Source organism: Idiotropiscis lumnitzeri, chromosome 11, assembly GCF_059441095.1.
Source record: "Idiotropiscis lumnitzeri isolate Australia: NSW breed Sydney's pygmy pipehorse chromosome 11, RoL_Ilum_1.0, whole genome shotgun sequence".
Classification (NCBI taxonomy): Eukaryota; Metazoa; Chordata; class Actinopteri; order Syngnathiformes; family Syngnathidae; genus Idiotropiscis; species Idiotropiscis lumnitzeri.
In genome coordinates, this window is record NC_142401.1 from 15192204 (window position 1) to 15479777 (window position 287574).

Here is a 287574-nt window from a genome sequence, read left to right on the forward strand (position 1 = left end):
CAGACTGGTGTCATTAAAGAAATAAGTAATTAAAACCCAAACTATGATTTATTTTCCAAAAATTTGGGCCAGATGAACTTCAAAAGTCCACAACCGTATGCTAATGTGTTTGCTCCATTCAGTGCTTGAGAAAAGGCAAGAGTTGTGGCTGCTTCACCATGAGATACCTGGCCACAAAACCCTGAGCATCTGACAGTTCCTGACAGAGGAGAACATTCTCAGCACATTTTCACTTTTTCCTCAACTCAAGATGATCATTAAGGCAACTTTGATGATGTGCACGCCGTCAATGTGGCTGTGACGACGGAGCTGCAGAGGACACCAGAAAAATCTTTCCAAGAGTGCATGAAGGTGTGGTACAGAAGACTGAGAAAGTGGGGACAATGGAGTTTGTAGTTAGGATTTGACATTTATCTTTTGTAATATCAGTGTTGGAACATTTCATTAAACGCTACATAGAAGAAAAATGATTAATTTTGCTTATTTGCAATGACATTTTTAGTATATAACATGATTAAAAAGACGTTCCTCAAATACATAAAACTACCTGCAGATATTTGTGGCTACTTCCATTAGGTTACATATTGACAAATTGTCAATGCTCCAATTGCGAAGTTAGAAATAACTTCTTATCATAGCCCCTCCCTTGTTAATTTATTTGCTTTTGCAAGGCCTGCTGGATCACCTGCTCGTGGCTCATCAGATTCTAAATGATTATACAAATATTTCTTTTGGGTGTTTAGTTTGTTCATCCTCGAAGAGCCCTAAAAGTTCTTGGAGCACGTTCATCTTCTGGGGACATACTTTTCGAAGTAATGAGTCAAAGACATCCTCTAATCATCCAGCATCCCCTTGTGTGTGTGTGTGTGTGTGTATGCGTGCGTGCGTGCAATACCAAAATAAGGGTGAGTATTCACCTTTTGAATGCTTGTGTACATTTTAATTTCTCAAATAATGAAACATTTTAAACAATTTAGCTCAGAGCTGAATGCAGAGTACAATGGAATGTTTGAGATGTTTGACAAAGAGGGAAACATAGATGTGAAGGACACAGAACTGGAGAGGCTGGTGAGTTTAATAAGAATTAACTGGACAAAACAAGAGCTCGGCCAGATGGCCAAGAATGTAAACAAAGATGTGAGTAAAAAACTGATCACAACAATGGGAAATAAAAAAAAAAAATCTTTATACCAAAACACAAATTGCCCCTTTGACTTAATAATTAAAATATTACAATTATAATGCATTGCAACCCAACAAGTATCATGCTGAATCAAAAATACATGCACCTAATTGGGTATTTATTTATGGTGATTTTGAGCATACAAGTAATACCGCATGTCAAATTCATCCATCCAATTTTTTTGTGTCGCTTGTCCTCATTAGTGTGTGAGCTGAAGCCTACCGCAGCTGGCTTTTAGTGAGAGAAGCAAGCTACACGTTGGTCACAAATGTCACATAGGAGCACCAGAACCAAGATTCCAACCCAGAACCTCAGAATTGTGAGGCAGACGTGCTTACTTACCACTTGCAAAAAACAACTTTCACGTTTCCATATCGTATGGAAGTCAGCAACCAGTATTTGCTTACAGCGCAACTAAACACAATATCTTTACAGCAAAAGTACAACATATGGGTCAGCACTAGTGAAAATATGCTACTCTGATTAAGATTGTGTTCATGGAATAAGAATTAAACCAGCCGCAGAGCGGAAGTGACATCTACCTACAGAGAGCAATTGATTTTGCAGGATTTACACGATTGGTCTGTCCCCACGTCATTAGTTATTTTTGTGTATTAGCCTAGTAATGATTTTAAAGTGTTGAAAATATTTTGAGAACAAATCTGTTAAAGGACTTGAGCATCCCACTGTCTTTACAAGTATTGTAAAACTCGGCCTCTTCCTGCATGGCATAATTCTTGCCTCATGATTGAGCGTTTAGCAGTATTTTTTTTCCACACGCACAGCAGTAAAAAACGTGATCAGGATAAATTCCACTTGTTCTAAACTGTGCTCTAAATCTGGGGTCCTCAAACTTGTTCCTCCAGGGCCGGTGCCCTGGCTGAATTTTTGAATCAGGTGTGTTCTATCCAGGCGAGATGGAAAACTAGGAGGATACCAAATCCCAGGAACAGGATTAAAGACACCTGCTCTAAAAAATTTGCTTGACAAGCTCATTTGCATAGAGAAACGCCTCCTAATATATAAGCATCAATTGCTTTAAGAAATCCAAAATCATGCCAAAGAGGGCGCAGGGAATTTTCGAGACTGACATTGAATTACTCGTCTGAGAAATGTTTGAAATAATTCTTGAAGATGTTACCAATCAAATAAAAAATGTAAATAAGGAAAAAAAATACAGTAAATGGTTTGGCATCTAACTCAATCAAAACAAAAAGTATCACAGTCCACAGACAAGAATCATATTTAATTAACTGTAGGTGGGCAGTCACCTCCGCTAGATACATTTATTTTTATTTTTTACCCTATATAGATACTCGTAAGGAATGCCGGCGACACGTGACGCCAATAGAAAGAATTAATCGTGCGTTAATTTCTCCAGCCCACGTTGATATCTGATTATGTGCGTATATATTGTAGTGTATTTTCACAAGGTCTAACATGTGCAACCCATTTTATGGCCATGACGATATTGTTGCTTTAGAGATACCAAGCCTTGTGCTGAACCTCCCTAAGTCATAAGTTACGGCCTTAGAAGCGAGTGAGTCTCACTTTATCTGCTAAGGGTCAAAGAGGTCATTCGGGCCCCAAGGAAGATGTTTACAGAAGAGGGGTCTGGCGCCAAGAAGTCGCATCTGGAAATGGGAGCTGTGCCTCGCACAGAGAGGCTGTTCGAAAAGTCAGCTAAGAGACAGCAGGATAAAAATGCATATGCAATAAGGGAAAATTAGATATTCATGTCCTTTGTTTGCCTTCCCTATAAGAAGGGAAGGCGCGAGAGGGAGAGACCTTTTTTTCTTTTGGGAACTTCTGACATCAGCTGAGATCAATAAAATCTTCTTCCAACCACCGGTGTGTGTCAGAAGTTTTTTCCATCACCAAGCCAACCTTGCCTGGCGACCTGTCCGGAGGGGAGCTGAGCCAGACCCGCACATCAACAGCGGAAATTTACCACATTATTAAATGAAATTATTTGTGCGTATATTAAATGAACTAGTTTCCTGTTCATGCAGCTAAAATCGTTGCGTGATGGTGCTCCCATGAAAACGTGGCTAAAATGACTCTATGGCGCCAAATATGAATTGGAAACCCTGGTTTTATTTTGGCTTGTTGTCTGGAAAGTTTTTATATCTGTAGTTCCACAGTACGAACAAAAGATTTTATGCGTACGCATGGTCAGAGCTCCGCGTAAATTTCACGCACGTTCTCACGCACAGATCCAAATTGATAAACCCCATAGTTGGCGTAGGAATGTTCGTACGCACGCCTTACGCACAGTTAAAGAAAGAACCCCCAAATGGTGCCTTACTGATGACTGAAAGTCTCCACATATATCACTAGGTGGCGATGTTTAACCAAATGTGCTTTCCTGCATGCTTTCAATCTTTCCCGACTGAAACCCACTTCACTGAAATGATCAGCTCATCTGCAAAACCTGAAGAAGCTTGATGAGTATCTTGCTCATTTTAACAGCCAGGAGAGATGGAAAACATGCAGCATACCGGCCCTCAAGGACTGGAGTTTGACCCCCCTGTTCTGAAGTAATAGTGGTTTCGCTAAATCTAACGTCTTGTTTGGGGTATTAATTGGAGGATTATGTTGGGTAAATCCCCACTGAAAGCCCCGGTACCAGATCCGCCACTGCTATATTGTGCTACCAAAATATCTTTCAATTACAACTTGGAAATAAAATATTGATGAGAAAATGAGAACAAATTTCTAAATTTGTTAGCTGTGAAAAGTATTATTTTGAGGCAAATTTGTCACCTTTTTTTCTCCAGAATTTGTAGCGACTTGTTTAAAATGAGCTAAAGAAGATTGGGGGGGGGCATGCTTGAATCACTCAATAAGAGTTAATGTCGCCTTAAGGTGCCTTTGAGACTTTGTCATTACGCCCCAGAAATGAGAGATTTTCCAAGATATGTCTCATTTATTCAGAACCGGGCACTTGGCCCTTTTTTGTCAGTTACCCGCCCCCCGGTTGTTATCTTGAAATACAAACAGCAAAATGTACGCGCTTGTTGACCGAGTGGTCACTGACAGCCTGGACATTATTTGATAACGTTAGCATTTTATGAGTATTGAGTGAACCAATCTGACTGTCTTACATTTAACAAATATATTTTGACTTTCTGAAAGGTTTTCGTATCAAATAATATTTCACTCAGATAGGATGGGCATGTTAAGCTTGACGCCATCCAATTACACTCATAAAGAGTATGATAAATCATGAATCATAAATGGACATATTTACTCTGCAAGAGAAAACATCCGAGCAGTTAGCCTAAAATGACTGGGTAAAAAACGTATACAATGAAGGAAACACAATTATTTTAAGAAACTCATCACTGTACAGATTCGTGTGTTTGGCCACTCACAATAACACCTCAAGAGTTTCATTGTTCTGATACATTTTCATGATGATGGAGCAATTTTTATCATCAATGCATCTGTTCACAAAATAACGTAAATAAGTGTGCTAAACATCACGAAAATCTGTCCAGGCCATATGGAGGCCACCACGGGGTTAACTTCCTCAGCCTCTGCTACCCGGATGCAGTCACTAACATTGCCCTGATAGAATCTGGTGCGCTGAGCCGTTAAATCCCATCCTCATCCCAGCAAAGCAAGACAGGCAGCCGAGCCAGCCAATCACGGCTCGCGTTTCCAAGCCTTTAGCCCAATCGTGTTGCCGTTGAGAGGAGGAGGGCAGCCGGGAACGCGTTTTCCCTGCTCCCTTCGCAGCATCCTTTCAGCAGCCTTTCTCTTGTGCCAAAGCGTGTCAAGAAATTGAGATTAAGGTAAGGGAGAGGGGCCGACTGGTCCTCGGAGGCCGTTGGAGGAAGTGTGTGGGACCCCACGGAGGCTGCCGGGACAGACTTACATCGGCGTGGGATTCCCATGGCTGCTTTTCAATGTAAACAGGCTGTGCCGAACACAAACTGCTGAAGGGAGGAGGGGCGGACATTGACTTCAATGTCGCCTCTCCCAATGAGAATCCAAGCATGTTATACACTCCAGGTACGTATACACCTCTGCTTATGACGGGATGAGACATGGAGTCCTCATACGTAAAAACATCACCCGTCATAGTAGAATGTTGCATGCTCACCACCATTTGTTTTCATTTGACATTTTCACAATTAAAAACAGACGGGACAGACAAAGAGAGGGGTGATCATCTGATCCCCTTTCTTAAAACATAAAGAAATGCACAATAATAGGGCAACCCATTTAATGCCATGACCACAATTAAAAGTAAACGCAACGTGCCCAAACTTGGAGGCACGTAAGTATTAATAGAGCTTGTCTGTGTGTGGGAGTCGGGTTGTCAGTTTGGCATTTGAGCTGGTTTTAAGAGCACGTTTCCTCCACAGTTACAGTTTAGGCGGGCGTTGCGTATTCCTCAAGATTTATATCTCCTTCGTTATGACCCCCCCCCCCCACTCAGCCTTTTGCTGCCCACATCCTGCTCTCAACACTTACCAACCACATCCTCGCTGGCACGACAATTTACTACATGTGTCAAAATCAAGGTTGGACCTGTCTGTTTTCGACACATATCTCTTTGTCGACCTTTTTGTTGGCTACTGTTTACTATCTTCCCCTAAAAAGTAATTGGAGTAGGCTACACACACAACCTGTGATCACAGTTAGCAGAGACCTAATTATCAGATGACTCTATAAGATATTCTCTGCAATCATCTTGTGAAGTGGGGTGTTGTGAGAGATTTTCTGCCTCGATTTGCATGCGTAACAGTCTGGGGTAGAAAATTGTAAATGTTAAAGCTTTTTTTCATGCTTGTATTTAGAGCAGTGCTTCTCAAATAGTGGGGCTGGGCTTGTATTTTTCCGCCGTACTACAATAAAGTGTAATTGCACATCCACTCCAGTAGTTGGCAGTGGCGCTCTCATTGCCTATTGTGCGCAGCGAGTATTAACTCTTTGGTGTAGGTTTGTTTTGCAACGAAAATGCTATTATTTATAGTTGCGGCGGAGAGTGGGTAGTGGTGGGGGAGCGCAAATTGTTTTCTTCTTGCTAGTGGGGGCGTAACAAAATAATTGAGAAGCACACATGACAATCAAGCATTTTACACAAACCTGTGATCAAAATCAGTAAATGCGTGATGACCGGTTGTCTAATTATCATGTGTGATTATCCTGCGGTTTGGTGTGATAAGAGTGATTTCCACCAGACATCTGGTTTGTTGAGAAGACTCCACCGACGATAGCAAGTGATGCCCCAAGCCAGGTGTTTGTCATAGTATCAAGACCGACCAGTGAGAGGCAGCATAGGGCAGCGAGACTGCTGGAAAACACAAAGGTTTGCAGTAGTTGTAATAGCAAAATAGAACAATAGTATCCTGTCTCCAAATTAATTTGCTGCATCTTCCGAAGGACCATTTGCAGGCTTGCACTTCGAAGGCTCCTCCCCCCTTTTGTAGCCTCCGTGGACCGTATAAACCAAGGCAAATTTGGACAGGCCTAATGTGTCCAATATTAAAGGGGATGTTTCAAGATTTAATACAAAAACTTGTAGTACATTTAAAAGTCAATTCTGCCAAGTGCAAACACGGGGTGCCTTCGTGTGCCTCCATGATTTAAGTGTAGAAGAAGAGCAATACAACATCAGCAATGAAAGTGTGCTTCAAAGCAGCCTTCACTCAGGGCCCATCTCCATGGAAACGAAGCCCAGCTCTGAAGGCAAGATTCAAAAGCTGCGTGAATTTGACACCAGTGTGCGGTCAACTCGCACTGGAAGTTATAACAAGTGGCCAACAAATTAGGCCTTTTGAGGACTCAATTATAAATATTGAACAGATTTAACATTGATTGCGTTTTCGGAGCAGATTGGGCTGTCAAAATCATTTTTCACACACCTCACACCAGAGGATAATCGCTCTATATCATTCTCGCTGTCCCTCACCTCAATCAACAGGTGAGACCTTTTTAAGACAAATGCTTCACTTTATTTACAGCTTGTTGCCATCAGACACCGTGAGGTCATCACCGTAAAAATCAACACAAAGTCAGTTCTGATATCAAGATAAATCACATGGAGGCATACAGCAGTCTTTATCAGTACAAACAAATGACCTGCCTCTGCTTGTCAAGGGCACTAATAAAAAATTAACGATTGTAGCTTTGTTTCTTCTTTATCTTAACATTCAAAAATGTAAATGGGGTGAACACAATAATGAGCAGTTAACCCTTGATTGGTCACATATCTTCCTTGTGTTGTGATTCAAATATCAGAGCTTTTGTTTCGTCTCCTAAAGCCCCCTGTTGCCTAAACTCCAGAGAGGATCATTTGCCGAGTTTTCCCAGTTCCATGTGACATCGTCTTAAGAGGTTTGTTACTGAAATGTTATGATGTCAGGATGACGTCGTGAGTGTATATGTCCTCTCTATCCTAACTCTTACATGACATCATCTGATGTAAATTTGCTCCATATTTAAAATCATCTTTTTAGAGACATCCAAGAATTTGACTTCAAGAGAATTTTTCCTGCTTTACTCACCAAAAAACAGGCTAATTGGTATCGATGAAGACAAGTGGGAAAGAATATTGATTTGCTGAATAGCATGTACCCACCAGATTTCAGCTGGGGTAGGTTCCAGCTCACTTGTGACTCTGAACATGATTCATAGTTTTTGATTGTAAGAATTCTTTACTTTATAAAAATCACTGAATGAGTTGAGCCAAAGCAAATTCATTCACACGAGTATTTGAGTTCAATATGGTCTGTTTGTCTAATGCGTAGTAGCTATTAATGTTAGGTCATGCGTTCTTTGGTCAGAATTACAAGATTACTCAATCAATGACATTGTACGAACATCTTTGGGCAAATCAACCTACTAATTACCAATAATTTGGTACTTGAGTGCTCAGTGTTTTGGTATCTATGTAACAAACATGCCACTTGCAATACAATCACATGCCAACAAAAAGCTGAATAAACTATTTGTATTCATAGTACACTACAGTAAGGTTTAATTTTAAACATATAATTTTAAATTGGTTTTGCAGAATTTCAGTTTTGGACTGCTATGTTACACGCCTGCACCGTGTATTTTGAGTACCATCCTTTCATCTGTGAAGGTTGGCCAACTGATTAGGGACAGCGAGGAGCATCGTGCTATCTCCATGGTTTTTCCCAACGAAACATTCTAATCTCGAATTCCATATTTAAATGAGCCCTTGTGCTTGGTTAATTGAAGGTGAGCATAGATATCACTGTGGTATGACAAATAAACCGAAAACTAAAATAATTTGGAAGCCGGTTTGCCGCATTTAACTCTCCCTGAGAATGTAGCAATCGTATGTGCATGTCACCGCTGCCTCTCCATTTGTCTGAGCCTCGCTTACTTGTGCCTTTTCGATGGGCTAATACTTTAGCAGTCTCACACAAAAAGGCACACGTAAAAAAGAAAATTAAGCACACTTCAATGCTTGACTTGTGCTTTTTAATGAATGAAACTTAAACCGTTTCATTTGCCTTTTGGGACCATGCTTGTAAGAGTTGACAAGTAGACAGTGTTGACAAAAATATGTATAAAAGCTATGGCGACTGCAACCCAGAAGTATTTGGGCTTGCAGTTGTTTTTTTTTCCTCAAGTCTGCCCCTGTGGCATATCCGCCTTAAGGATGAGCACTATAGAAAAAGGATGTTTTCTGAGACAATTACAGTGTTTGTTGTGTTGCAGCTCATCTTCAAGAACACAAGGCCAAGGCGGCATCATTTCTAGCACGAAGACAAATACATCGGCAATGAGACAACGCACACAAAATATATAAAACAATATACAGCACCCGTTTGAAACAGCTGACCATGGCCCTGCCTGAAACCAAAACGACGTTTTTATCCCCAACCGCCGCCACAGTCTCCCGGCTGGCCTCCTTGAGCACGCTGGGAGAGAACATCACATTGAGGATGACGGTCATGACAGTCACCAACCTGGCCAACGACAGCAGCTCGAACACCACCACCACATTCCCGGAGGCGGTGATCGAAGGCTCCGGGATGGGAATGGTGCTTCTGCCCTTTGGCGTCATCACCCTCATCGGCCTGGCACTGGCTTTAGTGAGACATTCGGCTTGAGATCAATTTAATTTTAGCATCACCCCCCAAAAAAAGTTTCTAATGCACTTTGTTCAATCTTTCTCCATTGTAGATGCTGTATGTTCGAAAAAGGAAGCGGTATGTTCAATTCAGCTGTTGTATTATACAGGTGGACCTCGGTTTATGGCGGGGTGTGAGGATAAAAGCAGGCGAGCGTCCACCAGTTTTGCTGCACTGATTACTTGATTTTAAAAGTAATGAAGTTAGATTACTAGTTACTTAATTAGTTACGTTATGCGGATGCTGACAACCCATCTTAACATAAAATTTACTGCAAATTTTGCCAATACTTACTTATTGGACGTACATTTTTAACAGTGGTGTTTAATATACATTTTATAACTAAACATAAAATCAAGGCAACATTTTTGACTCAACATAGATTTTTATATTTTTCATAAAAATAAGTATGGATTCATAAGTATGGAACGCGGCGCATTCAAGCTTAAAAACAATGTTATCATTTTTTTGTAGACAGTGTACATATGCTGAAGTGTTAAGTTGACCATGATAATGTTAACTTCAATATGTCAGGCCAAAACAGACTGCTTAAAAAAAAAAAAAGCAGTCACGTTACTGGAATCACTGTCGCTCAGAAAAATAGCAAAATCATGAAATGTATTTTCACTGGTGGAGGCAGCACTTCATCACAAATAATGCCCACCTCACCATGTGTACAATTTAAAACCATAAAGTGAGGTCCCCCTGCACTTATCGTTCTATTAACATACCATATCTAAAATGCTCCTTATCTTGTTTGCGGCAGTTTGGAGAAGTTGAGGCACCAACTCATGCCCATGTACAACTTTGACCCGGCCGAAGAACAAGATGACCTGCTGGAACAGGAACTACTGGATCATGGCCGTGATGGTACACTTGTCGGTCCCAATGCCAAGGTAAGCCAAGTGTACTGAAAGACATGTCTGTAAAATCTAGTCATTTATTTATTTGTATATACAATGGTCTGACAAATTTTTCCATCACCGTTAGCAAAAAATAGGTGTCTGGTTCATTTATTAGTTGATGTTCCTGAAGTACTGGTTAGCCTGGCGGTCTCACAATTAGGAGTCAATGGTGGTAAAGTTCAGCCAGGTCTGTTCCTTAATTTGACCCACTGAGCATTTATACTGTATTGTCCAATAATGTTTGTGGATTATTGTAATCCATATATATACTGCTGGAGACAAATTCCTTGTGTGGCCAATAAAGCTGATCCACACATGGACGCACGGTCTTGTAGTTTATGTGCTAGTTTCATGCACGGAGCAAGTCTATTTCTGCTTCCGCAACGACAAACACGATGTGCGCTTCTTCAAATGCCCTGCTTTTAATGCAAATGAGGGATGCCGTTAGGATTGGCTGGGAATGATGCCCTACCATCTCACAATCAGAATCAGGATCAGATTTATTGGCCACACTAGGAATTTGTCTCCAGCAGAATGAGCAAAGGTGCAAACGTCCTGTTATCTCCAATTCTAGTCAAGCAAAATACCCCAAAAAAAAGACTGCACATGCGCACAGTTAGAGTGCGCTTTGTGCTAGATGCGCGCTGGCAACAAAAATAGCGCCCCCCCCCTCTCCCGGCTGGCCTCGGAACGCTTTTGGATCCCCGAGAAGAGTTGGATGAAGTGTCTGGGGAGAGGGAAGTCTGGGCTTACCTGAGAAAGCTGCTGTCCCCCATGACCCAGATAAGAAAAAAGAATATTGATGGATTATTTAATAATTATGAACACAGTAAAAAGAAGAGTTTGTTTTATGTCCATAGTACATATGATTGTTCTATATTATTCATGATATTTTGATTTTATGTTTTATGCTAAGACCACCCTGTTGTGCTTCATTTTAGGCAACATGTCTTTTCCTTTGTTTTAAAGTTGACCTTAAATGTACTTTATTTCTTTGAAGTTTTGACAAAGGCATGATGATAAGAGGCAAACATGGTAAAGTATCACTTGTGTGTCACATTACTTTTAAACGTGCTAGTTCCCCCAAAAATCATTTGCCATAGTTTGTATGATGATGTTTTTTTCACATTAACAAACCATACATAATATCAACCTAATCATCACACATATGTGGTCTCCTCATGCACACATCATTTCTTTCCTCTTCCTCATGCCCCCTCTTTATAATATTAAACTTGGACTCCATGATGAACCAGTTCCTCCTTCCTACCTTAATTTAGTTGATTGGGTTGTATCATCACATTAATTTAATCTGACATCCTTACATGAATAACGTATTTGTTATTATTCATTTCTTAAGTCTTTTTGAGGCACAAAATATGTATTATTATTAGAGGATTCAAGTTTTTATTTTAAACCAAAGGTATATTTTTTTCGAGAATAACGTCCGAATGATTAATAGAGACTACAAGACTTAAAGTTGTATTTTTGAAATTCACTATGACCTGCTTCCCCAATTCAAATTTTTACTTTTAAAATCATGATATTAAGACTTTAACTTGAAAGAATTGACATTTTTTTTTCAATAAAATTACTTTTTATTTGAACTTTTCATTGTTTTCATTGGAAAAAATATGACTTTGTTTTCATAACATTGCATATTTTATCTTGAAGATATTTAATTCATTATCATACTATTTTTGCTTTTTTTTTTTAATTCCTAAGGCAGGTATCATGACGGTGATCCCAAAATTTCTCCTCTGGACCCAAAAGGTTTTAGATTAACTGCGCTAAATAATGCAATTAAATTGAGTTAATTGAATGTTTTTAAAATGGATGAAAGAAAGTCACGGAAATTTTGATTCAAGGCTACATGTGATGATTTAAATGCATGGATCTCTCTTGCAGACTCTCCGAACCTCGCAGGGGACAACCCAGAGACCCAGTCGACTGGTCTTCACAGATGTAGCCAAAGCTCTCAATGCTTAACAAAATCTTTCCATTCCACGTGTCATTTTGTGGACTTCCTTTTCAATAATGGTAGGTCTCTCTCCCGAGGCACAATAAAAAGTGATGAAAAAAATGGGACTTGTTTTTGGTAGCGAAATGGTGCTTCATCGTTTTGGATTTGAAATGATTTTGTAGGAGAACGGGTGCATGCAATGCAACGGCGCATCACTTTCACCATTTTATATCACTGGCCACACAAATGCGATCACTTTGTAGAATTGTTGTCGCAACATTTTTGTTTTTCTTACCCTCATCGTAATCTTGAGTGTCACACTGGATGTTATCATTCATCTTTACGGGAATCCTTTTGTGTCTTCCTTGCTGAGCAGTTAACGACTTGTTCTGTACATTAAAACAGTTCCTTTCAGGAATTCTCCGGAAGAGTTGTTGTATTTTATTGATTTACAAAAACACACAAATCACAGGTTTAAGACTCACAGGATATAAGAAAAAATGTTTTAATGAAGCTAGGCAAACGAAAAGTCAGAACAAAACATGTGATATAATTTGACTTGTGTAAATCCATCACTACTCCAAAACAATCACATTATTTCATGTTGACATATGGACAAGATAGTGTAAAAATAACATAAGATGACATTTTATGTAAGGAAATACCCTTCAACCAATGCTACTGACTGGTTATGTTCAGAATAAAATGGGAAAAAAATGCCTTCAATGTAAACTGCTATGTCGCTAAAGAAGTATTGTTATTGAAAATGCTGGACCAAATAACAGGGAAAACTGCATAAAATAAGCAAAAGGTGATGTAATACACCAAAATTGACTCTGGTGATAGTGAAACTGCAACTATTCAATCTTCTGTTTCGCATTTTGCTATGATTTGTGGCTAATGTTAGCGCTTAACATTAGCAGTTAGCTTAAATTCAATTCATTCTATCAGTCTTAAAGGTTTGTCAAAATGAAGCGCTGCTTTATTAAAATCAAATCAAAAGTAAAGATTTTGGAAACTGTTGTTTTTCCAAAAGTGACTTTGAAAGAGAATTAAATTGGAACAATTAAACTGCTGCTTGGCTTTTTGCTATGATTAGCAACTAATGTTTGCTACTAACATTGTGGCTAAAATTCCGTTATGATTACAAAGCGTCATTGTGGTTTTACAAATCAGTCAAAGAGTCAGTGGGATTTGGCGTGGTTGCAAGTTGCTCTTTAGAAGGGAGAAGGAAATGTTCCCTCTTCGCTTTCCCCAAAAATGTTGGCATTTTATGTTCATCATTTGCTCAAGTTAATAAGACCAGGAATTGAGTTAGGTTAAGTGCATAAAAAGAAAAAAATGTGTTTAAAAAAAAAAAAAAAGAGTAGTACTTGACTCACTCAAGCAGAGTACACACTTTTTACATCATGCACATTTCAACATCCTTTTTTAAAATGTGAGCGCGCCCATATAGGATGAGGAAAAATAATACTATTGAGCATGTGCTTACTGGCCTTAATAGTGTGTGCCATACTCGAGATAACAACACAGCATGCTACACACATAACGATAGATCATCCACTGTATAATTTCAAGATGTAAATCACTCTGAAGGATACCATTTTGGATCATATTGAAAGGTTTTCGATTGTTGGCCCTTACCATTTTCTTAGCAGACTGACAATCACTTTACACGCACCACTGGATAACTGCTCAGGATAATCTTACGATAATAATCGAGCTATTGCAAACTTTGATCTAAAGGGGGAAAATGCCCTCATTTGGACTGATTACCAATATGCATGTACATTACACTTAAATGTATTTCTTTTGTTGTGTTTTTTTGAATGAGGGCAATCCCACCGACGCATGACGAGTAAAAAAAAAATCATAGAGTATGTATGCACAACAATATCTCCGCTGACAAATTGCAAGTCTCCTCCCCTGAATCAAAAGTCTCGTGTAAATCATTCATTTTAATACCACAGGATAATTACAGTGGATAATCCTTTGGAGACTTTTGACAATCAAGACTTTCATCTTTATGTGTATAGCCTGCTTAAAACATGACCTAACTTCTTATATCATGTTGCCAAATGTAGCCTAATTTTAAATTAAGTTTAAGTTATTGCTAATGGAGTTTATGCTCACGTACTGTAAAAATAATTTAAAAAAACACATGAATTGTCACCCATAAAAAAATGAGGGGGAGTATTTAGTAAGAAACTGAGAAATATTTTGTCAAGTTGGTGTCAACGTATTTTTGGTATTTGCTGCATTTCTATCGGAGTCACATTTCAGTCATAGCAAATCAGGTTTTTCTTGAGGTAACTGGTTTCTGTGAGGTCTTTGCATTCAATACTGATAGGAAATGATCAATACTACAGCACAAAATAAAACGAAAAAAGAAAATCCAAAAGGTCCTGGGTAGACCAAAAAATAAGATCCTGAATCTTTTTCTACCTGAGGTTTCATGATGGTGGTAATAAAAAAACACCACCGGAAAGTCCTGAGTGTTACAAAACCTGTTGCTTGAACACAGTGTAGGTAATTTTTTATTATTTTTGTTAATTGGAAATTTTGTGTCAGTGTTATTGGATTTAAATTGACAAATTGAGTAAAACCTCTGATAATATTGACTTGAGGACATCATATAAGTAGAGTATCATAGCAAAAGGTCAAATTTATTCAGTAGTTTATAGCCCAAAATGATTCATACCCTTGATCGTTATTGTGAGCTGAATGGCTGGCTTTGGATTTGAAATTATATGGAAACTTTAAGTAGTTAAATTGTAAATTGGGGGTGAAACACTTATACGGTGTGCGTGTGTGTGTGTATACCAAATATGTGAATATAATGGCAATGAGAATCTTTTTCCAAAGAAATAAATAGCAGAAAATTGCCTTTTTTAGCCTATTCTGTTCCTGCCCAGTCAAAAATATTTAATATCCCACATGTATGGGTGCGAGCAGAAGAAATGTAAAAAATAATCAAAAACAAGTATGAAACAATGAAAATAGGGGGAACACAAAAAAATAATATTAATGTGAGCAAAAGATCAAAAATTTTTACATTTAAAACATTTTTTCGAGCATTTCCTATAATCTATTTTAAAACAGGTCCACTGGACCAGAAACATAGGAGTAGTTTAATTAAAAAAAATAAAACAAAGTTAAGAAAATGGATCAATGAAAGAAAATTGAATATTGTAATGTTTTTTTAAACACGTTTTCAAAAATGAGTAAGAACCAACAACTTTTTGCAGCATTTGAAAGGATCATGTTTGCATTATATAGAACATTCTAAAGATTGGAGCAGTGGATATGCATGTATTGGGGATAGGAATACATTGTGTTTTTGTGGAAAACATGAAAAAGAGATTTAAAAAAAAAAAAAATCCACATTAAAGCTCTTTGTGTTGGATTCTTATAATTTTTCTGACTTAAAAAAGAGCTTTAAGTCACGTTGGCCTGGGTATGAGTAATTTTAGGTTGAATTGTATATTAGACAAAATAATACACAATAATAGTCCATTTCTGTTCCTCATTCTTATACACTACATTCATTTAACACTTGGTATACACTAGAGAAGTGATTTCACTTAGTGATTCACCACGATGATCAAAAGATTATCTATACCAGTGGTGTATAGTGACAGGCAGAACAATTAAATGCTCTTTCACTTTTACCAAGTAAGGACAATTGTGAGTAAATTGACATAAGCTTATCATTAGTATTTTTGTTTACAGTTTCTACTTTAAGTGGTGTAAAACTACATTACTGACAATTGGGTTTATTTGGGGGTATTCGATTTCAAGTGAAATTTTAGGATGAACAGGTGAACTTTGACCATCTGTAAAATCTTGAATGCGCATGTCCAACTGTGTTGTTTCAGTACTTTTTGCACAATTTCCTGTTCTCTAACAAAGTGCTGAACAGTGTTTGATCAGTGAATTGACCAATAAATATCCTGGTTCAATTAGAATTAGACAGTCCTCATCATCATGCTGTTGATATTGTGACATTATGAGACCAAGACGACGAACATTCACTGATGGACATTTCTAGTTGGCAATGAGAATCCAACCATTTGCTGCAATTAAGGTACATCGTCGTCAAGTTCCTTTTTCAATGGGTAGGTGTGGAAGAGTATCTCATCCAGCTTCAGTTTTGTAATATAATTTACTGTAATGATCCCGTAGATGGGAATGTTGCACTGCTTTTGAGTAGAAGATGAAGATCAGGTCGCGCATTTGCACTTTTCATGACGATTATGGGGAAGAGAAATGCCAACATGTTGTGAGTCGGAAAATTTTAGGCACCACAGAGTGTTTATGTCAGATATGAAAAGAGGAAAAGAAAGGAAATGTGTTGCTATAAGTAGAAAGCATTTCATAAACATAAAAGATGAGGCAGTTAGTTCACTGAGTCAATGAGGAACACCATGAAAAAACCCCACAAATGTACAACCATGCAGTGAATCAGTATCACTCATTGGGTGTTTCTTAGCTCTATATCTAAATAAATTATTTAGCCATCAAAAGCCTTTTCTCAGTCTTGTTTTAGTTTTTTTTTTGATTGAAGTGTCACAAAAGCAAAAAATATATTGGCATCAAAGTCACTGCTCGGCTTGAAATGCATCTGTGTTCGCTTTCTTTTGCTCAAAATGCTAGCGAGTGGCTGGCCATACGCGGAATTCTGTTTGAAAGCAGCTTGCAGTGAACAGGATAATCAAGACTATCTCACCATTCAGACACGCGTGTGAAACAGGATGTTCTCAGAGGGAAGTGGCCACTGAGCTTACAGTGTCATCAGTAGGCTGCAACAAAGTTGTAGAGAGACTGTAAGAGTCACAGAAAGGAAGTGCACATCCTTGGAAATGAACACCCGTTTTGAAATTTGCTGTTCAGCTCTTTGTTAGAGAACAGAAAGACGTGCAAACCGTCCTGAAACATTCAACAGTTAGACACGTGCTATTATAAGTTGGCAGACGATCACTGTAAGTTCACGTGTAAAGGCTCGACCCGTAATTCCAACATTTTTCTTCCGAATGGAGTGTTGTTGTTCCAGCGAAACCTCGAGGTAGGCTGACGACTCTCCACATTACTGGCCTTCCTCCTGAGATGAAGGGGGCTCTGACCACGAGGGCGTTGGCTCTCTTTCCTCCAAAGACACCTGGGGAAACATCAGAAGACTGAAATAAACCATCGTGTGACTCAATTGGCGAACAGTGAATAAGTACAAGAGAATATAAGAATGACTTATTGGCAGCGTTTCGTCGAGAGTCAGTTATGTCAGGAAACCGAGGCAGCCGGATAAAGATGAGTTAAGCTCGGTGGGTCGAGTCATTCTTCCCCTTTTTGCGTGCGCGGGGCTCAGAAAAAGGTCGACACTCTCGAGAGTTTCACTTCTTCAAGCGTCTTAGTTCAGACAGTGAGTGATATGTATACCTGTTGACTTTGGGTTGTGCAATTTCTGTTTCATTCACAAAACGAACAAAGGGGGTTTCTCTGAATCACAACAGAAAATGTACAGGACTGACATTTTTTGGATCATTTTAGAGGGTTTTTCATTTTCAACTTTTGGGTTAGGAGGGTGAATATGTTAAGTTTTTGAAATTGCGCGAACAGTCAACAGAAAGGTAACAAAAAGTCAATCAATTCCTGACAAAATATCCAGCCAAATTCTTGTGCTTATCCTGGTAGGTCTCACCCAGGCCTCACCTTTTGCTCTTCACTTTCTTTCGCAACGACCCTCTGCAGCTGTAAAGTGAAACAGACATGAATGACGTGGACCAAAGCAAAGAGGTTTATATAAATCGTGTCTTGTTAAATGGGTTGCTGCATACCCATTTCCTCGGTCGACCTGGGGGCCGTCTTTCTCCAGCGGGCTCGACTTTCTGCAAAAATAGAAAGACATGCAGAGGTGAACAAAGCGGGCACTCAAAGATGAAGTACTGGATAAGAAGTGTATTAACTCATTCACTACCAGCCGAGTAAAAAAATGGATCTTTGACGTCTTTAGCCGTCAATGACAGAAAATGAGTTAAAGAAACGCACTCTGAACTGCTGTTTGGCGCTAAAGCACAAACAACAATCAGGACCCATCTCCCACCCGAAGGTGGAGGGAAGCTAACCTGTCATCTACCGTCGTGGACCCAAACGTACCGACACCGAGCCCAGGGGTAATAAATATGCCAACACCAGCCTCTGAGAGCAATTCCAGCGTGGAAGAGTCCAAACCCTGTCAAGAGGACCGGTAACAGAGCCCAAGCTGTGTGTCGAGGCGAGCTTGTCGCACTTCTTGACCTTACACACTAGCTTGGGCTCCTTCCCAGCCAGAGAGGTGACATTCCATGTCCCTCGTGCTCGCTTCTGTCGCCGAGCATTGAACCACCAAGGTCCCTGTTTCCGGCCGCTGCGCAGCTCACATTGCATCCAACCCCAATGGTCCCTCCCACAGGTGTTGAGCACATGGGCAGTGGGACCCATGTTGTTCTTTCTGGGTGTCTTTTGAGCCATACTTTGTCTGGTTCTTCATCTAGGAACTGTTTTTCCATTTCTGAACGGTAAGAAGCTGATCTCCTTCTTCCAAGCTAACTGATTAGCCATCAACAGCCAATTTTGCCTTGACATCCATTTCCATACGTTACCATCGAGGAGCTTCAGGACTTCCGCAGAGGATACATCAGACGTCCCTCGAATTAAGGTTGACCATTGAAGCTTCTCAATACTCGAGCCTGGCACCTCGATGTGCGTTCAAGACAAATGAGATGCTCCTTAATATGGTGGTGTGATAACAACTTTTCGGTCACATTCAATGTTTTGAGGAGCGAGGTGCTAGGAACGTCGCAATTATGAGACATGAGATGAGCCCTTTCTCTCGCAAAAATGTTGTTTCTCAAATCATGTGAAGAAATTTTGTGAGATCCACAAAAAGTTTTGTTTTATCCCACAAAACCTAAGCCACGTTAGTATGAAGAAAGTTTTGCAAGATCTTGCCATGTTCTCCGTTTTCGTAAACTGCGAAAACTTTATCGTGCAAAAGTTTTGCACTAAAAAGACCAATTAACATAAATGGCAATTTTTCAAGTTCTCGCAAAAATTCTGTTATCTCAAAAATATTTTACATTATCTCACAGAAGTTTAGAATTTTCTAGCAAAAGTCTTTCATTACCAAGCTACAGTAATATTATTAATAAAAGTTCTACAAGAATTAGTTTTTGTTCAAGCATTGTAATTTTTTTCTTTCATGTTTTCTTGTTATTTGTGCATGCATAGCAGTGTACTGCAAGACAAACCTAACCATAAGTGTAGTTTTGGAGCCTTTGTTCTTGCTGCCCTTGGGTCTTCCTCTTGGTCGCTTTGGAGTCGGCGGTCCGAGAGGTTCCTGGACAGTAACATTTTCAATCCAAACTTTGTTTTGATACAATTTTTCTTAGAACTCAATTAGTGACCTCACTACAGTCTTACCAGCTGCTGCTTGCGTGGCCGACCTCGGCCCCTGCGCTGCTGAGGCTCAGCTGCCGGCTGGGAGGAGCTGGGCCGGGGAGAAGACGGCTCTTTGGGCCCACTGCTGCTCATGTTTTGGAGAGCGTGGGCATCAAGACCTGAGCTCGGGGGGAGACAAGTCCAAAGATAGCGCAGTGTCTGAAAATGGACAACCTTTGGAAAAACTGTTGGAAAAATAATGAATTTGAAGACGATTTTGTTGGGAAAATAACTTGGAAAGCCCTTACAATTTGTCATAGATGACAGTAGGCGGGGGACACCCTGAGCTGGTTGCCAGCCAATCGCAAGACACACCAAGACAAACAACCATCTGCTCTCTCACTCATACCTAGGGGCAATTTAAAGTGTCCAATCAACCTTCCATGCATGTTTTTGGAATGTGGGAGGAGGCCAGAGTACCCACAGAAAACCCACACAGGCACGGGGAGAACATGCAAACTCCACACAGGAAGGCCGGAGCCTGAATTAATCCCCCTCACCTCTAAATTGTGAGGCAGACATGCTAACCAATCATCCACTGTGTCACCTGTCATGTTTATTAATATAATATTACCAACATGCACGTATTAGAGGTGTGCATCTTGCATAAAATATGGTTTGATACGTATTATGATATGATACGATACACATCCGATATGATTCAACATTGAATCAGAACAAATTTTCAGATTCAAATTAGTATTCTTTACACCCCTAAGTTTTATAGCGGTCAATGTCTTTCTTTCTTAATGTCTGAGCACATTTTTGTTTTCCAAATCCAAACAAGCTGGAGGTCCCATTTGCTTTTTTAAATTGATTCTTGTGAACACAATTGTGGTTAACACACCTGCCTTACTATTTTGAGTTTCTTGGTAGTCCACCTTCTTCCCACAATCCAAAAATATGCATGTTAGGTTCATTGAAAACTCGAAAGTACCCGTAAGTGTAAATGTGAGTGAGAACAATTGTTTGTGACCTGCGAAAACTGCCGACCAGTCAAGGGTTTACACCACTTCTCCTGCAAAACGTTAGCTGGCACAGTAATGAGCGCAAGTGCTACCAAAAATGGTTGATGATTGTTTCCAGGGATTGAATGTCAACCAGTCCAGGGTGTACCCAACGTCTCTTTCTAATAGTCATCTGGGACAAACTCCAGCTCAGCTGCGGCACAAATGCCCACAGAAACCCCGCACAAGCATGGGCATGACAACTTTAAAAGTGCTGAGATTTGAACACTGAACCTCTCAATTGTGATGCAAACATGCTAAACACTCGGTCGTCGAGACATTTCCAATAATAACCTGAACATTTCAAAAGAACTGCAGGACAAAAATGAACACGCTGAACATAAACAGCGAATGGATGAATACAGCGCGTCCGAAGCAAGTCCGTGCCCCTCAACGTGCACTTCTTGTACAGTTGCGCGCGCAAACACAAATGAATGACACACAAGTAGAAAGTTACTCATTTGCGCTCTTCAAGGCACTTGCGTGTCGAACCAGTTTACTCGACCACGATGGGACTGAATGTACTTTTCCCCTCTCTCGCATCCTGGTGGAATATATTTAGGAATGCGTTGCGTGGAACCAGCTTTTAACACCAGCAACAGCACAGCATCTCCAGTGTAAAAAAGGGCCCCCCATCACTCGTTCGATGCGACTTTTCATTCAACGCGATATGCGTCGCAAGGACTCCAGTAAAAAATAAATAAATAAATTTAAAAAAATAATAATATATATATATACATATATATATATATGTATATGTAGAGAGAGAGAGAGAGAGAGAGAGAGAGAGAGAGAACGAGAGAGAGATAGACATACATATATACGTGTGTGTGTGTGTTTGTGTGCGTGTGTATGTATTTAAATCCTTACCACGTGTGCCTTTGCAGCTTCACTCCGCGTTGAGTGAAAACTTCGGCTTTCTGTCCGTCTCCGCCTATTTAGAAATATGTGTGATGGCCCCTCACGAGCATTCACCCCAAAACATGTACACGTCCAGTCACAAATAGAACCCGGTTTGCAGGGTAGCAAGGGGGGGGGGGCAGGATCGTGTTGTATAGCTGTGTAGCTTCTCTTATGGCATTGCATGCTTTCTCAATTATAGCACGTTACAGCTTACAGGAAGAGTGGGCAACGCATAACCACGCCCCTAAAGGGTCTCCGTGGAAAACCCACTTGACAACATGAGAGAGTGAGAGGTACCACACTTTTATAGTTTGGGGGATTTTCCTTGTACTGTGGCCTTAATGAGCAAAGCACAGTAAAGGCATGCTTGGATGAGTTTGAGGTGGAAGAACTCGCCCACCAATCATCTTTGATATGGGATTCCATTTGTCCCAAAATTACGTTGTTGTGCCTTACGTCTCTGTATATGTCGTCATGAGCACAACTGGAACTCCAGACTTTGATCAGGTGTTCCAAAACTTTTGTCATAAATTATACATAAAGACACATACAAGTTGAGACAGTGCATTAAAAAAAACACACACACACAAACAAAATTGTTCCACTAAACCAACCTCTTTTTAACTGAAGCCAGTGAATGATAGTTTAAAAGAATTTTCTTAAAACATTTATTAGGTGGTATTGATTGTCGGCAGTATAAAGGTGGCACAGCATTTTATATGAAGTAGGTTTACTTTACTTCTGAAACGTGGTATTTTTATTTTTTTTTACAAGTACATCATTATCAGGGGTCAAATCCTGACGGAAGCCAATTTTAAAAATGTCATTTCCATGTGCATTAGGTAATGCGACTAGTTAATTAAATCAAGGTCGGGTGTCCAAATACTTTTGTCTATGTAACTTGTGACAATGCCATGTTCCCAATGACTTGTTGATCAAACCGTAAAAGAGGAAACATCATTTGAAATTTAATATTTTTTTTCCATGTTTCTTTTCATTATTTAATAAGATTTGTGACAATGTTTTGTCAAAATATCCCACGGATAAATCAATGATAGCAAACTTTTGCACACTTCTTTGGGTGTTTATTTAAAGAAAAAAAAAACATTTGTTTTCCCAGAAGTGAGAGATTTTCAAAAGGGACATTCATACATGAACGTGAAACAAGGCATCCTCTGTGAATATGACTAAGTGAAAGTGCAAGAACGTACTTATAATTTCCTGGCAGCATGGTAAAAAAAAAAAAACAAAGAGAAAAACTAACGTGTTTTTGTTTATATTTGACTGTCAGTGAAACAAAAGATGATTGAAAGTGGAACAGTGCGTGCTGCCGACATTCTTTTTGGGACTCCTGATCTTGAGGTTTATTTAAGCTGCATTCCGTGGGCTCATCGGCGGCCCGTTGCAAAAATCCTCCTATAGAACTAGGAAGAATGTGCAGCGCATACAGTGGGGCATTAGGCACAAAGGCGTGTCTTTAGATGTTAGGGGGCCGCCATCAAAAGACTGACTCAAGAGGGATTTCTTTTCGAGAGAGAAGATGGGGCTGGGTGGAAGTGGAAATGGGGTGGGTGTGCTGCACAGAAGGTGCTGTGGAGCGCCACTCAGGGGAGTTCGTTGGTGCATATAGTAAGTCACGTACAGTGGTACGTGGTATATATATATATATATATATATATATATATATATATATATATATATATATATATATATATTAGGGCTGTCAAAATTAAATTATTAACTCAGGTGATTAATCCCAAAAAATTGTAACCCAGTTAAATATTTTAACTCAGTTTGATTTACTTCAAAAATAATTTGCATACTTTGCAAATATTGTGCCATTTTAGCTGTCTTTAGCACGTATCAGAACAAAACACTGAGTTTAAGTCACCACTGGGCCTTGAAAACCAACACTGCTGGAGTGTGGCACTTGTGGGCAGTTTTGAGAAATGTTTCAAAAATAAATGTCTGTAAAGATGTATCCATTTAGATCGTATTCAAGAATCCAAGAAAGCTATTAGAACAGTCTTTGAATTAAATATACTTCATATTTGGTGATTTTGCATCAATTCCAAGATATTATTCAAGTAAATATCTGTTATGAGCTTTGCAAAAAAGAGTAGTTGAAAAATGTGATTAATCACAATTAATCATGGATTTTCTCGTGATTATTTAAAAAAAATAATCACCTGACAGCAGCACTATGTATATAAAACCTTTGAGTTTAAAGTAAGTCCCTAATTATTGTGACAAATTTTGAAGAAAGGCAATTCAAGTCATGACCTGTGTTGATGGGGAGTTTGGGGATTTCTTTTTTATTTATTTAAATAAATGCCTATTCGTCGTTTGTCAAAAATTGGGAATAGCCTATGGAAGCAGGGCGAAGGGGCCTCAGGCAGCTGGGAGGATTCAGAAGCGACGCAGAATTAACATTTGTTCTTGACAGGCACTGTTATCAACTCTTTTGCATTTTTAAATAATTTTACATTCTAAAAAATAAAACAGATAGATTAGTGTCATAGTGTCACTCCATTACGAATAAGTCATGCTACCAACTTAGCAGCCATGGTTTTCATTGGCTCATTTACAGTTCTAGTGCTAGCTTAGTATTGCTAGCTTAGCTAGCTGATTGAACTTTATATTAGTGAGGTGAGTAAAGTGAGGCGTAATTAGTGAAATGACATTTAAATATTACTTGCAGTTTTAGCACTGCAAACTCCCCTTCGAGGCAAGTTGTGAGTCAAATCCTAAGTAATCTAATCTCAAGTTTTCACCTTCATGTCCAAGCAAGGTAAAGTGGCAAAAAAAATCGAGTCAAATAAAATACTCGTGTTAAGCAAGTTTATAAGTCAAGTCGAACAATCTTGTTCTGTCACAAGACATATTCGCACCTTAGCAACTTTGCACTCTGTATCTGTACGTCCGTTACATGTTGAAAATCACTTTTTTTTTTTTTTTAAATGGTTCCAAATACAGGCTCTGTGTAGTGGTACCTTGACTCTACAAGTGCGTCAACTTTCAAGCCGTTGCTTCGTAGTTTTGTTTTTTTTGCTTTGTATTGCAAGCCAAAATTTGAATGTCAGATATGCTGCTGCTCAAGTGAAAAAAAAAATGAATCAAACTATAATAATCTCGCATACAGGCAAGGACAACCACAGCGCCGATTCAGCCGTTGATTGACTGGGACAAACACAATTACACACACATGCAAAATGAGGACACTCTCAAGGATCTGCTGTTGGCAACAACTCATACATAGAAAGTCACACACAGACAAGTTGGGGCAATGCGACCCTAGCTCCCGATGCCATTCACTAGGCCACACCCCTAGAATATTACATTAAATACAGTAATTACATTGTGGAAAAGATTAATGTCATTTCAAGTTACGTCAATGAGAAAAGTTACATTTCTATATGAGCCGCAATTTTGAATCACGAAATGAAACTCACAAGTCAAGGTACCACTGTTTCCCCATCATTTTATGTAATAAGCATTCATAAAAAAAACATTGTCAGAAAACATCATAATATCAAATAATGCATTCATCCCTTCTGCGCTTCCTTATGCGAAGCCCATGACCTTCTTGATCCAGTCCACGTAGACCGACACGCGGATGAAGATGCTGGGTTGGCCTGGATGTCCGCAGCGCCGCATGGGGATGATCACGCCCTCAAGCACCCAGCAGTCGCGGTTCTGGCACGCCAGTGGGCCACCGTAGTCTCTCTGCATACGGAGAGTTGATATCAAAAGTCTACACATTCCTGTTCAAATAGTTTTTGTGGCGGAAAAATAGTTAAACCTTTTTCACCATTAATGGGACCTATAACCTGTATGATTCAATTGAAACTAAAAAAAAAAACTTTTAGTGAGGGGAAGTAAATTAAACAACTGAGGTAATGTGCTTGCATAAGTGCACACACCCTCTTATAACTGGGTATGTGGTTGTGTTAAGACGAACCAATCACATTCATAGTCATTCTAAATGGGAGTCATCACACATCTGCCACTGTTTAAAGTGCATCTGATTAACCCAAATCAAGTTCAGATGCTCTTGTAGGCTTTTATTGACTTTTTTTTTCTTGCTTACTTGCTGTTTATTTGAACCGCAAACTGTTCTGGAGAAGCACAACAACTATGTGAAAAAAACCCCAAAACATTCTGCTCCCTCTTATTGTAGGACAATGAGCTCCAGGAACATCCAATTGTTATATTTGTTAAAATTCAAAATGTAAAAATAAATAAATAAGTAAATGAAATGAATGAATTTTCATAAAATCAGTGTTGGCAGTTGGGGGTAAATATGGTTGTGTTATCGTCTCATTTTAAAATCAAATGTCAGGCTTTGAGAGCATATCGAGTGCACCTTACAATTTCTTAGTTGGGTTTAGATCTGGGGGTTCTGAAAAGGCAATTTCCAAGCTTCTTTGGTTGATTTGGGTCTTATTGTCACGTTGAAATATTGAATCCATCTTCATCTTTCGCCCAGGCATCTGAAGCTTTTTGGAGTCAAAATTCAAGCCCAGATTTTTTAACTTCAGATACGTTACCCGCAAGTCTGTGTGCTACCACAGCGTCACACCCTTCCCTGTCCCCGCTATAACTAAACTATCAATATTTCAAAATAGAGACAGGGAAAAGTAACGCTTCTAACCCGAGTGGTCACCCACCTCGCAGGCTCCGACTCCTCCCTGGAAGGAGCTGGTGCACATCTCATTCTCCCGGACCCGACCTCGGAAGTATTTGTTGCAGTCCTTATTACTAAGCACCGGTATCTGGGCCACGTTGAGAACTGTCTCATCTCCGGTGCCTTGAAAGGATAGCAAATGAATGATTTGGCAGAATTGGAAGTCTTCAAAAGCACAAGATGGGACACGAAATTAGGTACACCTGCACAACTTTGGTGAGCCACATTTGAAGGTCAACAAAATTGTGCTAACGGTAGCATGAGAACATCAATGGTATTTTCCATAAAATGATAGCAATAAGCCATTTTGTCAGAAACTTTCTTTGTGTGTTTTAAATGCACAATTGGATCACTCATATCTCAAACCGCCGCTGTTGTTGTTTTATCTTGTTTTAATGTATGACTATGACATACCTCTGGTCTCGCCCCATCCTGCTATCTCACAAATTGTCCCCTCAGCCACGATGTAGCGTTCAGGAGGTAGACAGATCTGAGAAACACGCTCGTTAAACTGGGCCGGGCTACAGACACAAAGAGAGAATAGTGTCAGACGGAATGCATAAATGTGTGTGTGTGTTTTTGAGTTCGCAAGGATGTACACACGATTCCAGCTGCAGCATGACCAGCTGAGACTCGGATGGTCCGCAGACAATCTTGGTGAGAGGGATGGTCTGCACGCTGGGTTCGTTGTCCTGTGGGTCGCGGAACAAGGTGCCCAACATGGCCGAGTAGCCGGGCAGATCCACATAGCTGAGCACACACACAGGGAAAGACGAGATTGTCATTTATTTATTTGTCCTGCTTTGATTGGGTGTTGTTGTAACACATTTGATTGGTAGATGTGACTTGCATTGGGATAGGCGACTAAAGCAAAGCCTTACCAAGAAGAGAAACACTGCTTGGTGCTGATCACCCATCTGGCGTCCACCAGGGCGCCTCCACAAAAATGGTTTCCTTTCCTGTCGGGCAAGAGTGAGTGTTCAAATGTAGCATGGCGGTATGTGTTTTTCTTGTTAAAGTTCATTGCAAAGGAACGAGCTCTCTTTCTCTCGACCAGACACACATGCACGCACCTGTCTCTGAGGCTAACCGTCCACGGCGAGTTCCCTGGTATGCCATTTACGATGCGTAACCTTGTACTCTGGAAGCGGTCCTCTCTTTTCCCACACTCACTGAACTCAACTTTCTCTGTGTGGGCAAATACATCACCTCGCATAGTTAATACAGCAATGATAATATCATGTATTATAAATATTCAGCCATTTTCTTTTGCCCTTGTCCTCATTTGGATGGCAGTTGAGCTGGATCCTTTGGACTTTTGAAAAATGTATTATGTGTTTTTTTTTTGTTTTTCTCACTGTATAATATTGTACTTAATAAAAACACACATTAAGAAGAAGGAATTTTTAAAAAAAGTCACACTTTGCATCAATTAGTATTGTGTACAGCACATGCCACGACCACCTGGGGATAGTATAAAACAGACAGGAGGATTTACTATTCAATGAGGCTCAGCTTGCCACAGTTCCAGTTTCTCGCAGAGGATAAAGAATTGCTGAATTTCACATTCCCCCCCAAAATAATTCATTTATATAAATATTCAATTCAATATCACTCAGAAAATGTTAACATATACCTTCTGTTTTTTGAAAAATAATTGATATACAGTATATGGTGTTTCACATTATATGCTAGCATTACCATTAAGCTAGCGTCCCAAACGCATGTGTTGTTTGTTTTCAATTTAATACACAAAGTGTAATTCTATGAATGAGTTTGAGAGTAAACCTCAACTGGTTGTGGCTTTAAACAGCTTCGGGCCTGTTTTATATAGAATTGTTCTATTTTTACAAAAATGCTGCTTCTTGTGAAATGAGGTGAGTTGTGTTCATTACCAAAATACAGCACTTGTATGTCACATTTGAAAAATATAAGCTTGTACATCAAAGCACCACGGTATAATAAAGGTATGAATTCAGTAACATACCGACTGCTTCGGTGAGGGATACTTTTTCACCAGCTGTTTGGAAGATAAAAATGTATTGCTGAAGCTGTGTCGTCTTAAAAATATATATATTTTTTAGATGAATGAACAGCAAGAAGAAAAAACACAATTTAGTACCGCACTGCTTGATGGCACAGTAGTCAAACTCGGTTTTGGGGTCAATGGTGTAGCACCAGGGACCGTGTTGGTCCCCGTCTGGGTTGCGACAGTAGTTCTCCGTCAAATTGGCCTCGGGATGCGTCCTTGGATTTATTCTGGAGAATCAAATGCGGATCAGTAAGTTCACCATCTTGACAATAAACCCCACAAAAAAAATAGTGGAAAAGACAAAGCCAATTTCAATTGACTGACAGGTTTTGGGGCCTGTTCCTTTTTCATCTTTCAAACAATTAGCACTGAATGTCTGCGCTCAGTTTTACTTTCTGACTGTTGCCTGGAAGGACGACATGAATAGGTACTTGTTTTAAGTCAGATTTTCCAGGTTGACAATAAAAATGAAAAGAAATGTGCTCATATGCATATAATGCAACGAGAGCTTTGCCTTCCAACTTCAATTTTCATACTTGGTCCGGTGAGGCGTGTTCACGTTCCACTTTTGGCATGTGATACCCTTGCGAGTTTTGCGCACCATGCCTCTGTAGTTTCTCCCGTTTTCATGGTAGCAGTCTGAAAGTATTAAATCACAGTGAAATTCTGATGAATGGTAGTATTGTTGTAGTATTGTATTTTCTTAAGTGCTGCTAATGCGAATGCTTTTTGTACGCTATTCTGCTGTGTGCTGTACCTTCTGCGTCAATGTCATCCGCGCAGCGCTTGATCTGCAGGCAGAGCGCCGTCCTCATCTCCGGCACGGACGTGAAGCACCAGGGGGCCTCGGAACCATCCGGGTTGCGGCAGTAGTTCTCCTCTAAGCCCCTAGATGCCAGCGAGTTACTTTTGAAAAACATTCCTTAATTTCGAGTTTGTGGCCTTGCGTTGACCTGTTATCTCGTCTGCCCTCATAGGTATTCTGCCTCTGATTGGTTGTTTTTCCTCAGGTGCTGAGGTTTTGTGCAAAATAAATTAGAGGCACAAGATGGGGCCAGACATGGATGGTATTGTATTTTTCACACAACAGTAACAAAGTAATTGTACTTAGTTACTTTCACATTTTGCTACCCTTCCTCTATCATGCAGTGGAAAATGACACTCACTTGCATTCATAGGTGTTGGGGTAGAAGGGATGTTCATGAGGATACTGAGCATCCCACCGCTGGCAGGGGATACCCGATGTGGTCTCGTTGACTCGGCCTCGGTAGTCCTCTCCCCGGCCGCGAAAGCAGTTGGTGGTGAAGCTGGAGCGCTGACGCTTCTCCACCCGTACCTCAGCTGAGGAGAAATCACAGGGGAGATTTTGGACAACTGACTTTTTAATGCCTTGTATGCAAATAGTTGAGTTCCTGGAATCCCTGCTTGCCCAAAAATGTGAAATGATATAACTGGGTAATCCAGATTATGAGGCTGTTAGTGATTCAAAATGAGCATGCACCACATTTATCAATCTGATACACTAATGTACAAGTGATTTGATGACGTGGCAATGAAGTGCTGCCTCCTTGAATGAAAATACAACACATGCTTGTACTGATTTTCTGGGTTCTAGCCTTTTTCTTATTTTTCTACCAACAATAGGTCACCGCTTTGCAGAGGCACACACCCTTGATCCGTGTACTACATCATATATCTAGTCACAAATTAAAATTTTACTTCAATTGAATGTTTTCTGTTTCTTCCATAAGGCTGAAAAAAAGAACATTTGTCAAATTGAATAATAAAAACAATAACTAGTGGGAACTGCAGACCCATTTTTAGTATGTATTGCAAGTACAAAAATCAACGTTTTCGCCAGGCCCAATGTGTACGCAAAGTTTGCTGAGTTTTCATTCACGTTTAGGTTCTCAAAATCACGAATCTTTACGGAAAGGAATAATAATAATGATAACGATAATAAGAAGAAGAAAATGTTTTATTTTTTTTCGTTGCTCAGGACCAAATAATGATGATGATGCTGAAGATGATGATGATACTAATTTAACATAATTTCATTATGATTATCATTTAAAGTAAATAAAACTATTCCTTTATATATTATCATATTCTGAATTTAAACAAAAATTAGGCCTACATATTTATAAGTTTTATAACTTTATATGATAAATAATGGTTGAAAATGTATTAATTTTCTCATAAATTAAAAAAAATATTTTCAATTAAACATTAATTTAAATAATAATAAAAATGAAAATAAAATGATGTCATATACAAAGTGATAAATAGAAAATAATTGAAAAATATCAGTTAATTTTAAAAATAACGAATGAAAAAATTATACACATTTTTACATTTAATAAAACCTTAACAAGAGCATTCATTTTACTAAAAAAATGAAAATGAAATTGAACTTTCGTACGATATTCTCCCAAAATTTCAAAATCAAAATAATTGAGAGCTGACTCGCAACTGCGTCATAGGATGGCGCAACTGCTCCAAACTCCCTCCAACCACCCAACCGGAGCTGTAAACAGTGGGAACTCCAAAGTTGCAACTAGTTGCGCAATTTTTGTTGCAAATTTAGGGAAAAGTCCATGTGAAAAACCAAATGTTCCTCAAATCTGTAACGGATTATTATGTTACCTTCTAACATTCTCTTTGATGCTAAACAACTACAAACTACAACTAATAAAACACACTTACACAGATGGTATGAATGAAAAAACGAAATGAAATTAAATGAAATGGGGAAAAAAACAAGTATAATCACGGGCATATATTCCTTATCCCCTATGGTAAATGACTACTCTTACAAATTCACTGACAGTTGTAGAAAAGAAAAAGAAGTCTATTCTTCCTTGTTTGTTTCAGAATTGTTCGGCTTCCTGGTGGCCAAGCTGGGCACACATGAAGGATCAGCACATTGAACTGCTGCATAAATGCATGAGGCACAACGCGTTTAATGCTTGAACTTCTATTTAATTATGTTGAGTTTTGCAGTTTTAGAGTTCCTGTCCTTATTAAAAGTGGCCTTTCAATTATTTTTAATGGGAAAACATTCGAAGACATTCATGTTTCAAATATTTTGAGTTACAAACATGGTCACATAATGAATTAAACTCGTATCTTTAGGCTAACCGAAAAATCCTTTTCCTTTGCTTTCGTAAGTGTGTGTAAATCGTCAATCAAGGCGGCACCAACTTAATTACAGTTAATCACAACAAACAAAATAAATCAAACAAACAATTTTCATTAATACAATAAAATAAAACTCATATAAAAACTTAAAATTTACACATATAAAACTAACTAAAACAAAATAAAATTTGCCCAGAGAGAAAATGTCCTTTGTTTTCTTCTTTGTCAATTCATTTCATAAATAAGATTTCCGGGGTTTATTTGAAATGTATTTATTTTGGTATTACCATTTGGCCGTATAAAAGAAGGTTAAAGAGTCGTTTGGGATTTATAGTTTACGTTATTATACAATGCAGTACTTATTGTGACCTTATTTTATTTTTTTAAATCTTGCATTCATCAAATACTCCATAAGTAAAAAAACAAAACAAAACTAAGCCTAAAACTTTTGGGAAAAAAAATAAATAAATAACTATAACGGTAAATCCCAAACCATTATAACCACAGGTGGCGCTGTATAAAATCTCACGAGGGACATCGCGGAATCATTTGTTACGTATCCGAGCGATCTTACTGCACTTGCTGATCTCGCAGCTCTCTCTCTCCAAGTCAGGGTCAGTGGTGTAGCACCACGGCACGGGCGAGGCGTCGGGGTTACGGCAGTAGTTGTCGTCCAGACTCTTGTCGGGGTACCTGAGGAGAGGACACGTCACTTGGAGACGCGGCCAAACGCTCGCCCCCAATGTCAAATGAGGGACGGGTACTTTTCGGGCTGGTAGATGTGCTGATGAGGGTACTGCTGGTCCCAACGTTGACACTCCCTGCCGCTCACTGTGTGGTCCACCTGGCCTCTGTAGTCCTCGCCGTTGCAAGTGATGCACACATCTGCTCACATACACGCACACGTACAAATACGCGCACACACACCCGCATGCATGCACACACACACACACACCCCACACACCCCCACACACACACACACCCACACACATTTGCACAAATCTCACAGAAGGGAATGAGGACTTTTCGTCAGAATTTTACATCGCAAAGCAGTTAACCTGGAAACAAACAAAACATTTAAAAATTTTTATTATTTGATTGATTTTTGACTTGATAATATGTTTATGAAAAATACAAAATTTAATTTATTTACATTTTGTTGTGTGGTATATTTTTTAATTTTATTATTGCATTATTACTAATGAAAAGTATAATTATTTATTTTCCTTATTGGTTGTTAAATTTTGGGATTTATTATTACAAGGGTTCAACTAATTAATCAACCCAAAAAATTAATTGGACAATATTAGCTCTTTTAAATTCCACAAGCGGGTTGATTATTAAATTGTGCCAATTATTATTATTATTAAAAAGTACGAAATGAACAGTCTATTGTACAACACGCATGCCATCACAGGGATTACGCAAATTTCCAATATGGCTGCGTGTTTTCATACTTAATGGGCTCAAATCCTTTTTCAGGAAATCAGATGACATTGATGTTTGCACATGTATTCCTTTCACACATTGACTAACTGAATGCTGGGAAATGAATTTTAACTGGTCTGTTCCTTTAACGAGAGCCTGGACACTCTACGACGGTGACTCCTTCTGCATCGTGTAATTTGTGTGGCCTCCTTCCACTCTGTGCTCAGCCTAGCTCACCAATACTATTGATGTTTTAAATTGGACCTATTTTAACCCACATGTGTTGGGCATCCCAAGGTTCACCAGTCTGAGGTTGAGTGGGAGAGACCGTGCATGTGCCTTTTGTCACTTGTTTTGTGAAGCACTTTGTGTTGCTTTTAAAGTGTGAAAGGTGCTACATAAACTAAGTTTGATCTGAATCTATATAAATTACATTCAAATTATATATGTATTAAACAAGATGATATTTTAGTTTATCCAATGGACAAAACCTTTGGTGATGAGGTTTATTCTTGTAATCAAAGAAAACCAAATATATAATATTTAAATTAGGCCCGGGACAATTTAGCTCCCAATAACATAAATCAGTGTGCCTAATGCAAAACATATTACAGTATATACATTACCTTACCGTCTTTGCACTGAGGGATGCTGCAGCTCTCGTACCGCCGCTCGGGGTCAGTGGTGTAGCACCACGGCCCGATGCGATCGCCGTCTGGATTCCTACAGTAATTCAGCTCCAAGCCGTTGCTGGGCGAGGGAGTCCACCTGAACGCATAACAATTCCACCTCTAAAAACAACAGTAGGCTAACTCATTTTTCGGGAGAGTGATTTCAAAATTTATGACTGACACCCAATGGACTTAGAGTAAAAGTGGTCGAAGCCCAAACATCTATCTCAACTTTATTCAATTTTATACAAGCGCTTAAAAATTTGGGGAAAAAAAACAGGCTTATCCCTGCTCTCGATATCTATGTCTCATTTTGTATGACAGACAGTTGCACTCACCTGTGATCATGTGGGAACTTGGACCACCACTGCTGGCAGGTGAGTCCGCTTCGAGTCGTGAACACCTTCCCCCGATAATCCTCACCTTTACCCACGATGCACTTGCGAACGTAGACTGCTCATCAAACACACGCAAACTGTCGTAAACACGCGTGTGTGTATGAAGTATTGTGCGTCTTTTTCTTACCTTTCTTCTCATAAAGGTCGCAGTTGACATTACGCTTCACCTCAGCGTTGCTGCCGTCGCCCACCCAGCGTAGGTGTTTGCACGTGGCTGTCGGCCGCGTTTCGTAGTTGAATGCTCTGGTGGACATATATATATATATATATATATATATATATATATATATATATATATATATATATATATATATATATATATAGTGTGTGTGTGTGTGTTTTGGGTACAGCATATACAGTGCAGTGTACCTGCAGTCCAGCGAGAGCGAGCAATGAGCGGCGCACTCCTCCACATTGAGGACCAACAAGGTGACAACGTGGGCCGAGTTCCAGGAAGTGGGCACCAGTTCTCGGCCCTCCGAGCGCTGGAAGTCATTCAGGGGACTGCGGTAACCTGAGTTGAAATGCATCAGACTATTTGTAAGCTTTATGCTGTAGGGTTGACCAAAATCACTTCTTTCACGAATTCTAGAAGCTCTTTAACCCAAATATTTTTTATGCTAAAGTATCTTTATTATTCTGATTCATTCATTTTCAAATTGACTGTTTTAGAAATGGCAAAGCACTTTATTATTTCAAATTACACTGACTTCCATTTCCTGAACAGGAAAAATTGTTGTAGTGGTCGGTTGTTAAGCGTGATTCATTTCTTTTAAGGGGCAGACCTTGGCCTCACAGTTCAGAGGTGCAGGGTTTGATTTCGGCTCCCGCCTTCCTGTGTGGAGTTTGCATGTTCTCTACATGCTTGCTAGGTTTTCTCCAGGTTCTCCAATTTCCTCCCACATTCCAAAAGCATGCATGGTAGGTTAATGGGACATTGAAATTAAATTGCCCCAAGGTGTGAGTGTGAGCGCGGATGGTTGGTTGTCCATGTGTGCCGTGCGATTGGCTGGCAACCAGTTCAGGGTGTACTCTGCCGACTGCTCGAAGACAGCTGGGATAGGCTTCGGCACACACTGAGACCCTCGTGAGGAGAAGCAGCTCAGATAACGGACGGGTGCATGAATTTCTTTTAAATGTTGAAGTAAAACAACATACATGATAATTTATTGATTTGGCTTACAACACAGCATGGCATTCTGCCTTTTCTTTTAGTGCCTTATTTCTGTTTGGTTTATTGTTTTATTTTATTTTGTTCAATTATGTTTCATATTCGACGATTGCCTACATAGAGCATTTCTGTTCAGCAGTTTTTGTTTTAAAGTGCTTTATAAATTAAATAAAACTCAACTGAATAAGATCAAATCTTTTTTATTGTCTTGCATTTCTTGAGCAGAAAATTATTATGTATTAAATCATATACTTGACTAAGTTCTTTGAAATTATGACATTTGAAAATGAAAAAAACCCAAAAACAAAACAATTACAGTCATAATAAAAATAATAAGAATAGGTTAAATAATAGTAAAAAATCCATGAAATCAAAATATAATGATGAAGAAAAAGAAAATAATATAATTAATGACTAAACATATTACAATATGAAAAATGAACAGGCAAAATAACAAACAATGCGCAGTAATAATAAATGTCAAATAACACAAAAAATAAATAATATACAATGAAAAATAATACATATAAAGTAGGAAAATTATTGATTAAAAAAAATCATTCGGTGATAAAATAAATAAATTGGCGAAATCAATTTTGAAATCCCACACTAAGCACTAGACGATAATTGATGACATTATTGTGAGTTTGCACGTGAAGTGGAAAATGCGTGATACCCCTGCCCGCACACACGCACGCCTGAACACATTCACAGATACGACCTTTGGACGTCAGACTATTTGTTTACTGCAGTTTATAAGAATGCAATAATTATTAATTTGGATGAATATATATACACACTTCAGATATTTCTTCTCAATATAAATGCTAACACACCAAAGATCTTGGTCGATTAAAAAAGTAGAAAAACTCACCAGTAACTAGGCCTGATGACAAAAAATAAACCAACAGCAGTCGCGGCAGCATCGCGGGAAGACAAAGATTCGCCACCAGTTGCAACGCGTAAAGACGTCTCATTCAGATGGAGTTTCCTGGACTTAAAAAGCGGAACGCTCCATCACGAGGAAGACGTAAAACGGAACAGAAAAGACGACTCTTTCAAGGGAGAAGATTCCACAACATGAAATACTAGACAGTGAGCCTTGTTCAAACAAAGAGGTTAGCATCCCAAATCACAGAGAATCAATAAGTTTCATAAATCATTAATCAAGAGTGACAAATCCTCGTCTGCTCACTCATGCTGCAATTCTCGCAGTTGGACGCTAGAGGACGATAAACTCATTTGCGGAGCTCTTTATTTTTAGTTGCTCTTGTTTGTTGTCGGCAAATGAAGCGGAAGCGCAGCAAGTTTGCTAACTTTATTGAACTTGTCGTCATCAACATCATCAGGTAAGAACGATGTCGATATTTTGGGTGGGTGGGAAAATGGCTTTGACAGCACCTTTGCACATCTAGTGACTGTAAAAACAGATGAACCCGACACAATGACCACTTTTGAGAGTTGAATACTCGAAATACTTCTTTGACAAATACAAATAATACTATTTTTTGTGTGTGGGGATTGAGCCGTTAACTGCACATTTTGCGTGAGTGCTTCGGGCCAGGGTGGGAACTTTGTTTTATTTGCTCAAGAAACGCCATGTTGCAGTTACTTTATTAAGTGTGAAAGTCTCTTCCCACACATCACACAGACTATCCCAGCTTGTCTTCGGGCAGTAGGCGGGGGTTCACCCTTTAACTGGTTGCCAGCCAATCGCAGGGCACACATAGACGGCCAACCATTCGCGCTCTCATTCATATCTAGGGACAATTGAGAGCAGGGGTCCTCAATCCTGTTCCCCGAGGGCTGGTGTCCTGCAGGTTTTCCATCTCTCCCTGCTGCAACACAGCTGATTCAAATGATCAGATAATCAGCAAGGTGTGCAGAAGCTAGATAACGATCGCTCAGGTGTGTTGCACCAGGGAGAGGTGGAAAACGGGCAGGACACCCGCCCTCGAGGAACAGGTTTGAAGACCCCTGATTTAGAGTGTCCAATCAACCTGCCATGCATGTTTTTGAAATGTGGGAGGAAACCGGACTACCCACGGAAAACCCAAGCACCGGGAGAACATGCAAACTCCACACAGGAAGGCCGGAGCCGGAATCAAACCCACGTGCTAACCAGTTGGCTACTGTGCCAACATGCAACGCAAATTTGTCTGTCTGTGTGGTGGTAGGGAGAGGTTGCCTGATGTGCGACAACTTTTGCAGAGAATGGACCGACCGTATGGGAGTTCTCCCAAAATTCCCGATGGCCACTACGCCCCTTGGTACCGCAGTATTTACGGTCCTTATCACTTGCCGACATTATGTTATGTTCCTCTTGTGGGTTCTTTAATACTTTTTTTTATGGTACTGACAAGAGCCCAACCAATTAATTGGGCGGTCGATATTAACTCGTTTAAAATGTGCAAAATTAGAAAGATTTTTCCCAACACATTGCAACATAAGACAAAGGTAAGGATATTCAAACACCCTCCTAAAAAGGGGGAAATAAATTCACGCTTTTTTACTGAAGGATAAAACATTGGAAAACAATCAAATGTTCTCTCTGTTATTTTTATCTTTGTTGTTTTGGGCAATATATTTCTTAAATTAATCAGCTGATTAATTGGTTATTGGAATTTTATGCTGCCAAGTTATTAGAATCAACATCAGCCTAAAAAAACCTCAGCATTGTTTGGGCCCTTGAGCCGACCATGTATTGTGTGTGTTTGTGTGTTCAGGATGTCGCAGGTGGAGTTGAGCGAGGGCAGCGTAGTGGTGACAGGCTGCACGTCGCCACTCTTCTACAGACAAAGTCGACCGTCCTCGGGAGACGTCAAGATGTCCATTTTACTTCTTCATGGACGCCGCTTCTCCTCGGAAAACTGGCTGAACATCGGCACCCTTCACTTGCTGGCCGAGGCCGGCTGCCGAGCAGTCGCCATCGACCTTCCAGGTGAGCGGAACAAGCAGCAGTCATCCATCCATCCGTAGTGTTTGTTGACACTTGGGTAATATGCTATGTTTTGTATGGATGTTGAAAAAAAAAAACCCAACTTGATCTTGGGTAATGTAAAAAAAAAAAATACGATCATTTGTGAACAAAATGTACATCTTCCTATGTCCACTTCAACGTCGGAGAATATCAGAACCATTACCCAAATATTTAGAATTCTTTTGATGTTAAGCCATTTCCGCCACATAAGGTTTATGAAACTCATTTTTGTGGCAGACCACTTTGGAGTTACGGCTTCCCTCTGATATACACAACAAATAAATGAATCGCTACTTCTGAAATCAAGAATAATAATTTATGTAAAAAGGGTAGCAAATGAATCTTCCAGAATCTCAAAATTGTTATATAATACACATGACAATTTAAAAATGTAGGTACAGATTTTAGCAAGGAACTTCGAAGTTGACACATGATTTGATTGGTGGGTCAGAACTGGCCCCTGTGCCTTGAGTTTGACACCTTTGCACTACAGAGATGCTCATTGTTGAGAAAAAGCTTAGCGTTAGCAATTAATCGTCACCAAATTGTATGTGGACATCTGTACTTATCCCCGCTTAAACTCTTGAAAAAATTAGAATGATCGCCCCAATATTTGGGATTTTTCTGAACTTGAAGTCTTCTATTCATTACGCAACATTAAGTTTCTACGGCCCAGTGTGCGCCATCGGAGAGAAAACAAAATAATGGGGCGATCGCTTTCGAATTTGCAGCATTCAAAGTGGACACAACTACAAATGTCTTCAAATGTTCTATGGAGAGGAAAGTACTTAATGTTCCTAAAATCCCAAATATTGGGGCGATATATCGATTTGAATATTTCTAGAGGTCAAAGTGGGCATGAGTAGAGATGTGCACAACCATTTTTGTGATGGTTGGTCATCGTTTAAATAAAACACGCTTGTCCACAGGACTGGGCCGCTCGAGCTCAGCCGAGGCGCCGGCAGCTGTGGGCGAGCTGGCCCCCGCCACGTTCCTGATGGACGTTTGCGAGCGTCTGCAGCTGAGCCCCGTGGTGCTGATCAGCCCATCACTGAGCGGCATGTATTCGCTCCCTTTCCTGCTGCAACACCAGCACCTGTTGCGCGCCTACATTCCCGTCGCGCCCATCTGCACCCAAAAGATCAGCGCACAACAGTACCGTGGCGTCAAGGTCACGCTACATAAGTTTATGTTTTCGAATTTCACAAAGTCGTGAAACATTTTTGCTCATTCCACTTAATGTGGGCGGAGCTTAGTGTAAAGGTTAGATGATCATTTTGAGGGTTCCTAAGCTTTTTTCTGTCAGCATAACCTAGAAATTTTCTAGATTTATTAATTCAAATTAGGTCTTTTTTTTTTTTTTGTCACGACAGGTGCCGTCTCTGATTGTCTATGGCGACGGTGACACTGAGCTGGGGCAGGTGTCACTTAGCAACCTGAGCCAGCTGGCAAATCACAGCGTGGCGGTGATGAAAGGGGCGGGGCACGCCTGCTACCTGGACAACCCAGACGCGTGGCACCAGCTACTCACGGACTTCCTTGCTAAACTCTGAGGTACAGTGCGTGTGTTGAGTTACAAAAAAAAACAAACCAAAAAAAAAAAAAAAACACGTGACACGGATAAACTGAAGTGAAAAATATGAACATTATTTATTAACTGATTCTCTGTAATAAACAATTTGAAAATATTTTACAAGGAGTCACAGACACAATATTTTACAAAGTTTGCCCCTCTTTTGTTTTTTTTTTTTTTCTCATCTTTTTTCTGTGTAGCTGTACAAAAAGAATGGAGCGACAAACAAAACAAAGAAGGAGCTCAAGTCATTCAAACACACGCACGCGATCACTCACTCACGAGAAAGAAATCCAAAATAAAAAACTGTTTGGACTTCAGACCTCAAACTTCTCAACAGTGCTCTTTTCCTATAATTATATTTAGATATATATACTGACTTCACTTTGACTGATTCCGACTTGTTTTCTCTAAATGTTATTTTCTTTTAAACACACACTTTTGTCAAACATGGTCACGTAGCACCAGACTACACACTACACAATCACATACACACTGGCCCCTCTCCACACACACACACACGCGCGCACCCACACACACCCACAGACACAGCCCGCCTCCCATTTTGCTTCTTTTAACCAGCTGCCCCCCCACCTTCGTCACAAGTTGATTTAGATTAGGCACGCTAAGCCTTAGGTTGACACGTTAGCAATACTGACGCTATATGTTTGCTTTTTCTTTTTTTTTTTAAACCTGTTACATGTGTTGCAAAACAAAATAAAAATCATCTTAATAAACATTGTTTCATGACAAATGTTCACACTCTAGTTAAAAAGGCAATAATGTAACTGGGTCAGATTGAACCAATAGTGTCAGAAATAGGCCTGTCACGAAACATTTTTGGGACGATACATTTTCACAGCAACTATTACAATAAGTGATATTATTGATGTGTGTTTTTAATGCCACTGATATAGTGATGATGTTAAAGTAAAAATACCTTTTTAAGTGCAATTATCTTACTTTGCATTGAAAATATCTTGGATAAAAAAATACAAATAAAAATGACTGAGGCTATTTATAACAAATGCACTAAAACAAATATTAATGCAATACATACAACCACTATACTGTTTATTATACTATTTGTGGTGAAAAAATAAGCCACATAAAATTAGATGACTTATTCCTTTCACAATGTCCTTTTTCACCTGGTTGTAACAGACTGGAATAGCTGTTTGTGAAATCCAAACCACTACAATCAGGTTAAAGGTGAAAGAATGATCACAGGAAGTATGTTCACAGCGATATCATCATTGTTGACTCCAAGCGCTATTTGGCTATTATTATCGCTACTTTAAATGGCTGCGACTCACTAAAAAGTTAGATAAAGACTTGCGCGTGCCTATGAATTGATGAGACATGCTCACCGAACTGAAACAGTTGAACCAAACCGCTTTTAGTGTGTTTGCGTGTGTGAAAAAAATGACAGGCTGGAGTGGGAATAAGCAGAAAGCGTGAATGTAGATGACTCATGTAACCAAATACCACGTAAGCAAATCATTTATCAAGTCCCAAAAAGTATTGTGCCAATTTTACTAAATGAACGATAAGTTGATGTAGTAATGATCATGACAGGCCTAGTCAGAAAAAAAAACTAAAAAAGTATACACAGTTTATAGTAATCATTTCAATCAATATTTAAACAGAGCAAATTTGAATCGAGGTGTTTTTAATTATCCAAACGTGTCAGAAACGTCAATAAATAGATTCCAACAAATATTTGGTTTGTATTTAATTTAGGTAAACCTGCCAAATGTCACATGATGTTATAATGCTAGGTGGTTACATTTGAGCGTTTGTTACCATCCTGCCGTTCTGATCTGCTTCTCAGGAGTGTTGTTTTTTTTTTTTCTTTTTTTTTTTTTTTTAATAGCTCAGTATGAACTCCGTTTAAGTCAATGTTTTAAACTGATAAATTTGACCCGGTTCTTGTTTAATCATTCAAAAGGAATGTCCAAAAAAACAAAACAAAACAAAAAAAAAACAGCATTACTGTTCCCTGGTCAGTTTGACCAGGACATGTGTAATTATCCCAAAGTGAAAGATGAACAACAACAACAACAAAAAAGAAGTCTCAATATCCATTATTTATATAGTGTTATTACTAACTCCATTAATAATCTGAAATACGGTGGGGGTGTGCGGGGCGAGGGGGATCAGAGCTCTGTTGTACGTGACACTAAGGCATTCAAATAGAGAGGCGTCATTTTTCTACGTTGCATTTTAAAAATTCAAAACACCGACCAGCTAACACATTCTCTTAAATCCAAAAAGCGCAGACGTCCCTTTTTTTTCCTTTTTTTGTTTTTTAAATGTCCGTAACACTGGGTTGTGTTCATTGTGACACACAAACAAGAACATAAAAAAAACAATCATTCCTCGCATCACAAGCAAAAAGACATTCCACTCGATGAATGCAAACACACACACGCGGAACTCAGGCAGAACAAGAGCAGTCAAGTGGCCTTAAAAAAAAAAAAAGAAAAAAAAAAAACAAGGCTGGATTTATGCTGCAAGTGGCACAATTCCATTTTGTTGTTTTGTTTCTTCTAATTTCTAAGAACGTCCTTTCTGCCTTTTTGTTTTCTGTATTGCAATACACAATCAAATAGTGAAATATGTTCGTTGGTTCACGGATCAACACCTTTTGTAAATGTTAGTGTTCAACTTTCTGGAACATTGAACAGTCAGTTGGACGTTAAAAAGTTTTGAGAGGGGCAAATTAAATTCAGCTGCTGGGGTTATTGTGCATTTTCAGAAGGACCCCCCCCCCCCCCCCCCCCCCCCAGGCCATTTAGTCCCTCATTATTTTTGTTATTCATGTATTATTGTTTACTTACGTGCAGAATTATTCACGAGCAATGTCGTTGTCGGCGCATGCGGGATATTTTGCGTGTTGCCCCACACTGTATGTGTCACTTGAAACATATATGGAAAAAACAGTCAAGAAAGTTGGATGTAAGCATTTCATGGGAAAATGCGTACTTGGACCTGCAGCGTAAATCCAGTCGAAGTGTGTGTGCTGATAGCCTACTGATCAGACCTCTAACGCATGGCTTTGTCGTCATGTGATGGCAGTCAGACGGCTGCTCTACCTAAAACTGATCCCTCTCCAAGATGGCCGCTTGGTTTCAAATAATCAACTATACTATGCAGTTGCAATGCTCGTCCACCACAAAGTGCTTCAAGGCACTATTATGAAACAAAGCGGCTCCTAAACAGTCGAAAAGGACGACCACGTGACAGGCGCTGACTACTTGGCGCACATGGCGGCGGCGGTTGTGTTTGGTGGCCATTTTGGGGGACAGCATGATAAGGCCCGGGCCACGCTGGCAATGAATGATGCAACCGGTGAGAGCATGTGACAGTTTAGCGAGAAGAAGCCATGTCTTACCATAAAGAAATGTGAAATTACGAAGAAAATGGACGTAAAGTTACGAGAATAACATTGCGATATTACGGGGGGGAAGTACAATTTTTACGAGAAAAAGTAAATGTCAAACATTGACCAGATTCTGGAAAATCCTTTCCTAAACGAAGGCATGTTTGCAAACGTAGCACTTTATTTTATTTTTTTAAACATTACATTTTATTCCCATAAAATTCTTCTTGTATTCCCATATTCCTTTGATATTTTAGTAAAATTATAACTATACTTAGATTAATATTTATTCTCATAAAATCTTATTATTAAATTAGAATCATATACTGTATTAAGAATGTTTTGAGTTTTGTTATATTATGCCTTTCTTCTAAATTTACAACTTGACTCATAAAATTACAATTTAAACGTTATTTCACAGTTTTGCAACTTAATTTTCCAATGAGGACATTTGATAGAATTTTATGCCTGTCAAAATTAAACTCATCATGTCATGTTTCATATTTAATCTCGTATATTGCGAGTTTATTCATATCATATTACGTTTTTTCCTTCTAGAATTCTAACTCGTAATATATTTTTTTTTATCTGAAAATCTTTTGAATGAATTAATGTTTTCCTAACTTTTTTATTGTAATATTACAACTTTTACACCTTACTTTTTTCCTCGAAAATTAGGACTTCAGTGTTTCAATATTCTGATTTTACTGCTGTAAAGAAACTTTTTTTCTTGCAATATTCTGTATTCATTTTCCTAATATTACAACTTGATTCTCATAGTACAAAGTACAACAACTTTCCCCCCTCATAGAATTAGATTTTTCTTTAGTGATGTTAAAACATACTCATTGTAACTTATTTTTTGTGCTATATTCTGAATTTTTTTTTTGTACATTTGAGAAATGTTTAACTCAATATTCGATTAACTTTTATAAAAATGTTTTCACACACAATTAGGATTTTATTCTTGTAATATTCTGGAATTGTCCTCATGACATTACAATTTAATGAATTAATGTAAAGTCAAAACCATTTTTCTCGTGAAGTTGCACACGTTTCCCCTCCTAATATTGCAACTTAATTCCCGTAACATTTCAACTTTTTTCCTCGTAGCATTATGATTTAACCCTTGTAAAGTTTCAACTTTTTTTCTTGTGATATTACAGTGTTATTCTTGTTGCATTTTGACTTCATCCACGTAGCATTGATCTCTCTTTTTTTATTTATCTTTTCTTCTCCTTCACAGTCTCATGACGACTGGCAGAGGTGATGTTGGTATAAATGGAGGTCAGAGTTTTTTTTTTTTTTTGTTGGTAATAAATAACACGACAACACACCGCTCGCTAATAATAATTGAAACATCACAGCTGTGTTATTAGAGCGTGAGCGTTTGTGTAACGGATATGAGCACGTCATGACAATAACACCTTTTTTTTTTTTAAATCCCTCTCATCAAGCCATTTCTGTTGTGTTTTTTGCTATAAAAATAAGACCACATGAAAGTCTATCTCATTTTGGCAAGTAGATATAGTAGTGCATAAATTAAACATCGTACGTTATCATTTTTTTTTTTTGGTGAACAAAAACGAAAATAAAAAGTTTGGAATTCTCTTTGACACGAGTGACATGTCATCTACTTAAGAGTTCTTTTTGGGTGTATTGGTGGGAGTTGGGCGTGGAGGTTTCTCCATGTGTGGGTCACCTTGGCTGAGGACACAGAAGTGAAGCTGGCTAGACGGCGGCACTCAGGGCTTCCATCATTGCCTGTAAGACTACTTTAGGTGGTGGTGGGGAGCATTGGGTGCACATATGAGAAGCACGGGACAGCTATAAAATGTGTGTGCATGTGTGTGACAGATGAGATTAATGTAGAAGAGAGTGAGCATGAGGGCTGACGAGAGGGTAAAGCAGGAACAGTTGAATGAGCAGCAAAACCATGCGGGACGGACGTAAGGAATGGCCCCGTCCACAGTCCGACGTGTTCTCCTGAGGAAGGACACACGTGGGAATTACACATGATGTCAGAAAACACATTGAGATTTTCTGTTTTTATTCCTTGTCATAAAGTGACTTAATTCATTCAAATGAGGGAAATTGTTTAATTTTTTTTCCCCCCAATATGTTTCCAAATTTGTACTTGTTTTGGGGGGCGGAGGTCGCATATTGAATATTCATCTGCGGATTTAGAAGACTTAGTTAGGTTTTCATTTTTTTTAAATTTCAAATTAGCATGATGACAACTGATATGCTCTACAAGCTCGATGACTATTTCTTGATGACTGGAACAAGCTTACCGCGTTGTTGTTGTCAAAACAGGTGGAGGGTCCTTTTCTATAACGTGCCACTGTCATTTCCTCACACGGATTCTCCTCCAGGACTGGAAATAAGCGATTATGGAATAACAACAGAGATTCTCTACATGTCAATGACATCATCGCACCAGAGGATACACTCCTCCTCCTCCTGGGACAGCTTTTCGATCTCGCAAGTGTTGCAAGGCATCTTCTCGGCCACCACGAACAACAGGTTGGTGTTGTTTATCCTCTTGGCGTGAATCAACCTGAACGGAAAAGACAGTGCAATTTATAAAGTTGTCGTTCTTGAGTATGCGTGTGTGCGCATGCGTGTGTGTACCTGGAACAGTTGCCACAATCCTGCAGCATGTTGAAGGAGCTGCTCAGGTTGCTCAGGTAGTACTGAGTCTGAATCATGACACAACTTCTATCCTTGGAGTCCAGTCCCTCGGCACCCACATTGTCTGGGGTGGCGTATTGGAAACACACACATACACGCAAACATCGCTAAACACAACTCACAAACGGTTGGAGATACTGGATTTTTTGTTTAGTGGGAGGTGTGCTGTGTTAGGCATCTTGAGTACACCACACACTGTTAATTTACTTGCCACATTTCCCAGACTTTCCTCATCATCGCTTTTAATTTTGGTTGTCATTTTGGCACCTACCTGTGACAAACCAGCTGTGATAAGCCAGTCCATACATGAACTGCTGGAACAATGACCTGAAGACAAGAAATATGAATATTTTATTTCCTTGTGAATTCTGCAAGTGAGTAGGACAAAGTATGATGACCGCACATTTTATGAGAGCCAATACAAAAGCTGCAAATGAAATTGAGCCATTACAGAGATAATCATTCTGTATCTTCATTCAGAGAGGTATAATTTTACAGACGACACTAAACAGCCCCCCTTCCACACAATTTCTAACAATTCCAAGACTGCAACATTATTCAGCTTTTTGATCAATATTGTTTGTGAAATACTAAGTATGAATTAAGCCGCAAAATCCACTTGATATGATCGATCTCGGGGCAGGTGGTCGATTGAAATTGACACATTCTAGTGTGGGATCAAGTAACGGCCAATCACGGCTCACCTCTTTTCCGAGTTTGGTCATGTGACATTCGCAAGCTGAGTCCTGCCGCTTAGTTGATATTCCACAAACGCAATATTAATCAGAATACCATGTTTAGACGAGTGAGGCTGCATACAAAATTGTATTGGAAAGAAAATGTTTAACTTCTCTTCCTCTTTAAGAAATAGGATCACCATTTTTGCTAGCTGGTGTAATTTCACACTTGATGGGTGGGCAGACTCTCCAGAGACTCAAATATTTGTATACAAGCCATTAAACAAATCAATTATCCGTATGTGTCCTGTTCAACAGTGTTTATTATTGGGGCTGTAATTTGCACTGGTGTAAAACTCCCCTACAGTCCTTTCTAATATTATTACACAGGTGCAGGTGTACCTAATAAAGGGTATTTAATGATCGTATGGTAAATTTCTCACCATGCAGCTGCAGATGACCACCAAGCCAGGTTGACAAAATCTGCAATCGTGGGCTGCGGATATGACAATGAATGAATTGCAAATGATTACTTGTGCGCAATGTGTGATCTATATCTTTGCTGCTGTAACACCTCAAATTTCCCCATTGTGGGACTAATAAAGGACAGCTTTATCTTTATCTTTAGATTTATACATACAGTGGTGCCTTAAGGTAAGGCATGTAAAACGTATGTTTTTAGTACCACAAAGACTCCTCTCCGTGCCGCTCCAGCCTCACTGTTGGGCATGCGCTCGCACACCGACTGGTAGTCGAACGACTGCTTGCGGTAGTAGAAGGAGTTGTTGTAGAGCGCGTACATCAGGTAGGGGTCCACGTCACTGAAGAACATGCCCACCTGCAGAAGAACACAAGTCAGAACACAAGGGCCTTCAAGAGACAGAGTCACCGCCGGTGACCAAAAGCCACCTTGTTCCAGTCATCCTTCTGGTTGGACATGATCAGGAAGCCGCCGTCATCTACTAAGTAACACAGGAGGTCCTGCGGGCAAATGCAATAGTGGACGATGAGCTGGAGGAGCCGCGAAATGTGTGGAAGAAGACAAATGGACACTCACATCATTGTTGGCCTCACAGTCCATCTCACAGACCCTGTTTGGTGCACACTGACACCAACGGAAAGGAAAAGACATGAGTATAAGACGAGGGAACAAAAGGAAGCCTTAATGCGATGTTACTATGCGATTGCTAGAGTCTATCCCAGCGAGGTACACGTTGGGCTGATTGTCAATACAGCATCTAAACAAAGAACTATTCACCCACATTTTGTTTTTTACAGTGTTCCCTCTGTCTGAATATATTTAAAGAATTTGTGTGACATATTTAGTCAAGGCCAGAAAAACGACACAAAGTGCATGTTAGAATCAAGAAAGGAAAATAGGCTAAGTTTGGGTTTACATGTTATGAACCTCACTGCACATCACACTTCCCGTCACTAAACTGATTCAAACAGGCCTTTATTAATTGCACGTTTGGTTACCGTGTTAGGGCCTTGGCGGTTGTCTGTGTGGTTACTGGCAAGGATCTTAAACTTATCCACCCAGGCTTCAAGATCCAGTTTCACTCCGACGACTGACAAATGAGCAAAACAGACAAATTACTATAAGCATCTTCAAAATGAAATCCACGTCACTCAGAAACGCACCTGCCGGTTTGATCGTCTTCCCTCCGACTGTGATGTCCACCGCCGTGCTGACCAGAATCCCAATGGTGTCGTTCTCCGGGTTGAGCAGCTCGTCTCGGGCTGCGAGACAAACACGTAAGTCAAAGAGAAAAGACCGGGCTCGGCGAGAGACGCCCCGCGGAGACTCACTCACCTGTACGATAAGGCGCTCGGAAAATGTAGCCCTTGTTGTCGAGACTGCGGCGGTAATAGCTGGCGTTAAACGGTTCGGGGTCTTCCTCCCAGCTTTCCGCAGCCCTGACATTTTAAGAGAGAGCTGTAAATCTCCATGCTACAAGGCCACTACCGTTGTGCTTGTTCCTTATCGAAGTGATGAGGCTTTAAAAGGGAGCCATTAAAAAGCATTAAAACAAACAACACAGTGTTGATAAGAAGGAGTCTTACTTATTGGGAAACACTCGTGTGATTCCTCCATCTGTGGCAGCAAATACAGCAAGAAAACCGTACCTTCAAACACATAAGAGGAGCACACATTAAAAGGGACAGATTATTAAAAAATACTTTTTAATGGCATGCATACAGATTGTAGCGTCTTCGGAGTACATGCCCACACATCAAAAGTGAAATTACACAACTACGGAAAGTACATGTTTAGTTATCTGTCTACTTCTCGAGAGCCTAAAGGATCCCTTCTGCACTCACGTGTTCAAATCTTTGTTCTTCCACACTTTGTCCACCAGCTGCCTGATGATGCCCGTGTCCAGGATCAGGTTGTGAAGGAGCAAATTGTCGCCTGAACACAGAAGCAGAACACAGCGAAATATTCGCATGTAAACAGAATATCAACATAAATGCAAAGAAAAAATAAAGAGTTTGGAAGCCTATTGCGCAGGTTACGATGGAAATGCACTTATGGGATTTTTTTTCTTCCCTGAAAATGGTGTCCACAATCAATGTTAAATGTGTCCAATATTCACAGTCTTTTTCTTTTTTCTCTTTGTTTCCTCCCAGCAGTGTGGATGCACTGTGACATTGTGCTGCCTCTCACTGGTGAGTCCTCTGGTACGATCAATATTTGGTTTGAGGGAGGACATCATTGATTGTCAGTGGATGGTTATATGTGTGGGTTTGGTCATTGAGTGATGATAAAAAAAAAAAAAAAAAAAAGTAGGAAGACGTGCTGATTCCTGCATTGTATTGTGTAGGGCATCTTGTTAAAAGAAAAAAAAAAAGTCCCGCGATGACTGGAATTTGATGGTACCAGGGCTCTGTATAATCGGAACGTAGCACATATGCATATACTGTACATGCACACTTGCGATGCATATTTTCCGAAATGAAACCATCTGAAAGCCATTTATTTTTATTTTATTCACTTTCATTTTTTTTTTAAACTCTTTTGGGGATCATAGTTTGTGGTATATTTGTGGTTTCAACTATGAATATAGGCAACTACAAAACAATTTTGGGGTTGCAGTCAATTATTTTGTTCCTATCCCCTGCGACTAGTTTGGACTGATGCTTCCTCAAAATATCATTGAGTTTCTGCCAAAATTTCAAGTGGCATCCTACTGACATTGCTTGGAGTCGGGCGTCACTTTCTCCATGAGGGCGATGAAGTTGAGCAGGAATTCCGTGTTGTTGCTCGACAACTCCAGATCATTACAGTATTCCCTGAGGAGCAAAAAAATAAAATAAAATTGACAATTGCCAGAACCTGCCTGACGCATCACGTCTCAAGAACAAATCATGCAGCGTCACAGCAGTGGCAGCATGCGCGGAGGGTTGTACTTGGGTACAGTGACGGTGAAATCTGATGACACAAAATTTGGGCATCACTCATCAGTGACAATGACAACAATACAATGCAAAACACACACACGCACACACAAAAATACAAAAATAAAGACTCCTGGACGAGATGTGGTATAATGACAACAACGAGCGTTCCACACAAGGCTACCTGGGAGCAATGAATATATGTCCTTCAGACTCAAAACTGTTTGGCAGCAGTGACTCAAAATCTGCAACAGAAAGGGGGAAGATTATCCGGGAAGGGGGATAAGGGAGGCGAGGAAGTGGGGGACTTGCAGCTGTTCGGGGGACGGAGGGCGGGTGTACACAACGGGACTTTTACCATAGCAGCGTTGAGGAATCATGGGAAACACTAGCGTTAGCCATTATGGTGCCTCAAATCGAACCTGACCTGAATGGATGAACTTGGACCTTTTTGGTCTTTAAAAAAAACATGATTCACTGAGAGATCAATCCAACATGTTTAGGGATGTCTGAGAAGTGACTTTTACTCAGCATGGGGTCAGAAAGTGACTTCTCAGACCCACGCAGGGTTGCATCGAGCGCTGTAACAAGGTCAGGCAGGCATCAACGTGGCCAACTGTTGCAAGGGTCCTGATGGAGGAGTGGTCGCCCCTCAGACTGCCAGGGCAGGGGGGCTCAGTGAGACACAAAATTGCAGGAGATGCATTGCATTGTGAAGGGCATGGTGAGGGGCAACGTTAAATCTCATGTTGTCACATTGGCGGTTCAGATGTACCAATGGGGTGCCCAGGTAGTCTCCGCCCACAATGCCGTGCACCATCCAAGGTCGGGGTTCGCTTAAGAAGCGTTGGGCCGTGCGCCTGGCGGTCTGAGGGGTGAGTAAGGGGTGTGGCAGAGAGGGTGAGGGGGGACAAGCTGATGGAGACAGGGATTGTAGAGAGGGACGACACAGGAGGTCGCTGCGCAGAGCTGAAACCTGAAGGGGGGGGGGGGGGGGCTGGATACAGCACAGCCTTGGCAGAGATCTGTGCTTGACTGAATGACACTTCAGTTCTACTTGGAGAGCGAAACTGATACTAACGCTAATGCTAGATAAGTTTGCTCTTCTACAGCAATCTTATGGCCAATTCCAAAACACAACATCGTTAGTTGTACATACACAATCAAATGAGATCCAGGTGCCAAATCCTCAAAATGATCTTCAAACTTTGACGCTACTCTCTGCCCACGTTAGATCTCTTCGTGAGCAAATACGAACTATTTATCGTTTGTTTTGGAAACCGGCTTCCGGTTATTGGATCCTCGAGGAACGGGACCAGGAATTTGCTGCGTCAAAAAAAAAAAGGACTCACTTCCTTTAAAATTCTGTGTATACAGTATGTCGTTTAGCCTTTTTTGTGTTTCCTGTTACGATAGACAATTCCACCGTGGCTGATCCAAACCAAAATGTCGGACTTTTCCTGTTCAATTTTTCCCCGTTATGATAGATATGTACACCCAATTTCATGTTGATTGGACTATTTACGATACTTTTTTTTTTTATTCCATCAGGTCATTCCATCACTTGCAACTGGAGTGTTCAGGAAATAATTTCTAACTTTTCAGGTGCCATATCTGAGGGAGCTTTGGGCTGGTTAAGTTGAGGATCGCTAAAATAAATCCATTTTCAGATACACGTGACTCAACATTTCCAGTGGACTACAATCTCAGACTGTAACAATGCTCACTTGAAGTAGCAATATTAAACCTTAATAGAATTGCCTCTCGATAAGCTGCCATAAATTTAAAACTGAACATTATTGTCGTTTATTTATTTTACAGCACTGGATTGTGTCAGCCTGTTATATGGTATCTAATATCTAATATTGACTTATAAAATACTCATTGCATATTTGCAGAGATCAACAATGGATCTCGCTGTCGTATTGCTAACCTTGATGTTAGAATGAACATTGACAGATTAGTGACACTGTAAGAAATAGACAGACACGTGTGCGAAGAGAGGATGCAAAGAAGAGGTGAAAGACAGACAGGAGGAAAGGAGCCATCCACAGAAGGAACATGAACATCTGTCTTCCTGTTCAGTGCGACTGCAGCAGAGGCGAACTGAGAACCCAGCCTTCATCATCATGTCAACAAGGGGGAGGGTGAGGTTAAAAGTAGGAGAAGAGGGTCCTGGAGGCAAAGACAGGCAGGCAGACAAGGGGAGCCAGGTTTAGGGTTGTTAGGAGGGAGGTGGTGGTGGGGGGGTTCAGAATGAGGGAGGAGGCGGTAGGCAGGAGGAGGAGGAGGAAGTCTAGGGATAGGGAACGTGGACCAAGATGGAGTATACTTGCCCTGGATGTATGACACTGTGTGGATCCATCAGAGAAGGAGCAAGAAAAGAAACAGGGGATCGGGTGGGAAGGGGTTTTGGGGGCAGGGGGGGTCACAGACAATATTTTATTCAATTTATTGCTTGAATAAAAATATTGTGTTCTTGAAAAAAAAAGAAAATAAAGGAATCAAACAAGACGAGTAAAGCGGGACACACACATACTGATAACGCGATCGTCAGAAACCGTACGTACGATTATCCAATGTCGCTGAAAGTTTATCCTGATCGATTTTCTTGTGTGGGCTGTGTAAGGGAAAGGCAAAAATTGTCTTTTGCAAAAACGTTTTGTATGTGTCCCCAGCACTCTAAACACAGTATTCTGATTCATATCGTATTTGAGGCATTAGAATTAATCCGATTATTCCATCCATTTTTATCCATCTCAGAGGGCTGCCATATTGGCCAATACCGCCCTCTACTGTCAACTGAAAGGGGCTTCACAACTGCCCTCGAGCTTGCGTCCCAAGACAACGAAACCCAGAAAACAGGTGAGCCATGACGTTTGCAATGCGAGCCTGACGGCACTTTGACGTAAATTTCAGTCAACAGCAAGAGGTGGGATTGGCTAAAATGGAAGCACCCTGAAATGGATAAAATAGATGGATTAAGAATACTTTGTTTAGTGGGGGCATATTCTTGCTAAAAATGTTCTGACATTTAGTTACCCTTTATGCTTGTAAAACATCCGCCAATTGTACTTGTGAAACCTGTTCAACGTTTCCGATGGCAAATTGCTGCTTTTATGGTCAACACTGACTTGGGCCGAGACGCGGACGTTGATAGCCAATTAAAAAGCAACCTGAAGCTCGACGAGACAAGAAAAGTTTGTAACCCCAATATGGTTGCTAGATAAGCAGTTAGCCTCTGCTTCTCCTCCCTCGATTTCATATAGACAATGCCGACAGTTGGTCCTTAATTTTCTCTGCCTTTCAATCAAAAATCAATCGGTATCAGTAATCAGTCTCTAAAGCATTATGCTGACCGATAAGTATGTGGTGTGGGGTGCCTTAAGAATAATTTTTCTTTTCTAAAAACAAAGAAATCTATTTTTCTTTGTATTTTCCAGCCGTCTAGATGCTCTGTGGTGAGTGATGGGAAAATGAAGCTTCAAATTTGCTTCATGAACCAGTTGTTTTTTTTTCAATGCTCTAGATGGCACTGTTGCTTGAAATAAAGGGATTTAAGAAATGGCAAATTAGTGTGCTTTCAGCCCAATGTTGAACAGAGAATACCATCAAGAGGTGTCAACAAATACAACAACTGGTTCATGAAGAAAATTTGAAGCTTCATTTTCCCATCCCTACCTGAGGCACATGTCTAGGTACTGCGAGACACCTATTTTAGTCAGGGGAAATCATGTTTTACGAGTGGAGATGTCATCCATCCACACACATTTGACATTTTTTTTCCCCCTGTGTGTGGTTTCTCTGATTCAGAAAAAGCGGTGAAGATACTGAAACTTGATACGTGTGTAGCCCGCTGAAAAGAAATAAAGACCAAACATCTTATTTGCCTGAGCAAATGAGAAAGACAGAAAAAAAGAGACAATTATAGAGGAAACATATCAAGAGGAAGTACAACAAAGAAAAAATGAGAACAACAGTGTGTGCCCATTCGGACTCACAAAACCCAAACTCCCACACATGAGCAGCCCGGCACTTGTGGGAGTTTATGTGCTGAATGATTCCAAAGCTCACACGCAGTACACAAAGTTACATATACAACAAAAGGGGAAAAAAATCATAGAAGGCATCATAAGGAGGTGAAAAGCATGCGTGTTTTCACAATTTCCCCCCAAACAATACTGGAACACACACGCTTCAGAATCATTTCTCGGTGGAGAAGAGGCGAGAGCAATTGGCAGAGAAATAATAACAAAAAAAAATAAATAATAGCACAAAGTCACCATTATTTTCACCGGTGTTACATAGCTTTCACCTTTCTGTCTCTTCAGTTAGTTTTTTTCTTCAGCCGGAGCGAAGAAAAAACATCACCGTTTTTTTTTTTTTTTTGTTGTTTTTACAGCACAGCATGGAGACAGGAGGAGGTGGGAGGAGGAAGGAATGATACTCAGATTGGATCCAGCCTATCAAGGAGCATCGAGAGGAAGAGGAGGGAGTGGAGGAGGTGGGAGAGAAAGACGAGTCGCTCCGTTTCCTACGATGATTTTGGAGACCCCGGAGATAAAAGTCCGACGTGAACGAGAGGGGGAGAGAGAGAGAGAGCGAGAGAAAGAGAGAGAGAGAAAGAGAGCAAGAGAGAGAAAGAGAGAGAGAGAAAGAGAGAGAGAGAGAGAGAGAGAGAGAGAGAGAGAGCGAGAGAGGGTGGTCCGGCGCTGGTGATGAGAGGGTACTTACACTGCACCTGCAGGATCTGGTCGCTAAGGTTGGCCTTGATGTGGCTCTCGCTATATGTGGGCAGTACCAACCCTAGACTGGGAAAGTCAAGCAGATGCACAAATATTAGCGACACCCAAATGCAAAACAAGCTAAGATCAGATACACCGTGGGACTTAAGGGGACAGAATACACAAAAGTATAGAGACATCTGAAAACCCGTTTATCCATTTTTTAAACTGCTCATCATTATTACGGCTAACTTAAGTCTAGCCGAATTAGAGGGTAAATCCATAGTCTAAACCACTTGTCCTCATTCAGGTCACTGATAACTTCAAGCGACGGAGAGACGACACAGAAAAGTTCTTATGTCAATGCTAACCAGAATCGCAATAGTGTCAGCACAGATATGTGTGGTCTGAAATCTGATAAACACAACATTCTTCGATGTTTGGCAAAGTTAAGGACGTCGGAGTCGGCTTTATTTGTTTTTGGCAATGTGTCCGCTGCATAGACTGATCACACAGGATCTTATCCAATTATGTTTAATTGGTTGAGAAATGATTACTCATTTACGAGTCAGCCAGGCATAGTGGCAGGTTGAACAATGAAATTCTCTTCCACTCGGTGCTGCGAGCCTGAGTAGCCAACAGTTGTGTCCAACTCAACAGGCCCAGATTTCATACTAAGTACACGAAGGATGAAATTGAGATGACATTATGAGTTTAGTATACCGCATGTAATATTTGTGACATTCGGTTGGTGGTGTGCCGTGAGATTTTTCAAAGGTAAAATGTGTACCTTGGCTCGAGAAAGTTTAGGAAACACTGCGAGAAAGAGACAAGTGTATATATGGCAGCTTGGCGAGTTTCAGGGGTATTGGCACCCCCTGAAATATGTTGGGCTTTGTGGTTTTTCCCCACATTTGCCCCCATCCCCAAAGGGAACCTATAATGATGTTTCTCAGGTTTTTTTTTTTGGTTTGCGGACCGCCTGAGATATGCCTCGTCCCCCCATGGGCTCCCCCAAGGAAGAAAATACTTGGTTTGCCAGTGCTAACACGCACTCTGCTTTTTTTTTTTTTACTTATGTCGCTTCTCCCTCTGTCCCTGATCTTCACTGACTACGTTTACATGCATTTAAAAACCCTTTTATGGCCTAAATATTGGTAGTATTCAGGTTTTTAAAGGCCACGTAAACTCACGCAAAAAGGCAAATTTGCTCTTATTCTTTTTTTAAAACCCAAATAAGACTCCTTTTCGAACCTGAATATTGGGTCACGTAAACATGATCGTGTTACCTCATGTCAAACCGGGCATTGATTTGTGTTCTGTGCATACTCTTGCTCGATCTCCAAGGAATTTTGGTCTTTGTGGTAAAGGAAGTACTTGTCATCCTCACCATAACGAGAGAAATATTAAAATACATTGATTTCTCCGTAGCGTATTTTCTTCCACTATGGCGAAAATTAATGTACGTATAATTCCGAACCCATTGCAAAGGTCAGTTCAAATCCCCTACCTACCTGTAGTCTGTGCCCTCCACCGGCGTCCACGTGTACGTTCGCACAGCCTCGTCGATGTACCTCTGTGGATAGTCACAGCGCAGTGTCACAGGGTAACACCCCATAATTGGCAGGAAATCATTCATGATGGAGCTGCTTTGAAACGTGACTGAGTCTCGGTGTATTGATGACTTGCCTCATCAACTGACTTAATGAGCGTCTTGATTTTCCTCTGCCCAGATTTGCCATCAATCATTTGTCTCCGGATCTGAGGAAAAATGGAGAGAGAGCGAAGGACGTGTTTAAAACAGAAAATTTAAAACACTAAAAAAGATGATTATAAATGAGACAAAATTTGTAGACGGTGATCGCCTGCTATTTGTAAGGGATCGGGATCGAGCCCCACCACCAAAAGCAAAAATCCATGAATAATTGACATCACTCCCACCAAATGTGATTTTGTAATTAATTATAGATGCCACAAGATGGTGCCAAAGCAAATAAAACGGATCGGCTTCCTATTTGAGTTACCGACTGCAGTCTTTGACAACGAATAATCAGCAACGCATCAACACTAGGATGTACACTATCGTATTTATTATTTCTTCAGTAGTTCGCTGTCATGTACTTTTCCCATGATTTGAGGTTACGAACGACGCGTAGTAAATGCTCGTACCTCCTCCTTGTTGTTGTCCTCCAGTTCCGCGTCGAGAAAGTCCAGCGTGACGGGCTCCCTGAAGTTGATGATCTGCTCGAGAGCACAGAGGCGTAGAAATAAAAGAAGCAACTAATCCAGCTTCTGCAGTCTTATAGACACACACACACACACACACACACACACACACACACCTTCGGTCGCAGGTTGGGATGTAGCAACACATAACCGTTGGGATCCGTCGCAAAGGTGTAACCATTGGCGCCGAGCTGTGTGACAAAAAAATGTGAGAGGTGATGACATCATCAACTATATGTGAGCACTTACAATACGTTACTGAGGTAGGAATAATGGGTTTCATGAACTTCGTATGCACTATTATTTTTACGAGGTGCAATTAATTGGACCTGGACTAAACATTTATATATATTTAATTGGACTAAATGACTATTTGAGTATTTTGCTGTTCAGCTTCTCGTTAGGGCACAGCAAGTAGAGCAAAAAAAAAAATTGAATAGTTCACCATTCACAATTTTAGAGGTCAAACCAAGTTCACCTCCAAAGTGCCTTTTAACCCAAGATCGCTATGTTTTTGCGAGTAGTCTAAATTGTTTTTGTGTCCATCATACTCACTCTATACGTGGGTGTCTTCTTTTTTATCTCGTTGATTGCGATGTCCACGCCCATGACTCCAAGGATGAGCTGGTTCTATATAGGGGAGAACACACTCAGTATTACAGTGAGCCCGAAGAAGCTCTTGCGAGTTGTCACTGTGGGCCACTATCTGATTAGCACCTACTTTAGCTCTTATCACTTTTATCTGTTCCGCTGCTTTACGCCCCGGTGATAAGCTCAAAGTAAATACTGGGCTTAAGGATGCTGAAAGATGCATCCAAAGTGCCATCTGGGTGATAACTGTTACTCCAGAAGGTTGTTTGCACTGCCAGCTATCACCTCAGGGGGGCACTGTTAAACTGAAGCACGACAGCTGGTGTCACATTGTTGGCAATATGTGACTACGTACAACATGCAACTAAGGCTGGATGTCGACGAGTTCTTGTGTATATAATCCACGTATCAACTGTTCTTTCTACGTTCAACTGGCAATCACCCCCCCTCCAAAGAAAAATAAATAAATAAATAAAAAGACCATTTAATTATAAACGCATGCAAAAGCACATGCTTTGATCTGAATTTCAGGCTCAAATCAGATATACAAATGGAAAACCGACCACATGACTCTATTTGATTTTGATATTAACGGTTGGATTTAGACATGAGCATTAGTAAAGATATGTACACTTGTTAGGTAGGAAGGTGGATAGGTAAGGAGAAATGTATCTAGGAAGGAAGGAAGTTTGTATAGGATAAAAGTAGGCAATTGGAACATAGTTACTCGTAGGTGGGTAGGTAGGCAGGAAGGGAAGTAGGATGGTAGGAAGGAGTGAAGGAAGCAAGGTCAGTCAGAACGTAGGCACTGACAGGTAGGTAGGTATCAAGGAAGTAAGGAAAGAAGTCAGGTCGGTAGGAAGGAAGGAACACAACCACAAAAAGGTTGACAGTGGGAAGAAAGCTAAGGTGTGTAGGCGCTAGGTAGAATGGCACTTGGGTAGGAAGTAGGTAGGTAAACAGCTAGGAAGGTTGGAAGGCAGAATGGAAGGAAGTTAGGTAGGCAGAAAGAAAGAAAAGATAAATTTTGTCAGATAGATAGGAACCGAGGAAGATAGGTAAGTAGGATGGGATGTACATCAAATTGGTGGATTATTCATCCTGTTGGAAAAATTAAACGGATTTGCAGACTTTTAATCCAATGCAAACTTCAACTCATGCAGTGTACCTGTGCACTTGCTCTATCAGCGGTGAGGTTGAAGACCGGCATGGTTCCTGTGATGACCAGACCCAAACCCTAAAAGTGCAAAATGGAACAAACAACAGCACCACCATCAGTGACATCATTAACTCAGATGAGGCTCCTCTCGCTGTGTTCTTTCCCGCTCACCAGAGCATCCTGGTAGACGTTGGTCCACTGCACCTGCTTGGCTTTGGACCCGGCCAGCACCATGGGTCTTCCCAGGACATCCAGGTACTCCTGAAAGCACACGGTAAAAACAGAGCAGTGTTAAAACACACGCTTGAGTTTTATAGAGTTCATCTTGCATTAAAACAAGAAAGCCTTCCAATGTGTAAAACCAGACGGCCATATAAAGCAGGAGGTCATCGGCAGCTTTGGAAAGTCTCAGCAAGCCACTCAAGGCTACAGTTCATCATTACGAAGGAGCTATTAAAAACACATTAAGGGCTGTCAAAGGCATGATGTGCAAACAGGGCCAATTTTCCCCGAGGCTCTAATGTCAATGTTGGCATTGTGACAAAAGTCCCACGGCGATTTTGGATTGAGGTGAGATGTTAAGGATACAACACGAATGCTGAGTGTATTTTTTTTTTAACAACCTCATTCATTCACGCTCATTTTGGAAGAAGCTGAATATAGTAAGGAGAGTGCGCCCTTGTCGCATTTTGAAGGTGATATATTGTGGAAAATTGACAGCCTATTTTCATATACAGTGGTGCCTTATAACATGAGTTCGACAACCCTTTAAGCGAGGGATAGCTCAACACAAACAGAAAGTGTAGCAACACACAGACAAACGGACCAACAATACACACTGGCATATATTCTCGAAGGGTTAACATTGTATACACGAAAACTAGTTGTGATAAAAAAAAAAAAAAAAGAAATAATTTTTTTCTCCACGATACAATGAAAAGCAAAGAAAAGGAAATATGATTGTAAATTTTGACCTTTGAGAACATACCCTTGAAATACACGTGTGGGGGCGTTCTATCCGATCACACGTCCGTGTCGGCATCAAGCTCCTGACTGTTTGCTTTCATCGGCCGAACCGCGAGACGCTGACAGGCGTAACCCATTCTATTATTAGCTCGATAAAAGTCCGCTTAAACGCACCACGGGGAGATATTCCATCAGGACAGTGACAGCCAGACCTTTTCACGGCATAGAGGGGAAATTTTACGCCTGGCTAGAACAATCTAGGGCACATAAAAACGGTAGCGAGCACAAATTTGTGGCGCAAAGGAACCAGAGCCGTATAAAGTCACAGCAGCCCTGCTTGGTGATTAGAGGCCATTATCTCCATAATAGCTTCAATCATGCCAGGAAGTCTACCAGGGCAGAGATCCCAACAAGAAATCTACTTTTTTAGAAACTACTCTGTCGAAGCAAATGCCTGTAAACCACAAAACTGGAAAATACAGAATATGCACCATGATTAATTCACTGTGATTGTGCGGCTCCTTCTGGTGTGTGCGCATTGGCAACCAGGGAGCAGCGCAAATAAGCATATGGATAAAGAATATATGCCTGGGACAGTTGTTATATTTCTGTCTATACGCTATTATGCTTCCTGTTGCCAACGACAACAAATTCTTTGTTGATTGGTAAAACTGGGTTATTATTATTATTATTATTTATTATTATTTTTTTGTAACTTTATGATAACCCCGGCGACATGGTTAGCACGATGGCCTCACAGTGCAGAGGTCGTGGGTTCGATTCCGGCTCCGGACTTCCAGTGTGGAGTTTGCATGCTCTCCCCGTCCCTGCGTGGGTTTTCTCTGGGTGCTCCAGTTGTGTGCCCAAATGGTGATGAGCCTTTGATGTCATGCTTCACCCACATTAAATTTCCTATGCAAAAAAGCTATGTAATTTAGTTGCGCCTAACTATCTTGGATACCTGCGTCTAATTGGGTCCCATTGGGGTGAATTTCCAAGTACAGTTTGGTCAAAGTGCAAACTGTGGAATTTGCCAACAAATGGCACATTTGTTTGAATGAAAATAAACGCAGCGATTCCAAGATTATGAATCATCTTTGAACCATCAGTCAGTCCTGATGGAGTCTTGTTGGGACTCTTGTGGCTCTGAGGGGGCAGAGAAAAGTGTTTGTGTGTGTCAAATTCTACAGCTGCAACGAGCTTCTCCACAGGTCCTCTGTAAGCTTGCCATGCCTCAAGCAAGTGAGAGGGAACCCACGGTGTGAGTGAGGGGGTGAAAGAAAAGATTCTCATCAAAGAGAAGTCAGAGCCTAATTCATGTGAAACACCGTAACTTCCCTTGTAAAGTCATCCACCTGAGAAGACGGCGTTATAAAGCGCTCGCGGCATATTACCGTATCCTAACCATTGAGGGAACGGAGAAGGAAATGAGCCTCTTCAAAAGTCATCTTCGTTCATTTTCATAAAGTCATGTTATAATCTTGTACACCTCACCTGGGTGTTGATTCGGATGGCGCCGATCGATGGGATTTCAAAGTAGTAACCTGAAAATAAAAGAAGACGTATCAATACTATTCACGCAGTAAGATCGTCTAAAAAGTCACAGAATTCAAGTAGAAGGTTTTGCATCGTTTGATTGCCGAAAATGGATACATGCCATAAAAGTTTGTTCACCAATCCAATAGTCTGTCGATATTAATCCAGTCAAAGCTTTTCCGTATTATTAGATACACAAAATGGCGTCAGCCTGCACGGATGACGCCGGATGGCAGAGCTGACCTCTCTGCGCGCATGCTCGAAGCTCCCGGGCCGCGCCGCCGCCACGTGATTAGAAATGGACGAGAGCGAGCGCCCGGGTCAATGAGCGTGTCTCTCGCCAAGTTATTAAAGCCACCAGTGTTTATACAAAGAGGCGCAAAACGGCAGACGACATCAACTGCATTCAAATGCGATCATTCTTATTTTTGACACGTGGTGAACTTTGCCGCGTTGCGGAGCTGTCCCAAGCATACAATAATAGAGCCGCTAGCGAGACAAAGTACAGTGGATACAAAAAGTCTACACACCCCTGTTTCAATGCCCAGTTTTTGCGATATTAAAGGGAAAAAAAAAAGTGCATTATAAATCATTTGAAAACATTTTGAATGAATTTGTTTTTTTTTTTTTTCATTCCTTTCAAGATGGAAGGAAAAAGTAATCAACCAAGACAAGACGTTTGTCTATACATCATTTGGGGATGTGGCAATGTTCAGAATGAACCAATCACAAACAGTCTAATGTTAAATGGTCGTCCACACACACCTGCCGACATTTAAAGTCCTTGTGGTTCACCCAAAATTAATTTTATATGCGCTAGTCGTTTTTTTTTTTAGAGGATGCCTGAAGGTTTTGAGATCACCTTCATCATCAGAAATCATTTGTACAAGGATGTGTAAACTTGTTAAAAATAAACCACAAACTAGAAGAGCAGAACACGTGAAAACATTTTCCTCATGTGTGGGGTCTCCCCCATTTTTCAAATTGGTGCAGATGTTTAAAATCGGTATATGTGTGTACGCTGCTTTGTGCATGACAGTTGACAGCGGTCAGCTTTTGTGGAAGGGAGCTGCCTCTGTTGGCGTCAGATAGCAAAGACCAATAAGTTCCGAGGACGTGGAGAGGACACATCTCGCAAGAGACGCGTGTCGACGCTATTGTTTTACCTCGCCACAGACATTAGCGGCGCGCTAATCGCTCCGGAGGTGAAAAGCCAAGCAGTCGTAATCCTTGGCACTCGGCTCAGCCTGACATGGAGATGACGAGCTAATCACCCCGCCGGCAGACGCCGCTCCTGCTAATTAATAATGTCTGACGAGATATGTCTGAAGTTCGCCGAGACGGCCGAGACCTCATAAAGGAGCTTTCAGATTGAGTCGAGACAAACAAGACATGTCAAAAGGAGATCATTTAAAAATAACTGCGCTGAGAGGAAGGAAAGTCTACTTTGGGGCAATCAGACATATAACTTTCTATTTCCCAGTTATTTCGTTACTTACAGTAGCAAGCTACTAGCTAACAAGCGTCTAACCTTGGTTGTGATTAAAAGTTTGTTGATAGACAATGCAAACATGATTGATTCACATTGTGCAGATTCATGGTAAATACTTTAATTGCTACTTGACGAAAATCGCATCGTAAACCTGGGTAGCAAATCCGAAGCCTTTTGGATTAATCAGTAATTAAAAAAAAACAACCCAAAAAAACGCCTTTTCTCAACACTGTCAAACATTTTACAAACAAACGGATAATAAAACTACCTGTGGTGCTAAAGCCAATTCCTATATACAGTCAAACATTCTTTGAACATGACCCCCAATTTACCTTTGTTGGCACAAGCGATCCACTGCAGCGGGGTGACGTCATAATTATGCTGACCCACCGAGAAGGTGAACACACGCACCTGCAGGGACAGAAATTAAGCAGCTGAAGATAATTTTTTGGATGGAGTCTAGCTGACCAAAATATATCAAATCGGGAATCATTGAAATATCTTATGATCCTCTACTGTGTCAGCATAAAGGTTGTTCAATAAAGCAGTCAGGTTGCAATTATGAGGTTACCAAACGTTTACATATGCTCACACGGCTCAATAGTAATACTTAAAAATCGGCTTTCACAAAGATAATATTGCTCACTTTGACTTTTTTTGTATGGACTGTTATGATTGATATGCCCGCCCAATTTGGAGTAGATGTGCGAAAGTGGTGTCTAGCGATCATTTTTTTGTTTTGTTTTTAACTTTCTAGTTGCCGCATTTTTTTTTAGAGTGAGTCATGCGTTACCCTTTTAAATTCTATTCTCACCAAGATACACACGCTAGACAAAACAACGCCCCCAAAAAACATCAATGCCTTTTTGGGCATATTGAGACCCCTCAAAAGGCAGAATAACAATAATAAACAGTGATTCCAAGAGGTGTTTTTGCTCAGGCCCTAAATATGTGCAGAAGGATACCCGAGGATCCAACACACCTCAATGGAAGGCATTACCTTCGCTGTCATGTGCTACAAACACGCAAATGTAGAGTGTGATTAGATTAGCCTACTAGAAGCCTCTTGCACAGCTGCCTCGCAAAGAACCACAGCGGTGCTTGTCGGAATACAGATTATTCCTGTATGACAGTAGCTGTCGGTGCACAAGTAGATTGTAATGGATAGCGGGATAAATGTGAAATGGGGGGAGGCCTGGAACACAGCCGCCGACTATTGGCTGTAATTTTCTAGTTTTATTCTTACAGGCTATGGCGATAAAGCGGCAAATTAGTTAGCGGGTCAAAGCTGTTAACACCGGCACTGATAACAAAAGAGACAAGCAAAGACAAACACAACCGACAAAGACGGGGAAATAATCGACTGGTGCGCTGATGACACAAGGTCAGCGCATAAAGACGAGACGTTTATGGTCACATGCGATTCTTTTTTGGGCGGCTGACCGTTTTGTTGGGCCAGTTGTACTTCTCGAAGATTTCCTGCGCCCGATCCTCCCCGCCGTCTGTAAACATCATGATCATCTTATTGCAGTTGGCCCTCGGAGCGCTGCTCTCCTGTGGAAAGGAATGAAAGAATTGCCATGAAAGACTTGTCAAGATACAAGTGAGCAACAGGAGCGAAGATACTTCAAAAAGTAACACTGCGTTGATGAGTTTGGTAGTAATTCAATTGTTTCTACTTCAACCAAAATATACTTTTCATTAAGTGTGAAATGATGCCAAACATTGGATATTCTCTGTCTTTTACGTCCTCAAGTCCACAATCGCATTTATTGCTACGCGAGTCAGCAGTAACAGTTTGTGTGGAAAAAGAATCACGGCAAAATCTCGCGATACCATATATTATCCACAGTATAAGCACAGTTTAAAAATCTACCCTACACCATTATTTAGTTCCACTTAGTAAGCACTGTATCTGCATTTTTGTTTTTAACATTGAGTTTAGTAGCAGCCGATCTTGTGCCTGTGCAACAGCTGGCACAGGCGCCGCTGCCAGACATCTGACAAGCCCCTAATAATGATAAATAATATCGCCACAATTACATATTTGATAGGGCTTCTGCCACCAGTCATAAGAGCAATGATGCTGCAGACAGCCATTAAAAAGGCCCTTTTTTTATTTCTTGCAGTAGAAGTGTGTGTGCGCACATGTGTGCGTGCGTGTCCGCGTGTGTGTATGGGCCACACTTGGCTGTGTTCCACCAAGCCAGCAGAGGAATATAAAGAGAGGCTGATCTCTGTTGGGCCGCGCTCATCAATCACCCGATCAGAGCCCATTAGGGTGTCGGCCTGCTAGAATACACGGCAACATACGGGTTTGGGAGAGTGGGGGGCGGCACCTGCGTTGGCGCCATGTGTGGACGGAGTGCTGTGGAATCGTCACAAAAATGCACAAATACCTTGCCACAGCAGATGAGAGCATCACCGGACCTCCAAATCAGTTGGAACTGATTTGTCGACGGGAATTCACTTTTATAATTATGGATGGGCGGTGATTGAGCATGTCTGCCTCACGTTTTAAGGTTCAGGATTTGAATTTTGGTGCTTTGAGTGGGTTTTCTGAGGCGACTCCTGCGCTACGTCTTCATGGTCCAAACTGACTTTAAGAGCAATATCATGCAAACAGTAAATGCAGTTTTTAGAAGCAGCTTTTTATTATTATGGAAGAAAACAAAACAAAACAAAAACACATGGCCTTGTGTGGAAAAAGTGATTTTCGCCCTTAACCTAATACCGATAACAGGATGTGCCACCCTCAGCAGTGGCAACAACTGAAATCAAGCGCTTTCTCTTCCACATACTACCTTACAGAATTACCCTAATTCAACAACACTGGAGGTTTTCAAGCAAGAATGGAATTTTAAAGGTGATGCCACAGCATTCAATCCGATTCAAGTCTGGACTTTGACAAGGTCACTCCTTGATTTTGAAAGACATTCAAAAAGTTGAGTTGCAGATGTTTTTTTCAATCATTGTTGTGAAGTAATCACCAAATACGCTCTAGCTTGAGATCATAAATTGATGGACAAACATTCTATCGCAAGATTTTCTGGTAAAGAGCAGAATTCATATTTCCAGTTTCAACCGCTGCAGGTCCTGAAGTAGCAAATCGACCCGAGATCATTCAGATTTGTTTTACAGAACTAAGATGAACATTGGCTGCCAGGATGGCCTAGTGGTCTAAGGCGCCGCGTTCAGGACCCAGTCTCCCCAGGAGGCCTGGGTTTGAATCTCGAATTTCCCCATTGTGGGACTAATAAAGGCAATATTATTATTTATGTTCTTTTTGATCAGCGGTGGTTTTGCCTTGAAAGTCTGCCAGGGATGTCATTTTTGCCCAGGCTCTTTCTCACTGCTGAGTCATGAACATTGACCTTAAATACGGAGCGGGGACCAGCAGTTCTTTAGACATTGTCCTTTGTTCCTTTGTGACCTCCTGGATGAGTCGTCGCTGTGCTCGTGGGGTCATTTGTGTAGGCTCGCCACTTCTGGAAATGTTCACTGTTCCATGCTTTCCCAATTTGTGGATAATGGCTCTCAAAGGAATTTGCGGCAGTCGGAAAGCTTTGGGAATGACTTTGTAGTCCTTTCCAGGCTAATAGATGTCATTTACGTTATTTCTCATCTGTTCGTGAATTCCTAGGGATCATAGTATATTCTTGTAGCGTTTTGAAATCTTTTGATCAACTTCAGTGTCTGGACGGAATAAGGCTCGTGTCTTGTCAGTAAAAATGAACTGAAAATGTGATTAGCCACGATAAATTCATTATTTTAAAAAAATATTTTTTTCACACAGGGTCAGATAATGTTGAATAGTTTTTTCCCCATAAAAAAAAAATCAAATCATTTAAAAACTGAATTTTATGTTGAATTAGGTTGTCTGATCTTTACATAATTTTGATGTCTATAGCATTAAAATTGGGAGAAAAAAAATAATTTGAGGGTGGGGGGGGGCAATACATCCCATGGCACGGCAACGCTCAATATGGAACAGTTGCGCCCAAGCCTTGTCACACTTACATTGAGCAGCTGCTCGAAGGCAAACGTGAAGCCAGACTTATAGTCGGTGGTGCCTTTGGCTTGCATGTGCATGACGGCCTCCTTGAAGATTTTCTTGTTGCGCACGTTGGCTTGTACCAAAGTCCTGAAGCAGGGCACCACAGCGTCGGCCTCATCGTTAAACTGCGAGAGAAAAACACAAAGATAAGACCAAAACAGCATCTGTGGCTGTGTGAGTGTGTGTGGCGATGCGGCTGCAGACGTGGGCGTGTGTGCAGATGCAGGCTGCTCTGTGACTCTCAGGCTGGCAGTAAACGCTGGTAATTACAACTTTGCAACCAAAGAACAGGTGCACCTCAACTCGTTACAAAGCACCAAAGAGAAACTCAGCCAAGGTAATATAATGTGCCTCATCTCATCCAGACAATTAGCCTTTAGCTGTATACATGCATGTGGAGCAAATATCTGGGCGAGAATGTGAAACTTTTGAGATATATATATATATATATATATATATATATATATATATATATACACACATACAGTGCATCTTATTTTTAAATAAGAACTATAGGACTGTTGAACACAGCAATAACATAATTAAATAGAACGTAAAGAATGAAACAGGATAAAACAATTTTTTGCTCCAATTGAATGCACATTGTGTTGCTCCATCTGATGGGCGTGTCATGGCCATCTGGCATTTAATAATTGACCGCACAACTTTTGGAGAGCAGTTAATCTACATTTATAGCTGAAGAGCTCATTTAGCCATCAGCTAAATTAGAAAGCCAAATAAATACCAAGTGATATCAAGAAAATGTCACGTCATCATCCACACCGCTTCTCCTGTACAGGGTCGCAGGAGCCTATCCCAGCTGACTATGGGCAAAAGGCGCACCACACCCTGAACTGGTCGCCTGCCAGTTGCAGGGCACACACAGACACCATCACCAAGTGGGAAGTGATCCCACGCTGCCCGCACTACACCATCAGTGACTAAATAAAATAAATGTCCAGATAATTTAGAAAGTGTTATTTTCACACACAATCCAACCTGCACATTTCTTTTTTTTGCAATTAATGTTGGTAAATAAGTAAATATTCCATAATTAATACCTCCGTTACAGATTGCAGGAATCAAAAGTCCCCCCAAGATTATTCTGCTCATTTTGTGCCGATTTAGCAGCATACAGTGGATAAAAGCAGTGGATTATGGGGGATTACTGGCGGACGTGTCCAAACAGTCACCAAAACAAGCATGCCAATGTGTGTGCGTGTGTGTGTGTTTCCTGCAATATAGGATGAATACAAATATTTATCCTATATGTCAGTCTCCGGTAATGAGCATAGTGAAAGACTGGTGCGGTCCCGTATGGCCAACTATTATAACAAGAGAAAGTACAGCGCTTCCTCAGGGAGCAACATAAACTCCCAGCGCAGCCTGCTTACTACTCCTTACTCGCTTCATTAACACCTGCTTAATGAACACGACACATATTTTCTCAACGGCTGCCTCCTGCGAGCGTGTGTTTATTTACTCTGGCTACGTTCACGTAGTCGTCATCTGAGAGCGTGTCCAGCATCTTGATGACGGAGGTCTTCATCAGCTTGAGAGTGAGACCGCTGACACTGCCACTCCTGTACAAGAGAGTAATAACATTTCGGAGTAATGAAGAAAGGATTGCTTGATGGCTTGAGATGAGCAGATGTAAATGTTGACCATTATTAAAATGTTAAAAAAAATGTTACACACAATGTTGTGAACGTGTAAAAGCCCATTACAAACAGGGTACGATGTAATTACCACATTCTAAACATGTAAAACATATAAGACCTGTAATCAACAGGTTATAAACAAGTTCTAACAACTTCTTATATCAGTTATGATCATTTCTAACATTATGAACATCTAAGAATGTCACACATGAACATTCCATGAAAATGTGATATACATTATAATGAAAATATTATATATTATTATTATTATTAACATGTTATTAAACATGCTATTGCATGGAAGTAACATGTTATACAGTATATATAAAAATGTTGTACTGCACAATGAAATGTTATTGAAAAGGTATTAAGCAGATAACATCCATGCCAGGAACATAATAATATTGGAAACAGAACACAAATGTGAAGCTCATTGTGTACATGCGCAGTACACGTTACAAATATCCAATAATGTGTTTTTGACACTTTATGGGCAGGGAACACAAATGAAAATGTTATTAACATGCTATAATATGCTAACTAGGTTATAACATGTTTTGGTTATAGATGCCATGAACATGGAATAAACAGGTTATAAACATGTTATAAGTAGGTAGTAAACAGGTTACTCATGACATTGTAATCTCCCCAAATTATTACATGATCAACAAACGGATAAAACATATTTGCTTTGTTAAATGTGTATTTGTGCCATTCAAAACTAATAGAGGGGTAAAGCATTGACTTTAGCCAGTAGTAGATAACCCCATTGCCATTATAGTCTACTATCTTGTTCCGGCACTATAAGGCATTAGGGTGTGTGATTAATCACTTTTAAACCATTTACAAGTTTGTCATGTGGGTATCTAGAACGTCAAGTGGGTGTAAATGCGGGCCCGAGTTGTGCTCAACCTCGAGGCTTTGCACATACCAACAGGTGGCACTAGCGCCCTTTGTGCTTTCTATGAGACAAGGGCAAAGAGATACTCACACATCCACGATGATGACCATATCCTTTGGAGAGGATGCACCTTGAATGTACCTGCACAGAAAAAGAAAAAGGACACAAAGGAGCTGGCATTTATTTTGTTTCTCTAATCTTTGGAAAAAAAACTAACGTACGGAAAAAGGAGCCAAAGTTGAAATCAGCTGAGCCGCGATAATGCGAGTGACCGCAGCTGAGCCCACTTAAGCTGGAGCATAGTGAAAAAGGCTTATGTGCTTAAAAGACTTAATAGGTGCCGTTGTATGTGGCACTTTGCCGTTGGCCTCACACCAACACAGAAACCCGCCTTTACCCAATAACCATTACTAGAAGGATATGAAAGGGTATAATAACATGTACATTTGAACGGCCTGCACTTCACACCTGGCCACTAGAGTGCAAAAGGGACTGCCTTTTATTTGATTAAATACATTGGCTCCAGTGCACCATTTCAGGCCACCATGGATAAAACAAGGGATAGACTGATTCGGGGAGGCCAATTATTGATTTATTTATTTTTTTAAATTCTGATGGCCAAGAAGAGATTCGTTAAAAACTGCTAACTTCAGGAAAGAATGTATTTTAAATTTCAGTTAACTTTTTCACATGTTGACCCTACGGACCTCTCTGTATCATCTGATTTTATTTGAAATGAAAACAAGGACAAGTGAAAGGTTTCAGTTCTGAAATTTTGGAAAACTTTATGCACTGAAGAAAACATCCATCCATGCAATCGGAAACAATTTACTTGTTTAAGTTTTCATCTAACGTCTCAAGAATCTGGGAACCCTCAGAACGTTGTGTTAGAATTTTAAAACAAACATGTCTCAAGATTAAGAAAAAAATAAACCTTTTCACCCTTTTTGCAAATCTGAAAAGTTTTTCAATAAACATGCTTAAAGAAAAAGCTAAGGGTTGGTGGTTTATTTTATTTATTTATTTTTTTGTTACATTTTGACACCAATATTTTCCCTTAGACTGAAACTAAACATGAACATAAACAAACATAAATCCGTTATCTGCATCCTACTATATCGGCTCTAAAAATTACGTATCTATGTTAAGACAAAATAGGCACAATGCGTATGAGAAACATAGCCGGCCGTAGAAAAACTGATTTCACGAAACTAAACCTGACAGCACCTAATAGGGCGTAACACAATTTGGAGGCGGTCTGTAGTGTGATGGGAAACATTGTGTTTGCCGGCATCTCACACTCATGCCTGCAACTCTTCTCTGACAATGCTTGACACTGTCGGGGCCACAAACATGCTCCAAAGCTGCCCAGCGTCCATTTTTCATCTGTCGAAAAAAGCCCTGACGGAACATGAGAAAGGTGTGGGAGCCCATCAGAACGTGACGGGCTGGGAGGGAATGTACTGGAATACGTGGTAAACTGCGGGCTGAGCCTGTAGTGAGCCTGTGAGCCCCCAGGACTCAGCAGCCCCACGGCTCTCCACGGATACTGCGATAGACCGCGAGAGAACTCAGCAAGACTTGAATATTGTGGACAAAAATGGCCATAGTGTAAATGTAGCCCAACAAAAAGTAACAAAGTACAGATTCTGAAATCTACTTCAGTATAAAAATAAAATGTATATATTTTTTTACGGTATGTTACATAACAATAGTTTTGATATAACAATGAAGCAATTTCCCACTTTTATTATCTTAAATAGTGCCCCTCATGAGAAGAAAAATGTGTAAATGTTGTTGTTTGGGGGCTGTGTACAGTAGCCGCGCGCCACCCCCGATATGAAAAGGGTTTGGCCTGGAGGGGTTTGCAAGGCCCGCAGTTAGCGGCCGTCTTTGGCAGCGTAATCACCGTAGCTCTTTTTCTGCTGATTATCAGCGTGGAAGGAAGCCAGCCGCCCGCAGGGCCGCAGAGGCTCATTTCTCACGCTCCAACGAGCTGATACGGACGCGCAGCCCCCCGCTGGGCATGGCCCATGCACCCCGCGAGCCTCTCAAGACCGCGCTTACCGGCAGTTGCCACTTCAACCTGCGGCGAGAGCTCCCTAACCGTCGCCGAGAGGCCAACCTGGGCCCACTCGGCTGAAAGGCTGTTTGGAAAGTCCCACATGAAAGTCTACATCAGAAGCACGAGGGCTGAATGATTTCAGGAAAACATTGAATTGCCTTTCTTTTCCTGACAAATATTGCTTTTGATTTGATTCCCGATTGTTAATATTCACTATGTACAGTAACATTTAAAATATGATATTACATTATATCATCAAAATAATAAAAGGTGTTTAATGCAAGGACACTAATGAGGCTCTGAACGACGAAGTCCTTTTTCAATTTTTTTTTAAAAATGGTTCAATAACCAAGAAGGGCGTGCCACTGGATAGCACGTCCACCTCACTGTTCAGAAGTGCAGGGTTTGGTTCCGGCTCTGGCCTTCCTGTGAGGCGTTTGCACGTTCTTGCCATGCTTGTGTGGGTTTTCTCCGGGTACTCCGGTTTTCTGTGTGTGAGTGTGAGCGCAAGTGCTTGTTTCTCTTTATGTGCCCTATATACCAGCGTTTTTTAGGGTGGCAAGGGGGCGGCAGTGTGTATAAATGGTTAATAACCTGTTTAGAATTGACTTCCACACCTCGTTTCAAGAAGAAAATGGTTGCATTCTACCGTGGGCGCCAACAAAGAAACCCCACGATGGCAGCGGTCGCTCTTCGTAGGGGACAATAATCCTGTATATGATAATGCCTCAGTCGATGCCTTGACTTGGAATTGGTGTTGCTCCGGACTCTAAATCTGAAACGGCTAAGAATGTCGAATGCGAGGCGACAAGTTAAGCCGGAGGTAAAAAATAAAGTAATAAAAAAAAAAATATCCATACTGATGAGCTAAAGCTACCAAGAAATGGGTCAACAGGTTCTAATTATAGTTGTGGTTAAAAATAGTACTCCTACCAACATTTCATAAGAAGAATCAACTTCACATCGAATGCCCTACCTGACACAAGCCATTCATTTTCTGCAGGTGAGCCATGCGCCCTGTTCAATGCAACAACTGAGCCATCCAGCCACCACCAACAGTTGATAGGAAAGTTCCATTAAGTGTACTTCGCCTTCAGTACATAACTCCAAAATGGCAACGCGCTTTATGTCATGTGTCAGAATTTATGGTCAAGTTTTTAGTCCTGTAGTAATTATTTCTCTCATTTCAGAAGATTTACTTCCTGTCCTTGTGTTATCTAAATACCATAATAGCTACAGATGGGTATTTTATTCGCCAGTCGGTCTTGCGTCCGCGACCTGGGCACCCTTTTGTCATCATCCCTCCGTCCTTATTTATAAAATAATCGGATTGCGTCAATACGTCTGTATTTATTGCACTTCATCCCTTTGCACAAATTAAACTGAAGCAACTTAAGATGCTTATTTTGGCTCTCAAATGCTTCTTCACACAGCCGCGCATATCACTTCCATGTTTTTCTCAGTTGAACTCTCAGTTAAAGGCCAGTACACGCAACAGCATTACAAGATTTCATTCTGCTTCGAGTGCAGATATCTGAATTCTATACCTGTGGCGATTATTGGGATGGACGTAAAAAAAAAAAAAAAAAATCTTTGATAAGTGCGTCCTTTTTAAAAACTTCTCGTCCTCCGTCTGTCCGTCAATCCTTGGGATGGAATGCCCATCTTTGGTGATTGCCTCTACGTGTGTCTCATTCATCTTTGTAATAAATAGTCTACGTCTATCCCTGTCATTTGTCGGATCCTTTTCTAACGAAGAGTCTGCTTTTTGTCGCTTGTGCTTCCTGAGTTCATTTTTTTCCAGCTTTGCTCTGAATTTCTCCTGGTACTTTTGGATCCCTGTTGAACACTCCATAAATATATATTTCTTATTTTTTTTTTGCATCCGTGTCACTTCAGCTCTTAAAACTGGCCAAATCTTAATTTCAACCGAATCTGATGGGTCAAAATAATTAACCCAGCCTTGGGTTAAAGTAATCTAATCTTCTTAAAATCCACAACTACCAAGCAAGTGAGTTTTTTTTTTTTGTGTGCATTTCCCCCCTATCAATATTTAAGTTATCTATCAGATCCAACCTTCAATTTGTTAAATACCCTTAATTCCCATGAAAAGTTAGCAACTTAGAATACTGACGTCATTTTGCAACCGTAGCAATGAGGTCCGTTCACTGAGTCACAGTGAAGATGGCCGAAATGTAAGCGGGTAGAAGGAGGGGGCTGTGGGGACGGAGGCAGAATCCAATTATTTTCAATAATAACGAATGCCACATCAAAGGTAGAACTTCCGCAGCTCGGCATGACTGCATGGTGTACAAAATCAGGTCTGGAACCAGCAGGCCCATCGGCATGCATGATTTTTTATCATTTTAATTAACCGAAATCTTAATTTGGAGAAGAGGAGAAAGCACGGCGAGGCTTCACACACACAGCGGCGAATCGGCTTCTTATTTTTGGGGCGGCGTGTGTGACGGAAACGCACGGTTAGAACGTGACCCTCGCCTGCGCCGCCCCAGGCTCTCGGATTGGGAGGCGCCCCAATGCGGAGATAGAGGAGAGTGTCAATTGGTGAAAAAAATGAAAACCCCGGCGGACCGACTGCGGGATTTCATTAACTTCTGCAGTCAGTTCATCTCTCATTGAGCAGAAAGGACTTTTAATGGGAAGTTATTTTGAAAGGGCTAAATGTTAATTATAAGGCCATAGTCATTTTAGGTGATTGTTACCTGCACCAAATGGTAAGATATCACACCGACACACTCATTAGGCCACACCAATGTTCACTCTAATTTTCTATGTGTCCGAACAATTACACAAACTCCCTGAGCATTCCTTGGACCACGGTGAGCAACATCCACGGACTTCTATATGAATAGGCGAACAATGCCGCCTTCTCACCGTAACGAGAATTGAAGCCCCCGGTGTGATTATACATTTTCTTTTAGAATGTACATCAGCAACTGCTCCTCAACAATTCGTCTGCATCATAATGTCAGAATCGTCAACAATGAAAAAAAGACAATGTAAGATGGCAACCATCTGGCTTCAGTCGTAAGGAGCCAATTGTTCCCCCATATGACAATAGTGTGTGTGACTTTTAGCTTAATCACATTACACACCCAATTTATTTCTCTTTCAGTATGTATATATTAATAGTTGGCAATACAGAGCAAGTTTTAATTAAAAAATATATTTTCCGTAATACGTCCAAATGTATGAAACGTGAGTTCTTCTTACGCATATCTGGTCTATTGCTTTAGGCAGCAGGGTGAGAAGTCGCCGCGTCGATATGCGCTAAAGATCTTAAATGATGGTATGAAAGATATGCGCACACGTGAACTCGGGCGTCCAGATGTGTTGTTTCTGCATGGATTCCAGTCAGTAATTACCTTGCAGCTCCAGCCCACCGATGCCATTCTTTCCCTGTCATTACCCAGACTCCTGTGTGCCAAGGCCAGGTGACAAGCAGATGGACCTGGCCGGTGTTGAACTGAACTGAACCGAACCTCTTGGCCCAAACGTCAGCCACAGGCGGTCAGATGCCAGTGATCAGCCCGAGGCCCAACTGTCAGCTCGCTAAAAGTTACGAATCATTTAACAGGGGCTGTTCGACCATATCTGGAAAGACAGTTTAATATCTGACATCTTTAATAGTTCTATTTACACCATGAGTCAGAACTCCTGAAGTGGGGTAGACACATACCAACAAATGTGACAAAAGTGAGCATTTCCCTCCCTCGTGATGTTCAGCAGAGGCCTGATCCTCAGATGTCTCTCAAAGATTATCCTGACCGATTATCATTTGGTGTGGGTGTGTTAAAAGTGATTTTTTTTTTCTTCAAGCGTTGCAAAAATTAAAATCTCACAAAGATTAAATCTAAAATCAAGGCATTATGCTTGTTTTTTTTCAGCCATAATATTTCGTCTTGCCAGGCAGATTTTTTTTAAGTGAATTTGAGTAATTGTGTGTCGTATGAATACAGTGCAACCCACATACTTGGTTTTCTGTACTTGAGGATTTTTTAAAACATTTTTGTGATTTATTCTTATATTTTTTTTTTAGGTGGGGGAGCCAACCCGTTTTCTATTGAAAACACACATTGACTGTTTATCAGTTTCATTTTTTTCCCACTGCATATCAATTGGTGTCGATTCTAATCCAATTTTCGCTCTTTGTGGGTCAATACAGTCCCTCTCCCCTGTGAATAAAAGATCAATTTGATACACTTTTTGAAACACAGTTTTTGTGTCAAATCATTTTTCTGAACAATACATTACTCAATAAATTTATTTCTTGTTCCTCTTTAAACGCAGTTTTTGTAGCGTGATCTACACAAAAAATGTCTGGCTGCAGATTAGGATCAAATCGTTTCTTTACTTCACTTCACATTTGTCAAATAAAATCTGAAAATCTGAGAAAGTCATTCATTCGTGTACACTTGGATCTCATTACATTGTGCAATGTGCTGGTGTCTTAATGGTGAATTACAGAAAAATGACTTTTTGAGGGCTTGTACATAAAATAATCATCAAATTTCCGGAATGCCTGCCTAAATTAAACAACCAAGTACATCTTAGCTGTCTTTTTCTAAAAAAATGTGTCTGTGAGACAGGGATGGCACCACAACAGGGCTAGTGGGTGCCGTCAGAAATCTGTATTACCCCAATAAAGCCCTTAACATTTTAAAATATATTTATAAATTATTTTCTCAGCCGGGCTACATGTCGGTCAAGCCCAGCTTTAGCACCCGGAGAGAAAAAAAGTCTCTGAGTTGTGTCTGCTGTGAGCAATTTTGCAACATAACAGTTTGCCTAAGTTAGGTATTTGTGCTTGCCGATGTGTCCGCTGCATGTACCAAATACACCGATGCACACACTAATTGACAAGTGGAATTTGGCAGCTGGGAAACTGAATTGATGCCAGCATGTGTGAAAATACAGTTGCGGATATCTACATGCACTCCGCACTTTGCAATCACTTTTTTTAGGCTCGGGGCACAACAGGTATCAAAATACATACGATATGCGTCTTTAAATAATAATAAGAATGCATAGACTGCATACCAACATCCTGCTGCAAAACCATCTGAATTCCAAATGCATTTCTATATTGCGAGATATTCCGAACAAGATATTGACATCGCCTTATATAGGATTGTTTATGTGCATGCGTACAATCAAGATAAGAATTCTTTTCCACTTCAGTAGAATGAGGTATCACTCCAAATGGAAGGCGATTAAAAAGCTGCAGTATTCACAGCCCCGCTACCTGATAATGTATTAAAAAAAGAAAAACATTTTACAAGCAATGAACACAATCACATACTCGGCCGATTGTGTTTGAAGGCGTCTGGTGAAGGAGTCTCATTAGAATTCATGAAATGTTTTCTTTTTTTTTTTTTTTTTTTTTAAATCACAATGTGACACTGTTCAAATCAATACATTAACCGTGGCATAGGAGGTTGCTACTCTCACTGCAGATTGTGTTTATGCACTCCTGACCCATTCGGCAAACCATTCCATTTAAACTGGGGGAAATTATCTGCTACAATACATTCTCGGAAACATGCAATGGATACATGTGCCACATGAAAGCGAGGCTCGTGTATACACATACACTCACCTCCATCAATATTTGTCACTGCAAATATTCAGAACCGCATTGTAAACAGTGCTTAGGATGTGAGACACAGCGGTATACATATTTTTTTTCTACACTTCTCAACAGAGTTTCTCCACTCATGACTTTATCGGGGAGGGTGGGCGAAGATCCAGAGCGTGGGTAGGTGCGTAACTCACCCACAACCTGTGATGGCGTGATGCCTCTGCTATGACGTCAAAGTCAAAAGGTAAGCAGAGCTGAAATGAGTTTTGTTGAATGTGCAGAGTAGCAAACAGCAAAAATAGTGAAGTCATGTTTATCGCAGAAGATACGGTCCAGACTTCAACTAACTTAAGGCTCAAAATAAGCACTTTCACAATAGCGAGTCAAAATTTGCATTTTGCATCTCAAACACAGTGAAACTAAAAACTGCAAATTTGTGTTTATGCGGAAAAACACACAGCTGTCAAATGTTACAGAAACCACTGAATGCAAACTCGTACACACGGAACATTTCAGGATCGTCCCCAAATATAAAAAAATGAATAAATAAATCATTGGATTAGGCACCGCTACTGAGGGTTTTAGTTGGGATCGCAGTTCTGGTTCATGTGTGAGTCTGCCGCTTTACTGACCTGAAGCATATTACTGCGACATACGTATAAAGTGTCAAAGGTCAATGTGTGGTGCTATTCACATTAGTTCTCGTGGCTGCTAGCTGCCATCTTCATCAGTGCAGGAGCCGCTAATCACACTGTGGGTATGGCAGCTGGTTTGCAACGTCACAGGCTCACAGGACCAGAGGTAGTCATTTGAGGTCCAAGATAAACACAACCATCGCACCTCCACCACCTCAGTATTTTACTTCAAAATTGACAAATAATTTAGGCCACTTTATCCCGCGTTTGAGATCAGTTACAATTACGTGACAGAATAAGTTAGCCTAATAAAATTTACCATCAAATACTTTGAATATTATTATTGAAATTCTCCCAAGCTATATAAAAACCTAAAAATCCTTCTCGAGGATTATTATTTAAGTGAATCATCTCAACACTTTAATTGAAATTAATGAGAACCTTTTTTTTTTATGTTAAGTTCAGTTTTACTTCCTCTTATTATTTATATTTACTCTGATTCATTTAAAGCAGACAATATCGTTTTAGGTTGTTTTGTTACCTGACAAGTTTTGGCGAGCCTCTCGCCAAAAGACTTGCGAAACATGTCAGGTAACAAAACAACCTAAAACGATATTGTCTGCTATAAATGAATCTGTCAAAATATAATGAGAACATTGATCAACAAATAATGTAGTCTATGATTTCAACTGTTTCCTCTCTGTGTATCACTTTAGGTTGAACACTTCTAAAACTACGAGAATAAAGAATATTTGTCTTATTCCTAGTTAGCTGATCTCAGCTCATAAATGTACAGCCATGAAAATGTATAAATAAGCTGCGAGCCAAAATGCTTGTGCTGAAGTGAATTTGCACCAGGGCTGTTAAAGCCTTTTTTTATTATAACGCCTTTGTTTTTTTATGCAGGAAATGCAAAGTTGAAGTCTGCATTTTTATTTGTTTGAAATTGCCCTTCTGAAAAAGTTTCTAGGTAATATAAAAATGTGTTATCCACAATAAAACAGTTGATTATATAAAAAGGAAAACAATTAGTTGTTTGTTATAAAATGCAATCATCAAGCATCGTTTATCCGAATACACAATTATTCTGCAGTATTTTCAGTAGGATACTCAAATATTGAAAAATGCAATAGCTGCGGCCTTATTTTCAACCTCCCCGTTATATTTTTATTGTTTCATAAAACATTTGCTTCAGGTCACTAAATTAGCCAGTAAAAAAGTGAGCGATACACATTTCAACTAAAGCACAATTTGAAAATATACCCTTGCACCTTTTCCCACCGGCTCCAGAAGAAATTAGAGACTCTCTCACGTACACAGTTCTCCAAAGCGGCTATTTATTTGCCGTGCATAGTAAAATGTATACATAAGACAATTAAAAACTGGATATTTAAAAAATGTTCAAACAAACTCCAAATTACACAACAAAAGTCCGCTATTTTAGCTAAGATAAAATACAAATTACAATAAATGGACCACCCAAATTTATCACTGGTACTACTGTAACTATAAACCTTTAAATTACTACTTTAACACACACGGCGCCACATCGCATACCATAAACGATGTATTCGCGTTTGTTGTTGTGTCCATCTGCCTCATAGCCACAGTGAACAAATGCCAGCATGAGTAAAAATGCTTTTATTGTCAGTACACGTTTTTTTCTTCACACTATGCTCACTGCTCTCACAGGAAACCTTATTTATAGACCTCACCGTTCACAGTGCATAGAGAGTGCATGTCACAATTGTATAGATCTACACATTAAATATGATTTGATTTTTTCACTCCGAAGCCGGAGGCGTTCACCTTCACGACAACAGCCCGGTGGGATGGTCAATGCGTTGTACTGTACAAACATACACTGGCTTATAGTATACACCGAGTGTGTCCAATGTAATAATGCGCAAATTTGCTATGCGGCATGAACACCGGCATGTACGCTACATGTACGCAGACTAATCGCACGGCATTGGGAAAAGAGAATTACGATAACACGGCAGGACTACTTGCCAATGGGTGGGTGTGTGAAGGTGTGTATGTGTGTGTGCGTTTGCATGGATTTGTGCTGTGCTGATGGGCTTATTATTTTATGGACTGCTGCACTTTTAGTGCTCCTGTGGATGTGGCAGGCGAATAAAGATTGAATTAAGATAAAAATATAGGAGGACTGTGCCCGCAGGAGAAAAGATGTTGTCTGTCGTTTATTTCTCACACTTTGCATTGATGACTAAGAGTGTTTGTGGACACGTTTTTGAGGAATGATGAATCAGAGGCAGAAGACAATTTTGGGCTTCAACACTTACTACATTGGGATACATTGAGGTCACTGAAGGTTACACATAAGACAATAATTGGGCTGAATTTTGGCACATTTTCCTCTTGTAATCAAAGCTAGTAAAGGCATAATCGTGTTTCCCTGAAAGAAGGGAGGGACGGGGTTGGGTGGTGTGCATTGTCAACTGTGGATGCGCATTTATCCACTATTGGCATCAGATATGCGTAAACCAGGTGTGGGCAAACTGCGGCACGGGGGTCGCGGCCCGTTAAAAGTTCTAATCCGGTCCGCTGAACTTGAAAAAAAAAATAAATTAATAAACCGTGTTAATATTTTATTTTCTAAATACTGTGGTTTGTCAAAGACAGAAATTTTGTTGTAATGCTTGTGTTCATTTTTATTTAAAATTAAATGCATTTTTTTTCTCCGATGAGGTGATGTTACCCAAAGACTCCATCCATCTGCTCCTGGTCCGGTCTTTCAGTCAAATTTTAGAACCCATTGTGGCCCGCCAATCAAAAAGTTTGCCCACCCTGGTGTAACCGGTGGCGTTTTACTCCTCTAGCGTCCACCCAACGTGGGGATCAAACTGTCCCTCTAACATGTCTCCGGTTTGATAGCACAGAGTGCTGACCAGTGAGTTAAAATTCTGGGCTGCCGGCCCAGCTCATGTGATGTTTATGTACAAAGGTAACATGGACGTGGACTGATAGGGTGCGCAGACTAACACAGAATATCTAATCATAATAATAACACACAAGTAACCCTTTTTTTTCCTTTCCACGACACCCTTCCGCAGTTGACTTTGGAGCAGTTTGCGATGAGCGGTTGGGCACTGGTGCTCCAAAACATTATTCTGACCAATTATCCTGCGGTGTACGGTGTGTTAGTAGTCGTATTTAAATCTCCCAAATAAATCCAGAAAACAGCCAAGGGCCAAAAATTGTAAAACCAGGTACACTGTGAAGGATAATCAGACCAAGTTTACAAATGAGCGGTAGTATAGCGACAGAAATGGTATGAATAATTTGTTCTTCTCAATACACTGGAACATATTAATCTGATATTTAGGAAAGCTTTTAACTCGTCACTCTATTATGTTGCAGTAGGTTATTCATATTAGAGATGTTATTTTCCAAAAAATCACCTGCGGCGTTACATGCTGGTACAACAGACCTAAAGTAACTCCACAAGGTACACCTGTCCGATCAAAGGTGATCCAATGCAAACACTTTGCTTTTACAAATTGTTACCGTTAATTGACACTGTCAAAGGTTACATTAGAGGATATTTATTATTGTAGGAATTGTGTGCCGCCTGACATGGGGTCAGCACAATGGCAGTTAAGAGAACAGAAAGAGACTGTAATCGCATGAGTGCGGCCTGACAAGAGGTGACACTCACTCGGCATCAGCAAGTTGCTAGGCAACAGGGAATAGCGAGCTTCAAAGGCGAACAAATCTTGAGTGAAATAATCAACATGGAGAACCAAAGAAAAGGGCAGCGAGTGGTGAAGTGGGTTAGCATGACTGCCTCACAGTTCTCAGGTTCTCGGTTGGAATCTTAGGTCTTGGCATTCCTGTATGGAATTTGCGTGTTCTCTGGCCTAATCTTACATTCAAAATTAAAGACATATTGAAGATTTTAAATTTCGCATAGGTATGAATGTTAGCGTGAGCGGTTGTCTATATGTGCCCTGTGATTGATCAGTTGAGAGTGCAACAAAGGTTATCTGGCATAGGCTCCAGCTCACCTCTAGGAAAGACAACGATAGAAAACGGATGGATGGAACCAGAGGAGGTGGAGGAAGGTGAGAGTACAGGTTGATGACAAGGTGTTCCGCACCTCCCTCACCTTGTCAGCAACACCTAACTCCTCTTCCTCTTCCTCCTCCCCTGGCTTCAAGTCGTGTTTCCCTCCTGTCGCTCTGTCAAAAGTGCTGTCGGAGAACTGGACATGCTGACAGATCACACGCGGCAGTCTTGTTTTTTTTCACTTGTTCACTGACATAATGCTTTGTTTAGAACACTGCGTAGCACGCTGCAGCCTTTCTCACCGAGCTAATTACAATGGAATTGAACGTCAAAGAACACCTTGTTATTCTGATAAGCATTTAAGCAACACGTCTGCAAAGGAACTAAATGCATGCTATTTAGCGCTAGTCCCCAACAAAGTGTGTGAACAGAAGAACATAAATTAAGAGACGAAGAAGACTATACACTGACTGCTAATGTAGGCTTCGATCCAGCTAGCCTCCATACGCAGTTGAGAGGACAAACAGCTTGAGCGCAATTGATTCATTCTGACCGAAACTCAAGGCGTATAGTTAAAGTGTGTGCATATACATATATATATATATACGTATATATATATATATATACGTATATATATATATATATATATATATATATATACGTATATATATATATATATATATATATATATATATATATACGTATATATATATATATATATATATACGTATATATACATATATATATATATATATATATATACGTATATATATATATATATACATATATATATATATATATATTGATGGAGAAGGGATGGGATTAAATACATATGTAAATAATTGTGTGAATATTTTTTTGGTCTTGTTTTTGTACATTGTGTAAATCATTTGCATGTTCAGAATAAACATATCATAGGTCTGGCTCCACCTCTGCTCAATAAATATGTACAGAAGAATATGATCAGGTCTACCATAGAAGGGTCTAGATGTGACTGTATCGTTGGATTCAGAAAAAGTACCTTTGGCCAGTCAATGTTTTCATACAAGAGCATCTCACACCTGGACCACAACACCTAATGAAATACGAGACATGCCCACACTCACTTCCTTCAACACCTAAAACCCGGCTTCTTGAGAGTCAAACCTGGAATCACATTTCTTCCTAGTGTATGTGATTACTATAGAGTAGGAACCCCTCTGTTGGTAATTTATGTCAATGATTATGTCTTTGGAATTGTTTGTTGTGCTGTAATGTGTATTTAGTATACATTACTAAAGTACGATAAGATTTTACTACTCAGCTGACTCTAGCACATAGTTTTTTTTTTACATACACTAACATGCATGATAGCAGAACTTTACAACTCACACTCATACTTAGTTGTGTTCAATGTATCTAAATGGCTGTCCATTAGTGTGTTATTTATGTTCTTTGAAACCGTACTGTATTTTAAACTCGTATGTTATCTTTTCTTTTGTTTTCTCTAAAATCGACCTGCCACAGGGACAACAGATGCAAATTAGCCATTGGCATATTTACGGGAAACTGTTTAATTAATATGCACTGTCCCTGAATACATTTTAAAAGAAATAAATACGCATAGCATCGCATATAACATATAACATAACATAACACATGCAAACTCAATGGTCTCCTTTTTGTTTGCCAGTGACACCCAGCCTGACCCCAAACAGCCACTCAAGCTGAGATGAGGCGGAAAAGGAGGTCAGGTGCAATCAACATTGCTGTCAGAGTTGAGTCTACTTCACTCCAGCCTGTAACCAGGCAACAAGACAGCGTGCCCGGCACAAAGCCGATGTGACAGCGTCAGGTGGATTGAGCTTCGTGGACTGGAAGCGTGGACGCGGCCCACCGCAGCAGTTTGCGTCGTAACATAAACCAGCTGAGCTCCCACAAGCAAAAAGGTCGCCGCTTGAGAAGCCAAAGCCTCTCGCTATCTGGAGTTATCCTTGTAAACAGGGGACAATGTGTTCTACAATATCTCCGAGTGAGATAACAACGGGTCAGAACCACATTTGGGATGCGAAATCTACTGAATAAAAGTTAGCTACACATTGAGAGGGCACACGTGTATCATTCCTAATGCCAAGGCTTTCGTATCTTTTTTTTTTAGCAAGTGTGTGATGTGACTGCAAGTTCACATAAAGGGGAAAGGTAGATGCGACAAGCTATAAAGAAAAAGAATACAAATTAAAACGATACAACGATGTAAAAATAAATTTATACTACATAAAATTATACAAAATAAAAAAATTAAATACAAAATCAAACAAAACACAAAATAAAATACTCAATTGAAGATAGAAGAAACAATAAAACAACAGAAATTTAACAATACAAAACAAAAATACATTTTAAGTTAAATCATAAAATAAGAAAAATAAAATGACACAAAAAATAACTGCAAAATTGGCCAGTCTTAATGGTAGCCGTTGTAGTCTCTAGGATGTAACACGAACATGTGAAACTGGGGTGGTCTCCTAGATTGGACCCTTATTAATGTCTTTTTCCATTTGAAACCTCACCTTTACGTGATGACTGAATTTGACTGGTTGGAGTCAAGACTATTTTCCTCAGCATCATTTTCCTCCTTGCTTTCATATTGTTTAAAACAAATGATAGATTTCACATAATGTCACATGGGCTAAACGGCCAATCGGGTTCACTCTAGCACGGTATATAACATGTTTTGGTTGAAGCAGGTGTAGGCAGCAAGAGTGACGAGTTGCATGTGACTTTTTTCGGACTGGTGTAAAGCACAGCTGCCTCCATTCAGTCTAATGAGCATTAGTTGTCAGCTGATTGACAAACAAGAAGACTATTCTTCAAAACGTAACTTGTAAATAAGACCATATGAAAAGCCAAGTGTCCTTGAAGGATTTTGGTTGCATTGAAACGTTAGTGCTCCACTATCAAGACCAGGTGTTAGGGTCTTGTCAAATATGTAACGTCTATTTTTGCCACCACCTTGTGGGTAAAATAATGGAACTGGAGGCCAGAAATAAATGTTTGTAAGTGTGAGTACTGAAGAGACATCCCTTACTTTCAGTAACATTGGTAACATCTTGATAACGACAAGGCATTTCATTTGGCCACAAATGTTATTACGATAGGTTTTGATGATTACCTGAATGTATTTAAAAATGATGTATACTGTTATTGCTGTTTCGTAATTTTATTATTGGCATGATGGGCAGCTTTTGCATGAAAATGATGAAAGAACAAGCATGTATCTTTATTACTGAACTGCTAACTCTACATTTTGTTGCTGTACCACACTATTGGGTCTGGAACATTTAACACTTTAGTAAATGTTACCTTAACACCGGGTAGTATGGATGAAGACAGACATTTTAACACTTATAATCAACACCCTTTTATGTCAAATTAACACCAGTAGATTTGAAGTGCATATACAGTAATATTTGGACTACAGTGTCTGCATGATTTCTTCACTTCAACTCAGGCAATGACACACTTATACTCCCATTTAATGTTCTGTATACGTCTTAATGGTATTTATAAAGCCAACTTCTTCTTATTAAGCTCTGGCCACATGGTGAGAAAAGACAAATCCGTAAACTGATAAAGACGCCACTTACCACGGCCTGCGGCGGACGTCGTAGAGGTCAATCTTGTTGGGAGCTCTCCACGGAGTGGCTGGAAAATAAAATGTGTGTTGTCCGCTGCACTGTAGGATATTTCACCTCAGATTAGATCAAAGTCATAATTTCATTCCGCCTATCCAGTTACCAGTAGAGCCATCTGATAAGAAATTGCCCTGCAGAAGAGCCTGAGGGTCAATTTAGACGTTATCGAGCACTGAGTTATAGGGCCGGCCAGTTGAACCGCTTCACCATCGCTGCCGCTTACCTGGGTAGTAGCGTGTCACGCCCGTGGCGCTGCCGAAAACCTGCCAGCGGAGGGAGCTGTCATCTCGGCGATTCTCGATGAAGACTCGCTCCAGCGCCTGCGTCCAGTTCAACTCGTTCAGGATGACCGGGGCTGCGGATGCACACACAAACACAGGTGAATCAGGTGTGTCGCAGGAGGAAACCTATAAAATGCAGGAAAGCGGCCCTCGAGGAGACCTCAGGCCTATACATTAGTACTTTGCACTGTCCTTTATTAAACCATAATAAAAGAGAATGCGAATAAATAATTGCACTTGGTATGAAAAAAAAAATGGGATAATGGCCATTGCAATATGCATATCGCATTGACATGCAATACTTTTCTTTTGGAATTGTATGAATTTATCTGAATTTGACCAGTCTGATGCAAACAAACAAAAAAAGACAAATCTGTAAACCTCTAATTTCGGTTTTTTAAACAAACAAAAAAAAAATCGCCAAGCGAGATTTCTCAACTCAAAAAGCTAGTGAGCGGGGGCACTCATAAGTCAAGGTATCAATGTATTACTTAAAACCATAAATACGGGATGACATAAATTATGATCCTAAAATATCTCAGTACTCAGGTGACAACAATGTCCTAGTGTCCACTAATATAACATGTCTGTGACATGCTTTTGTCAAAATACGAGGATCACAAATACTGCATGTTTTACCTCCTCTTACAAGTTTTGAGTGTTCCCCCTGTTGCAAAACATGCAAACTTCACAGAGGAAAGTCGAGATCAAAACCCTCAACCTCAGTGGGGTGTAATGTTAACCACTGGGTCACCATGCATAGTCAAAAATATTATTCAATATCTTTCCAGTGTAATATACATGCAAAGGCCCAAGTACGACCTTGGCGGAAGGAAGCATACGCAAGCGCAGAGGCTGACAGTGGCCATCTCTCAGGACATCAGTAGAATCTGTCTGATATGCGAACGGTCACTGAGGAGAAATGCGAGATTGATTACTTTGGAAGAGGTGGTATGTCACTTGCAGCGTGTGTGTGTATGCTTATTGGGGCGGCATGGTGGCCAACTGGTTAGTGACTGGGTTTTCTGTGGGTACTCCAGTTTGCTCCCACATTCCAAAAACATGCATGGTAGGTTGATCGAACACTCACAATATTTAAAATGACAATGAAATGTGCAAAATAAAAAATAATGTGGTATCTTAGTTTAATGGTTATTTAATATTTCAAATAAAATGTATTTTGAGAACTTGTATTTTTTAAAACTTGATTTAATAAAACTAGTTAAATGTATATTAAGCCTTTAAATAAAACAATTTTCTGTCTTTAGAAATAGTGTTGTTTATTTTGACATTCACCCTTTCTGTTTGTTAGAATTAGTGTATATCTCGTAACAGTCAACATTTTCAAAATATATATTTAAAAAAAATAGTGTGATCTTAAAATAGTCATATTTATTTGGATGAAAAAGTATGCTATTTCTAACGTTGAACAGTTCTGGCTGGTAATACTCAACATTTTTTTATTTATAGTGAGGTGTATTGGTATAAAACTTTTGTTTTGTGTGTTTAAAAATTGTTCTGACATGCGGCTTGTTATATTGATTACATGCATTATTTTGTTTTGGAGGTGGGTTCATTTCTTTTTTCCAAATTCCCCCCAAGTTTATGTGGAAAATGTAAATCGAATGTTTATCAGCAATTTTTAAATGAGCATCAATTATCCATGGATTTGAGCTATTTATTAGCTTATCCCCATTTTGCTTATTTCAAATAATTATCTTTTTGTAATGATTTTTTAAAGATACTTTTAGCTTTTTTTTCCCAGGCGTGGGACACTCGTGATGTTCAGTCAGTGCAGTTTAAACAGCGAAGGCGGAATGTCTCTTTGCCCTTGGCCAGTGCGGAACAGCTATCATTTCAGACTCGGTGGCTCTTTTTAGATAAGAGAACAGCCGGAACTTGACAGCACGCAGGCTGTGATAACTGGTACTTAAAGGATAATACTTTTACAGGCGTTAATCAGATGACTGGCTGACCGCTGGATGAGAAATGCGTGGACCAGGTGAAATTGAAATGTGCGTTTCGGCTTCTTGATCTTCTGAAAATAAGCATCTGTGAAATCTAGACATGGGTGTCCCTTGGATGCAAAAATGTGTCCTTAAGAGAATTTAGTTGGAAATATAATCGCTGCATATCTGTGGGGACCAGTCCAAGGTGTACCCACTTCTCTCCAAAAGTCATCTGTGATAGGCTGCAGCTCTCTCTTGACCCTAATGAAATCAAGCGATATCAAAATGACTTGCTGGATGTTCCTTCTGAGTGATTGGTAACCAATTCTGGGTGTCAGCTGCGAAAAGGCTCAAGCTCACTTGCGCTTAGTACAGAAATCCTATTGCTCCATCTTTCTGCGGTGACTAAAGCGAGCCGTAATTGAAAAGCGTTGAAGAAGCTGGTAATGATCACGGCTGAGCCAAGTAGGAGCTTTTAGGTTCATGTGCCTTATAACTAAAAGTGATTTGAATGACTTATTCCATCAGACAAGCCAGTTGACTTTCTCCTCTGCTGGTCTCCTCTTTAATCAGGTGTCTATTAAAACCCGATTGCACTCGCCATTGAACTTAATGTTAACCGCACGCAGTAAAGCTCTCCTTTTGTGCGCGAGTGGATGTGTGAGAATAGGAATTTACTCAATATATCTGACCTTATGATTAAGGCTTCATGCTGTCGCTAAGTCCTTTATTAAAAAAAAAAAAATCCTTCAAAGCACACTTACATTTGACGCCAACGTTTGCAGAACCAATATGTAACCTCCACCCTCTCGCTTAAAAAAAATAAATAAATAAAAAAAAACCTAGTAAAAAAGTAAAACTATCACTCGTCCACGTTTGGCAAAAAATGGTTGGGCAGCATTTTTATAACAGGGTACAGTGAAAAAGTCGATGTACTGTCTGCGATGGTACACTGGATGGCGTTTGAAAAAGTGATGAGGATCTAATTGGAACAGGACAATTGAAACATTCTTTCTGTATGTGTGTATTTTACTCACACATGTACGCTACAGTAGTTGGTTTGCTTTCAAACTTGGCCTGTAGCAGACGTGATCAACTAGTGAAATGAGACTTCAAATCGCTCCTCTCATCTATATCCGCTTCAAACAACAAAGTGCATGCTGGCAAGATTTTGTTTGTTTGCCTTGCTAGTGTTATTGGCAATGTTTGACCTTACGTCTTCTGTGAAGTGCATTGTTACAGATGCTGTGAAAATATTTTTCTTAAAATGAGTTGGGAGATCTACAGACAAAGAGAGAGAGGGACAGAGGGAGTTACTTGGAGAGTTAAGGAGTTTTTCAGGTGGTTATATTGGACTGGTTTTATGCTAAACACAAGGTAAAGGGGGACTTCTCATTAAACAGTTTGAAGCTCTCTGACAAATGTATGGATTACTTGTTATGGATCACAAAGCACCTGAGTTAAATGCAACATGTTACAGCAAGGATGCTGTTTGTGTGCTCCTCCACTCGTGTGGTGGTCATCTCATGCTCATGTTGCTGTCTCAAAAACGCAGACCAAAATGAATGTTTATCTTTTGGCTAAAATAGGTCATTGTACGCAGGTATGAGCCACCTTTGCTGTCAGCCCACACGTACGCATAAACCCGCCTGCAGGAGATCGCTTCAAGAAAAAAAAAAAACGGGCGCCTCCGAGATAAGCCTGTGCAGCAAGCTAATTCTCTTTGATTTATTCAGCCAGGATATGCCCCGACTTCTCTGGACAGTTGATAAAAAGACAAATTCCTGCCTTTCGGGGTGAGGGGAGGGGGCGGGGGGTAGTAGTGAGTTGCACGCTCGCCCAGGCAGCAGACAGGGCCTCCTGGCGCCATCGTTCACATGAAATGAGCACCCCCTCCCACCGCTTGCGATATCTTTAAAAGGTAATTCATCAGTGCGCTGTTCCCCTGACATTTGGAGCACCCTTGGCTTTGCCCCCTTTATGCGGCACCACGCCACAAAAGCGTTGAGAGAGCGGGATTTATGGAGCGTCTCCGCTTGAGATCGTTCCTCAACCCCTCTCGTCACGTTCTTTCCCGTGACCGCACCCCATCCTTCCTTCATATACGCATTATTCACACTGATATAGCTGAGATAAAGAGCATCCAAACAGATATGCGCCTTATGCCGCTGTATTAATACAACATCACACAAATGGCTGCATGAATCTGCTGTATTCACAAAGCACAGCAGGGGTAATATATCAAGTGTGCATCACGCACAAAGTGGGCCCTGGTCACAAATCCATAACGGTAATGGAGCTAAAGCTATTAGCCCAGTCACTAAGGAAGAGTCGGGGCCATTAGCGCTGTAGTAGTTTACATGTGTAGACAGCTCTGTGTTGTTTACAACGGCTCATGTGAACGCGCCGTGTCGCTGACATCGGAGAGGGCTTAATTTCAACGTCACTATAAATATTTCTTACGAGCTGTTGACTTTTCCCGAATCCGCCACACTAAGTAAAAACAAAGCTGACAGTCAAATGGCTGTAATTTCGATAAATACGCAAGAACAACACACCAACCATCCTTTGCAAAATCTACTAACTTCATCACACTGGAAAAACCGAGTCATTGTTGGCTCATGTGGAGATGTTAAAGGAGACTCATTATGTACTTTTGTTCACAATATAAAACAGATTCCAGTTGTCTTAATACAATAGCTGATATTCCTTGACAAAATATCCCAGGAATCAAGAATTACAGCAGATGTTACACCTTTGTTACCTCTTTTGGTCTTTTGCTGAACTTACCTTGTTTTGAGGATCAATAATGATTGTGCATATAGCTTGGGGGGAGAATAATCCTGTGCAACTGTTCAACATCATCATAAGTCACAATGTTAGTACTTCCTTTTTTCACCTCCCTTACAATTAGGATGCCGTAGATAAGGATTTTACAAAAAGAACAACAACTGTGTAACAGAATAAAACAAACCAAAACAAAAAAAACTGGACCAAAACTTCAGTAAAAGCTCCATCCATCGATACAAATCAGTTGACACAAAATGGTCCCTAAACTTCGTGCCTACGGCAGATGCTAAGCTAACTTGTATGCACCATTACATTTGCAGGGACTGGCTCCCCCGCTAACATCTGGCTGGCACATTGCTGCGCTTTTTATTCTGCTCTAGTCTACTGTAAAGTCTGTTTGTCTATGACAAGAGAGCAACGCAACCCAGAAACACATTACCAGTCTCTGCCTGTTGATGGCGACACAGTGCTAGTTATTGTGAGGAATTGCGAACAATTCTGGAACTAACAGATTTGGAAAGGTACTGTAGCAAGGGGCGTTTTGAGACTGGACACCATTTTCTGCCCGTTGAATCCAGGATTCGTTGGTTCTGGGTCGTATACTTGTCAACAACCAAAGCGACGGCATTATTAGCTTCTCATTAAGAAGTCATGGAGGAACACAGGGTTTTAAGATGCTAATCTCATGGGAGAGATGTTAGCTTAATTTGCCACACACCTCCCAATAAATTCTCCAATTAAAAAAAAAAAGAAAGAAAAGAAAGCCAAATGACAAACACACTAAGTGCCAGTTGTGAGCCTGCTGGTTGAGTGAATTTTGCCATTTTAATTAGTGTGCAGGTAAAAGATAGTCCCCCTTCAACAGGCACACCCTACAGTGGTGGATGAGTGAAGGCTCAAGACTGTTTTTGCCCACCTCTTTTTGGATTCAAACGCATTTCTTTAACCGTCTATTTCCATCATGTTCATAAATGTGCCCCCCTAGCCGCCCCCTCACCCCAACAACGCACGTTTAAATCTGGTTTGATGCTAAGAGGGCTTGAGTTGTATCTCCAGTGGGGCGTGAGCGGCATGACAGGGGAGGAGGCTTCCTCCAGAGCCACAGGAACCCGCGGCGTGCCAAACAAATAGACGCTGCCAGCCAGCACACAAACTCCTCTCATTATCACTGTTCCTTTTCAGAAACAAAGCTGATGTTGTGCAGTGCCCTCAAAAAACATACTTTCGTCCCCATAGAGACATCGCGGCCAGCTCTTGACACATCAAAACGGACGTTTTTTTTTTTCCCAAATATTGCGTTGACTCTAATTCAATGAAGACACTGCCGTTTCCAATGATAACCGGGAAGATTTACTTCCACTATATAATATGTACAAATATATATATTCCTGTGAGTATTGTCATATTGTCTGTCTCTATGTGTTGCTTAAAGGGCTATAAAAAACCGTGACTATGCTAACCATGCTAATTGTTAGCTCCAGAATGGTGTTTCCCAGCATGTGTTCGCATTAAGCTAAATATACTTATCGAAAGCAAAGCTATGTGTCTCTTTTGAATACACAACAAAAATCGAAAACCGAACTAACCACATCTTGTAGTTTGATTTGAATACAAAGTCAATCGTATCTCGAGGCACCTCTGCACAAGCGACACTGCTTCAATTGAACTGAAGCACAGTTTCCCAGGATATTCCAATTTATTGAGAGGCACCTGTATCTTATGACTGGGTACTAGGCACGAGTTAATAGATGCGCAGAAGTACATATGGAAATGGGACTTAATAGCTCATGTGTATAAGCTTGCTCTCTTGTAGGCAAATTTTGCAGTTGGTCGGTGCATTCCCGATAACCGCGTCGATTGTTGCGCCGGCAAAATGACAGCATGACATATTGTATTGTGCTCGTGGAAAGGGCGCCGCACGCAGCGGATTTAGACTTCACGTTTAATGAAAGGACTTCTCACATCCAATCGGGGCTTCTCTTTATTCCCTGCTGAGAGCTGAGACTGCTTATTGTCATATAAAACATTCATGTAGTCATACACTATCAGGACTGTATATACACACAAAACTACACACACACACACGCACAGTAAATCCTTTCTAACAAAAAAAAAGGACTAAAACTGACATTCACACAATTTCACTGAATGTACTTTGCAATTGAAGTTGACCATTTCGATATTTTTGAAGACGATAGCCGGCAGCTACCGAATGTGGAAGAAAAATGTTTTGCTTCTCTTAAGCCGTGTTGTTAGAGTAGTGATAGAAGGTAAACCAGTCCAGGTTGCATCTCAATTCTCTTGCCAAAAGTCAGCTGGTATAGGCGCCTGCTCACACTCGCGAGTGATTAGCCCGTGGTTGTTTGTATTTAAAAGTGAAATACAACTGAACTGTGCTTAAAAAATGGACTGTTAATGAAAAGTAAGCATGTATGCATAGCTACAAGCTTTAATACTTTTGATCATACTTGAAGTTGTAAATGATTTAAACTTTACATTTATTTTTTAATCTAATGATTATTTCATGTACCATTTAAGCTAGCCTGTTTAACATCATCACACACTGAGAACTTTAAAGTAAAGAACTTTAGAGCTGTTCAATTAGACAATAATGTATAATTAGAGGCGATGCCTTTTCTTATTGAAAAACTTACAATATCTTGGGTCTAATCAGTGTTTGGGCAGAAGAAAATAAGAAAATGATCCAACACTCAATAGAGTTTTGGCTGTAATCGTAGTAGAAATAAACAGGAGAATAATAAGGAAATAACATTTTTGAGGACATTAGCGTTAGTGTCAGTGATTGTTGGACTGCATTTATACAATGATTATTTTGAAGATGATATTAGGAGAGCACTTTTGTCTGTAGTCGTTTCCTGGCCGCGTCTGGAACAATCACACGGGGCAAATAAAAGCCGTTTCTTGCATTCCCACTTATCTATCGTCGCGGCGTCCACTCCGTCGTAAGCAAACAAGACGAGAAAGGAAACTGAATGTTTGACCCGAGCTAATTAGAAAGTTTGCAGGCTCGGCGGCGGGAATGAGCGGCGGGATAATGAATCATAAAATGGTTCATTACTGCGCTCAGGGAACACTCTCCATCTCAATAAATGGACACAGGGCCTGGCAGACAAATCAAACCAGGGCGCGTATGCCGCCTCATTTAGCTTCTGGAAGGATCACAATGAAAGAGAAAGGAGGGGGGGAGGAAATTCCCTTGCTCTAAATGGTTTCTATTATTGAAGTGTCTCATCGGTTTCACTCTCTCTCACTTCAATTCCTTCTATCTTTTCTTCAATCACTACCTCCCTCCCTCGCTCGCTCTCGGAGGCCATCGCCACACTCGCCCATTTGCCAGCGACCGATAATTCATATTGTTGAGTTCTGCAGAGCAGTGCATTTATGTAACATATTAGCAATATGTGCAACTTAATAGATAAATATTTACAACTCAGGTTAGCATTTTGACTTTATTTTATTTATTTATTTTTCACAGTTGAAAAGAGCTTTGGCTAACTTTTTAAACAATGCCATCAGAATGAATGAGATGGATTTTATTGGTTTGAGACTGTTCCAATTGTTTATAGCAGAAAATTGCTGAGACGAATGACCAAAAATATTATGCTCTTTGAGAATAAAGAGGTTAACAGTGCTGCTGGAACCACGAGTGTGGGTGGTAGTGTGCATGGTGAGCAGAAAGAGAGGAAAGGGTGGGGTCTTGCCAAAGAGTGTGAATGATTGTTCTAAGCTAGTGGCATTATCTTAAGCTTTTACGTGACAGAATGTCGATAATTAACTTTAGCGGGTTCATGTTTGCTGCAGGTGTTAGGCATTTATTTAACAAAAAGCATTCATCAAATGAAACTAGAAATATCCTGCACAGTAATGACAAGTGATTTATTCATTATAGGATTTATTTGTTATATTCATATATTACTTCATTTAAATGTGTTGAATTCCGTAGACTGTTCATGATTTGCACTTCACATTTGCATCACACACACAAAACAGCCTGCACATCCTAGTGACAAGACAACAGTTCAGATATTGCTCCACTGATAAAGGGCATGTGCCACATACACAATAAAGGCTAAGACAACAATTTTGACAAAAAAACTTGCACAGGGCCCAATCGCAGCACCCACACATAAAGAGTCAACTACTTGAGATCTGGACATCCATACACACCCACACTAAAAACAAGATTGCAGGATGCCAGAAGACGGGGGACCTTGGGCCTTAGGATAAACCGAGACACCAGACGGGGCCTTGGACCCGTGAGACGGAGGACGGAAGAAAGAACGACTTCAATTGACAGGACATGACCTATGATAGAAAATCTGTCTAGTGTGAGGGACCCGATATATTATGAGGGCTACATTTTAGTAGCGCTTCTTTCTTGACAGCATTCATCTTGGATTCAGGGCCACGCGAGGATAAAAAAAGTAGCCCAGATATCTCTCGTACTCATTGAGGTTGTAGGCAAACTGGAGCTTATCCCAACTGACTTTGGGTGAGAGAAGCGGGGTCCACCCTGGACTGGTTGCCAGTCATTTGCAAGGCACATGTAGGCTAACAACCATTCACGCAGACAAAGGTATGCCAGTGCCATGCAAATTTAGCTTAGAAAGCTCACCACTTCAGGTTGCCATTTTTGTACTCATGGGGGATCCAGATCCCAAAATCCGAAAATCATTTGAAGCTGTAGAACCATTTATTTAGCAGGTAACACGTTTAAACCGCATGTTGTTTTGATGAAAAAAAAAAAAAAAAAACATAATAAAAACGCCTGTTTTTTCCCCATGACTATTTCAGAACTGAAATCAGCTAAATTTGAGCACACCTCTTCATAATGGACTTGGCACACACCCTATTCTCCAATTAACAATCGCAGCACAGCAGAAGGCCCAGACGGGAGCAAAGCAAACTACATTCATCGTAAACATTTTTTTTGCTTCCTTGGAGCAGAAGCTAAACACCAATCCCATGCTGCAGCGCTCCAGTCCTGAAGTCACCAGCAGGCTCAATCAAAAGGCCTTTATTCTCCGACTCATATCTTCAGTCGGCGGAAGCGGAGCTGCCACAAAATGGCTCCGGGAACAATGTGTAGGTCTGATTGCTCTATTGTGAGTTAGCCGTGGCCTCTGACATCCCCCCTTCCCAATCACTGCCTGCACGGCGACTGTCTCATTCTGACAAGATGCGTCTGGAGACACAGCTGGGGGGCATTGTTACAGACAGGTGCTGTACGTTCCTGCTCCACAAAGATGGCAACGACCCAGACAAAAGCAAAACGACAGGACGAAAATGACTGTCAGTCTGCATGTTCTCTGTCTTTTTTTTTTGTGATAAAAAAAAAATGAAGTTGATAACAGACAGGTGGAAGTGTTGGCTTTTGTCCACTTGGCAGCTGCATTAAAAGGCAGGAGCATCAATGTGACAGGGGGGGAGTCCATGTCTATGCAGAGCAGGTGTGACTGAGAGTATGTCACGTACAATCATGTCACTACGCAGAAAAGGGTAGGAGGCTGACGCTAAGCTAACATTCTCCATTATCTGAGATTTTGAAATGTAGACCATTCATTCATTGTTGTTTCCAGCCTGTGCTTATGACAGCAATACTCCAGCAATGTAAGCATTTCCTTCAGTGATCAACGTGTGTTGCTGTATTGATTGGAATACATATAGAATGTAAATATTTCCTGCCCGGCACATAATGTTCAAGACCATACAATTCACATTTTGAGAAAGTACTACCTTGGCTTTTTCAGACTTTTTTGCCGCTGGGTTGCAGCTTCCGTGACACCAAGCAGCAGTTTGTGAACATTTCTTCAAAAAAGTGCTTTTTTTAAGATGTTTACCTCTGCTACCAGTTAAAGTACACTTCAAAACTAAACTTAAACCAAAGACAGTAACAGTTTGTGTATTAAAAGAGCACAATGTCTAATGGAAATTGGTTAGCTTAATGCTAACAAAGAGAATTTCAATGTGTTTTTAAAACAACCACAAAACTTTGCTTTCGATAAGTCTGTTTAGCTTAATGCTCACATACAATACTATACTAAATGCCACAGACGGGCTAATCAATCTACTATCAATGTCACTACAATCACAATCGTATAAATAACTTATATTTGCACACAAACTGTAGCAACAAAGACACAGATAGAGTACACAATAATATTCCCAGGTATATAGTCTTTATCCTCCATGATAAACGACTTTTTTTGCAGCTTAGTTGAGACAATCTTCTGCATTTCATCATCAAATCTATGCGTAGTATGTCTGCATGTTTTATATGAAACACAATCTGCCATGAAATACGCTGTTTAATTCATTCCCTTCGATTACTTTATGACTGTTTAGTTTTGCAAAGGAAATACACTACTGTAGCACTGTGAGTAGTGAAAATCCCTAAGTGATTGACGGCTACCAAAATGGTGGTCTTTAGGCCTCTTTGACGCACATCCATAGAGAAAATTGAGCTAGACTCTTTTATCGCTATGACCTTGCCTAGCTGGACAAACTGCATCTTTTCCTATGTGCACCCTTGCACACTTGCATACCAGATAGATCCAAAACCTAACCAAAAAGTACAAACAGTCACAATGGTTAGGTTACGTCATGCCCGTGTGGACACGCCTGAGAAAGTACTTTGTATGAATTGGGAATCATTTCGGACGCATTAGACCTTCATCTGCATCTGTGGCTGATAAGGCTCCACAGCCTGTGTGTCGATATTTCTGGAATTTTCTGGCATTAAAACATCTCAACTGACACATTCTTCTGGTAGTTACTCTTAGTTGAGCAAACTTTCAAGAAAAGGATCCAGCAGAAGTTTGCATGGAACTTTACAGCAGTAAATTCAATCGAGACTTTTCCCTGACTAAATAAAGCTCCTACCCTCTCTTCAAAATGTTCTTTGTTCCCGAGATTACACAAGATAGTGGCAAAGCAATCGTTTCATATAAGGCGTAGCTTTGGCCTAAACACAAAAACATTTTTTTCCAAGTTTTTCGATGTAATACAAAAAGTGGGTTTCCCTTCAAAAAAATCTGAAAAGACTGAACCACAAATAGGTGGCTGCATATGTTTTTTTTCCGCAGTGAAGAGAAATGCTCTTACCTTGCAGACAGTCTCAGCTGTCACTCCGGCCTTTGTCACCACTTCCTTGTGTAATGTTAGCCCCATTGCTAATACATGGTAGTTAGTAGCTTGGAATTAATTCCCACTACAGTAGTGGACACATAGTTGCACATAACTAGAATTTGCAGTTCTTCAGTCCGTCTGTGAGTTCTCGCCATTATTTCAGGCCCTCCCAGTCAATACGAGTTAGTCAACCGCCGTCGAGAATGGTCTTACTGGTACGACGTCACACGCAGGTGCCACGCACCTGACAAACAGCCGAATAAATAAAAAAAATAAAACAGTGTTGTATACCTTGAACTCCCACAGACCTCAATGACATGTGTGCCATATAGTTTTTATTTCACTGATCATCACACTATTTGTGTGTCTGCTCTTTTTATTCTTTTCTTTATTTGGTGGCATATCTACTTGCGTGGCGACTACGTGTGACCGATTGGTGGTCGCCGATGAGGGATGTACCAGGCCCACATGGGTAACTGACGGGAACTTAGTTACGGACTGACAATGCCCACCACTAATAACTAATAGCTTGTATCTTGTAGTTAGCAGCTTATAGGTAGTATTTTGGAGCTAGTAGCTTGTCCCAAGTCGGTAGTAATTTTTAGAAAGTAAATCAAAGTTGTTCGTTGGATTAAGCTGTTAGCTAGTATCATGGCGCTTACTAGTAGCTTGTTGGCCGTAATGTAATGCTCATAGAGCTATCTGGCAGCATGTAACTAGTAGCTTGTAAGTAGTCATTTTTCACTACTAGCTGTTACGTATTAGCATTTACCTTATGTAGCTAGAGGCTTATAAGTATGTTATAGATCGGGTACAGTTTGCAGGTCGTAGTAGTATTTATTAACTTTTAGGTAGAAATTGTAGGTTGTAGACGGTAATTACCTTCACGTCAGCAAGTCAGTCGAAATGTATTACTATCAGCAGATCCGGAGTATTATGAAACTAGTTGTGCATACAAAACAGATTAGATGGTAGCATGTCACCGTTAGGTGGTCATGATTGTAGGTAGTCATTCGTAACACGTAGTAGTTATCATGTAGAAGTAGGTTGTAGGCAATCATTTATTTAAGTAGTAGCTGTTATCTAGTATGTAACAGTTAGTGTTTTTTTAACCAATTGAATGTAGGCAGTAATTTGTTGTTAGGAGCCCATTGGTTACATTGCATGTACCAGGTAATTTGAGGGTGATTGTAGTTAAAAAGCCAGACAGATGATGATTTGTTGTTGTGATTGTGTTTGTTCTTTTCTAATAGGTAATTGGAAGAGCACTTACACTAACCGTGTACATTTGGCCTCATGAAGAAAAAAACAGTATGGCAGAAGTCATGCAGCGCGTTTATCATTTCTTAACCCCGTGGGTTAATTCACAGGCAACGAAGTCAACATTATGATTAGCATCTCTCTTTGCCATGACACAGCAGAGCAATTTAATGTTAATGAACGGAGTTAAAAGTCAGGCCAGCTCCATTAAAGCGTCGAGCAGAGCACTAATGACGAGTGCTTGGATGCTTACAGCCTTTGTAGATGTCGGTCGGAATCTGCACGGCGCTGGATGAGTAGTTGACCTTGTTTTTGAAATTGGGATCGTCCACAAATTCCAGCTCCAGAGAGGATGAGCTCTCCAGTGGATTTTCCTCTTCTCCGTCCTCCGTCTGTAAAGACACACACATAAGCTAAAATCAGCAAACAAATACAACCAAGCAGAAAGACGAATATGGGAATATGTGCAAATATGGTGACACATACTGTCATGGCCCATGTGGCTTTTTGGTACCCATCTGCGCCTCTGTTTCTGCAAACACTGGTTTTTGTTTGGGGTCCATGCAGCCACATAACAAATAATGTCATAAATTTAGCAAACCTTCAGCTTGTCGTCTAAATTCTTCATGACGGGTCATCCATTGAACACTGCTTAAGCCCAGTTTTTGCTAAAAGAGTACCAACATAACTGATCCGTATCACTCTTTGGCACCCTGGAACAGCGTCCATTGATTGGCCATTCTCTCTGACAATGCAGCGGACCACAAAATGTGCTTATTATTACAAAATATCTTGAACATATCTCGGACATCTACACCGCCCGGTGCCTCAGAAGGGCTCCCAACATCGTCAAAGACAATACCCACCCAAACTCACACCTGTTCGACCTGATGCCCTCTGGCAGGCGCTACAGGTGCATCAAATCAAGGACCAATAGACTGAGAAACAGTTTCTTCCCGAGAGCCCTCTCCATTCTAAACTCTCTCACACACACACACGACCACCCCTACCTTGCAGAACAGCAACGTGATGTCTTTTTATAAATCCTATTCAGTATTATCTTCCATTGCACTAACTATTCTCTTATTTATCTAATTTATATATTTATCTGAATTATTGTTGTATTGCACTGGAGAGGGGAGCTCTCTAATCTCGTTGCACACTTGAGTACAATGGCAATAAAGGGATTTCTGATTTGTGATTCTGTATACGCTGTGCTTATTCCAAAGTGTCAACATTCTTGAAAATTTACCAATTTTTACACACTTGAAGAAAATGTGCTCTATATACTTTTGGGGTCCCAAAAATGTTCCCTTAAAAATTCACTGAGTCGCATTCATTAGAAAAGAAGAAAATTAGCCCCTAATATCAACTGACCAATTGGGTGGATGAGTCAATCATAACAGACACACGAAAAAGTCTTAGAAATCCATGCAAGATTATTATTTGGAGGAATCTCCTTGAAATTGAGGGTCCAAAGGCCCATCCATTGCTGTTTTTTGTCTAGTTTTCTTTGATGGGTCGCCATGTTACACTTCTACAATGTGACACTATTCATATACCACTCACACACCCCCAAAGGGAGAAACACAAGACTGATTAGAGTTTATCGATCTCACTGAACTGAGTCGCTTGATGGAAACCTTGGTGTGTGTGGTATGCTATCATCTTCTAAATCAGTGGTTCCAACAAAATCTTTAATAGGCTCTCGGACCTCACACATAATACAATGAAACCTTGAAAATCTAATCCCTCAACAGTAGTGCACTTTGCTGGATAAGTACGTACGTACTCGGGAAAAATATGCCACACACGAAAAAAATAATTTGATTGCCCCAAACTCCGTAGCAGATTGGGCTGAAGTCAAGTAACATTAGAAAATGTAAGTTCAATGGCTCTTTGGGCAGAAGGATTTGGGTGGGTTCTATCAGTTAGGGCATCTGATGAGAACTTTGTGCCAAATATCATTTGAGGAACTTGCTGTGGCGACACCTGACAGGGGAAAGTTGCTACTTCTAGTTGGTAATTAAATTTGTATAATTTTTAGCCATAGCTATATTGATAAGCTGATAACCAATTTCTTGGTAGCTTTGAATCATTTGTATGGGTTGTTCCTACCCCTTGTTGGTGCAAAATCTTAACCCAATATGTCGTCATGACAGCGAGTGATCTGAAGCCTTCTCTATCAGACTTTTGACAGCAGAAGCGAGCTGGTCGCGAGCCACTTACAGGGCACATAGAGTAGAAACAAACATTCACGGCTTGACCTGAAATTTGAGCCGTTGACCTTAGAACAGTCACGTGATAACCAATAGTTTACAGCCCTGTCCCCCCCCCCCCAAAAAAAATAAGAAATGCTATTATATTCAATTTGAGGACTGTTGTTTGTACAGCCACTGTTGAGCAGTCCAAATGGTACATTTAATTCACTTCCTTGTTATACAACACATCAGTAGGTCTGCGCAGGAGTTGATTCTTAAGTGATTTGAGTTTGCCTTCTCTCAGCTCTGTTCGAAGTACGCTGAGAGAACAGAAAGTAGCCCAGCAGGAGAAATTTACAGATCAAACTCCATAAAACAAAGACGTGGGTGGTCGTTTCACAATCAAGCCTGTTAATTAAACGGCGATGAATGAATTGTGTGTTTGCGCTTTTGCTTCGAGCACTTTGATACACTCCTAAATGCAAGTTGCCCTCAGCGTCTATTCACTCATTATTAGTCATCCTCCATTAGCCTTCATTTGTTTAGACCAAATGCATATCTAAGAAGAAACAAATCGGATTGTTCCTTCTGCTTTCCGACAGGGGATATATATATAAGTTATGCAGGGTTGCATGAATTGTTGCTGTTTATATTTTAATAAAGCAGCGTGGGTTAATTGGATCTGACATGATGAAACTTGTTGTTTTTTGGGGGCTTCATTAAATCAAAAGAAGCACGTGTCCATCGCTGGGCTGTGATTGATGGGTTCACTTTAATTGTCTATTAAAATCCAATTACAAGCTGTTGTTGGGACGAGCCAGGGGGACGTCCCCAAATAAAGTCACCCAAAGAAATGTCTCAAAGTGGCCATGAAAGACCAACAACCACAAGCCAGAGCAACTTCCCTTTGACGGTCATACGAGGGAAAAAAATAAGGACGGCACTGGAATGGTCTGTGAAGATTGTTGTATGCTCTCTTTCTATGTTTCTGCTCTCCGTGAATTAAAGTAGCAGTTGTTTGAAGCTTTCTATTACCGTAACATATATGCTAATTTCCATTAGCTTGTCTACAGCGTTTCGCATTGTACAGTATGTTACAATTATGCTGGTTTTCTCGAACAAACTGGTATGGGTTAGTTGAACTTTTTGGGTGTTTAGATATAAAAAGTGTCATTAATGCGTCAATCAGTGAACCTGAATTGAGTGAGAAACAACTTGAAACAAGCGCGTTATCTCCTATTTGGAGAACTGTGCAAGAGAGGGAATAAGATCAGGTGGTAAGTTAATATGTGTTTAAAGCATGTGGGGAAGGTAAAAGTTTCTTTCTTAATTTTATATATATATATATATATATATATATATATATATATATATATATATATATATATATATATATATATATATATATATATATATATCACTGTTATCAATAAATCCAAAAAGTGAGAAAAAGTTCATTTCTGTCCATCAGAAATGAAATCTAATCTCAGTGGGAGTGTCATGGGAATAGGTTAATGACAACAACGCCAAGATGTTTGTTGATTACGCAGCTTGACATGAATTCAGACAACATCAGGCAAGTAGAAGTGTCCCACCCCCCCCCCCCCCCCCCCCATTTTCATTCTTTCTCCAGAAGAGCCCCAATCATAATTAACGAAGGCAGTTTCTAATTAGCAAGTGAATAAATGCAGGCAGCAAAGACTGATTGGTTCATTTTCTTCAACCACCCACCACCTGTTTTGCGCGAATCATTACCCAATTTGTTCATTTTTATCTCTTTGCTTTCAAGGATTCATTAATGGCTGAAAAGGCCAGAGATGACATTTGGGAGATTCTCCCCTTCCTGCCTTTGGTTAACTGGGGTTAAACTAAAGTGTGTGTCATGCATGACGGTGCATATAGCACGTGCGGGTGTGTGTGTGTGAAAAAAGTGGGGTCAAAGGTGTGATTATTGGGTGCCTATAAAAAGATTGTCAAGAGGTGTTATCCTGTTGTGTTTGTGATTTTTAACTTCCAAACTGTTATCAAAGCTGCTGTAATGGTCCTTTTCGTCTCTCAAATGCAATGCACGGCAAAACCCGTTGTCTCCGTCTTACCCATCACTGAGAATCGATCTTGTGTCAGCACCTAAAAATTAACCTCAACCCAGGTTCATACATTGCAATAACGTGGCCAAATTCCCTCAATATATCAAAATCAGAACGGGCCAGATTTCCTAAAATACTCTCCTGAGCGATTATCCTGTGTCAAGGATGAGAAGATCTGGTCAGGGCCAACAATCGTGAATATATTAACATGCTCACTAATTATGATTAGAAAACAACACAGAGTTCAGCCAATCTACAGACTCTGAAATTCTTCTTTGGTGTGAATAGGAGTGTGAATGGTTGTTTATTGATACAGTATGTAACCTGAGATTGGCTGCCGACTAATCATGGGCAGGAATGGGCCGTAATGAGGACAACTGCGAGAGAAAACTGATGGACAGTAAAACATGCAGTTGCCCAACAGAAACTTATAAAGCATTGAGATGACTCAACCCATTTGCTCTTTTCCGCTTCAGGATAAATTATGAGTTTCTCAAGTCACATTTTCTTACTTAGGCTTATCAAAAGGAAGGGAAGGGAAACTCAAATCCTGTCTTGAAATTTATCAGTGATCTAAAGAGGAGATCTGGTCAAATGTTTTCTCCAGAGGAACTAAAACTAAAATATTTTTCAACATAACTAAATCTCTGTGCAACATAATTTTATACACAGTCTGAGAATAATTGACATTTTGCCCGTATACCGTATATATTTGATATTTTAAGGGTGCGTATCTCAACACATTACAATAACCGTGAAACGAAATTTATTCCAGTAGTTCAATGTAAAATGTCAAACTCATAAAACAGATTCACTAACACGGACATATGTTTCATGATTTTAAAGATTTTGATCATTTCAGAAAACAAACATTAGCACTTACCTCACACAAAATTAGAATACCACGCAAGAAACAAAAAAAAGAAAAAAAAAAGTATTTTTCTATATTTAATTGAGCTAAGTAATATATTGTATGTTTCATTTTTTGGGCATTAACTACGTAAACAAATGTTTTCCAATATATTGAAATGTATTGAGGTGCACCTGTACATAAGAACGTCACATGCTTATCCATCACATATGTTGTTAAAATGCATGACATAATAAGAAGTAAAGTGACAAAAGGAGCAATAGGAAGGGTAAAGAGCAGCACCAGGACATGTCACAGACAGACACTTACCTGACAACTTATCTGAACCCCACTGGTGGAGCCTTAATTGGTGGGGCTGTTGGAGTTTCTGGGTGGGCTACTACAATTTTCACAACCTCTGTCTGACTTCATCCCCTCCAGCTTTGGGTGGAGGCGGGGTCAGTGAAGTAAGGGTCACGGGTGTCTCGCCCTGAGTGTGCGCCGCGTTAATGATGACTGATGCGCTCCAATTAGACGTGCTGACAGGCCCTAAAGTGTCGTGTCATTAATCAAAGGAGTGGCGGGTGCGAAGAGAATATCACAGCGTGATTTATTACTCCTTCACCTCCCCCTTCATCCCCTTCTGCTCATCTCCGTCTAACCATTTTTTGGGACTTCTTCAAACTTGTGCCTCGGACATTCAGGTAAGACCACGACAGCTATGTCAGCAATCCCCACAACAGCTACATGCTGGAAATGAATTTACAATTTGATGATACACAGCTTGAAATGACCAAAATAAACCAAGTCTACAGTCCCCACTTTGCTGCAGCGGCTTGTTTTATGGCTGCCCTTACTCTCCTCGTGGATAAAAAGCAGATGTGTTATTTTATTGTATTGTCTGCAGCTTCGCAGTCTTCAATTTGCTGCAGAGGAACTGGATAGAGCAAAAGCAAAGTTTTCACTACCTTGTAACATGGCCTAAAACACAGTCGTGATGGTTTATAGGTATCTGGATGAGTTAAGGTCAGGTGCCACCCGATCGGAACGCCGCACAATTAGGCCCGGGGGAGGACAACCCACGTTACATGCACATCGGGCCGACCGGCATTCTGCCACAGCGGTTCACCACAAAGCAGCGTCACCGCACTAACATACAAAGACAGCCGTCACCGACACGGATGTCGGGCTGCAAGACGCAGGGAGGCCAGGGGATGGGGAGGGGTTTGGTTGTGTTGGTAGGTTTTGGCAGGCAGGTAGGCAGACGTTGGGTAAGAGGGGAGGGCGGGGTAAAGCAGTCTGTTCTGTACTCACATAGTCCGAATCCGCTTTGGAATCGTAGTATGAAATGGCATTCTCCTGTGCAGAAAGGAAAGAGTGAAAAGACAGGCTGATGAGAGGAGATATAGCAGCGCCTATATCGGCCCCGACTCCTGGTAGTGGGGAAGCAAGGAGAGAGAAAGGGTCATGGTTATATTCTGTCATACATGCGAGAATATAATCAGCATCACAGAACACAGGAGGAGTAGTGTGATGTGCAATGACAGAGAGGTCGCTGCTGACAATTCAATTCAATGCGATACATGTTGAAACAGTGAGAGGGACACTGTGCAAACATGTCATATGACACAGTGGCGTGGCATTTGATGGAAAATGAAGCATGCCAGTTTTTGATATACTGCAATAATGGAAAATTGATATCAAGTGTGAAAAAGTGACTGTTCGCGAGGAGTTTAGCTCTTCCAGGTCACTATGACATACAAGTGACTACTAGCATCTGTCTGCCCGACTACACTGACTGAAACACTGTCTTGCAGAAACACCTCAAACTAGGTGCCGTGCCTTGGCTATTGGGGTAAAGCTGTGTTGAAATTTTTGAATGCACAGATTAGTGTTAGTGAACAACATTAGCGACTGATAAGCAGCACAAACTTGATGCATGTTGGAGATTTTCTGTTTTTAGCGATGGTGCTATTTGTGTGCGCCGTGTATGAAGTGCTGCCTCCCTGAGCGAAAATACCTTTAGCTTAGGGGTATTTTGACGCAAGCACATGTTTTAAAGCACGTAACATACAACATCATGTCTCCTTTAACAGTTCAATTGACCTCAAATAAACATTGCTTAATGCTACTTTGCTTAAAATGCGGCAACTCTTTGAGTCAAGCTTTCAAACGCTAACTTTAATATGAAACAAAAATGCAAACGTGTACGAATGTCAAAAGGATCATGTGAGGTGAGATCATGATAGAAAAGCAAGTCATAGTAATGCTGGTGGATGACATCACGGGCATCTGGATTGCTTATGATGAGGTTCTGATGCATGATCCTGATTTCTTGAACAGTGTGACCATGTATTTTTTAATGGCTGTGTGAACTAGTTCATTGCAGACTATTTAAAACCTCAAAGCATTACATGTCCAGATAATATCAAAACATGTAATGTAGTACCCGCGCATTTCTGTTCTTTTGCGTTCAAATTGGTGCTAGAATCCCTAGAAACAGCCATTTGTGGTTGCTGAATACATTAAGTAATCAGCACCCGACGCCCCGCCGAGCTTCTTGAAGGTCGCTTGTCAGCGTGGTGTCCACTTTCCGCTGGTGGGGGAGCTGTTAGTTGACGACTTCAAGGGCAATGCGGTGACCGAGGTGGAAGCGGTCCGGTGGTCACGGTCTGATGAGGGTAGAAGTTCTCCTGCCGACTTCATCTGAAATTTGGAGTGGTCTCTCCACTACAACAGGGCCTTGGCTTTGGCTCGCCTCCAGTGCTAACGTGAGTCAGCCATCAAACAGGTCCCGAACAAGCTCAACAAAGGAGTACGGTGTGATAGAAACTCCCAATGACACAAAAGAAGGTGCAGCGAGGCCGGCGGATGACGGTCGAGGCAAAGGATGGCAACAGAGAACACGTCTCTAAAGACGCAGCACATCTTCCAAGCTCTGTCGGGAGATGAAGAAGGACGTTGCGAGGAGGGAACGGGGATGCTAGGACTGAGATCAGAATGAATCACTCAGGGAGTACATTGGGTTCAGTCGCCGGGTCAGAATGGAGGCTGAGGTCGGGGAGACATGAAGGGGATGAATTCGGAGGAGGGGAGATTGAGATGCGTGGCGAGTGCGGAAGGGGGCGGCGGGGTTGGCGAGTGCCAGGCTCTAAAAATAGCCACTGCAGCGGGAGATGAGAGACAGGCTGGAAGAGAGACACTGTGGTACGGTGTCGCTGTTGTGTCTGCCAGCGGAATTGATCCGCAGCCCAGAACTGCTTAGACTGGGCAGCTTTGTAAAAGTCCAATCTCACTACTGGTGTGGCATTCATTGCGTCTTAATACTCACAACCACTTCCTGTAAATTAAGTTTGAGATGATGCATTGCAAACAAAAAAGACAACTGTACTTTACTGAATCATTTTGTTTGTTTAGTATAGTTTTTATATTAATGTTTCTATTCTATTTTTTATTCTTGAAAACACAATGCCCTTTATGATGGTGGCAGGAATTGATTAAGCATTTTTTTTTGAGTCAGTGGCGTTGGCATTTATATTGCGGTCATTAGAATTGTACCACCCCTGCCTCACTTTGAGCCAGAAAAAAAACGCAGATTATAGTTCACAGTATATAATGACGGTCTTTGACGTTGTGATCCAAGAGTGCTTGTTGTTGTCATTAATTGAGACCATCAAAGTTTGGCACAAAAGTTGCTGTCTGGACAAAACCCAATAGAACATGCATTTTTACCTGCTAAAAGGCAGACTGCTCACGTAAAAGAAATCTGAAATGAATATCTTCATTTTGATGTTTAAAGCTAAGAAATGAAATGCTCTTAATAAGCGATCATTCTTTAAATATACAATGCAAGGAGTAAATTAAGGCAAACAATATTAGTGTCAAAGTGACTGTCTACTTTTCATGTCACAAAACTTTTGTTTTCTCGCACAGTGGTGTTTTTGGTGGAACCTCATTGTCTAATGCTGATTACTGAACAACAGGAAAAAAATCATTTCTGGTGAAAGAAGAGGGTCATTCTGTCTTGAAAGATCAGTCAAAAAGCTCTAAAATGGCTGGCAATTCCACAAACTGCTTTGAAAACGGCTGGTTTTGAATGAGTAAATTTAACAGCACAAGGTACTATTAATTCCAGAAGTATGTATGAAATGACATTGAGTGAAAGTATGGCTCTATAAATTGGTTAGCCATCTACACAGGGTAAGTACTTTTGCTTTACTTTAGTTATTATAATTTTTCTTCAAACTTGTTTGACAGTTAGAAATATAAAGTTAGAAGTCTCTCCAGGCTGAGGGATTGGGTAAACACTGCGCACAAACACACAAATAAATCCACACAAATTCCCAGTGGCACACAACACGCTATCAATAAATTAAATCCATCATATCAAGTGGACTCGCAAACTCCAAATGGCAGACAAACACTGAGGGCCCAGGTGATGAACCCGGCCCCCCTTCCTTTACATCACTTTTTCTTTATGATACAACGTTATCTCTTTCCTCTGTTTGCTCCATCTGTCCTCCTCCCTGTGCCTTATCTCCATCTTTGTGAAAGCCCTCCTCCACTCCCGCCTCCCTCAACCTCAATCTACCCTCGCCAATTTTAGATTTGAGCAAAAGCAGCAAGCAGCACACAGGTAAGATGCCGACTGTTGCCATAGGAACCAACCCTCTCCTCATGATCAGAATGTGTCTTCTTGCTAGGGTTAAAGTGTTTGCAGTCTTTTTTTTTGGGGGGGGGGGTTGTTTATTTGACCAGCTGTCAATCGCAGTTTTGTTGTTTTTGGAGGGTATATATCATTGAAACTCATCACACACAAAAGCACTTTTAAAAATAAGAAAATGATTCTTGGCATGATTTGTGGAATAAACGCGTGTGTGTGTTTGTGTGTGCGTGTGAGTGTATGCGTGTTGGATCCCCAGGCATAATTGTATTTGGATTCCGATCTTATATGGTGCATTCGAGGGCTGTGACAAACAAATCTTTTTAGAATCGATTATCCTATCAGTTATTCCATCAATGACTCAAGTTTTTGCTACCTCCCCACACCAAAATGGAGGCTGAGGTCCTGTGTACAGAGCGTGTTCTGCGGACTGGATATCACCTATGGCGTTTTTAAACTGCACCATCCACCCACTCGAGAGTCGAACTCACTTCGCCATCACAACACCGGTTGAGAAGCGAAGAGCGCCCAAACGCCCGGGTCGCGCATGCGGACACGTTGTGATCGAGTGTGTTTGCTACACTGAACGATTTCTCAACAGGCTGACATGGAAAGGTTTGACATTTGAGTGTGACAAGCGCTCAATCACGGGTGGAGACAGATTACAGTCATATTCATATCTCCTGCGGACACCTGCTAATGATTTTATAATTAGAGAACACACTCCTCTGCGCCTCGGCACCGCTCTGAGGTGGACGCACATGCATGCAGACACACACACACGCGCACGCCCGCCCCAAACAACACCCTCTCGCCTGGCCCCGATAGACTTGCAATCATTCCCAGCGCCAGGTTCACTAATGGAAGCTGACATTAAATCAAACACCATAAAGGATTTCATTTAGTGCTCTTCATTAACCAACACATACTGGCTCATGACAAACACACACAAAGGTGCATACACAAAACTACCAAAGCAAAGTGCTGACTGCAAATTAGTCAAGTTTGATGCAATAACATCATGATGTTACATGAATTGCTGGCAAGTAAACCGCTTGTAATTTGCCTACTTCTCAAAAAAAAAATCCACTTCCACCCTCCTGTGACATAGCAGTGGGGCTAATTTCAGAGGTGAAAGTATGATAAGTGACAAGTAAGTGACAAGTTTCAAGTCGTAATCCAAAGTTACTATGGAAAAAAAAAAAAGCAGGTCAAGTCACCACCAAAATTTCAAGCAAATCAGTCTTAAGGAGTGATAATAAAAACATATGTTCAATGCAGTAATCATATAAAAAGTACATTACTGACTACAGACTCAATAATGATCAGTGTTTTAAACCTTAGACTTTTATCATTACAGTCTCCATGGTGTCTAATCTATATCGCTTTATTGGCATCTCAATTAAATGCAGACTCGACATGAATTATTTACTAACGATTGGTGAGTTAATCAAACCGTCGAGCTAACCTAGCTAGCACAAGTTCATGCGTCAGGCAGATAAAAGGACTCTTTGTAGATGTCTCTTCGAATTTTAAAACTTGCTTGTTATCCTTGCCTTATCCTGGTTTCATCAAAACTATCATCCTTGGATCCAAAAACATCTCCACAATTTTTTTCTCTCCACAATTCACAGCTGGTATCACGCCGCTTCGCTTTTGTACCACAACAAACAGTACAAAAGAACAGTTTTGCAAGTATTCAAAAACAATCCCATCCCTAGTTACATTATTCAGCTGATATTAAATGTTCACAATCACAAATGTTCATATTGCTAGCTAAACTGCAGCGTTAGCTTACCTGTCAGTGGGTTATTCAATGACAAACCAAGTTATATATTGTTGTTGTTGTATGTTTATTCCGTGAGTGCCTGTTGGCCATCTTATTTCTGCCAACGACATCCAAAAAATATTCCATAATTCAAAGTAATGATACTAAGAGTTGCTTCTATTGCTTTTGGTGATTGTCATTATGATACTGAGTCCCAAGTCAAATCATTCCTAGGTTTTTGGTTAGCAAGTTACAAGTCTTAAAAATAGCAACTAAAGTCTGACTCGAGTCAAGTCACATGACTCTCGTACCCCATCTCTGGCTAATTTAAATATTAATCTCTCCACCAGATATTCCACCTACGTCCTGAACTGTTAGCCTGTGCGAAGCCAGTTTCAACTGCAGGACTATGCTGTCGGAAAAGCTACTCTGCAGAAAAATACGCATTGCATCAAAGTTAAATGGTAAAGCAGAGCTGCGTTGCTGTTTTGTTAAATGATTACCATAAGTGAAAAATTTTAGCTTCTGATGAGGAGAACATTTTTGATTACTTAGAAGGTAGCGTTTGTGTTCAGTGACGTGTCTTTGTGCCACATACACACAGCGTAGTGTATGATGTAATGAAAATGCGACAAGCTTTTATTAATGTACGCTCACTTTTTTTTTAACACACTGGGCTATTCTCTTGTCGCAAGGCTAAGGCTCGGCTACTGGTTGTCATGGTTACAAAAGCCAGATTCGCCATTGGCCCAGCAATATATGGGATGGGGTTGTTTGCTTGTAAGAGACACATTCTCAATTTCAACATAGTTTCAGTAACCCCAAAAATGTGTCAGTTTTCTCATGAGCTTTTCGGACAAAATCCGACTAAATGTTCAATCTTGACATTACCCCCGCCCCCTACTCGGCTTTTATCTGACCCTTTGCCTGTTTTCACAATGTCCTGTATCCAATCGCCCTGTGTCAAAAGGTGTGATGCTCAACACACTTGAAAATGGTAGCCATTGAGCCCTCTGCAGTAAGTGGGGAAAACATGCCTCTAGGCTAAGCATGCACACACACACACACCCCCACACACGTATGCAGAGGCATTCACACATGACTGACATGCAATTTCAGACGTAGAATTAAATGTATAGGAAAATATATGCACAAGGACACCTGCAACAAGGAGAAACATTATAAAAGGGACATTTTTCCCTGTCTCATTTCTAGTTTATTACATCGTGTGTGCGCGTGCATGTGCGTGTTAGTGTGTGTGCAAAGGTGAGCTTTTTGTGATGTATCATTTTTCAACCGTGTGGATATGTGTCAGAGATATGAAAGCCCTTTACCTCTTTTTATCTTTTTATTTCCTCCTTCCCGATTCCTCATGCTATTTAGGAATTGTAATCCTGTCCTGTCCGTCTAACTGTCACATATAGTGGATAGAGACGGGGACCGGCCCGCGAATAGTGAGCATGTGCATATAATTGACAACCACCGCAAATCGTTGGAAAAATAAATAGTTTTTTTCCGTAAACCTAAAAAAAATCTTCCAAAAAAGGCAGATAAATATTCATTACACATTTTCCATGAAATGGGTGTGGAAATGGGAAAAACAAATAACAAATACAACAAGAAAAACAGATATACAATGTACTGCTGTTAAAAAAATTTATGAGGTTAAATAAAAAAAAATGTGAATTTGCGAATCAGCGCGTTGCACTGTACATTTTGCTCGAGGCAAATATTATAGTGCATTTCCCAACATGGCGACATCCAAACGGTCCCACGGAAACTGAATCAGATTCATGTAAAAAAAACAAAAAAACAACTTTCTTGTAATTAGTAGAAAGCTGACAAACTTTGAGGCTGACTATAATTTTCAATTACAATTTTTTATAAAATAGAGCGGCTCTGCATTACCCTGGAGTTACCAGGAGCAAAGCTGTTTTGAGACCCGTGTTAGAGGCTCCACAGTAAAACATTGTTTTTCTAAAAGCATTGACAGTATTTTCACTCGTAGAGGGAGCACTTCATTCACTTGCTAATTAAATAAAAGTGTATCCCAAGTGACAACTTTGCCGAACACGAGAGTATATGCCGGTTATTACAAGCTTAAGCGGTTGAAACTGCCGTCTGTGAATCCGATAACAGTTATATAATTAAATAATTTAAAAAGCCGTCATTGTAGTTCACATTAAAAAATATTACTCATTTTATGTAGTCTACATTGAAAACTCTTTGTAAACCACCAGCAGGCTGAAAAACTGAATGTTTTATTTTCTCTTTTCTCTGTCTTTCCAAGCTTGACTCCTCGCTAAAAGCATCGGAATCCGTTGACGCGTATTCCGCTATGACGATAAGGAACAAGGTGCTTTGTCCCGCTGCACTCCGGGAAACGTTGCTATCCCATTGTTGGCTGACAGGTCTGGATTGAGGAGCGGGGTTTTAACGCGGATAGCATCGCCGCATTGCATGGACACGGTGTCAGATAACAAATAAATAAACAGAATGCTTATAAAGCAAGATGCACGCATGCCAACGCCTCCAAAACAAGCCAAAGATCTAGGGGAGACAAACAAGATAAACAGAGCATGTTCTGAATTGTCAAGATAGTCCAGAGGAACAAAGCTGATGCAATTATCTACATTGGGGTGAAGTAATTATTTGATCCCCTGCTGAATTTATCGTTTGCCCACTTAGAATTAAATACACAGTCTGCAATTGAAATGGTCCTCATTAGCAGCGCTCCCCAACAGTTTTTCCGCTGTGGACCGGTTCATACAACTCCATAACTTTTTGCGGACTGGGAGCTGGTGCGATTGCATGCCCGCCTCTTCAGCGGACTTCATACGTGATCGATACTCATTTTGCTAGCTTGTGCGTTTAATATTATTATTAATATAGTAATGCCACCGAGACGATTAACGTCTTGACATGCGTCAACTACAGGATTTTTTTTTCTGAGTGGCCGATGGTACATTACGGCAGCTTTGTATGATACGCAAAACAAAATGTTTCCAGCCCCCATTTTCTGTGAATAACTGAAAAATGAAATGCTATAAAGAGTATTTTTTTTTCCTCAGCCATTTTACCGCTGCCAGAACATAGAGTGCACAGAAGTCGGCACTCCGCCCTCTCTGCAAATGCCGCTTCAGAGCGGGCCAATCAACAATCAAACCTAGGCTAAAAGGAAACCTGTTATTTTCGACCCCGTAATCACTTCCATCAGATTCCTTGCCGTCCCTCACATTCAAACGACAAGCGGTAGGCTGCCTTTGACATTACGTGTACAACTGCTGCACAAATTGCTCCAAGGACACGGCTTAACCACTGCAAATGTACAATTACGTATGCCTGCGCCAAACACTTCATAATGCATGTAAACATCCACCAGTCACAACATTATGAGTGCTTGTACAATTCATAATATCTAGGGATCTCTCAGGTGACCAAAATTAAGAGACAAATCTCTTTCTGATGCAGGTATACATTACTACAAACTAAAACCGTTAACAATCAGAGGTAATGCAAGTAAACTGTTCCAGATTAAGTTTTTACGCTGATTCAGAATCTGCCCTGTTTTTCTCTAGCGCATAATTATAATAATTATAATAATAATAATAATAATAATAATAATATTTAATATAGTAATATATAGTAATATATTTAGCAATATTTATGAATTCAGGATAAATTTGAGTAGCAACGCAAGGTAAAATTTAATTGAATTGCACAAATTTTAACAGGTCGTTTGTAATCACAACAGCCACCTGTGGCCGAAAAATTAAATGACAGTCGCCTCCACCGCTTAAATTTCTGGTCGCGACTGTGAAACAATGACGAGAATGCACATGACGTCATATAGGCTAAAAGAGCGCGGGAAATTTGAACCCAATCAGAGTCCTAAAATTATTTTGCATAGGTTGGCAAGAAGACAATGTGAACATGTTAATCTGCTGTGTATTCGATGTTCAAGTTATAAATGGCCAAAGGAGAAAAGGCTACTTTAAAACATTTTGGAGCAAAATAAGCATCAACATTAGATTTAGGCACGCATAAAGCCATCTATGACTAAAATTTGCTGTGGACGAGTGAGATTTTCTTCCACTATTTCCGTTATAAAAGAGACTTTAAATTAGCACGAAAAATAGTACACTATGTTCGCAAGTTTTGCTACTGCTCTCCATTTGGATAACAGTAATTGTTTCCACGAAGTCTCGTACAATTTAACAAAATATCAGTTAGGGGCACCATACGATGCTAATAAAGCTTTATATAAAAATTGCGTCTGCGCTTCAATTCACAAGGCTAAATAATGCCCAGGTGTTTCATGCAGCGAAGGTTTAAAGGAACCGGCTCAATATTTGATAAATTGTTCAAACTTTAACCCAAATTGTTATTGGCGTCGGGCTATTTACGACCCTGCTGTGACCAGAGGGGGGCCAAGAGCCTTTGAAATAACATCACATGGGTGTTGCGATGTGTATGTGTGAGTGAGCATGTAGAAATGGGAAAATCAAGGAGAGCAGAAGCATGGCTTGCTGGATTTCACTTGCTTATTGATTGTCATCTCCTGTGAGGCAGGGCCATCGATCGATGGGATTTAGACATAGGTGGGGGCTGGAGGAAGATTCTATACTTGCATCACAGTCGGCTAAACCGACACTGATGCCGAAACTTTTCTCTTGGTTGCACTCATGACGAGCTCTTATAATACTTGCTACATGCTGAAACGGGTTACACACATTTTCCCTCATTTGCTATTACGTTCAGTAAAGGCTCAAAACTCAGATAGCTCTGAAAGATTATTGTGAGCAATACTGTGCTGTGGGTTGTGTGAAGTGAATTTCCCTCCCCAATCTGCTCGGGAAATGCTCCCGATAGACAATCGTAAATGTGAAACCTGTTCAGTGTTCACAACATTAAATCCTGACGCGTGGTCAACACCAAGCGCAGCAGGCACAAATCTGTGATTGTGATTAGAATCTTCCCTCCCTTGCGCTCAAAATCAATAAAAGTCCAATTCTCGGATCTCTCTGTTAGATGATCCAGAGTGATTGTTCCGTGGTGAGGGATGTGTTTGCTGCGATTATTTTCCATTTTGGCATAGAAATCGTTCTAAGGGGACAATCGTAAAGGCTAAACCCGTTCAATGCTAGAAGTGGAAAATACTTGAGCCTTGAGTTGACTTCCCCTTTTAAAAATAATGCTCTCCAACCAAGATTAAAATGACCTCTGATTACAATTCCCACAACAACCTGATCTAAAGTGTGCAGAGATGAGGAGAAAAGAGAAGGCCATTGTAACAAAACAACAACATCTTAACCGTCTATCGGCTTTCTCCAGGTAGCCCTCTTGTCATTATTTCCTTTCAAGTAACAAAACAGATAGACATCCATTTTGTGTTCCAGGATAGCATGTATAATGGTTGCTTAAAACACTCAGACTGGGGAAAAAGAATAAATGGTGTCTCAATAAAATTTAGATTGGCCACAGAGGAAATTGACAGTTTATATTTGATTATGCGAAGCCATGTTTATCACAGTTTGAAACGGACAGCATGTTTCGAAGCAGCCCAGCCTAACCCGATTTCTTGGAATTGTTTATAAAGCCTTGATTGAGGTGTTGCTGACACAACAACTTAGGCCACTATCACTTTCTTTGACGCTTTTGCTGCAGGATGTATTAACATTGCAGGACTGCAGTGAACAGACTCAGGGGAAGTGGTCAAAGAGTATGAAATAATGGAGCAAAGACGTTTGTTTGAGGCAGCACAATGGTTTGGTGGTGAGCACGCCTGCCTACAACATTCCAAAAAGATGCATCCAAGGTTCATTGAAAATGAAATTGAACCCAGGTTGAGACTATGAATGGTTGTTTGTCTGTACCCTGTGATTGGCGTGGGATTGGTCAACCTCACTTCTCTCGCCGAAGTCAGTTGGGAAAGAATGCAGCTCCATTTGAGAGCATTTGGACTTTTTCAAGACCCACTGGATATTGTGTTCAATAATTTTATATACAGTGGACCCCTGCATAACCTGGGGCCGGGGGGTTCAATATTATTTCAATAATTCTTTTGTTTTATTTTTATCTATTATTTTTTGTTAGTTGAAGATTGAATATATTTTCACAGTTTTTTCATAGGTTGACAGCTCCTGCGACTTTTATTCTGGAGTGACTTAAAGATAAAAAAAAAAAAAAAACTATTTTACAGACAACCACAAGAGGGCAGTCTAGACGCATGTACCAATATCTCACACTCCTTGCACAGACAACTCAGAACGACTGGACACAAATTCCCCTCAAAAGAATCCTATTCTGTGCTCAACAAGCTGCAAATAGTGAAATTTGCAGCTGAAAGCCATAGTTGAGCAGCGGAAAAAAAGTTTGGAGTATGCATTGAGTTCGCCAGTACCTGCTTGAACAACATGCTCTTCACGCTCACTTAGTTGCCAGGAGCACGGACAGCAATGTTCCAAAACCATTAACATGAACACTGGATGCCTTTTCTGTTCATGTTTATTTTTCGTGAAGCTGAATAACCTTCATTATTTTAGTATATTTTACACCTATCCAGCCTGTTCTTTATTATTTTATCGACGTTATAACTTGCTTCCCAAGATGAAATGTCTGTTTTTGATATAACATTTTGTCAAATAAATTACCCGCAAAAAATGCGACTCATACTCCAGTGCGGCTTATGTTTTTTTTTTCTACCTCATTGTGCATTTTTGGGCGGGTTTGACTTAGATTCGGGAGCGACTTGTAGGCCGGAAAATACGGTACATATTTTTTTCAATGCATTTCAATGAGCATTAATTATACGCAGATTCTCGCTATTCCCAGGCCTGCCTGGTTCCAATCCCACACATAGCAGGGGTCCACTGTACCAAATCTAACAAATGAAAGAATGGCCTCTCTCCTTTCACACAGGGAACAAAACACGTTTGATTCTGCCTTTCAACTTTTTAAAAGGTAGGTTTGATGAAATGCAACCGTTTCTCCTGGATTCAAAAATTGGGTTGATCCCTCTAAAATGGTGCATCGCTGCCATCTACTGGCGGTTGTGAATCAGTTAAGTTGTGTCAAAGATTGAAATTGAAAGCTAATTGAAAAAGTATACTTGTCAACAGAAGAGCAAGGACTAATGAAAATAAGGTATGTTGAAAAGTGGATGAATGTCCCCTCATGAGTGCAGGGTGGACCGTGTTTCTCACAAAATATCAGCGGGGATGGATTCAGTTCCATTGAGAACAAGCAGTATAGAAAATGGGGGGGGGGGTTTATTTGGCAAAAAAACTTTCTTTTTGGAAGAAATGGCATCACTGAGGTTGTTTTTGGCCAAACAAAAATGAAAAAAACAAAACAAAGAGACTGCAATCACACCACACGTATTGTGACTAATGTATACTGTTTCTAACGGAGCTGGTAACTGTGAGGGACTCGTATGAGTGGCCAACACGATTTCTCTCTCTGAAGGGCCAATTATCTCAAATAGAGGCTGTGTGAAAAAGGTCAAGTGAACCAGCCCCCACCTTCTTCTCTCGGCCCCTTGTACTTAAGGTCACATCACATCTCCAAAGGGAACATTGGTGTCTTCGAGGCGTGCGCTAAACGCTGCAGCTGGACATCAGTGGGAGGTGAAATGTCCACCCACGGTTTTGGATAATACTTATTCGCTTTCGGTTCACCACAGAGTAAATGCTGGACTGGCCATTTGTTAATCACAGGGCTGACACATACAAACAAGCATTGACAGTCACATTCACACCATTGGTCGATGAAAGTAGAGAAAACTTATAAAAATAAATAATATAGATAATACCCCGTTTAATAATGTGGAGACCCGCTGCTATTCGTCAGAAGTGGTCAATGTAGCTACAAACCCGTTTCTATAGCTAAATGTAGCCATTGCGGCCTTTAATCAGGTGCGTTTTGTAATCCGGAAATTACAGTAAATGGATGAGAATAGGAAACAATAATAATAATAATAATAATAGTAAGATTTAAATAATAGTCATGAATTATGAAACCTCTGCTACTCTGGTCATGCATGGAAGCTTTTTTTTTTGGGTTATGAGTGGGGATGGACTGGTAAAATCCAAGGACTGAAGCGCTTTAAAAGGAATGCACGATGGACGGGGGCGCAGGACAATTATTTTCTGAATAAGGATGGAGGGACGATGACGGAAGGGTGCTCAGGTCGCAGACGGAGGACGGACCTGCAAAATAAGATAAAGTGCCGATCTCTGTGAAATTCTAGGAAATTAGTTTAGGATAATAAATTGTGTTACATTTAGTGTTTGAATGATCAATATTGGCAATTATAAACATTTTAGAAGTGGGCATAAATTTTTCACAAATGTTAATTATTTGCAGCAATTTTTGGTCCCTTACATGCATGATTAGCAAAGCTTCACTGTACACTAGAAGCCACAGCGTTGTGCACAAAATTGTCTGGTCGAGTGGAGAGGAGGCATGAAGGAGCTTGACAACGAGGAGGAGAAAGAACACGAGCAGTTGCACCATCCGATGATGAAAGGTCTGATTGATTAGCGAGTGATGATTGCACTAAATGGCCTGGAAGACAGCGCCGTCTTTGTTTCCGTCTCTTACACTTTCTGCCCTCACACTTTTCACCGCCTCTCACTCTGCGCCTGGCTTTGTCATTCCCTTTCGCCAGTTTTGTCAAGCCATCAAGCAGGCCCTTTTCCTTTCCCTTCTCCTTCTTTTTCCTGCCTGCCTCCCTAATGGCACCGCTATTAGCACTAATGCATTTCAAACGTACAGCGGCTGCCACATCGCAATCTGATGGAAATAACACTCTTCGTGATCTCTACAATCGCTGTCCTTTACCCTGGACAATCTCGTCCAGTGTGTTTGCACTTTGTGTCAGCGTCCCGTCAGCCGTGACAGGCCCACAGCCTCGACGTGAAGCCAGATAAGTGTTTTGGGGCAGGGGCCGGCAAATGACATGTACAATACCAGTGCAAAAACTGATGCTAATTGGTTTAAATTGAAATAACTTCAATGTTTTGTAAAAGCGTAGCTGCTATGTTGACCGCAAACCATTATTATTATTTTTTTTTTTTGCAGGTGCGTGTTTTTAAGATCGGTGCCACATTGCCCAAGTATATTTGGCTCAATGTTTTCTCACATGAATTTTGAAATATACATTATAATTGAAATAACACTTGCAGAGAAGTTACAATTGAAGAAAATCGGAGCAAAATGAGTGTGTATGAAACTGGCAGCCCTTCATGTTCATCAGAAGGTTCATGATCACTTCTCTAGGAAGTAGCAAGAAGGCCTAATTTATAGAACAACCAAAGCTCAACGACTTTGTTGGCCCATGACATGATCAGCTAGGCTGCACATCCACACATCTTCAAATATCATCACTGAGAAACATGCTTCTAAACAACAAAAACTAAAGTCATGACGAGGTGTTATATGTAAATTTTAAATAAAATAAAAGTGAATTTAGTTTTGAATAAAAATAAAAAGCCGTGAGTATACTTTGTAGATTAACTGTAAATTAGTTTGATTCAACTACTTAGTTGAGGAACTGAAAAGGAGTTGGAATCTTAATGCTGAAAAACCTTTTAAAACCTTGTTTAAAGAAAGAAAAACAAGTTCAGTGTGTGTTAAACTGCATTGCCCTCAGTGGTCTGCAGTACTCGCACATTCAGCAACGTGGTGGAAAAACGAGGGTCCCAAATTGTTTTATGCTCCGATACAAAAAAAATGAGACCGCAGTGCCTTGAAAAAAATATGACTTTGATATTTGTCTCTGAAGCTGCGGTATGCTCCTGAAGAAAAGTGCAAATATGAACAGATTGTGCTCCATTTGAATCGACGCTGCGTCGCACAGGGATGGACACCTGACCTTGAGAAATCATCAGCAATCCCGACGCTTTAATGTCCATTTCACACACCATTTAATTCCAATGGATTTAAAACCCCGGACGACCATTGTGGCGCTTGTTACGATCAACACTGTGACACCCATGTGCGGCAGTCAGAGTGGTCGCAACACGTTGGCCGGCCCAAATGCTCGCCTCTGCTGTAATAACAGATGGGGTGAGGGACATGCGACGATGTCACATTATTTGAGGGATGGCTCTGAGGGCTTGCCCAGGTAAACAAGCAGCTCCTAATAAACAAATTACAGAGGCTGAGGATAAGCACCTGATCATGTAGCTGCACATACCACCCTGTTGACCTGGGGCCCCCGGCATCTTATCCAAAGCCAACAGTTTCAGCTTTTCAATTGGACAGTAAAATTGGACCCGCAAATTGGTGCTGTTGTTTTGATCTCAGGCAGCTGGCTAAAAGCTATATTATCATTTATTGTATATTATACTATTTTATATGTTTATTAAACAGTAACTATAAGTAAAGCCTCTCCTTTCTCATCAACAATAAAATAATGATCAATATAAACAATAATCCATGCCTTCGTTACATCTAGGCTAGATTACTGTAATGCACTTTATTTTGGAGTCAGCCAGTCCCCCCCAAGCATCTTCAGTTGACCCAAAATGCTGCAGCTCGCCTCCTAAACTCATAGGAGGGAGCACATGACTCCAATTCTGGCTTCCCCTCACTCAATGACCTTCCATTAAATGTTAGACAAGCCCCCTCTCAGTCCATTTTTAAAACTCCTCTTAACACACATTTTTTTTTTATTCTATGGCTTTTGAAAAAGAATAAGAATCGGCATTGTTATGGTGGTTTATGGGGTCTGCTCTAGTTGTGTTTTCGGAGCTGCCAACCTATAGAAATTCACTTCCAGAACAACTTATAAAAAAACAAACGAAAACCTCATTAAAATTGCATTCATGGCTGTGACAGTGTTACTTACCTCACTATATCAAGGTATAGCAATTTCACCAAATAATATTAATACCTCAAAGAATTAATAAATCGCAAAATTTATTAAAAATATTTACTAAACACTGACATTCCAACAATGTACAAGCACACACACACACACACACACATTTTATAAATAAGGGCAGTTGGCCCCGAACTGATATTCATTTATTAAGGCTAGCAGCAATTGGCGTAATCCTCAAACAGTTTTTTGCTAACGTCGGAATTATCTGCTAGCTGCCACTGCAAATGCGTGAGCACTACGTCAGTGGAGCCTACCAATGGGATGCCGCTGATGTCAAACATACATCGCAATTATCCTTGAACTCTTTCTGCTTGTTTTCAACCCGTTTGCGCAATGCGACCCAGCATTTAGGAAAATATCCATAATTTAGCATTCAGTCATTTCCCTTACAAAATACGGACAATCCATAACGTTTAGAAGCTCTGTGTTTTCATTGTATTGTTTTCACTATATTTGTTTTTGTATGATAAATGTAGACTCTACATAAAGCACTTTGTATGCAGCAATGGTTGTCTTAAAGTTTTAAAGAGCTTTATAAAGTTGAATTAAGTAGAGTTGGGTTTTGTATTTGATTAAGTTTGCAAGGGAGAAAAATCTGCAAAAACAACCCGGCAGAATCTTGCTCATTTTAAAAGAAGCAGTCAATGACATTGGTTGGTGAATTACTATTTACCTGCTTGGTTTTAAGTCATTAAAAGCGCCAATATAATTGTGAAATCTGTGATTTCCCTCACTTTCTAGCAATGTGCAATTGCTTTTAAGATGGGGAAATATCAATATTTGAGACGTTGAGAAAAATAAATACACAGTCACAGTGTGTGTTTATATGTCATTGGGATTATCAAAAGCTCTTTCTAAAAAGGTTTCTCCTGTAAGAAACATTTGAAAACCACTGGTTTGGAAGAGGCAAAAAGTGCCCCCACCAAGTTTCATGGAGCGTAATGTGCGTAATCCAACTCACTAAAAAACACACTAAAAACGTGACATCCTTGGGGGAAGTAATAATAATCAAACAAAATGCACTCAGCAACAGAAACAAACAATCATATTTATGCAGTTCCCGGTCCCCACACACATGCACACGCAATTAAATGCACCGTCTCCCATGCATAAACACCTTTTCTGTGGCTTTGACAGGCTGCTCCTCCCGCCAGTTTAAAATGCACCGCTGCATCGCTCCTAATGTGCCCAAAGAGCATGCCGCTCTAATCTAATTAGACTGTCAGTCAGCAGAGTGTTCAGCCAAAGAGAAATTAGGAAGGCACAAAAATCTACAAACATGAAGAATCTTCTCACGAGGTTGAGGCATATCAAGTCGCTCCCCTCCCTCGCTTCTCCACCCGTCCTCCGCCTCTCGGAGATTTCTCTTTAATAGTTTCACAGTCGCCCCTGCTGGGATTCATTACCTGGCCTAATTATAAAGGCAAATGAAATCAGCTTCAATACATTATTAATAGAGGGGCGCTATTAGGATTCCTCTGCGCTATTTGCAACAATATGATAGATTCCGACTGTTTTCATGCCTGATTAGAGTCACGTGCTGATAAGGAAAAAAAGTAAATGAGTATGCTGGGTGGGAGGAAAGGGTGAGGGTGGGGTGATGCTCTTAGCCGGACAGACGAGGGGAAATAAAGGCTACGAGTGTGGGGTCCACTGAACATAAACGGGGGTTTCATTTGTCACGAGTGATACATTCCAGACCCTCCCACCCAACACTAAAAAGTGTTAAGGAATATAAATTCTTCATAGTAATAATTAATAAGTTGTGAAATGCCCAAACGGGATATAAAAAAAAACAAATGGAACAAACAAAAGCCTCTCAATCGCAAAAGCAATTCCTAGATCATGATGCTCTCAGAACAACAATTATGAATGTTCCATTCATCTCTTATTCATATTGCAAAAGCGAGCAGTAAGGCTCATACGTAAAGATCACTTTCAATTAAGATTCATGAAATTGTGAAATATTATATGTTCTTGAAAGCCTTTAATAAAGCACCACTAGAAAATTTACATGTTTTCTTTTTAGACTTCGAGAGAGTACTTGTGACATGAGAGGCATTGGAAATTTTACACTAACAAAGTTTCAAACTACCAGGGTGAGTTTTTGTGTGTATGTAATAGTCTGGACATAAACCATAAGCAAAGCCAGAGCATCCAAGTGTCTTCGAAACGAATGGTGTGGTCACAGTACAAGGAAGGCGGGGCTTAGCAGTCATTGCTCAGACATTGGCTCTTTCTCACTGCTGTTGGTATTGTATGTGCTTGTTGTTGTTCACCCTGTTGGAATATAAAACTTTTATTATCATTCTTGGTATGCAATTACCGCTGATACATACTGCATTCTAAAATATGCAGTCTATTATTTAAAACGTAACTCAATGTCAAATACATCACTTTTCTTAATCTCTTATTTAAATTATTTAGATTATTACAGGAGCAACTTTACCATTAGAGGATGTATGTATCGTAGTGTATTATAAATGCAAGATGGGGCTGGGTTTTAATTTTTCCTTCTTTCCACACCTTTTTTGAGCTGCACATGTAGAGCTTGTTTTGTTGCTACTGATGAACATGGTGATGGCATTATGTTGCCATGATGCGTTTTCTGTTTCTTTTTATGCTATAAATTCATGTTCATTACAGTGTAGCTTAAGTTCATGGAAAAATGAAAAAAAATGTATTGGCCTGCTGAAAAACTAACAAATCAAATCAATTATAAATTTGTTCACTACATGGCAAACGAGTGTATTCACCTGTTACCATTCACACTGACTAGGTAAATTTGTGGGGAAAAAGAGACAAGATCATCATTATTTCAGAATTTGTACTTATTTTGGCATTTTTGTATGATGTTGCACCGTCAGATATTTCCAATGTAAAATGTACCCTTGGCTAAAGAAGAGAGCTTCAGAGGTTGAGAAATATCCTACCCAGATGGGTGACAGTAAATTTCTGTGGACATTGTCTAGAAATGGAAGAAAAGGAGGAAAGGATCCACCTTAAATGGAGAGGCAGGTTTGTACCAGCACTGTAGAAGTATTGACAACATACGAGATGCAGCTATGAGAAATTGACTCTTTTTGAGCCAGGCCGGCATCAAATCTCCCCACGGCCACTGGACACGAGGGGAGCCCGGCGCAGTCACCCTAACGCTGAACGCATCTGAGTCTAAGCAAGCGTAAATTTATATTAAATAAAACAAATACAAAAAGGCCTTCACAAGGATGTGACGCTCATTATTATTCGTTTGAAATCAGTTAAAGCCTTTTCTCAAACATCCCCCCCGGAGGCACAGGGGGGTTAAAAATCCATTTGCGGGAAGTGTAGCATGACAAGGAACTCGTCTCCCTGGAGACAGAGGATATGACAGGAGGGAATGTGTATCTGCTACATACGTACTTGCGTGTGTGTGCGTGTGTGCATGTTTGCGGGGGCATTTGAGTGTTTACAAATTTGAGAGTTATTGGTGCGTGTGAGGATCACAAACAGATACAGACATAAACACAAACCTCTGCAACATTGTGTTTTTGTTGTTTTGTTTTTTTTTCGATTTGAAGAGCATATCTATTGTTTTAAAGGTCAGCGAGAGCATGCTAGGACAAGGAGGCTCTTAAATAATACGGGCGAAGTCAAGAAAATGACAACCCATCCTCGTGTGCTCGTATCGCGTGTGTGCATAAAAGTGCACTTGTGTCCTATTGTTTTGTTGCTGTGTTTGTATAGCGCCATTGATCTCTGGGATGCTGATCACATGTCAAAATGTCTTTACTTTTTTCTCTTCATTTAATCATACCATATAAGGCTTGCGCTAGAAGGATTTTACAATTCGTTGTCATTTAGAGCTATGCCGGTTAAATAAATTAATAAATAAACGAATACACCAATTGCTAAACTAAAACCTTAGAGGGACACTTATAAAATAGGTATGAATATAAAAATTTAATCTGCAGGTCTTTTATTGAAGAGATTGATGACAAATATCACAGCCCCCTTTTGGAACTCGGCTTGTTGTTTTTTTCCATCATCCTGTTATAGCAGGGAAGTTAGCATTGTAATATTGCTCGGTTTGTCAGTTCTGTTGTCTAAAATGGCGGCCAATCGCCACTACAAATGAACATTTCTACTCTAGTCCACTTCAACCTATGAAAGTATAAAAGCATTCAGCAAAATATTTTGGATTACCGTATTTTCGCAGCCATAAGGCACACTTTAAAGTCTAGAAACTCGTCCAAAAAAGCCAGGGCGCCTTTTGAGACGGAGCGCCCATTATGTGGACCAAGTGCACCGCTAGGCTGCATGCGAACATTAACTGCCTGCACACTGCTTATATAGAGAGAAGGCGGGCGTGGCTAACAACAGCAGGCGGACGTGAGAGGGGAGATGGGCGTGAATGACAACGCAAAGGCACGCCCCCAGTGCAAAGCAGCCCCCTATGGATCAAATACAGAAATAGCACCCTCAACTGGTACTGCTCCCTTTGATACGGCGCGTCTTTTGGCCGTAAAAATGCGGTATATATGATCTCTAATCTCGTTTCGCACTTGAGTACAATGACAATAAAGGGATTTCTGATTCTGATTCTGATCACCACCACATAATCCAAAACACCGTGCCAATCGCTTCTCCACTTACACAGCCTCAAGTGGACAAGAGCAACAATGCGCACACGAACCCCGACTGCTTCTATTTACTACGCTAGAGTTTTGTTAAGTCTTTGAGGGCAGTCGGTGGTCCGCAGCTGCTGGCAGCCAGGCATGGATGTTCCCCCCGCCCTATGGATAACAAATAGTAACAAAACTGCTAAAGGCAGCGATTGGCCGAGTGGTCTAAGGCGCCGCGTTCAGGACCCAGTCTCCCCAGGAGGCCTGGGTTCGAATCTCGAATTTCCCCATTGTGGGACTAATAAAGGGAATATTATTATTATAAGACTTGGTCGCAAAAAAGACTAGGTTAGAAGGACAGCCGTTGAGTACGTTCGCCTCCGCCAATCGCTTGCAGACAATTTATGAAGCCGTCAGCGTTACGGTCCAAGCGGGTGTCGATTTCGGATAAACACCTCATCACAGAACCATGAAGGTGGTTTTGTCAACGTTGGACAACGAGCTTCACGACAACCGCGGTGAAAAGTTGACTTTGAAAAAAATTCAACACGCCCGACCGAGCACGACCTTGTTCTTGTACCTCCTAGTCTCCGACTTTTTTATTTTCTTTGTTATTGCAGCATTCTATGGCACCATGCTGCCTCTCCTAGGCTGGTCTTGGTTCAATTGTGTTGGTCATCCAGAGTACGGCACACACAAATGGACAAATCGGTTGAGACGTTTCAAATCTGAATGTGAGTACCCAGATTTACATTTAACAGGCGATAAGTAGGTGAGCTGAAAGTCTGGAAGGAGCAGCTATGTAATGGGAAGATACGCCAGTTGCCCAAAAAAGGAAACAGGAAGAGAAGGAAAGGTCGTCCGGAGAAGAAAGGCAAAAGAGAGGTCGTGTCCTACTTTACCGTCACTCCGTCTTGCCACTCGTGATCCTTCTGAAGCTGCTCTGCCTCATTGGCCAGTTTCTGAAAGGAAACACAAAATCAGCTGAGTGAGTGTCATAAGTCAACAGGGATCGATTGCTTATCATATACACGTCCAATCCAAGGCACAGACACTTAAACCGCCCACTACGTTTGCGTCTCAGGAAGTTCAGCAATGATGCTCCTGGGCCAATTTGCCTCAAGGCATGTTTAATCCAAAGTGTCAGTAATGGGAATAGATATACCGCTAACTATTGCTTATATTTTAATTTCACTTACTAACATTTGCAAGGAACTAACATTCATTTTATATCTTGCTTTTACTTAGACTGCAGTGAACCCCCACAAAAGAAAAACCCTTCGTAATTGTGGCTCACTAAAAAAGGCTTCGACTACTTTGGTCTAAATGAAGCCCCAAAATTGACTTCAAGAGTTCTTTGGAAACAAGATGCCACCGGATGGCACCGAAGCATTACTGCTGATGCAATAAATAATCATTCAAAAATAAGGATTATTACTTTAAATAATGCATTTTACGCGCACGTTACCATTTGATATTATACTTCATCTATAAATTTTAAAGCTAGCTCGCTTTCTCTGTAGTATCCTGGCCCCTAAGAAGTGATCAGGATCCTGATCATCAAAGTTGAACTAATTTACAAAACTTTGAATGAGTGTCAAACCGCCTCCTGGTTAATGTTAGAAACGATTCTGACAACTTTGTTCATTGCAGCAATCTGTATTTCACCCACAGTGTGGAGAGTGAAGCTGAAATACTAAAATAATCACAGTAGAAGACTGTGGAAGAAAGCAAAAAGAAAGAGACCAAGCAGAGTTTAGAAAAAGTATTAAAACCTGTTACAAGGAACTTACAAGACAGCTTTCTGTGTATAAAAGTGGTGATCCATCTTTCTTTGCGGTAAAGAAAAATGGCATACAGACAAATCAATACGAAAAGCACCTCTTCCAAATGTAGTCTGCAGTATTGCTCTTCCATTTGTCTTTCAAAATCACCTAAACGCGCCTTCAACTAAAGATTGCATTCTCGTCCTAATGGGAACATAGTGGAGTGAATCAACAAAAGGAGGATCTAATTAGTGCATTGAAATTATTAACCCTGGAGCCTAAGCAAAAACAGTGAGTGTGTGAGTGCTTAAGTATACGTGCGTGTGCTCGTAATGAAGCTCGCTGATGTTAACGAGACAACCTCAGTGAAACATTATATTGTTCAATTCGGGGAAAATGCCACAATGCACTATTCACTTTTACTAACCTCACACGAAACGTACACAGTCGTAAATCGGGGACCCCTCAGTGAAATATTCCTCAACTAGCAAAGCCACTTGAGGTAACCTTGAAATAACCACAATATATTTACGACAAAGCTTCCATTCTTTCTTTTCCAAACCCGTCGGGATCTATGATCTAGCTTCTCTTTCATCTTTTTTGATGTGGCCTTCCTCAGCAGCTAGAATGTCTTATCGCCACTCTGTCTGTCTGCGAAAAATACACCCTGTCGCAATCGACCAAGTCGGCCATCATTCCTCTAGGACCCCATCTTATCCTGAGCATTTTAATACAGTCTCAGTGCACCCAAACAGCCATGCGTCTTCAGCATTGGCCCAGATGGATGGGCAAGACAAACAGCCAATGAATCAGAGTGAGGGATGCGGGATGCAGTTGTGTGAGCCGTACTGGTGGCTGGAACCCAAGCGGCTTAGGGGACTGGATGAGTGTGGTTAGATCAGCACCAATAGAAAAGCTCACAGCACAAGGCCCACACAACACTTGCCACCAGAAGAGCTGACCCCACAAGTGCCTGATTGTTATACCGTTGTCGTCCATCTACAACGCATGACGGCCCTATTTGTCACCGAGGCTTCCGGCAAGGTCAAGAAACATAAACACGATGGTAATGGATGGCGATGTCTGTCCACAAGGTCTATGTGCAATGTACGTGAGCTACAACCCACAGACAAAAAAATATTTCTTTGATTGATGGTCGGGGACATTAATTTCATTCACGTCATATTCATAAAAATTGCATGAAAAATATGTACCCAAAAACAGTAGCTAGCTTGCCACCAACACCTAAGTTCATATCTCAATGTCACAAAAAGTCTATATAGTGAAACCCTGATTTTTCATGATTCAGAATTTCCAAATTCACGTATTGCCAGATTTTTTTATCAACTTGGGGCCTCTTGGTGCCAAGAGACTGCGTCGGAATGAGTTGAGAAGTTCAATTTAGGCAAAAATAGCGCATTGGGGCCATTTTATGGCATTTTGTTGCCAAGGAACTATGTTGAGGCTCATTCAAGAGTAGTGGTAGTGGCTCTCAATCCTCTTGATGCATCTATAGGCAATTCTAAACCTTTTTTTTTTGGGGGGGGGGGGTTACAGTTACAAATACAGATGGGTTTTTTTTGTTCAATTTTTTTATTTCATTATTTATTTATTTATTTTTACAAGAAATAATTAACAGTACGGTGGCATCCTGAATTAAAAGCTTAGATCCTCACATGATTGATAGTGTAGTGATAAGACAATTCATTCCTAAATCCAATGTTCTTGGCGCAACGCCGCATTCATACTTTCCCATGTGTGCAATCAGGAAGGAAACTTTGTGGGCGTTCTTGCGCTGATATGTCATAAGTGCAATATCCTTCGTCAATAAAACAAACTGCAGGAGCATATGAAGAGCAATTAAAAGTGGCTGCAGTTCATTCTTTGTGGATTCAACCCTGAGCACGATGGTAACCGGCTGCGCCTTTCCCTTGGCAAAACCGAGGACCCCATGTAGTTGTTTATTTCCGGTCTTGATTTTTACCGCAGGCTGTTGATGCACCAAGTCATTTAAACCACATAAACATTAAATTAATGGGGCCCTCTTCTTGTTTGGAGCGAAATCCAATATGCATCCATTGCATAAAAATGACTATGTGACAATGAAACATAACCTCATTAATAAAACGATCAATGATTGACAGAACAATGGCAATTTGACAAAGTTCTTGACGGCCAATAAAACCATTTGTCACGCCCTCGCTGGATGTAATGATCCTCCAGAAAATCTCTCCTGTCATAAAAATCCCCCTAGTGAAAGGTTGAGTTGCCTCACTGAAATCACAGAGCGAGAAGACGGCAGAAAAATGAAGGTGAGGCTCAGCATGAGGCGATTAGAATCTTTAATATTCATTACGCTTCTGTTTGCTCAGGTCCAGAGGAGAGAGATTCGTTCACTCAGAGTCTTTGCCGGGGAATGACAGCACACCAGGGACAGGTGGCGTCATGCTGTGCTAAGCGTCAACTTGACACCGGACCACCTGCGTGATTGCAGCAGCCCGTGAGGCCTTAGCACTGAAGCATTAGCTTATAAAGGGAACTCAACAGCGTACACTGCCGCCTGTGTTATCCGGACAGACACTCGGGCAAAACAGCTCCACACTGCGTGTGTTTGAGTGAGAGGGCACTTGAGGGAACACAAGACGGTCTGTACGTGATTGCGGCCTTGAATGCAGCCACTCGACGCGTTCCAAATGACCCCGCTGGCTTTGTAACTGGACCGTCCACACATCGGGGGCGATGAAACTGCAAAATGATTTGGCCGAGGCGGCTTATAATGATGTGTTGAGGCAAGGGCATTGCTAAACTCCTCCCTGATTGGCTGATGTGATCCGTTCCAATCAAAGAAGTGAGTCTGGGGACCCTTGAGCTCATTTTATCCATGCAGTACACAATTCGTGATGGTTGCAGACGACTATTAAAGCTGTTGACGAAAAGGCTGTTACACCAGTCGATGACTACAAAACACAAGGACAATAATCCGCTTCAATATTCACAAATTCACCTATTATTTTGTGGAAGCTATCCCCAGCTGAAAAACTTAACTTGACGGTTGTTGTGCTCTTTTTTTATTTGCCACAAAATGGCGCCAAAATCTCCATTTGACAGTAAATTAATCCATTGCCATCAAGGAACTATGTTGAAGTGATACATGACAACTGCGAGATTAGCTGTGTACAATTTGTCAAAAAGAACAGAAGTATTGCAGAGGTTGTTCGCGGAAGACTGTCGTCTGTGCACGTAAACACACACAAGCTCTGAATTACTACGTTGGGAATCAGTTTGTGGTAAAATATAAGGCATTATAAACATTTTGGGAGTGTCATGAATGACTAAATTTTTCACTATTTGCTGCAGGGCTCGGGCCTGATTACTGTATACAAAAACATCAATTGTCTGTATTTTGTCTTTTCAATTATGCAATTATATTTAATCTTGTCAATAAAGTCCCTTATTGTATAGACAAAAACAATATTGTCATTTAGTCAAAACCAATTACCGAAAACTCAACAATACATTCATTTCTACAAGGAAGACACTCCGATTTGAATTATTATGTTCTACAACATTTATTTTGCCATCCAAGTATGTTCAAAATACACAAACACCCATTTAAATAAAATACCATCTCAATGCTACAAACAAACACAAACACACACACAAACTCTCTCTCACACTGTCACACACACAAACGAATACCTGGAAGGCATGCATCACACAACAAAACATAATCGTCGACTGGCCAGTCCGCGGCCCGCATCCTGTTTATCGACCAGTTGTCAGTAGGGGGAGACATTTTCCAGAAATTCCTTCTTCTTCTTCTGATCCGAATAATATCTAATATATCGTCGGGATTGAGGAAAAGACGGCGTGGCCCAGGGAACAGACACAACACGTGACATTTCGTGATATACGTGAGATATTTTAGCATAGTTTTTATTTTGTCACCCATATTTAGTCTCATTTTTATTCAACAACAAAATGGAATTACCGATTTAGTTATCCTCATCATCACATGATCAGCATTTTCGGTGATTAAAGATATTGCATCTTCATTTTCGGTGATTAACAACATCAACACATTTGTTTAGCACTTGTCTTTACTTTGGCTCACGACTATGGCCAAAGCTCTTCAATGTCCAAAAATAACCTGCATGCATGTTTATAGAATGTGTGAGGAAGCCGTAGTATCCATGTTTCAAGTTGTTTTATTGATAACCAGTTCCCACTTCAAGATGTGTGAGGTAAAATCATTCCATTGCGTTTTGTATTTCTTTGTATTGTTAATGTTACGTATCTTTCCCTCCTTCCATATATCATAGCGGGATTGAGATATACTTGAAATGGCACGCCGTCATATCTTTAATGGCACCTTTTTCATCTTCGTTTATGGCATGAAATAATGCAACGTCTAAATGAGCGCAATTGTTCCGCATAAGTGGGCTTTGTACGGTGTAATGGGACATTTTATTATTTCTGTCTTTAAAATGGCGCTCGATAGCAAAAGACGACTACGGAGCCACAAAAAGCTTTATTTCACTTTGGCATTATTTGTTTATGACATCATTGTTTCTAAAGATAAACACCATTACTCTTTAGTATCTTAAAGGGAACTCAATTCATATTCTGCCTCGTGTTGCATAGAATATCCAGGAATATATGTACTTGTCTACAGTGCTGGAAAAGTTAATCTTGTACATAAACTAGTTCAAAGTTCAGCTCATAAGTTTCAAAATTAACTAGTTTGGCACATAGTTTAAACATTTGAATGATGAACTAAGTTGACACACAACTTTTATCTTATGTTTTTTTAAACAATATGTCGCTGTTAAATATTACCCTCAAAATAGTGAAATTTCCCCCACTGTTGCCAGCTATTCAGTCCACACTAGTAGTTCGATGTAACTCGCCGCTTCAATGCTTTTTTATTTCAACGAGGGATTAAAGCAAAAACATTGCAGTTTTTGATGACTGACGATGGCCCATATGCGACTTCCTGCAGACCCCGGTGTCTCAAGATATACACTACCTTCCCTTCACATTCGCCCAAAATATGAAGGAGTTGAACGGGTTGAGGTACAACATTAATTGTCAGTGAGTATCATAAAGACTCAAGACTGAAGACAGAAAGCCATTGCAGCTGTGCATGCATATGTATGTAAACTGTGGTGCGATTCAAAGTGAAATAGTGGTCTGGTGTAATAAATTCTTGCGCTATATAGCTATTATCCCAATCCAAATATAAAAAAGATCAAATATTAAAAAAAAAAAAGAAAAAAAAAAAGAGTCAATGACTGAAAACAAATTGAAGAGGAATGCTGATTGTCCAATGCTGAAAACCTGCACTTTAAAGTCTATGTTGGTACAGGATTTTTAGTTATTTGGAATTTATTAACTATGTCTGGGTGCTGAATGAGGATCATGGATTAAAATGCCCCAAACATTTGAGGACGTACGAACACCCCACTAACCCAAAATTACCAAAATATTGACCAATTCTTTTGTCAATTTTTCTGTTGTAAAGTTAAATAGTAAAAGATTAAGTATTGTAAAACCGTCAAATGTTCTGGCTGTACATTCATTCCATAGTTTAATCTGTAATTGGAATTTTATCCCACAAAATATAGCAATAGGCATCAGCCTAAAAAAAAAAAAATTCTATATCAATCAGGCCCATTTTGATGAGGCAAAACTGAATTAGAGAAATCTGCAACACATATTCGGTCGGTTTGTACAAGGTTGAGAAGATTTTCGAGAGGTAAAATCTGAAATCCAAGACACCCATATAACATATTTAAGTCATCATAGTTTAAACACTTATACATCAAGCGGTGGTGGGGGGGGGGATACACTGGTACCATAGCGAGAAGCTGCCTCTTTATCCGCTGACACACTCGGCCAGTTAGAATAATCAGCAGTGTCAGGTCTGTCAGGAGTCGCCTTGCGGCGATGAGGAGGTGGACCCAAGAAGCGAGGAAGCAGGGGTAGGTGAAGCTTTAAGGAGATTTATTGTGGAGCTTGGTGGGGACGAACAACGGGGCGTGGGCAAAGAAACAACACCGGCAACTGAACGAGACTAACTGGACGATGACAAGGACCAAACACGAGACGGGAACGAGCCAGGCGGACAGGGAACGAAGACAAGTGCAACAACGGGAGCGAAGCGCAAGTCGTGAGAGTCCGAGGTGACGTGGCAACAGGAGGCAAACAGGGTAATGACCCGACACTGCGTTGTCGGTCTGGAAGGTTTAAATAGTCCGGGTACTTAGGGGAGCAGATGGGAAGCAGGTGCGTGATGATGACTAGGAACAGGTGCGTGATGATGACTAGGAACAGGTGCGTAGCTGGTGAGAACGAAAACAATAACAAAGGCACATGGCAGGGAGGTGATGAAAACAATAACAAAAGGCACATGGCAGGAAGGAGGGAAGAAAATAACAACAAAAACACTGATGTGGCAGACACGGGTCATGACAGTACCCCCCCCTCAAGGGACGGCTTCCAGACGTCCCAAACGAAAACAGTCAAAAATGAAACCAAGTCCAAGAACGAGGGTGGGCGGAAGGGGGCCGGTAGGTGGGACCAAGGCCCGCGAACTAGGCCGGTCTGGCGGATGTCCAGGGGGCCAGACCAGCGAGCCCCGACGGGGCCATTCGGGCGGACGTCCGGGAGGCGGGACCAAGGCCCGCGAACTAGGCTGGTCTGGCGGATGTCCAGGGGGCCAGACCAGCGAGTCCCGACGGGGCCATTCGGGCGGACGTCCGGGAGGCGGAACCAAGGCCCGCGAACTAGGCCAGTCTGGCGGATGTCCAGGGGGCCAGACCAGCGAGTCCCGACGGGGCCATTCAGGCGGGCGTCCGGGAGGCCCGATCAACAAGTCCACCCGTGAACACTCAGGCGGACGTCCGGGCGCACCCGAGACCGGAACGTGGAGCGGCGGCTGGTCGTCCAGCCCCGCCGAGTCAGGAACGTGGAGCGGCGGCTGGTCATCGAACCCCGCCGAGACAGGAACGTGGAGCGGCGGCAGGTCGTCGAGCCCCGCCGAAGCAGGAACGTGGAGCTGTGGCTGGTCTTCGAACGCCGGCGGGACGGGAACTTGGAGCGGCGGATGATCGTCGAGTGCCCGCGGGACAGGAACGTGGAGCGGCGGCTGGTCCTCGAACCCCGCCGAGACAGGAACGTGGAGCGGCGGCTGGTCCTCGAACCCCGCCGAGACAGGAACGTGGAGCGGCGGCTGGTCCTCGAACCCCGCCGAGACTGGAACGTGGCACTGCGGCTGGTCCTCCAACCCCGCTGAGACAGGAACGTGGAGCGGCGGCAGGTCATCGCACCCCGCCGGGACAGGAACGTGGAGCGGCGGCTGGTCCTCGAACCCCGCCGAGACAGGAACGTGGAGCGGCGGCTGGTCCTCGAACCCCGCCGAGACCGGAACGTGGCACGGCGGCTGGTCCTCCAACCCCGCTGAGACAGGAACGTGGAGCGGCGGCGGTTCGTCGGATGCCGCCGAGGCAAGGGCGGCAGGCGGCGGCTGGTCATCGTCCACCGCTGAGGCAGGAATCTGGAGCGGTAGTGGATCGTCGGACGCCGCCGACACGGAGGCGAGAAGTGGCGGTGGTTCATCTGGCACTGCAGGGCCAGAGGCGAGAGGCGACGGCGGTTCATCGGACGCCGCCGAGAACGGGACTTGGAGCCGCGGCGGGCCGGGCGCAGCGGGGACCGGGACTGGTAGCGGACGCAGGGCGTGCTCCGCCGCGACAAGGACTTGTGACGGACGCAAGGCGTGCTCCGCCAGAACTGGGACTTGTGGCGGACGCGGGGCCTGCTCCGCCGGAACCGGGACTGGGGGCGGACGCAGAACGTGCTCCGCCGGGATAGGGACTTGTGGCGGACGCATGGCGTGCTCTGCCGGAACAGGGACTTGTGGCGGACGCAGGACGTGCTCCGCCAGAACCGGGACTTGTGGCGGAGGCATGGCGTGCTCCGCCGGAACAGGGACTTGGGGCGGACGCATGGAGTGCTCCGCCGGAACAGGGACTTGGGGCGGACGCATGGAGTGCTCCGCCGGAACAGGGACTGGTGGCGGACGCAGGACGTGCTCCGCCAGAACAGGGACTTGTGGCGGACACGGAACGTGCTCCGCCAGAACAGGGACTTGTGGCGGACGCATGGCGTGCTCCGCAGGAACAGGGACTGATGGCGGACACAGGGCGTGCTCCGCCGGAACAGGGACTGGTGGCGGACGCAGGGCGTGCTCCGCCGGACCAGGGACTTGTGGCGGACGCCGAACGTGCTCCGCCAGAACTGGGACTTGTGGCGGACGCATGGCGTGCTCCGCCGGAACAGGGACTGGTGGCGGACGCAGGGCGTGCTCCGCCGGAACAGGGACTTGTGGCGGACGCAGGACGTGCTCCGCCGGAACAGGAACTTGAAGCGCTGGCGAGGCGCCGGAGCGGGGGTCAGCAGCTCTCGGGAGGCCAGAACAGGCCCCAGCAGCTCGGGGGGAACCGGGACGGGGCTTATCATCTGGCGGGGAGCCGGAACGGGACTCATCTGCTGGCGGGGAGCCGGCACGGGGCGCGGCAGCTGGCGGGGAACCGGAACGGGGCTCGGCAGCTGGCGGGGAGCCGGGAAGGGGCTCAGCAGCTGGCGGGGAGCCGGGAAGGGGCTCAGCAGCTGGGGAGGAGCCGGAACGGGGCTCAGCAGCTAGCGGGGAGCTGAGACGGGGCTCAGCAGCTGACAGGGAGCCCGGACGGGACGCTGCGGCTGGCAAGGAGCCGGGACGGGACTCAGCAGCTGGCGTGGAGCCGAAAAGGGGCTCAGCAGCTGGGGAGGAACCGGAACGGGGCTCAGCAGCTAGCGGGGAGCTGAGACGGGGCTCAGCAGCTGGCAGAGAGCCGGGATGGGACGCTGCGGCTGGAGAGGAGCCGGGACAAAGCTCAGTAGCTGGCGGGGGGGCGACAGAGGGCCGGATGCAGCAGTCGGTCCGGGCACAGCCGAACCGGGGGCCCTGATCCCTATCAGCCTGCCGCCATAGGGAATCAGGGGAATGGGGAACACGCGGGACCAAGGTTACAGGGGCTGGTGAACGCGAGCTAGGGGGTGCCAGGGGAACGTGAGCAGGTGCTAAAACCGATGGTGAACGAGGGGAACGACGTGGCCGTGATCTACGTGATTTGGGACGTGAAGTGCGCGAGGTGGATTGGGAGGTGGTCTTGGAAGACTCAAACGAAAAAGGTGTCAGGAATGGTTCGGGGGGGAAAAAGTGACTGGTACTAACTGTGTCCGGGTGGCGCTGAGCGTCTAACAAGGCGTAGATGTGGTCTGCATCGTACTCGTGATCCGAGTCGACAAAAACGTGCGGGGCATAGTGCTCAGAATCATCTGCTAAATCATTATCAACTAAAGCGTGAGTGGGTGAATTGGCCTGGTGATCAAAATTGTCGTCGTAATCGGAATCAATGGTACAGTGTGGAGGAAGGTCGGGAAGGAAGACGAGGGCGTTACCGTGAAAGGAAGACGAGGTACGGGGCTGGTCGGCAGGCTGGTGAGGGGCAGGCACCGGAGGCTGCACGGTCGGTGCAGCTGACGTGGGGGCTGCATGGGTTGCTGCAGCTGACGTGGAGGCGACGTGGGTTGCTGCTACGGACGTGGAGGCGACGTGGGTTGCTGCAGATGACGTGGAGGCGGGACGCCTTTCAGCCAGCTGTCGGTCGGCCAGCTGTGCCAGCCTCATGCTCTCCACCATCTTGACCTCCAGCTCCACCATCTGAGCTGTCAGCTCCATGATAGTCTCCCGGGGTGGTACCGCGGCGGCGCCCTTCTCCGCGATCGAGGCCACCTGCTCCGCTATCTGGGCCAGTCGTGCGCCCAGCTCAGCGCGGCGGGAGTCCAAAAGGTAGGCGGTCTTTTCGAACAAGTCCTCGTAATCTGGGGAAGCGGGTAGCGTGGCAGACGTGGCGCTGAGCTGATCGGCGGGTTGGTGGGGGGGGTCCGTGCGGCGGTGTCCATGACGCCGCCGCGAGCCCCTCGCTGGGTCCTTTTTTCGTGGTCGGGTCATTCTGTCAGGAGTCGCCTTGCGGCGATGAGGAGGTGGACCCAAGAAGCGAGGAAGCAGGGGTAGGTGAAGCTTTAAGGAGATTTATTGTGGAGCTTGGTGGGGACGAACAACGGGGCGTGGGCAAAGAAACAACACCGGCAACTGAACGAGACTAACTGGACGATGACAAGGACCAAACACGAGACGGGAACGAGCCAGGCGGACAGGGAACGAAGACAAGTGCAACAACGGGAGCGAAGCGCAAGTCGTGAGAGTCCGAGGTGACGTGGCAACAGGAGGCAAACAGGGTAATGACCCGACACTGCGTTGTCGGTCTGGAAGGTTTAAATAGTCCGGGTACTTAGGGGAGCAGATGGGAAGCAGGTGCGTGATGATGACTAGGAACAGGTGCGTGATGATGACTAGGAACAGGTGCGTAGCTGGTGAGAACGAAAACAATAACAAAGGCACATGGCAGGGAGGTGATGAAAACAATAACAAAAGGCACATGGCAGGAAGGAGGGAAGAAAATAACAACAAAAACACTGATGTGGCAGACACGGGTCATGACAAGGTCGGTATTGAGCGCGCAGCAGACATGATACATCTCAGGACAGTATTGCTTCTGTGATATTTGATGAGACGAAGGGCATAATCATATTAGACATTAATATGCGCGCCAGGGTTGATGACAAATGCATGTTGTATTAAAATGTCATTGCGGTGTCACGGCCCGAGGGGTCGGCCGGCTTAGTGCGGTTTTGCATCGTGCAGCGGCTGGTCGGTCCATGAGAGGGCAGCAGACTGAGTCCCGGCAGCCAGTGGAGTCCGTCGGAATGAGAGCGGTCTGCTCTAAGCTCTTCATTCTGTCTCCTCCACTCGGCTGGGATTAAGGCCAATCATAGAAATCACTGAGTCAGAACCGTTCCTCAATAACAGATGGAGGGACTTTCCACTCCAGAATTTTAAAACCCTCACAGACAAACTCACTTTCGCTTCGCACCCTCACCCTCGCACTAGCTCCCCCCCTCCTTGCGCCACGCCTGCACTCATACCTTTCGTTTCTCCCCTCTCCCCGTCCTCTTTATCTCTGCCCCTGGCTGGGCTCTTTTATCCTGCCATCATGTGCCGTACGCCAATTCTTTCCATCAGTTTCACTTAACTGACCTCAAATGTCCCCGCCAATCCATACAACAACATCCAAGGCAACTTAAAAAAAAATTATATAATTGACTTTTAATAGTGCAGAAGTCAAATTGAATGCAAATTTTTGAGTCTGTCAGTTCAAGTGGCGGCCACAACTCAAGTTCACGTTCTGGTCAGTACTGAGAGGTAAGCAAGTGTGAATACTTTCTTACTCTATTGTGGTTATTGTAGATATTTTTAGATATTTTTTTTCACGAAATATTTTCTGACAAATTTTTACATTTTTACTCAGATCATTGGATGAGAGCCGTCTGGTTTTTTGAAAGTTGAATTTTAGTTATTGTTTTTTTAATGATATCATCTTGGGTTTTATTTACACTTTTTATTTACTTTTTTACGTATTTACACATTTTTCTTTAGTTCAGCACATAGATCAACCAATTCTACTTTAACGGGATTTGTTTTTCCAGTAAAAGCAAAAGTATCCGCACTTGTACTAAAGTACACACTTTTTCCACATCTGCAGGTCACAAGCATCTATGGCCTTTCCTCTTCTGAATAGTCTAACAGTGTTGAAGTCCATAATGAGGAGCAATAATGATGCTTAATTCCAGGTCCCTGATCGGTAGACAGGCAGCTGGGTATTGTCGTCGTATTAGCCAATTCCGTGCGCTGGATGGGTGGGAGACCCCAGCTTTGTTCTGAACTCCAAAGCCCGCTCGTGGCAGTCCCGCTAGTGGGGGCCGGCACCATTGTAGCATGTGCCGAGATAATCCCCCGCCTTTGTTTCGCCACGTAATCTTCCTCTTCCACCACGAAAATGTTAGCACTCTTCTTCTACGTTCCCAAAAAAAAAAAAAAGGGTCCCACAATCGTGCTGAGCCGTTTCCACGGAGACCGATTCAGGATGATGCGAAACCGTCATCAACCCACAGACGAGGAGAATTTACCGCCTTTTCAACAGAACAAAAATCCAGCTCCCTGCTTTTCTTCGCTGCACACTTACCCACAAAACGCCATATTGCTACATGAGATTGCCAGCATTGTGCTCGGGCTTCACCAAACAGGCAGCTGTAATTACTTTTGAACAATATAGGCTCTCTGAAGACACCAAGCTCCTATACGAAGGGTTTGGAAAATAATCACCCCTGATTATTAGTTCTTCAGTGCAGTCTACTTCACTGTTTATTATGAGGATTAATCGAATATACAGACTGCGCGTTGAAGTGCACCTGCATAATGTAACCAACAAACATGCCTTAAAAATGGGAAATAACATAGCTGACAATTTAAGGTGAATTCTAATTGAAAACATTCCCTGTAATCTATTTTAAAATATCGGTTCTAAAGAACAAAAAAGAATTGTAATCAATTGAAATATAGTCGCTGCAGTCACATAAATCCTGTCACTGAAACCCAGAACCATAATAATTACAAAAAAAAATGTTTTAAATGAACACTTCTCTCACGTCAATCAAAACTGAGGGTGTCGAGGAAGAAATATTCATAAAGCACTTTATATTTTGAGCGCTTAATGAATATCTATGAAAAATGGAATGGAAATTTTACTTGGGTGTATTTCATTCTACACAAAACAACAAAATGGATTCAAATGTCAGCGTTCACATATAGTGCTCCGGGATCGTAAAGGAATTATGCCGGTGTCAAAACTCAGTGTATTGACGCTGGGGTTATTTTTCTATTATGTCTAAAAACTGTTAAATGACATGGTTGACGATATAAGGATGAATTTGGAATTTTGAATTGAATCATTCTCAAATTTTCATGAATAATTGTAGCAAATGTCAGTCATTATAATTTTCAAGTCATCAGCCATTAGAGTTTATTTTGAATTTCAAAATATTTTACAGACTGTTAAAAACTCAGAATGCTGAAAAGTCCAATTTGTAGCATTTTAAGACCTTAAAAAAATAAAATATTTTTGATTGCCATAACTTTTGAATAAACAGGCCTTGTTGCATCCTAATAAAGGACCCCTTAGTTAACATCACTTTAATAAGGCTTGCATCCATTGAACTTGTGAGCTCATGGACAGTTGCAGGTTTTATTGCTTTGCAGGATGTTACAATAGCGTCCCAGAGCTGATGCTTGGATAGGAACTGTCTCCCACCACCAGAGAGTTTTCCCTTGATAATGCTACACGGGTTCTCAACAGGGTTGAGAAGAGAACAAGAAGAACAACAATTTTGATATGTTCTTTTTAAAAGTTTCTCCTGTCTTTTTAGATGATTGATAATTAGGTTTGGTTATTGGTTTCACAGATTAACCTAATTAATGGACAATTACACCAGTAATTAAGTAAAATAATTTGTATTGGACTTTTTTTTAATCAGAGATTCAAGCAAACCTAGATGCATTTTTGGCGCTGATTTAAAGTCTGCCTTGGTTTATTTTGTTGAGGACATCAGGGATTGGTAATAATCATAAAATAAGAATATAATATCTAATAATAATAATAATAATATTCCCTTTATTAGTCCCACAATGGGGAAATTCGAGATTCGAACCCAGGCCTCCTGGGGAGACTGGGTCCTGAACGCGGCGCCTTAGACCACTCGGCCATCCTGGCAGCCAAAAGGGTGGTATATTTAGTAATATGTACGAAATAAGGGTTAGACTCAGGGACAAAAATTTTTTTCTGAAACGTCAACGTTACAAATCACAACACATGATAAAATCCGTATTGCGCAAACATAGGTCAAACTCAAAAACCTGACGTGTGCAAAAAAAAAAAAGTAAAAACATTTTTTACCTCCGCGTCAAAATGTGTAGACACACATAAAGCCATCTCTGATTAAAATTTGCAGTTGACCAGCGTTGGTGAAGGAAGTTGTTCACACTGCCACAGAGATATAATTTGTTATCCCATCTATGGACTTTCGTCAAAATGTTAGAATTAAGACATGATTGTCTTAAACACAAAAGGAGTAATTCTCGCCACCTCTGCGTGGCATTAAACATCATGAAGCCTCTTTTCTCACGAATTATTAAGTCTGTAAAACCGCTGATCATTGGCACTTGCTTGTATGCCGAATGTTTATCCACATATTAAAAGCACAAAATTACCCAAAATTGACTCGAAAGGCACTACATTCCATCCATACATCTTTTATAACACTTGTCCTCATTGGGTCGCAGGTGGGCTAGAGCCTGTACCAGCTGACATTTAGTGAGGGAAATGGACTACAACCTAGAGTGGGCAAACACAGAGATTGTAAACCAGATCTCCTGACTGTGAGGCAAATGTGCCATCCACCAGTGCACAGACCCAACACAGATCAACAACTCCTTGCGGGAGATGAAAAGGTAAATACTTAATACAAGACAAGAATAGACACACCAGTATGCGTGATCAGACAAATGTACTTTCTCACATTGTCCAGCAGGGGGCCGAGGGTGAGGGTGAGGTGCCCCGTGACTCAAGAGAGCGTCTGGTTGAGTTTACCATCAGTATTTGACAGATCATCATAAACATGCCCAAACGGCTGCCCGCTCTCTCCCCTAAGTTATTAGCATCGACCAGACATCAGATAGAGTGAGCAAGTGGGAGCCAGAGACCCCAAGGGCGCCCTTTTTCTAAAAATAACAATGCCGTTTGAGATGTTAGCGTCTCTTCGGCGTCGCCGTTAGGCTTCAACCTTGGAGGTGACCCACAAAGAGGAAATTGCACAGCGGCGGTGTTGAATTTGCAAGCGGTGCAAATGAATCACAGTGAGAGAAGCCCTGCGAACGAGTACATGACTGTTTCTTTCGCCGGTGCATCTGGTAACAGGTTGCTTGAGTGACCTGCCTGTTTTCCACCGAGTGGGCGGTGGGGGTTTGGAGCCAAAGCTGTATCAAGATGCAGGGCATATGTCTCCTTGATCAGAGGTGACAGCGATATACACACACACAGACACACACACTGCGGCACCAGTGCAACCAAACGAGATGAAAGCTGACGCATGTCCTCTATTTATTGGCCCCATAGTTCAATTATCTGCTATTTGTGTAACAAAAAGTCAGATTATGCAGATTATTCATCATGAATAAAACAATGGCAGGGGCTAAAAGTCCTTGACAGGGAAGTCATAAAAGACTGTTGCTTTCTGACAGGGTTCGAGTTATTACTTGAGCTTTAGGCACACACACACACACTATCATCGTAAAAAATATTCACTATTTTGGGAGGAATTTATCCTCCATTATTCACTGGAAAACTATGAATCATTTTGTGTGCTCTTTCTGCAGTGCTTTGATGTCCTAAATCGGAATTGGACAAGACAAGCGTGGTACTTTGGGGTGGGGCTACGTTACACCTGGGTTGTTAGCGGAAGTTACACTTATCACCACATGTTGATGTACATGCACACTTCAGATGCACTTTTTTTTTTTACGAAACCATCTGTCAGCCATTCATTTTTAAGGGCAAGGATGAGAAATTAGTCGGAAATCAAACGACTACGAATATAGGAAAATACAGATTTATCAAATGCAAAAAACTGTTGTGAACACAACACTTATAATAATTTAAAGGAGACATGCATTATTTTCTCAAACAAAAATAGTTTTCAGGTGACTCAAAAAAAAGTCTTTGACATGTTGGTGGTTCGAGAATTACACAAAAGTGAGCCAGCCCTATAAAAAGCAAATTTCTATAACGTGTCACTTTTAAAAAATCTCGCAGGTAGACCAGCATTCAAGCACAAGACGACAGAATACAAAACCCTCACAGATGAGGAATTTACTTTATTGACTGGAGACTGATTTGAGTAATTTACGTGATACCGCCCCAATGCCAAATTACTCTGCCCATGATTTGGTCAGTTTGGCTGGTTGGCGAAAAGTGTCCTACATGTGCCACAAAGGCGTAGCCTTCAAGAGTGAAAATAAAGTTCTTAACAGGGGTTTAATTTGTCTCCAAACTCTGGGATGAGTGAGATCCAGTCGCTGGACATCACAAAAAAATAAAAACCCATTAAGTCAGTTTTTGGCCCAGCAGTACAAGTGGCAGAGTGACCCGCGACCATTTGCAAGAGAAAGGACCACCCCTTAAAACCGGCTTATTGCAGTGACGCAAAGATAGAGAATTTTAGCAAGTTGGGATACCTTGAGGAAATTATGTCATCAACCAAACCATACAATTCTAATGGTCAGCAAACTCTCCTCTGCAAAAAAACAAGCATACATCATAGAAACAGAATTTCTGTGTTTTGGTTACCCCCACCATTCAAATAGTAGCTGGGCCCTGTTGACTCTTTCATCACGGATGTCAGAGTATTATGATGAAGGGACCAAAACATTTACCATGACGGCGACTTTGTCAAGGCCGGCGCCAATTTCATTTTTGACTGAAATAAATGTACGGCGGACACTGCCCGGAAGGGAGGCACGCAGTCTAAAGACATATGGCACATTATTGCTGTCATTCTACAGGACAGAGTGTGCTGTTTATAGCCTGGCTGCCATGTTTATTGCCTCTTTAAATCCTGCCCACCTCTCCATATACTTTGTATTGGAGCCGCTTGGCCTGCTTCTGTCTGTTTGCTCTTCTACCTAAGTAGCTCCGTGACCCGCACCGCTATCATACACCTCCCCACCCCCCATCCCCAACCCGTGGGTGCCACAGCCACCCCTGTCATATCTGTCATACGCGTTCACTCGCTGGTCTTGCTCTGGGCTTCAAATTTAATTTGCTTTCAATCTGCTGTAATTGCTTTGAGAGACATCCGTGTCTACATGTCTTTCCTCCCTCATGTCTACTTGAGGGCAGCGCGGCAGCTCTAGTGGTTGGAACGACTGCCTCACAGTCTTGAGGTTCTGGGTTTGAAGCTCAGAGTCGGCTGTGGCCTACTAAATGAAGCTCCTCTGCTTACTTTAACACAGTTCCTTGCCACAAAGTTGCCAAAAGATGGTGCCAAAGCAGTATTTTTATATTGCAGACAAGGACAAATCACAAAGACAGCAAAAAGGTGATTTGTTTCATCGAATCATGGCGTAACAGGAACACCCAATATAAATCTGAGTGAGAGAGAGAGAGAGAGAGAGAGAGAGAGAGAGAGAGAGGGAGAGAAAGTTTTCCAAGCTTGAGATTGTGATCCAAAATTGACTGATTTGATGGGTTTGCGATTGCCAGAGTAAAGGGGGAAAAAAAGAAAAAACATTTATTTCCTGAGAGAGTTTAGATTAATGTTTCTTTTTTCATTTTTTTTTTGTAATAAATGCATGTCGGCCGTGTCATTTATGCTCCATGCATACAGATCAGCTCAGTTTCCACTTCTTCACCAGATATTCTTTTTTTTTTCATTATTCCAGTCCGAGAAATGACAGGATTAGTTGCAGCGGTTTTTAAACATGTGATTGTTATCGTCCTCTCCTGGGTGAACAATTAATCCCTCTCACTTGCCTTTCGTCTTATCAACCCTCCAACCCCCCATTCGGGCTTCATCTGGCCTCCATTCCTCCGCTACGCCCCCACCCCCTCCTTCACGGCCTTGCCTTCCCAGAGGAGATCTTTATTCAGAACACAGAAACGGAGCTAAGTGTCCTGGTATTTATACACCAGTGAGTGTCTCGCCGGGGAACATGAACGCATGCTATGATGTGTTTTGTGTAATCTCTCCTTCTTGCTGGTCTGAAATGTATACATTTCACAATTCATCTACTGCGATACGGAGTCTATATTTCTCTGCTGTATTCCGGCTTTCTCCTATATTACAAAACGACGCATGTTCAGTGTTAAACTGAATGCGAATGTGTGCAATTGACTGGCAACCAATCCAGGGTGTACACCCCTCTCTTGCCCAACGTCAGATAGGCTTCAGCTCACTCATGACCCATTTGATTGCAGATTTGCCTGCGACCCACAGACAATGAAGCAGTTGCTTAATGGTTACTAGACGCCATCAATCTGCCCAAAAGGCTTTGGCTTCAGACTGTTCTGATTCCCAGTTTGAAATGTTTCCCTAATTTTGTAGGCTGCTTTAACACATGATGACTTTATTTGGACACCCGCTTCCGGCACAGCACGGCTTGTCCCTCTCAAGTACAGAGATAGTGATAGGAGCTAAAACGTCGTGTACCAGGATGAACTTGATTGATTTTTTTTTGTAAAATGGACTGGCACTGCGTCATCTCAAGGCAGAGTTGCAAAATAGTGATCTGAACACCACGGGCAATGATATATCATACTATTGGAGGAAAGCTATGTGCAGGATTTATGCTGACCGTGCAATTGTAATACTGCTAATGAGAGCCCAGGGCATACAAGGCCGTGGTGTTAAATCAGACTCAAGAGGCTGAAAGGAGTCCCAAAAATCTAACGATTTGTGCAGAGAGACTATATCGGTAGTATTCACATTATGACGGTACATATATATATATATATATATATATATATATTTCATTTCATATTGCAAGCTCAGTTACTGACCATACTTATCCTTTTTCATTTGACTGTTGCAAATTCATGGCCCAGATTTGTTTCTATAAATATTTACTGTAAGTATGATTTCATCAACTAAGTTAACGAAGATTATGATTTTTGAAAGTTGGTCCCACAGAAAAATTGTGAATTTGCTTTTCGCGAACCACGAAGAAGCAAGGATTCACTGATGGCAATATACTCAGAAACGGGCCTGAACTGTACGGCCTTTAACTATCATGCAGAAAAGAAAGCGGAAAAGATCTACAAAAAAATAAAAAGTGATCGAGAACAGGATGGAAAAAGACAAACTGGGAGCCAAATTTCCGAGCGCAGCAGAGGGGCGAGCAAGGCAGGCGGGCGACGACGAAGTGTAACCTTGACAGAGAGCATCTTCTGACAAGCATCTGCCTCCTATAATAATTTGGAAATAATCTCCATCCACAAAGGCCCAGCAGTCTGGCAGAGTAAATGCTCTGTGGCTGATCGATGGCTGCGATTCGGCCAGCTGCCGCTCGCCGCGTGCGCGGGCCTCAGCATCGATCTTGCGCCTACCCTCTTTCTCTCTTAGTCTCTCTTTCTGTCGCACAGGAGGAAGAGGATGAGAAAAAAAAGGCAGGAAGTCAACCAGAGGCATACAAAACACCTTTTAAAAAGGTGAGGTTGCATGCACGACGCCACCGAACGTGTGATGTCATTTGTGGGGGTGCAGCAGGCAGCACATGATGACAACACACTCACATCCACTCTGAGCACAAGTGCTTTACGGCGTTAACTGCCAATGGGCACTCACCCTCGGCAATTAATTGACTTTTAAATTGGCGACTATTAACACTAATTTAAAGGAAAAGATGCTGTCCTTCCCCATTGAAAGTACCCCAGCTTTGAATGATCATGGCGATCAAAAAGAACACTATGCGCTTTGTTTGACTCTCATGATATAAGTTTGTATTGATACTCATCACGTGACTATCGCAATACATATTGATGTTGAATTATCGCCCAGCCCTATCTTAAAATATATTCTACAGCTGACTGGGAGTGCAAAGCATTTAGAACCGGAGTAATATGTTCTGATTCCTTTCATCTGGACAAATGAGATAACGTTGAAAACAAAACTTCAGTTTGATTGAGCAATTATTGACTGTTTTTTCCAAGACATTCCCCGGTATTATAACAGCATTACACAGAAAAGATGACTTCTTGTAAAGGTAGCTTTTCTCCGGGCTCACTTGCATTTCAAAAGGGAGCATAAATGGAGAGACAAACAGGAAGAGCAATACAGTCGTTATTACAGACGAGGTCTTTCAAGGTCACTATTTAACAGTCTCCTTTACTGTCTCACTAAAGCCCCCCACCGCCATCCAACACACCCAAACCCAAGGCTGCCTCCAGGCACGCTCCTATCTACCGCCCCTCTTTCCTCTTCCATCATGCACCTTTTTCCCTGTCACTCATTCTGCAGCCCATGCCCCATGGTCACTAGAGCTGACAGCTGCCGTAGGTCTTCAAACACAAGCTAAATTAAACGGGTGATTACCAAGCAAACAGGCTTCCTCGCCATATAGTCGCGAGCCATCTGTCATTCGGGGGTGGAGAGCCAAGGTAACCGGGCATTGAACCGCGTCTTCTCGGCCGCTAATTCATTGGCCTGTAAGGAAAAACTCCTGCCAATCATGAAAAGTGTTCGGCCATTATGTTATGAGAGCCTGACAGAGTTATGACGGGCTGTCAAAGCTCATGACAGTGGGGAGGAAAACGGATGAGGAAGCGGAGGAGCAGGAAAGGTGTGAAAAAGGAGTTCAAGAAGGCAAAGCTGGTTGTCTTAGCTTAAGGAAGCGATTGTACATGGACTGGTAAATGATTGGAGACAACACGGGAAATGATCGCACATCAATATCAATGCATGCCGACCCACAAACCACAGTTGGCAAAATAATTGTATGATGAATTGTCTGGGTGATTCTAAAATACACTTTGACGTTTACAGCTTCATTTCTCCTTCTTTAAACTTTTGAATGCACATCTACCAAAACAGCAAACTTCACCAGAGCTAATCTGTGGATGGTCAGAAAATACAGTTGTGTGAAATGCACGTCTTTTGTGCACCAACCGCCAACTCATAGCCATTTCAAGTTGAAATTATTGACAGTGAGGTATAATGATACAATGTTGAGTTATAATGTGCCAAATATGAAACTGTACTTTTTTTAATACAGTGTAATCAAGCCAAATCGTCCTGGCCCTCTTCCATCCTCTATTCAGCAAATAAGAATGTTGCTAACATCAGGACCATTGTTGTGATTTAAATAGTCTCTTTTTGGGAATTTTTTATTTATTTATTTTTTTTTGCAGAAAGGGGTCAGAAAAGTTCTTAAATATAGCAAAAAAAAAAACAAACAAAAAAAAACATCACCAAGTTGGTAACTATGGAGGACTGAAAGTGCCAAAATCAAATACAAAAAAACACCATGAAATGTTCACCTAAAATTGTCATTAATTAATTGTTTTCTCCATTCATTAAATGAACATTACATTACATATAAACATTGGTAATTCTATTAATTAATGAGATTTATTTAATTCCAAATTTAATTAATTCATGAAACATTTAAATACTGCCCCTTTTATTTAATGCTGCATTTATTTATTTATCTGATTTATTTAATTCCATATAAAATTAATGAATGAAACAATTAATTAATTAATGACAATTGTAATCAAACATTTCATGGTGCATTTGTTTACCTAATTTTGGCACTTTTAGTCCTCCATAGGAAACACTGCAGACACAAGTTGTAGCACTTGCTCGCTACCTTACCTGTATTAGAGTCCACACTGCACGGAAAACAAAAGCACGACTTTCAAAATAAAAGCACCGCATACGTTACATTTTTCTATTGACTTCATGGTCACTGTGAGGGCCGATCAGAGATTGTGGGCAGGCCGGATTTGTTCGCTGGGCCATATTTTGTCTTTTGTCTGCCAAAAGTCAGAAACCATTTTGAACATTTGAGCTACTTGTTGCGTGCTGATTAATGCAAAGCTCTACCAGTGTGATACACACTTCTGAAATGCCAAACTCAACTCAAATTCAGCTTTAATTATAATCAGTAACTAATGATGTGCTTGTATAACAATTTGAAGGCACTCCTGTTAATGATTTCTCATAATTATCAACAATGATTTATCAAGACAAACATAAATATCAGTCTAGATTTCTATAGATCTCTACAAGCCTGTATGTTTTCAAATGACCATTTGTACAGAATTCCTACAAAATCAAAAATTCAAAAACATTTAATCCAATTCCCGATTCTGTCCCATGCGTGTTTTGAGCAGACCGAGACCAGGCACAGTTGAAATCATTTGTCTGTGTGCATGGCATGCATGCGCACAATCCATACAACTGTGTCGTTTTCTGGCACATCATCACCCTTTCAATGAAAATACTTAATCTAGCAGATAGTGGAATGTGCCCTGTGGGGACACACACAAAAACAGTATTTTTCCATCAGCACGAAATGCAGGTCCACACCACAACTGATACGGGACAAAGCAACAAGCCGAGACAGACTCCTAAACAGATTCCATGTTGGGTGCAAACACAACAGAGAAGAAGTGACAGTGCGGTGCAAACCAATGGAAAGAAATGGAAAGAAGGGGGGGGGAAATAATTCAATCTGCAGCCTCCTCCTTCAATCAGCCAGTTAAGGGGAAGAGAAAGCGGACGCATGCGATGCCTTTCCTCCCTATAGGCAGGGCGAGGGTGGCAGGCTGGCTGATAAGCGGCGGCCGAGAAAGATTAACTGCTTGCTCTGACGGAGGAGGAAAATAAAAGCATCGCGCCGACCTCTGATTCCCTCGGCCTCCGTGCGTCAGTGTCCTCCGCGTGTACATTAGCATGATGAGAATGTTTAAACAGCGGTCGCTTTGACACCGGCTCAGAATCACAGAGCTGTGCACTAAGGCAACATGACCTCCAAATCCTTTCGCAACCCATCCATTGATGCTTTGTACCCGAACACCCGTGGGTGGCTGCCTTGGAAGACCACACAGTTGCCGAAACGCAAGTGTCAATACTTCCCCTGGTGAAAAGAATTGACTTTTTAAACAAAACCAGGCTCCTGCTGAGTTTGGGTGGTGAAAAAAAATATTGGTGTGAAAGTCTGCGAAAGTGTTATGCAGTGTTCTGACACCTATTTACAGTTTGCTCTTCACAAATTTAACTATTCATGAATTTTATGGTGGCGCCTTAAGATGTTATTTTACTTTGTCCAGGATCATATCTCAAATCAACTTTGAAATTAATAGAAATGCCATCAATCTGTTCCATCCCCCCCAAAAAGAAATAAAACAAAATATTGTGGGGGGTTTTTAAACAAGAAAATAGTACACTGTAATATTTTACTTTATGACATGATGATTTACTAATTTAACTTGCCATCTCAAAATATTCAATATATATATTCATATTATATAAATAATAAGAGATGTACAGTACAGTATGAATCGACTGCCGTCATTTTCTGCTGGTGTAAAAAGCGGGATTTAATCGGAAGACATTCAATAATTTTAAACAAAAATTAGGCTGTGCTGAAATACTTCCAGCTTTGTTGGACTTTTCAATTTACACCATCTAAAATTAAATATTGTTCTGCCATCTAGTAGTAGACTGTGGAATTAAACATAATATAAACAACAAAGAGTTAAAAGAAATAATGTGAAATAAAAATACAAAACAGTGGCATGACAAACATGAAACTCACAATGGAGGGGGCGTTAACTGTACATTGTAAAAAGGTGCAATTTTCTTGAGCTATTTCAAATTCCTGTCATTTGTATTGGCATTATTTGTGCTTGGCATTCATTATTTAATGATGCAAAATCTCTTTTTGCAGATTATTTGATGAATTGATGAGCTAATCAGTAGTATAATAGATTTGAGAAATCCGATCGGTGTGTTTACACTGCACTCGCACTGTCAAACATCCAATGTGGATTTTATCCACATTTTGAGGATATTGAATTGTGCTTTGTTTCTATTCACTTGACACGGATCTCAAATGAGGACCCTGAGAGCAAAACAATCTGAACTGTGTCAATTAACCATGCTGTTTAAATCCAGCCTGACAATTCCAAGCAATAGCCAATATCAATGTCATTATTTTCAGTATTCTTGAACTTCTGATCATTAAAAAAACAATCTTAAAGTAAGCTTTTTTTCTTTTCCCCCCCTTTTCATAAGGCGGCAATCATTTTTCCACCCCTTGACTTTCTCCAAGTTGAAAACTGACTTTTATGTTCACTCTGAGTAGCGTCTTGCCTTTGGCCTTCTCCATTTCAGCTTGATGATTCCGTCAGGCATCCCCGTGTGTCATTTTCTTGCCCCAAAATAGAAAACCCCACATGGGTGAGAAATGTATGTTTTATACGGCTCGGCAAGACTCTGCGCATAAAAGGCACAAAGCATGCCATTTATATTCATTTGTCTCTGGGTGACGGGGAAATGAAAGAGTGAACCAGCTGTTGTTGCGACCTGAAAAAGTTGCTTCCAGACAAGAGAGCATTTGTCCCGATACAGGCTACGTTTAGATGCTTGAGTGAAACCAGCCACGTAAACGTGCACATAAACACTTCCCGTGTGTGAAGCCCATAGTGTCACTCCAATGAATGGTTTTGCGCAAGGCGGAAATATGGCATCTGGAAAGTGACATTTGTTTATAGGTGGGGAGGGGGAGGAGGCAAAGGTATTCAAATGGAGCTGAAAATGGCGCATTCAGAACTAAAATAAACGTGTGCAATGAAAATGTGAAGAAAAGCGCCGAAGGCAACGTGCTGCCACCAAGCAGATCAGGTTCTGACATTTTGACTAATGTGAAATGCTGCCAAAGGACAGTGGGTGGGACGTTGTGACCTTTATCGGCGGGAAGTGCTAGAAAGACTTAATAGGAAGCAAAACGGTAATCCGGATATACGGCCGTCTGCTTTTTTAAAACAAGGCGCCGTGACCCATCGCAGTGGGTGTTGCCGTCTGGGATGACGTCCCGCGCTAGGTGCGAGCGTGGCCTCGTGACATATGCGCAGCGGTCGGCCAAGAAAGTGACGCCATTGCAGGTGTCGGGTGTCTTATTCCTTCAAGGTGAAACATGCAGCGTCATTCTCTCAAGGCTGAGAAGGACTGAGCCATACCTGAGAGAAGTGGTTCTTAAGGTTTTTACACCGCCTTAAAAAAAATCCTTGGCTCTTCAAGCACCACCGTGACCAACATGAAAATGCAGTAATGAGTAAAAAGTACTTACATTTTTTTTTTTTTAAAAAAAGCACGTTTTATTCCTTAAAAGTAGATTTGATATTATTATAAGCCACTGTAACAATATGCAGTTTGGATCTTAATACTGTTTAAATATTTTTCAATGTGATTCATTTTAGGGCTGACACTTAATGATTATCTGAATTCATTCATTCAAATATTTAGGCAATTAATCGTTGAATTGGATTTCATACAGTATGTTTGGATTTGCAACCCTCGATTCCAAAACGGTTTTATTATTTTTATTGACAGTGCACAAAATGCACACGCACAATTTAATTATGATTCACTAACATGTGGGAAAGGAAGCAAAAATATTGATCATCGTTTTTCAAGGTATGATAAAACGGATTTTCTCATGCAAAGTGAGCAGTGTTTTTTTTCCCTCTCAAATCTAACCAAGGCCTCTTTCGTATGTGGTATAAACCAGATGTGTATCCTATTTGACGCCAGTATGAAAACTCAGGTCATGCTCATTTGTCCTATATATCATCAAAAGGAGAAAAACAGTTTGACAGAACAGTCAGCGTCAAAAGCAATGGCAGTTATTTCAAGTACAAAATCCTTTGAAATTGCCACAAATGCGTCAGAAATGAGACCAACACGTGTGGCCATATTTATTACCCTGAACACTGTACCATGTGACATTGCATTTTGTGCATATGGACACCACTTCACCAGACGCATTGTGTTCACATTTTTTTTTTTTTTTGTAATGTGAATGACTACATAAAAAGATCTGTTTGAACACAAAAATCTGACTTGGGCAGCAGGCTTTGTAGTTACGGACCCATTCAAACAAGTGTATGTGTGTGTGCGTGTGCGGGTGCGTGTTCGTGTGTGTATATGTGATAATGGCGCTGCAGGTCCTAGCAGATGGCTGCTAATGGGAGTTCATAGATCTGAATGACAGGGGCATGCAAATGGTTGGGGGACAGGGAATTATAGGATGCCATGCACGATTCTGTCGCCACGGTGTCTCATTTGATGTACTATACATATTCTCACTAAATGCACCCGCCAACATTCTTTCAATCAGAGATAGGCACATCAGTCTGTCAGTCATCTTTCCATCGTTTACTACAGGACGGCCCAGCCCGTCCGTCATCAGCAGCGACAGCCAATCGCTTTCAAAAATTCCATAGGCGACATTTTACTCTTTAAAAAAAATAATATATTTAAATATATTTGGACCCAGTCTAAATGTTATGAAATTATAAGCACATTTTACAAGGAGAGCTTTTGAGTAAGTTATAATTGCATTGTTAGATTATTAAAAATTAAATAAATAAATCACTCAACCCACAAAATTGAGGATGGGAGACGACCACACTACAACCTGAGCCACGCCGCTCCTACTGTGAGTTTGTAAATGCCTTTGTTTCTTTACAGAGTAAAATTTACTCCGAAAATGATCTGTTTGGACTGGGACGAAATATATTTTTAGCGGAAAATTTACTCTATGAAATGTACAGTGTATTAACTACATCACACACACAGGTGCAGCACATGCAGACTCAAGTGAAAGACAGCAAACAATGTTGTATACCTCTCGGTCACACAGAATGCAAAGAAATCGCCAAGATGGGTTCAATGAAGGCTCCAAATTTTTCAATGGTGCAAGTGTGGGAGTGAGCGGTTGTTTGTGACAGACCACCAATCAGTTCAGGGTCTCACCCATGCTTCACCCATTTTAGGTAGACATATTTTGGAGAACCCACTGTAAAGTAATGCATCTCAGATTGGGCAGGTATGCCTAATTTGGTGGGCTAGAGAGTGCACTTTAAGATATTCCGAGGAGTCTGCCGGGAGCATTCTAATAAAGATAGTGCAAAGTGATTGGGAAAGTTACACCAACCCACCAAACTCTGGTGATTACTCCAGTGCCAGGTTGACATTTATGCTGGTAAAGGTCACAGAAATTGCCAAAATCACTGAACTTTGGCTTTTAACCCTTGATTAGAAGAATGGTAATGAATTTGGTGATCCTTAAATGCTCCATCTGGTACTACACTATCACTGGCGTTTCAATCTGCCGAGAACATCAAAGATACTGTCAACATTTAGTTGATATTAAAGAGCTAACTCATTTGAATGACAAAAGACATCAGATAATGTCCTGGGTGACCTTTTTAGTTATGCCGATAACAAAGCTGAGACATTCAATCAATTTCTCATCAAAAATGGACTTTCACTGCAGGAACATGCATAACCGCAACGACTTTCGTCATATTCTGAGCAAAATGAGTCGACATTGTTGAACTACATTGAGAGGAATGTGATTAATTTGGAAATCAGTATCATAAGGTAAAGTTTCCTCTTCTATTTTTATTGAACTAGAGCTTGTCCTACTTCCTCTTCTCTTCCCAAATGGGACCGCCGAGTTGTGACTGTCTCTGTAAAGGCCAACGGAAAATGGGAAACTAAATTACTTTGTTCGAACCCACTTTTTAAATGTTTTTCTTAACTTTCGGGTGACGCCACATTTTGTAGCCTGCCTTTTGCAACAAGCTGTGTCTCCGAGTGCATGCCTGTTAGGTCCTAACTGGCGATTGGGTTGATTAATTATTCAAACTAGCTGACCTCCACGCCGTCGTGCTCAGGCGCACTCATTATGGCGCTCTTGTAATTCATTAAAGTGCCCAGATGAACACGGGCCACAGCGAGGGCTGCTCGCTATTACCGATGGCCCTGCTGCGTCTTTTAGGAGCGAGCTGCTGAGTAAGTCAATCAAGTCGGACTGAAGACAATTAAAAGACATGTCACCGTTCACAGGTGCGCTGAGGAAAATCGGGAATGGTTCGTCGGCATAAAGCTGGACGGTTGCAGAGCAAGAAATATGATATGTTGCAATTATACAAACTGGCCTATTCAAAAGTCGCAATTCACATATATTCCCATTTTCTTTTTTTGGGGAAGTATTTATGCTCAATTTCAACTTAAGTTTGGCCTGGGTTGTTTGAGGAAGTTATGGAGAGTCTTTGCGACATTCTAGGGAAATTTTTTTATAATTTGTTTCAAATAATTTCAAAATTGTTAAAAAGTTCATTGTTTTGAAGGCAAAACAAACAAACAGGACTATAAAAAATATGTCAAAATATGCCTAAAAATAGCACATTTTTACAAAGTCAACATACGATGTGTTCTCATGATGTCAAAGCAGGGCAACTCAACTATTCATCTATTATTATGTGGTATTTGCAAACAATATTAAGACGGATCAAATTTATTTATTTGATAATTGTGTGTAATACTCTTAATTGTAATTGAATTTGGATTAATTGCACGGAGGTTTAAGATTAAGATTAAGGTGTCCATTCTACCATTCATCCATACTAAAAGCTGGTGAACAAAATATTTTCAAGCAATCCACTAAATTGGTGCAGAAATATGCAGACAAAGAGAGATATCCTGAATCCATCCAAATTTTACACTGTTGAAGAAAACATTTTTAAACAGCCACCACTTTTGTCTTAAAAACCAATAAAAATTTGCACAAAACTCAGGATGAAGTCAAAAGACGTAAATACTGTTTGTACACTAAAAATCCAAGCTAAATGATGTACCATTCATTTAGCATTTATCCTTTACCAAATGTTACACTGGACTGGAGCAAGGTTGCAGGCTTGTCCCTTCATCAGACTGCGACACCTCCTTTTATTTGTCACTGATTCACGCCGACAGCGGGCACATAATCGCCCGCCGCTGGTGGTGCAATTCATTGTGCACACACCAGCTGCCGGCCAAGTGCCGCTGATGTCGTTTCGGGTGGGATGACAGCAACGTAGAAATCAAGCGCTTCACGTGAATTAAAAAGCTTTTCAGGTTCCTCTTTGGAAGGATTCACTGACGGGGCCGCGGGGTAACACAGCGTCGGCTAACTGACTGAATTAATACGAGACACCTCCGTATCAGTTAGCAGATGCAACATGAGACAAAAGTGAGCAACTCTGAGGAATCAGTAGTGACTAAAGCTAATCAGCGGTGTGATGGAGGGAGCCTCGTTTTTAGGTCTGCTGCCCAATTCCAAAGTGTGTCGGCTAAATGTAGGAGGTTTTCAATTAGTTATTTGCGCCCATTCAATTAAAAGCCAAATGGCGAGGTGTCTCTGAGGAAATCCTGCTGGGATAATGATTCCGCACTGTGAGGACATGCTCATAATGCCACTTTGATAAGCACGCAGTTTCACTGCCATTGATTTTGACCTACAGGTAAGTAACTAATACATTCGTTACTGCATATAGTCACCACAAATAGGAACAGGGTCGGGCGTGTATTTGGTCATTGTCGGATCCACATAATCCACTGGGAAAATATTTATTTTCAAGTCAACGCATTCTACAATACTAACTGTATCCGTGAAATCACACGAGTGGCCAAAGGTTTGTTCCAAGTGCTGCAAATGTGGTTTGAAACTTTTTATAGTTACAAGGCACACATTCTTGCGTCAACACTTTTTTCCTCTAGCCCTTTTTTCCTCTAGCATTTGCTGTATTGTCCACCTTTTTAAGGTAGGACTTTGATTACCCGCAGATTTCCACAGAGCTCGGTCCATATCTTCCGAGAATAGCAGGTGTTCAATGTCATCTATTTTTAAATAAACATTACGGAAAATTTTAAGTCCTTGTATACAAGCAGTCTAGAATTCTCATGTCCACCCATCTAAAGTGAAATTAAACAACCGAGCAAATCTTTAGTAATGTGCCCAGTTGTGCGTTCATAGGGACCATCTGCACCTGCGATTATTTGACATATTAACCCCCACCCCATACCAAGTTTGTCCAACTACATGACTTGCAAGTTGGGCTGGGCAAAGATCCAGAGAAAGCTGGAGTCTTGTCACAGGCCTGCTTTGTCTGAAACATGACATCAAATCCAAGAGGTAAGTCGCGGTTGAACCTGATATAACAATAACCACAAAAATACAGCTGACATGCCGTTCTGCGTTTTGTGATTTCACAATGCACCACATACACCCAGTGTCATGTATGAACTGATGCTGCTATAAGTTAAAATGCTTTTACTGCCTTTTGAACTTATTATTAAGATACAGGGAACTGAAAAAGTTGCATCGTGTTTCCTTATTGTCTTAATAATTGAAAAGATCCAAGCGTTGTCACCTGTCTCAAGCGTGTACTGTATAAAGGCACGCTTGCGAGTCAGCGTCGTAGTCAATTATTAACAGATGTAAGATGATGACAGTCGACTGTGAACGGGCCATTCCTCCCCATCCCTGACCTGGCTGTGTCATCTTGGTTACCATGGTCAGGAGGTCCATGCCATCTGATTGATTAATCCTGTCAAGCACACTTAAGCCGTCCCCGGCGCTGTGTCCACACCGAGCCTCCCTGCAATCTTTCACAATTACGATCATCATCACCATTAAGTCATAGAGCATCTTCGTCATCTCTGAAAGACGAGCACTCCCAAACAAACCAGAATCAATTATAGTGCCCATCACCACTTGAGCTATTCTTATATTTGACCTGTTGCTAATGTAGGCATATTTCCCTTTTCTTTGTGAGAATAACAAAGATGTGATCGTGAAGAGAAGAAGTGTGGATGTGATGCAATTACGTCAAAGTAGTTTTTTTGTCTGGAGCTAAGGTTTTGTCTGAAGCTAAGGGGAAAAAAACAACCACGCAATTATCTCAAGGCACAACTGTATTTGAAAACTAACAACTAAATAGTCAATTCTCCATCTGTCCCCTTTAAATATCCAATCACATTGCTTTCGGTGCGGTCCCTACAAGGCATTTTTGAAATGCTGTGATGCATTATCAAACATTATGGTAATTGACTTGTCTCTTCTACATTTTGATACGGTGACAGCGTTGACTCAACATGCGCTCCCTGGAAACTGCACATTTCTGCTGTGATTGATGATGTAAAGACAACTCGTAAATGCCTGCTTTTGGGTTGTGACTCTCGCAGGACACCAGGGAAACCGCTCGACTGCAGAAATACTCTTTAGCTCCATGAAATATAGAGCTGGTGGAATGACACGCGTGTGTTGCAAGATATTAGCAGCACTTCTGTACCTCAGAGAGAGGATCACGGGGCAAATGTAAAGCCATTCAGTCTATCCATGTCCAACGCTTCAGATAGTAGGACCATTCTGCACCGGCAGACATGAACTGTTCATGACTCAAGCAGCCGACACATTGAGTTTGATTTCAAGTCCAATTGGACGCCTTGCCCCACTAAACATGGATTCCGTGTGGAACGCTGATATCTATTTATGTAGGCCAATCTTGTTGTTCCCAGGAATGCATCCATCACTAAAAACCTCAGTGATTGCAGCCTTTACCACTCTAGTAACCTGTTTGCCTGTCGGCGGTTACCCACGGAGACTCATGTAAATTACCGCAAACAAAATTCACGCAGAGCCAAGACCGTTCATCTTACTTCACTTCCATTGTTTGACCCTGTCAGCGTCGAGTGCTGGGCTCGTATCCATCAGGCAACGAGCAACCCACAGGCAGACATCCTTCAGCCTCTTTGAGCTATTGGGATACGATTGAAATGTCTGTAATTGGATTAGACCAACCTTATACCCCTCTCTCTATTCCACCAAGCTTCTCTGTGAAATCTCAAGTGAAGAGATTTGACAACAGCGTTTTTTGCTCCGCAGAAGCCGACGGGAACGTAACAACTCTCAAGTATATTTGCTCGGAGAGAGCGGGAAAATCCCAACAGGGGACTTTGACTGACAGCTCCGATTCATTTTGGGCTGTGAGTGACACTGGACGAGATGCGACGGCATCTGTTTCTGGGCAACCCGGGTGAACTCTGTACCTGATCTAAGGCAAAGCATCACTGGAAGAGGTTTGGTACCCCTGGATCAGTCATCGTAAATCGCGTGGAATCATGTGCAGACATGACAGGCGACACGGGCGGCCTTCTCCGGCTTCAAAGAGCTGTCAGAGAAACACTCTGGTATCGCTCTCAGGTGTGAGCCTGTTGCTCTGATCTCACACTAGGCACACACCGAAGAGCACAAACACTCACAAACCTCTGCACACATACTCTGCTGATACTAGGTGGGATTCACACGCCGCTGCGATGTTCAAACTCCAGAGCTTTCAAGATCAAGTTCAAGCCTTTCCACTGTCTTAATAATGAGGGCGATGATGTAATTGGAAAGGTCTTCATGTCGGATTTTTTTTTAAACACGTGTTCATTAGAGTCATGGGTGAGATGGAGCCTAACCTAGCTGACTTCTGATGGGAGAAGTGGTGTACACCTTGGACTGGTTATTGGGCCTGTAGACAAGCAACATTTTCATTACACACTAAAAAATGCTGGGTCAGCCTGGTCATCCTGGACGGGTATTACCATTGCGGACCAAGTTTGTCAATTTTTTTTTAAAAGGTTTTTCTGTGCCCTCTTGGGGGGTTTTAGTATGTTGTGGGCATGTGAAGACTTTTGAAACTCTCTTGTGATTAACAGCTGTATAGTAACGACATTGAATTTGACTGGGGTTGTATTTTTAACCCACTCATTGGGTTCCTGTGGATTTTGAGCACGTAGGGCTCATAATTTTGACCCAGCAGGTTGGGTTGAAGATTGGATATGGGTGGTCTGATGAGCTGAAGCTGGTCAATCATTTGGGACACTTGAGTACCAAACAAAGTAAATTTAACATAACATTCTTAGAAAATGTTCTAGGCGACTGGACGGCTCAGGGGGTAACACTGCTGACCATGGACGACGTGTAAACCGCTTATGTCAAACATTCACCTACTGGCCAATTTTAGTTGTACACAAGTAAGATAGATCTGTAAACTTAATTCACTGTACATTTACCTTAACCTTGAATCTTTTAATATGTATAATGAAATTCAACAAAGTGGTCAATCTGTAAGCCTTTCATACAAAGTGTTATTCTTGATATTTCCAAGCAATGCTCAGGTGAGAAGAATAAGTTGAACAAGGAATTGCCCTGGATGTCACTATTTAACACGCAACCTGAAGTCACGGTTTGATTGGAAAAGTCAAACAAAAATGGGTTAAATGTGACACAATCAAACAATGGTGACGCCAAGACAGCATGCAAATAGCGATTATCTGCGTAATATTGACGACAATTGTTTTTTGTTACAGATCATGATTTCACTGGTCCGGCCCACTTGATAATAGATTTTCCTCCATGTAGCCCCTGAGCTATAATGAGTTTGACCCTCTGGTGTAAATACTGCCAATCATAGCCCCCTTACAGGGGGAAGTTACTGCTTCTTCTTGAAAAATATTGTTCAAGAAATCAGGATTACTTTTAACCTCAGCTATACTAATAACATGCAGATCCATTTCTTGATAGCTTTAACTCATTTGTTTGGGAAGTTTTTACCCCTTGTTAGAGCCAAATCTTGATCCAGCATTCTGGGTCAAATCTTCAAGCCAACGCACAAGTTATAAATAACCCAGCATTGGCCGGCCCATTTTGGACCAAGTGCTGTTAACGATTTTGATCCAGCAGTTTTAAGTGTGTATTTGGGTCACTAGTGAGGTGAAGCCTGACCTCTGGTGAGCTGGGTCAACTCTGGATTGGTCGCCAGTCAATCACAGGGCACATGTAGGGTGCGTTCAGAAATACGCACCTGGCGCGCTCTGGTTTACTCAGACATCTCGGAAAGCAACAAATGTGCTGTTCGGTAACGAGAGGCCATGAAATAGATCAGCGTGCGCCCCAACTGAGGACACGGAGCCCCCAGTGTGTTAGGCAGTACAGATGGAAAGAGTTCAAGCATGAACTGCTGATTGGTTTATAACAGAGGGTGCGTCAGGAAATTAATGGGGGGGGGGGCACGCTCTGCCTCTCTGAACACACACTCACGCTCAGAGTGGGGTTAGGGGTCAGAGAGATTTTCCGAATGTACCCATACCTCCATGTCCGCAGTCATATCAGATAAGTGTCATTTGAAATGTACATGGAACTCAATTTTTTTTTTCTCATTATATACTATATGAATTTAATCACAATTGGGCACTTGGAAGAGATTTGAACATGAACGTTAAACATATTCTTGGAAAAGAGTTTTTTGTTTTCACATTCATGATTAAATACTGTAAATATCCATGTAGGAAGTTTTCGGAGAAACTATCAAAGTGTGAAAAAGAAGCACCGTGAACTTACTATTTTACATTTATACTCAACAAAGCCATTATGACCCAATTTTTCTTTGCCTCCGTTCCCTTTTTGCAATCTCTTTTCCTTTCCGCTTTGCTTTTTACCCAAAAACTTTTTACCGCTTCACTTTTGCCTCCCGTCCCTTCCCTGCTCATTTTTAAATCTATGAATTTCTGAACATCATTTCTTGATTCTTCCACGCCGGAGGGAGACATTCTCATTCCAGACCATCTATTTTTTTTTTTCTCAGCCTTTACCAGTCGTCACCTCATTTCCTCCTTCCCTCCATCCACAGTGAGTCTGGCGGACATGTGAAAGTTGGCGGGGAACTGATGGGTTTTGTTGTGGTATGATGTGTGTGTGTGCGTGTCAGGTGCAGAAAAGCGCCAAAACCAATGTCATTCCAAATCCAATCATGGCCATTGGAGATGTACTGCGACGCCTTGTTCCCTTTAAGGATCCCAACTGTGGAATTAATCACGCCCCTGAGAGACCTCTGCTCCTCGGGATGAATGTGCTTCATCCCCCCAAACACCTCATGCTTTTAGAAGATACACACTTCCATTCTTTTTATTTTTTTTTAAAAGACCAAACTCCAAAATGTCAGCGCTTTTCACTCTCAGGTGACCATATCAGGGTCAAAATGAATGGAAAAAAATAGGAGTTTGCAGGATTCGGTGGGGCGGATTGAAACTCCCTATAAAGATTTTTTTATACCTCTTTATTCACTCATGATTTCAATGAGTTTGGGTGCACTACCTCTCACATATGTTTCAATGAGGATAACCACAAAAATATACTGACATAATGCCACCATATGTGGTGTATGAAGAGCACATGCGTCATGGATAATAGCCAAGTACGGTTGGCTCCTGTGCCCGGCACACCTAGCGCCTGCTGCCTGAGCGCCGAAATGATCTAACATGTTCGATACTTGGCACCTATGGCAAAAAATGCCCTCGCACATGGAGAAATATCAAGCGAGGATGGTGATGAGCGTAGATGGTGCCTCATAAAAAAGATAAAGATAAAGATGTCCTTTATTAGTCCCACAATGGGGAAATTTGTGTTTAACGTGCATGTTATTAGGAACGTTACTTTCTACGGGGAAAAGTGTTTATGAAATCAGGACCACAGATTTGTGATGTGAGTTTCAGCTGCATGTATTTTAACGTCATTGTGCTTACACATCTGCAAGTGTTACAAAGTCTTTTAAGCATTTAGTTGCTTACCTCCAGGGCTTTCCTCTTACTGTTTAGCAGCCTGGCAATGTCTCGGGCCACTCTCTCCACGAGGTCCTTGGGGTTGTTCCTCTTGATTTCAAACTGGCTCCTCTTCTCATTGTAAATCTGCACACACACACACACATGCACGCACAACTCAGATTACACAGCGCACCTTCGTTTGTTTTAAGGGGATAAATAATTTAATCGCAGGGGAGCAGCGTGCTTGCTCTGGAGTGAGCACACACGATGGTAAACATGATCCGCCGAGCAGGCAAGCAGCCTGCCATCGCTCCCGCAAGCATCAGTGCAGTAGCAAAAGTAAACACAGAACGAGGTCCTTAATGGCACAACACTTAGCAAGGCCAGCTGCGGTATGGAACAAATTCAATAAACAATGACTCCTTTACCTTGCTCACTGTCCAAAATCCAGTGATTTTGGCTTTATAACAACCTCTCATTATTAGAGTGAAAACCCCTTTTTTGTTGGGGATATAGGTCAGACGCACCATCAATATATAAAAATCCGCAATATAGAAAGTAGGGCCCAAATCAGATGTTATTAGTTGCTTAAACATTGGAAAAAGAGGTCATCTTTTTACAGATTAAATTTTTTTTAACATATAAACACATAACGTACGGCAGCAATAATGACATTCAACAGGATGAAAGTATACAACAGATAGATGTTTTTAAAAATATATTTTTTTCAGGGCCAATACCAATAATAGATGCTTAGTAATCAAGTCCAAAATAACCCAGTTTTGAATTATTCTTTTCTCAAAAAGCAGACGCAGACGTGGCAAAATGAATACAGAATACATTTGCCAACAATCAGCCAAGTTGATTAATATCCAATTACTCGATGGGATAATCGGTAGAAAAATAGATTTAAAAAAAAAATCTATAGCTGCAGCCGTAGTCAGTAGAACACCCTCTTTTAGTATGCCTAAAAAGACACACTGTACCTAGTGGGCCTTCAAAGTTATGCACTATTGTCAATTTGTCACAGTCACGTTTCTCCTGGAGTTGCAAACGCAAGCATGCAAGCAAGCTTTAAAAAAATATTCCAAACGTCAACATGACGTGCTGATGTGCAGCAAGAGGCAAAACAAAGGCATCTATTGGCTGGCTCTCTATCAATCTGAAAGCTGGGCAGGCAGCCATTGGCAGAGTGAGCTGACACATCTGGTCCCAGAGGTTCGGACCGCGCCAGCCGAGCACTCTGATGAGATTTGCCTGGCCTTGGTCTTATTCTGGATGGGCCCTGAGGGATCACAGATTGTGTTTACCATCCAACAAAAGGTTAAAAGAGGTTTCTTCTCACCAAGGTGACATAAACATGAGGTGCATTCAATCCAAAGTGACACACATCATTTCAAGTTCTTTTCCCAAAGAGGAACAGGCTCTCAGTGGAATTGCAATAAAGCCCCACTTTTGTCGGATCGAGCAAAGGATTAAGTGAAACGCCTGACACCACGTCAAATTTGTTTTCAAATCAATATTAATTGCGTTAATGTGCTCCGTCTCACATTGGAAAATTCACTACAGCAAGCTTTTAGGTGAATTATAAATCACACTAAATGTCATCAGCAATTCTCAACATTGAATACTCTGAATCTTGCAATAAATGGAGTAAGGACAAAAATCTGCTGTAATGTCAGTACAAACATACATTATATATTGATTTGTAACATCTCACTGCAATTAATTTTTAAAATGCGAGAGACCTCACGCAACAAAGAAAAAAAGTGTCAGGCATGTCCTGACTGGGCATCTAGATTGTGGTATACTCAAGATAACCAACTAATATTCATAACCTAAATGATTTTACAAGAATTAGGAAGGACATGAGAAAAAAATGACATTATTAAATAAATACAACAAATCCAGAAAGTAAAGGCTCCTTAAATAGCCAAAAGAAAAAGATCCTGGGTAAAATTAAAGAAAATTAAAGCATATGTTGTAGGGGTTATAGAGATTCGCAAGCTTGACTTTTAATGGTCAAACTAGCATGCAATGCTAAAAGACATGCCACAAGACATGCCACGGGAGTAAATTCGGGCTAGGCAATTAATCAAACTGTAATCTAAGGATTTCTGTTATGGCTTCTCACGATTATAGAAACATTCTAACGGGAGAAACATGAGTAATGTGCCAAACTGCACAGTGTGTTTGCAAGTTCCTACATTGTGAAAGCAGCCTGAACGCACCCACTGTGTCGCTTGTGCAGCAATCGTGTGACGAATGTTAGTCTGCTCTCCCTGAGCGTGCATAAAGCTGTTTGATGATACCCCAGTTGGTGTTTACTGTGAAACTAAACACACAAAACAATTGCACACATTGTATCTTTAAATACAAGACAAGAGATGCTTTGTTTTAAAATCTTTGCGTGTGCGAATGCTAAAGTCAATGTAAAATCCCATTGACAGGCTAATTAGCATCTATTTCTGGGATATGTGATAATCGATCAAAATAATCCTGAGATTACTTATTACTTTTTTTCCATTTTCCTCCGGCCCTAGTTTACAGTACATCCAGAAAGTATTTTGGATCCTTGGTTGTATTTCTCACGAATATCAGTGATGACAAGTCAGTATTCTATACGAGGTCCCTCTGTTTGATCAAGCATGACACCAGCGTAATGGATCGGCCTGCACAGTTTTCCACAACTGATGTAGCCCATGTTTATTTTTGTATCACTTACTGCCACATAAACTGAAAAAGCAATCGCTTTCACTGGCATTTTGTACACTGCCCAAGGAAAGACTGTTATTGTATTTGTCAGTTCATGGTGTTTTAACAATAAATGTGTAAAATCCCGCCAGTCAGTCGCTTAAGCAGTAAATTTAATTTATCTGATGATGATGTGTACAGAGTTGGGGCATGAGCATCTACTGTTTATATTTGATTTAATTGAGTGTACGCGTCACTACCTGCATTATTGATAGTAATCAACAGCCGTTTAAACAGCACTGCACGAACACGAGATAGTTATTAGTCGGCACTGGCTGACAACGGCAATTAAAGCGGTATAGAGTAAAGGTAGCCTCAGCATGCACCATATATAATTCATATTCAAATGAAAGTTAACTTTATATAGGACAGCTCTATTTATAAATGATGAGTGTTGCAATGTTTGTTGTGAGTAAGACATTGTTAATGCGTTAGACTGTATTTCCAACGATGGGGCATTCGTTCATGTTAGCAAGTTCTGATCAAGGTTTTAAACTGTACCCATACCGATCATCAATAAGTGTGATCGGCCGATATCGATCAATGGATTCGGTTTAGAATTTTCAACTTTAGCGCTACAACAACCAATTTTATCTGTTGATGTACGTTTTTAATGCGATTGAAAAAAAACAACCTTTGTCCATACCTTTATCATTCAAAATAGGACATTGCTTCTAATTGACACTAGTCACTGGTTGATGTCAGAAAATAGCGGGAAATGTGGCTCATTTTCCAAAGTAAAAGCAGGTGTTTCCAAATGTCCTAAACACTATTAAACACAAGGGTGGCTCGGTGGTAGATTGGCTAGCAGCTCCGCCTCACAGTTCAGAGGTGCAAGGTCCGATTCTGGCTCCAGCCTTCCCTTGGTTTTGTTTGCGTGTTCTCCCCGTGCCTGTGTGGGTTTTCTCCGGGTACTCCCGTTTCCTCCCACATGCAAAAAACATCCACGGTAGGTTGATTGAACGGTCTAAATAGTTCCTAGGTGTGAGCGTGAGCGCAAATTGTTGTTTGTCTCTGTGTGCCCTGCGATTGGTTGGCAACGTGTCCAGGGTGTACCTCGCCTACTGCCCGAAGACGGCTGGGATAGGCTCCAGCATTCCCGCGACCCTTGTGAGGAGAAGCGGATCAGATAGTGGATGGAATGGATTAAACACAAAGACAATCACCAGTCACGTTAAACCAAATTACCAAATGGAAAGAAAATACTCCATATTGTACATCAGAAGGCAAATCAGTATGGAGTTTCATTTGGGTTCTAAGGAGCGTAAAATTCTTCTTCGAAGTATATTAAGAGTTGTATAAGGAAATTGAATAAGAGTGCTTCAAGTGACATTTAGGAATTTATCCAGGTTTCTCTATCTGAACACTCGATGGCACCCAGGTAAAGATAGACATGACTTGAAGAAGAAAAAGACATCTGACAATTTATCTGTTTATCTGACATCACATCACAGCACTGCCTCCCTCAATGAAAATGCAATCCATGCTTTTACCGTCTTTATGGGCGCTTGCTTCTTCTTTTTCTACACTCTGAGCTGCTACTTCCGAAAGCAGTTGCCAGTCACCTTGTCGCAACCCACTCGCTACACCCTCAGCCGTCATTGGATAAGAAATACGCACTATACAATACTGTGTGCTAAAATTCTTGATCATTAGAGAAGCATATCACAGATATGTTATTAGTCGTAAGGTTTTAAATCATATTTTCACAAAAAAATGTTCCCTCTGAAAAGTACAAAAAAAAAAAAGACTCCAGTCATTAAAAAAGCAAATAAGCATCATAACATGTTTGTGTTGTGTTGCCCATTAAAAATTGTAAAGCTGTTCATTTGTTTTGGGATTAAAACATCTATTACTGCTAATCAGTCATGCAGTTGGCTTGAGGCTGTGAAGCCTGGGCAGCATTCTGTGCTGGCCTGTCATTCTCCGCGAGAACGACGAGAGGCGGCTCGGCAGACCGCTGCTGACGGCCAATCAAACCTTCTGCTGCTGACACTTTGCACAGGATATGACACCGGCGACTGCCAATTGCCACCAATATGCTTTTGTTGGCACGGGGCGCAAGTGAATGAAACTCGCACATTGACGCACTCTGGGTACAGCTTGTGCACATCACACGCATTCTATCATGCTCGTCATTAGGCAATGATGACGGGCTCCAGTGTGCCAAAAACTGAAAGTGGCACTGCAAACACACAGATGGGAAGACGAGGGCGATGGCGTACTACAAAAGCACTGTCAAAAAAAAATAAAATAAAATGACCCTCCACATGCAAGTCTACATAAGATCGTCCATCTTTGTGTGCTCGCAACTCAATCGGACTGAGTGACTTCAAATTGACTTTGCAACGACGTACAACGTCAAACCGCAAAGGCTGTAATTTGAAAAAGAAAAGCAAAAGTCTACTTCATATTGGCCGGTTGGGACCAAGTTGTCTATATGTAAGCGCCGGGCCGTGCATTTCACACGTAGGCCTTCAGTGTAGTCCTACTTGACTTGCATAAATTCCTTCATATTACCACCATTTATGACACCACGATGGGAGATATATATATACAGAAACATACTTACACAGTACTGAGTAAGTGTTGTACAACCTAGCTTCTCTTGAAAGGTCCGTCTTGAAAATGGCCGCGCAAGTGTATCTGCAATTAAATCCACACTTTTCCCTCCATCTGCCATTGTGGTTTAAAAAAAGCAAGAATATATTTTAGATTTTCGAACGGTCGGCAGTTACGACTTTCGGGTGTATTGATTCCGCATAGCGCTGCCCCCTCACGAGTGAATAGCCAATCACAAGATGCGTTCATCACCTTCAACCTAAGGCCAGCGAGAACAACTCTTGATCTGACTGGCTGTCGCAACTGGCTATCAACTGTAAAACCCTCACATTCATACAGAACAGACGCCGCACGATCGTGTCTGAAGGCCTCGGACAAATAGTGTGTGCTACTGTCATAATGAAATCTGCCTGGAAACACAAGCTAGCTGAATTCTGATTGGATGGGATTTAATATGACATGATTTCTTGATTATGTTAGGCCAGCATAAAAGGACTTGAAGGCCTTAACCGTCCACCACTGCTATATGTGCTAAGCGATTGACTCCCGACCAGCCTCGGATGTACGCTACTACTCCAAAATCAGCTGAAATAGGCTCCAGTTCAGGTTGTAACCCTACTGTAGTAAGTACTGCAAAAAAATGAAGGCTTAATATAGTAATATGAATCCGTACCACAGACAGTAACTGAAATATTGAGTGAGATTATAGTCATAGCTAATTAGTATTACATTGCAGCACACACACATTGTCGTCTGCCGCCTTTAGTTAGCTACACATGCTAACACAGTTGCATTCCTTGTAGAATTAAGCCTCCCTGACAGCTTGTGTAGATGTTTTCCCACCACTGACACTCATCATCAGTCTGTTTTTCTCCCTCTGCTGTCTCATTAAGGCATACAACCCTTCCCCAAAACATGACATCAACTCTAGCCGTCAATGTCTCCACTTCCTGCTAAATTTGTCTGGCCTACTGCAGGCATTGGCTTTTATTCAACTGCATGAAGCTTCTGGTGTGTTGTGTCTTATCAAGCTCCCCGTGGAGGGGCTGCTGCCGCTCTCGGGGGCTGAAGGAAGCCCGGTCCGCTCAGCCGAGCCCACTAATATTCCTTAATGATGCGGCATCTGTCTCTGTCAAGCAGCCAGGCTCGGGCCTATTGTGGCTGACTTCACAGGGAGATAAGCAGTCCTCCCTCCTCGAAACGGCAGGACGAACACATCAACAGTTACAGCTTTACCATTAAAATGGGGCAGTACGTTGAAATGATTTTCTTTCATTGGTTTGTCTAGTTTTACGTGCGTCTGTTGCAGTCATTACATTTGACAATATTCCTCTTTCTGACTAAATATTTTTATTAATTATTCGCAAAGATGGACAATCCGTCCCAGGGACGGATCGGTCCTTAATGGGATGGAGGGCGGAGTATGCACAGTTTTTTTTTTCAAAAGGACGGCCTAAGCAAAGGCGGAAGTGGGTTGTCGTCTGTCCCTGAATTGGTTGCCTGACTAACAAAACGCTACAACAACAAGCACAAATCCACTGTGTATTTTCATGAACCTTAACATGGTCACTACCGAAACCGAGACAAGGCGTCAAGAGATTATAGATTGATGATGATGATTGAACACAGTCATTTTTCAAATAATATAATTTTCAGCCTCAAATAATAAATAAACTGGAAGTACTGCAAGTTGTTATTTTCTTTCATCTGTGCGGCCCGGTCCATAGTGGCCTGTACTGGTCCACAACCCGGTGGTTGGTCTATACGCTCCAACCCAACGATATTTCACACTTGCAGTCACACCGATGGACAATATTGAGCATTTAAATACCCCAAGATACATGTTTTTAAAAGTGGAGCTAAATCAGAGTACCCAGAAAAACCCCATGAAAACATGCGAAGAACATACTGAGTTGAGATTCAAACCCAGAACATCTTAACTGTGAGGAAAACCACTTCTTGTCCAACCCCAGCGTTATTACGAAACACGCTCAAACAAAATACAACATACAGCTTGATAACATATACAACTTGCTCTGACCTTAAAGTAACTCTACTTTGCAATTATAATTCCTTGTAGGGATTAACCGGTGCCAAGAGAGTGAGGTAAGCGCACACCATATTTTAGTATGTTGATCTTGTTTAGGGAGAAAAGTAAGACTATATTAAAGTTGTGAGCGGAGATGAAGAGGCCCTCACACATCCTCTATCATGGCAAATACTTTGACGCCATAGTCATCCCACATTAAATGACACCTGCTAAGAAGCAACTGTCCAGGATACTTATGTCTTATTGGGGTAAAGCTGAGAGTTACTTTTGTGCTGTTTAAGATAAGGGCTACCAGTTTGATTCTCACTGGTGAAATGACAAATTGTCTCAATTTATGTGGAATAATGTTATTATAAACCATTAATAATAATTAACCATATGAATGACATGTACAATATACGGGAGGGAGTAACTGTCCGCTCACGACTCGATACAAGTTATTCCAAATGTTTCAGTAACCAGAAATTTGGTCATAACCCGAATAATAACTGCACTTAAACTTAGCCATTTTCAGCAGGATAAACACATTGGTGAAGAAATTGAGTGTTTCCAGAAATGGTGAGGACCCAAAAAAGGCCTTTAATTCATCAGAAGAATGATAAAAAATGATTCCATGAATGTCTATATGACCCACGGCGGCGCTTGGGTCCTAAAAAGCATCCCAAAAAGGCATGCAAGAAACGAAAATAAAGAAGAGTGATAAGAACAAGGCATGATTGTAATATGGGCCCAGGGGGAAACACGGGGGTATTATCTGCCAGCGAGCTGCTTCCAGGCAAACGTCACAGGAAACAAAGGCCGGCCAACATGTTTACATACACCCCATTCGGACAGTTTGAGATAAGAGGAGGGTGACATTGAACAGGGAAGGGAGGGGGTGGCGACATTATCAGCGGGATTGTCAACCGGCGATCCAAACAGGTGGGAACAAAGACATGCACACACACGCGCAAACGGTCAAACCCCCAAAAAAGCCAATAAACCTCACCTAATCTCAATGACATACAAGTGTGTTCAGCTGCAAGCATCCCGAGCCATTATGGAATAATCGTAGGCATTGGGTTGAGGGTGAGAAGTGAATCTGCAGCTCCCCTGCAGCCGGAGTAAAGAGGACAATAAATAAACACTACTGTAGGGCAGTGCTTAATAAAGTGGCTTGTGGCCCGAGACGCCCCGGGTTCGATTCACCTCCTGAGCCTCCAAGCCAGACAATGCTAACGCTAAATGTATGTGCATTGGCTTCTGACATGACTTAGAGAGAACTGCTTTGTCTTCTGCTTTGGGTAACAGAATGTGACAACCACCGAAAAAAAATTCCACAACTGCTAATCCACCCATAAGCAGGTATTAATGATTTGGTACTGTATGTGAAGAAGATCAATCATTGGCATTAATTGTAGTGCAAGCAAGAAATGCAATGCTTTTAACTCACAAGTGCGGTATCACTAATGAATACATGTGTGCTCACTAAAAACTGTAGTTTTTTTTCTTGTGGGTTCCTTCGCTTTCACTAATGAAAAAAACGTTGTTTTTTTTCCCCCAAGTAAATATTGCTCCAAAATTTTTTTCAGTGTAAAATGTATTTTGAATAGTTTACTTTGTGCAAATTTTACCCTGATTAGACTGAGACCAAATTGTCGTTTTAGAGTTAAATGTCCTCTGCGAAATTTACTGTGTGCATATCCAGAAATTAATAATTATCCATAGCAATAGCAGTATGCAACAAAGCATCATGACAATATCACATTTTAACGCAAGGAAGTGCTAAAAAAAATCCATGAAATCAATTGATTAAGAATAGGCTACTGTTGTGTAATTATTTAATTGTATCTTTGAGTGTAATCGCTCCGACGCCCTTGCATGTGGGAACGCAAATCCACATTTTACAATCTTTCATTGAACACCAAGAACATGTGCAAACTTCTGCAGGACCTGCTGTTGGTCACAGTGCTCACCCAGACACACACAAACTCGTCACTCGCCTCACCTCTGAAAGGCACATAGCTAAACAAACATTTTATTCCTGGTGTTCATCGACACTTACAATTTGTTTAAAAAGTGCGCTCATAAATTTTGTTGCACAACCATGAGTGGTAAAACCGTTTTAAATATGCTTTCACTCTACAGTTGGTTTTCTCCTACTGCATTTGGTTGAATGGGTGTTCACAGTACATGAAAAAAAAATGGTCATGTCCACACAAGTGATTCCACAGCCCCATCAAACAACGATTCATAGCATAAGTGACTTGCAGTAGGGAGACGGATGAGAGGAAATGTGGGCCAACCTCCCCCATGCTCTTCTCTTCCCTTCCATCCTCCGTCATGGTATTTGTCTTTTCGACGGAGATAAAGTGCAGGCTTTTTATTAACTTGCTGATGGTAGAGAATTGCTTTTCCCCGTCCGCGAGGATTTCTCACAAAAACGGCGGCAAAAGAATAACCCTCCCTATAATTCTTCTTGCCGCCATTTCTCTTACTTCCTCGACACCCAGTACCTCACACGGTGGTATATTAAATATACAACTATAATTTTCTGCCTTCGCATTGTACTCCCTCAAAGTAGCGACATTAAAAGGTAAAGAAAAAGGATAAATCAAGTGATGTGTTAGAAGTTGTGTGAAGGATTTCACGCTTCCACGCACTAAAGGACTTCAAACGTGCAAAACGGCGCACATTATATTTTGCTACATGCGTGACAGTGTGTTTGCACGGTTGCGTGCGTGTGTGTTCTTTTGAGTGGGCTGTGTGGAGGTCTTCCCGCTGAGGAGACAGAGCCTTGAGGGGGTTGTCTCGCTGTAGCGTCTCCTCCTCTCCTAATTACGCACCACTTCCATGCCACTGATGAAGCCTGGCAGGCTGGCACCTGTCCATCAGTCGAACTTGGCGTGTTAGACTCCTAGTCTGTGCTGAATTTGACTTAACAATTTGCACGCAGAAATGAAGACCATACAGTGAGGAGACAAAGAACCTCATGCAAATAGTGTAAATCAGAAAGTAATTAAACCATGTAAAAATGATTACAATTCCCAATACCAATAGTTTGAACACAAAATATTATTTGCAGCCAAGGTTCGGAAATGAAAGAAATAACTCAAACTTAAATGTTCATTTAAAACAGAGAAAACTGACTAAAGCTTACAAAATGTCCTTCATTTTAGTCAAGTCAATTTATAGTATAAATGAGCTTTTGGGGCTATTTCTGTAAAAGTGAAATTACTTAAGAAAGGTCGATCAGTTGTTTGGGATTATTAATTTACTTTACTACGCAATACTTTAGGGATGTCCCAATCCAATCACATGATCGGAAATCAAGGCCAATCAGGCGGTTTACAGCTGATCGTGGATCTGGGAAAAGAATAGTTTTTCTTCATTTTCCGAAATTTTATAGGTCACAAAGTGACCAAATAATCCAAAGCTATAAATATCATAGCACAATGGCCTCACAGTGCAGTGGTCATGGGTTCTATTCCGGCTCCGGCCATCCTGTGTGCAGTTTGCATGTTCTCCTCCAGGTACTCTGGTTTCCTCCCACATTCCAAAAACCGGCATGGCAGGTTGAGTGGACACTCGAAATTGCCCCTATAGGAATGAGTGTGAGTGCGGATGGTTGTTTGTCAAAGTGTGCGATGCGATTGGCTGGCAACCAGTTCTGACATGTTACGGCTCAAACCAATCACTGAATCATAATTAATTTAGAGTATGTTTGCACATTTTCTGCACTGTCAATTTGAAATAATGTGTTTTCAAATAAATTGATGCAAATGGAAACTTTAGAAAAATTGTATTAATCTACAAAATGATCGACAGATTAGTCGATTACAAAAACAATCATTAGCTGGAGTCATCGTTTGAAATCAAAATATATCACTTTGAACTCATGTTACAACATTAACCTTTTAAAATGGGAAACCAATCCAGGCTGGATCGACTTTTCTCACCAAAAGTCAGCCGGGATAAGCACCAGCTCACAAACCTAATGAGGACACGCGCTTGAGGGAATGGATGGATGGATATCACAAACAAAGATTATGTTAACAAGCCAAGGTTAAAGACCTTCGGCTCATTAAAAAAAAGTAAAGTGATCAGCTTACGTGTTGTCGCTCTTCTCCAAAATAAAGTGAATGGAAAAGTAGTGCACATTTTGAAGGACAGTATTTGAAACATGGTGTGAAAAACCTGTTTTCATTGGTTGTTGTGCACATCCTTTTAATATGCAGGTGAACTCAAACAGTACCGGTGTTCAAAGTCAAACTCATAAATTGGAGATGCACGACTTTCATCTGACAGAGACGATTTCTATATTTTTGGAGATATCCGTCTGGAGAGTCTGTATCTAACCTGCGTGACTGTCGCTCTGGCAGCCATTTTGTCCAGGCCCTCTTATCTCAGGCGCACCGCGGGCAAAACAGAGCAAAGCGGCGAGGAATCCAGAGGCAATTTAAAGGAACAGGCTGTTAAATTTCAAAGCTCTGCCAACTTGATAGTCTCGTGTTGCATAGGTGGACTTGGACTCGGGACCATGATGCCCCTCTCGGACATGACAAATCCTGACCCCGCTGTTTTTTCCCCCCCCTCCTCATGCCTGCTAAGCCTGACAGAGAGCAGCTCTGTGTTGGGTCATTACACAAAGAGCATAGCCTAATTACACACAGACGGCCCCCGGAAGGCAAAAAGACGCTATCAGCCTACTTAGATGACATCATATAATAATCTCACTGGACCTCAGTTAGACGACAACCAAATATATTCGTTGGCATAACTCTTTAAGAAGACACTAGGATCTTAGATGAGATATCGCACGAGAGCTCAGTTCAGTGAATGTCAAAGGTTTGATTTAGTGTGTTTTGCTTATTCTTTGGCTTTGTTTTAATGATAAACTCAGCTGACCGCATTTGACCTGAGTCGGTTCTGCGAGCGTCAAAGGATTAACTCTGTGAATTGTGTTTTTTTGTTTTTTTTTCCTTTGGCTTGTTTTCCACGCTTTTTCCAAAAAGACATTGTCCACTAGAGCTGGACTACCTAAGTTTAACAAGACAATTTTTTAAGTTTACAAAAGCACAGTCAGTGTCAACAACTTAAAAGATGGAACATTTCCCAAAACATAGTTTTCAATTACATGTTGCTCAAGCAATAATTTAATAACTGTTGAATTTTTTTGGACCCAACGCATTTCTTTCCAAGCCATAAATATTTTGCCGATGAGGAAAGACTGTCGTGCTGGAGGGGAAGTGGTGCTCAAAAAACACAAAAAAACAGATGGACCTGTCGCTCAATGCAGTTTGACGGCTCCTTTTATCATGCTACATTGTTGATCAATGTATTTAGATGCGGGTTGAAAAGGGGACTAATTTCGAAGATGAAATTTAGTTTTCTTATTACCTGTAAAAAAAAAAAAATAAATAAATAAATAGTAGATGCAAGTTCCTCGGGTAAAATCTGGGAAAACCTCATTTAAAAATAGTGTTAGGAGAAAAAAAAAAAGAAATCGCACAAAACTTGATTTGAATAATGTCTCTCTTGTTTGCATTGAGCAAAGTGTAAAACAAGAACAAAAAACATGATTTCAATGAAAAAGATTAACACCACATCACCCAGCCCTACTTCCCACCATCTTGGAAGATGTCATGCAAGATGCACCTCACAAGAGCTTTGCTTAGCGAGCGTTAGCAGATTGCGTCACGCTCTTGAGCAAAAAAAAAAAAAAAAAAAAAAAATGTTGACCCTCAAGTAGACAAGAGACATTAAAAAAAAATTGCTGCTGCTAAGAAGCGACTATTCCTCCCTGAGGGAGCACATACGTATATATACATAGGGACAGGCAGTGATCTTATTTATGCAACTAGCTGCCCCCAAACACAGACATCTTGCTTTGTCTTACGGAAAAGTGATAATTCACTATGAGTGAAAGAGGGGAAAAAAGTTCTACTCCCTTATCCTCACACTAAAACAAAAGATTACATGGGTTTGCAGTCAACAAAGAATATAAGTGTAAAAAATTATATTCTTCAAATACATGCATAGTGTTCCCCTGTGTTTTGTGTACGAATGAGACTGCTAATAGCAAATATCCGCAATTAATTGAGCCCCCTTTAAAAAGGTTTGTAATTGCCTATAGATGCCACAAGATGGCGGTAAAGCACTTTTCTCCATTGAGAAAGTCAAAATAAAGTTTCTTCCCTTATGCCAAAATAGTTTCAAGATGCCACAAGAAAGCATCCTGGGTACTGAGTTCGTAAATCGATTACATTTTATACACGAGGGACCGATTCACTATTTGTTCTGATTGATTTTTGATTCAATCAAGGATCTCTTAATTTTTTATTTTTTTGGCATTCACACACATACACGCCCTAACTCACACACAAACATTACACTTGCCAAAAGACTAATTTTTCTATGAGGTGACAGTGAGAAGCCTAAAAAAAAAAATGGTCAGCAGAAGGAACGTCTATAGCAGGCCAAGCATGCACCTTCACCAAGGTATGGCTTATGAGGGATGCTGACCTCTAATCATGCGTCCCCCCCCCCCTAAAAACTCACAGCAATGAAGCAAAGACCCTTGCTACATCACCTGGACACACCAAACCCAACAATCCCAAACCAAATGTGAGGAGGTCTCTCAGCATCAAACATGGCCGGAGCCGCTTTCATATGGCATGCCAATTTCTGCCAAAGTGGCAGTTTCCATGGAAACATTTAATGACCAATAACAGAGAACAACCAGGGGAACAGTGGAGTCGAGTGAGGGGAGAAGCAGACAATGACAGAGAGGCAAGCAAAAGAAAAACACGGCAATCTTGCGGAACAAAAGAAGCAATTTAGTATCGGAGGATGGCGTGAAGTCTGATTATGTCGTCAGTGTAAATGATCATTAATTTCAGTGTGTCCAGCTGGGCCAGATTAATGCCTTCCCATTCTGCACTATAGAAAAGAGCCATGCCTTCGTTTCACTGGGGGTCCTCAAACCATTAAGTTAGGGACTGAGTTAGGACCACACCAGCATTGGGGGGGTACGAAATGTACATTTTCGGCAGAATAAACACGCCTACAAAACGTTAAAAGTAGTAGTTTTATGTTCCCAAAGACTAAGAAGAAACAAGATAATCTTGGCACTGCAAGGTATCGAATATCAATATATTTCAAATCAATAGAATAGCCACTGTGAGATAATAGTCCCAAAATGTCCAAAGATTAAAGACGGTGACTGGCAGTTGTGAAAGAAAAATGATTTGGTGACTTGTTCTGGAGAAATAATCTTCACAGAAAACATGCTTTTTGTTCCATTCCCTCATATTTGTTTTCAAATGACGAAAAGTAAAGGCGATCACAACTTGACATCTGGAACCTTCCGAAATACAACCCATCAGTGAAGTCGTGTTCTAATCTCACAGCTTCAGCAAAAATGTCAACAGGCTGACTCAACAGTTAAAAGCCACTTTGCGTGCACATTTGGGGCTCTCAGTCTTTTTCTTCTCCCAAGTTTCATCTGTTTTCATCTCTCCCTGGCACTTGAGTTTCATGTTGAATTCTTTCTTATCAGCCTTCTCGTTGTCCTTTTCGCTTGACTCCTTTTCTTGCTTTTCAGCCCTTTCAGCTCGTCTACTTTCGCTCCAAAAGCCGGACCAGAAATGGGCCTTTTTCTTCTTCTTTTGAAGGTTTTCCATCGATCGCAGTCTGGCATGACACGCTTGGAGGTTCTCCATCAGCTTTTCCTCTCTGACCTTCTGGTCGCATTTGTCGTGCTCGGCCGACTCCATATACGTCTGAAACTTCTCCTCCAGCTCCTCCACCTTCCGCTCGCTCTGTACGAGTTGGGCCATCCGGTCCTGAAGGCCTTGTTGCAGCGCTGCGATTTGAGCTTCTTGCCTCTGGAACATGTGGTCGTTTTGCTGAACCTCGCCTCTTTGGTCACTGAGAGTTTGCTCGAGCGTATGAATATGACAGTTCTGCATTTGGACTTTGTTCTCACTCTGCCGCAGCTCTTCTCTCTGCTCGTTAAGACTTTGCTCCAGTGAGGACACCTGATCTTGCTGCTTCTTGACTTTTATCCTACCCTGTTGGAGTTCGGCTTGCTGGACTTGAATACTATCCTTCAGATAAGCGATTTCTTGTGCTTGCTCCGCGATGATCTCGCTGTTCTTCTTGCTTTCAGCTTTGTGAAACATAAGCTGGCTCTGTAGCTTAATATTCTTCATTGAGGAAATATGCAACTCGTTGTAGTAGTGATCCTTCTCGGCAATGGCTGAATAGTGAAAGTTCATTAGTCTCATGTGCATTGATTTCAACGGCGAAAAGTTGCCGAGCAAGTCATTACTCGACATGACTTTGTTGGTGATGCTGTTCATTCCAGCAACACAAACTGAGACACCAACACAATATTTAAGGTGGCGCTGGAGTTTGGACAAGGACCAACAAGCTAGCACGACATAAAAGATGGTTGTAGCTAGTCCTTTGTCACATCACTTTGTGACACCACATGGCGACTAAATGAGAACATGTGACTTCACAAACTACGCAGTGAGACGTCTTCAAAATAGGGAAAAGAGGACTGATTGACCGGACCGGTCACGCGACAATCAGTTGAGTTTCGGGTGGGTCAAAAAGAGTTTTTCAGTCACGTGGAAAACGCAAAGTGGATTACGAACTCACTAAACCTTAGTTATCAAGTGTGTTGTTGCCTCTGTTCCTGTGTCTGTCTCTTTGGGGTTTTAAGCACAGAAAAGGACAAAGCTTGCTGCTTTGATGATGCATTGTTAAAAGCATTTTGAATCCACAGGCGGTTGTAAACGGCACCATCTGTTTGAATCTGTTTGACATGGACGAACCGTTTTATTATCAGGTTTTAATCAAGTAGGATCTAGTTAGAATAAAAACACCCTCCAGCTCTTTTTGGTCAGGTGTGCTTGAAGCAATTTTCAGACAGAGGCCTATGCAATGATGTCATCAACAAGCAATTGGTCAGCAGAGTCCAAATCAATACCTTAGGCTGACTTTATAGTATCTTATTTTCCGTAAATACCATGCACCCCGATGTTTCCACCAAAGCACAAGTACTAACAGAGTGAGTCACTGCTGTTAGAAAGATTGGGTAAAGAGAAGCATGGCATTCAAAAGACAACCACAACATATTGGATATCTAAAACAGGAAAGGGTAACTGGCGACCACATTCCAATTGGTCCCTTTATTAGTAAATTAAATAAATAAGTAAATAACTAACTAACTAAATAAATAAATTTATATATATTTGTTTTAATTGTCTTTTTTTTTTTTTTTACAAATCCCCCAAATTTTTTCCAAAAAACATGAATAAAATGTCAATATATGTTTTAGGAAGCAGGGGTTGACTGTGGTTTTAAGTTGTAGTATCACCAATCACCACAAGATGGCACATCTTGGTTTCACTTACATTTACTTGGGGCTTATACTGCCATATATTACGATTGCACTGGAGCGGGGAGCGCTCAAATCTCGTTGCACACTGAGTGCAAACACAATAAAGGGCATTCTGATTCTGATGCGAGTAGGCTTGATAATTTTATGCAAATTATGAATGATGTGCAGGACAATCATTGTAGCTCAATAGTAGAAAATATTTCTGTGAGTAGATTTTTTGGTGAACACATTCATAAAATGAGTTCTTGCACTTAATGTTGGTTTCTTGGTAAGCAGTTTTGTGCTGTCGTTGAATGGTGATTTTTATATATGAAAGTCCTTGGGAAAATAAAATACAGTATATGTTAATTTTATTCTATGCTTCAAATCCCTTTGTTGGTGCGTTAGCATAGTGGATCTTTTATAGCTGCTTTGAAAAATGTATTATCAGATATGAAACGTATCCGGAGCTCATATTTTCCACATCTGCCATTTAGGTTGCCCATCGCTAATCTAATATGTGCAGAAGTCTGGGTATTGCAGCTGTATCATATCTTTAACCAAAGACTGTAATTAATCAAAATGATAAATGTTTGCTCCACGCTGCAATCTCAACTAGGCAACTAACCTTCCAATAAATTGAAGTGGTTCTATCACAAATTTAGAAAAAGCTCGTACTATGACGCAGAATTCTACCTCACGACCCACCATTAACACAATTGAGCAAAACCTTTTTCTTTCTTCAGTTCTCCTACTGAATAATGACCACTGACTGCGTGTGGATCTCTACAAATACATTTGCCACCAAAATCACAGCTAGAGCTTATTCATAAACAAGTAATGAAAAATGACAACCACACAAGAGTGTAGAGAAACACTGGAGAAATAAGTGAATGATTGGCTGCTATTAACACTGTGTGAGGACGAAAAAGAAACTCAATGTCTTGAAGAACGGTTCACTATTCTGGGCAAGAAGGAGAAACAGTGCTAACAAGTCCTTGTTCAGATAACAGACATGAGAAGGAGCATCTCAAGCACTTTTGCTTTTCTTTTGTTCGCTTGACAGCTCTGACATTACATCAAAACCCTTTCATTATGTGAGCCCACATTGCTCACCATCCTGCTTTCAAAAGAAACTTCACTTTTATCAGACGGTTCTGAACAAGGAAAACAATCGACGGCGACACACAGAGGCGGCTTCAATCTTCCAAAATTGCGCGGCATAAACCATAGGCGACTTTCAAGAGCGCTGTCAATCAGCATTTTGCACAAAGTGCGAGCGTGTGTGGCCGTCAAGCTCTAAGAAAGTGTCTAAAAACACACAGGGACTAAAACTCAATCGTTTTCAGTCGCTTTCAAAGGATGTTTTTTTTCCTAATTTAACAACATCTGAAATTCCAACGTTGAACGGGGTTGTACAACGATAGTATTTTATCGAAAGTGAATCATTCATTACACAAAGATCCCTTTTTTCACAAATCAATTCTATTGACAAAGTATATTCCCAACTTCATTCGACACTTAATTAATCACATTAAATGCTGTTGGAATATAATTCCCTTTTTGGACCGCCATTCTGTTTGAATTTTGAATTGATTTTCCATATCCACCAATGATGTAGTCGTGCGTTTGCCTGATGGCGGTGCAAGCAGTGTGGGTTTAGTTCCAATTTGGTGCGGGTATTGAATGGTTGTCTGTCTTTATATGTGTCCTGTGACTTCAGCTGTGCCTTCTTATATAACAAATGATCACTTACTGTTGCTTCGGCCGTATTTTACAGAGTAGCCAGGAGAGAGACGCTTCATCAATTTCTTTGTTATGCTCCCACGAGCTTATGGTAATTTCCTGTTCCATGATCATCATAAAAGGAAGAGTTGATTAATTTTACATGTGGCTTGATTGTAAAGTAATTAATTTATCTTGGGAAAATGGATAAGAGCTGAAAAAATAAATAATATTAATATTTTATATTGATCTATTTAACTTTTATGGCATAATTTTCAACACATCGGTATGTCCAAACTGGGTCCAACAAGATGATTTCACAATTTGAATAAAAAATAAACTTACACAAGTTTTGTTGAGCCAGCGTGTCATAGTGCACAAGTGTGTTTCTGTAGATTATTTGTCGAGTCGTGGTATCATAAATGATGGTATGATGAGGGTGATTCATTCAAGTACGACTAGGTAGGACTTCACTGAGGGCCTAGTTGTGAAATGCACAGCCCGCCACTGGAACACATATATTAATTCCAGCATTGTCCACCATGTCTGCTCCACTTGTTCCCCAAAGTGTACTTATTTTGTGCCATCAAAAGTGGAATGTCACTCATATTATTATTTTCCTCATCATCATTATTATTATTATTATTTCATATTGGCCGGAAACGGTGTGGCTTCATTCTCTCATAATTAAGACTATCGATTTGTGTCACTGTGTGTGTATATCATTGTGCAATGTAGGCCAAAGTAGACATGCGTTACATTGTAAAAAATTAAAAAGGAAAGTGATATTTACTTGGAAAAAAAACTTTGTTTTTTTTTTTACTCAGACTTTCTAAGCAATTTTCACAAGAAGTGTTTTGGAGTATATACTACTTGTTTATTAAATTTTAAAAAAGCCACTCAAGGGATATTAGTTTTTACGCAGCACATTTCATACACAAGGCAACTCAATGCCATTGAGGATCAGACACAGATTAGGAGACAGCCACTCTATACCTGAGCCATGGCTCTCCAACTGTATGTGAGTATATTGCTGGTGTCTCCAAAAGGCTGACCAAAAACCTTGTCTCTTTGGTGGTAGGATTCCACGGTTTCCACCTGACACCATATATACTAAGACATGAAATAGACTTTTCACAGAAGTCTGGCTCTAACTGCGTTAAAATGAAGAGTGTACTACCTTGAAGAGCAAAATGGCAGGACAATTAAGTGTCTTTTGCACTATGCTACACAGATAAACAAGACCAAAACTGGAAATTAATTAGGTTACGTTAAATTACAGAGGATGTCATCTGGGAGGAGTAGCTGTTAAGCATAAAAGTATAATGTAAAATATACAATTTTGATTTTTACTTTTGAGTTCTCTACGATTTTGGGAACGCTAATAGTTCATATAATTATATTACAGTTGATCTCATCTTTTTTTTTTTTTTAAATCAATCTATGTTTGCGAGAAGACCATACAAATTATTCAGATATTTAATTATTCATAAATTGTTCCGACTGAAATTAAATTTGTTTTCCATCTTACCCCGCTAAAAAGACAGAAAAATATACAGTTTGCTGATCCGCACAATGTGAATTTAGAAAATAAAAACTGTTGATTAAATTAAAAAAGAAAACCATTTCTTCATTCGTCACATTGGTAGATTTTTATTGTTCAATACAACCCTTGCATCAGGTCTCTGCGATTAACCTACAAAAAAAGTGCTCCTTAAAATTAAAACAGTTATTTTGAGCCTTGCACTAAAATGTTTTTTTTTCCTCACCTTGTGGGAGCTCTCAAATTTTCTAAATCAGTTTTGGTGTTAAAAATGAATTTCAATGTACCTCGCTATACAGTAATTACAAGTAGACTAACTGCTTGAGTAATCTCATCTGTGCACTATACAATCAATTACCGAGTAATTATTGTCATACACAAGTTACCTTTCTATGTGTATGTTGTTCACAAAACATGGGTAATGACTAGTGCGCTGCAACATCACTTTTTTTAAAGACTAGCTTTGAAAATGGGTCACCCGGGAACATTTGTTGCAGTGCAGCATTCACAAAATTGTTTAGATTAAATCTACTTTGACTCTATGAGAGATACAAATACTCAACATGATCAGTGCAATGTCTTAATTCCTGCGGCGATGTTTTTGCGTTCACGTGCGAAATACGTGGTAGCAAGAGCCACTTTACCCCAAACTGACTTGACCCTGCGAATCACCGCAGCACATACATTTGTAAAGCTGAAGCACACAGAACAAAATGTTTCATTAAATCCTCATTCCTTTGCTAACTTTCCACTTTAGCGTGCCCCGTCACTGCAAAGGCTTTGTGTTTCTTTGAGACGGGAGAAGAGTTGGCGCCTGATTCTAATACCTGCATTGCTTATATCCCCTCTAATAAATGAGATACTTTTCCCTGTACTACCATGTAATGGGAAGCGGGGAGAGCCTCGTTCAAACACAATGAGCTCGGAGATAGTGTGAACCAGTTAGACGTCTATGCACTCATGCTCAAAAAATATCATCTTCTGTCATTAGCAGAATTGAAATGATCAAGAATAAATAGCTGAGAAGGCCTCCATTGTGAAGAGTTGGGAGTCAAAAGCACGGAGAGCGTTTTTTTTTTTTTTTTCCCTCAGATGAACTCAATTAAAAACGCTGCCGGATGAATGAGATTTGATTATTTCTTCACTTGGATGGCTAACGTTTAATGGCAGGCTACCAGGAGACATGCTGCATTTCCCGCTCTCTCTTACACAGTTGAAACAGTGAATTGATTAAAAACAAAATCAAAAGGTACTGGAAACTCAGCCATGTTTGATATTAAGCGAAGAATAATAAGAATTAACTTCTTAAAGTCCTCTCGTCCTCCAATGCTTAACATCAGGAACCTTGTCAAATTTGTTTGTATCACGCAGGCTGTCAGCGCACCTCACTCGACTTCATTTCAGCTAGCATCAAAAGATTGTAAGGGAAGAATAAGTCGAATGTGAATTGGATTATCATATATCATAGATTGGACATACACAGAGTATAAATGGACAAACAATGGCTTATTTGTCGTAGCGACAAGTGAGGCCATTGGCGGCCATCTTATGTTGCCACCTGCTAAGCTCGCCGACTTGAATACATTGATTTCACAGCTGCGTTTTCATCTATTTTCTTTCTCGATGGCAAAAATGTCACAGTGTACGTGGAAAGTATGTGACGGTGGTGGGCGGTCTAAGCCTTCAAGGCGTTCTCTGCTGGCCTAACATAATCAAGAAATCATGGCCGAAGGAGGGAAAAGTGTGGATTTAATTGCAGATACACTGGCCAGGCCATTTTCAAGACGGGCCTTTCCAGAGAAGAGAGGTCGTGCAATACCCAGTGGTGCCTAATTGTGTTTTTGTATATTATTTCTCCTGCCATTGTGTCATAAATGATGGTATTCTGAGGGGATTTATTCAAGTCGGAGTAAGTAGGACTTCACTGAAGACCTACGTGTGAAATGAAAGGCTCGCCACTGGTATGTGATTCTAAATTTTCTCTCCAAAGGTATGTCTGTGAGTGCTACTCAATGCAACTCTCAAATATTCATCTGCTTCATGTTGTCAGAACGATGAAGATGGGGATGGCTGCCCTCTGGCTTCGGCCACGAGGGGCCAATTGTCAGTCCATTCTTGAGTCTGTGGTAACATCAGACATGCAAACGGAGACAAATCAATATCACACCGGTCCAAATCCTGAGATCCGGGGTGCTTGGTTTGCATTTCACTCTTTTGTTTGTCGCATTTTTCTTTCCCACTACATCAATGAGATGGTCAAAATACACTTCAATTTTGTTATGTTCAGAAAATATTAAACAACAAAATGTGAATATAGCTCCAATTGGATTTTTTTTAATGTGCTGTAAACATTTTCATCAGTCAGATACAGGCTATAGGAGGACTCATTAAAGATGGACAGTCGACTACCTTGCAAACACAAGAAGTGTTGCTGCCAATTGATTAGTTGCCAGAAGTTTAAATGGCATACGTGTATTAACTGATTATCTGTGTTTAAAATCTTTTGTTGTTTCAAGCACATTTAATTCCCATCAAGAGACAGTACAAAAAAAATTGATGGCTGAAACTCATTTTGGTGTCTCAGTGTGCCCTGAAACCAATTTTTGAAGATGCTTCAAATCTTAGTGAAAATGTCCTCAAATCTCCGTCAGTAGATCCCCTTACCAAATTCTGACCAAAATTACCCTGATATAACTTTGAAGAAGCTGAGTGGTCTGCCATAACCTAATGGATGGACCGGTGTCTCAAAATGGACAGAAAGTCCGGCATTTTGGTTTTGACGTGACGATTATTATAATTAGTAACTTTGCCTCCACAACGTCATATCTTGAGCAATCCTGGTTTTGTATGACGAAGATTAGCATCTGCCCCACTCCACTTCAATCGCATAAAAACTGCATGTGTCATATGCTGATGAACTCCTACAAGGTAATAAATTCAGTTGAGCTGCACTTGAAAGCAGGTCTCCTCGATGAGAGATGATTTCAAGAGTTCCTTCTAATGTGGGCCTTACATGACTATCCAGTTTGATCAAATCAAGGATTTATCACGGGAAAAAAAAGGAGTTGTCACATTTGTAACTTTATATACTATTACAATCAGTAATACTATGGGTAATTGTTCATCTGTATTACTGAAAGCAGTTATAAAACCTTAGAATATTGAAACACAAGCACCACATTGCCAATTCACTGCCAATATAAATCCATGATGTGACTGTATTGTCTTCTAATGGACACACAACCGCACGCACATACACAAACACACACACGCACACCCCCACACACAAACACACACATGCGCACACCTCAACAAACTTATTGTCCTCCACATCTCATTGTTGGGTCTGCATTACATTAAAGAGACTTCAATCAAGTCGTGGAAGGAGCATCTGTCAAATCCAATTCAGTACAAACCACTTTATTCGTTGTCCCACTCAGCAGAGCAGGAATTACAAGCACACATTCTAAACAATACAATACAATCCCACCTTGATCAGTTCGGCTGAGTGCATGTGAATTATTCAGAAGGAGAACGTTTCCAAGCGGGCCGCCGCTGTGGCGGTGAAAAAGTGTTTGTTTCAGCATGTTGTAAGCTGGCGAGAGATGGCCACACACTGTCAAATGTGATTAGTGAGTCCAGTCTTGATGATGGTATTAACGCTGTGTCACTTGTTTGGCATGATGAACGCAGCGGGTGAACTACTGTGCCGGGTTGAAAGGTTAAAGGGACTTGTGTTGTTTGTCTACCAGGAAGAGGCTATGGGGACGGCCTACACGGGGAGGGGGAATGGGCCAATGAGGAAGTACAGTTTGCAATATATATAGACATAAATCGACTGAAATAGAACAAGACAAAAGATTGATTTGATGATTGGAGGTACGCCGGAGTCACGACTATTTGTATCAAATTGAAAACGGCATTTTCATACCGTGTCCCTTCAAATCTCTGGCAAAACCAATTACCAATTCTAGCCAATTAAAAAGTCTGGAAATACCAATATATATATATATATATATATATATATAGCATGGGGTTTAGTAAATAGTGGATTTGTTGGTTCAGTATAATTTTGATCAATTAATAATTCGAATTGCTTTTTTTTGTAGTTTCAAAACAGGGAGAGCATTTGTATTATTGGCGTTTCCCCATATTTCCACACAATAAGTCAGGTATGATAATAATAATGAACAATGTAATGTGTATAAAAACTTTGGACTCAGGACTTCCTTGGATTCGTACAGGATACAGGATTTTTGACATTTTACTTTTGACGTTATCGATACGGGACTTCCAACTTAATTATTATTCCAAAGAATTTATTTTCATACAGTCTTTCTATTTCAACTGAATTTACTTCAATTTTGGCTTTAACACTCGCTGGAAGTCGATATGTTTATGGCTGAGGTCGTTTGATTGTCACAAAAATTAGATTTAACTAGAGAATGGATACGCAATGCTAGCATAAAGCTAGACATTCCAAAGTGTTAACTTGATTTGGATGTGAATACCTGCATATTAAAATTGAAAGACTGCACTGAAAGCACATCTTGTATATTTCATTTCACATCCATTGTGATGTTGTTTACAGCCAAAAAGATAAGGCTTAAGCGTCCCTGAGTCCCATGAAGAAAGACATGAAGATTGTGTCATTTTATGCATGAGCTGAAATCATTCACGTGTGATTATCATCAGGTAGATAGTATTAATACACATAATAATCAGTCCTTTATCCCTATTGGAAATTAATTGTGACACACCTGCGCTTGGGCTCAGATGTTGACTATATTGTCACTGTCACAGGCACAATTAAATATCTGTAGTCGTAGTGTTCGTAGCAGAGTAATTTTGTGATGTTGTGACAGGGCTGTAAAGTTGAGTCTGTCCATCCATTTTCTATAGAGCTTGACCTCATGAGGCCCACCGCACACCAAGCGACGCAGCTGAACGTGACTAAACCGGGCAATTCAGAAGAAATGTCAGCGACTCACACATGCTCACATCGCAATTGACGCCTAGTGCACATAACCTAATGGAAAAAAAAAAAAAGTGTTCTTCAAAACGTTTTGAGGTGCCACATACACCATACCACTGTACTGAAGAGGTGCGTAGTAATGTTTTCGTCAAATTTCCAGGAATGATGGCAAGCTCCAAGTGCAGCGCACATCTAAGTCATAAGAACATTTTCAAAATTTTGGAACTCCGTACACACACAAGGCACAACGCGTTATTAGGCGCTCAATCCACTATCGAGAAAATTTAAGACTTTTAAGTGCGCCTTATGGTCGTGAAAATATGGTATAAAGTAATGACAGGGACTCCCCACGCTTTGCTTTTTAACCATAGGCGGACAGCTGGATTTTTCAACATACCTACAAACATAATTTTTGTTATTAAAGCTTATGTGGAATGAATTGCTTTGCTGTGTTTGTGCTTCACACATAACAAATAAAGAATGATCATTCTGCTTCAATCTGTAGTGGTGTCACTTCTAATTGGTGGTAAAGCCTAAAAGGATTGGCAATGTCAAATGCCCGCAATGAAATTAAGAACTTGATTAGTGGTTAAGATGAAAAACAAATCTCCAATTTAACCTACGCCAGTTGCGTCGCCTCCAGGCCGGAGAGTTACATAAGGCATTTTTTACCATTGTGTTTGCCGTTGCGTGGGTCTGTATTGAAAAGCGCTGGAGAAAACAATACGAGGGTGAACATGCGATAAAATAAAAACCCTCCCACGCACGTAAACGCCACACATCGCCGCACACTGACAGTTATTACGAGTGATGAAATGCTGTAATATTGTTGCTTCTGTATTATATTCACACCTGTCCTCTCGGCCGCAGTGTCGTGATTTAATCTACGAGCAATTTGAATGTCGGCATGTGCGTCTATACTCTTTATTATTCTGCACCTGAGGAGGAATCATAATGTGGCTCCATTGGAATCGCAAGCGGCCCTAGACGTCTCTAAATTCAAACCAATAACCTAACTAAGTGTATCCTTAATTACAATGCAAAAAAACTGTTTATTTATAGCAAAGCACCCAGGCGTGTGTTTGCAGGTAATACAGTAAGACGAGCTGAGGTAAGTGCAACATCTCGAGGAGACAATAAAAGGCCATCAGGGAGGAGCGGGAGAAGGCACATTAATGAAATCGAAATGTGTCTACTGAATAGTGTCGCCTCTCGACGGCGGCGGCATATTGAAAATATACAGCGTCTACGTTCGTTTTCCCCGTGCGCAGTCTCCAATCAGCACAGGAATCATCGTTGGGCTCTTCATCACCATTTCCCATGCACGACACCCGTTTCGCCCGCATGATGACTTCCGCATTTTGCCGCCTATATGTCGCAAATTGAAGCTTCCATGTGAATGAAAAAGATAGATACAATAGAATTAAATGACATGCCAGGATGACTTGGATATGAAGGCAATCCGACGAGAGCTTTAAAAAAAAAAAAAAAATGAACTGAGAACTATAATTCAAATCAACATGGAAATTTTGTAAACTACTATATTCAAATTGCAACAACTGCAAATTGGGGGAAAAAAAAGACAACCGGTGCTTGATTTCGCTCGGTCGGTTAGCTTTATATTTTATGTATGTTTCATACATTTATTTATACGGTGTTTAGAACTGTTCAATGTTTAAGAACTGCAGACCAAATGTTTACATATCATAAGTGATAAGGCCACACATTTGTTTGCATTACTGTACGTGTGAGGCCTTTAAATAACAAGTAATGAGAATTCATAGTATACTACATGCAATGAAAATAAGATGCCCTTTATTAGTCCCACAATGGGGAAATTCGAGATTCAAACCCAGGCCTCCTGGGGAGACTGGGTCCTGAACGCGGCGCCTTAGACCACTCGGCCATCCAGGCAGATAAGTAAGTGCTTCCTCTTGATTATTTTTGTCAAAATATGTGACTAAACACGATCTTTAATAAAATTTCATATATTCTACAATTTAACACCATAAAATGAGCAGTCAAATTGCGTGTCTCGTCTGGTCCATCTGTTGGTTGTCAAATACGCCCACGCCCTCCAACACCACTTCTGTCTAGTTGTACAGGTGAGGCAAGGTGACCTTTGCAGCATATTTGCGGCTTGGAAGCACGCAACTACATTTATCAAGATGAATGAAAGCTTTTTTATTGTATAAATGGACACTAGGTGAGTAAAAAAAAAAAAAAGGTTTGATGCAATTGACTGTGATCGCCTTCACTGAGGTTCTTGTCATACACAAAAACAAATAATAAATACATGTAGTCCACGAAGAGGCTGTAATAAATTGTCACCTTGGCAGCAAGCACACACGACAGATGCCACAAAAATTCTCTTGAAAAAAAACAACAAAATAAATCAATGAAATACATATATTTGAAATCAATAAAATTGATTAGTCGGCCAGCCTTATCTTCTCAGTAGCATTTCATCGAGTAGAGCTGGAGCCATCTTGTCAGATGACAATAATGGAATGCCACTCGACCCGCTTTAATCAGGAAGAAAACATGATACAGACACGGATAAACACCTCCGCATCACTCGTGATGACACTCAACCTCACCACCTGCAAACGCGTTCCTTTTTTTTTTTCCACGCTGTTATTCCTACTCGTTTGAAGTTTGCTCTTCCTGCAGCGAAGGAACGGGGGCCGTGGTGGAGGGCAAAACTCCATCTGTTTCATTTCAATATGAATGTCGGCTTGGTGGCGCGGTGGGGAAATGTGAAATTGTGGCTGGAATACAGAGTGGACACGCGAGGTTAATTCGAACCCTCTTTGATGTCTGTCGGTGTGTGAAATGAGCTGGTGGTCCAGAGTTCACACAAACACTCACACACGCCAACACACCCCCACACGGCAACACACTCACACTAGTTAACAGTCACATCGGTACCTCCAGATCCCCCCTCAGCTTTTGGGTCATTTAAGGGTGCTTCCTGTCCCCTCCATAACATTTCAAAAAGTATTGGTGTAAATTATAAATCTCCTGAGCTAAAAATGGAATTAGCTGCTATAAAAGACATTCGTAAATATTATTTGAAGTACTAAATAGCTAGCAGTGTGCATCTTTCTTCAAAAGTCAATTTAATGTTTCTCGATACGCGGGGTACGATACGATTCAATGATTTTAAGATGTAACAATTTTATTCAGCTTGATTTAGTGCGATTATGGTTTGATTCAATAAGGTATCGCTGAGACCCAGGATACCAGTGGCAGAAATGCGTTTCCTCCGCAGGCCTTCTGGACTCTCCTTCAGCGATACGGTGAGAACCTCGGTCATGCAGAAGGGACTAAGAGTCGAGCCGCTGCTCTTCCACAATGAGAGAAGACAGATAAACTGCTCACATTATCAGAAAAAGACATTAGCGTATTTTTATTTCGGCTAAGTGTGTTCTTGAGCAGCTAGCATTGTATTTAACACAACTAGCATGTACTCTGGAGAAAAACTTTAACATCAGCATTGATTTTCCTATCTGTTACACTAATTACATGACTGCTGATATTAAATCACAATTTTAAAAAAAATTACTTGCAAATGATTTATCCAGCAATCTTTTTTAAACGGATGCTTTCAGATGCCTGACAGATAAAATATCACAAAAAAATGTATTAGGAAGGAGGCCCCTTGACTGTGTCGGGTTGGGGGGGCGTTTGGGGGTCTTCTTGCAGTAAATTTAAACACACTCCAGGATTTACTTGCAATCATCCACACACACACACACACACATGCACACACCCTCACATGGCATCGGCATGACAATGAAAGCTAAGCTGCCTGTAGGCAAACACTGACTCTGGCTTACACGCACAATGCCGACTTTCAGCAGATTCTGCCAACATACAGCTGTAATAAAATTACATTTTAACTCTCGTTGACGAAACTTCCACTAATCAGTGACCTTCATGGAATATTCATCATATTCCCGAGTAATATTTTTGAATAATCACTGTATTTTGTTTTTGTTCACAGTTACATAAAATGTTCAATGTTATGCACTGCCAAAGTCACCAATTAGCACTGATGTTTAAAGCGACAGCAGCAACAATGGATTGGGCGCATTTTAACGAATGACAGCTAAAGTGAAGCGCCTGTGCCAGAATTCTTAATAAACAAACAAAATGAACTGAGGGAGCTTTAAGAAGTCCAGCCAATTAGTAGGTCCGTCGCCGAGCCTGAAAATATCAATAATGGGCTTGTGCAGTAAGCATATAATCACCAGTGTGTCTTTGGAGGTGGCCCGCTATTGAACTCAGTATAAAGTGAAAGCCATTATTAAAATAGCACAACACAGCGGCATGAGCATCAATGGCCGATGGAAACAAAACCATTATCTTTGACTAACCTTAATTAAGTAAGTGCTTGCTGTCTTGTTAGAGGAGGAGTAAGGATTCTATTGGTTGTACTCCACACCGCCCCTTACTGGTGGGAAGCACAGTTTAGTTTTAAAGGGAACATTTTATTGAAAATTCTTTAATTTCTCAAAGTTTGGTCTCTGGAGTGAAAGCCCCCACACCAAGTTTGAAATAAAATACAACCAAGAAAATTGGGAAAATCCTGAAAAGGCTGGTCATGCCTTTATTCTGCATTATGTCAATAAGAATATGAAGCATGAAATCTCTGGTCAAAATGTGCCTATTCACCCTCCCGGCGAAAAAAAAAAATTACATAAACCAAACAAGGCTATGTATTTGTGTGAGAATAAGCACACGGCACATATGAGTGAGTATATTTGTATCGCAGCAATTGCAAGCATAAATCCTATCAAGCAAAGGAGCCCTGGGAAGAGGGCCAGAGGCGGAGATGAGAGCGAGTCCAGCTCGGAGCCAAAGGAGGAGGTGGGTAGGAGAAAGAAAGTGGGTGTGTGGTTGAGGGGGCTTGCGGACGAGGTGGGGCTTCTCTTCTAGATGTTTTTTTTTTTTTAGTGGAGAAAAGTGAAGCGCAGAATGGGAAAGGATGTAGGTAGCCGAGTCCTACATGATCAAACGCTTTTCTTGGTCTTCCACATCGTTTTTTTTTTAAAGCGCCACCCACCACTGAGGCAAGCCAATTAAACTTATTCACATGTGTGACCAATCAATCCCAGACTTGCTCAGGTGGGGGAGGCAGAGAAGAAAACCTCTGAGACCCTAAACTCTCGCAGACAAAAGATAGCTATTAGAAGGTAAACACAATTCGCTCGCAATAAGAAAAGAGTTCTTTACACACAAACACACAGACAGAAGCTCATCTTCTGCTCTGAATCGAAAAAAAAAGCACTTCACACCTGAACATTTTGAGGCATCGCACCACTCCACACCTCCGCAACCCACCCCGGGACCTCAAAAAAGATTCATTGTGTGCATTCTGAATCATCAAATGAAAAACGAAAACGCTGAATAATGGAGTAAAGAACTAAAACGAGGCACATATAATTCTTAGCATTTTAGTTTTAAAATGTGAGACCGCACGAGTCCTTACAGTTTTTTTCTGTTTGTAGTGCACTCGAGATGACCAACGCAGAACGCATCACGATAATCTCTGACAATTGTGAGTCCCTTCTCTCAAACCAGATGTCCCTTGCAGAACCAAGACTGACCAATGAGAGGCAACAAGACATCCAGATGACCAGAAAATACAAAGACCAAGAAAGAATAGGAGTAAAAAAAGAAAAGTGAGGCCAACATTTAGCTTATCTGATAACTAGTTTGCAGAGGAAGTTTTTGTCGTCATTTTTATGGTGGCAAATCTTTTTAATGAAATGTATAACAACTAACCAATGGTATAAAAATATGAACTCTGTTGAAGAAAAACAGAGTAGTTTTCAAATGATTCAGAAAGAATTCATGACAAAGTATCAAAATGTGTCCCCTGTTGACAGAGTTCCATACAGCAGTAAGAATCTTCAATAAAAGTAGAAGTGACGTAAAATGTTGACGTATCCACTTCATTAGTATATCGCTGGCGTCGGGCCGAAACCTCCAATGTCACAATTTGCTGTATTTCATATTTTTTCACAAATCTATACTGTTGGTCATTCCACCGGTGTGGGTGTTATTCCAACAAATTGTTGACCAATCTAAAGTGTAGGAAATGGTTTGTTTTCTTTGATGATGCAATATTAATGCTTAATGTGTAATTTTGGGTTCTCCTGAAAAGTGACAATTTTGGAGGTACAGGTATTCCACCAGTCACCAGCGATATATTTATCTCTTACTGTTTGTTTGCATGTAAGGCTATAGTTGATTTCAGCAAAATGTATTTATAAAATATTTTTAGGTGTTTGGAAAGGATTTATTGGATTGACATGAGTTCCTATGGGAAATACTGTTTTAGTTGTTGTATGATTTGGTTTTAGTCAGGCTTTCTGAAATGGATAAATCACTAAATCGAGGTTCCACTGTATTTGTACTTTGTCGGCATGCTGGGGTAAAAATACCAGCAGCCCATTAAAATGTAGAAAAGTAATACAAACACGGGGAAAAGGGCAATGACTCTACATAATGTATTTTTTCTAAACCCCGTATATAAAAAGATAGCCATTTCAAGGAAGTGTCTCTAATGGCAACCCAGCGATATCTGCATGTGGGCCTGCCCTCTGCTGATAAATGCATTCATATCACCACGGTTGCAGCAGAATCCTTGTAACCTTCGCTGGCGTCAGAAAAGCAATAAAAGGGCAGAAAAATAAATAGTGTGCCTTTGAGAAGCCTCATGTTCTTCTGTCAGCCTCGGGTTGTGTGAAGCTGGGAGTAATGGTGCTGACCATCTCTCACGCTGCTTAACGTTCAGCTCGCCGCTGCTTTTATGCGCCTCTCGTGTCCACTTAAATTTGCTGCACGTTTGCTTGTTGTTTGGAACAAGTGCACAAGCGAAGCGACTCGAGAGGTGAGTTCTTAAGGGATGAGGTGAGGATCCTGAACAAAATAAACATGCTTCGTCAACAGACCATGTCCAAGATCTCATGACCCAGATGATCCCTCGTGCCTGTCTACGGTTTACGGACAGTGCAGATAGAAGAAGACGACAGAATCTGATTGATTGTATGGCTCATCATGATTAGCACTGCTTAGCCCACCTAAGTGCAAACAAATAAGTGAGCCAACAACGTCGAGCATATTCCTTCGTCAATAACAAACTCAATTACAGTGGAACCTCAGTTTATGAGTTCAATCTAAGACTCGGCAATAAATATTTTTTAGCACATGAGAATTTTTAATTGACTCTGGCAATGAAGCTATTAGGCTAACAAAATTTGAAAAAAAAATCTACACTGTCACCGTGTCAGAATTTACTACCATTGCAGCTACAACTGTAAATAAATCTTAATATGAGGACCAGAGGAAACCTCAGACAGGCGCTCTCTTCACTGTGAGTCGACTTGAGACTCAATGCTGAGACGGAACCGCTGTGTATCGCTCCTACACAGGGAGTTTGCCTTCATCCAGATACAAGTTGCTGTTGTGTAACATCCGAGAAGTAAGGGGGAGGGAGGGACAAGGCCTGATTTCTGTAGTGCTCTCTCTCTACCCTTTAAAGGTAACTTTTCAAAGTGTGAAGAAGAAGAGGAGGATGAGCTATTGAGGCTTCCTGTAAACTGTCCACAGGAGAACAGGCGCCATTCAATCAAGAAACAAATGGCACCGATCCCAACCTCTTGTCATTGGTCGTCTGACGGATCAGTGGAGAGAAGTTGTAGTGTGTAAGAGGGCTAAGGTTAGTGGGGAGAGAAATCAGGAGCAGGAGGGATCTGCTCCATTTGAGACAAATTATTTGAAGGGTCTCCTGTCTGTGATAGCAAGGAAATCCCACTGAAAAATGAAGCTAGGGGTGCAACTGATTTTTGACAGTTCAGTTCAACTGTTAAGTCCAGTCACGTTAGGTTTGTAGGCATGCATCTCCTGTCGACCTGATCGGAAATCAGGGCCGATCACGTGATTTTCAGCTGATCGACAGCAGATGAAAAAGATGAGATTTTCTTTTTTTTTTTTGGACACAAAACTGCATTTGATCGTCACCAAAATGAGCCCACAACAACCTCTAGAAATTACACCTCAGTCTTATAAATGAGCAATTGCGCCACAGTTGGGAGTGAACACAGCTGACTTGCTTTTCAGCCAATTGAATAAGCTCCTCTCATGACCTTTAAATTTAACGCAGGAGAGGCGCACAGTCTGCATGGCGGAAACATAAATGGACTCGCTGGAGTCGATGCACACAAAGTACATTTTAAATCAACTACAAGCAGACCTGGGGTAGATGTGTAAAAGAAAACACCCATGGTCAACCCAAATGCCCAGCATAGAAATTCCGAAACACGCTAAAAGAAGCTTGCAACTTAACGAAACTCAAGATGTGCCAGTGTTTACGCCCGAGTGCATGTGCACCATGAATATGAATATGACTACAGCCTATAGTTCCCGTAAAATTGCCTTATCTGCGTTGTTGTGACGCAGGTTTTTGATGGTGTAGCGTGAAAGGGGGTCAAGATAAACCTGCAGGCAGCAAGCTGACCACACCAAGACAAAGCTCGCGTGAAGGGCAAGTGATGCCAAGACACAAAATGTCTATGAAATTAAACATTAATCTCCTCCGTGCTGGAGTGAATCCAAAAGCCATTAAGCACTATTGCATCCCCGCCCTCCTTCCACGCTTGTGCGTGTGCGTGTGTGTGTGTGAGGCGCATACAAGTATTCATATGGATGTGTATCACTCTCCAGTTTCCAGTAATCAAGGGAAGCAAAAAATGGGCGGGACGGTTGTAGAAGCATGGTTGACAAATTTTCAGGATGCAGGTTTTCAGCTGAGGGCTTCTTGGGATATTGCGCCGTGCTCAATTATTCACCTTAATGACACTCTCTTGTATAAAAAAAGGCTTTTTTTTTTTTGTGGCTGCAAACATTCCTGGAGATCGATTTGCAGTAGTTGTTGTCATATGTTTCATTCTGTTACATTGCCACCTATCGGACTGATAATTAACTGGCGAGATATCCGTGATGAACAAACTACACTCATACTACACACTAAACTATATGTGCGCGTGTATGTCTCTCCTTCAGAAATCAGCCGATCATGGCCGTACGTTCGGTAAAGTCCTCCCACCCGCCTGCACGCTGGGTGTTCATTGGTCATTTCCCGAATATTCACTAGTGAGTGACAGATGCTGCAGTTCTGCTTCCAGCAGACACTGCCACAGATGAGTTCATATGAAAAGAACAAATCTCTGTATGGAATGATCCATTCAGTCACGTTCACTCAAATGATTTGTCCTTTGAGAACAGCTAGATCATGAAGTCTCAGTATCAAGGGAAATAGGCAAAATTTCACTGCTGTTGTCCTCTTTGTATATTTCAAGGTTGTTTGGTATATTTAGGTTAAGGGAGGAATTTTAAAGGATGACCCAATCACACATGCTATGAGTGGCATTACAATCAGGTACTTGTGGAGCCAGAACAATCATTCCTAAAGCTATGCGGAATCATAATCACAAATTTGTTGAGTCAAGGCACTCCCCCTCAAAGCTACGAGATCTAAATACTACACCCTTGCGGATGCGGCCATGTGAGTCTCAAGGTTGAAACATCACTTTGAAGACATCATAAAGGAGAGATCAATTTATTTTTTTTTTGATGCAAATAAAGAACTCAGTACTTTAGAACTTACATGTATATATATGTATACACAATATATATATAAAAAATTGTTGTGCACATTACTCGGCTGTATGCAAGACAATCTCATTTGACATGTTCAGATGCTTACATCTGTGTCAAATTTCAACTGATTGGTTCAGATAAATTGTATTGAAGTGGAATCTTAACAGATAGAAGGTAAAAGTTTATTTAAGATCCTGAAAGTCCTCATAATTAATAAGCCTCTTTTATTATATCTAGTCATTGCATTGATCTTCCCTTTAAGATATTAATATTGGCAATGCTCCAACCTTAAGACTCTTGCACGGGATTTGATTTTGTGTCACCTTTTTTGAAGGTGACGTTTTATGTATGAAAGGTGCTATGCATGAAGTCAATGATTGTTGTGCCACACAGCTTGGACAGGGTGTCCTTTTTTCTTTTTTTTTTATGACACAGGCGTAGACACCAACTCTTCTCAATACATTATTTCACAAATGCCTGAATTCCACAAAAAAACAAAAACTCAATAAATTGAGTTTCTCCACACAAAGCCTGTCCATACAGAGCCATACATTTGTCATAATCTATAAGCAGCAGAAAAAGTAAGTAGCAAAATGCTGCTCCTGCGTAATGACAAATGGACCAAATCGGGGCATTCTTCACAGATAATATGGCTGAGAAAATACGGTATGTTGCATACGATAACATGCATGCGTGGGTGTGGGCGCTGTACACACGTGTCTATTAAAACTGCTCGAAGTAAGCCCGAGGATGTGGAAACAATGGTGTCGTCCGTTGCTGCTTCTCATCGTGGCACGATGGAGCACATCAAACGCAGGATAATGTGGAGGATAAAGACTATAAACAGCATCCGCATGCTCCCATTTAAATGAAGCAACTCACAAGAATCTTCCCTATCATTGCGTCCATCTTTACACCTCGTGAACAAATTTCTAGAACAATTGAGAGGTCTTTGATGACATTTCATCACAAAACAAGATAAGTCCAAGAAAACTTTCCTCAAAAATAAACCCAGCCACCAAATTTTCCTTAATTATAAAATCACACAAAACCCTGAGCATTATGCTCTGTAAACAAAAAATAAAAACACTAAATGTAAAATGAAGAACAAGTGGGCATAAGAGAACTAAATTCTCATAAACTAAACCCTTAATGTCATGCGACTAAACCCGGAAAACATTTAAGCGCGGTTCTGCTGTATGCAGCGATAACTAACATAACAACAAATTGATAAAATGATAAGCAAACCGAACTTGCGCACATGCTGTTTTCTTCATGGCTGGTGTATTTGGACAAAAGTTAAATAAATGTATATAATTTCATCCATGCATCCATCTATTATCTGAGCCTCTTTTCCTCACTAGGACCGCGGGCGTGCTTATTAAGTTATTTGCACATACACTGGATTACTATTTAATCCTTAATTCGAACCCTTCAAACGAAGAGACAAGTCATATGAATTGCGCATCTTTGATTATCATCATTGTCAAGATCCTGTTGACAAACATGATCGCGCCCAACATCGGCGAAGGCTTCCTCGTACAATCTGTAGACATGATCATGAACAACAATTTCACCAGTGAGTCACAGAGCCAATTGTCCATCTAAACGTTAGTCTGCATGTGGCTTGTCGGTCGTTTACGTCTATTTTATTTTCTTGGAACTGACAACTGAGCAGTTCCCTTGTTGAAGAAGGTCATGGTGCCCTTGAGGGTGGTGGAAAAGCCACAAATTCTGAAGGGGGCCATCACACGACCGTGAGATCGCTGAGTGAGTGTGAGCCTGTGAGTGAGTTGGCAGGAGTCTGACTTGCATGCAAAGAAATAAAAAAAAATAAACAAGACCAGTGTAAACTGAACTGCATCGAGGGGGTATGCAAGTATATAATGATTTTTATTAGGTGACCCAAATATCAAACGGTATGATGCGGAGCAGTCGCACACCACTGTAAACGACTGTGACAGTTCTCATCATTAAGTCATCATTTTACAGCGGCAGCGTACTGACTCTGTTTCATTGACTTGTTTTATATTCATCTCCATTAGGAATTTACAACGGCGTTAGTGATGGATTACGAGCTTTTCCGACTTATGTACAAACTCAGGTTACATCACTCCTTTGTGAATGTTACTGAGTTAAAGTGGACCTTTTGTATAAGATCCCAGGAGAGTAATAAAGTAGTAAAGTAATCTATTCACAAATTCACTTTTTTTATAACCTATATACAATTTTACACTGAAGACTCAGTATTATAATTTTTCATGGTTAAGCAATTAATATAGGCAATTAAAAACAAATAGGAGGACATCAATTACTCCCTGTTTTACGGCATATGCCATAGGTTTTTAATTTTGGGTACTGTAAAGTGATTATTTTGTGGTGCTTGACAGACTTCCAATATTGTGGACGACCCATTGTCTATGTTCCCCCAAAAGACCTCAGCAGTGGGTCCAAAAGAGACGACATCCGACTCTGCTCTATCTTCCCACAATCGGCACACCCAAAATATAACTGGCACATAATTGAGAGGATATTTGTTCATGGGAAGAAAATAAGCATGAGAACGGGGGAAAAGAGGGAACAAAGAGCCTGGCAAGATTTCTACCAGGCATATGTTTAGCTAGACATCCATTTTGAAAATTTCTATCTAAGCATGCTGGGCCATTTTGGACACCATGCGACGATTCCCGTTAAAGGCCGTGATAAATGCCCTGATGCGTGCACACGCACACCATCACACACACACACACACACGCACGCACGCACGCCCACACACACACACAAACATATGGACACCGTGTACAAGACGTGCAGACGAATCAGCGTCACGGATGTCACGAGAGGGGCTTTGAGTCGTTGGCTTGAGGCCAGAGGAAACCTCAGGCACTTGCAGTGTAAATAAAACTAAATCCACGACTAACTCGGCAGAGGACCAACCTGAACCGACAGCTTTTCACCTGTCAAGCCACGGGCAGAAAAACTCAATTTAGGGACAGAGTTTGGTAAATTAGTCCCAATCCTACAATTACATCTAAATTATTGTAAGTAATTATTGATATACAATTAATTTAAAGGGGATGTCAACCCCCAAAAAATAATTGCAATAATATGTTCAATGTGCCTTCACTACTCACTACATGGCATTCGGATTAGTATTGTATTTGTGGAATATGAGTTAAGCAGCAAAATCCACATTTTTAGCCATCTCTCAAGGGGGGCTTTTTGTCACTTGCTGTCGCCTGAAAATGACATCACAGCTGCTAATGGCTCAGGTAACAACCAATCACGGCTCACCTGTTCTCTGAAGCGGAGCCATGATTGCTTATTAACGGGTGGATCTTACATCTTAACACATATTCCACAAATACATTATTAATGATAATGTCGTGATTTGACAAGTGGCCCCGCATAGAACATAGTCTTGTAAAGATTGTTTTGGCGTTGACTTCCCCTTGAAGACACCTTTACAAAATGTCACGTCACATATAAAAGTAGTAAATAAATAATACAGTAGCGTACTAGGCCCGAGTGTTCATCAGAAACGAAGCAGCGGTTTTATTCCAAAAAGGTATATTTAAAATTATTGTAAGCCACAGTAACATTATACACATGCACTGATTTAAAGGGAATGAGAAGAGCCGCTCCCAGTGTTCATGCCCACAATGGCCCAAAATGACTCGAACTGCGTAAATACTAAAACTAGTCTAGCCCATGCCTGCGCAGATTTACACCACGGGGTGTGTCAGACGTGTGCTATATAGCCCTCAGTGACCATCAAGTAAACGCTCTCAACCTTCACTCCAGCAACCTCGCAGTCAATTCATTGCTGCGACCTATCAGTGCTGCCACCAGCATGCTACTACTACCAGCTCATGTTCAGGAAGCCACAGTCACCTGTCATGGCTGAAATCAAGTATTTATTTCTAGGAGCATTTTAAAACCGCAGAGCACGGCAATACCATGTTGAAATAGCGTCAATCACGGTTCGTCTCAGTCATCTGATACAGCCTCGTGCAAGGAGGCAGCCATATTCATTCAAATAACACTTCACACAGACACACACGCACTCGCTTACACAGTCAGTCACTTTTAATAATGCAGTGTGTTGCAAACGTGACGTCAACTCACCGATCTCATTTGTTGAGTCCCGGTGACATGCTGCAGAACTTTTTCCAGCTCCTTCTCGATGCGTGCCGCCCAGTGAATCATTCTGGAGAAGAAGACAGAACATGTTCAAAGTGAATCAACTCACATGAGCACCTGAGCGAATCATTTGTTGGTTTTCTTGCTGTAGGCAAGCAAGGGTGGCAATGTTCAAGCCAAAGTGCGTCTCGTGTGTCGGCGTCTGCATTTGTGGCAGATCCAGAACAGAGCAATGATGTTCCGTTCTGCGAAAAGGCAGCTTAGATGGTTCAATGTGAAAAAAAACGTCCATCCTCTTACACAAGACTCGTTCTCATTATGGTCGAGGGGTGAGCAGGAGCCGATGCCAGCTGACTTGAGGTGATAGACGTGGTACACCTTGGATTTTGTCACCAGCCAATCGACACAAACAACAACTCAGACTTGGATACACAGGTCTTTATATTATCCTAACAAGTATGCCTTTTTGGAATTTTCAGGGGACAAAATGCAGACTCCACACAGGAATGTCGCAGCTGAGATAAGATCCCAGAACCTCAGAACTATGAGGCAGACATGTTCATCACTTCGTTGCAGCGCTCAATTGTGTGACATTGGTGTCTCTTAGTTTTTAATTTTTCTTTCCAGGGGCACAATGCCAACAGTCCCTAATTATCCATTCAAACAGCCTTGTAGGCAAAGATGTACATTTTGCCCCATTTTGCCGGTCCGTCCTCCGTCCGTGATGTAGACACAATTTACCGTCCTTCGGTCCATAATGATAAAATCATCCTCTGTCCATCACCAGTACGCCCCCCTCCCTGCCCCCCCCCCAAAAAAAGATAAATAAACGCGTCCATGCATGACGAGAGGCTAGCAGAAAGCAGAGGTTTCATAATTCATAAACATTATTTAAAGCTCATTAGCTGGCAAATTTCTTATTCACATTCACTTACCGTCATTTCCGGACTACAAAACACACCTGATTAAAAACCACAATTGCTAAATTTAGCCACAAGAACAGATTTATACATACATTAGCCACTTTGGGCGCACTGGAGAGTTGGCTGTATTTGTTGAACTTCATCCCTTTTCTCTAAGATGCTTTTCTTTTTTTTATTGAACTTCATCCCTTTTCTATGAGATGCTTATTTTGGCTATTAATTGCTTCTTCTCACAACCGCTTCCGTGTTTTTGCCGTCTTTGAGGCTCGCTCGCTCACGCTCTCAGTTGAACTCTCACTTAAAGGGCCAGTACCCGCAACAGCGTTACAAGATTTCATTCTCTTCGAGTTCAAATATTTGAATTATTTACCTGCATTACTTGACCATGTTAGGGACGATTACAGGGACGGGCCAAAACCTACTACCGCCCTTGCATAGTCTGTTCTTTTAAAAACGTCTCGTCCTGGGCGTCTGTCCCTAGGACGGAATGCCCATCTCTGCTTGTAAGTAAGTTTCTTATCAGCCCACTTTTTGCACTGGGCATTGAAGGATAAAATACTGAGCGCCATGGATTCTGCCGAGCAACAGAGTTTTCTCTTAAAAAACTGTGAGCAATTGCTTGCAATACTTTTTCAACATTGTGAATACAGTGGTAACTTACAAGTTAAATGTGCTCTGTGATTATCTCGATTTGAAAACTCTTTTTTTTTTTTTTTTTTTAAAAAGGAAGAAAAAAATCTCTGCCTCAAAGTTTTGCATTAAGAGTATTGCTACGGCAGTCCACAGCCCAAAATAAGTTTCCGCAATGGCAGCGACCCGGTAGGAGAGTGCGTAAAAGGCAAAATGTCCAAATTAGGATCGTTTTCCACTTAAAGATTAAGTGCAACATGTAGCCCAACACCACGCCCACGATCGCCAACACAAGGTAATGCATCAATGTTAGCTAATTGAATGTAACAGAACATCACTGAATCTAATGTTTTGCCAATTCTCATTCGTTGACACCCATGTCACTCATCAGGCCAGGCCCCGCCTTCTACAGCTTTATGAACTCAAAGTCACAGACACTCAAATAGAATATGAAGATGGTGACCCTAAGTGGACAAAATTAAAACCTACACCTCACATGCACACGCCTTTGTGTTTAATAATGCAAAATAAGTTTTTATCCGTTGACACAATTAACCGCTTATTATATTATTTCATGACAAAAAGAGTTTCTCGTGGTTTAAAAGAAACAATGGTGTTTTGTTCTGTTTTTTTTGTTGAAGCTGTTACACCAACCCAAAGTCCTCAGAGGACGCAAACAAACATTTAAAAGAGCTTCTTTAATGCGTTGGGAGTAAAAAACCCACATCAGCTAGTAAGAGAGAGTATTTCCTGGCATGTAGCCTACCTAAGTGGTTGGTGCCCCATCGCTGGTCCCTTGACCTTCTTATCTGCTAATGCATGTGCTTGTCATCAGCACCACTAACCCTCCCCAGCCTCCCACTATCCCCCTTATGCATGCACATATCTGGCCAACACTTGCAGGACGGGCTGCCATCAGCAACTCTGCTGCGAAACTGCTTGGGTCGGACAGAAATTGCACCCCGAGCGGGGAGTGGGGAGCTGATCACCATCAGACGGCAGCCAAATTTGGAATTAGCAGATCAAAGGGATGGTGATCGCCAGTGCGCATCTCGCAGCAAGTAACAAATTACTTAATGGATCAAGACGCTCTTGGGATGATTTAAAAGCAGCAGGAAGTCTGGACGAGAGCTGAACGATGCAAAGCCTAACGGAGAAAACTGTGACGCTTGCTGTAGCGATCAGATGAATAAACTTTGTAGTCAACCAGTGTTAAACTTCATACTCTTGTGTTAAAAAGGTGTGGAAAATTTCCTTTAAAAGCAAAAATGGGGAATGTGGGAAGTATTTAAAACTGTGAAACAAATTAAAATTTGCAGGAGGGCAATGGATGACGGATGAATGGAACATTTCCTTGGGAATTAATTCAAGGCATGACATTCATGTAAATATTTTATTTTGTCATAGGTCGGGCGTTCACAAAATTTGCCAATCTGAGGACTGTTTTCTTCCTTTTTATTTCATTAATTTCAATAAAACTTTTCCAAGTTTGAAAATCCACATAACTATACAATCTTTTTCCTAACAGATAGCATGTGAATACCAATGTGGTTATTTGTTAGCGTGATAGTGAGTACAAATGTCAGTTTTGAATGTCAGATTTTCTCCAGAGACAAAAAAAGGACGCCTATTGGGTGAATCGAACAAAGCCTGAAACATGAGAGTAAAGAAACCTGCCAGAGTGCATCCTTGTTGTTGTTACAGGAACGTGCAACGTTTCCTAATTTTTTCCATAGAAAAGAATGTGTTTCCATCACAAAAGCTTAAGTACTAACTATTGCCCGTTTTGCAATATTAGCATTCTTACATTTTTAATTGGCAAGAAAGGCAAATATGAGGTAATTTAACATAAAACTAAAATAAAGTAAAAGTTGCCATTCCAAGATGCCTGACAGACGCGTGATAAAGATGCAATGGGAATGGGTTGGCGGAGTGATACTGTCACTCTGTGGCATTTGTAAGTATTGCAAAAAATATTGTTCCACATTTATGCACATATGCTAAAACAATTTGCTTGTGACTCGTTCACTTACTTTCCCATTTTGCCATCACTGGTACCTATCATAAAAATCCCCCCAAAAAAAGCATTTGTGGAGAGTGTCCTCGTGATGCTGAGTCAACTGAAGTTTCCTGGTATTTGCCATCTGGAAAAAAACACTTTGAACGCCAAGGTGTTGTCAGGATCGATCGCCGGTGGGCGAGGAGGAGGTGGACCCAGAATGCGAGGAAGCAGGGAAAAGGGTAAACTAAAGGGAATTTATTAAATTAATCAAACGAGGACAAACAACGTGGCGTGGACAAACAAACGTGGCAGGGTGCGAAATGACAAAGACAAACTAAACGTGACTAAACAGAACAAAAATGACAAGTAACGAGGACCGTGACAAACACTGGGGATCGTGGGCATGAGCGAGGGCGAGAATGAGGGCGCAAATGAGAGCGCGAATGAGAGCGCGAATGAGAGCGCGAATGAGAGCGCGAATGAGAGCGCGAATGAGAGCGCGAATGAGAGCGCGAATGAGAGCGCGAATGAGAGCGCGAATGAGAGCGCGAATGAGAGCGCGAATGAGAGCGCGAATGAGAGCGCGAATGAGAGCGCGAATGAGAGCGCGAATGAGAGTGGCCGTGACAGTCCGTAAAGGGAGTAATGTTCCGACGCCGAGCTGTCGGAATGAGGTCTTCAAATAGTCCAGTCATTAAGTGAGCAGATGGGGATCAGGTGTGTGACGGTAACGGGGAACAGGTGCGTGGCTGGTGAGGAACGAGTGCTGAGGGGAAACGCCCCACTCAGCTGACAAAACAAACACACATGGCATGGGAAAAGGAACGTGACAAAAACAATAACAAAAACACCTGACATGACCGACACGGGTCATGACACGTGTGAGTTTTGAGGATATTTGTTGAACGATGAATCGTACCACTTTGGACTGTTGCAAAAAACATCATCTCTGACAACATATATACTATTTATTTATGACAAGTTGTGACTATCAGTCAGCAAAAATCAATATCATTAAAATGAATGAATCTAGCGCAAATCAATACAATGCATAAATTTGACACTGATGCTTCAAAGCGGAGAAGCCAGTTTGTAGGCACATCGGCTTCACACATACACAGTAGGCACATTAATCTGTTCTTTTTAATTGTCCAGGAAGTCGCATGAGCGGAAGCATGAATATATCGGAACCTACAATGTCCGACGATAGGCAGTTCAACCCCCCAAAAAGTCATTTTGTTTTGCTTTTACTTTGGCATGTAGGCGTTTTCTTGTCCGCCTTAATTCATTTCATAAAATTTAGCAAGCTATCCTGTTTCCTATCTCTAATCAATCAGGCTTTTAAGGAACAGTTTGATTTCATTTTAGCCAGACTCATTATTAGCCTTACTTTGACCGCAACTAACTGTTTTGACACTTGCAGCACTTTCACTGTAAAAAAAAAAAAAAAAGTCTTGTAAAACTGACACACCACAGAGACAAATGTCATTAACAACCTTGCCAAATTTGAAAGATTAAAAAGTCCCTAATTATACAAAATGAGGCTTCAAAATCAAAAGAACTCAAACCATTGCCTCGGCTTTCAAACGTTGTGGGAGTGTCCACTGTTATAATAATAAAATAATTATCAATATATTTGCTTGGTGGAACAATTACAGATGCACAAAAGAAAATAACACATTTCAATCAATAAAGACTGACCAGTCGTTTTTCATTTTTAGATACTCAACATTTCTTTCCTAAATTAAACTGTATTTTCTTCCCTGGAGCATTAGAAGGCCTAAGTGAGACTTTGGGCCAGTCAGATGTCAGAACCATAGAGATTTTGCCAGCTAAAACAGCACAATTGGGAACACCTTTTTGTTGGAAGTGAAACTGTGTCAGGCGGTCAACATCAAAGTGTGCAGAGTCATGATTGTCAATTCAACTTTCTTTGAAAAGACCTGAGCAGCCTACATGGGGCACTCATTTGGCGGCTAGCTACTGGCCGCTAACATTGGAAACTGGCCAAATCATAAAACATGACCACACTTAATTTGTTTTTTTAGCATCCCTAATTAGCGACTGAATATGATTTCAGTATGATGTTAGATTGATGTTGGTGGCTGGTTTGTGATGTCAATTTCAAATTAAACTGGGCTCCAACTATCCAACTTCCAGTCAGGAAGACGAGAAAAGTCATCCGCACTGCTACGAACAACTTCAAAATAAAAGTGCACTAATGTCTGTGTATAGCTGTATTTAGGAAGATTTTGTTTTGAAGTTGTTAGTAGCTTCTTCCTTTAATCCAGCGGTGTCAAACTCATTTTTGTGGATGGGCCAGATCATACTTATGGTTTCCCTCAGAGGGCCGTTATGACGTTACCGCGTACCAAAACAAACTGATGGGTTAGCGAGTTTTGAAATCAGAAGCCAGGAAGTAATTGTTTGTTCAACAATTTATTTTAAAGGGGGAGTATTGCTTACAAATGAACGACAATATCTCAGATCTCAATGTTGTTAAAAGTGAAATAAATGTGTTAGAAACAGGAAGTTGACACACATGATTTCCCCTTTGCGGGTCACATAAAATCAGGTTGCGGGCCAGATTTGGCCCCCGGGCCTTGAGTTTGACACCTGTGCTTTAATCCTTGCAAATCAACTGCCATGTTCGGCAGTCATGTGATGTCCCCACCAACAAGTGAAAGTTGGATGCAATCATTGCTAGCACCATTTGATCGACAGTTAACAGCTGAGCGGGCTGTGGTTTCAACACGTTTAGTGGACACACACACAGCATTTGAGAATGGAGACAAAGGCTTGATTTTTTTCATGATGTTGAAGACTCATTTAATATCTGTAGATTTTTTTTTTTTAATCATTAAAATTTGGCAGGGTTGTTAAGAGCGTGTTTCTCTTTGGTGCGTCAATTTTTTTTTTTCCTCACTGGGTCTTTAAAAGTAAAATACAGAAGTCCAGAAAATGCTATGCATCATTTATTATAGTATATTGTTTACTTCTGTCTTGTTGCTTGTGGAGATATTTATGTGCAATTTTAGCTTGCTTGATATTTCATGTGTTCCGTCAGAGTAAACAGCCATTTGGGATATATGCCACTTGAAATGTACAAGGAAATAAAAAAAAGTGGGTATGGGCATTAAATTGGAATTGAGCACTTGGGCCTGTAGTGTAATTCCATTTTATGGCAAGTAACATGGAGGTTGACTTTAAAACACAGATCATAATCAAACAGCATATTGCTTTTCCTTAAAGCGATACTCACTCCCCTACCAGACTCTTGCTCAACCCCTCACGAATATTTGAAAACAGCGCTCAAAGGGACCATTGCTTGGAGGACAATTGGTCTTGCGCGGTGGGACAGGGTTGGGCGTGGTCTGGCTGTTACGGAAAGCACTAGTGACAAAATATGACCTAAGTAAGACCTAACTAATCGTACTATGAAAACTAACCAAAGACGATGCTAATAAATGATTAACTTGACAATCAATATAAAGATGTTCGTAAACACTACTATTCCAACTTCAACTCGTTAAGGACGCGTGTACCCCACGGTGCCCGAGTGGCTAAGTTAAGGTTTTGGAAATGACGCTAGGATTCCCTGCTAGTCCAATCAGAGGAGAGAAAGCCAAATTCACATGCAGTGCAATCTTTAACTTGAAGAGGGCTCCACACAGACCATTTTTTTGCCCAAGGCTTTATTCCTGAATGCTGTCACATCTACAAAAACATACAACAGCAAGATGCTCCTAGACAAACACAAACAACAACAAAATTTGATTAAGATGAATAATTGCAAACTAACCGAAACGCAGGAATAATTCACTGACCCCATCGAGGTTTTTTTTTTATTATGCGGGGACTCGGGCGGTCAAATAAACGGCGCCGTTAACAGCAGTTTGGAGTTAATCGTCGGTGAATGGTAAGTGACGCCGCCTTCAAAGTCACCTTGATCATCTCAATAACAAAGCCCCAGAGGATGCAGGCAGACTTCATTAAGGGCAGACGGGGGGAGGCATCAGGTGTAAGTGGAACAGTAAGAGTGGGGTGCAGGGGGCAAAAATGGCACAAACAAAATAATATTTACTCTTTATCCATCCATCCACAGAGCTTGTCCCCATCGGGTCACAAGTGAAGTGGGGGCTCACCCACCGGACTATGGGGACGAGGCTGGGAACACCCTGGGCTAGTCGCCAGCCAACCACAGGGCACATCAAGACAAAAGAGCACTCAGACTCAAATAAGATAACATGCATCTTTTTGGATCTGGGAGGGAGTCGGCAAATATCCACACAAGCACGGGGAACAATCGACTGTGAGGTAGACGAGATGTCCTTTTTCCCTTTACAAATTGCACTGACCTTATGTCACTTTTTGTTTGATCACACTGAAGCAAGATCGTCAAGATGAGAATCGAACCAAGAATCTCAGGACAACCGGGCAGATGTGCTAACCGCAACTGTTTTTCCATCGCTTAGTTATTTTTAAATCATATATATTTTGAAATACATTACTTGGAAAATTATTTCAGACATTTTCACATTCTGTAAAATAAAGTAAAGTACTGTTTAAAAAAGTTACTTGTATGAGGAAGCTCTGGTGATTAATTGAGCTGAATCATAGTAAAGTACGGGACAATATTGCTCAATTTGAAGTTTCTTGATACGACTGGACTCATCTGCTCTGTATGGCTGCATCCTGGGGTGACTTTAGAGACTGCATCCATCATGTCCCTCTGCTGTCTTGTAATTGAATGTATTTTATTTCATGTAATCATTCGCCATCTTCTGAAAACATAGTACGCGCGGTGTCACGCGTCATTTCCAGGCCACAATAACAAACACGAGAGACGTTTCTACAAGGATGTGACATTGTGCATGTGTATAATATAATATAATATAACATAATATAATATGATATAATATAATATGATATAATATAATATAATGTAATGTAATGTAGTGTAATGTAATATAATATAATATAATATAATATAATATAATATAATTTAAAACAATATAACATGCAGCATCACAGTCGGAAGTTGCATGCGGTAACACATGAGCAAGGCGTGCGTTCTCGGGGCCACCTGTCCTACTTCCCTCCTGAGCACCCCAAAATGAAGAGCCTGCTACTTACGTGTATTGCTGCGGGAAGTGATGTGTCCCGGCGGTTGGCGTGGACACGCACACGAGAAGTGCAGTTTGGATGCACAGGAGACACAGCGCGCCGTACGACGGGGCTCCAATCGCCATTTTCCCCATGAAATATTCAACAAAGTGGGAGAAATAAGACCAAAGGCCGAGAGGACGCAGAACGACGGAAGGGGGCCGTGGGTTGGTGGGTCGGGGGGGACAACAGTCTCCGACAGCCGAGCTAAGAATAAACCCAGTCCGGAGAGAGGCGGAGGAGAGGAGGGGGTTGGAAAGAAAGTGCGCTCCGGGAGCTGGTGGATGGACGAGAGCAGCTTGAGGACTCTTCTGTCGGGAGAGAATGTCACTCCTTGGCGGTGGAGATGGGGATGAGGAAGAGGAAGATGCTCCGCCGCCAATGATGATGATGATGTGCACCTATTTACGCTGTCCCCCCTCCCTCGCCGCCGCCGCCGCCGTGAATGTTTGCACGGTCTCTCTCTCTCTCTCTCTCTCTCTCTCTCTCTCTCTCTCTCTCCTCCACTGCTGGCTCCGACTGAACCCACGCGCGAGTCATCCCAAGCGGGATAGCATGTGAACTGCATCCGGTGGGGACCATTCAAAATAAGACCCAAGTCAATGCAATGGCGTTTGCTCGAGTGAAGATGCAATCAAGTGCGTTAAAACAGCCATACATGAATAATTTGAAAATGTATTCTAAATAGAATGTACATTCTTCAAGAACGGGCCCTAAACACAAGATCAATGGGGGCCAGGGTCTACCACATCAGACTTTATCCCAGGTGATGGCCGTACAAAGAAGCTCCAGAGAGAGTGCAGCAAATCACAGCACGGTGTAAGATGCTGGCGGGCATGGCATGCATAGAGCGGCACAACCAGGTAAAAGCAACATCGGTGCCACTAGCGATCGGGTAACATGGGGCGGGAACCCCCAATCTGGATGGATGGCTCCGGCAGATACCAGGAACAACATCCAAACATCTCCGAGCTCAAGAGTACAATACTCGGAACAGTACAGTACAGAAACCTCAATCTCCCAGGCTTCTGGTAGAACACCCAAGCTAAAAGGCACTAACAAATTAAAGGTTGAACATGGTTATTTTCAAGATGAACCGTAATCTGCTTTTTAGATAAGTCAAATCACCAGAATAAGGCAGTAAATTTTCAAGGATAAAAAACAAACAGCAAAAATCAAAACAAAAAAAACAAACAAAAAACATATCAGCCTTGATAGGGCAAACTGCTCTCCAGTACCAAAAATTGAAGTGTATATATCACCAACATTTTACAAATTTAGACCAGTATTAATACGCTCTAAACGAATTTGGTGTCCCTTTCAAATCATTTATTTTGGTAGTATTTCAAAATGTATCACATTGAAGTTCAGATCACATCGCTTCCTGTTTGGACAACGGCTTTACATAACAGTTAGTAAAAGACACACCCCCCTCTCCAAGCAGCCAATTGAGTGTCTGGCCGCATCTGGCCCCCCTCCTCCTCCTCATGCCCACCCCAAATTTGGAAAAGTCAGGATGTAAACACAAACCAGAGGCTTGGTCATTAGAGGCGGAGACTCCTGAGGGGTGGTTATGGCACTAACTGGGGTGTAAACATGAAGTGCATCACCTTGGGGGTCTCGCTCAACAAATCGTATTTGTTTGACTTGGGCTGGATTTACATTGCAGGCCCAAGTGCCTAATTCTAATTTGCCTGTCGATGTGACAAATATTTGTGAAAAGCAGCACATTTTCCATGTTAAAGTCAGATTTTTCTTGCGGGGGAGCTTTCCCGCTACGTTTCAGAGAAAAAAAATATATATTTGAAAATGTGGATCGTTTCATGTTTAAGATTCAAGGAGGGAACGCTACAAGAATGAAGGTGCATATTTTTTTAAGAAAAAATCCTGCATTTAAGAGATAAACAGTTGTATATTTCCGACATTAAAGTTAAACTTTTTAGGAATATTGTGAGTATAAAGTCAAATGTGTTTGAAAAAAGATAAATATTTTCAAAATGAGGTTATATATTTACGACAATAAATTCAGAATTTTATTTGTCATATATTTGAGAGAAAATGTCAGACATTTTCTAAATTAAAAAAGGCTAATTTTGGAAAAATAGTAGAATAAAAGTTGCATATTTTGGGGAAAAAAGTCCTACTTTCAAGATAGAGTTGGATATTTTCAACAAGAAAATCATACATTTTTAAGACAAAAGACGCATTTTCAAAACGTGTAAAAATGTTTATTCGAGATTGACCTTTGAGATTTATTTTCGAAAAAACAAAAAGTCATACAGTGAGTTCCTGTCTGTGTTCGTAAATGCGGATCTGAAATCAGTCTGAAAATTAAAGTGGACTTTGGGGATAAAGTTGTTTCAATCGTCAGTATTTTGGAAATAAACAATTGTATATTTCGGATATTACAGAAAAAAATCACATTTGAGAGAAGTTAAAACATTTCCCCCAAAAAATGGTGGAAATTGTCAAGCTATCGCTAGTTGTGTATTTGAGAGTAATGTTGGAATATTGTAAGAATAATGCGTGTTTATTTTTTTTTCTGCTTGGGAGATAAACAATTGTTCTGTATATTTCCAACATTTTTTTCAATGAAGACAAGAAACATTCTAATATTTACAAAATATTTTAACAAAATAATGTTGCATGTATGGATTTTTTTTTTTTTTTAACGCACATTTGGACAGGGTCTGATTCGTGAGCTATCCAATTTGGACGAAATTGAGTGCGAGGGGGAATTAGCGACATTGCTGCGTTAGCTTACCTTGCTGCCGTGCTGTCATCATCTATTGAGGCTGCGCTCTTCACATATAACATAACAGAAGGGCAGGCCGGGCACGTCTCTTTGTTTCTCATAAACAGGAGGCTCTGAATAAACATAAGCTTATGTTATGCTAGTACATTTTAGTGGCACAACATTTCCTCTGGATACAAATCAGATGCTGTTGGCTTTAAGGGCAAACACGGGCGGAGAGATGCACGGAAAGCCTGAGAGTAGATCTAATTCAGCATGAAGTCGAGCCCCACGCACCCTGTCCAAGACGGGCACATCGTTACCATGATCAGCTGTTTGTTTAGACCATTTAGAGGTCTCCTCTTCAACAGGAATGACACACTTGGTGCGTTAATCCATTTAAACGGAACATATGTACTTTTAATTTTGTGTATGCAAATAATTGGGTCTTTGGGGTGTCTGCCCACACATGAAGTGTTCAAATTACTCAACCAGGTAAATACTGGGGGGAGATATTTATGTGTCTGTGAGCAAGGCATTCTGAATTTAGTTGCGCTGTTAACGATGCAAGGAATTAACATAATAGAAACCACACAACAACTGTAGTTTCCCTGCCCATGACCTGGAGCAAGACAGAGGGAAGCTTGTCGATTTTTAAGCTAGCAAACGAAAGCACTGTCATGCCAAACCCGAAAGGTAACCAGAGCTGCACTGTTGGGACAGCTAAGAGTTACACACACAAATGTTTGGAGAAGTTTTCAAAGTGGAGGAAAAGGGTATATTATTAAAGAGTCCGCTGCATGTACCACATGCGCCGATCTACTGCACCTACTCACCAGCGTAAATTCAGCAGCTTGGCGATGAAGTGCTGCTTCCATGGGTGAAAATTCTCATGACTTGGTCTTCATGGGGGCCTTTTCCCTTCAAACTGTGACACTTAAAATCAAGTAGCCGCTCGCCTCATTGCAACACACTAGCTTCGACCACACCCATCATGTAAATTAAAGCCATGCAATGCATGGTCTTTTCAGTATTTGCATGAGAGAGAATTGGTTCCATTTGCTGGAATAAAAAAAAAAAAAACAGGGATCGCAAATGCTAATGCTAATTGATATAAGGCACTGACACATGCCATTCCCCATTGTAACACGGATCTGGCAACAGTTCTTTGTGAAGATGGCAGAAATAGATGCCATACTTGCCTTCTACAATCTGCAGTAATGCTAATAAACATCCCCTGGGACTAAAAGAGAAAATATAATATACAGTATGGTGCATTTAAGTTTCAAGAATTTTAAGGTGTCTTTTTTCTTCAAGCCCTCCTGCTGGTTCAATAACCGAGCTGGAGGGCAAAATAGGAATGTTCATGGAAAGCGGACACCATGATGTTGACAAATAGCTTTATTCACCAAATGTGACAGCCGTATTTTCATCGACAACAGTAGAGAGAGAAAAAAACAGCAAAAACTGAATATTTCTTCACTTCCACTGGAACAAGTACTCACTGTTTAGTTTTTTTTTTATTATTATTTATCTCTGCCTATTAAAAAAGAAATGTTCACAATGGTATTGTCCCCACAGCTGACAAGAGAGTCTTTTCCCCGTGTGTGTGTGTGTGTGTGTACGTGCGTTAAAGAAGTAGCAAAAGAAAAAGCCACACAGCAATCTGCAGGTTTGCCGCACAGCACTTCTGTCCGCACCCTGACAAGAACGAAGGAAATTGTTTTGGAAAAGACGACAAAGCGCGGCAAAGACCTCAGCAGGAGTTCAAAAACAAACCAAAGATCTACGACAGCTGTCCCCCCTGCCAGTGTACACAGTCAACACGCATGCCAAGTCAGAACGTTTGCTGCTTTTTTCTATCCCCCACAGAAAGTGAAATAAAAGAAACCTCCTCCTACCACTCCCCGGGGGACTCATTTTGGAAAAATACTTGATTGCAATATGTACCGATTTTTAAAATGTGAGGCCCCACACGAAGAAAACAAAAAACAATAAAAAAAATACAAATAAATCAAGGTTGTTCCTACAGCTCTTGTAGTAGGTGGTATACTTGACATAACCAATACAGCACACCATAAACATATGAATGTTTCCTCCAACAACGGTGCAGTACCAAGACCGACCTGTGAGAGGCAGCATGGTGCCATGGGGCATCTTTGCTGCTGAGAAATGAAGGGACGTAAAAGATAGAGTCATTTGGCCAGCAACAACAAGAGCAGATTGTTTTCTAATTGGCGATCATTCCGTTTCGCGTCAGAATTAAAAAGGATTTTCAATCGTAAATAATGCCCAGGTTGTACAATTTTGATTGGAAATCAAGGAGGATAAATTACTCTTAACACACTGCAACACATGATAACCCATTAGACTAATCTTTAAGAGACATCAGGTCTTTGCTGAAGTGGTTAAAGATGCTCAAAATAGGCCAATTTATCAGTGTGTGTGTGTGTACGCGGGGGTGGGCGTGTGTGTGTGTGGGTGTGTGTGTAGCCTGCTTAAGTGGGCAACTGCATGCCTCTGAAAAATTCTTTTGTATTACATTCTTTACCCTTCAAAATGCAGAAAAACAGCAATCATTGATGGATTTACTGGCAGTACTCTCCATGGTGACATTACCGATAACAGAAGACTCGAGTAGACTAATGTTGGCGGGCTGACTCACATTGAACAGCTCTGCCGACTCACAGCCACCTTGACTCGCTCCTTTCCATTTAAACAAGCCTTAATCGCTCAACTTAGATCCACTGACGCCCTCTCAAAAATGTGGAGGCAAATTTCTTTCCGAAATGTATTTATTTTTTGTTTACATGTCATGATGAATGAACATTCCTGGAGGGACTGGGCAAAGAGTGTTTCTCATGTGCGAAAAAAAAAAAAGAACATCTTTCATGGTTCAACTCTGCAACAGTAATTGTTTATGAAGTTAACGTCATTTTAGGAAAATAAGAGAAAAAAAGTTTATTAAAACTTTTAAGTAGTTCATGTTATATAAGGCCATTTACATCAGGAATAGTTTGTCATAATACTATGAATGAAGTTGGTGTTGAATAACTAAAGGCTTTTTTTTTGTGATTTAAGTTAGGTCAAAGTTGATTAATTGGTGACATCATGAATATTTTTCACAACAGTAATTCTCAGCGATCGATGACTAAAGTTCAGCTTAAACTAAATCATGACATTCAAAATAAGAAAGACATTTAAAAAAAATGAACACATAATTAGTTCAGCTGCTGATTGATGTCATCCTGAAAACATCACCCTTCATGATGAAGTAATTTACTCAAACCAGCCTGCCTTCACATCACTATACGACTGAAGCCTTTTTGTCAAAGAAAGCGGTTGCTGGGTGTAATTTTGTTAATAAAACCTACAAATCCATAAATCCACCATATTGGATGTGGCAAGTTCCAATCAAAGTCAGAATCAGAATTAGAATCAGAAATCCCTTTATTGTCATTGTACAGTATGCAACAAGATTAGAGAGCTCCCCTCTCCAGTGCAGTGCAGTGCAACAATATTTAATCAAATATATAAATTAGATAAATAAAAGGATAAATAATGAGATGTAAAATAATACGAAATTGCACAAGAACGTACTCTGATACTTTAAACAAGAGTCTGCCAGCGATGTCCTGTGGGCCCAAACAGGAAGTGCGTCATTCTATCCTTCCAGTGATGTGCGGTAAAGTTCATGACTTGTGAGGCATTAAGTCCTCAGGACTGGGATATAAAAATATGAACCTAATATGGAAGATTGGGCTATATGTCACTTTTGACTTTAACTGCATCTGTTTTCAAAGCTTTTAATTATGCTTCAACAAATTCCACATTGTTCAACACTGTGGAACAAGAAAGAAAGAAAAACAGAACATAAGCTCATGTTAATTGTTGCTGCTGATTTTTTTGTTTGTTTTGCTTATCGCTAACCGTTATAATTAATGTTTTTAACCGAGTGTCTGGTAGCATAACTGCATGTCTAATCTTTCTAACAAACCAATCCGTGTCAAAATTGGTAAAGAATTTATTAGAGCCAAACACAGTGATCTCTGTATAATTGAATGCTAGACATCGGATTTAAGATGGTAATTAAGTCAGCAATCAACCAGGTGAGGCATCTTCTGGAGCAGGCGTGGGCAACCTACGGCCTGGGGGCCATGTGCGGCCCGTTAAATGTTTTCATCCGGCCCGCCAAACTTGAAAAAAATTAAATGAATAAACCTTGTTTCTAAATACTGTGGTTTTTCAAAGACATATATATTGTTGTAATCCTTTTGTTCACTTTCATTTCAAATTAAATGTATTTATTTTCTCAGATGAGGTGAGGTTATCAAAACACTGCATCCACCTGCTCCTGGTCCGGCCCCTCTTTCAAATTTTAGAACCCATTGTGGCCCGCCAATCAAAAAGTTTGCCCACCCCTGCTCTAGAGGTCATATATATCTATAGGAAGAGCGCCTCACTTCTTCTCGACATTGCACCAATGGAGCACAGCACTGCCATATGATGGCAGCGGCAAGGTACTTTCTTGACTCCAGCATGCACTTTTGCTTTTCCGCCCGACAAAAAGATTCCATTTTCACTAATCAATATATTTGACTGTTTAACGTCATCATGTGCTAATAAACGTATATTGGCGATAGAACGGCAAACAAGCAATGTTTCCAGTGAGAGGACTCCTGACAACTTCTGGTGTCTGCAATTCAAAGTGCAATCACGCAGTTCACTTGTTGCCCATATAATAAAAGAGGAAATGCACAGAGAACTATGTTATTGATTTTTTTTTTAAAAGAGAAGAAAAGAAAGTCAAAGTAAAGTGAAGTATCCTGCCTTGTGAAACGAGACTTTTGTACATTATACATTCTGAACTTCCATAACTCAGACAGAAGAAAATACTGAACTTGACCTCCAGCTTTTAATTGAAGTAATAACATTAAGTTGAACGCAAATTGCATGTCATGTATGTTCGAGGGCAGATAAGCTCTAACGCGTTCCAGAGGATCCACTTTTCATAAGAGCCGATCGATCACGCGGGCCAAAGGGATCGCTTCAGTGAAAACACACGGATCAATAAACTCAAGCCCGGCTGGTCAGACAACTGGTGCGAAAAAGAGGGAGAAGAGGCGTTCCTGTACAGCCCTGAGTCTCTCTTATTGGCCGTTGAATTTGTCCTCAAGTGATTGACCTGCCAATCTGGCATTGATCCGGAGGGAGACAAGCAGAAGGGGACAAGCCGCCCTCTCTCTGGCGCTGGCTCCCTCTTCCAGGTTTGAATTAATCAGCCTTTGTTTGCCCTCTCAGCAGGCCTTGGGAGGGGGTCACCCGTACCCCGCACACCCCGGACACTTACACATACCCACTCTGGCAGCTTATCTTCCTTACCCTCCACCGTATCCATCTTCGCCTCCTTGCCTAACCTGCTTCACCGCTGACGTTCTGCTGCTCTACGCAGAAAAGTGAGACCTCACACGGTAAAACCTCACCTAGTCAGCACGTCGAATGCTAAGATTTCTGATTAGAGGGGTGTGGATAGGGCGGCGGTGTCGTTTTCACGGCAGACGACAGAGCTGGTTGACCTTGAGAGAGAGCCCACGGCATTCTCGGCAAACTTCAATGGGTCTCTCAAGTGTACAAATAGGTTTGTGATATCGTGACACTCCTTTCGCAGATGCATCGTGGACATGCAGGGGATTTTTCGTCAACTGCAGTGTGTCCTTGTATTCAAGGGGAAGATATGGAAGAGATGGTGTGACTGATTCCAGTAATCAAGGTCATCTTCATTGTGTCCGTTTCAGCGTACAGCCCACTGGGGTTTAGCTTTATTGTCTTTATTTGGTTTTGAGCTGAGAGGGGGAAAGGAAAAAGTGACTGATTGTTTTTTTAGTCTAACAGAAAAAAAAAGAAAAAAATTGACCATTTTTATTAATTCAGGTTAGGCTCGGATCAAAAATACAAAATAGAAAAAACGGGCCGGAGCAGTGAATGGGATGTTAACATTCAATTGGTCAGATTTGGGTGAAGGTTGAAAAATCTGCCTGAAATGTCGTACATAGTTTGGAAATTGTATTGTCAGTATGCAGCCCATTTGAATAGATTTCATTTTGGCCAGCAAAGTCATTACCTTTTTGAATTTTTGCGAAAGGAAAATGTTTCTGGAGAAGAGAACTTATCAAAAATGGAAGCAGGGCTACGCATTGTTTACCCAATTCCGATCAAAGTCAACAACCCGATTCTTGGATGTCTCGCAAAGATTATCCTGAGCAATTATCCTTTGGTGCAATGTGTGAAGATTGATTTATTTGCCTAGGGATAACTCAAAGCCGACAATTGTAAATGTTAAACTTGTTCAGTTTTTACGTTTGCAAATCCTTTTTGCATGTTGCCAAAGCCAAGTCAGCCCGAGCCACGGACCTTCATTGAGATGTGAGATGGAACAAAAGCCAATTAGGAAGCCACCCGAAGAGGAAGAAGAATATTTACTAAGTGTATCTAATAAACTGCTGCTTGATGTGAAGTGATTCGAGTCACTTGCCACTATTCAGGTGTGCGCATGCTAGTCGAAGCAAAAAAAATGTTCGCGCAATGACTTGCGTCCATGTCGTGTCTCATGTCACATTTCGATTATTATAGCAATACTCACAGGCATATATTCTTTAGCTTCTGTGAAGAATGAGTAATAACGCTGCCGTGCTGAGAACTGAGAGAGGAGCTGAGCCTCCAATACAGTGCTTGTGTATGTCTGACTTATAGTGCCTGAAGATTGCCAGAATGAGCAACACAATTATATGAGCAAGTGTGACAAAAACGGTTTCTTTAATTACGTAGTTACGGGATATTTCTTCAAATATTATGGCACACTATTTTTCTCAAGGTGCATCACAATCTTTTGTTGCTATTTTGAGAAAATGTTAGAACGGAATAATGGCATTTCCTTTCATTTCAATGGGAAAATTATGATTTAAGATATACTAATGAGTGTTTTGTGTTACGAGTGTGGTCAGGAAACAAATTAAACTTGTATCTCAAGTAGTGCTGTCAAGTGATTACATTTTTTCACTAATTAATCACCAAAACATTCCATGATTAATTCTGATTAATCATATTTTTCGACTAGTATTTTTTGTGAAGACATTTACTTGAATAATATATTGGAATTAATGCAAAATCACCAAATATTAAGGATATTTAATTCAGAGACTGTAATAGCTGTCTTTGATTCTTTGAATACGATGTAAACGGTAACATCTTTAAAGGCATTTTACTTCACATTTTCGCATTTCTCAAAACTGCCCACAAGCGCCAAACTCCAGCAGTGTTGGGTTGCGAGGCCCAGTGGTAACTTGAGCAGGGTGTTTTGATGTCAAGCTAATATGGTACAATATTTGCAAAGTATGCAAATTATTTTTAAATAAATCAAATAGAGTTAAATTACTTAACTGAGCTAAAAAATGTTAGATTAATTTCTGAAACAAATTATGTCAAATATAATTAATCTTTTTCGTCAAATTTGATTGATTATTAGGTTGTTTGCTTTGAATATCAAAATACTTCCTTGCTTGAGTTCCTGTGCATTGTACCTCCCCTCTAAATCCAATGCCACACTTTGCCAACATCAACAACAGGAACAAAAATCCCCACATCCCAGTCAGACCACAGCGCTCCGCAATCCTCCCTGACTGCAAGACACAAACACAGCCAAGCAGCGATGTTGGGCCGCAAGGCACCCTGGGACTTTTCATGCTCAAATGTCAGAGCATTTCATCCTGATGATGATGACTCACTCCCCCTTGCTCTTAGTCTGCATGAAAGAACAACAGCGCCAATTAATGAGGCAACCTCCTCCCGTGCAACAGTGGGACAACAAGCACTATATCCATGCTAGCGTATTAATATGGAACAAATACATATATATATATATATATATATATATATATATAAAAATGCACGTTTATCATATATCAACCCTATGAGGTTCCCCCCACTCCATCCCCGCAAGTCAAGTGGCTGCAAGTGAAAAACGGAGCAAGACTCAGCCCTCATTGACATGCTCTACTAGAGGCCTAATGGCCCCTGGGTAATGGCCTCTTTGGTCTTCAGGATATCCTCCCTCATGCATGCATCAAAGCCTGGATTGAAGAGGCTACAGTAAAACAAGAGGTGGAGGGAAAGAGACATCAGGGCCACACAGGGAGAAGCTATGAAAGGGCTCATACTCTGACATTTTAATGGGGGAGGTAAATAATACAATACACAGTGGAACTCGTGAAATGGAACACTATTGGTTCAGTGATAGCGGTTGACTTGAGCCTTTTTATCTGGAGAAATATGTTCAATCAGTTTACAATAGTCTTTATTAGGGGGCATATTATGGAAAATGCCGTTTTTAATGGCTTGTATACATAGAGTGGGGTCACTGGAGTGCCTGTCCACCTATCGAGTGGGAAATTAAAAAAAAAATTTTTTTTTTCACAGCGGGACATAGATCTGACGATATTCTGCATAGCAACGGAAGGAAATTCCAAGTTTTCATAGGATGGAACCTAGGCGCAGCAAGTATAACGAAAACAGCAAGAGCCCCAAAATGGAACCTGGTGGGACACCATACGACAAAGGGGCAGAGCGGAACTTGGTGCATCCTTAGCTTCTGATACGCAGCGCAGATTTGATTGCTTGATGGTGGTGAATTTGTGTTTGTTTCCACACACACAGTGTGGCGTATGAACTGATGCCTCCACGAGTGAAAATAATGTAATTGACTTTACCAGAGCTGGTGTTTTTTGCTTTTTTTTTTTTTTTTTTTTTTTTTTGCCACTTTGGGTTCTGTAGAGAATGGCTTATTTGTCCTATTCCTTAGTCTCAACCGCAGTCATCATGGTAAAAAAAAAAAAAAAAATCCATACTCTCCACTGACCCAGCAGTTTGCGCTATAGTCTGTTAAATTGCTCGATCGCAAGCTGCGCTACAAATTGTCTATTGTCATCGAGAGGATTTATTTATTTATTTTTTTTGGTACTACTGGACTGAAGTTCATTTGTCAGCATGCAGCATATGAACGTCTTCACAATCACAGGTAACCTGACAGCAAATTTAAAATTGCATAATACCATCAAGGCAGAAGCCCAGTTCTATTAAAGGCACACACCAACATCTTGCCATCCTCTATCCACTCCACCATTCAAGTCTCATCCGTCTTCTCCTCCTTTGCTGACCTGTAAGCATCCCACAGGCAGCTAGAACACAAAACCTGTGGCCCAAAACTCACTTCAGCACCTCCCGCTTGCCTCTCCTCTCATTCCAAATGCCATCTGTTTGCTCTACGCATAGCAGATCTGTCGATGCTAACTAATTATCATTCACACCAAAGTGCTCATTGTCACCCTGCCTCTCTTTACGAAAGTTTGCTCCGTATGCTGGCAACACGGCAGACGCCTGTCGGCATGTTTCTCGCAAGAAAATCTATAAATATCACAGTGCACACACCCAAAGCTATGACCTTGACGTGTCCTGTGATATTTTGACAGGATAATTCAAAACACACGTAAATGCTTTACAGGTGCACTCAGCAGCCACAATACATTTAGTACACCCGCACAACCTAATGAGGTCCAATACAAAAGCTGAAACTAGAAAAGAAAAAGATAATATTGTCATTGTCAGTTTCAACAAAGTCAGACAGCTCATGAGATGATCAGCTTGGCTGGGCGAATATCCAGACCCACTTTCCAGGATACTACACTGTCTGAAAGTCAATCATGCACGATCACTAAAACGGTAAAAAAAATAAAGAAAGAAAGAAATAAAAATCCCCATCTGGAGTGACATCAAAAGCAAAAGGTAAGCAGAGCTGCACTGCATATTGTTGGATGCTGAGATAACATTAGTCATAGTTGAGTCACTTGATTTTGAGCATCTGTTAATGCCAAGCCCAATCCAATCCCGCAACAATGCAGTAGTGACATTACAAAATGCATCTGCAATATAAACTTGAAAATTTGATTCATTGCGCGCCATGTAAACCCAATAAGAACTATTTTCAGCGTTTTTGGCCATGACATTCATTGGATGAAAGTAAAGGCGTTCGTTGTTTTGGGTCTTCACGCCAAGCATGTTTGCAACAGCCCCGTTTTTGTTGAGCAAATTGTCAGCACTGTTGGATTTTCTGCAATGGCACAGCTGCGAGGAGCTGCTCCAGCCCCTCACGGCCTCGACAAACGTGGAGATAAATACGTGCCACAGGGGATACGTAGAGGGATAAGGATCGGTGCTAAATTGTCCAATGAACAAAGTGAGAGACAACTAAACGGGACTGGAGAATTGAAACAATCTTTCTCTATGTGTGTTACCTCGTCAACAGAAGAACTCTTGGACTGGGGCAACGCTAAATGCATGTTTATTTTCTTTATTTCTCATTGGGTGAGGTCTCAAATGAAGCACGGCCATGCCCATGACAAATTGCCTCGCGTGAGTGCGGCCTTTGTAGATAAGATTCCAGGTCCCGACTAAATTTCCAGCGTCACTGCAGAGTGAGTTCACCCACTCACCCGCCAGCCCGCCCTGCCTTCGCTTTAAAGAGCATCTTAATTGCCATTAATACTGTTGATAAGGACTTAATGGGGGAATTAATAGATAACACACTCGGGAGCCTGCTTCTTCACAGTCACACTGAGTGACGCACAATCACATTGACACACACACACAAACACACACACACAAAGCTGTACTCAGCATATTTTACCATCATGGATGGACTGAGCGGCAATACATGGTGACGGAAACTCAAGGCCTGTAGTAATATAAAATATCAGCGGGCGTGATACACATGAACCAACAGAACCTATTTTGATTCGGATACTCACACTCCGCTGATGTGGAACCTAATTCAGAACAAATTATCAAATCTAAAAATGTGTACCAATGTAGACGTCACAGAGCAAAGGTAGCTCATTACAACTTCCCTGTGCTTTGGTCATGCTATTCTTGCTCTGAGAGCCTCCTTATTATTGTTTTGATTATGCACAGCACCAAGAAGCAAGGACAGCGGAAAGTGGCCGTCTTTATTACTGCGGGTCTCTCAAGGCTGTCAACATCTGTCACACCATTCCACGCATGTATGTCTCGCGCCACGCTGCGTTAAACCCAAGACATCTGTGAACATTACATTCCATTACTTTTTGGCAAGGGTGTTTGCATTGTCCACCTGACACGGGTTATTCATTTTCACCCCTTCGCCAGTATCCAGTGTATATGCACCTGCTTTCTTTGAGGTCTGCAGGACGCATTCAATAGAGCAGCGCACATTGAGAGGGGAGGCAACAAGGAAATGGGAAAAACTAGCCAACCAGGTGAAACACACAGCTGGCCTCTTATTGACAATGCTCCCGAGCAGCTATAATGAAAGCAGCAGTGCACGTCTCCCTTTATTCAAGTTAATGGTTTTCTTATGGTTCTTTTATCCCGGGTTTAGAAAAGTGCCGCACGAATGGTTATTGCTATTAGTGCTATTATGATCATTAAATCATTTTGTGCGCTCTAATTGAATACCTACAACATGCATTAAAAATGAGGGCAGGAGAGGTTGTTTTTTTTTTTCTTGCCGTCCAGTCAGTGTTGTGGTTGTGTCATTTCTCTCTCCAGCTCTCTCTATCCTCCTGAGCGGCAGGTTTGGGCTTTTTTCCCAGAAATGTGTTAGACGGATCGAGGGTGGCAGATGCTATCCTGTTCTCCCAGAGGAGACTTCAACACATGTGGAGAGTGGCTAGGATGGTCATATTAAACACACCATGTGCATCCTGCATGTGACTCTCACTCCCTCTGTGTGTGCATGTGTGGCCTCTAAAAAAAAAAAAAGAACGAAAAGCAAGCCTGGAGTGAGACATCCAGTGGCAAATGGTGGGTACTTCAACAGCACAACAGACATGAATCAGCAAGACTAAACTGATTTCCTGCATTCTTAAGCAATAAAAAACTTTCTATAAAGCGCCCGATACAATATTTATGTCGTGAAAAGTGCATTTATCATTGGGCTCTGCCGACTTTGCGTTGCGTCTCTTTGTGTGTGCATATCGGTTTGTTTGCGTTTATCAGATTGGGTATATTGCTGCAGTATGCCGGCGAATCTTTCTTGCTGTCATAACAATAGATCTCGCGGGTGATGGCGATCTATCATTTTGTCAAGCTATCTCTGCCATGACATGGTCGGCTCGCCTCATAGGGCCGCACAAATAACTCGACACGCTTTTTATGGAGTGCGTGACTCACCGTAAGCGGGATTCACATACTGCCAATTGGACCAGATTTGAGCATTTTCCATGACTTGCAAACAAAGTTAACAAACACACAATTTTCTTTCGTCTATTTTCCCTTCCAAGCCCATTTGTGTGAACAATTGTGCCTGTAAACTGAAATCATTACATGTCATTTTTCACCCAGCGACTATCAGGATGCATTGTCTCTTCAGCCGGTTATACGCCCAACAATATCTTTGGTAAAATTATGTGGCTCGATAAGGCTTCATTATGGGTTGTGGAAACCAGTAGTTGGCAAACATTTTACACAAAGTCCCTCAACAAAATACTTTTACTATCATACAGAGGCCAACATTAAAATCGTTATAACATAGTACACCTAGAGATTTTCTAACTGAAAAATTGTAAGCAGGGCCGGCAATTGGGCAAGATGAGCAGATGCTAGCGGCGCCGTGAACTCTGGGAGGTGCCAGAAATTGGGGGAAAATTCACCATCAGTACACAAATTATTACCGTCCATCCAGCCATTATCCAAACCGCTTATCCTCACAAAGGTCGCGGGCTTTCTGGAGCATAATTCTCAATTTCAAGTGAAAAGGAACAATGAGTAGAAAATCAGGAAGACTGGCGGCACACAAACGGCACCTGAATTCAAGTGCCCGGCTTAGTTGGGGAATTTCAAAGTTTATGGAGGCAGAAATTTCACTTTAAAAAGTGCTTGATAATAAAATGATTCCATGATATTGATAATCGCATATAAAATGTCACCTTGGGTGCCACATTTTCTAGAGCCGGCCCTAATTGTAAGCCACTGTAACATTATACATAGATTAAACATTAACACTGCGCAGGAAAAAAACAAAATAATGATTCAATTAAAATATAAGTTGAATAAAAAGGTCGTAGGTTCGATTCGAGCTCTGGCATTCCTGTTTGGAGTTCTTCCCGTGCCTGCGTGGGTTTTCTGCGGGTACTGCGGTTTCCTCCCACATTCCAAAAACATTCAAGGTAGGTTGATTGAACACTATAAATTGTCCCTAGGGTTGAGTGTGAGCGCCGATGGTTGTTTGTCTTTGTGTGCCCTGCGATTGGCTGGCAACTAGTCCAGAGTGTACCCCGCCTACTGCCCGAAGACAGCTGGGATAGGCTGCAGCACCCCCAGCGACCCTCCTTGAGGAGAAGCGGTAAAGTTAATGGATGGATACAAATCGTGTCTTAATTAATGTTTAAAAAGAAGTCGTTCTTGAAGAAATGTATGGAACTTAAAAGTTAAATACAACTCAAAAGTACCTAGGCAGTGATTCTTGTGCATACCACTTAATGAGGAGGCGTGTCATTGATTGCACATGGTCGGTTGTGGTGTGTTGTGTTGATCATCTCAAGTACACCAGACACATCAAGAGGAGTAACAACACACATGGAAATTTCAAGGCCGCATGCTTTTAGTTCGGGAAGAAAGGGGTGTTCAAAACGCACGGAAAAAAAGCATAGTGAGGCTTATCCAAATTAATTGGTAATCAAGACATCTGCACACATGTAAATAGGCTGCCTCTGCTATCCCTCCACGGCTTTTAGGATTGATCACATTATTATTCCATTTGATTCTTTCATTTCTGCAAAGACCAGCGTTGGGCTAAGCAAATGAATTAATAAGTAGTCCAAAGTGGACCTTCAGTGAATACCACGAAACGTGCTCTCACACGTGCCCATCAAATGTGCTCGAGCATGTGGGTTACAACAGAGATAAACAGGCATTCTTTCTTTTGAGTCTCTTTGCAAATCTCCAACCTCTTTGCTGGCGCTAAACTGGGAGGCGGGACCTGCCAGAGGCGTAGTAGACGGAAGATTAAGACCTGAAAAAAAAACAACAATGATTAATCGGTTTGTGTTAGTGTGTGTGAGTGCACGTTTGAGTATGGGAATGGTACCTCAACTTCAACTGGCCCATTCATGCAAATGTCGCATGCATGGTGTATGTTAGACAATCTGACCAAATTTATCCATCCATCCATTATCTGATTTGCTTCTCCTCACGTGGGGCGCGGGCGTGCTGGAGCCTAGCCCAGCTATCTTCGGGCAGTAGGCGGGTGACACCCTGAACTGGTTGCCAGCCAATTGCAGGGCACTCATAGACGAACAACCATACGCTGTCACACTCCCACCTAGGGACAATTTAGAGTCTTCACTCAACCTGCCATGCAGATTTTTGGAATGTGCGAGGAAACCGGAATACCCAGAGAAAACCCACGCAGGCACCGGGAGAACATGCAAACGGGCACACAGGATGCCCGGCGACGACCTCTGCACAGTGACATCATCGTGCTCACCAGTCGGCCACAGTACCGCTGACCAAATTATATCAGTAAGTAATTAAATTGACACGTAACCTCTTGCACAAACTATATACAGTACATCCCAAAAATGTCACTTGAAAGCTTTATGAGCAGATACAGCGTAATCCGCGCGACGTGACAGGCTGTAATCCATCAGATAGGTCAAAACAATGATTATGTGAGAGGTGATTGTCTGAGGCCACACTATTAAATCAATTTGAAGATATGATCTGACATGCTTGAGGAGAATTTTAAGCTATTTCTCGGGAGGGAAAGCAACAAGTTTGCCGTGGAAATGTGCTGATAAACAAAGGATCAAACGGAATTAACATGGTTCTTTTGATAAATCATTCAATAGTGACACATTTGTTCTTACGAATACTTCCCGAATCTGGGCTACCTGAAACACGTCACAGTTTGACTGGGATGACATAATTGCCGTTATGTCATAACCCTTAGTCAGTGCCCCCACTTTCTGATGCCTTCAAATCTTAGACCAGTAGTCCTCAACCAGCGAGCCGTGGGCCACTTTGGACCGGGCCGTGGCAGACTGCAAATATGGAAAAAACCTTGCAGTTGATGCACATCAAGATTCTAATTGTCTTGGTAATATTAAACACGCAAACTAGCGAAACGACTAACAAAAGCACGTACGAAGGCTGCTTGTCACACAGAGCAGTTTTCCAATTGTGAATTGAGCTCTCATCAGATGTCAGATTTATTATCATTTTTTTCTTTAAGAAATCCAATCCCGTTAATCATCAAAATGCAAATATCAGCCCCAATAATAGTGCGTTCCCTCGCTTTTACCCCTGGCCTGTTCTACCAAACCCTTTCAAAAGACATGTCAGGTGTCTCAACACCATATCAAAGATTTGCTTAAATTAGAAGACTATGGTCATGATTTCTTGATTACCACATTTTCCGGACTATGAGCACTTAGCTCCTAGATTTTGAACAATGCGGCTAATAAAACGGTGCGGCTTGTCTGTGGAATTTTGTTTTTCACCTGTAGGGGCGCTCTATAGTTCAGAAAATACGGTAAATAAATCTCGAATATTTTTTCTCCTGGGTCTGTTCTGTTTTAATTTGCAAAGTTTTGTACATGCAGTAAACAACAAAAAATTTTCAACATAGAAAACTGGTGCGGCTTGCATATCTTTTTAAAAAAAATATATTTTTTTCCCCCCAAAAAGGGTTGCTGCTGCTTATACAGGTGTGCCTTACAGTCCGGAAAATATGGTATGTCAACTCGTTTTGAAGGGGCTGGTCAGTCTCATGCAAATGGACTCCTGGTATTTCAAAATTAGCCAAGAGACTGAATTGGAGGTTTGTGTTGACCCTATCGCAACTCAAAACTTCCTCACACCAAGGACATTCATCCCATTGGTGTGTGACATTTTTCTCTTCTTGAAAACTGTCTCTAATCTTCTTACTCAGCATTTTCCTTCGCCGTGACCCTGACTGGCTGCTGACTCCTGGTTTTGGCCGCATCTGTCTGCACCTCCACAATCATGTCCCTAAAGCTCAATATGACAACACTGTATTCCTTCTAATTTCCAAATGCTTATCTGAGTTTTTGTTTGTGCTATAGTACGCTTGATATTATTCATCGACTGTAAGTCACTGTGACTAATAGCAGGAATATCTGACCTGTCAAACCTGGCAGACTGATGACCAGGATGCGGAAAGCGTCTGCTGCTGACTGGGCTGTAGATAAAGGGAAGCAAATGGCAGGATTTATCACAGGATGAGAATTTTGAAATTAGCTGGCGTCTATTGAAATGGGGCGGGGTTGATTGCAAATTGCAAACGGGCAGAGAATTACTCACCGTATAATCTGTTAAAAATTGCAAATACTGCGCCCAACACATTGGAAGCAAAACGCCTTCATCTGTTTTACGTGTGTTTTACAAGCGTATTCCTGCTCAGCCGATGAAATAAAATAAAAGCACAATCATACGCTTTTTATCCCCTTTGTCCTTGACTTGTCCTGGGAAAGAGAGGGGTAGATTTTTTTTTTTTTTGCTCTATTTGTTACTTTCGAGACAGAAGCGGGCAGTGAATTTAAAACGGTAAATAAGGCGGTAATGGGCTTTGAGCCTACTGTCATCTCCAGTCTAGTTCTGGCTATCACACAGGATATTAGCAGATAAATCTAAATGGCTTCCATTTGAGGCGAAGCACAATGGCTATTGATCAGACAACCTTTTGCGGAGTGGGCGAGGCGAGGGCGAGTTTATTAATTAGGGATTGACAGCCAATTCCCGCCTCTTATTCACCAACAGACACCTCGGGAATCCTGATGAGCCGAGCCACCGATGCATTTGTCAACGCAGAGCTGCAGTCAAACACAATGAGCGTGCAAGCACTATCGCAGAAACTGGAGCGCTGACCCCACCCGGTGCTCATGTGGCGTAAACCTGAGCACAATGTGAGATCAGCTGCTTATTCGAGTGGAAAATGACCAGCCAACCCTCCTCCACTCACATCTTCATTTTCTTGGCCTTTGGTGCCGAGTGACCCGTTGGCATCATGTCACCGCAGTTGTTTTTGCTACAGATTTTATAAATAAAGCTTCAAACTTTATTTATTGGAATATCTGCAGTGCAGTTGTCTTTACCCCACACAGGAAGGCCGTAGCCAAAAACTCACTCAGGTGAGGCCATCGTGCTAAACAGTTAACGGCTGACAAGAAATGGTAATTGGAAATCATTTTAAACAGATTGACAAAAAAATGTCTACATGCAAATCTGGCTCATCATTTTCTATACATCTTCATTAGGAATGAGTTTGAGCCTAATCCATCTGATTTTGGGTAAAAGGCAGGGTACCCCTGAACTGGTCGCCAAATGGAAAAACAACGATTCACAACAAAAAACGTGTTTGTTAACAAGGTGGCACCTTTGATGAAATTCTGCATTTTGGATTCCATGAAACAATGAGGTATTTTGTATGTTTTAAATATGACCAAGAACAACCATGTCAACCTTCTGACATCATCAGACCACAATACATCGCAACAACATGGCAACCCCCAGCATCTTTGGAAGTTGATTGGCTATTGCGACATATCCACTGGTTGTCCTGGCACCTATGGCAATATCTTCACGGTGGACTCTGATAGAATACACGGCTTTTCCACTGATTGGGTCGCTAAAGAATTGAAGATTGGCTTTGAACTGTACATCAGTCCTATAATCCAGCCCCCTGGGCTGCCAGGCTTCGTTGTTCTCCCTCAGCTCCCCCCATACCCGCCGATACGGATCTGATCCCCTGCGCAATTTCATGCCTGCTTTGCCCTCTTCTCCTGCTGCAAAGCATCAATTACTCACATGAAACAAGTTTTACCCCCTTCAGGAACTCCATCAAGACACCTCCGTATCAAGCTAAATGGTCATTTTACCTTCTTGTGCAACTTAACTTTTTTTTCACCATGATGAAATCATTTGAAGCATACATCTTAAAGACATCATTTTCATTTTGGTCACGAGAATATATACTTTGGTCATGCCAGACCTCATCCGACCCCCATATAATGCGGGGCCTGTCATGGGTTTGCCATACCTCTTGAGCAGTGCAAAGTTAAAGAATGTGCGAGGCAAAAATATGTGCAAGTGCTAAATTAAAGCATGTTAAAGGTAAGAGGAATTTCTTTAGTCGAGGGTAAAAATAATGTTACGATCAGTAATTGCATTATTAGCATTTTTTCCGGATTATAAGGCGCAGTCTCAATGAACAGGTTTATTTTGGTACATTTCCATATCCTATCTGTCCTGTGAAAAAACACTTATGTCCAATTTTGTAATTTTTTACAATCCTTCACATTAATGGGATGTCTGTGACACAGACACCCTATTCATGTAAAAATAAAAAAAAATTCACAGGACAGCTACCGTTATAAGGAATATTACTGCATATTAAGGGAAACGAATCAGTATATCAAATTACTAGTCAAACTTTATTCAACTTCAATTCGACATGCACGCTTAAGGCGCTGATTCACGGTGCGAAAAGACGCTAATGGGAAGCGAACCGACCACAAGCACGGTGAGTGATTTTTCTTTTTTGTAATGTCTCAGCTTGTGAACATCACATGGCCAAACTCAGAAAACAGGTGAGCTATAATTGGTCATTACTTGAGCAACTGTGATGTCACAGTTCACGGCAAGTATCAAAATCGCCTCCCTCAGATGGATAGAAAACTTGTGGGTTTTGTTGCTCAATTCATATTTCACAAATGTAATCTTATTCATAATGTTGTTTAGACTGTTGAACAGAAGATATATTTGAAAAAAAAATTGACTTGACCTCACCTTTAAAATGTTACAGATGTTACTACAGATGGAAACTAGCAAACAGCTACAATCTGTCATATCTACATTTAAGTAGTCATTAATATTCACTGTCCCTTTTTTTAAGATAAAACAAATAAATGGATTAACAAACTACAGCAAATAAACTATTTACAGTATTTAAATAGTTAGTGTCAGTTTGGAGAAGCAAGAAGTTTTTGGTGGAAAAAACAGTTAGCATGCATCTGAGAGATCTAAGAATCCCCACTTACTGAAAGAAGAGATTGAAGTGTAGCAAGAATCCCCCCCCCACTTTTTTTCCCACAGTCATAAAGAAAGAAGCAATACGTTTCAATTTCAGCAAGTCACTTTACTGCCCCACCTTTGACCTCCATCTCTGCCAGGCTAATCCCAGGTTAATGAGTGGACCCAAGCATGTCACTTAAAGACAGCACAGTGTACAGTAAAAAACACACAATGTACGCTTGCAAACTATTTGTCCTTGTTAAGTTCTTCACACCGCACTCCTCCACGCATTGCAATGAGCAATTTAAACACGCACAGCATTCTTATCTCGGGGTGGCAAAAAGTGTGCAAAATTTTCTTGGCCAGCCACGGAGCTCGGCAACAGGTCAAGGGGTAATAACACTGACATGTGAAATGAACAATACAATTAATGACTTTATTTTGGTGCTAAAGCACTTTTGGACGATGTCCTACGGGATGCAAGGTGAAAAAGTGGCCGCATTTTGGATTAAAAGTTTTAACTGCAAAATACATTTTATGGAATTTAGAGATGGCCTCATTGTTCTGCAGCCCACACCTGCAAAAAGAGAAGTCTGTGTTATACAAATACCCGATTTAAATACTTACTAGTCATGATTTACAGTATTTACCACACTTGGTTTTTTTTTCTCATGTCTTTGAACACACTTAAAGTAGTACAAACACATCTCACAATACACCATAAATTCCAGACTATAAGCTTCTACTTTTTTCACATGCTTTGAACATTACGGCTTTAAATATGACTCGGTTAAATTACGGATTTTGTACTAACGAGCTTCACTCCGTCAATTGATTTTAGTTTCGTCACATCTTCCCAATGAAATTACCCGTTAGAGTCCGCACTCATTTTCATATCAGTCATTTGCGGCTTCAGTGGGAAGCTTTTTTGATGAAATCTTTTTTAAATTGTCCGCCTTTGTGTTAAAGTTAACGGACGCACAGGAATGACTTAGGGAGTCGCAACCGGGGTTACGAGGACGAGCTCGAGAATTGTGTTGAATAAACAGGGCGATCAGTTTTGATTCAAGGAGTAAAAGTTCTTACGGTATTTTTCATCCATTCATCCATCCATGAAAAGTGTTTAAAAAACGGTGTGCTACTTTGATGACAGTGGTGGGATTTGTGCCCTGGCATTTCTCACCATTTATGGCCAAACTTAGCTGTTGTAACTTTAAATCAGGTGCATTTTGTAGCCTGCAAATTATGAAGCATCAATAATCATGCCCAAAGATGTACGTTATAAAATTTAACTAGAGACACTTTCTGTAGGTGTAAAATGCAGGATTGGAGAAGATTGAGGCAATCAATAACCTCTTTCTGTCTTCATCAAACATGAGGTTGAGCCTCAAATACTTCCAGATTTCACCATTCTTCTTTTTTCCAAGTTACACAATGTTAATTGCTTGCTACCATATAGTGGCCAACATTACAATTCCACCAAAACTAGACAAAGCTGAGTTATAACTGGAGAAAAATATAATCTAAATATCAAACGCAGAATTTTTGACGTAAAGGGGTTTAGTATATTGTATAAAACATTACAAAAAACATTTTGACGTTTGCCCGCAACACAAATGAGTACAAGAGTCCCGAGTGCTCCCAATGAGGATAAATATAACATCAGGCCTTGAGAGGGCTGAGGGATCATGCCTCTCCTCCTTGTAGCCCTCATCAGCTTGTGTTTATCAGCAACAACTCCTGTGTACACATCCGAGAAGTGCCTTGAGATCCGCCAAGTTAATTACGGCATCAACCGAAGGGGCCTGGCTGTCGTTGATAGACGTCCAGCGGATGGCTTCTTTAATCCCCTTTGCTCCCGTTTTCTCCTCGAGCGCCACCTCAGCCTCTGTTTGCCAAATGAGAGGCAAAATCCAAGCAGAAGAAGAAGGCAATCAACAGCATCCCCACAACTCCCACCACCCCGACTTTGTTTGTTTGCTTACGCTGTCACTGAAAAGAAAGATGTGTGATTTAATTGAATGCTTTTTGTTATTGTGAGAGGTAAATTGATTGCATTTTTTAATTAAACTGGCAGCAGTTGGCCTCTTTCATGGTGTCGAGGGATTACAGTTGCCAACAAACAATGAGGCAGCATCAGGCGTCATGTGGCGGATTGGGTCATTTGTGCTCAAGTGAGTGCTTCATGCCAACCTTGGTTGGACTGAGGGGATGATTATGATGTGAAGCCCGAGTAAGATAATGTCATGCTGATTTGAAAGGGGCTTAATAAGGCTCCCTTTTATTTGACGTTGTTCTCGTGCAAATTGTTTAGATCACTTGTTGTACTTTAAATCATGTTGCATACATTATTTGGAGGCTAGGACCCTTGCGAAGGTTTATTGATTTAAACATGAATTCAATTGAATACAAAGTAATTTACTTATAATTGAGAAAAAATATTTTATATAGTTTCAAACAATCTAAAGTATTAGATTGCAATCATTAGATTGCAATGAAAAATGTAACATCAAATTGTAATTTAATGGTTTTCTATGACTATATATATGAATTAAATTATGGTGGAAAAAAAACAATTGAACAGTTGAACTGAATTTTATTATATTAAATAATTTGGAGAATTAAACAAGTTTAAGAATGAAAAGATTTTAATAAAACAGCGATACTGAATTAAGGTGTAATTACAATAAAAAAAACCTAAAATCACAATATTAAAATAATTGCAATTAGAATTATATGGTGCAAAAAATACAATGATTTTCAATAGTTACTCTTGCATAAAGTTTATTATAACACTGCAATAAACAATAAAATCAAATTACAATTAAAATGCAAAAAATACAAAAAAATAGGAATTAACAAAATGTAATGTATTATTATTGAATGAAGTCAAATTTAATCAGGGGAAAAAAATCAAAACATTCTAAAACTAAATGGAGGAATTCAAAATAAAATGTTCAGAAAAACTAAATTCAATTCAATTAGATTTTATCCCAAAAAAACATACTTAATGAGTTTCTTGTTGTTTTCCGGCACTCCACTTGATGATTCAATGAAAATTTTTTGGAAAATTTTAACGCATAAAGTCATGCTAAAATTAACAATACAACCTTATTACAGGCATTTAAAACCCATAGAACAACTAGGAATTATATCCCTCCCCTGTTTGAACCGTATTTTCTGCAGTTGCAATCTTTTTTTTTTTTTTTTCAATGTGACCAGGTTGAATCAACAGTTATGTCTCAGAAAATATATCATGAATATCATGAATATAACCTCAGTGTTCTCAAATTTCATTTCTTACCAAAAATGACCCGATTTCCACACACAACGCACAAGCAATCAAGCAGAGCAGTTTACCCTCTGGATTTTATCTCACCATTGCTAATTGGATGCTGGAGCAGTTGAACCAGACGCTTGTTGCTGTTTTATTTTTATCTGGCCGACTCCACAACGAGGAGGGTTGAGGCCGAGAGAGGCACAAATGGAGCCTTAACTAGTTTCCTCGGCCCGCTGACACTAAGTGATGTTGACTCAGTGAGATTGTATGTGAAGTTGCCCGGCTGGATGCTTTATATGACTCACTACACAAGTAAATACAGTCTGCTCTCTCTTCCTATTCTCCTCTTCGTGTGGCGAGTAGACACACTATTACTCACCATGCAACAGAGATGCAGCAATATCAAACAAAACTCTGTGGCTTTGCGGTTTTGCAGCCACATTTTTGAATTAAGGGATGGATATGGATTCTTATTTTTCTCTCAATATATGACATATTATATTGGGCATTCTTCCTGAGCAGCTAAGGCAGACCTTACGTTCAATTCAATTCGAATGATTACATGTTTTAAATTCTAATTTGAACTCAATGGAATTTTCTAAAAATAAAAAAGGTGCAAATAAAGCAAATTTAAGAAGTAGACGTTTTATAGTATCCTGAAAGTTAATCTTCATGGGGTTAAGTACACAAAACGAAATGCAATAGATAAAATCAAATTCTAGTATGACAGCTTTCCAAATAATGAAATCTAATTGAATACAATTCATGTTAATTATGATTAAATTAAATCCTGACAACTTTAAAACACATTGTTACATCAAATTGTTTTCTAATTATGGGTGATTGCCTCAATATTACACTGGTCAACTGCAAATGTGACGCTTTATGGCTTCATGTGTTGCCATTTATTTGAGATATTTTCATCTTTTGTAATTAAGTTTCATTTATTCAAGCTTGCGCAATATGGATTTTACCAAGCGTTGTAATTTATAGCTGTGAAGTTTCAGTGAGAAAAAAACACCTGTTACTTAACCTAAACCTAAATTCATAAATATACTATGTATATTGCATTTCATATTATTATTATTATCCATCCTCCAGAAGCACAAAATATCAATGTTTATAAGGTTTATACATATTAATACTTTGAGCGCATTATTTGTGTGTTTCTACCAAAATTAATATATTTGTTCAATTGGTATTGTCAAAATCCAACGACCAGGACAAAAAGTATACAACTTTTGTCACAATAACTTCCATTTCCAATTTCCAAGTTATCCTTGTGCTTTTTATCTTTGTCATGACTCTCTTCTGTTGGGGCATAAAGCAAAACACACTTGTTGAGTTAATCCTGTCGATGCGTACTGAGCCTCACAATATGGACTTATTGCGTTTGAGGCATTTTGGGGGTCTGAGTCCAAACCTCAGGGAGGTTTCTAATTTTGTGGTCTCATTGTACACCAGATTTTTTTCTTCAGTGGTTTACCTCCACCCCGGCTCTTTGTCTTCTGCTCAGCAATGGAGCACAGGACCCCAGTGACCATGCAGGCTTAATGGCATGCTGATGAGGTCAAAGAGAGAGGGGAGTTGGGTTAATTGGGAGCCGCTGCACAAATCTCAGGTTGAATGATGATTACAAATGCGAACAGAGGAGGAGAATGAAAAAAAAGGAAAAATATAGCTTCCAGTCAAGTTCCACGAGTATGTAAGGCCAGAATCTTCCCTGTGGACAGTATCGCTCTGAATGAAGTTATGGTAGCGGAGCAGATACAAGAAGTGACAAGTTATCTCCTTCAACTGTCCAGACAAAAGGGTGATTGAAAAGAGTCTGATGTGGCTTGTACATGTTTATACAACAATTATTATGCAAATTATAAAAGAAACCAGGCTGAACCTTTGTCGGATATTTCTGTGTTGGTCAGCACATATTATTCCGCTAAACAAATGAATAGTCCTTCAATCAGCTACTATCAAGAAGCAAAGGTTGCGTTTTTTTCCCTCCCCCACATATTCCACCTTCTGAGATTGCGCTATCGGCGTGCTCAGAGGTGCTCGCAGAATCCGAGGAACACCTGTAAACACCGTGTGCTGTTTCCCAGTGGAGACCTTATCGGTGAGAGGGGTTTTGCAGCCTTTTCCTGCAGGTCAGACAGGTGAAAATAAGCAGAAGTGCAGTGGGAAGAGGCCTTATTGGGATTGACGTACTGTGGGTTTTTAGTTTAGAGTCCAACAATTTGTCTCGGGATTTAGTGCCACAAATGTTTGAGTGTTACATCAAATCGGATGAGAAGGGCTTCGTTCGAGTTGCTTCTCACCACACCTCATTCATACTGCTCTCCCCGCCCACATAGCTCTCCTCGCAGAGCGGCACACGTATAATTGCAGTGTGCAACAGTGTGCACCTTAGAGGAAATAATTAGCACTATAAAAAGAGCAATTACTAACCTGGCAGAGAGTTGCAGAGGATTTTACTGCTTCTGCCAGCGACGTCTGCTCAAATGCTGCTCTTTGTTTTGTTTGACTAATGGTTTCTTTTGAAGGGGGGGGGGGAACAAGGCACATTTAATGTCTGTCTTGCACCCACGTCAAGACAACAGCTTGAGCTGTTAGCAGGGATGAGGGTTTGCGTGAATGTGACTTTTTCCGTTGAATTCATTCATTCATTCCGAAAGTGGTCTGCTTCAATCCAATACATATTCCGGTTTGGTTAGCTCCTGCGTCTCATCGATCCTTGTCGTGTGTTATGATTCATGATTTGCCTGAGTGACTGTCGCCATGTTGGGCTGTGAAAAGGGGGACATCGGTTATGGAATTACTTCCAACGGAGAAATGAATAGGAAAAAAATAAAAAAAGGCCGCAGCAGTTGGATGCTGCTAGACTTCAGGCCCAAGTGATTTAAAGCAACAAATTATACAGCAGACACACTCCTGTTTTCAAAACCACAATTTGTGTTAAAGTTATGTGTGGCAATTAAGGTTATGTGAGGCATAATGAAGCTGTGGATGACCTAATCACAAGACAATCACTCTGAAAGCGATACAACAATCACACACTCAACTGTTCAAAATAATATCAGTGAAAACTATGCCCGATAAAACGATCACATATTCATCTGCGCAAAACAGTGATCTCGAAACTACGAGTATACTGCATTGTATGTGGTAGGGCGGGGCAATTCATCAAAATTTGATCACAATTTCGATCTTGTCTTCTTATGTCCATAATAACATGATAATTGAAGAAAAAAAATATGAATGTGTAAACCACGCAGCTTGTGTTTGCAAGTTCCTGTGTTGTGAAAGCACCGCATTGCCTGTGTAGCAAGCGGGCGACTGTTATGTGATTCTGCCCTCCCTCGACCATTGTTTAATGACACATGAGTATACTGAAAAGTACAACAAATTAGGTAAAGTAGAAGAAAAATAATTACACACGTCATACGTTCAAATACAAGCATTTTTCATTTTAGAAACATCACCAGCACTCATGCTATCAGCCGACGTATAATCTCATGGACAGGTTAATCAAAAATGTGCATTGGGTTGCTGGGGTGATATTCCTTTCAATCAGGTGTGGGCAAACTACGGCCCGGGGGCCACATGCGGCTCATTAAATGTTTTAATCCGGCCTGGTTTTTCAAAGACATAGACATTGTTGTAATGCTTTTGTTCACTTTCATTTAAAATTAAATGTATTTTTTTTCTCCGCTGAAGTGAGGTTACCAAATTACTCCATTCATCTGCTCCTGGTCCAGCCCTTCTGTCAAATTTTAGAACCCGTTGTGGCCCGCCAATCAAAAAGTTTGCCCACCTCTGCTTTAAATAATGAATAATCGCACACTGAAATAATGGAAAGTGCAGAGAGATAATATATAAAAAATAAAATACTTAAAGGCATGCATAGTTTCCAATGTGCGAAAACCAAGTTATCTCAATGAAGCACTACTGCAAATTTCTTCTACTCTTTTCTATAAATTACATAATTTGGTTTCACCCTTTAACTCTTAGCATCATGGGGGGGGATTATGTAATAAACAGGCCCCACACAGGCCCCCTCAGAATTCACCCGAAGTCAAAATCGTCATTCTGGAACGACAGTCCGACCACAGACGTTGCTTAAAAAAGGCACAAGGGCACAAGGGGACCCTGGTAGAGGCTGGGGCAGCAGGCCAGGGAGGCCGAACTCGGCGTGGGTCTTGAGCCAACTCCAAAGTTGGTCCATAAGGGGCGGCTTAACTCTGTATATTGACATAGTCTCACGCTTGCCACCAAAGTCAATGATCAGGTCCTTATTCCCATGCTGCAGGTCTCTGAATGAACTTCGCTGTGCGCAGGCTGGAGGCGATCCAGAAAATATGGGCACTACGCTGCAAAATAATAAACAATGAGAAGGTGCCAAAGGTCTCCAGCAGGGAGGAGTGCTCCCTTGCTTGCAACCAGGTACCGAGGCATCCTGGATGAACTCCCCAGGTACCCAAAGGACAAGGCCATAAACAAGCTCAGCTGATGACACAAGTCCTTCTTGTAGGCGCATCAAAGGATGAGCATGACCAAAGGGAGCCTATCGCCAGTTTGTTTGGCCGTGGTCCGCCAGTTGAAAGGTCGCGGAACTGCTTGACGCCAGAGTCCCACAACGCCACCTCTCCCAGAATTAACCCAATGTCCGAACTCTTTTCTCATTGTCTTATCAAGATATATTTAAAGTTGGGTTTTGAAAGAATCATGGAATTTTCCTCGCCTCAAAAAATTTTTTTTTTGTCGGACCAACACACCATTCCACATGCCATGGCATAAAATGCAATCCTTTAGTACGAAGGTTAGCTCAGTAAGTCCCAAGAATTAAAAATTACACCAGATAAAAATTAATAAAAGAAAGAAAATAGAGCCATGTTTATTTAAGGCTTCAATATGTAGAAAGCTGTGAGGCATCCAAGGTGTGGATGTAAAAGAATGAAAATTCAACAGGCTAGAATTTAACATATTTACAAGGTCACTTTATACTTGACAAAGTGTTCAAGTATTTTTTGTGCAGGAAAAAATTGGCATGAGGCTATGATGATAGTTTTGAGTAGTTGAGTTTCAGTCGTTGAATTACTAAATTAAAAAAAAATAATGAATAATAATTTTATCAATCGTGATTTCAACCTCAATCAAAATAATCATGATTAATATTTTTTCCATAATCGTCCAGTCCTAGGGGCGAGCAAGCGTAGTGGCTGGCCCAAGGTCGATTTGACATTGTCAAAGGTAAGCTTCCACTTCGGCTGTTCACACAAAGTGTTTGTTGGGGGATTTGCCTTAAAGTACTTCAGGGAGTGGGTGCATGATGTGGGCGCCCGGTGGTTGAAATGGTGGTCGAATGTCACCACTCGGAGAAATTCGTAGAGTGTCCCCAAGGAGTTGCCGAAAGAGGCAAAACAGAGACGCCCTTCAACCTCTCCAGAGGAGCGGTGGCCCCTCCTTGGTGATGGGATGTCCCAAGAAGTAGAAGGCAACCCAAACAGAAAAAGACGCTACTTGGGTGGTGGTTTTGGCGTTTACTACACAGTACCTTTTTGCCTTTGCATCAAAGTGAGCAAGCTCATGGCCTGAGTGTTATGGCGGTCGATATCAGCAGGACTCCTGCTCGCCCGTGCATCATCATCCGAGGAGGTATTACAATTTGAAGGGGCCAGCCCATCTGGAGAAAAAACACTGGCTAGCAAGAAAGAAGCGGTCCGCTTCCTCTGCTCAAGCTCGGGCTTCAGTAATGTAATATTGACGAGCGCTGTCTGAACATGCGGCGGCATGTGGCAGAGAAACAGCTCAATAAAAAAGGATATTAGGCTTTTCACTGCCAAGGAGGTTGAACATCACCTCCGCAAGCTCAGAAGTCTTACTGTCTGCCTGCCCATTTAGGGCAAAAAGTTGTCTGGCTCGATCTGACCGTGATTGTTCGGTGGTCTTGAGGAGATGAGCCTTGAACGTCGCATATTTATTATGGGCGGGAGGGGCCGTGATGAATCCCTCCACTCTTGGCGCCCCCAAGCACCGAGAGGTCGTGGTCGTAACACATGTCATCATCAGCAATCCCGCGGTGGGCGAATTGAGCTTCCGTCTGTGTGAACCGCGCTCCCAGAACCCCAGCAGCTTGAAAATAATGTTATTTGCCGTGTTCGATTCAGTCACCGTCAATCAACATTGAGGTCACGAGGAGGTGCAGAAGAAAAAGGTGTGCACGGGTGTGTCACAAAAAACAAGAAACAGGAAGTTAACCGGAAGACAACCCTGTCCCGAACACCAGCCACAATAAATTCCATGCGGGAATTATGTCAAAAAGCACCACAGTCGACTTCATTGGTATCATTCTACTGTACCGCAGATTCTGAAATAACAACTCACATTCAGGTGGAATCTCGCTATCCATTCTGCAGATCGGATCATCTTATTTTGTTTGCAACACTTTTAGCGTTTAAATGGCAAGATGCTTAACGCGATAAGCCAAAATGCTGTAAAATCTCTATTTTGAAAATTGGAGCTACTGGATTTAATTCCTGTCTTGATGTAATGCTCATAATCCTGTTAACTAATATGGAGTACACAACTACACATGTTTACACATGCATGTATATGAAAATGGAGGCTTCTCACTCATGTGCGTGTGTGTGCGTGCGTGTGTGCGTGTTTCCTCCCCTAACTAGGTTTGCTGGGGTAAATTGAGTGTGTGACTAAATATAATTCACTCTCGCAGCGGCCCCATTTCCCTCGGCCCGCCTGCTTGGTCACACTGATTCAACGGGCCGGGAGCAGCACAAAATCCATACCAATAAATATCTCCTCCAAGGGGCTCGTGTGTCCCGTCAGCCGGGGGGGAAGGCCTTTGGCAGACACCAACTCATAGTTGGTTAGCCACAGGGAAAAGCCTCCCTTTCCCTTCAGAATGATCTCAGCGGTCTTCTTTGCCCTCTACACGTTGCAGTTTATTTCCCAATGCTTTAACCTGACATCAATGCGACATCGCTGTCTAAACCCAACGGCTTTAATATGGAGTTATGGAGTTTTTGCAGCCATGACAGCCTCCACCCTTCTGGGAGGACTTTCTACAAGATTTGGAGAGTGTGTCTGTGGAGGGTTTTGAACAATTGACATTGTAGTTCATCCCAAAGGTGTTTGATGGGGTTCAGTCCAGGTTAAGGGGGACATGTTATTGAAAATTGTAGACAAATACAGAGGAAACTGTTTTGGAAATGTGAAAATATAATAACATGTATATAAAGTACTATAGTCTGGGAGGGATAATATTGGCCTAAATACGTTAAACAGTAATCCCTCGTTTGTCACGGTTAATGGGGACCAGAACCCCCCACAAAAGGTGAAAAACAGTGAAGTAGAGGTTGACTTTTTTATTATAATTTTTTTATTTTTATTTATTTATTAGTGCTGTCAAGTGATTAATTTTTTTAACTCACTAATCACAAAAAAATTCCATTATTAATCAAGCTTAATCACATTTTTCAACTACTATTTTTTGCGAAGCTTTATGACAGATATTTACTTGAAAAATATCTTGGAATTGATGCAAAATCACCAAATATGAAGTATATTTAATTCAAAGACTGTTTTAATGTCTTTCTTGGATTCTTGAATATGATCTAAATGGAGACATTTTTGCAGACATTTATTTCCGAAACATTTCTCAAAACTGCCCACATGCGTCACACTCCAGCAGTCTTTGGTTTGCAAGTTCTGAGACGTGCTAAAGACAGCTAATATGGCACAATATTTGCAAAGTATGCAAATTATTTTTTAAGTAAATCAAAATGAGTTAACTGAGTTAAAACAATTTGGATTAATCACCTGAGTTAATGCTTTAATTTTGACAGCCCTATTAATATTTTACGCCTCTCTTATGCCATTGCAACCCCCCTGACAATGGCTCCCAACCTTCCGAATACTTGTTACACCATAAACTTTACTTGAAACATGCAAAATAAAGAATAAATACAAAGCTGAAGGCTGTAAGAGGAACGTGATCTACAAGCAAGGCAGCGGACGATTACGACAGAATGTTGGCTGGTAACAACGGGAAAGTTTTCATTTTTATCCTGAAATTGGCTTGCCTTAATTATAATCCATAGTGCATTTTAGCCAAAGGTGCAATGATGGTGGATGCACTTTGAAACCCACGAAGAAGAAGCACTGTCACCGAAATTAATCATGGTTTAACTTTTGCTTTGCACAATAACATCAACAAAGACTTTTGGATAAAATGCAACACGGGTATACAGTTAAGGTAACATGCCCTTGTCTTGCGGAGTGAGCCGTGCTTGTCGGGCGGCTGAGCGCGTTCCGCCCACAGCTTCTGAACACAGCTGTTTGCTATTCATATATCCAGCTCGAATCCCACCAACTGAATGGCACTTTGAAAAATGTTTTGAGTATCCAAACAGAACTTTGTTCAAAAGTGTGGTTTGTTTATTAACGAGGTCGAAACTGGCAAGATACCACAATGGGAGATGCTGGGATCATCGCAGCTCATTAGCTATGGGATAAATCCACTCGTGCTCTCAAAAGTTGATCTCGTGCTGGTAACCAACACGCGCCTTATATGAGTGCCTCTGGGCGAGTTTCCGTGTCAACACAGCGTTTTTCTGCAATATTTTGTTTTTGTATTTGTGTTTTTTGTTCATGAGTATTTTGGAAAAACCCGCAAAGCACTGAAGCCTCAAAACGTGAAGTACGAAATGGCGAGGGAACACTGTATGTGTTATGTATAATACAGTATTGATCATGCTCCAGCTCAACAGACACCTTAACTCATTCACAACCAGCTCAGGTAAAATGATTGCACTTTTTGACGACTATACCCGTCAATGGCCGTGAATGATTAATGAGGACAAGTGCTATAGAAATTGGAAAAACAAAACAAGATTTAGAATACAATTGAAAACCAAATACATTCATATTATGACTGACTCATTCAGCCAAATCCATACTTGACACTGTAGAAACAAACTCAAAGAGCGTGGAAGTGAGCTGTGAATTTCTTAACAATGTCAGTGCTTTGGCAGCAAGGCTCTCCCTCTCCTTAAATGACCGTAAGATCCCTCACAGGCTTCATTCAAATTCACATCGGAGATTACAGTTTAGCACAACATTATCGCTGCTGATTAGCAGGGGATTGTAGTGAGGGCCAAGAATTTTGCTTGGCATCGCCTTTGTAATGTTTAGATATTTTGCACAAGCGTGATGAGCTGCGGACGCGATGCCTCTGAGAGGTGTTAAGTGATTGCAAACAAGCGGAATCATGGCTGGGGTTTTTCACCTGTTAGTGGCAAGCAGGTGGGTACGTACATCCATGCCTGCCTGGCCAGCCGGAGTCGGCAGAATCCAGCGGCTGAACAAAGATTTAGCAACGCTTATTTTTGCTCACAATATAACCAGTTGGGTTTCATATGCGCATTCTCGCTCTTTTCCGCTTTAAGCCTGTGTAAGTGGCAAAGCGATCGAACGGCATTTTGGATTTTATGGAGGTATAAATCCAATAAATTCAAACTATTGCGCAGAACGCTTTAATATATTCACAAGTTGAAGTGGACAACAGAACTGATAAACCAAGAATTATTACAATGCTTGCCTCTGTACTGTGACGCAGATAGCTGAGATGGAAAAAATAACAAGCCGAGCTCTAAAAGGGGGCATGCCAATTTGTCAGAAGTCTTATCACAAAAAAAGCCCTTAAATCACTACAGAATCACTTGGGAGGGGGTTAGTACTGATGTCATTTTTACATGCATACCTATTAAATAAGTGCCAATGTTCTGCTGGATCAAGCATCCCTTTCTTATTGAGTTGTATAGTAAATGTGGCCCCACAGTTTCAGCCCAGTTACATAGTGCCTAATTTACAGAAACCTATAGGCCAACTTTCTCTGCCCAAGGCTTTTTCAGCTAGACAGTGAGAAGTGGGTAGACCATATGAAGCACTATTTTCTAGAGAAACCCCTCACATCAGTTACCTGTACAACATCCCTGCTGTAATACCAAAAGGTAAGCAGAGCTGCAATGAGTATATTATTGTTGGATGCACAGATTAGTGTTGGCTAACATTTAGCTTCTTTTAACAGGCACAATGCATGGCTCAGAGGTAAAACTGAATCATAGTTACTCTCGAGATCTTTTCAGGGTTCATCAAAGGATGTACACAGTTTTCGTTTATTTGGTCTTTTTGTTACTTAAAATGCATAGCTGAGAACATGAGAAGAGAAGTGTGAGAGGTGTGTGTATGCACCGAAAGTTACATTGCTTGCTACGGAAGTTAAGGTACCCACTAAATGCAATACCAACAATGGGAAACATGTTTTTGTTGACAAACAAAAGTTGATAAGCTACATGCTAACGCACGACTCAAACTTGCTTGTTGTCACATCATAACTTGCCATAAGCTTTGCGGCAACAATATCTTTATGAATTGCACACATGCTGAATTGCGAAGTTAGCATTGGTGCTAGTGCTAACACAACGTCACGAGTGTTTCGACACATCCAATGCTACTCTACCAATTCCAAGCCAGTGTAGACTGATTTGGAGTCAGTTATTTTAAGGTTATATGACCACATATTGTTGCTTTAAAATGGACGATTAAGTTTGTATTAGGCCCACTTGCACACATATTGATTGAAGTCTGCTCGAGCACGCCGCAAGTGTGTGAATGCTTTATGTTTGTGTATGAAGTGTGAGTGATGCAGCAAATTGTTCATTTGCAGTACATCCGATGGGCTCAGGGATGCCATTAGTCACAGTGGGGTCGCTCTCATTAAATGGCCCAGTCGCCACGGCAGCTCCACAAAGCCACCCTAGCAATCCTTCCGTCAACTCCCACACACGGGAAATGACAGGCCAATTAGAAAAGGGCCACCGTGACTTGCAGTTTGCTCCAAACATGGGGACATGGAAAAGGCAAGGGGCCCAATGAGAGCCAACTTGGGGCCAAACAACAGATGCCTGCACACTTGATTCTCATTTCGTCAGATCACCTGTAAAATAAATGGCATGATGCTCCACCAACCAGCCACTTTGCTAGATACAGTAAATCCCTATTCATGGTGGGCGACACGTTCCAGATCTCACACACTGTAGGAGAAAATCAAACAATTGGAACATCGAGACCCCTCCCAAAAAAGAAATATAAATATTACAAGCACATTATGTTTCAAACACACAATGTTCCAGCTCAAGTTTGCTCCTAAGCTAAACATAAAACAAGGGGAATTACTTGTGTGTATTGCAGTGGCGGGCCGTGCATTTCACACATAGGCCTTCAGTGAAGTCCCACTCAGTCCGACTTGAATAAATGCCCCTCATATTACCATCATTTACGAGACCATGGCTTCAGAAATAATATACAGAAACACAGTTACACACTACTGAGTGAGTGTTGGACGACCTAGCTTCTCTTCAAAGGTCCGTTTTGAAAATGGCCTCACAAGTGTATCTGCCAGTGACGACTTTCCGGTGTGTTAATTCCGCATAGCGCTGCCTCCTCACAAGTGAGTATGCAATCACAAGACGCGTTCATCACCGTCAGCGTAAGGCCAGCGAGAAGGCCTTACTGTCATCAACCCGTGATCTGATTGGCTATCGCGACTCTCTTTCAACAGTAAAAAACCCTCACTCACACAGAACAGACACCCGCACGATTTTATCTGAAGGCCTCGGACAAATAGTGTGCGCTACTGGTATTATGAAATCTGCCTGGCAAAACGAGCTAGGTGAAGTCTCTTCTAAAAATTCAACACTAGGATATAATATGATATGATATGATATATAATATATTCCATGATTACCTTATTTTCCGTGCTATAAACCGCTACTTTTGTCCTAGATTTTGAGCCATACGGCTAATACAATGGTGCGGCTTTTCTGTGGATTTTTTTTCCCACCGGTAGGGGTTCTCTATAGTTAAAAAATTACCATAAAAAAAATCTATTTTTTTTTTCTCTTGGGTCTGTTCTGTTTTAATAAGTTGTTGCGGCGTTAAAAGGCACTGTTTTCTGTTTATGTACATTCACAGTACAAAATCGTTCTGAACATGCAGTTAACAACAAATTTTTTTCAACATAGAAAACTGCAGCTTATAGCCTGGTGCGGCTTGTATAACGTTTTATTTTTATTTATTTATTTTTTCGAATGGGCGTTTTAATAATAATAATAATATACAGCCTTAATAGTAAATAAGGTAAAATACGGTATGTTAGGCCAAGCAGAGAAGGCCTTGAAGACCTCGACCGTCACTGGTGTACTGGTATGTGCTAACAAAACTAGCATTTATAAAATCTCTGTGCTATACGAACCATTTCACATAAGTGGTAACAAAAAATGCAGACTATAGAGGACCAGCCGGTATACATTCTTTATCCTCTGCGAAAAACAAAACAAAAAAAATATTATTTCAGCCACAGGGCCCATGTTTGACGCATCTAAACTTTGAGAGATAAAAGAAACAAAAAAATTGCTTCCTTCACCACAAGTCAGCTGGGACAGAATCCAGTTGACCTGTGACTGTTACAAGGAAAAGAAAAGGAAAATGGAGGAGTGAAAATGTCATGTGCTGTTACAAGGTCCAAAATGTGTCTTTAATAGCATATGACATGTTAAAGGTCATGCACACAACATATTTGTGCGACGACGGCTGACTGACAGACTACACTGATGACATGATTGCCAGGACAAGGACATTCAAGGTCACCTCCAAAACAAGCTGCCTGCTAATCTTTTCGTATTGTCCCCTCTCACTCCCATCCTTACACGCTCTCAGGCAGCGTGTAAGTTGTCTGCGGCTGCGATTGGCCGGCCCACGCGGCGCTGTTCACAATCGATTAAGGCGCGGTGAGCTTCTCTTAACTGCTTTTTCTTTGTTGTCACCCCGTCATAAACTTGGCCCTTGTCTCCATCCTTTCACGTTCACTTTCAGAGCGCCTCTTTCCCTCGGTTGCACTGCTACTTCCACACAGCTATTAGAAACACGCTCACTCACTCACTCTCTTTATTCTTTACTTTAGTTCTTGCAGTTCCAACTCTTCTTCCCTAACCTTGTCCTGTGAAATCGCTTTTTTTTTTTGTCCTCGCGGAAGAAGAACAAACGGCAAGATAAAAGGAATATATTCTTTCATGCCTGCTGTCAAATACGTGGCCAAAAAAATTCCAGCCAGAGTCCGCCACAGCGATGGCGCGCCATGTTATCTTTGTGCAATTGTACAGAGCCCCGCCCCTTATCACTTGCGTCGTTAATATTCATCAGTCGTGTTATTCTTTCCCTCATGAGTGCGCATTAAACTGCAATGTCAGTGTTAGCGCAGCAGAAAATTGAGAGTCTTTTAAAAAGGCGGCAGGGTGAGAAAGTCACACATTTTTGGTTTCATCTGACATTCAGGGGACACAGCACGATTAGAGCCTGATGTACTAATGGACGCAACCTTGATTGCTCACATAAACAGATGTGGAAGCTGTTCTGGCAACCAGGTACATCTTGGACTGAGTCTGCCAAATATGCTAAATTTTCACACAGTTCATTGTTAAAAGAGGAGCACAGATTTAAAGTTTGACTTGGATCCAATCACAAGAAGGAGTCATGTCATATAACCGACGACAAAACGCCTTTCAACTCTGCATTTTTCTGCATACGAGTCATTTCAGTGATTCTGATCTTTAAACATTGTGCAGTATGGGCAGATGCATCAATTTCTTCTTCTAAAAAAAAATTAAAAAAAAATCAAACAAAACATTTGATGTTTCAACCATCCCCAAAATGATCAATTTTTTATTTCTTTTCTATAACTCAGTAATATCTTCCACTCACACTTCCAATTCCATCACTTCAAGCTTCATTCTGCGCTTACGGTGCACTCGGTAATATTCCATGATACAAACCGTCTGTTACCAATAGCGCAAAAACCCTCTTGGCGGTTTCCAACACTTTCACACCTGTTGCCAATAGCCTACGAAAAAAATTAGCATCAGTGCAAATACAATTTAGTGCACGCAATTTGGGATCCGAGTAGAAATTTACATTCTTAATGAGACACATGCAACACGCCCGCCCAAAGTTTGCGTTATAGTCCTGTCTTGTCTAAATGAGCCACTGAATAATTTTTGATGGCTAAAAGAAGAAAGTGTGGATTGTATTTTCACTCGTGGAGGGACAACCAACATTTATCAATTTGTATAATGGATCTGTGCATGTGGTGCATGAGGCGGACACATTGGCAAATACAAAATAAATAAAAAATCAAGGGCCTTGCTAACATCTGGAACCTGTAGTAGATAAATTTGAAAGAAAATGTTCTTTATGCAAACAGAACCAGATTTCATTTATAGGCAAGTTTACATTCAGCAAGATAGAAATCAGGTGAAATATAAAAAGTGAACAGAAGCAGATTATTCTTGCGTCCACTTGAATTTTTGTTGCAGTATTTTTCATTCTTTTGTTGACATTACAGTCGTTTTGACTCACTAAAATACCTCAAATAAGCCGAATAGAGAAGTCATTGTTGCACTCACCACCCAATACGTGACGGCATTCCAAAACAAAATAAAGTCAGACTGAAAAGCAAGTTTGAATGAAAAGTTTTCGCCGGGTTTGACGGGCTAAAAGCGGCGTCACCGGCAGCCATTTGGCGGCAAGTGAAAAGTTCAGAAGGCGTCCATTCCGCTGTATCCATCCCATATTTTTAATCACATTCTAGATGGAAGCCCGCCTTCATGGAGAGAGATCAAATTAAAAAGAGGATATGTCTTTGTTCTGCTAACAGGCATATCTACATATTGAATTCACTGTGGTTTCAAATAATAGACCATTGAACACATGGCTGGTTTTACTTGTATGTTAAGAAATGGGGGACTCCATCATACCAGCAGATTAAAATGAACATTTGAGTCAGCATCTACTGCTTGTCTTAATATAAACCATAAGAGCGTATTATCTCCTTCTGGTATAGTTTTATATTTTATTAGATTGGATATTGGTCTAAATATGCATTGTGCCATATTGACAATTAAAGCTGTGAATAGTCAATTAAAGTAGTCCAAAAAAATAAATAAAATAGCTACTATCAGGCAAACGTGGGTCAAAATAAATTAAGGTGACTAAATTAAGTATGATCAATGACATTCATCTCTAGTTTTGCTTGAGGGATAATGTGCTTCTTTGTAACTTTTTTTTTTTTTAATTATTGTCATTTTTATTAATGTAGGCATGTATTTGTTATCAGGACTGGGCTAAAAGTATAATCATCAATTTATTTAACGTACCGTAATTATGACGTTCTATTTTTGTCAGGTGTTTTGGAAAGCCTTGCTTTCGTTATTAATATCAATTATTATTGTATTGCCTCTGTTGTTTCGCACTGCACCATCACTACTTTTAGCAAGTACTATTTATATTTTGGTTTCATGTATTGTTTTTTGTTAAGATTTGGCTTTTTAGCTTCTCTCATGGTAAATGTTTTTTTAAGCTTTATCGGATGCTTTGGAATTCTCTGCATTTTTGTTATTTTTCACGGCATTATTGCTACTCACCATGAATTGATGGATTGACTGACTAATAAAAATCAGAACAAGCTCCAATGAGAAAGCAACAAAATAATTCGTGTAAGATTGTGCATGTGCATTTTTGCATGTGCATACTTAACTCATTTGTCTGTTCCAAATCAGTGGAGTAGCATGTTGAGTTTTTGTCCACTTGTTTCCTGGCACTGCCTTTAAGGACGTCCTCTTTCTGTCTCTTTCTTACTGTTGCTTGATTTTCACTCGAAAAAAACACCAGGCCGCGTCTGCAGGCTGAAAACCTGAGCCTCTATTCTGGGCTGAAAGAGCCTATTATTTCTTGCTTGGCTGCTTTCATCTGTTAGTGAATCATTTCGCCATAATCACCTGTCACAAGCGCAAGATGGATTGCCAGATTGAGACATCTCGACGCACGTTGATAAGCAAACTGCACATCTCCGTCAGACACGTGTTTTGGCTTGGTTTTTGGCAGCCGCGTCATAGCCACCAAAATCCTGCAGTTCACCGGTTTGAGTGACGCTAACGTGACGCCTACATGAGGTCGTGCTGCCAACTGACTTTGTCCTACTCACTTTTTGAAGATGATTTGTCACATTTAGCAAGAATATAACGCAAGTCGTCATCTTTAAATCATTTCTTTTATGAACAATGTTGATAGGCTGCATCTCTTTCGCTAAGTAAGCTAAGATAACAATGCTAGTTGTGATGTTTTTTGCTGTCACATTTATATTTGCATTAGTGGGCAACAGCTCCCTTAACTGCAAGTAGCCTGAAAAAATACTTTTGAGTTTTGTCGCGTTACGGCTTTCTTCACACTAATGTGACATATATACCAGCTCATTGATGGCAGTGAGGAAACCGTGTTCATCTGGTTTGGTTACATCAGAAGTTAGTCTAGACGCCAGTCAAACAAACTCCAACCCTTAGTTTAAAGCTGCACCTAGCAATTTCCCCCCCAAATAGCTCTCACACACCTTATTAATTGCAATTAAGACGTTAGCTGTCCACAGTGGTTATTCTTGCAAGCCTCTGGAAAATAAATCTCAGAATGGAATCAAATTCAAATTTACCGTTGTCTGTCAGCGGTTGTGATGTCATGTAAGTATTCGTTACCGTACAGAGTCGCAATCAGAAATTTGAGCGGTGGCAAGTACTGAGAATGGATTTTTGGGTTTGGAAATCGTCGCACAAGTGGATTTCTTTCGAATCCAAAGGTAGACGTGATGACATTGTCATTTAGAAGGTGCATCGTGCATGCGAAAAAAGGAGTGTGCAATTTTAATTTTTTGGGTTGTAGGTGGCAGTAGCAATTCCATCCATCCATTATCTGAGCCGCGTCTCCTCACGAGGGTCGCGGGCGTGCTGGAGCCAAGCCATGCTGTCTTCGGACAGTAGGGGGGGTATACCCTGAACTTGTCGCCAGCCAATCGCAGGCTTAAAAAAGACGAACAACCACTCTTGCCCACAATCATACTTAAGGCCAATTTATTCCACCATGCATGTCTTTGGAATGTGGGAGGAAACCAGAATACCCGTAGAAAACCCACATAGACACGGGGAGAACATGGCTGCCAGGATGGCCGAGTGGTCTAAGGCGCCGCGTTTCGGTCCCAGTCTCCCCAGGAGGCCTGGGTTCGAATCTCGAATTTCCCCATTGTGGGACTAATAAAGGGAATCATATCAAACTCCACACAGGAAGGCCGGAATTGAGCCCTGCACCTCTAAACTGTGAGGCAGACCTGCTAACCAGTCGGCTGACATGCCGCCTGAAGTAGCAATTAGAAACTCTTGAAAATCCTGCGGAGTGCAGCGTTAAATGCCACTATACATATTTTTTAAAGAACTTTTTTTGCTTTTTACACTTTCAGACGACAGATACGTCTTTTCAAATTCAAACAGAAAGTGCAGGGAGGTCTCAGGTTGAGGAGCATGTCTTAGAAAGTTCAAAGAAAATGTCAACATATAAATAGCCTCCTAAAGTTTTATACAGTAAATGGTAAGTGGTATGCACTTTCCAGCGCTGAAATAAAGTCTGCTAAAATCTTAATAAAAGTGAAATGTTTCACTTTCACTGAGCTTTGTTGGAAGTTCAAACAAAAAAATGCAGTGTTCCAAGATCAGCAGCATCAATTATAAGATTAACTTCAATTTAATGAGTAAATAAATAAATAGAGATAGATAGATCGATACATAGAGCTATCTTTTTTTTTTTGAAAAGTGACACTGATATGTGTCAAAATACTGAATATCAGCACTCCTAATCGGTCATCATAACTTGATTTAAGCTACACTCACTACACACTAAATAGTGCTTGGTTGGATTGGTAAATCTACTTGCCAATCATTGCACACAGCAGTAGTGTAAGGTTTACTTCCCAACCCAACAGCTTCAAAGGGCTTTTTGCCTATGAAACTGCCACAACAGTTCTTCAAGCAGACTCCAAGTCGACAGCACGCAGTCAATCACGAGGGCCGCCCCTTTAATGGCAGTCGTCTTGGCAACAGGTGCAGAAACAGGAACGTTTCCACGGCGCCCGGGCGACCCAGGGGCCGTCGTTTTGTGACGCCCAACAACAGGCTGGGGGAAAAAAATAAATAAGAGCACCCTGCCGAGAGCCATTGCTGCTTCGATGATGTTCTGAAAGCTTCACGTCAAGCGCGACCTCAGAAGAGGGGCAGAGCATGAACACATTGCGCTAACCCTCCACTTTAATGTCATTGATCAAAAGGTTAAAACTGTCTCAAATGAGCAGGTTTGAATTGTGCACTTATTTCAGGACTTAATAGACCAATGCCGTCTCTTCTTCGGTGTGCTAGATTAAATCAATAAAATGAATACTTGCAGTGAAAATTAGTCAGCGGGCTCTCATACATTTTCTACTTGCTTATCATATCCAATACAGCATATAACTCATGGCAGTTTAATGCTGTCTGTTCCCCACAATCATCACTTGTGACCTCGCCCAGAAACACTGGTGAAATGGAAAATTAGATTAAGAAAAAAAGAGAGAGAGAGAGAGAGAGAGAGAAGTTTATGAAAGCGCTATTCGCTACTGCCCCCTGCTGCGGAAACCAAAAACAACACCACAAGAAGACAACAGGGTAACGATGGAAAACCTTTCGAGCAGTATCCTTGATAGCCATCTTAAGGTCTGTGTGCCAGTATGCTCTTTGCCCTCACTAGTAAGAGTATTCAGTGCATTAGAAGAACGATTGTGTCTTAATGATAATATTTTTTCCCACCACTAGTAATTCACCCTTTTTCGCTGATAAATACAATCTCAACGTAAATATCAAACGGTTCCAATTTTCTTGAAATCCAGTTTAACGTCCATTTAATAGTACTGTCTGGCCCCATTCTTCAATTCAGCATACCAGTCAAACGGTGAGGGCGCACAAGTAGAATTTATCAATGTTTTTTCCACTACTAGTGCCATTTTTGGCCTACTAGTACAATTCGAAGCTGAATATCAAGAAAATTTCTCTTCACTTGTGGGACATCATTGTCATGCTACTAGGGCCACTACATGTTACTATTGTTGCTAGGACAGCCACATGATATTACTAGTACTCTTGGTGACGTTGCAAAATCGCACTAGTTAACTTCCACCGCGAGTTTTGCCTGACCATTGACTCGCATGCCGAGTGTGCAGAAATGTCACCAAAAAAAAGAATCCTTTGCTAGTTTGACGTCTAGTGCACTGATTTTTTTCTTACTAGTGAGGACAAAGCACATACTAGTACAGGCTGGATTTCAAAGATGTTGAATAGGTGCTCAAAGGTCTTTCCATATGTTACTGCAGTTTTTATTAGCGTGCCCTGGGAATTAAGTCAAGATGGATGCCAGGCCTTCCTTGCAGTTGCAAATGATAGAAACAAACCTTTATGTAAGACAGACATCCTCGCTGCTGTCAAGGACGTGCTGTGATGAGCGCAGCCCTAGCGAGGACTCGCCGTTGTCACTTTTGCGGCTCTTAACCTGCACTGACAGACCCCCGAGCGTTTTTTCCACAAACATGCCCGCACGTCTCGAATACTGAGCTCGTATCAGAACGCCATCTTCACTGGCATAAAAGAAGTGCTGAGATGGTCATTATGCCGCATGCAAGTGATCGGTGGGAGTATCTCAGCGCACCCCGTGCAGTCCTTGGTTAGTCAAGTTTGTCAAATCTTACACCAAACAACAGCACTCATTGGTCTGTTATTCATATGAATCAATTCATAAATGGTTGACATGGACACCGACGAAGACGGTGAAGTAACTGACCAGTCACAGGTGCTGGTGTCATGAGTGACAAGTAGACTGACCAATCACAGCATGAAGCGGAAGAGCAAGTCCAACCAATTACTGTGCAACATGAAATGATTGACATATAGACTGAACAACGGAATGTAAGTGAAGTAACTGAGCAGTCAAAGGTGCTTGACATATTTCCAATCAACTTGCTCTATATATGTCAATCATTGGGTAAGAAAAATGATTGATAAGAATACTTCTCCCACTTCATGCAGTCATGGGTCAACAGTACATTTAGTCCTCACCCACCAGTGAGTGGTAGAGCTGGACAGTATGACGATATAAATCGCAAAGACCTCCTATTGTGTCCATTGTCACATTTCATTTTTTATGGTGGAAGACAGCAAACGCTGAATCGCGACAAAGACAGCTTGATTTAATGGACAAAAGCTTTCACTTGCCAAGTTTGTTCCATTAACCATAAAACTGCCTCCACGTGGCAGACTGAACAGGATTCCAGAGACGTGCTCATCATGATACAAAATCATCATAAATGATGACAAACTTAAGAGGCAAAAATCATTCGAACAGTTTGTGATAAAATGTAAATAACAATGTGGGTGAATGAATACTACTACTTTGGGAAGGAATAAACTAACAACAACCAACATGCAATTGTAATTATTAATAAATATTTTTAAAAAGGGCACCTCAAAGTATGTTGGGTATTCCAAACTGCTTCAAACTACACAATGCGAGTTTAAATTTGTATTTGTCCGCATCTGACAGGAACGTCTCGATAGCTGTGCATTCAATCAACCTGGCGTCTTGAAAAAATAGCTTAACCAAGTATATACAGCTTTCTGGAAATTACTAATAATAATGCGAGCATTAAAAAAAAAAAAAAAGGTTCCCTCAGAACATTTTCGACGAGCTCCGACTGGCTACTAGTGTGGTTAAACACCTTGCGGTAAAATAACAGAGGGAAAGACGGAGAAAACATGTTAATAGCAAAGTTAACCAGCTGACGTTAACCGCGAAACACCGAAATGATTTGGTTGGATGATCGAGTACACTTTTCACAGAAGTCTGGCTTGAAACCCCGTGAAAGCAAAGCCTGCCAAACTTTGAACATCAAAACCGCAGGCATTAAAAATATCTGGAGGGGAAATTATACAAAAATACTACTCACATAACTGAGCAGGACCGGAAATTGTATCGGCATACAGTGCGTCAGTGAGGAGTGGCCTAGAAAATTAAAAGTATATTGTTTTAATATTCACAAAAGCAGTACAAATAACCGGGGGGCACAGTCGCCGACTGGTTAACACGTCTGCCTCACAGTGCAGAGGTGCATGGTTTGATTCCAGCACCGGTCTTCCTGTGTGGAGTTTGCACATGCTTCCCGTGCCTGCATAGGTTTCCGCCAGGTACTTCGGTTTCCTCCCACATTCTGAAAACATGTTTGGTAGGTTGATTGTTAGCTCTAAATTGTCTCTTGGTGTATTTGTGAGCACGGATGGTTGTTTGTCTATGTATGCCCTGCGATTGGCTGGCAACCAGTTCAGGGTGTAGCCCGAAGACAGCTGGGACAGGCTCCAGCAAGCCCGCGAACCTCATGAGGAGAAGTGGCTCAGATAATGGATGGATGGTTCAGAAACTTGATGGACAGGTGTACTATAATGAGTACATATAACTTCAATAATGGGATTTGTTTTCACAATAGAGTCCTTGGTTTTGATATTGACTTTTGAGATGTGTTCAATAAATGTTCCCAAAATGACATTACAGAACCTCTCACCTTCTTTATTTATTTATTTTTCAATTTATGTCCGAACCATTTTTTTTACACTTCTGCCGTTTACATTTGTGCAAAAAATATGAAGACTACCGTCTAATCATTTTTATATAGCAGCACTTCTCGTAGCATTTGTTATTTGATACAGGTTGAATTTCATGTCAAAATTATGTGACAAAAGGTAAGCAGTCATAGTGTGTTGCATATATATATATATATATATATACGTCCATTATCTGGACCACTTCTCCTCACAAGGGTGCTGGAGCCAATTCCAGCTGTCTTCTGGCAGTAGGCGGGGACACCCTGAACTGGTTGCCAGCCAATCGCAGGGGACACAGAGACGAACAACCATCCGTACTCACACTCATACCTAGCGGCAATTTAAAGTGTTCAATCAACCTACCATGAATGTCTTTGGAATGTGGGAGGAAACCGGAATTCCGGACGGAATCGAACCCTACACCTCTGATCAGAGGTCATCGTGCTAACCAGTCGTTCACCGTGCCGCCAGGATGTGTGTATATAGATGGAAGATTTGTTTCTATATCGCTCAGCAACTCTTCTAGTCTGATAAATAAAATTGAGACTTGATATTTCTTTGTTCTTCTAATGAATCTCATGCCGTCCCAGAACCTTACAGATCTTCCCATGGTCACCCAAGAACGGCTGATGAATTGAGGCCAGCCGCCAAGGAGATGTGCGATAGAGGCGAGCGGAGCAGATCGTTAACTTCGCGGTGCGTCGTAGCACGCGGGTGCCGAGGCAAGATAGCCTGTGGCTACCACTCGGACGGGGACCTTTCAAATCCAATCGCGTCGCACATTCCCCCCTCCATCTTGCCATGCTGGCGCGCTATCACGGCAGATAACGTGCTCCGCAAAAGGTTACGACTCGGCATGACATTTGTGTTGGGAGGCAGCAATGCCTGATTCCTGACCACTGATTTCCATTATGAGCTTCTGTTCGTGTTTTTTTTTTGTTTGTTTTTTAATAAACGATAAAAAACACGTTATGGAAACGAAGCATGCAGGCACGCACCTCAAACTTCAAATCACATTCTAAATTGAAGTATTGCACATACAGCGGAGGGCAGATTTATTTAGATACAATTGCTAACTAAATAGCTTCAATACAATAGCTGCCCCATCTGGGGCTGAATTATTTGGAAAAATAATCCACTTGTGATTTTTCCCTTCAATTTTGTGATTTAATGAGCAATTATTTTTTTAAGGTCCTCTTCCAATATATTTTTAACAAAAGTGCAAAAAATTGTTCCGTATTCCAATAAACAATATAAGATGCACTCAACTGTATTTATAAAGCACTTTAAGACATCCACAGTTGTATGCAAAGTGCTGAACATGGAAAAAAAGTACCTTAAGTCAAACAATAAAGCAAATTAACAATGAAGACAGTAAAGAGCACAAGAACACTAGTAAAAACAAAACAAACAAAAAAACGGCTCATGCTGAGTCAAAAGCCATGAGATGAGTTTTAAGACAATTTTAAGAACGGGAAGCGAGGGACTTTGCCTAACATTTAGCGGAAGGTCATTCCAAAGAGAGGGACCAAAATTGGAAAAGGCTCGATCTCTACTGAGCTTTTGCTCCGTCAATTGTCCACAGACTTGTGGCACCGGGCAGGTGCGTAAGAGTGGAGGAGCTAAGAGAGGAGACCATTTAAAGATTTGAAAACAAAATCACAGAATCTTGAAAATAACTGAAATGTACAGAAATCCAGTGAAGGGAAGCCAGAGTAGGAGTTACGTACTCCCCCTTACGAGTACCATTCAAGGCAAGCAGCAGCATTTTGGACCAACTGGAGACATTTGATGGAGGACTGGGAAACTGATATGAAAGACAGTTTGATGATCGTCTTCAATTAGAGTTGCTAATTTACTAAACATTTTGACTTGCTGTGTTTAAGCGTTAACTACAACATCATAAAGTTCTAACAAGTGTTGTGTAAACGTAGTAGGTCATAAGTCAAATTAAAATAATAATACAAACAAATTGGTGGCTATATCACTCCAACTTTCAGGTTTAATTAAACAAGGTTACTGTTAATGTTTTACTGAGTGAAAATAAAGCATGACATAAAAAAGTTGAGTTGTGTCCATACACAGCTTGCACACGATGTCGTACGTACATGAAGTGCCGTCGCCGTAGTCTATACAGTCTCTCACTTATTTCTCCCTCACTATGAGCTCTGCTCCTGCAAGCGAGGACTAAAGTCGGACTCATAATTACAACATCATGGGAATTTTGAGTCCTGTAGTGTTGTAATATTTTCCACATCGCTTTGGTTTCCACATGAAGAGGTGGCCCTTTATCCAATCAGCAACATCCCTGCTGAGTTGACCAGTTGGACTCTTCTTTGTGCTGCTTCCCATATAACAAAGGCCTGCCTTTTCCCCCCCTTTGCGAGATCCACTTCATTACCCCGACTAATACGGAGAAATAATGTTTATTCAAATGAACTCAGATGAAATCCCATGAAATAATGAGAAAATGCAGAAATGGGTTATAAACTTGCAAAGGAAATAATTACAAAATGAAAGGGCGTAAGGTTTGAGAAACACTTATTCTCTTAATTCTGTGTGTATTGAACTGCATTTTTGTTTGTGTCCAATGTCATCAAGATGAGAAGAAGGACTTCTGATTGGTCACAGCTATAAGAAGCACTCACAACAGAAGTGGGGACATTTTTCCTATCAGGGGACTTTTGTTTTTATAAACTCCGCTGATGACCATGCATGAAAAAACAAGTGAACAAATTTCAGATGGCGTAGGCAGCAGCTCACCGGCGACCCAAATAAGTCAGGGTAAGGTGAGTAAGGTTTGCGAGTGCGCACAGCCCACATGTTGCTTTTTCATCATGGTTAGCACAAAGTCGTGAAAGGTTGCAAAGATGTCTGGCAGACAATCGCAAACAGTTTTTCTGGTCGCCATCAAATTTTTAACATGTTCCAAATTTCTTGATGAAACAAATTCATTGCTCGGTGAGATACAATCTTTAAACAAATGAGGTTTTGTTTGTTTTTTAGAATCGCATAGCCCACAGGCCATAATATGCCCACCTCTTGCATTGCAAGATTGATTGGCTGCTGCAATTTTCCGCCTGAGTGGCTGGCGGGTGCTTTGTAGAGGTTGGCAGAAACCAACGTGTCACTTTGAGCCTACGTTTCCCTTCCAATGCTGTTTTCCGGGACCTCTGATGGGCATTTTTGCAAGTGTGTGTGTCTGTGTGGCTATCAGCGGTTGCCATGTAGGCGTTTGGATGGTGCGCAGACCATTTCGGAACACCTTTCTGCAATTACGTAGCTTTGACAGTTTCCACTGTGTTTACATTTGCTCGCTATGGGAAAGAAAAAAGGTAAATGATAAGCATTGGGATGCTCTCACAAGAAATAATCATCACACTTGGCAGTGAAACATGTTTACGTTTTTATTGGTATACTCACAACTGTCAATGGCAGCATTACACAGTATTATTACGCATATTTTTTTCAGTGCGCGGAGGTAGCCAGGCATCGATGTTTACATCTCCCACGGGTAAAAAAAAGCATGTTCTTTGGCGGTGTTGAAATTAACAGTACTGCTCAGGGTAGCAATTAGCTTTTGGATGCAGACGAGGTTAGCACAACAAAAATGATGTCAAATTGCGTAATTTTTTGGGGTCTACCCCTTGACTTTTTTGTTCCATAATGCTCAGGATTTTAAAAAATAAAAAAAATTGAATGACTATCTTGCTGCGTCCAACATCAGCAGGAATGGCAGCTGCGAGAGGCCTTGCTTATGCAGCATGATGACCACGTTCGAAAAGAGAAAGCTTCTTCTTCTTATGTGAATGCTTTAAAAATAAATGAGAATTTTGGCGGATTTTGGCTTTTATATTCTTAGGTCGCAAACTTTTGATCAGGCGCTAAACAAACTATTTCAGCTTTTTTCCTTTTCTTTTTAGATTACAGGTACCAACTGTTTTTTGCCCCTCACCCCCTTGTTTCTTTCGAATATCGTAGCTCTAATTAAAACCTCATTAAGCTCGAAATGTGCCAAATGCAAATTCTAGCAATTTTTCAACTGGTCTCAAGATTTTTATCAGGCCTGAATATTTATTAAATATGTAAAAATAAGGTTCTACCAACTGACTGAAAATGTAAATACTATCCTTTGTAATTTAAAAATTGCATTCTACTATGCAGCAAGGCCGATTTCAATTTGATTCATTGTTCAGCCTCCATTACAACCCACTGTTACCATGACAACCAAGGAATTGAAGACAAAAGTGCTTCTACTTGCATTTTCAGTGGTGCATGCAGCACTTCATCAACTACAATGTGTGTAGCCTATGTGGCGCACCGGATACACCACCCAGCACAAATACCACCTCTCTGCGCCACCCCATTGACAACCCACCCATCAATCAAGTATGTGGCACTTCATCTGGCAATACTCAATGCAGCTCTGCTTATCATTTGCCTTTGAAATGATAGCAGAGGCCTCACACCCATGGGGAGATTTAAGGCTTGAAAGCGGCCTTATATATTCAACCTGCCTAGTTACCAGGCCATGAGCACGCAAACTTGGTGCAGCGGAGGTTATTATGCAAATTAGGTGCAGAACGGCGTGCGCTCACATTTTCAGAAATTGGCAGCTCACAAAAGATATACTTGGTTGTTTAATTTCACACTTGATGGGTCAGCAGGCACTCCAAAGATCCAACTATTTGTATAGAAGCAATTAAAAAGTACATTTTCTATAATATGTCCCTTTAAGAATACGTATCAACAGTACTATATATGTATCTATATTCTTTTCTTATTTTCTATTTAATGCATAATCACATCACACCAGTCTTCAGAGGCAAAGCGTGACTGTCATGTTAAATACCCGCAGAGTGACCCGATGCGCATTTCGACAGGGATCCTCCAGTGTCGAAAGCTGACCACGTTTGCGTGTCACGTGAGAGGGGCTCGTCTCCTGTGAAGGATGCAGACTCCAAAAAAATAAAGCGTGACCAAACACTTTTTTCTTTTTTTTTTTTTAAATCAAAGCCACGGTTGGCGAGACCATCTCCGCGACAACACACCACCATGAAGGAGAGACAAGAGCTTCTTTACTTAAAGTAAACAGGCTTAGGGAAGTACATCACCTGGCTTAAATCCAAAAGGTGGATCAAAGCACATATTACTTTAAAAACAAGGCACAAGATCTGAATTTCTTAATAAAATCTATGATTTCCTGAAATGAAATCTACAAAATATTTTCCCCATTTGCAAAGTACTTATTTTTCATTTTCAATTTACCCATTTTTTTTTAAAAAGACAATTTCCATTGGAACTTTACAAATTCCCTTCAGGCCCAATATATGTAGTCATAACTCTTTTCTATCTCCTCCTCACAATCCAAAAGATGAGAGTGTAATGGAAACAGCAGGAGTTCTGTTCTATGAGAAAAGACGAAAATACCCCCCTCAAAAGGGGGGGGGGAGACTGCAAAAAGAGCGTGTTGTAGCAGAAAATAATACAAGATTGTACAAGCCCAACTGCTTGTGAATCACTCCAGGTCACATCATGTTCCTCTGGCTTTATTTCACTTATTTATATTTTTCCTTCATAATTTGAACCCCGTTGTTCTGTTTCAAAGATACACAATGTACAAATTGTCGAATGAAGCATCTCATCTACATTATTAACTATTATGCCTCTGACCTTGTTGGTGACGCCTTCCCTTCAATTCGCTGCACCACAGCGCCCCCTGATGTTCAAGACCACTTATAAAATTTTACAATTTAAAGCAGATTAAGAAATAATTTGACTGGAAACGATTTAAATATTGAATGGTGTACAGCACTGACCTACAGCCTCCTTATTTTTCAATAAGGCCATAGAACACCTAGTTTTAGTGGTCTGCCATACTAGTGGACCCGGCAGAATGATTTCCTGGCCGTGACACTGAGGCCTTTCCTTGGGCTGTACAACAGTACCCTCTGCTGGTGAACATTACAATTAGCATAAAACAGTCATGGCATAATTCAGAAATTGGCAAGTGTTAGAAATGTTTGTTATGGCCACGCGTGCAAATAAAAAAATATTGTGGATGGTATATGGTTGTCATGACGACCATGTGATACATACGTTTAGTGCACTGTAGTATTATAAAGTTTAAGCCCCAAGAGTTAGGACACTCTTAGGACACTGTTTTGGCCATGACTGTTCATGACTGAACATTCCAGGGAAAAAAAAACTGACGTGATTTAGCTGAACATCGCGCGAGCTGTACATCGGATCTAGAAAAGGGCAGGGTATAGAGTGTATACTATACACCCTGAACTGGCTGCCAGCCAATCACAAGGCACACACAGACAAACAAACATTCACACTCCTCACACTCATACTTGGGGACAATTGAATGTTCAATTATTATGTTTCTGGAATGTGGCAGGAAACAGGATAAAACAGACTTATGTTACTTATGTAAAATGTGCATATCTTTCTTCCTCAAAGGGACTTCAAATATTTCATTGTATATTATATTCAACAAATGCCAATAGTTCCATTGCTTAAAAAAAAGACCATAAAAACATTTTATAACAGCATCATTTATAATCGAATTCATGGTGGAGTGCCACATCAAATATGGCGGACACGGTCACGTGACGAAGCAATGAGTCAAAACATTCAAAGCATTCTATTACTATGTATATACTAACAGGTTTCTTAAACGTAGTGTAAAATGTTTTTGTAATTGTGTCCACTTTATTTTTTTTTTATTTTGACGTCTTGTCAATTTGGTGCATACGATTAGGACTGTCAAAATTAAAGCATTAACTCAGGTGATTAATAGAAAAAATTAACTCGGTTAAATGTTTTAACTCAGTTAACTCAGTTTGATTTACTTAAAAAAATAATTTGCATACTTTGCAAATATTGTGCCATATTAGCTGTCTTAAGCACGTCTCAGAACAAAACACTGTGTTTAAGTTACCACTGGGCCATGCATGCAAACCAACACTGCTGGAGTGTGGCGCTTGTGGGCAGTTTTGAGAAATGTTTCGAAAATAAATGTCTGAAAAGATGTCTCCATTTAGATTGTATTCAAGAATCCAAGAAAGCCAATAGAACAGTCTTTGAATTAAATATACTTCATATTTGGTGATTTTGCATCAATTCCAAGATATTATTCAAGTCAACATCTGTTATAAGCTTTGCCAAAAATAGTAGTTGAAAAATATGATTAATCACGATTAATCATGGAATTTTTTGTGATCACTTGACAGCACTAATTAGTTAAATTGACGTACCTTACCTCCGCCAGCCCTTTTATGGTGACGGGTGAAATTAGATGCTTGCAGTGTCTCCTCTGTTTGAGTTGCGTGATGCCGTCCTAAACGTGTATTTTTCCGATTTTGTAGAGCATTCCGACATTTTTTAAATCGCTGTAATAGTAACAACAATAGAATCCAGAATTGCAGTAAAACCTTTCAACATCCTCACCCCCGAACAAAAAAAATCTTAAAGTAAAAATAAACAAGAGAGAAGCACAAACAAAGACGGAATAAACCAACAGTGACTAAAATAAATCAGAGTACAATTATTGAGGGGGGTGTTCCAAATAGTAACGCAGTAAAATAGACGACAAAATGACGAGTCCACACTGAAGACGTTGACCTGCATGTCGTTTCTCTCGAGCTAGACGAGTTCATTTAGTCGCCGCAAGATGTCAGTGTCGTCCGATGTTAAAGTCATGAGCCCCAAATCCAATCACTATGGAGTTGAATGAGAAAAGATAATTGAGTCTGTCGTTGGTGTGAAGGGAAATTTTAATTTTAAAGGCTCTAATTTCGAGTCAGTCCTCGGGAAGCACCTTGTGGGGAATTTTTTGATCAGCTCGAAAAGGTCTGGGTGAGCACCCTTTTTATTCAATTAGATTAACCCTAATTTGAAACATTAACCCACACTGGATACCCTATTTTGAAAGACTAATCCGCTCTTGAATGCCTAATTTGAAAGACCAATCCAGTCTTGATACCCTTTCTTTAATTTTCTTTACTTCAATTCAAACCCTTACCCCTGCTCAAAATCCAAACACTTTTGAAATTCTAACTTCAAACCTCAATTTGAAACCCAACCTCGTTTGAAACCCTAAACCAGACTTGAAATGCTGACTTGAAACACTAATTTGAAATCCTTTTTTTTCATTTGTAACCCTAACACTCATTTCAGAATAACCCAGCTTTAAAGACCAAACTTTATTCCTTAACCATGTCTTGAAACCCTAATTGCAAACCACAACCCTGTTGAAATGAGAAATAAACTTCAATTGATTTTCTGTATATAATTGTTATTGGTTTTGGGATCTACACACGTTGCCACAAATGTAGATAAAATTAAATACCGTATGTGCTGTCGAAACCGTAATTTTTGAAGCACACTAGACATTAGTTGACATTTGCCAGGATTCACGTATGGAGTAACAAGGCTTTTTGCAGCCCTCATCCATCAAGAGCTCTAAATAAAAAGCAGGCAGGGCTCCAGATGTGGCTGCGGATGTCATGGAGGAATGGAACAGAGCAGATGGTCCACTCAGGCTCAGATTAGATGATGCGGGAGGGGTTGCGTGTCTGCTGGAGGTGGGAGGGGGCGAGTATATTTATGTGTGCGTTGGGTTTATCAGGCTAGTCCACATCTGCTCGGATTGTCCAAGGAAGCGGCCAGCAAGTGACGTGTATCTGATTGTAAAAATTTAAAAATCATTTTCATTAGGGCACCGCTATTACACTTTTTTCTTGAATCAGATTCAAGGATCAGATCCATACTCCATTATTGTATTTTGTTTTAGTCCAAGCTGTATTGTCAAAAAATATTGACACTATCAGTCTTTTTTTCACCTTTGTTTACAATGCTTGACTTACAACCTTGAGGAACTACAGCCTTGCCTTGAATATGTGGCTGGCTGGCATCTCAAGCTATGGACGAAATCTGGCGCTAAAGTGAATATGACGTAAACAGAGCGAGGACTGAACGAACAAGGAAATTTGAAACACTTAGGCTCTTTTGATCAATATGGCAAATTAACAGCTGCTAGAAAACTGCAGGTGTTTGTTTACATTCAATCTTCAGCTGCTGCAGCCCAAGTATGGTTCCAAGTCGGCATATCGGGCATGGAGTAGGGTTTCAAAATCGGGTATGAATTCAGGATTAAGGTTTCAAGTTAGGATTTCATATTAAGGTTTAAAGACTGGGTTGGGGATTCAAAGTAGTATTTGAAGCTACACTTAAGGTGCGAGAATGGGGTTACAACTTTTTTAGTTTTGGCTTTGTGATTCAAATAAGGCTTTCAAGATTGGGTTAAGGTTTCAACCAAGGTTTCGGATTTTACGTAATGGTTTCAAATCTCAATGTGGCTTTATCATTGTGAGGACATGCTGAAAAAGAACAATCTGTGTCGACCTTTTCACAGAGACTATTTTAAACTCTTTTGCTTCATATGCTCTTTGCATGATCCTCACGCCAAGTCGCAGAGACGTGTTGTGCATATCCAAGTGTCACCAAGAGCTTGAACGCAGGCCTGTCACCATCTGTCTTTGCAAGAGTAAACGACAACAAATGGTTCTAGTCCTCATTTATACCGCCTCAACCTTATCCAACTTATAACTAGGCCACATGATACTTATTTTTAGCATATGACTAAAAATAAGGTGTTCTCGCTCTCTTGTTGAGTTATACATAGCCTCTTGCCATTGTTAATTATTACTCTCTTTGCGGTTGCCGCTTTCATAAGTCTGGTTGCAACGCGATTCATCCAGGAGCTGAGTCAGAACAGATTCAAGATGATGACCACTCAGGGCAACTCGTCAAATTGATCGTGTTTGTGCACATTTCAACACGGCCGTCAATGACGTCCGTCACGTCCTCTTTGACGTTGTTGCTAGTGTATATTTGAAATGACGTGGCTGAGACATTAAAATCAATCGATGACTGATTCTCAGCAAACCTGAGAGAGAGAGACAGTGATAACTTGAGAGTTAGACAGACAGAGCTCGAGAAAGAGAGACAACGTTATAAAGCGTTGTTGGAATTTATCTTTATATCAATGTTAGAATTTAACTTTAACCCAATGTAAACTCAAATAAGTAATCTGACTCCAATTTGCGACCTTACCCAACTCTCACACATCCAACAATATGCGCGCTCGTTCTGCAATAGAAAGGTATCAGGAAGCCGGCATTTCCACACACGAAGTGGATTTATTCCCAATACAGATTTCCTACATGGCACCTAGATCTCGGATCCCTCTCAATACAAGTCTACACCTCTCTTGCCACCAGCGAATGTGTTCTACCTCCGAGTTGCCCAGCACTGATTCATACTATACAACATGCAAATGGCACAGACAAAGGCATCCTGGCATGATTCTATTGGCTATGTGTATTGCAGTTAACTTTAGCTCGCTCTCATTGGTCTTTCTCCTCCCGCCGAATCCCGTGGCGACTCCTCCTGCTTGTGCTATCCCCCGATGGCCGCTCCTTCCCGGAGTCATCTCGTCTCGCTCCCTCCTTGCTGCTATCACCCTTTGTCCTGAAACATTCCACTCGTGCACGCTCTTGCAACCCCCATTCTGTTGCGCTTCACCAGTCACACTCTCAGCATTTTACAATATCACATTTTCATACATTGGATGCACCAACATCTAATGAACTATGTTAAGCTCAAACTCTTATATTCCTTTAATAGTCAAATGTATGAAATCCTTTAAGTGTAACTGAAGTTTAGACCATGCTAATGACCAGACATTCAAGAGAGGAATGCAGGAAGATTAGATCACAGCTGCACCACAGGAGGTGTGAACGAGACCCCTCTGAAACAATGGACTTCCATGCCAGGATCACAAAAGTGGCTCAGAGCAGTCTAACCTTTGTTCAGTTTTAAATTGACTGCCATTTACATTATCCTTTAGCGTGAAAGGGAACAAAAGAAGCACACAGAGCGAGGTCAAGAGAGACCGTGATCTCAAACGAGATAGAGTATCAAGGTGACCACAGTAATCATCGCAAATGACTTTTAATGTCTGCAGTCTACTAGCAAGCACAGCATGTAACATCACACTGCAATGCAGTTGCAGCACAATAACAAACAGCCACGGGGACAGGCAAACAGATAGCCAGAAGGGTAAAGGAGGACTTGTAATCGGGGACAAAAAAGAACCAATTAAGGTGAGCAGAGTGGCTAATGAGGTGAATGTGACTGACTGGCAGTGTAGAGCAACGGAGGCGGAGAGGGTATGAGGTTTCAAGTGGAACTCGGTTTACAGTCTGGATGTGGTTTAGACTTTGGGTAACGGTTACATCGCATAAGAGGTTAATATTTAGCGGCTAGAATAAGATTTGTCTAATTAGGGCTAGTTTTCCTGGTTCTTTTGTTGATAAGCGCTAGGAAGGAGTCAATAATCAGGCTGGGGATGATTTCAGTTATGTAATAAACAAATAATAACATCAAGATATTTACAGTGCACTGGAGGACCATCAAACAAGCGTCTTCTGGATTTGATCTTTTTTTTTTTTTATCTGTCTGCGTCTACCCACACAGTATGGGGTATTTCGGTTAATTCCAGAGTATTGGCTCTGACATGACATGTTTTGACAAAATGGTTCATAATGTTCCAGTTAGGAGGCGCTTGAATAACTTTGGTCAGCAATACAATACAGACAATACAAGGTATGATGATATTTTCCCAAATGTTTTACAACATTGATCAAGTGACGTTTGAAGCAGTGACAAAGATAAATCTAAATGTAGGGTAATAGTTACGTTGTGTATTTAGTGTTAAGGAAGACTGTTAGGGTAGGGATAGAGGTCGGGTATGCGTAAAGGTTACAGATTATAATACACTTACTGTATGTTAAGGGGTTATTGAAGTGTTATACATATTTTATCTGTGAATGTTACACTAAAACCTTGTGCAGTTTTGATGTGATTGTAATTTGCCACCACCATGCATTGATCCTCACAGCTGACCAGTGTCCCTCATTCACTTTTCATTTCTTCCCCATTTTCAACCGTATTCTCTTCATACTGCCAAATATTCCAACCAGGCAGCTTTGTGGAACGAGTTTATATCTCAGGCACTGCTATTTGAGAGAGGGTGCGTTTTGATACTAAGTGTCCTTGCAGTATTGAGGTCAAATATTGAGGGATTTTCTCTCTTGGTGAACTCATGCATGACCTAAATAGATGAGAGGATGGTTGCATGTGATCTTAGCTGCGAACACGTCGCACTAACGCGGATTAGTAGCATGTTTTGCTGCATGCGCAAAATGTCAATCTGATACGAGCAAAGCAGAGCACCAACTGTTCACTCAAGGCTGATGGTGACAGCTTTGGATGTCATCGTATCAGTAGCCTCTTGCACTGCCGGAAAAAGCCTGAAAGAGCAGATCATGAAATGTGATGGACGAAGTCAACACAGCCCCATCAGCCTCCTATGTCTGATTTCGAGGTACCATCTCTCGGTAAAATAACCCCGATATCGTCAGATTTATGTTTTCTTTGCTGGGAAAAAACACAGGAATAGGTCATTTATTGTTGTTCTTGTTTAAAACCAGTCATGTATAATGTAACACAAAATAACTGTGGTGAGTCAAAGTGACCTTTACCTTTGAAATATTGTATTCACACTCTCCTTTATTCTCACTTGTTTTTCTTTGTGGCAATCAGCTTCTTGACAATCATGCATGCTTTTGCGGTATAATAAAAAAAAAAATACAGACCAGTATACTGTATGTGTAGCCTCAAAACCAGATTTTTCACAAGGTTGCAGATTTTCCATTTCAGCACAATGGTTGATGTGTGGTGTTGTCGCAATGGTCCACTGTCGTCGCTCGGGTACGGCTGGCCACAGTGTTAAGAGTTTAGAGTTAAAGACTTTTGTTAGAGTTCCAGTTTTTGGGGCTCGAGTTTGGATTATGATTAGGAGTTTAAGATTAGAGTAAAAGATAAAGTCTATTAATGGCTGCACAATTATTGTATTAAGACACATTATGCCTTCGTTTCGTTCTTGCAAACCAAACACACCTCTCAGAAGCCTCATCCCACTGCAAAACCATGAGCTACGGGTTGTCTTGCGCTTTCCTAAAGGTTTGTGGCGTTGGCGGCTCCGGACCAGCAGTCAGCTTCTTAACTTGCATTTACAGTACTTTCACAGTGGAAGAATTTGATGGTTTGGAGCATCTTCGTTCACACAATTCAGTTCCAAATATCATTTTATGATGACCTGCTTACATGTTATATATAAAAGGAGTCCTTTGTTTATTGATAATAATATCATACAGGTTGCCAGGGCATTACAGAAAGAGTAAAAAATTATGAAAAGATGACAATTTCTGAGAATAGCTGAGGGCAGGTTCCACTGAACAAAACAAATAGTTAAATATTTCAATCTACTGTGATTATTATTATATATTAATATTATTATATTAATATTATTCTTACAGCAAGGCTGTAATTATGCCTGTGTTTTCTATAACCTCAAAACGTCATAAACCGAAACCCGCCTGTGCAGTCGTTAGCTCATCATATGCAGCAAGCTTTTGCCAATCCGAGTGTGATGACCCCCTCGTATATTCGCACGCTGACGCGACGAAAGTCACAGGCTGGTTCATGAGGCTGCACATTGCCAGATCCAGTTAGTCATGGACACATAGATGGAGAAAGGGGTGTTGGGGCGGAGATGGGAGTGGGGGCCTCCCGCTCCATGTTCCCGCCTCAGCTTCCAAGTGCTCGGGCCCCCGGCTGTGTTACCGTGACAACCGGATGAGGTAAATGGTTGCAGGAGAATCCTCATCACAAGCTGCATCACGTCCTGCAGTGACACCTCTCGACCATAACGTTCCTCTTTTTTGTTTTCTTTTGCAAAAATGTGTATTGTATGCATATTAAAGGCACAAAAACAAGAATGTAAGAACAAATCCTTTTTATGCTACAGCACAACTGGATTCCGCATAAGGGAGATTGAAAAAAACTCACCATCTGAACATTATGCAAGCAGGTGGCATTAAACGTGTTTTTTTTTTTTTTTCTCCTTCTTAAGCCTCTAATTTTCCCAGACGCCCTTTCCCAAAATAGAGCGGCGCTTTGCATAGCGAGTCACAGCGATCACAGTTCTGGGTGAAATAACACACCGTGCTGTGTTTACAAATGAGGCTGAGACTGTGAACCAGAAAGGTGGCGGAGAGTGGTTCACTGTCGCTGGATAGTCATTATTAACATTGCTCATGTCACATTTGCAATAACATGTAAGCAGGTCATCATAAAATGATATTTCGGGCCTGAGTAGCAAAAGCCCGTTTGGACTTGCTTATTTGATTTGCAGTAAACAGCACTTTTCGCAAAGAGGTCCCACAATGTGCTTTGCATGGTTAAAAATACAGAAGATTATTGTTATAACTGGGAGGCTTGGGCTTGAAAAACAAGACACTAATTTGACCGATCGTCACAAAAATTGGGGTCAACATGTCTACCAGAAAAGGATGCATGGGAAATTCTCAAGTGAAAAGTCAAAGCATGTGGCCAAAGTTTGATGATCAATTTGAGGATTCACATTAAAAAGGGCTCATTAGAAAAAGACATATAGGACACAACGAGAGGACAGAAAAAAAAGGTTTTATTTATTTATTTTTTTTTTAACCAAACAACAGAATACAGCTACACATATGACGGGTTTGACATTTCGAAATGCATTCATGTGCAACAACGGCGTCACCGTCGTTGCTGTTTAGAATCTCAATTTGAATCTTGACTAGTCACCTCTCTCGATGGGGCGTCTTCAATATGCATCTGACAAAGCCGTTGACAAGAGGTGGCCACTGGAGGTACGCAATGTCAACACTGACCCAGGGGGGGCCTGCGGCCTGGCAGTAAAATAACACTCCATTCTGAAAGGTTTAATATAAAAATAGACATGAATCTAAGAGTAATTAATGCAGTAGTGCATGCTCTAACGTCCCGGTGTTTGCAAGAGAAAAGAAGTCATGTCATGCGAACATATGCGTTGAGAGCCAAGAGCTAAGCTAACGTAAGAGTTTGTCAATACAGCAACTACACAGTAGTTGGAACCCATAATGATATGTATAAAAACAAAGTCCCTCGAGGATTCTTTCCACTATATTCACAGGAACGTCTGTTGAAAGAGAAAATCAAACACTTGGTGCCATTTGAAAATTCCGGGACATGTGAACTAGCTCATTTTAGGGAATTGTATGCAAATCAGCTTTGGGATCTACAAATGTCTCCCACTTTTCTGAGTAACCACTGATGAGTCATTGTAATGTCTATAAAAATGGAAGAGGGTGGAAACAGGTCCAAATTAGCAGTGAGCCTTCTTTGCCAGCCAACCAAAATACATGAAGACATACTTAAAAACTGTAGGAGATAAACTGAAACAAAAAAATGCTTGCGCGTATCCTTCAATGGTTAGAGTTTCCCCATATTATTTTAATTCTAAACCTCTTAATGTGGACACATTAACAACTCGCTGATTTTCGCTATTCGCAGCAGGGCTCCGGGCTGATTCTTTTGACAGACATTCGATTTTCTCCTCGCAGTGTTAGTTAAAGAGGTCAGGCGGACATTTCAAAATGCGGCATACGAATGTTGGGGAAAATCAGGGGCTTTGTAAGGCGCATATAGTGGTCGTCGGTTTAAGAAAAATTTGTGTTCCTATGGCGATGTCGTGACCTGAATTTGTAGGTAAGTCAGAAAACGGCGTAGGCGATCCCTAACATATGCTAATGCTGCACTAAATGTCAAAATTACAGTAAAGGTTTGCATGAAAAACATTATGAGGCCAAAAATAGAAAATGATCAAATATGTATTCCCGCAAACTTTGAGGATACTAATAGTGTGGGTGTAAATTTCTGAATTATTTTTTTCCTAAATATCTGTTCTCTCAAGTTTGGTTCGCACTGATTTATCCCGTCGGTAGTTAATCTTATCACCTCAATCGAATTTTAAACAGTAGTTAAAAGGATTGATTTAAAGTGATTTTCTTTTAGTTTTGCGGCACAGTAAATACAAAACAGCTTTTTAGTGAGGATACGCGCATTGATTTGTCATATATAGATTTTTTTTTTTTTTTAAGAAAAACTTTTTACAGGTGCCAAATCGCGTCAAGATTACCACGACAATATCGCCACCAACATTCACGAGGCTCCTCCCTGTCGCTCAAAGTACCAAATAGTACTGACCTCTACGAGGTTGCATGGTGCTACAGGTCATATACGAGTTGAGGAAAATACAGGTTGCATCCCAATTTTTCTGATATTGATATCTCAGAGACCGTGATTTAGCCGAAATCGGTGTTAAACACACATGTACGCATTTACAATCATAAATATTGAAAGCAACCGACACATCATTGGATAATGTTTTTGAGACTTTTCATTATTGCATCATTGGTAACTTTGTTCCTAGTAGACGGAAAAGGTTCAAATTTGTCTTAATTGTCATTACATGTGTGTACGCGACTTTCCCTGTGATTTTACCTGCAATGTTGCTTTGTGCGGAGAATGCTTCACACTCAAAGTCACCACTATTCATTTTAAACCAACGAGCTCAAGCGTGCCAGCATCTTTGATCTTGGTCATTTTTTTTTGTCTGATCTTTTCCATTCCTTGTCTCAGTGTGACACATTTATTTCCACCTTGCTGCAGAATTCTGTAACACAACCTGTTTTGAGCATTCCCAGACCAATGAACGCTTTCAGACCACCTTCAATCAGAACGAAAAATGCGGCTGTCATATTTTTTGTTAATCAAACCTCTCCTCTCATGTGAACTCCTTAGCTTCATACCGTGGAAGAACCATTCTAAAAGCACAAGACACCGTTGCTCCCTGTGATAATGATCATCTATTAAGTGACTGGTTACAATCGGGACTTTCAGATTTTATGATGATGTCAAAGGGCCTCAAGCGGCCTGGCAGTCATGTGACAATGATGGCTCACTAAGTTTGAAACAGTCAAATTAAAAAATAAATACAGTACACAGAAATCTTAAAGGCTCTCTTCTTTTCAACCTGATCTTTGGCAGATGAGGACAAAACCAGTCGGAATGGTGTCATTCGGGCTGTCACATAATTAAATTCACCATTTAAAGTGCATTCATTGACACAATAGCTGTACATGTACTCTTCGTTTATGATACCACATTTTTTCGCTCTAATTGTGAGGATTATACTCAGAGCTAGTTCATCTTTCTACATCAAGCGAATGAAAGATTATATTCTCTGGGTTTATATGATGACGCTTGTTTTGATTGTGCACATACATGTTTGTGACTACATAGAATATAGAATAGATCATGGAATCTGCCTGTCCGCTGTACATGTCCTTTTTTCTTGCCTGATAGAAAAACACCCGGTGTGAATGACAGGATGAGTGGAAGGGGGGAATAAATATTGAGGTCATTGGTCGGTATGACATCTTGCAGATATTTCATAGGGTATGATCAGAAGAAATCGTCACAATTTGAAAGTGTTCCATAATAGCTTAAAAACCCTATAAAGTGAATTCAGAGATTAGTTTCTAAAAAAAAAAAACATTAGTTTGATGATAATGTGCAAAGACAGAACCTTGTAGTTCCATGGATCTCCACTATTCAAACTCATGCCCGTTGAGATCCATGTTTTAAACCCAAAAAGATTCTTCCACAAAAATTGGGGGTAAATTGTGAAGGGGCGGCCCTGTCTTATGCAAATGAGACACTGCTCAACTCACCCGCAACACTGCAGGGCGACTACCTAGTCTGGCTTTCGTTACCAGGGGGTTGCAGGAGCCCCGGGTAAAAGGAGCAAGCGCCCATAATGACAGTAAATGCATTAAATCTGTTTTCACTCATGGAGGCAGCACCTCATAACCAAGTTGCTGATTTACCCTTATCAAATGATGTAGCGGATGTGTGCATGTGGTGCATGAAGCGGACACACTTGAAGGGCAGGCAGACAGGAAACTATTTGGTTTAGATGAGGTTCATCTCAACAAAATAGAATTTCGAAGAAAAGTGAATTCATCTGAGTTCCTAAAGTGAAACTCTACTGCACAGTGCTTATTAAACGCATAGGGAAAAAATCTTTTGCTAATTTGTTTTTAATATAATGATCTAATTTCTTGAGATGGTTAAATTCCAGATCTTGGCTCTTTCAGGCTTTTCCATCAAAATAATAAAGTCGTTAAATAAAATTTTTTTATATTTATTTTTTTTTTTAGCAAACTACATAAATTGCTAGCCAAGCCATGTCTGAAAAATTTGAAATCATTTGGAATGGAGCGGAGCAGTTTGCTAATATTATCTATCCCTCAGGAGTGACTTTTCATACCGTACCTAGATGCCTTTTTGCAAAGAAATCAACAAATGTACCAGGCTCAAATCACTCCATAGAAAAGTCCCGGACGTTGACTGGGAAGGAAACAGCACAAATCTGCCGGCGCGTCGCACACTTTTGTCTATGGAGTCTCGTCCACACAATAAATATCCGGATCAGACGAGCCCTTTATAAAGTATATCCTTGTCATTCCTCGCTCTCCTCTTCATCACCCTTGGAGCCTTTACTCCAGCGCTGGAAGCAGTGGACGGTGGAAGCCAGGAAGAAGCTGGTCATGATGGCTACCACAGACACGGAGATGCCCGAGAAAATGATGATGAGTAGGTCCGTCAGAGTCAGGCTGGCCTGGCATTCGCGGAAGCTGTCCTTGGAGAGCTGGGTCAGGGACACGCGCCGGCCGTCCATGGGGAGGGAGCACTCCATGCCTTCCACGCCTGGGCCCAGAGAGAAAACGAGATTAGACAGATTTACCAGACATGCTGAGCAGGCTTGCAAGCGAGTGACGACATGTTTCGACTTGTGGACCAATGCTTCCGCGCAAAGTCCGTTCAGCGGATTACATAATGTGCAAGGGCAAGCAGACAGGATTGAGGCTTATTGTTGTGCAATATGCCCGAAAATAAATGTCATCCAAGATTTTAATTATTGCCACTGAAAAGACAGCTCGTTATTTTAGAAATTGTAAACCTAATCATTATTTGGAAGTATGCCACTTTACAGACGTCACCATAATTAAAACCGTTCGCAGACCATGCACATGTTTTCTTATTGATGCTTTTAGTGCATGGTGCAGAGGTGGGCGTATGTCACATACAGTGTATACAAGTTGGAAGACTCATTTTCAAGCTTCAAGAAAGTTATTGCGACCGGTTGACATTGTTTTATGTTTGGAGCATTTGCACTGTGTAGACAGATGATCCAGCAAGAGCCTCCTCCGTCTGGTTCAGGATCAGCATCTCATGAGTCAGAGTTAAATTGACAAGAAGCCAATGTTATTGATTCTGGCAAGAAAGAACACACCGTTTAATGATGGCATTAATTCCAAGACCTGTCAAACATGCTGTATGTGTGCGCAAATCAGCTACTAGACAAAAATCCTCGACGCCCGGCTTTACAAGTGGTAATACGGATGACAATAACGAGCTGAAAATATTGTGGCTTGTTATGACTCTAGACTCTATTATTCTTGCATAACACACAACATGGCAGGCCACTTTCCAAGCAGCAGGTCCTTTTACACTTTGACTCAGGGGAGCTTTGAGTGGAGATTATCATGAACAAAACATTCCCAGGCTTTTTCCAACACGTGGCCACTTGTGAATTGATGAATTAATTGAGCCATTCATTCTGCTTTAATGGCCAGGATTCATGAAAATGCAAACTCATACAACCTTTTGAATCCAGCCTGTACTTGACATCAAAATGGCTCCATTGGAGCAGGATTACTCAGTGCTTTGGGGTCAGACACTGGTCCTCACCCTTGTCTAATTCCCACGACAGGAAGTCCACATTTTGACACAATGACACTCATGCTGACTCACAAGGTGAAAACGATTCCAGCGTCTCGCTGTCACCACTGGTAACAAGGCAGCGCTGTAACATTAGAGGACATACGGAAGGACGTGGACTTAAAAAAAAAGAAAAGAAACTGTGAGTGTCATCCCTGAGAAGTGATTACAGATTAGTAGTGAGGAGAAAATAGATGAAAAATTTTAACCTCCACCAAGACCTAAAATTCTACCTCCAGGAAAATCCACAAGATAAAGAAAATGATGCAAAGTGTGATCATTTTATAAGACATTGAGAACATTGAACAGCATAATCTCCCAAATACCATCCGAAGAAGGCAAACGTGGCAAAGAACCACAAATGAAGAATGCAAATGTTTGGTATTCATCAAAACGAGGCCAATGAACACATAGTGCATCACGTTGCACATTTCTATGTGGCAAATTGGAAATAAATACAAACAGATTCAACATCAGGCTATAGCTACAGTATGCCAGTTTTTGATAGCCGGAACCAGACTAGCTAAGAGCTGCAGGTGTAGGAGTTGGACAAAACCCCTCTTCATCTCATGAAGACAACACTGTTGTTTTCTCTGTCTTGGAAATGTTTTCTCCTCTGGCCCAGCACATTGTGTTTGGGTTGTTGCACATCTGATTTTCCAACTCAGTTGGGTTTGTAAATAATGTTACTGTATTGGTTCATGTACATACCCCGATTTGAACACTTGTGCAATGTGCAATGTATTTCTTTATACCGTGTGTCCATATCAAGGGACAAAGGGTAACGTGCACGCGTTAATGGTATGATGCAGCACCAATCCTTCACATTTCAAGCACGCACATCTGATGGATTACATGTGGGATTACAGTCAGGCACGGGACGGTTGATCCGCAATCTCCAGTCGTGATTGATCTACCTCGTTGCTACGGACCACTATCTGCTGTGATTTTTTTTTCCCCCTCACCTTTTAACAACACACCATTGATTTTAACGTCGGTGATAAACAACGTTGTCTTTCATTCATACATATACCACGGTGTCCACGACACGGAGAAAGAACGTGATGCTGTCATGGCTGAATCTACCGCCGTAATGCATCATGCCGATTAAATATCAAGCAGATGTAATGAAGAATCATTCAGGGGCGCCGATCACGGAGCCATAAAGTCGTAAAAAAGCAATGAAAAATTCATAGGTCATGGCGAGCGTGGGGGAGGGAAGGAGCTGAGCAGGGAGGCGAGTGGAATGCAGAATGATGAGTGTTCATGCGACAGCGCGGGTCGGGGGTGCATCACTCAGGAGGGGATTCCTTCTGCATGGAAACCCAATCACGGCACGTTTCATCAGCGCTCCTCGTGGCCTTTCGACAACAGCTCATCGTGGTGCAAAGTAGCAGTTCGTAACCAGGCCAGGATTCAAAAAGCTGCTAGCCTGTATTAAAAAAAAAAATCTTTGTATCATCTGATTCCACATGAGGTGTAAAGATAGCCAGTGATGTCGTGGGTTGCTTGCGGCGTACTATATTCTTTTTTTTGAAGACAACAGTGCATTTTCCTACAAGGCTACAAATGAAAATTGAGGCCCCGAATCCCCATCAAATGATCTTCAACTTTGTAGCAAAGCTGCTCACAGAGCTGGCCTGCCGTGCCCCGCAGGCAGCTACAGCTCCAATTACCCTGGCCATTCCACCCACAGAACTGTGTCACCCTGAATTATACATAGCCTTTGTTCATCCTTAACCCACCAGCCGGTGGACATGACAGCACTAGATCATGTTTACACTCATCCCTTAATTAAACATTCAACTACCTGATTAGAAAATGTACAAAAACAATTAAAAAAAACAAAACAGCATGATGTATGTGCACCCAATCCTTACACAAATCGTGTCCTCCACTCTCAACACGCCGCGTTCCAATTAGTAACACTTCAACAAATTTAGCCTTTCGACAAATAGATGGGAAAAACACAAGTATCTTAAATTACATCTGGGTTTTTTTTTTTCATTATATCATGAGTCCACAAAGTGGTACGGTTTGGTTCAGTACATTACATCTTAATCCGGTTAGCATTTCCATGCCAATAGCTGAATAAACTGTGACATCACAGCAACAGGACACGGTCAAACTCCAGTGAATTCAAACCATACACAAAAAAAAAAAAAAAAGAGGAACGGAAATGTATTTACATCCTTACACTGCAAACAAAATACACCACAGGATGGTGTTATGGCTCCGCAGCACCCTTAGTAGTGGGGAGAAAAAAATGTTCTGCCTTCAATTACAGTGGATTCAATGAAAATAAGATGCTAATTAAACACTGAAATAAAAATCCTGACTGAACATATCAAAACTTGGTACAAATTCACCTGGGATTATCTGAAGCAATACAGTTTGATGGAAATCTGTTTTCACCTTACCACTCCCCAAAAGTCCTACATTTTTTAAGCCTCTGCCACCTCGCTGACCGGCAGTAATCAAACTTATTCAAACAGACAAGTGTGCCAATCGGTGAACTCAGCATCACGGGGGAAATCAAGAAGTGAAAAATGAAATGGGAATTAGGTTTTGCAGCGTGGGGCTCTCCGGCTGCTACATTATGCAGGCCGTCGGGGGAACGATGAAAACCTCAGGACGATTTCAAAAATAGCGGAGTGTGTGCTTGTCCATATATGCTAACTGTCTTTTAAATCAGCTTTTGGTTCCTTGTGCTATGCATTTCAACCTTTAGATAATTAACTGAGTAGCAGCAACAAACGTGTCTCTGCCTTGATTAGCAACATTTTCACAGACGCCCTGAGGATAGGTTTTGACCTTTACGTTTTGCATTAGCTAGTTAGCATCATCTGCACCTCCTCCTTATGATAGGGTGATAATCCTTAGCCAACAGCTTTACGTAACCCTCTTGTTATGTTTTAATTTATGTTATATCTGAGCCAGCTAGCAAAATGTATACAGTGTAGGCCAGTATTGAAACCATTTCAATGATGGGAACGACACATAGTAAGCTAGCTTGTGTAAGGCGTAAAAAAGACATCGTCACATGGCACAAAATGACACGCTCGGTTAACAGCATGGTTACTGTTTTTCAGTGGTTTGTTTCATATTTCTGGCTAAGAAGTGTTTGTTTTTTTTGGACAATTATTAATTGGAATTATGACTATAGCACATGGCACTCTAGCATAATTCCGGGGGACATTGTAAAGTCAGCATCCCATGTATGAGTTTCAACCTTCATGTTCTATAACAGGCAGTTAGCATCATTTGCACCTCCTCTTCGGTTTTAGCACTCAACTTATCAACACCTTCACAAGCAGCATTCAATGATAAGACCAGACTGATGAAGCGTGTGTTGAGACTTGTTCACAATTTAAAAGCGACATCATGGTTGCTGATGCAAGAGGGCGCAGAATTCGCCATAACAGAAGGGTACAGCACAGTAAATCAGTATTCACAAATTCAGTTCACTATTTTCTTTTGTTGTGCTCTTTCTGACGGAAGGCTACGTAAATAATCCAAACAGCAAAGTAGAGCTCTTCAGAATTCAGTGTCAAGTACATTGACTTGAAGCGATACATAGCCAAAGAGTCTTACGGAGAGTTTGCCACACATGCGGACGTTTTTGGCTTCACTCTATTATGGGTTTTCATTTGTGAACATAACTATTGTAGTTTTACCTTGCTATTTTTAGTTGGATTGGTGAAGAAATGGTCATTTTCTTTTTATTTTTGAGGAGAAATGTGTTTTATAAAAATCAAGACCGTGAATATTAGAGTTCGTCGAAAAGTGAGGGAACACTGTATTTACGGTTTAAATTATTAATATAGGCAATTACAAATATTCCACCGGGGGCATCAATTCCTTGTGGTTCCTGTCCTCAATGAAGAATTGGGCTTACTGTGTAGGGTAGAAGCACTTGTCTTATGTCACGTAATTGAGTTTCTCACTCAGTGATGAATGTAACATGCGCTTCCAACACAACGTCGAGGACATTCGGCGGAGCCGATGTACAATAAATTACAAAATGTCAACTTCATTCTTTAATGAGCATCGCTTCTGTTATTGTGCTACTGCTTCCACTAGCACGCTTTGGAGACGATTTGATTAATTTGGTCTGGTAGAGGGTTACCAGGCATCGACAAAAACATAATCCTCCGTTGTACTCAATTAAAACTGAAAAAAATGCTGGTCTCGTGCAAGTGAGCCACTGCCCACCACGCCCTTAATACTGCTGGCCCAGGGAAAAGTGTGGCTTTTGTTACCATGACAACAATGGATGGAGCCTGAGCCTTGCAACTGTTTGTGTGAGTTGGGGGCATTTTCATTTATAGAAACAGCACTTCATACATTATATTGTGAGAATGTGTCACAGCACAGTTTCATCGAACAGCAAGAAAAATGTCAGACTAATCGGTCTGTGTCTCTTCAGCCCATATTTAACTTCACACAGAATAACCAATTCATGGTTTCCCCTTTGGAACAAATCTCCAGCAGTTTGCTGGGAAAAAGTAATAATACATTTTTTTTTGTGTGCATTATGAAACATTATAAGACGCCACAAGAAGCCTTGCCCAATAGGAAAGTAGTAAATTTACAAAAACGTTTCATATGCCAGGGAAAACATACGTTTTGCCTTAGTTGTTATCCTAATAGGTTACAAAAGAGTCTTGCACTGATTTTTTTTTCCCAAAATAAAATCATTTATAAGGCGTTTAACGGTAATGTTGCAAATTTTGAACTCGTATTAAACTGTTTGGGGATCATAATTTGTGGTAGTATATTGACAGTTTTATCTATTACAGGCAATTAAAAACATTTTTGCGACGTCACTTGCTTATGGATTTTTGCTATTCATGGAAGAGCTTGGCGCCTGCAAACAGTAGTGGATTACTGCAAATTAGTGTAAGGCTTGTCCATCAGTGTCTCCGGGGGCACACGTTCATATTGACTGTTTTCATATCACTGTTGTTTAAACACAAACCTTTTTTTAAGATGCTGTCTCTTTCAGTGTACAGACATATATACCCTAATGGAAATTTGAAGGTCAGCCCCTCTCAGGATGGGAAACACTTACACAGACAGGACTATGCTCACAGTTAGTCATTTGTCCTTGTTGCACATGGATCGTGAGGGTAGCAAACGTGAGGAAAAATATTCCAGATTTTAGTATCATAAATAACAGATTCCCAATGCTATAAATTGTGGTCATCGGTGACAATATATTTCTTGCTATCTTTGTCAAGGCATTGTATTCATGATAAATCACTTGCATTCAGTCTCATTAGATCGTGGGTTTTACACGTAGCTATTTTTGACTTAGTAGCATATTTCAAATAAGACCCTACACTTGGAAAAAAAAGCTTCTTCTTACAGCCTGTGGTGCACTCAAGACAACCTTGGGAAGCAAAGCTCAAATGGTAGAGTTTGGTTGTGGATTCAAACCGGGGCCTCTGGGATCTTACCAAAGCCACTTATCCATTGTATGAGTTCCGCACCGAAAGAGCCTCGCTCAGCCCTTAGTGGTTGTGGCTTTTCCATTAAAATATTTGGGGGCTGTGCAGTTACAATGGGCCCGCACTTCAGAACGTCCTCTGAAGTGGTTCTATAAGGCAAGCTATGATGTCACTGTCTTCTGATCTAAGCGGAGACATGCGGGAAGTAACGCCATTGCACATGCCAATTTCCTGGTTGTATAGGCAGTGAGTCAGAGCCACCACCAAGTCAAAAAAATGAATAAATAAATAATATAATACATTATATGCTCATATTTCTCTTTCACAAACTGCTCCCTTTTTTCATGTTATTTATTGTACAAAATATTGTGGGACAACTCCGTGCTGTGTAAACGATTGTTTTCCCTGAACCTTCTGAATGCAAACATGTAATGTCACGCCATTAGGTCCATAACCAAAGAGCAGTAATTACAGACAAGATAATATGGTGTCCTTTTCATGCCACAGAGTTTGCTATTTGTGTCCTTAAACACAAGCAAACGGGCATCGGAAAGCACAGGTTACTCCTCATTGCCTTCCGCTTTGTGCCGTGTTTCCCATTGCATGATCAATGTGAGGAATTGGTGCTAATACCTTGGGGTGATGTATATTGGCAGGCATCGTAACCATGTTCAAGTGGTCTATTGCGTTGGTGAATGAAAAAAGAACTTTGGCGACACGTCTCATCGTTACAAATGCGTACGGCTGTTTTGCAAACGCTTACCGAGAGTGACAATAAAGGGATTTCTAATTCTAATTCTAATTCTAAACAATGGTTTTGCAATGGAATTTTTTCCGCACACCGACAAAATCCAAAATTTGCTTCTTTCACAAGCATTCACCACTTAGTTATATACTCGGTTAAATATGGTTAAGGAGTCTTAAAAAATACAAAATAAAATGTGTACTGTATATTTTTCCTTTGACGGCGGCCATTCAGCAGCCAGCTGTATATCCTGAAAATTGATTTTTTTTTTGTCGACATATCAAACAGCTCACAAATTGCGTCTGTGCGTTTGATGGACTGTAATTATTGACGTCAGCACATCATGCAACGGCAATTCCAATTCTGACTCGCTGCAAAACCAAGACTTGCCTCTCGACAAAAGTGATGGCAAAAGCCCAGATGTTGCAAGTGTGCAATGTGCAGTTGAGGCTTGGACAGTTCAGTTGAACCCACCCCAATTGATTGGCGCCTGTTGTAATGGAAAAGCAGTGGAGGTCAAGCCGGGCCAAGCGAGGCCAGTGTGGTGTGGTATTGGGATTTTCTGGAACCTGAAATTGAAAAGTGGCTTAAGCGTCCTTCAGCAAAATACTGGACCCCACTTGGTTTTAATGCTGTGTCATTAATAGGTGAATACGGGGCCGTTGTTAACGCACTTTGGTTACACTGAACGTAGAAACGGGCTTCAGACTCACTTGACCAAATACATGAGAATTTGCAATTGTGAGGCCGTAATTTCTGCCGAGCAGATCAAGCAAAAGCTGGACCTATCCCAACCCCCCGGATAACGACTCAGGATGTTTTTTTTCCAGGCATGTGACATCTGGTCTTTGCTGACATTGATTAGAAGAGGGTAGGGGAGGGATGCTCAAATTATCAGTATTGTGTATACCTTTGCTTACTGTTGCACCATACAGATTGGAGCTAAGGAGGCTGTTTTTGTACGCAGGTCAACCCTCACACCCAAACAACCTTGGAACAGTGACAAGAGAAGAAGAAGTACACCCACTCCCTCTCGGCAGCAGCCTCCACACGAACATGCATTTGCATCACATTTTCGTCCTAAATTCATAGTTCAAGCTAAATTTTAACAAAGACTGAACGGCAACATGAGCAATTTGTCATGTGAAGCCGCAACGTCGGCTCTGTATCATTATTACGTCGTCAGGTCCCACGTTGTGGTTTTCTCGCCCTCCAATGCTAACTAAAAGACATCAATAGTAATTGTGTGGCTCAGCCTCAGTAGGAGTTGTTTGTGCAGTGTCTGATGGGATATACTATCTGCTTTGAGCTGAATAAAAGCGGATATTAAAGAGCGTGTTTTTTTTTCGGGTGCGTGAACTAGAACAAACAGTGCAAGCCCCCTATGGCTGTTTGAGCCCCATCCGTTCATGTAAGCAGCTCACAGCCTCAGTACAATATGTCTGACGCGTTAGTGTGAGCCTTGTGTTGTTTCTCAGAAGCACTCACACACACAGCAAATCTTGTGCCCTGTTATCTAACTCAAAGTCACAAGGCCTAAAATGTCTACCCAATGCCCGCTATTATGTAAAGCTGTAAATTGACAGATCGAATGACCGTGTTGGAAAAAAACAACAATTGAACGATGTATTGTGTAGACTGTTTGGTCACAGGCGAGCAGAAGCCTATTCCAGCTGACCTTTGGTGAGATAAGCAGGGCGGACTGGTTGCCAGTCACTTGCAGGGCACACTGATGAGCTGGAAACTATTCCGGTTGACTATTGGTAAGAGAAGTGGAGGCCACCCTGCTCCATTCAATGAAACGTTCTATCCTTCCATCCAATATCTATACCGATTTCCTCATTAGCGTCACAGGTGACTTGGAGCTTTTTCCAGCTGACCTTTGGTGAGAGAAACGGGATAGACCCTAGTCTGGTCGTCAGCCAATCACATGGCACATATGGACACACAGCCTTTCACAGAAATGGACAATTTAGATTTTTAAGTGAATCTTACAAGCATGATTTGAGAACGCGGGAAGAAGCCGAAGTGCAGAAAAACAGCGAACCATGAGGTTCACCATGCGGTCCTCAATCATACCAGGATGGCAATACAATATTCCTTGCAAATTCTCTCATTAATTCCTGGCTTTGCAGAGACAAAGTCTAAAGAAAGCCTTCTACTAAATGCCGAGTATTATATGAAATAAAAACTGTATGTTGACCAACTGGACTGAGTAAAAGTGTGTTCTACATGACTAAGAACTGAACTAAAAATATAAATATTCCCCAAATTATTTTCCTGAGAATAAAAGTCTTGTTTTTATGTGTATCTCATTGCAGGTTCATCCTCTTCAAGGGCTATTGTGTCATATTACACACTCACATTGGAGGCTATGGGGGTGGAGGAAGAAAGAGACGAAATTAGAACAAGATTCGGGAGGAGGGGGTTCCCTCTCCAGCAGGGAGGAACACAAATAGACGTGATATGTTGCAACATTGTGTCTATGGTAAAGTTTGCCACATTTGCTTACCGTTGGGAAGCTTATGACTGTTCTCCATGAGCCACGCAAACAGGCTGGTAAAGTTGCAGTTGCACACCCAAGGGTTGCCCTCCAGCCTCACCACCCGCAGGGAGGGCAGCTGACTTAGCGCGCCCACCTTGAGGCTCGACAGCGCGTTACGCTCCAGTTCCAATTCCCGGAGCGAGGTGAGGCCCAGGAAGGCGTCTTCGCTCACCATGCTCAGGTAGGGGTTGTTACCCAGTCGCAGTTTGATCAAGCTCCGGGACTCCCCGAACGTCCCCTTTGGGATTTCTGTCAAGTTGTTGCTGCCGAGGTCCAGGAAGACTAGCCTGGAGGAGGTGCTCAGGGTCCCCGGTTCGATGTATGACAGCGTGTTGTTCCTTAAGTCCAGGTAGACCAAGTCACTGTACAGAACCAGGAAGTCGGAGGGGACGCGGGGTATCCAGTTGTCGGCCAGTAAGAGCCGGCGAACGTCAAGAGGGATCTCGTCTGGGAGGTGGGTCAGCCCGCGGCCGCTGCAGTCCACCGTGTGGGGGTCCGGGCACAGGCAGGTCGCTGGGCAGTTTTCCCCCCGGGTCCAGAAGACAGAGGTCAGCACCATGAGGACAGGCTGGAGCCAGCAGACACATGGCAACATGGTCATGGGGGGAAATGAGTTTGAGGGAAAGTGGGTGAATAGGGTAGGGGTCAGAGGACAGGAGATTGGGATGAGGGTGGGGAATGGGAGAGTGATAGGGGGATCAATCCCAGTGATGGAACATGCCGGAATATAGAGGGGCTAAGGGGGTGACGGTGGAGCAACAAGGAGGTCAGGGAGCTCATTTAGGCGTCGGAAAGGGTGAGGACAATCGAGCAGGCAGAAGTACAGATAAGGGATGCATAGGATGGTTGCGGGTATAGAGGGCAACCGCAGGGTTCCCTGGGTGGGGGTGGGGGGCGTTCGTCAGTAGATCTGGCAGCGGTCACCAAGAAGGTCTGGGACGCGGAGGTGGGATTTAAGCAAGGCAAGCCGCCGCCACGTCCCCCCCATCGGTCCATTAGCGAGGGGGAAAAGCCTTTGTGACCGCACAGAGAATCCCACGGAACATCGCTCAAGCGTGGCGTAAGATTATCCCCCACCCTCCCCGACACCCCACCCCCACCTTTTATTCTTAATACAGTTGTGATGATTCCCTGGCGGAGCTCCACGCATGCACCCCCCCACGAAAAAAATGACAACCCGGCTGTCCTCTTTAAGTCCGATCAGAAGCGGGGAATTAGCATCCAAGCGGGAGCATGATTCGTGCAGGCACACATACGCACGCACACACACACACACACACACGCAAAAAAGCACAGCCGCGCAGCTCCGACGTCTGCCTCCGACTGTGGCACGACTCAGCTCGCACCCTCAAAACAATCCCATCCTCTCTCGATGGAGGCGTGTCTCAGCCGCGCTGTCAACACATGAAGTCACTTCCTGTGTTGTGACGACATAAAAATCATCGTTGAAATCAGCCCAGGAGAAGAAGCAGGTGCCATTTTGTTGACCTCCTCTGGTAATTTACGAGGGGAAGATGTCCTTTAAAAAATACATATAAATATTTGTAATGATTTTATCTAGCACATGTTACCATAAACTAGAAAATATAAATTTGTAAATGTTGCATTTAATGATATTTATACACAACATAACGAATCAATTGTTCATAATCTAGTTTACAACTTGTCGCAATAAAACAACGAAAGAAATTGGATGTATATGAAATATCATAACTGAACGCTTAAAATTCTCATGCCTGAAATTAAACATGAAATAAGCCATTTTGCTTTGAAGCAGCCATTTAGGGTGGCTCCTCGGGCGAACACTTCAAGTCTGCAAAGCCGAAATGAGCCTCAGTTGGAAGCAGATGGTTCTCAAGACAATCCTAAATTGCCAGTTAAAGTGCGTCATAATTTTTTTTAATTTAGCAACTCAGTATTGCAGAAACATGTACTTGTGGCAAACATTAATTTGGATCATGTGAAATGTTAGCTTCATTTTGGTTTAAATCAAGACATTAGCTTTGACAAACTAATACAAGGTATTTTCTCAGAATGAGTTCCAATTGGTACCCGGCCGGGACACTAGAGAGAAATTTTTTTT

The 287574-nt window shown here is 41.1% G+C and overlaps 7 protein-coding genes across 20 annotated transcripts; 2 read left to right on the top strand and 5 right to left on the bottom strand.

Moving 5' to 3' along the window:
• The first annotated feature begins 4825 nt into the window (after positions 1-4825).
• c11h3orf18 (chromosome 11 C3orf18 homolog) lies at positions 4826-12602 on the top strand. 5 transcript variants are annotated; one of them, XM_088309897.1, is made up of 6 exons: positions 4826-5203; positions 8891-9267; positions 9359-9384; positions 10073-10202; positions 11212-11246; positions 12120-12602. In XM_088309897.1, the coding sequence occupies exons 2-5, from the start codon at positions 9016-9018 to the stop codon at positions 11215-11217; spliced, it is 414 nt and encodes a 137-aa protein (XP_088166023.1). In that variant the 5' UTR covers positions 4826-5203; positions 8891-9015; the 3' UTR covers positions 11218-11246; positions 12120-12602. The 5 variants fall into 5 exon arrangements, with proteins under 5 accessions (XP_088166023.1, XP_088166022.1, XP_088166020.1 ...); XM_088309894.1 differs by lacking the exon at positions 11212-11246 and adding an exon at positions 7462-7534 and having other exon boundaries at positions 4832-5203; XM_088309896.1 differs by lacking the exon at positions 11212-11246 and having other exon boundaries at positions 9068-9267.
• A 2740-nt stretch (positions 12603-15342) lies between these two features.
• On the bottom strand, positions 15343-21736 carry LOC148327655 (uncharacterized). Of its 3 annotated transcripts, none has more exons than XM_088308016.1 (6): positions 21525-21736; positions 19630-19766; positions 19463-19546; positions 18006-18056; positions 17881-17919; positions 15343-17332 (listed from the first exon to the last, which is right to left on the bottom strand). In XM_088308016.1, exons 2-6 carry the CDS (start codon positions 19738-19740, stop codon positions 17261-17263), a joined length of 357 nt encoding a protein of 118 aa, XP_088164142.1. In that variant the 5' UTR covers positions 19741-19766; positions 21525-21736; the 3' UTR covers positions 15343-17260. The 3 variants fall into 3 exon arrangements, with proteins under 3 accessions (XP_088164142.1, XP_088164143.1, XP_088164144.1); XM_088308017.1 differs by having other exon boundaries at positions 19630-19832; XM_088308018.1 differs by lacking the exon at positions 21525-21736 and having other exon boundaries at positions 19630-20254.
• A 2648-nt stretch (positions 21737-24384) lies between these two features.
• On the bottom strand, positions 24385-36259 carry mst1 (macrophage stimulating 1). The gene is made up of 18 exons (XM_088309852.1): positions 35960-36259; positions 34284-34428; positions 34042-34157; positions 33855-33969; positions 33477-33613; positions 32182-32302; positions 31992-32110; positions 29443-29617; positions 29034-29164; positions 28813-28915; positions 28367-28503; positions 28232-28264; positions 27318-27432; positions 27126-27203; positions 26848-26994; positions 26659-26765; positions 26228-26367; positions 24385-25283 (listed from the first exon to the last, which is right to left on the bottom strand). The coding sequence occupies exons 1-18, from the start codon at positions 36060-36062 to the stop codon at positions 25122-25124; spliced, it is 2184 nt and encodes a 727-aa protein (XP_088165978.1). The 5' UTR covers positions 36063-36259; the 3' UTR covers positions 24385-25121.
• A 38-nt stretch (positions 36260-36297) lies between these two features.
• Positions 36298-47015, top strand: abhd14b (abhydrolase domain containing 14B). 6 transcript variants are annotated; one of them, XM_088309855.1, is made up of 5 exons: positions 36298-36434; positions 37812-38026; positions 38995-39236; positions 39439-39619; positions 44270-47015. In XM_088309855.1, the coding sequence occupies exons 1-4, from the start codon at positions 36373-36375 to the stop codon at positions 39616-39618; spliced, it is 699 nt and encodes a 232-aa protein (XP_088165981.1). In that variant the 5' UTR covers positions 36298-36372; the 3' UTR covers position 39619; positions 44270-47015. The 6 variants fall into 6 exon arrangements, with proteins under 6 accessions (XP_088165981.1, XP_088165984.1, XP_088165982.1 ...); XM_088309858.1 differs by lacking the exon at positions 36298-36434 and adding an exon at positions 37018-37050; XM_088309856.1 differs by lacking the exon at positions 36298-36434 and adding an exon at positions 37075-37199.
• Positions 44296-210570, bottom strand: cacna2d2a (calcium voltage-gated channel auxiliary subunit alpha2delta 2a). 3 transcript variants are annotated; one of them, XM_088309848.1, is made up of 39 exons: positions 210118-210570; positions 201412-201493; positions 162657-162773; positions 126513-126572; positions 104999-105043; positions 98800-98938; positions 85341-85472; positions 85070-85127; positions 69200-69250; positions 68031-68130; positions 66511-66672; positions 63934-64044; positions 62823-62901; positions 60957-61006; positions 58668-58757; positions 58506-58574; positions 57302-57376; positions 56863-56937; positions 56690-56761; positions 56210-56281; positions 56035-56096; positions 54531-54607; positions 52133-52147; positions 49981-50041; positions 49594-49691; positions 48720-48810; positions 48462-48524; positions 48211-48314; positions 48039-48137; positions 47874-47965; positions 47452-47499; positions 47304-47375; positions 47080-47232; positions 46838-46890; positions 45989-46044; positions 45658-45781; positions 45474-45583; positions 45318-45400; positions 44296-45009 (listed from the first exon to the last, which is right to left on the bottom strand). In XM_088309848.1, the coding sequence occupies exons 1-39, from the start codon at positions 210240-210242 to the stop codon at positions 44887-44889; spliced, it is 3348 nt and encodes a 1115-aa protein (XP_088165974.1). In that variant the 5' UTR covers positions 210243-210570; the 3' UTR covers positions 44296-44886. The 3 variants fall into 3 exon arrangements, with proteins under 3 accessions (XP_088165974.1, XP_088165976.1, XP_088165975.1); XM_088309850.1 differs by lacking the exon at positions 104999-105043; XM_088309849.1 differs by lacking the exon at positions 52133-52147.
• LOC148327659 (uncharacterized) lies at positions 177414-178340 on the bottom strand. The gene has a single exon (XM_088308015.1). The coding sequence runs from the start codon at positions 178338-178340 to the stop codon at positions 177414-177416; it is 927 nt and encodes a 308-aa protein (XP_088164141.1).
• Positions 210571-275108: 64538 nt separating the features above from the next.
• Positions 275109-286843, bottom strand: lrrc38b (leucine rich repeat containing 38b). Its single transcript, XM_088309746.1, has 2 exons — positions 285459-286843; positions 275109-275674 (listed from the first exon to the last, which is right to left on the bottom strand). The coding sequence occupies exons 1-2, from the start codon at positions 286090-286092 to the stop codon at positions 275427-275429; spliced, it is 882 nt and encodes a 293-aa protein (XP_088165872.1). The 5' UTR covers positions 286093-286843; the 3' UTR covers positions 275109-275426.
• Positions 286844-287574: the final 731 nt, after the last annotated feature.

What these genes read in the sequence shown, in the direction of transcription:
- c11h3orf18 (XM_088309894.1), top strand. Translation starts at nt 9,016, where the DNA reads ATGGCCCTGCCTGAAACCAAAACGACGTTTTTATCCCCAACCGCCGCC. An exon ending in TATGTTCGAAAAAGGAAGCG is followed by an intron (nt 9,385 to 10,072) that starts GTATGTTCAATT and finishes TGTTTGCGGCAG; the next exon opens with TTTGGAGAAGTTGAGGCACC. An exon ending in TTGTCGGTCCCAATGCCAAG is followed by an intron (nt 10,203 to 12,119) that starts GTAAGCCAAGTG and finishes TCTCTCTTGCAG; the next exon opens with ACTCTCCGAACCTCGCAGGG.
- LOC148327655 (XM_088308018.1), bottom strand. Translation starts at nt 19,905, where the DNA reads ATGACAAATTGTAAGGGCTTTCCAAGTTATTTTCCCAACAAAATCGTC. An exon ending in CAGGTCGACCGAGGAAATGG is followed by an intron (nt 17,920 to 18,005) that starts GTATGCAGCAAC and finishes TTCACTTTACAG; the next exon opens with CTGCAGAGGGTCGTTGCGAA. An exon ending in AAGAAAGTGAAGAGCAAAAG is followed by an intron (nt 17,333 to 17,880) that starts GTGAGGCCTGGG and finishes ATGTTTCCCCAG; the next exon opens with GTGTCTTTGGAGGAAAGAGA.
- mst1 (XM_088309852.1), bottom strand. Translation starts at nt 36,062, where the DNA reads ATGAGACGTCTTTACGCGTTGCAACTGGTGGCGAATCTTTGTCTTCCC. An exon ending in TCGCTCTCGCTGGACTGCAG is followed by an intron (nt 34,158 to 34,283) that starts GTACACTGCACT and finishes TATGTCCACCAG; the next exon opens with AGCATTCAACTACGAAACGC. An exon ending in ACGGTTAGCCTCAGAGACAG is followed by an intron (nt 27,204 to 27,317) that starts GTGCGTGCATGT and finishes CTTGCCCGACAG; the next exon opens with GAAAGGAAACCATTTTTGTG.
- abhd14b (XM_088309853.1), top strand. Translation starts at nt 37,228, where the DNA reads ATGCAACGCAAATTTGTCTGTCTGTGTGGTGGTAGGGAGAGGTTGCCT. An exon ending in GATGGCCACTACGCCCCTTG is followed by an intron (nt 37,356 to 37,811) that starts GTACCGCAGTAT and finishes TTGTGTGTTCAG; the next exon opens with GATGTCGCAGGTGGAGTTGA. An exon ending in AGTCGCCATCGACCTTCCAG is followed by an intron (nt 38,027 to 38,994) that starts GTGAGCGGAACA and finishes GCTTGTCCACAG; the next exon opens with GACTGGGCCGCTCGAGCTCA.
- LOC148327659 (XM_088308015.1), bottom strand. Translation starts at nt 178,340, where the DNA reads ATGAACAGCATCACCAACAAAGTCATGTCGAGTAATGACTTGCTCGGC.
- cacna2d2a (XM_088309848.1), bottom strand. Translation starts at nt 210,242, where the DNA reads ATGGGGAAAATGGCGATTGGAGCCCCGTCGTACGGCGCGCTGTGTCTC. An exon ending in CCATCCGAATCAACACCCAG is followed by an intron (nt 58,758 to 60,956) that starts GTGAGGTGTACA and finishes GTGTGCTTTCAG; the next exon opens with GAGTACCTGGATGTCCTGGG. An exon ending in CACGGAGAGGAGTCTTTGTG is followed by an intron (nt 46,891 to 47,079) that starts GTACTAAAAACA and finishes TCATATCCGCAG; the next exon opens with CCCACGATTGCAGATTTTGT.
- lrrc38b (XM_088309746.1), bottom strand. Translation starts at nt 286,092, where the DNA reads ATGACCATGTTGCCATGTGTCTGCTGGCTCCAGCCTGTCCTCATGGTG. An exon ending in CAGTCATAAGCTTCCCAACG is followed by an intron (nt 275,675 to 285,458) that starts GTAAGCAAATGT and finishes CTCTGGGCCCAG; the next exon opens with GCGTGGAAGGCATGGAGTGC.